Raw genomic sequence first — 254,829 nt, 5'->3', positions numbered from 1 at the left:
ACCCCACCTACAGCCGCGTGGTGGGGCGGTACACTGGGGGCGGAAGGGGAGATGGGCGCACTGGGAGATGGGCGGCACCCCCGAACCCCAGGCCCAGTGGGGAAAGGCCCCGGTCGTCACGCCAGCGTACTTAGTGAAAGCTAACCGAGTCGTGAGGCCGTCAGGAGACCCGAGGAAGGACCACAGTAAAGAAAGAACCAGACACCACCACCCATTGGGCCACCAACCAGAGTCCTTCACCAACCCCAGAAACATCTAAATTCCAACAAATCAGGGAGACCTCAAGAGACCAAAGGAGAGACTGAGGAAAGGAAGGAAGGACAGACGAAGAAGAGTGAGATCCACAGACACCAGCCTCCACCGATTCAACGAGCAGAGGAAGAAGCAGATTGTGTCTGAGTTTCGATAGATGCTGGTGTGGTGGATCTGACATGCATGAAAATCTCCACCCCAACACGGCCCGCGTCCCCAACCCAACGCAGCAGGACGGGGCACTGCAGGCTCGCCAGGCACCCCACCGGTCCACAGCCCCCGCTAAAATATTCTATATACGTAGACCATGTTTCTATAAATTTTGATATTTGGTTTTTATTTGAGGCAGATATTTTTTCCTTTAAAATGTGATTTATGAGGAGGTTAGACCATTGGTCGATATTCAGAGTTTATTTATTTTTCCAATTAACAAGAATTGTATTTTTTGCGATAGTAAGGGCTACAAGTGTAGATTGAAATTGTTTATGTGGTAAGTCAGTTGTTGTTAGGTCACCAGCAAACACAAGTTTGGAGATAAAGGTATCCTACAGTCCAAGATAGCGGAACGTTTTTCTAAGACTTTAGTCCAGAAATACATAACCGGAGTGTATAACCATAAAGCATGAAAATAAGCGTCTGTAGTGTTTTATAAACACTGGAGACAAATGTCGGAGTCTGAGAGTCCCATTTTCTTCATCATATATTGAGTAATGCATGTTCTATGAATAATTTTATATTGAATAAGTTGTAAATGTGTGTGTTTTGTCATTTTAAATACGTTTTCACGAACTTGAATCCAAAAGTCAGATTCCGGAGCTATAGACAAGTCTGTTTCCCATTTCGAGATGGGTAAAGACGTTTTATTAGTATATGAAAGTAACTTATATATTTTTGAGAGTTTTTTTGTTGTTGTCGGAGAAAGCTTGGTAATATCTTTAGCTAAAACAGTCGGTTGGACGTACCCCGAAGTGTTGGAATTTGTTTCTTTATCATACTTGCAGATCATGTAAAAAAAATCCGTTTTTTATTTTGTATTTGTATGATATAAACATATTATCTGAGATGGTGGAGATGAGTAATTCCTTTCTGCTCCCACACACCTAAATAAAACAATTGGTTGTTAAATTGAAAGTAGGGGTTATGCCATAGGGGAGAAAGCCCGCAGGGCTTCCACTTGGGCTTTTGTAATTTCTATTGCCTTCCACCAGGCAGTCAGGGTGGCGGAAATCAGTGGGTTTTTAAAACAATTATGTCGCTTAATCGATGTTGTAATGATGAGTAAATCTAGAAGTCTGAGGTTATTACAATCCTTCTGTTCTAGTTCCAGCCAACAGTTAGTATCTCTGTTGGGTTGTGCCCATAGAATGATATATTGTAGCTGGTTAGCTATATCGTAGTGCATAAAATTTGGTGCCTCTAGACCTCCTTTGGATTTACTTTTAGCTTTAAGAGAATCATATAATACCTGACACCCAGTGACTTCCCAAAAGCCAAATTTATTTAAAACAGCAAAGAGAAAGGACTAGTTGACTTTGTCGAAAGCTTTTTCTGCATCCAATGATATAATAACTGCCTTTTTATCATACCGCTGTGACATGCTAATAAGGTTAAAGAGCCTCCTAATATTATTAATATAGTGACGATCTTTAATAAAGCCTGTTTGGTCGCTTACGAATGATTGTCGAGATTACTGTTTCTAGTCTCGATGCGAAAGCCTTAGTGATAATTTTAATATCAGTATTAATTAGTGAAATCGTACGGTAACTTGATGGAAGGGTGGGGTCTTTTTCTGGCTTTAATAAAAGTTTAATTGCTGCTGTATTCATGTGTGAGCGTATGTAACCATTTGTTTTAATTTCTGTTACTACTCTTAAGAATAGTGGAGCAAGCATTAACCAGAAGTGCTTAAAAAATATAGCCGGATAACCAACCGGGCCAGGTGCTCTGCCATTAGGCATACTATCTAGAGCACTGTACAACTCGTTTATAGTAAGTGGCGCATCTAACATATCTTTATATTCAGTAGTTAACTGAGGTATATTTAAGCTACTGAGGAATGCCTCAATATGCTCAGGGTTAGGCTTGTTAGTTTCTGAGTATAGGTTGCGATAATAGTTGTAAAAATGTTTATTAATTTCTACTGGTGATTGTGTGCATTCACCAGTTGTCCCTTTAATAGCCGTTATAAGAGATTTTTCCCGATTGCGTTGAAGTTGGTTTGCAAGAAATGTACCTGATTTGTTACTATATTCAAAGTTGTTGTATCTCAATTGTTGTATTATAAACTCTGTCTTTTTAGATAGCATATCGTCTAACTGTATTTTTGTATTTTGTAAGTCAGTCCATATTTGGTTATTTGGGTTTATTGCGTACTCATCCGTCAGTTGTTTAATTTTATCTTCCAAGTCTTTTTCTAATTTTTGATCCTGTTTCTTTTTATAAGATGAATATGATATAATTTTACCTGTAATTACTGCTTTCCCAGCTTCCCAGAGAAGAGATGGAGATAAGTCTGGAGAGTCATTTATTTCCAAAAAGTCTGCCCACTCTTTTCTTATAATTTTGTCAAACTCTGCGTCGTTTAGCAGTGAGATGTTAAAACGCCATGTCGGGGGTGGCTTAAAGGTATAATCAACTTGTGGGGAAAGGGAGACTGGTGCATGGTCGCTAATAATAATAGGATGTATTTTTGCAACAGTTTTATCAGCAATAGTTATTTGTAATAAAAAAATTAATTCTTGAAAAAGACCGGTGCACAGCGGAAAAGAAGGTCAATTCCTTCTTATTTGGGGTTTTAAGTCTCCAGCTGTCAAAATCATCCATATATTCCCCTATTACTTTAGTAGATTGTAATCGCCTTATACATGTTGTATTATTAGAACGATCTATTAATGGATTTAAGACTGTGTTAAAGTCTCCTCCAATAATAATAGTAGAGTTCGCTGCTAATTCAAACAGCTGAGAGAAAAATTCATGGAAAAAGGTCGGATCATCATTATTAGGGGCATGTAAATTACCAAATGTATATATTTTATTAAATATAGTCACCTGAATAATAATGTATCGGCCCTCTGGGTCTGTTATTGTATTATTTAGAGTAAAGAATACATTCGTATGTATGAGTATACAGACTCCTCTTTGTCTACTTATAAGGGCAGAGTACGCTTGGCTAACATTCTTATCAATAAGTAATTTTTCTTCAGATTTTTGTAGGTGGGTTTCTTGTAGGAGGCAAATATCTGCTTTTAATTTTAAGAGATGGTCGAAAATTTTTATTCTTTTTGCCTGTGAGCGAGCGCCACAAACATTCCAGGAAACCAGAACTAACTTATGCATACAAACAATATAGACTCAGTCCTGTGTATATATCTGTATATGCTATTTGTTAATATTGGCATGTTATAGGATAGAATCAAAGTGGTTAGGTGGTTTATGTAATTTATGTAAAATATGAGGTAACGTGTAAGTAAATATAACAGTGAAAAAACGGGTAGGGAGGTGAAAGTGAAGGAAATTAGCGGGGAATTAAACATAACAATACACCAGTAACTGGTAACCTAAGCGAGATTTTTTGTTTAAATATACTTTAGATATAGTTATGTATTAATATTATATTTGTAATATAGCCTAAACATAATGAGTATTCATATTTTAGGTTTTATAACCACATATACAGTATATGTATACATCTAATAATCAAACAAAGTTTAGTTCCACCAATGCCAATTAGAACAGCCAGGGAGTGGAGTTGGGTTTCCGGAATAGTTGGCCATCGATGTATAGCTTATCAATGACTATCGTAGTCCGTTTACCCTCCTGCCTATTTTGTCTCATTATAGGGAACAGTACCTTTTGCCGCTCATTAATCTCTCTCGGGAATTGGTCATTCATTCCAAATGAGGTCCCTTTAAGATCCCGTCCTTTACTTTTAACAAATTCTTTCTGTTTAAAATGCTCAAACTTGGCGATAATAGGACGGGGTTTGTTGCCCCTACGGGTTCCAAGCCGATGTACCCGGTGAAAAGAGATATTATTTACCGTCTCCTGAGGAATTTTTAACGACGTCGTCATAATTTTTTTGATCTCGACCTTTGGATTGTCAGAGGTATTCTCGGATATGCCTGAGAATATTAAATTCTCCCGCATGCTACGGGATTGGACATCCAAAACAGTTTCTTTTAGCGTTTTATTCTCCTTTTTAATGGTTTCCAACTCGGCTGAAACAGCCGCGAGTGAAGAGCGTAACTCGGCATTATCTCATTGGAGGTCACTTACCTGTTGGCCGACGAATTCCAAGCTTACCTTTAATTCTTTAACGTCCTCGCGGATGAGGCAGAGGACATCTAGTTTTTTATTTATGGACTCCAGCATACTGACCGAAACGTCCGTAGTGGTTAGGTCGTCCGTGTCCGTCGCTGAGTAATTTTTCCTCTTCTTCGAAGGTTTCTCGACGGAAGGATCCTCCATCGCGCAGCTGTAAAAATATCCGTCGATGAAACGTTCAAGGTCCTCCACGCTGGGTGGTCTTCCAAATCTGCCGGATGAAAGAGAGAAGAGAAAAGCCAAGATATATGGTGATTAAATTCGGATTAGTTTAGCATAATAGAGCTAGTTCTATTTTAGCAGCAGGGCGCCGCCATGTTGGTCTCGATGTAGGTCTTGCGATAGTCACAGCATCCTCCAATTTTTAGATGTTTCTGGGGTTGGTGAAATACTCTGGTTGGTAACCCGGTGGGTAGTAGGTAATGTCTGGTCGGTGCTGGATTTCACTTTCCTTTCTTTTCTTTGATCCTTCCTCGGGTCTCCTGACAACCTCACGACTCTAGCTGGATTCTGAAGTATTCGGTTTAGGTGAACGATATGGGATTTTTAATAGGTTGTAGGTGAACTAATGAATACACATACACACACAAAGTAAAAATTAATACAAATAAAAAATAAATAAATAAAAAGAGCAATGATGATGACATGTCAAATCGGTAAAATTACCGAATGAACAATACTGAGCTCTCCAGAGAGAGAGAAAAAAAAGGTGGGAAATCATGAAGGCCACCCGGGATCGATCTGTGGGAAACGCCTGGGGGGAGTACTTAAAATGAATGTCACAGTCAGTCAGAAATGCCTTGCATTGTCCTGGCTCCCCAGAGAATCGCTCAGGGGAAGCTAGCTTGATCCCCGACCCGGCATACGGCACGGGCGGAGTCGGCATTGGCTGCTTGAGTCTCTGGCACGGCAGGAGGGCTAGTGGTGTGACGCAGGTGATCCTGAAGGTCCCGTACCTGTGCTGTGATCTGGTCCATTTGCGCTGCCATGGCTGTCTGAAATCCCTCTCCGCTGGGTCCATACTGGCCAAAGTGTACTGACAAGGCGTGGCAGATTTAGGACTCAGGCGCAGAGATAGGAGTTTGCCGCCAAGGCAGATATTTATTAAACATAAAACTCCTCGTTTAGAGGAAAAAAGAAAGGCTATAAAATGTTAAACTAAAGGCGCTCCAAAAGGGAGGATGTCTAAACTACAAACAAAACAAAATCACTCCTAAACTAAAACTATACTGTGGCTATACAAAGTTACAAACAAAAGTTCACACAGAAGACAGGACAACAAGGCTGAGGACTACGACTGTGACTGGCTAGAGTGACTCTGACGAAAACACTTTGGCACAAGACGAGAGACGCAGACCATTTAACTTATGAGGGTAATGGGAAACAGGTGGACACAAGCAGGAATCAGGGTTGACACTGAGACCACATGAGGAAAGGCAAGTGACCTGAAACGAAAGGAGTCAGAATTTTCAAAATAAAACAGGAAATGACAAGACAGTAAAAGCCCAGACAAGACAACTTCACCGCGGTGTGACAGGCAGAAGGTCTAGAGAAAGACCAAAAATTTGGTTTATGGATGTAGTTAAAGAGGACATGAAGGTAGTTGATGTGAGAGCAGAAGATTAGAATTAGATGGGGGCAACTGATTCGCTGTGGCGACCCCTGAAGGGAAAAGCCGAAAGGAAAAGAAGAAGAAGATTATTATTATTATTATTATTATTATTGTATGATGTGTCATATTATGGAGTGCGATAAATGAGCGGAAGTGAACTTCAGTCCAATCATCTTTTCTGTTTGCTGAGCTCCGTTTAATCATCATGACTGCCAATGAGGTGAGCAATTATTTTACCTCTACTTATTTTTTATGTTGTACATAGCGCTTTAAATGTAACCGAGTGGTACACCACACCGTCAAAATAACATCCAAACGCTGGTGTGGAAAACTGATATGTTTCACAACGTTATGAAGAAGAAGACGACTTTTAGACAACTGGTGGTTTTAAGCTAATTGGACGGCACTTAAAAACAATTGTTTCATAATATCAACTAATCTTTTCTCAGTTTTCTCAATTTCATGGCGTCTCACTTTCATTACCTACCTGTTGTCCACGAGAGTGTTTCGGAGTCATTTGATTGCATTTTTTGACTCTTTCAAGACGGCCTCTTGATGTTTACTACCTCCAGTTCGTTTGCAACAGTGCATTGATTTTATTTCAATCCTTTTCGGATCAATTTGAGATAGACAATTATATTGTACAGCAGTTGAACTTAATATTGGAGAAGATTCAAGCTGCGTTTGACAAGAACGTGACAGTGGCACATGTAGAGAGCTGTGGGGCTGATGGGACCCAGACACATTATTCAGAGAGAGCAGCTGCATCATTTGTTTGAGTCTCAGTTTACAGTGCCATGTATTGGCCAGGTTGAAGCCTGACTCATTCACAAAAACAAAGCTCTGATGACTCAGGCAACAAAGTGGCGGATGAGATGCACTCCCAGCTACTTTCCAAGGTGAAATTGAATCGCAGAACAAGTGTCTGAAGGCTTTAGTAGCGCTTTTCCACAGCGGGCACTGGGCACGCTGGTGGGGAATGGCTGAGTTGATAAAGTCAGAAAAAAGTCAGCAACAAAAACCTGAGCCGCTGGTAATGTTAATTTTGTCAACGAAAACTATACAAAAATAATTTCATCAAAACACATTTTTCACCGGACAAATACTAGACTAGACTGGACTAAAACCTTCATTAATAAACAATGACTGGGACTACATCAGCATACGTTTCCGTCGACTAATGAAGACAAGACGAAAATGTACTTCTCTTAATAAAAACTGGACTAAAATCTATGGACATTGTAGTTCACGAACAAAAACAAAACAACAGACAAAAATTATATGATTTTGACAAAAAAGACCAAGAGTGGTGACTAACAGGTTCACAAGAGAGCCAGTAACGAGAGACAGGAACAAGATCAGGACAAACAAAAAGAGTCCTGTGGCGTGGCTGAAGACCACTTTTAAAGTGAAAAATATGTTAATTCACACATCCAACCACCATCTTATATTCAAGCAATACCCACTATCCAAGTGATTGCTTTTGGATTTGTGTAAAAGGCTTTATAAATTCACCTGCCCTTCATAATAAATTGTTTCAATACATCATGAACTAAACTCACAAAATAATATACTGTAATGATATATGTTTATTACATGAAGAAATCGAGTTCAGTGAATCTATTATTTATAAAGTTGGCACTCATAAATTTAAACACATAATAAACTGTATTAGCATATCAAGCAGTTTCCAAGACAGATTAAAAACGTGAAATTTCCCATGGCAAAGACACAAAGACAGACATTGACTTTATTGGACATAAGTTATTCTTCAGAGTGACCACTGGTTGGCAGACTTGCTCCACCAACGATTTTTCTGGGTTCACAATGGATCCAACAGGGACTGTTATTGATGTAGTAACGCAGTGATCCTCACTATTTTTTTTTTTTTTTTTAAACAAGAGCCACGTTAGCAGAGAAAAGTCAAGGGGAGAGCCATGGACCCCAACAATAAGCTGGAATACCGATGGGAGCACACTCTGTTGCCATTTTTGACAGTTACCTTCTTTTTGGAAACAACAATTGAGATGAAAACAGACTTTCAATTAGGGTGTTTACATGTTCATCGTGTATTGTTCTTTACATATTTATGTAGCAGAATATAAACAAAAAAAGTTGATAGTGTTTTCATATGGTTCTAAGTTACCACTAGGCACGTGCCGATATTACATTCTGACGGTATGATAACAGTTAACAGTTAAGAAAACCTGGGCTTCCAGGACCCCCATGCAATGTCACTGCGCATTGAGGCAGTGTTTAAGGCAAAGGGATTCCCAACCAACTTCTGAAGAGTGACATATCGTTTTTGAAATTATCATCCATTCATGCATCCATCATCCACAATTTTTTCAATGCAAAATCCTGTTTTCGTTGGTTTTGTGAACTGTAAACCCAAATAATGTCAATATAAACAAATAAATACTTGAAATCACTTAAATTGTAGGCCCTGAATCTATAATCTATGAACGTTTGACTTTTTGAACTTTTTGAGGATATTCAAATTTTTTGACGAACACCAGTATCAACAGTTCAGTGAACTTTCTGATTATTAATACTACATGTAGTACAGGTATCCATGGAGTGGTCCTTCTCCCAGCAGTGGAATGACACTGGCATACGACACTCATTGTGCAAATGCATTGACCTACTTACAACTGTTATCATCAGTATCACTTTCTCTTTGAGAACTGGATTGATCAGTTGGTTCATCCAAGAGCTCATCTTCATAACTATAGTTGGGTTTCCATTCACCCATTTTTATTCGCAGTTTCAAGAAATTTGAAAATAAAACTGAATGGAAACTCTAGAAATTCGGGGGAAAAAAGCCCAAGATTTGCAAAAAAGTTTTTACGCTTAATGGGGGTGGATTCTGAAGTGTATCGAAAAAAGGAAAATGCTAATTTTGGCTATGGAAAATAGGTTTTGCCAATAACCACTGGCAAGACCAGATACACGTCGCACGTTTTGACTGGTACGTATGTAGTCCTAAAGCAATGTGGGATGATTAAGTAAGGTATGTTTGGGGGGGACGACGAAACAGAAATATTTTTGGAATTAATTAAAGAAGCAAATATTAATGCTATTTTAGATAGAAAACAGTAAAGAAGTGCTACGGTTTATCAAGAATTACAAAAGCAAACTCATACAATGTATGTTATCGCACGGCGCAGCTTCCTGGTCTTCTTCTTCTTCTTTTAAATTACTGGTGGATCACATCTCTATAGTGTATGCTGCCACACACAGCGGCGGAGTCCCCTCTAAATATTCGCAAAAAAGAACAGATGGAAACAGGCATAAGTCGCATGTTTATTTTGAGCATTGTCAGTAAATTCGGCTAAAAAATTCTAATCAATTGGATTGAAACCTGACTACTGGGGTCCAATACTTGACTGCTCATTGTCTTCTGAAGCTGGTGGAGCTGAAGTTATAAAAATGCAAGAATTTTAGTGAATCTCTATGCACACAAAAAAATGCCGGTTAAGAATCGCATTCACTGTTGTAACAGAAGTGCAAATACTGTACATCCTATCCCCACAAGACAAGCAATTTTTACCTTTTATATGTACAAATCCATGTCATGTGACTGTGAAGCAAATTTTAACTCACCAGTACCATCTCCATGGCAAAGGAATTTCTTCAGATTCTATGTCAGGGTTGCCGTGTTACCAGTAAGGGGCTCTTGTAAGTTGTACCCCAGAACTATCTTTTGGTGGTTTATATTTGCCTTCAGTGCGGTAGTCTTGCTTCCTTCTACACGAGTCAGCAGACGATCAACATCACCAACAGTCTGCATGGACCTCCATGCTGACGGACATCCCTTGTGATCGAGGTTGAATGTTCATCAAACTTTTTGTCGGACAACTTCATGACACTAGCACGATCACTCATAAATCCAACCATTTTTGTCAGAAATTCTGTATAATGGGCTTCAGCGTCCTCCTCCTCAAAAATGTCAGAGTTCTTGGGATAACCTGCATGCTACATCAAGTAGGGTCCATGTGTCATCAGTTGACACCAGTGAATACCCAGCACTCATGGGCTTGCCAGAGTCCAGGGTTACTTATACTATATACTATATACTATACTATATTGCAATTGTGTCTGATTGTTTTCATCCTTGTATTTTTTCCATTTATCTTATTACACATTATGCAAAATCTTAAAATAAGATAATTCAACTTATGAAACCCCAGTTCAGGTCCTTTGATTGTTGGTTAGTCATCTTAAAATGTGGATCATGCTTGTTTAAGACTAACAGTACTTAAAACCGGCTGTTAACACTTAATGACAAGACTGCTTGATCAAATAAGAAAATTAAGTAATACGTATCTTAAAACAAGCAGAATGATCTTGTCTGAAAATTTTAATTTAGGGAAAAAAACTTGTCAGAGCAAAATAAGCAAATTTAGGTTAAATTGAAGAAATTATATCTTACTTAAGATGTCAGTTTTTGCAGTGCTCTACTTCACTCAGTTCTGCCTCCTTTCTCTGTAATCGTTTATAATAGGCACTTTGTTGAATTGTGCTTATTTCTTTCTGTAATGTCTCTACCTTACATTCACTGTCTTTTAATTATTTAGTCAGTTGGCCAACCTTTGAATTGGACTTGTTCAACTCAACCATCATTAATTTCTACTTGAATACTTATTCAAATTTGGGTTAGCAGTCACAGAAACTTCCTTTAGTGCTTTATTTTGAGTACTTAAATGATTTGTGTGCAGTTTGTCACGTTTTCACTCGCGACTGCCACCTCTGGCCCAAAGCGTAACTGCAGCCTCTGTGTCAGGCTCGTTCATGATGCGCGTGCGAGTATATATACGATCTTAAGTGCACGCCACATGTCCGCCACCACTCCCCTCCCTAAAGAAACTGTGGAGTGTGCAGGGTCCGCATACTTCACTATAAAGGGAAGATAAAAGCGGTTAGATGCAGTCAGAGTAAAACAGTCAGGGCTCTTTGTACTCATCTGGGCAATGGTGGAGCATGCATGATGTAGAAAAAAAACTTTAATATTACCTTTTTAAACGGCATAATGCACCTTAAAGAGTCATTTTCAAGCTTAAGATTGTAAACCCGGGAATTGAGTGTCCGTACCTTGCACACCAGCTGAACTGCACGGACAGGGGTAGTGTCAGTTAACTCATCTACATCAATAACTTCCCGGTGTATCTCATTTGCATCAGTCAAAGAGGAGTCACCTATTTCAACAGCTGAAACAGCTTCACGCCCCCCCAACTCAGCATAAGATTCATGGTTGACCCAATAGCAGCAGTCGGCAGGTGCACGAGCGTCAGCGCAGGCTGCACCGCAGCGACTAAAGCAGAGGTTAACACAGCCTTCCTCGGGCACGAAGGAGGAGACACAACTCATACAGAAAGTAGAGCCCTCCATAACAGAAAAAAACAAGCAGCAAAAGACGCAAGAAAGACAGCGGGAATCCCAGCGTAGCCCACAACGGGAGAACAAAAATTGAGCCTGATGGAATATATCACACAAAGTTATGTTATTTTCAGTATTAATGAATATATGACATATTGATTACATACATTATTTTATTTGCATATTAATCACACTGGGTTTTGATCAAGCATTTTTACAGGGACATTTAATCATTCACTTTCAAGTACAAATCAAGTTTATTTACACATAAGCAATGGTCAGGCTGACCAGTAAAATCGTTTGGCCGTAGTTATGCAGACTTGGGCGCAAAAGGGGAAAACAAACTCCCTTCTTGGTACAAAGTAGATTAGGAGTTAATGTTTAGACTGGCTGTTTTTGAACTAGTGTATAAATAAGGAGGGCCGCTAGAATAGTTTTGCCGTTCTTTGGGATTGTTCACACAATCCTCTTCTCGTGCAAACAGATTAAAAAGACGGCCCTCAATTGGGAACTTGTACTCTGACTGAATTCTGGAGATAAAAGCAGATCAATTTTGACAGACCTTGTGTCCAGTCATTTTTATACTCTTTGGGTCCAAAACAAACATGCACCTCTGGTGAGTGAATGAATACTATTGGAATACTAAAAAGGTAACTTTTGAACATAAGAGCAAATAAATGCTAAAATTCCAACAAGCCCAACCGTACCCTTTTTTTTCTGAGTGACTACGTTTACATGCAGGCAATAACCCTTCTAAAGCCTGAATATTGGCAATGTTCAGGTTTTGTAAGGCCATGTAAACATTTTTAATATATGCACAAAATTTATATTTTACAAGCTGACAAATGTATCTGCTGAAGCGGAAATATCCAGCAAAAAGTGGACACAAAGACAATATAGTTAGCATCAGCTTCCTGGCTCAGTCTCTTCTCTCTCTGCCTCCGCCGTGTGAATATTCACAAGCTTGTCAGTACACACACATACATACTATCGTGCTTCCTGGCACCAGCCGGCCAATCGCCATCTAGCCAAAAATAATAAAGTAAGTACAAACATTTGGCATTTTGCATCACTAGGGTTGGGTATCGAAAGTATAGCACCCGATCTAACTTAAGCGGTAGTAACCAGACCAAATGAAAACAAACATTTCGGTGCCCGACTTTTATTGTTGTAAAGCCCCCTTGCTCTTCCGGTGTCAACTTGCGTGATTTGCTGCACGCTGCAGTAGAAATTATGGTGCGATGCCGAAACCGAAGCAAAACGGTCTAACGTTTGGATTCATTTTTTAGGATGACGTTGGGAGTGCTACATGCAACAGGTGTAGTAAAACTTTTGCATGCAAGGGAGGTAACACCTCCAATTTAATGAAACACTTAGCGACTAATGCAGTCCGTATAAAAGCGGAGCAGTGCAAGGTGTTGACGTGCTGAAAATCAAAGAGCAGCAGCAGTCGGACATGGACAAATAAAACAAACCCCCACTCGCAGCCCTGCAACTGCCAGTATATTTGAAATGGCAGATGACATTGATGACACTGACAGGCAACACCGTTGCCATTCAACATACTGTATACTTCCACTTGGTGCTCACTTTCTGCTTCATGTGAAACTCAAAAGTCGTTTATTTTGTATGTAAAATGTTCACAGGGACACAACAGAAAGGTTAGCTAAAGATTGTTGGCTAAGAGGTCTCAAATATACCTCCTGCCTCGGGCTGTGTTTAAAATAGTCAAAATGTTAGAATGTTTATGTAAATGTAAAAGACTAAATGTTAAATATGTTGTTAAATGTTCTCGTTGTGAGGTGGAAATCAGAATGGGAATGGGCTACTACTAGTTAGAAGAGTTAGGTCTATCTTCTAAACTATTTTGATAGTAATGGTAATATTTTTATTTCTGACTTTGAAGTTACCGGAGTGACTCCTTTCACCTTTATTTATAATATTGTGTTCAATTCGACCCTGAAAATAAAAGGGTATTGTTTTGACAAAAAATTAGCAGTTTTGTATTTTTTAGGTACCAATTTGAGAACCGTTTAAGTACCGGAACCGTTTGAAAAGAAAGAAAGCACCGGTATCGGATAAAACCAAACGATACCCAACCCTAGGCCTGACTAAGTGCAATCCACTTATTTACGTTAGGGCTAGACACATAGCTAACACCCCAATTCAATAAAAAAAATGGATGATGTGCACACATGATGTCCCCTTCACATTTCTGACTGCCCCCTGACCGCCTGCTTACAACCGGCCTTGATATTATTGACTGCATGTAAACATAGTCAGTGTAGTTGAGCTATGTGATATGTTTATGAAACAGGAGCCATTACGAGAGTTATAGGTACTGTAAGAATTTTGTCTTTTAACACGCCCAAAGCAAATACGCGATCTCAACAGAGCTTAATTCACTTGTGGGAATGCTTCATATCTTAATGTAGCCAATGTGCCTCATGAACTTTATTATTTCCAGTAGTCATGACTGTACTGATAACGCCTGATTGTCTTATCCTATATTATGACAACGGCCACTCCTTGGACTTAACCTGCATTATCTAGTCGTTGTCGGGAGATGTTTATAACGTTTTCTCGTAACAATAAACATCATGTTGTATTTATACTTATCAACACTGCGCACTACAGAGGAATGAATTAAAATAGGTCAGTCTGTGGCAACTGTGGTTCAGTAGGCTATGTAACTGTAACTGGACAACAAGTAACAAGGCACAATAGAAACCAGTCATAGCACCAGCATCATCTGGGTCTTCTCTCAGATACTTTAATCAAAACAATCCATGGACGGTTATGTCGGGGTAAACGGGATGAAGCTGTCTAACCTGAAGTTATTCGTTCTCTGTCTGTGAAGCTGCACTGTAGAAAACGTAAATAATAAAGATTTTTTTTCTCTCCAGAAACCTCCCCAAATGAACACCCCCCGCCCCACCCGTTTTTTTTTTTTAAATAATTTATAGGTATAAGAAATGCTTTGGGGAGGTGTGTGTTTACAGTTTCAATTGTATGGTTTTGTGGTTTTTAAAGCGAAAGTATCACGTTTTAGCTTAATAAGTAACTATGGGGGAAGGGCATAATGTGTCCCTTTGTGTTTATCTTGTGACAATGCAGTGAGATCACAGCAGTAAAAATCCACCCCTCCCTCCCTTTCCTGTATTTCTCTGGCACAGACTATAACGTTTCTCGTAAGCTCACCCGCTAAACAGGTATGTTGACCTTGAAGAAGGCCTAACTGCGTGTGTGCATGTGCGTGTAGAGGTTTTGATTGGGAGTGTGCAACACAACAGGTGGATTAACAGGTCTAACAGTGGTAGTGTGTTAAGGCTAGTGTTTCCATCAGCATTGCACAGCAACATTTTTATTACTTAAACAGTTGTATTGACAATTATTGATCTCACTAAATATTGAATCTGGCACTTTTTTAAAATATAAATTTCAATACAGATTGGTGGCAAGATTACAAAAGAATATACATGTGTTACTATACTCTGTAAACCAGTAACATAAGAGGGAGACTTATGCATTCATGTTTAATTGAGTGTTCAAATAAGTTAATATTGTGTACAAAAGTAAAAAGTTTACAAAAATGCTGTGTCGCGTATTAAGGTTGTTATACGGTTATCAATGAGACATGTATAAAAATAATCAAACACAACGGAAACTACATTTAAGTAATTAGTTAAGTCATTTAGTCACATACAAATACTGTAGATATCAGTATTGGTTTTGTGGGGTGTCACACACAGACACGTACAATCGATGTGGAAAATAGTCTCCAAGTGCACACTTCACAGGGCAGATCTGTGAACTCCTTGGCCATTTTTTTTTTTTACATACATAATCATCATTAAGCACAGCTTACATGTTCAAAAGGGAGTAAGAAGAAGTAAAAAACGTATCGAGTCCTACCCCCTTATAAAAGAGAAAAACTAACGGGTGGAACAGTTCACAAAATGCTCGGTTCGGTTTTCGATTTTGTAGTCACGGTTTTCGGTTCAGTTCGGTATACGTTGACTGTCATAAAAGTGCATTGTTTAAAGTACAGCCATGATCATTGGATAAATGCATACAAAATTTATTTTACAACTACATTATCAATAACAAAGTGAAGCATACTGGCTCAATCAACACTGGACTTGGGTCCTGTTGTTTGAAATCAAAACAAAAATAATGTTTTAACTTTACATACATACACAAAGTGAAGCGTAAAGCTCTATCAAAACTAGACTCGGGTTACTTTGTTTGAAAACACACAAAAAAAATTTGACATTTTACTTCCCTGTTTACCAACTTGAAATTAAAGTGCAGTGTTTAATATACAATCAAAGAAATTAGGTTTGATTTTTTACCAAACTTAAGCTTAACTTAAAGTGTCACTGTGCTATGTGAAACAAAATAAATAAACCAAATGATCAGGTCATCTATATAAAACGTAGCATAAAGAAACACATTTTGCACCACTTCCAAACAACACAGCTCTGCTCACGCTATTTTCATGTTCTTCTGTGAGAAGATCAGTTTGTCTACATTCTCCGCCGAAAGACAAGATCGACTTGCAGTTACAATGTCCCCCGCTGTAGAAAAAACTCTCTCACTTGGTACAGATGTACCCGACCCCAAGGTAGCGAGGAGCCAGCTTGGCAACATGAGGAGACTTACCCTCATTGCTTTTCCATCATGCAAGTGGATTTTCATCCACATATATGCAGCCTGTAAACCTGTATGACGCTACCTCCTCCTCAGTGATCTGGGACAAAGACTTGCTGGTTGCCTTCATAGTTGTAAAGAGCTCTCCAAAAAGTTCATGGCAGATTTTTTTGGGAGGAGATAATTCTACTGATTCCTGAGGATGAGCTGGCCACCTGGGTTTCTCTTGGTTAATCTTGCATGATAAACATGATATAGGATTAAAAATATATTTATGAGTCGTGATACCTGAGTTACTGAGACCGCAATCTTGGCTGCAAGATTAACTGTGTGTGCAAAACAGCTAATTTGTGGCCCCAGTCCAGCTGTTGCATTAATTGCATTTATTATGTTTATTGCATTGTCTGTAGTAACAGGGATTGTGCTGCTCCCCCTCTGCAACTTCCACACTGTCACTGCTTCTGTCAGGGCGTCAGAGAGATGCTCACTCATGTGGCTCTCAAAGGGGCAAGTCTCCAACAAACTGCTTTTCATCTCCCAATCTGAAGTAATGTAATCGACGGTAACAGTCAGGAATTTTAGAGTAGCCCTGGAAGTCCATCCATCACTTGGGCACAACATGGGCTGTGTCAAACAACTCATTAACAAGCCTTTGTCTGGTCTCTTCATAAAGTGCAGGAATTACTGTGTTGCTGAAGTGTTTGCGAGATGGTATTTTGTATCGAAGACCAATATATATATATATATTAGGGACGCCCCCCAAAAATTATGCCAATTTTTACTATGATTGCATTTATTTTAATTAATCAAAATTATAATAATATTATAAAATATATATTTAACACTGGCGTTTTTCTTTTCTTTTTTATAAGCAATTCAGATAATGGATGGATGGATGGATGGATGGATGGATGGAGGGATGTTTTAGTTTAGTTTATTTCGTTTCGGTATTAGCTTTCTTTTTTTAATTGTGTATTCTTTGTGCGCATGTTTTAAAAGCATCATTGCAAGTATTATGTAGTAAAAATTCACCAAACATATTTTTAAAACAAGCATTCACAAATCCTATACAGGTACTGTATAAAAGTCCACAGACTTTGAATTAGAATAAGGGCAGTGCATAATATTGCATCTAAAGTTAGATACATCACAACCCGAACGTTTAAATGAAAGATACAGTAGTCTCGCTTTCCATCCCTTGTTTGCCAAGTTGACAACTTTTAAGGTGGATTTTTGGCTTGAATTCTATTTGAGAAGAAATAAGCCAGGTTGTACAGTGTACTTTTCTTTAATATACAATGTTTACATAATTGCAGCACGGTGACTGAATGGTTAGCACGTCCGCCTCCCAGTGCAGAGGACGTGAGATTGAGTCCTTCCTGGGTGGAGTTTGCATGTTCTCCCCGTGCTTGTGGGTTTTCTCCAGGTACTCTGGTTTCCTTCCACATTCCAAAGATGTGCATGGCAGGTTAATTGAACACTCCAAATTGTCCATAAGTGTGATTGTAAGTGTGGATGGTTGTTCGACTCTGTGTGCCCTGCCATTGGCTGGCAACCAGTTCAGAGTGCACCCTGCCTACTGCCCGAAGCCAGCTGGGATAGGCTCCAGTGCCCCCCTTGTGAGGATAAGCGGTATGGATGGATGGATGTATACATATACATATGTATGTATGTGGAAGCCATTCAACCACAAGCACGGTTGTCGCCTCGGAGTGATGTCATATGGTGCTGCTTTTTTATTGGCTGCCGCTTCTACACGACCCACAGTAAAAGAATCATAACGCCCAGATGACTGTTCAACCTTCCTTCTTACACCTAACAGCCGTGCTGTAATACCGAAATGAATATATTTAAAATCGCATTTAAAAATTAACCCCAAAGGTTCAAGTATTAAATTATGAATTATGAAAAATGAAGGACATTTTCGCAATATTTTGTTTTGTAAACATAAAATGTAGTTTCAAATACTTATTTTAACATAAAAAAAAACATTTTAGTTTTTTATTTTATTTTATTTTGCGTTAACTCAAATAACCTTCATCAGCATTTGGAGGTATGCTTGCACATTTCCTGCCTGGAGTATAAAAAGCAATGTACCCAGCCAAAGCTGACAGAATGAAGTTTTTGTGTCAAGTTTTTTTATCGGAATATTGCCCCCAACCTAAAAAAATAAAACTGTTATATGTGGCCCTAATACGTTGTCGTACATTTTAACACCAATATGCTTAACAATTGGTTGTGGTGAAGGACTTCATCCATCATCCCCCTCATTTCAGTGTTCCCAAATACCCAAAACGTTTCTAAATTTTTAACAATCAATCCTTTAATTCAAGCATTCATTGTTTTCATTCTTCTGCACATACACAGCTTCACAAATATATCGAAAAACATAAAGTAATACACATGTAATGTATAAAAATGAAATAAATACAAAATTCCATCCAAGTGTTCCCCCTAAGGTGCACATGCAAAGGTCCTCACCGGATGACAGTTTGATGGCGCTATGACAATCATAAAAAAGATACAGCGGGTTTTTTTCCGTTTTCTGAAAGATTAACATATATAAATTGTGTGATATAATTGCCACATAATCTCTGTAAAACATTGAGTAAAGCACTTCATAACACGTGATACCAAAATATGTAGTGCACATTGCTACAATCATTCCATCCTGTGCTGTCATATATATATATATATATATATATATATGTGTGTGTGTGTGTGTCTTTGCAGTGAGTATAATATCATGACATTTACTAGAAAGCAGATTCTGCAGTTTTGAACAAGAAAAACAGCACATTTCTACTAATGAATTCCCACTTTTCTGAGTCTTAAAAAACAACAAAAACAAAAACATGACTATAAGATATAACACATGACATTAAAATTGGTTCACAAAACCTACTGAAGCCCAAAACACTGGCTTACATTTTCTGCAACACCTTCCTTCAAAAAGGAAAAGGAAGTTAGTGTCTTAACATTTGGGCAGCAAGATTTTTCCCTTGACAGGATAAGCAGGTAATTCAAGTTTTGAACTACTTTAGCTTTTTCATTTCAACTGCCACGGAAAATGAACCTTTACATGCCCATTCCAATCTCTTCAAGTTTCCAGCCACTGGAATTCTTTCCGAACTTGTATACCAGCCGCCGTCCATCAACCCGCTCAAGGATTTCCCGTTTATAGTAGTACCTGTGGATAGAAGACATCAGTTAGTCAATTTTTTAGACAGACAGTATGCAGCCCACGTCATCTAGAATATGTTTTTTCCACTCAGAATTGGGATCGGGATGTAATGTATGTTTGTTATGAAAATGTTGAACCTAAATATTACAGTAAACTGTACTGACAAAGTACTGTAATGCGAAAGCACAGATATCTAATTAAAATGGTTATATGTTGCCGCTATCTTTCACATTTACTGACCTCATGGCACGACTGAGTTTCTCATACGTCATGCTGGTGTTCTTCTTCTTCTGGCCCCACATTTGAGCCACAGCCTCAGACTTGAGGAACTTAAAAACTCCCTCACGGCGATCTTCCCATTTCATCAGACCCTGGTTCTTTTCTGGGTGGATCAGAATATCTCTGATGAACTCCCAAAGATGAGTGCCCCGAGGTGCTGCAAACAAGAGACAAGCCACTATGAGCTCTGTATGTATGCAAGTGGATGTTGTACATATCAAGCATGTAAGATAAACTAAATCTGACATCTGTGTAATTCAAATCTAAAGGTGCTATTTCTTATTTCCAAATCCTATTCTCCTTTCTCGTCACTTCCCATCATTGATGGATGCCCACATTTTCGTCCAATAGAGATTTTACTTTCTGGACCTGGATTTGCCACCTCTGTTCCACATGTAAATGGACAAATAAAATAATGAACTACTAAACACGCAACGGCAGGAAAGTAGCAGCGGCAGCGTTAATGGGCTACAACGGCGAGGAGGGCTAAAACTAGTATTTATCCGTCAACTTTCCACCCAAGAGCATTGACATTCACTTTGATGAAAAGGACATGATATACATGCGCAAGGTGGACATGTTGGATTGGCGATGAAGTGTCAGGAGTGCTTTTTTTTTTCAACTTGGCGACGCTGCTATGCGGAATTACCTCCTCTCTTGCCGGTGAGTGCTTTCAAATCTGATCATACAAAGGCTTTACAAATTTGTACAATCCAGATTTATTTCCCCTTTATGTGTGGTCAAAATGCCATTGAAGTTGGCAGTTTCACGCAAGTCTTGGCAGTGTTATTTAGGTACGTTAGTAGCTGCTAATTGGGCCCCGTCCGCCATCATTTTTATCATAAAAAACTCTTCTTTATGGTGTTGGTCAGTTATTCAATTAAATTGTGTAATATGTATTAAACCGTAGCAGCACAAATGCACATTGGCTATGCATTGGTTCCTCTTTTGGTAACCTGGAGAATGCTCGATCCTTTTTTTTTTGCCTCTTCTCGTTGTGGCAGCTGTTTCACAAATCATTGTTAAAGTGTGGTGTTTGCTGTTTACTCAAACTGGCAGACGCGTTTTCTATACTGGCAAAATGATTGTGTTAATGGCCATTTTGGGACGTGTGACGTCAACGATCTTTATGTGTTATGATGTGAAGCCTCGCAAAATATACACGGACTGAAGCAGGTTTTTTATCGTTGATCCGGGCCAGTACAGAAAGTCCTCAGTTCGTGTATTTTTTCAAAGCTTCGCGCCATAAAGCACTCGCCGAAAATGTTGTTGAAAAATGTGCGCATCTGTCAACGACGAAGAGACGAAAGTGCCTACTTCTGCTGATACCTCCCTGAATAAAATCTGAAGGTGCTATTTCATACTTCCAAAACACATTCTTCTTACCATGTTTATTTTTCTTTGAGGAGTCATAAATATTGCCGTGATCTTTGCTGATTTTAGGAGGTCGCCCCCGAGGTCGTTTAATTTGTGACTCTGCTTTCTCCTTCTTAATCAGCGTCTCTGTCAACAAAACGGTACATGTTCATGTGTTTAATGAAAACTACAGACACTATGACGGAATTCAAACAAATCTCACAATTTTCCACTCACTTGAAATCACAGGGTAGGAGAACTCTGGGTCAGATTCTCCAAAGCCTGACTCTGGTGAGCCAAGGCTCGAGAAGCCAAACAGGCCACCTGAGGAAATATAACAAAGTTAAATTTTCGATTCCTAAGTATCTTTCCACAGCAGAGGTGGCAAATCCAGGTCCAGAAAATAAAAACCCTGTCACAGTTTGGCTTTATCACCAGGTGCTAGCTAGCTAGCTCCCTAGGTAGCTCCCATGGTGCTTGTTTTCTTTTTAGGGAGCTAGCAAGCTAGCATCAGGGGCTAAAGCCAAACTGTGGCAGGGTTTTTAGTTAAGGACCTGGATTTGCCACCTCTGTTCCACATGTAAATGAAAAAAATAATAATGAACTACTGACTATTGGATGATGAGCTGCACTCGCTATCAGACTGATTATCAGACAGATACTCGTCTTGCAGAGGTGTCATGGCCCCCATGGTCAGGCCGAACAGGTCACAATTATCACCATTGTCAAACTCCATTTTGCTGACCGAGTCTTCAGCTGCTTATGGTAAGGAACAACTTAAGGATTTCATTTCCAGGCAGTGTTCAGACGATGTGAAAATGTACAAACACTTGTACCTTGACCAAATTTGACAGTGCTGATCAAAGGGAAGGTTAGGTTGTCTGGGAGGTTTAGGTTGTGTAGGAATCTATCCAGGAGCTGACAGGTTTCATTTAGTTCTGGTCCTGATAAGCTCGTCAATTCTGGGAAGAAAAATATACACTTTTTACTCAAGGTGAGTTTCTAAGTTGCGTCTCAAAAATGTGAATCTGTTCGAGTTACGTATATGATGTGAATGGAATCAAATTGTTGCTTTACCATATTTTGCTTTGTATTCTTGCAGGTTTTGGTGGAGGTGTGGGCCAAGGTGAGGGCCAAATGCCATGATCATCTGGTCCAGGTTCATCTGGCAGAAGCTGTGGCCGTCCATGGCACAGTAGGACAGAGTCAGTGTACTGGCATCAAACTTGGTGCTGTCAGCTTGGGCGCTGATCCACTCCATAACATTTTCAGGTGTCCAGAAGAGTGGATTAATCTGACCATACCATGGACCTGCGTAGAGGCAGCACTTATTTATGTAGTTCAGCAGTGTACAAGTGGTACATTAAAGGGATGATCCCTTTTTGGACCTGCGGCACTAGTTATTCAATATTGATACACGGTTTAAAAAAAATTGAATAATCAATATCGAATCGATTTTCCTTTGCTAACCCATTATCGATTAATGAATCCATGAATCGATTATTTTAATCTCTTTTTTCCCATAAATTCTTAAGAAAATAAAATTCTAAAGGCCATTTTTTAATCTTAGTATTTTCTTGAAATTTCCTATTCACATGAATTTTAAATTATTTTCTTAAATTTATGAAAGACCTGCACTTAAAGACAATTCAGAATATTTTAAGTTATAATTCACAATTATTAAATTGAAAAAAGAAGAATTGATGTTCCACTGTATAATTAATCGATATCGGATTGAACTGAAGTGAATTGAATCAGTTAATATCGAAATTGAATCAAATTGAACTCTTGTGAATCAAAATCGAATCGATTGAGGAAATTAGAATTGATACCCAGCCCTAATTGATACAGTATGTAATACTTTGTTTCAGTGAGACCTCAATTTGAGAATAACTGAAGTTTTATTTCACTTCTCAAACTACACTACACAATCTTGCAATCTTGGATATTGATTAATTCCAGTCAGTATCACTCCCAGGTGGGGCTTTACTTCTCTAAGGTCAGAAAAACAAAGACTTAACTGTTTTAGCGATGAGGTAGCACCGCTTGACGCTTAAGATAAGTTAAACATTGACTCCATAGTAAATGATTAGCAACAGTGTCTAATTGAGGTCAAAGCAAAGTTCCATGAAGTAATGGTCTGGCTACATGAATCTTGAAAATAAGGGACAATCTTTTGGATGAGGAAAAATTATCACCGGCCTCAGAGCCCAGGCACACAAAACTATTGTCTTTTGATGTGTACTAATTTGCAGATTCTTTTCTCTCACCAGTGTTGGAGCCATATCCCAGGTTGCCGTTCTGCTGGGTGTGTTGATGTGGCAGGATATCAGGAAGGCCATTCTGGTACATTGTGAAGTTTGCGTTTGTCAGCACGCTGCTGAGGCACTGTGATGCCATGGGGGGAAAAACCTGTTAAAAATTAAGTGTAGGGCAATTTAAAATCTGATCACAATTTCAACTCTAAAAGTCTAAAAGAAATTAAGTCACTTCTGTTTGGATATAAAAACTAACATTCAAAATGAAAATTACACCACATGAAAGCATCTTTTACCTGATGAGAGCCACAGGATGATGGAAAATAAGTATGATCCAAGAGAAGACAGCAAATGCTTTTTGTTTGGTTTTCTTCCTTAGCCTGGCAAAGATGCACCTGTTGCCTCGTTGAGCCTCCTCCAAGATTTAATACTTGGGTTGTGTGGTGGGGGTGGGATCAGGTGAGTTGAGGGGAATTCCAGATGAAGTTAGCCACACCTCCAATTCTTCTCACCTCATCCTGCGCACTCGGCACGTTGATCAACAACTTCAACCACCCCTTGGTTTCATGTCTTTAAACCAATAATTTGCCTCATTAACATATTTTTTATATAATTATAGAGAGGCTCTGTTCTGTTTGGGTCTAATTGAACTCACAGTATGTGTTTTGGTACACATGCACTCTTTGCTCTGCCGTTAAGTATACACATGTATGTTTAAATATGACTCAGTGACGGTGTGAGAATGTCTGCCTCTATATGTGACCTGCGACTGACTGTCAACCAGACAAATTTTTGCCAGTCAGCTAGAATAGCCTGCAGCTCTCTATGACCTCAAACAGTATAAGTGGTATAGAAAATGGATGTTTAATTGTTTGTTTTTTTGTTTTGGTTGAGAACTCAGTATTATCAGTATTCATTTGGCAGCTTTACAATTGCCACATCCAATATGGCTGATGCACTGACATATCATTTCAAACGGACCACCTGTTTGAACGGTGTCTGGAGCAGAATCAAGAAGAAAAAAATCCAACCTCATTTTAGATGCCCAAACGATATGTGGATCCCGTGGTTTCATCAAATTAGTTAGTTGCAGAAACTACTGTAGTATGTTCCTCCTCACTTGCCGACAGAACTCCTTATTTACATGTTATAGAGACATGTCTTGCCACAGTACACAAAGCAAACAAAAAAACTTGCAGCTTTACTTTGAAAAATTTACATGACTCTCGCATGCAAACATTGACGTATTCGTTGCGTATAAGCCAGCGTAGCTAACATTATTTTCAGTAAAGCCGTGATTGTCTGTTGCAGATAAGATTGTATCAAACAATATCACACCACTGCTTCTTCATATTTTTTTATGTTTTAGTGTTAAACAACTCAACATTAGCATTTTAAAACACAAAATTAGCTACTATGAAAAAAATAACAATAATAATAACAAGTTTATTTTAGATCATCTTGGTGGCCCACCCGTGGCAATGGGTGTGATTGCAAACATATTTTCGATTCTTCTTTCTATTCTGCATAGAGAAAATGACACTGCTTTATTGTACTGTATTTGACAAATGACATTATAGTCTGAATACTTTTATCAACACAATTTTCAACATTTACTTAATATAGTCTTTGCTATTTTCAGCATGCAATTCAAGTACTAGGAAGAATCATAATAGATATCTAGTTGTATTCTGTGTTTATATTGATTGCCACACACACTTTTTTTATTTATTTATCTCCAAGTACAAACAAAACTGACCTCTTCTGATTACTGTATTGGGTCAGACTGTGTATTCAGTGCTGTAATGTTGATCCTGAGATTGTGACTTACAGTTTTGAATTTACTTAACTCTTGTTTTGAGATGAGTGCCAAGTTTAGTTGGAAAGGCCAAAACAAGCCATACCAGTGCAACAGCTCTCGGCTCGATCGTCAGTCCAGTGAGCTGCAAGTCATGCTTCCCAGAAATGTAATTTTACACTCGTTCTGTTCAATATCCATTTTGTAATGTGTCTGATGAAAATGCCACTGATACTATGTACCAACAACCACTTTGTGTTTTTGTGCATGAACAAATATTTGGCACTTAAATGCTTACAGCATATGAAGTTGGGAAAGGATCAGAGGGAGCAAACTCAGGGCAAAAGTAGAAAATGGAACGTCACTTCTTATATTCAGTGAGGCAGAGTGACGTCTGGAGCGCAAACATACAATGACAGAAACCCGCCCCCCACAAATAGGTGTGTTCCGGTGTCATGTTGCGCATAGTTGCAGGTTTCTGATCGGATCCCGTGCACACCTCAGGTTTAATGTTGCTCTTTGGTGATGCCTAGTGGTGAATGTATACCTTCTCTACACCAAAAACATTTTTGACTGGGTCCATTCAGTTAAAAGAACATAATAAATAAATAATATGTGAAGTCCACACGACTGGAACTTCAGACTTGTTTTCATCATGGTGGCAATGCCATGAAGAGCATGATATAAATATATATTGTATAAATGTACTGTATACACGATCTTAACAAAATAGAGGACACTAGTGGAGTTTCCATCCAATTGTTTTGAATTTTTTTAAGCGAATGTACTGAAAATGCGCAAAACGGACATATACACCATAGAGATGTGATCCACTAGTAATTTAAAAGAAGAAGACCAGGAAGCAACTGCGCCGTGCGATGACATCGTATGTAAAATAGCATTATTATTCACTTCTTTAATTATTTCCAAAAATATTTCTGTTTCGTCATCCCCCAAACATACCTTACTTTATCGTCCGACATTGCTTTTGGCCTACAAACTTACGTGTGATGTAATATCCGGTCAAAACGTGCGACGTGTATCCAGTCTTGTCAGCGTTTATTCGCCAAACCTGTTTCCATAGCCAAAATTCACATATATTTTTTTCAATATGCTTCAAAATCCAGCCCCTCCAAGCGTATAAACATTTTTACAAATTTTGGGCCCTCTTTGGAATTTCTAGCGTTTCCATTCAGTTTTATTTTCGCATTTCTTGAAAATTCTAATGAAAATGGGTGGATGGAAACCCAACTACTGTCTAGATCAGGGGTGTCAAAACCTTTTCATTTGAGGGCTGCACACAGAAAAAAGGAAGGATCCAAGGGTTTAATCTATTAAACACAGTGAAGTCAAGCAAGCAAACAATTATATATTGCTTATATTTTCTACATTTAAAAAAATGGCTATATAAAAGTGTTTCATTATATAAACGCGTTAATGCTGATTAGGCAAATAGTTTGGGGGTGGTCAAGGCCCTGCATCCCACTAGACTAAATCCATCCCTGTAAGGTACCACATCCCATCTCCACATTCAGAACTAAAACAAGGGCAAACTGTAGTAAGATGACCATTTATTTGGGGATTCTTATAAAGTCCATAAATTGGAACTTGACAGCACAACGTGGACGAAACATTTTTGGCTTGTAAACCAGAATTATCTTTTTTCTAGAGCTATCAAACGATTACATTTTTAATCAGATTAATCACATATTAAAATTTTAATTAATCATGATTAATCGCTTAATTAAAAAGGCTGCCGGTAGGTCGGGGTGGGGTCGGGGGGCGGCTTTGTTGGGGGGGGGGGGTCTGGTGGCTTGGGGGCCTGGGGGCGGCTGGGGTGGATGGGGGGCGGGGGGGGGTCGTGGGGGGAGCGGGGGCTGTGGACCGGTGGGGTGCCTGGCGGTCCTGCAGTGCCATGTCCTGCTGTGTTGGGTTTGGGGCGTGGGCCGTGTTGGGGTGGGGGGCGCTCCTGCTCCTGGGTTTGCTCTCCGGCCGGTAGCCCTGGCGGGGCCCGTCCTTTGGCGCTGCCGCGGCCTGGGGGGCCCTGAGGTGTTGCGCTTGCTCTGTCCTGGCGGGGGTCGACGGCTCCCCTCTTTGGTGGAGATTTTCATGCATGCCAGATCCACCACACCAGCATCTATCGAAACTCAGACACAATCTGCTTCTTCCTCAAGTCATTGAATCGGTGGAGGCTGGTGTCTGTGGAACGCACTCTGCTTCGTCTGTCCTTCCTTCCTTTCCTCAGTCTCTCCTTTGGTCTCTTGAGGTCTCCCTGATTTGTTGGAATTGAGATGTTTCTGGGGTTGGCGGCCCGGTGGGTGGTGTCTGGTCGGTGCTGGATTTCACTTTCCTTTCTTTTCTTTGGTCCTTCCTCGGGTCTCCTGACGGCGGTGTTCGGTTTAGGTGAACGGTATGGGATTTTTTAAATAGGTTTTTGGTGAACTAACGAATACACACACACTCACACGCACGCACGCGCGCACATACACATACAAAATAATTTAAAAAAAAATATTAAAAAAAGAGAGCAATGATGATGACATTACCGAATGAACAATACTGAGCTCTTAAAAAGAAAAAAAAAGAAGGAAGAATAAAAAAATATTTTGCCCGCCAAATTTGAAGAGCACCTGTTATGCATTAATTCTTTTGTGATTTATTGTTATGAAGACGTCTTCAACATTTATATTTATTTATTTATATATATATATATATATATATATACATATATATATATATGTATATATATGTATGTATGTATATATATATATATATATATATAAATATATATATGTATATATATGTATGTATGTATGTATGTATGTATATATATATATATATATAAGACTAGCCTTCAATTCATTCATAATTTGGAAATAGTAACCATGAGCATATTTAGTTGCTACTACTTGTGCTTATGAATTTTTAAGTATCCAATAGTATATACAGCTTCAAGATAGAAATATAACATAACTGTATGGATGATTATGTAAGCAGTGTTTGCGTCGACATTTGACAGACAAGCCAATGGAAAAAGGTTTTCTCCCAAATTTCACAACACTCCTCACACCCTTTTTCCCCTGCATGTTAAGAAAAGCCGAGTATGGAATGCTGCCCGGCAGGGTTTTGCTCTGTGATGAAGGCGCAAGCTTTCATAGCCTGGGGGCGAACAGGCATGCAATTTCATCACTTGCCGCCTTCATTCTCCGGCACTTATTATGCTTCTCTACCTGGATTATAATGACGGGGCTTTCCACAGATACCGCAAGTCTAGAGATGTAAAGAGTACAACGTCATCAGAGAGGAAGTGCAATAGCTAGCATGAGGATGTGCTAAAACAGAACACAATTGGAGGTAATTTGACAAACACATCTGATTTGCACAATGCAACACCGGATAGTCAAACAAAAATAATCTCAATTGCAAAATATGGCAGACTTTGTGTACTGCGATTTGTATATTTAGCTAAATCATATCTCCGTACGTAACTATATTGTTCACTTAAATACACGTTTAGTTTTCCTTTTCTCTACTCATCTTTTCGTGTCATTTAAATAAAATGTTATTTATTATGTAGTACTTAATAGTATAATATGTTTGTGGTTGCTCTAGTCTGTTTAATATGTTCAAATGGTCTGTCAAGTGTGGCAACTTATATGAAATGTATAAGCACTAAGTAGAGCTGTTGGTGGTTTACTGAGGCGCCGCGACAATGCTATATAATCTAGTTTACATCAACTAGTTATGTGCTTAATGCTGTTAATGAATGGTTTCGAGAAAAACGGACCACCTCAGTTTCAGTCATGGAATTCGTTGAAGCAATATCAGATATCTGATATCTGATCAGATATAGATATCAGTACTTACAGTTAAACAATATACAATCAAAATACTTGAAGATCACTCATGGAGTTCTCCAACGGTCTGTGCTAGGCCCGAAACTATTTATATTGTATATAAATGATATCTGTTATGTCTCAAAAATATTCAAAAGTGTCTTATTTGTTGATGACACAACTCTCTACTGTTCAGGAGAGAACCTGAAGCAGCTTCTGACTACTATGGAGAATTAATTGAACACTTTAAAAGAGTTTGACTTAAATAAATTATCATTAAATTTAAACAAAACCAAGTTCACAGTTTTTTAGCACTAGACAAACCACACATCAAGTCAAAATTATGGTAAACTGTGTATAAAAATGTATTTCTTGGAGTAGTTATTGACGATAAATTATGTTGGAAGTCACACATACAAAATGTCAAAAGGAAAATGTCAAGATTCATCGGGATACTCTCTAAAACAAAGGATGACCTGAATAAGAAATTATTTTACGCATTACACTGTTTATTATTATTACTAAATCTGACTTATTGTGTGGAAATCTGGGGAAACACATATAAAACAAATACCGACCCGGTTTTCAAACTACAAAAAAGAGCCATAAGAATTATTAATCGATCAAAATATGCAGAACCAACACATTTACTATTTATTAAATTAAATACCATGACATTTTATGACTTAGTTGAGTTTATAATAGCACAAATTATGTATAAAGTACACAACAATCTACTCTGCCACAGTACTCAGAAGCTATTTGAAATTAGAGAGAGTCCTTATGACATAAGGGTTACAAGTGTCGACTAAAAAATCAAAACAAGAACAAATATTAAGCAAAGGTGTGTTTCTGTAAGAGGTGACAATTTGTGAAATTATTTTGGTACTGGCATGAAAAGATGCAAGTCACTTGCTGAGTTAAAACATTTTTTTTTTTAAAGCAAAGTTCAAGAAAATTATTTAAAACGGGTTTATACATTTTCTTTCATTGAAATATATTAACCTATTGCATCTATTGAAATAAGTCTAAACATAAGGGGTAGTACTAGATAGGTTTTTAACTTCTTCCTACTCCCTTTGAACATGTAAACTGTTTTCTTTCTTCCTATTCTTTTTTTTTTCTTTTTTACTTCAACTTATATTTTATACTTGTAATGTGTTTTATGTTTTTCTATGTTTATATGTTCATTAAACCAACCAAACAATGGAGCCGGCTCCGCCCACATTCGTCATTTTTGCGTGATCACGTCACACTAAGTCAGATTGAGCTTCTCTCGGAAAAATGCTGTCTGGCTGGTTAAAAAATGCACCAATTTTTAGGTATGACGTAGAGGAGAATCCCCTCATTTGCTTAATTTCCTATTTCATGAAATGCAAGCAGTACTTTGATATATTTTGCCTATTAAGTCATCTTTGAATATATATATATATATATATATATAAAAAAAAAGTCTAATTGTTTTTCAGTTTCAGGTTGCATTGCACATTTTTATTTTTTAAATCAATTTAATACTTTTAAATTATGCATACTAGTGAAGCAACGCAAAGAAACGTTCATGGTATTCATTCATCATGCAAGTATGCATAGAGTCAACAAGTCATAGTTTTTGATTCCATTTTAAAATGCGCTAAACATTTTCAGCTAAAAATGTTCATGCCATGATCTGTGTTTGTTGATTTTAATTGTGTTTTGGGTATGTCATGTTTTTCCTTTTGTCCCTTTCTTCTATGTTTGTCTTTTTTAGATTATTGTGTCCACCTGCTTGTATCTTCCAATCAGCTCCCTCAGCCACTTGTGTCTTGTCCAGGTGATTCTTGCTCATCATTTCGTATTGTTTGTTTTCATTCAGTCGGTGTTGTATCATTGTTACTGTCACATACCCTTGTCCAGTCCTTGTTTCTAGTGTATTGTGCTTCCTCACGTTTTTTTTTTTTACTAGTTTGAGTTACATTTTTATTACGACTTTATTATTTGAATTTGGCTTTGGTTTTCACAGAACCTGAGCTATTTTTTTGTTAATAAATATTTAGTCCACACTGTACTCGTGCTTTGCCTGCTTTTTTACAGCATTAGTATCACCTTCAATTTAAGTTAGGAATGTTGGTACAAGCTGCAAAGTTTAATCAAAGTTGAATGTATTACCATCTGAAGTGTCTTTATTTTTAGTTTGGACATACCTTAAAGAATTCCGGCTGTAAACTAATGATGGTTATGTAAGATTGTGTGTGGCACTCCGAATTGAGCATTGTCATTGCATAGCCGACACGGATTGTGTTAGTTATCAACATTAAGCTATTATTAAGCTAATTATTTGTGTGCCATGCATAAAACTTGCCATGCATGAAACCTTTATTAGATGTGCACATGCACATTTTTGTGCGCGTGGGGGCGTTATAGCCTCCGCCTTCCTAACTGAACGTCCTGCCATAAAACTGTCTAGAGCCGCCAGTGGTATACGAATGACATAAATGCATGTATAATTTTTATATGCATAAAACTTGCAAACGTAATATTTGTAGAGACAACTCCTTTCCAAATGTTGAACAAATGGGTTAACCAGTCTGGCATGTATTATTTTTATTATTTATTCACTGTACTCTTTATTCTACTTTGGCTATGCTGGTGACCATCAGATATCGAAGAGCTGATTGGAGTTTTGAAAACGTTTTCCGATATGAAACCTCAAGATGTATAAAAAGATGTGTATTTGACTTGATGAAATGAAATGGAATGATGGAATGTTGTGTACTTGTACTGTGAGAGGTAATAATGCCACCTGTTGGGGAAGAACTTGTAACTACACTTCAAAAGGGAATTCAAATGAGAAACATGTTTGATAGGCCTTATTTGTTTATCAATTTGGTTGTGTTTAAAATACTTTCAAAATGTATTCCATAACATTTATTAAATCATCAAAATCAGTTGTAATGTGTGTAAAAAGAAAAAAAGAAAAAAGAGGGACATCATCGTTTAATGGTTGAACAATGGTTAAATTCCTACTACAGTTCTGAATTCTGCTTGAGTGGTTTGTAGTGGAATGGATGATGTCTGTAGTAGAGGGGCAGGTGCTGGCTTAGTTTCGATGCTTGATGGCAGGCAGGCAAGTCCATTTCAAGTCCCATTGTCCCCACAGAACTTTAAAAGCATGAGCTAGATTTCATTATTCATAGAAAATAAAATAACCTGAAATCTGTCAAACATAGGTGATAAAATGCTTTGGGGTAGTTCTTCTCACCTCAAGCTGGGGCCTTTTTCCAAATATCAATCAGTGTTAGCACAAAACTCTCAGGTTTCTGCTTGAAAGCATTACTACTACTACTACTACTACTAATAATAATAATATTAATAATAATAATTTGACAAAGTACAATTTCTGGAGAAATCGCGTGGGAATACTGAATAGCTGAATGCTAATATTTGAATCCATGTGGGATGCTTTATTATAAGAAAGCTGGTAATGATAAGTTGTATGTATGGAAGTGGGCGTGAAAAGTGGTACTTAAAAAAAGTTCAATGTCAGTCCCATTGAAAATGAATGGGGAAAAGCATGAATTTTTGTAGCAAGTTGAACGGTGTACATCGGATGTATTATGTGGGATTTTTTTGCACTGTAAAAAAGTGAAGCGAATAAAATGCTATAATAATCATATTGAATAAAGGTTAGAAACAACATAATAAAAGCCTACTATACTAATTCAATCCCTCCATTTTCTATACCGTTTATATTCACTTGGGTTGCAGATGAGCTGGAGCCTATCCTAACTGACCTTAGCTGAACTTTATATGGGGTTAATCACAGGCACTTTAAATGGTGCCAGGTGTGTGTTGAATCCCATTCCAAATGAGTGGTTGCTTAATTCTAAACACACAGCCACATCTCCACTTATAAGAGTGGAGTGGAGTGCGCATTTATGCAACCACATTATCTCAGTTGTTTATTTCCCCCTCAAAGTTTTTTTTTTCTTTCTGTTGAGTTGTACAGGTCGCATTTTGGTGAAAAAGATTTGAATTGATTTGTATTGGTTTCACTTTTTTATATCACAAAGACATGGCGTCTCAACAGTGCCAACTTTCCATATTTACTGTATAATAATTTAATACTGTACATGATCAAATGCATATTCACAATATGGAATTCTTAAATTCACTTATTTGCAGATTTCTTTTTTCTTCTTCACCTATCCTCCATTAGCTAATGATAACTTGTGACCCACAAAAAAATTTGTTTGACACCCCTGTCTCGAGGTTCTCAAGGTCTATGACACTACTGTGAAACATGGAGTCCAGATTAATTTAATTTGCTCATTGAATAAAATACTATAAGTTCACAGAAGTACAATACTGGAATTTTTATTGCAAATTTTCTGTTAAGTTTGAATGATGATTATTTGTCGGTTTCTATCATTCAACCATTGTGGGTCCCTACATTGTATCCACGCCGATAACAGAAACTGAGCCACATAAAATGGCTTACACCTTACACACCAGATCCTTGAGTCTTTCTTCCACTGACATTACAAACAAAAATACAGCTACATCTGGCAGTGTACAGAATAATTGTCTCCTCAAATCATAATACAGAGAAGATAAAAACAACACCCAGCACCATAATCCCACACCAGACAAACGCATGAATCATGAAGTTTTGTGTAGGTATTGTGACCAAGATCGCAATAAGCCTTAACGTTATAACAACTCCAGGGCTCTCTATGTGCTGAGCAAGCAGATAACGATTGTATCCCTTGTGAGGGGTGTTTGTCTAAACCAAACCAAGATATTGGTTTCAGTGTCTATACTGAACTGAGGTGGCCTATTCCTCTGTAATTAATTGGGCTTCAAGAGTCTGAGATCTGACTCTTTGGAATAAGATTGATTTTAGATTACAATCAGTAGGCACAAGGCCTTGTTCGAAACAAATCTTCCTGAAAACTAAACACCATTTTCCACATCAAAACATAATGATCCATCCTCTCGGGTTACCACTACAGGAGACTATTTAACTTTCCTTTGGCCCAATTCATTTACCAAACTACAAAATGTTTGGGGGCTATAATTTAGTTATTTTCCATTTTCAAAGTTCAAACTTTTTGATCTTCTCTTATATGCTCATCAAACTGTCACATTCACCGTCACGTCACATTTTAATTGTTGTTTACTTTTAATATCATCCATCCATCCATTTTCTTAACCGCTTTTCCTCATAAGGGTTGCGGGGGGCGCTGGAGCCTATCCCAGCTGGCTTCGGGCAGTAGGCGGGGTACACCCTGAACTGGTTGCCAGCCAATCGCTAGGCACTTTTAATATCACACAAAATATATTTTTCTCTAAATCAATACAAAAGGTTGGTCTTTACAACAATAAGCTGTTTACAAAGACATTTTCATTTCTCTATGAACATGTTGCTTTCATCTATTCTTTAACATTTCATTGAACAAGCAAACGACACTTGATTGACAATTAATTCTGATTTCATTGCTATTACTATTATTAAACTATTTCTAAGGGTGCAATAATTTCCAAATCACCCAAGTGGGTTTAACCAAGCAGATTTTGTTGTGCTTGTTGATAGGACTGGGTATTAATTCAGATTTCCAAAATGTATTTGATTCAAATCGATTCAGAAGGGCCCCGATTTGGTTCGATTCACGATTCAAATTGATTTTCAATTCAGTTAAGGATTTCAAGCAGTACCAATTTTCCTTTTACAGTTTAGAACAGTACAATTTAGAACAGGCTTCCTCACGCTTGGTCCTCGGGAGCCGGATTCCTGGGTTTTAGATGTTTTTGCCAAAATATCCAAATTTGGCAGGCCGTAGCTCCCAAACCTCTGGTCCGATTAACCCAAAATTTGAGAGTTAGTGTTGTGAAATCACTTTCAATAAGTACAGCAAGTATCATTCAAATCAAAATCTGTTTGGTTATAATTTTCATATTTTTTTGGGTGATTTGGCATGGAATGACCCTTTCACAATTTCAAAATATACAGATGACTTGACATTGTTGAAATAATCATCAATAAAGCCCAAGATCAATAATTTTCCAACTGATTGTTTGTTTTATCTCGTGTAATTGTCATGTGCTCTCATGTGCTTTACCAGTGTCCCTCTGTTATTATAACTTTTCTTGCATATGGAGCAGGCGAAAGGCTTCTCACCTGTATGAAATCTCATGTGTGAAGTTAAAGATCCCCTACGAGTGAAGTTTTTACCACAAAACATGCAATTAAAAGGTTTCTCTCCTGTATGTACTCTTTTGTGTCTGTCCAAACTTGCCTTTTGATTAAATTTTCTGCCACATTCGATACAGCCAAATGGTTTCTCTCCTGTGTGACACGACATGTGCCTCTGCAAATTGTGGTTGTATTTGAATATTTTGCCACAGTCTGTGCACTTGTAAAACTTGACCTGATTATGAGAGCCAAGATGAGTTTCAGGATCACTGGATTGCCATGAGTCCGAAAATGGCTGATCAATAGTCTGATTCCTGCTATTCTTGAACTTGCCCGTATTTTCAAGAGCAGCCTGACTAATGTTAGTTGCTGGTTTGACACTCGCTACATCCAAGTGAAAAAACGAATCAGAGTTTCCGCAGCCTTCTTCATTAGCTTCACATTTAGCTTGCTCACATAAACTGGAAGTAGGAGAAACGGCTTGTCTGTGTGCAACACTTTGTCTTTGCTGCATTGTCGATGAAAGTGGTTTCTCTTTAGCCTCTTCATTTGCCAAAGAGGCTTTCATCTCTTCTGATTTTTGACAGTGATTTAATATTGGACTTTTCCAGACTTCTTCCAGTTCCTCTTTGACATATGGGGGCGGTGGAGTCTCTTGTTCCAGACTTTGGCTCTTCTCTGGATGCACAGGGGGCATCTTTATGCTGATTAGCACAGGTTGGATGTGCTGAGACGCTTCTGAAATACAAACAGGAAACAGACATAAGTCACTGATGTTGGAACAATAGACATTTACCTGACTTCGGATGCTGGCAGGGTGTGAATCTAAGTCTGATTGTTCGTTACAGTATGTGGCCTGCAACTGACGGGCGACTAGTTACGGGTGCAGTTTGCCCAAAGTCGGCTGGTACAGGCTCCAGCACCCTGTGAATCCTGAACAACAGGATAAGTGGTATTGACATGCCATTAATGATACCCTATCAATTAGTATTATTATTTATTAGGGATGCACGATAATGCTATTTTCAACTGATACCGATAACCCAATAATTTACAAAGTGCAGATGTCGATAACCAATAAGTAGGCCAATAATCATTTGCAAAATTAACTTTAATACAAATATACTTTCGAGTCCTACTATACTGTAAGTCTAACATGTACAAATACATTGAAACATAGTGTAAAGCACCATGAATTGATTTTATTGATTTCTCTGCTTCAAAGACTACAAGTAACTAATTTTGAGTTTGCCAAAACAATTATGTTTTAAAAATGCAACAAAAAACTGTGAGGGTAACATATTTTGGGGAGTGTTGTGGAATTTTCAGCAGTAAGGCGAGATGAATGAAACTGTTTGGAAAACAATTTGTCTTTTGGGTTTCTTTTCTTTTTGAAGCTTCAAATATAAACTAGTCTTACAGAGCAGTCTACAAGAAATGATCTGAGAGAGTGTGCGCAGTAAATTATCATGGGAAGATTTTTATGCAGCCTGGTTAGGTTTTGGGAGAAGAAAAAGAGGGTCAGCTAGACAGGAAAGCAAGCAGTCTGTCCCGAGCAGGCTTATCAGTCAAGGTCACTTCGATATTGCTTCATGTACAAGACGTGAAAAGTCCTTTGTCAAAGAAAATACAGGGGTCCACAATACAGTATTAACTTGGTATGTTAATATGTGTTAAATAGTTATCTTCTATAACAGGACAGTAGAGAAAGCCAGCACTGGCGACTGCCATGTCGCCGAAAGAAAATAATATATATATATATATATATATATATATATATATATAAATATATATATATATTATACACATTTACAAGCTTATGTGAATAGCACAAATGTGCACGTTTATGTCCCTGCATGGTCGCGAAGTTGCTACATTGTTTTAGTTCACATATTTCCATTGTCAAGATTCTTGCAAACATTCACTCGGTGATTCATGCTTATTAGTTAAGTTTTTTGTTTTTTTAGTGCTAAATATGCTGCAATTATACTATTTACATATGTCAAAGATATAATAGTTTGGTGTTTTATTAATAGGCTGTGAATATTTTCATTCATCCAGGTCACTTCATTCTCAGGGCAGTGAATCCATCACAATGGAGCTGTTTTTTGTTTTGTTTTTCTCTACAAGTTTTTTGTTTTGTTTTATTTATTGAATGTAGAAAAATATTACAAAAACGAGCGATTCTCACAGTTGGACATCCAGGCAATTATGACGTCACCAACCACAGTAACGCGTCGCCATATTGAAAAGGGGGCATAACACCAGCAGTTGCTCTGTCGTGCATTGGATTACAAACGCGTCAAACTTCGTTCTTATTTGCGATGTGTTGTCCGTCGGAATGACTAAAAGTTGCTGCGTTGCGGTTTGTAAGACAAGGAAGAATTCGGAGCTGCATCTGCAGTTCTTCATTCTACCTCGTGAGAAGAAAATGACACAAATGGCTGAAAGCAATCAATCGAGGAACAGTGAGAGCAGGCGGTACCGTGGAAGATTTTTGCCTGTGGGAATCTAAATCCAGGCACACTTACGTTTGCAGCCAACATTTTATTACTGGTGAGTAAAAGTTGAATAGATTTTTTGCCCTAATCAGCTGCTAGGATTCAATAGACTAGGCAGTGGTTATTATTACCGTAACCGGCAACTCTCTTGTTAGTGTTATTTTGCCGTGAACTGCTCTGATTGGTCAATCGCCAGAGCGATATATTATTGGCCTGGCGGGAATAGGTTATTTTGCCGTGACGCGAGTCATGCACTGCGTGGTTCCTGCCTCGTAACACCCCACTTTGTTCTACCGCGATTCACGGCAACATAACGCTTTGAGGCAAATTGCCGTATATACTACCAGTTTGCTCACTTCCACACTAGGGGTGTGGAAAATAATCGATATTAATGGATGCATTGATGCGCACATGCACGATGCGAGTGCGTCGGCTTATTCACTGGGTATCGATGTAATTGACGTGTGAAATCTAGATCCATCTTGATGCGTTGGCGTGCATCGGTAAATTTCGATACAAGTGCCGTTTTATTCATTGTAAACTTCATCCCATCTGCTGTTCCCCAAAATCCCAGGGCGCAGTGAATGCACCATACGGAAGCCGTTAGGCACCCACAGTACACTAGTAAAACATCATGGACGTCCGAGCGAGCAGCAGCGAGGAGGATTATATATGTAATGCACCCGCAACGTTTAAATCATATGTTTGGAAACACTACGGATTCGCAAAAAAAAGACGGAAAGCTTGACAAAACGTCCGTCATTTGCAAAGAATGCCGCGTGAAGAAGCCGTACAACGGCAGCACGACAAACATGCAGACCCACTTAAAAAGGATACACTACATCGCTAACAAGTGTACCGCCGCCTCCCTGTCTAGTTCTAGTTCCTCGTCGGACACCGGAGAAGGACTGAGCAAATTAGGTCAGGATCAGAAAAATTTCGCTTTTTATTTTGGGGGTCCTCTCTCTGACCGTGCAATGGCTATAACTAAAGCCATTGCTTACTGCATATGTAAAGACATGCAGCCTTATAGTGTGGTGGAAAATGAGGGCTTCAGACAGCTCGTGCACGTTTTGGAACCCAGGTATAAAATACCAGACAGGTCTGTCTTCACTGACAAACATATTTCCGATCTGTACAACAAAGTGAGAAGTGAGATTGTTGTGTCGCTGAACAGTGCACAAAGAGTCGCACTTACAGTGGATGGGTGGACGTCTTGCGCCACTGACTCGTATATAACAGTGACGGCACACCACATTGACATGGAGTGGGAAATGCAAAACTTCGTTCTCCAGACCAGAGCTTTCCGGGAGTCCCACACCGGAACAAATCTTGCAGAGTTACTGCGTGACGTTACCCGCGAGTGGAAGATTGGTGACAAGAAGCCAGCGTTAGTCACGGATAATACAACAAACATGATCCTGGCTGGGTCTGCTGCAGAAATGAAGCCACATGTGCGGTGCCTAGCACACACACTGAATTTGTCCTCGCAAAAAACATTTAAAGTAGACCAGGTGAAACCTATCCTGGTGAAAATAAGGAGAGTCATAAAAATGTTTCATAAAAGTACTAAAGCTTCTGATGCTCTCCGTGATCAGCAGCACAGCTTGGGTCTGGCACACCACAAGCTAATCCATGATGTTTCCACAAGGTGGAATAGTTCCCTTGAGATGTTGGAGCGTTTTTGGGAACAGAAGGATGCTGTGGCGGCAGTATTTAAGGAAAATCAAGCCAAGGGGAGAACCACTGCCTGCCCTCTCAGATGATGAGATGAAACTTATCCCAGAAATTGTGAAACTGATGTCCCCCCTGAAATTGGCAACCAAGCTCCTCAGTGAGGAAAAGACCCAGACTCTCTCCATTGTTTCCCCACTACGGTCAGAATTTGGAGAAAACCACAGCGATCTAGCAGTCATTGGCAAGATGAAAGACAATTTCAGGCAGGACTTTGAGTCCCGTTACAACTACATCCCAGATTTCCTCGACAATGCCTCAGCCCTTGACCTCCGCTTCAAAGACCTCCACTTCATGGATGCTGACAACACTGTAAAGGACGTGATATTCCTGAGGATAGCAGACCAAGTGGAGGATATGGTAAGAAATACAATATTAGCAGCAGTTAGTTTTACTCTTATTATTTTCTGTCTCACTTAAGGGTTTTCTGTTTTAGTTCTAATTAGGTTACAGTATATGTATTTATTTATTTCACATGGAAAATAAATTACTTATGCTAGTTTTCAACACTTGTCCAAGTTGGCTTTTCTAGATGATGATGATGAGCTCTCTGCTCTGCTGATTGTCAGGCAAGGGCTGATGGTATGCTAGATGATGAGAGCCAGGCAGCTCAAGCAAAAGAAGATGGGAGAGGCCACAGGGAGGAAGAGGAGGAAGACAATGAAAATGATGTGGAGACGGAGGAAGATGAGAGAGGTTTGTTGTGGGACTTGGTTTTGTTATCTATAATAGTGCATTGATTTGAAAATAGGTGTGATGATGATATTGTATTGTAGTCATATGGTAGTTTAACTAATAACTAATTTAATATGCTGATATTATTGTAAACAAAAGAACAGGTTCATGCAGCTATATGTGACTTTTTTTTAAGCACTACAAAGTGAGTTATGAGACTGTGCTATTGTTTATCATTTCTGTTAATGTATCTGCACCCAGAGGGGGATGTGCATTATACTGTCTATTTTTTGTTGTTGTTTGTGTTTGTGATATTATTGTAGACATATTGCTGTGACTCGTGTCTCTTTTGTCCTGTCTTGCTTTGCCTTGTCTACCCTAGATGATGAGCCAGAGCCTCCCAAGAAAAAGTCAGTCATGGACCAGTTGCTTGGAGGTTTCCTCGTTCCTACAGTACCAGAGAAGACCATAAGGGAGAAAGCTAAGGAGGAAATAACAAAATACAGGGGGAGGGATGGGATAGATGTCAATGGTGATGTCTTGCAGTGGTGGAAAGAACAAGTGGATCTTCCACTCCTTTCAAAATTGGCAAGGAGCTATTTGTCCATCCCTGCAACAAGTGTCCCCTCTGAACGAGTGTTCAGCACAGCAGGTGACATTATAACAGCAGAGCGCAGTCGGCTTTCTCCTTAACATGTAGACCAACTAATCTTCCTGAAAAAAAAACCTGAAGCAGCACCATATGAAATGCATCACAAAGTGAGGTGTTGACAGTGAGTGGTATTTGCAGAAAGATGTTTTCATGTTCTTTTCTTTTTAATTCTTATGAACATTTCGTAATGAGACACTCAGTGAGAGTAGTCTGTGTTTACACTACAGCAGCAGCTGTGAGTTTCAGATGCCAAATTGTTTACATTTTATTTGCACAAAATCCAATTGTGAAAGGGTATAAGTTGTTTTGCACTTTCTGCTCCTTAATACTGTATTAGCCTACAATCACAGTGAGTTCATATAAGCAGTATGTTTTGCAGACAGGAATATGAACAAACATTGATTGCACTATTGTAAGTGTCACTTTAAGTTACTCATTGAGTGTTTTTAAGATGGCAAAAACAGCTCTTTTGTTAAATCTACTGCCGATGAAGAATAAAGCCAAATCATTTTTGTAGTACGATACTGAATTTCATTTTTTTTTCATTTTCCCCTTTGCTTATTTGCATCATGTTGAATTGCATCGTATCGCAACAAATTGCATCATATCGGATCGGATCGCATTGATTTGAACTAAATGATTATCGCATCGTATCGCGTCGTGAAGACGGTGAATCGTATCGCATCGTATCGCCAGAAAATTCCATGTATCGTTAAAGTATCGTATCGCTGGCAGTGCATCGAAATGCGTATCGAATAGTCCTCAGTGCTGAGATTCACACAATACATATTCCATGTGGTATTGAAAGTCATTCTTGTGGTTCCCAATTTAAAAAATTCACTTCTTTCTAGGTTCTAAGGTCAACATGGAGAACCACCCAGATTATGCACCCTCCATCTTCCCAAAGAAAGAAAATAAATAGTCCTGGCTCTGGGTGTAAGGTGGCACGATATGAGAGAGCATCATGGTGATCACGGAGATCTCAAACAGGTATATGATTACTATATCATGCATGACAGGATACAGGATCTTGAAGTTATTTTATTTTCATTCTTAATGCATTACAGTTCCTGGCAGATGAATTGCCGACAAAGAGCATCTCTCAAAGCCTGCACGTCTTCAACTCTAAATGAAACAGAACCTTGGGTTCATGATTAAATTGCCTGACAGGGAAAATAGTCATCAAATCAACCCTCCTGTTTTCCGTGCCAAATTTCCTAGACTAACCACAATTGTTTGACTGTTTTGAGATCTTCATCGAATTGCCAAAGAACCTGCTAGCCAGAGCTCAGTGCTACAGCAGCTACAAAAAACATTGTACTGTTAAAGTATTTGTTGCTTGCAATCCATTGGGAAATGTCACATTTTTGTCTAGTTGTTGGGGTGGGAGGGCTTCTGATGTGCAGTTTGAGTCTGGTTTTGATTCCAAGTATCACATGCCTGGTGACCAGATACTTGCTGAAAGGGGGTTTATACCCTTCATGGGGACTTTGCTACTCGTTGTAGCTGTGAACTTTTGACTCCAGCTTTTACGAGGGGTAAGAAACAGCTACCTGCCAGAGAAGTAGAGATATCAAGGAAAATTTCCTCCGTGAGGATGCATGTCGAACGCGTTATATAAAATAGATTTAGTGTTCTGAAAGGTACACTGTCAATCCGATGTGTGCAGAGTTTGAAAGATGAAGCGTTGGGATGTACTTTATCGAATTGTGATAAGATTGTGCAAGTGTGTGCCATTTTGAGCAACATCAGGCCCCTGCATTGTGTATGATGAACAGTAAATTGAGATCATCTTACAAATCATTGTGATGCATTCATCGTATTTGATTTTTGGTCATTACAGGTTGACCATTGTAACCGCACAGCATTTTTTTCTTAATATTTGCATTAGTTTAATAGTCAAAATCTCCTTTAATCTGTAGATTTTTAACTGTTCTCTTTTCTACTGATGTACTCAAAAGGCGCTTCCATTTCAAATTTATTTCTATAGTTTGGAATCTGTCTTTTGATTGTTGCAGCAGATGTGCTCTGACTTGTTGTTGTTTTTCGTTTTTTTATTTACATGAATAAAGTCTTATGACAGTAAATGGTACCTCATTTGTTTTATTAGCTATTTATTTTCTCCTATTATTTGCAATGGAACATGAAACATGATATAAAGTAAGTATAAATTTTATTGCACAAAGATGAGGTAGAACACAAGTAAATAAAAAAAACTGTGCAAACACCATAAACAATATTTACATGCTATGTAAGCAAAAAATGCAGACAAGCTCACTTTGTTTTACGGCAGTCTCGACAATACCATTTTCTTGCTTTTGACAACCTTTTAAGTTTCAAACACACCAGGTGAGAGAGTCACATGGTGGAGGTGGTTTTACACACGCAATAAAGTGTCTGGCAGTGACTCGTGATAATTATAAGTCATGCTGAACGATTTTAATGAAAAAAGATGCAAAACACAGCTGAAATATATTAATTTCGGGCAACGTTTGTCTAACAATGTTTACCTGTGCGTGCCCCCTTTTTAAAATGGCCGACACGTTGCTACGTGGGATGACGCCATCGTGACATCACGCCGACTGCGAGAATTCCAACGTCTGGATGTGCTAAAATCTGTCCAATTTAAACTACATTGATGGAACTAGTGGACGTGTGTTTCTGTTTCAGCAAATGAAAACAACAACAACACTGGATCTTTTTCGTGTTACAAATACTCACTAGACCAGACATGGGCAAACCACGGCCCGCGGGCCAAATACGGCCCGTTATGCTTTTCAATCCGGCCCGCCAAACTTATCCAATAAGGCTAGAAAAAATTCAAAATCATTAATTTAATTGTGTCCCTGCAATGCCCGCGTTTCACCAATAGGTGGCGCCAGGATTTTTATTGTGGGTGGGCCTGAGGAAAATATGCAAAAAAAAAAATTCCCTTCACGTCCCTAATAGTGCTTTACCGCGGGTACCAAGGACAGCGATTAAGTTGCCACTCTTAACACACACATATTATGGCGTTATTTCGCTTCTTTAATTACGAGGGCGCAGAAAATAAAATCGCTGGCGCGGTCTCACGTAAAGTGAAGGACTGCTGTGAGTGACCATCTGACCCCGTCTGTAGAAATGAGCGGACCAAAGAAAAGGAAAGTGGACGGTGAGGGCCGAGTGTTTAATAAAAAGTGGACAACACGATATTTTTTCACTGAAGTCCGATCAACGGCTGTAGTCTGATATGCCAAGAAGCCGTTGCGGTTTTTAAAGAGTACAATATCAGCTGTCACTTTGCCACGAAACATGCAAATTATGCTAGCAAGCAGTCAACACAAGAACGGGAGGCTACTGCACAGAGGTTGGCGGCTAATTTACAGGCTCAGCAGAATTTTTTTCACCGACAAACTTCAATTCAGGAGTCAAGTACCAGGGCAGGTTTTTTGCTGGAGTTCAAATTGGCGAAGGCTAGCAAGCCTTTCTCCGAAGGCGAGTTTTTGAAAGAATGCATGGTAGAGACAGCTAGTCTCTTGTGTCCGGAGACCAAAGGCAAGTTTGAAAAAATCTGTTTATCACGCAGGACAGTGACTCGCCGTGTGGAACTGATTGATGAAGATATAGTGAGCACGTTAAATAAAAAGGCGGGGACCTTTACGTTATATTCACTGGCACTTGATGAAAGTAACGACATAAAAGACACTGCTCAGCTCCTAATTTTCATCCGAGGGATAAACGACAGTTTTGAGATAACCGAGGAGCTTTTGAGCATAGAGTCGCTGAAGGGGAAAACGCGAGGAGAGGACTTGTATGCACATGTGTCCGCTGTCATTGAGAGGATGCAGCTTCCTTGGAGTAAACTTTCCAATGTCACCACGGATGGATCGCCAAATTTAACAGGAAAAAACGTCGGACTGCTGAAAAGGATCCAGGATAAAGTGAAGGAGCAAAACCCTGAGCAGGACGTTATTTTCCTTCACTGCATCATTCACCAGGAGTCTCTGTGTAAGTCTGTGTTGCAGCTTAATCACGTTGTCGATCCAGTTGTAAAACTTGTTAACTTCATACGAGCGAGGGGACTTAATCATCGTCAGTTCGTTACACTGTTGGAGGAAACCGATGCGGGTCACCAGGACCTACTTTACCACTCTCGTGTCCGCTGGTTAAGTTTGGGAAGAGTGTTACAACGAGTGTGGGAGCTCAAAGAGGAGATTAGCTCATTTTTGGAGTTAATGGGAAAATCCGAAGAATATTCCGAGTTGAGTGACGTGAACTGGCTTTGTGACTTTGCGTTTGCTGTGGACATATTTTCACACCTGAATGAGCTGAACGTGAAGCTACAGGGGAAAGATCAGTTTGTGCACAACATGTACACAAATGTGAGCGCCTTCAAATCCAAGCTGATTTTATTCTCCAGACAAACGTCAAACAAATATTTCGCTCATTTCCCCACACTAGCGTGCAGAAAGGGACCATCCAAAACACGAATAAATACTGCAAATCACTGGACGACCTGCACAGAGAATTCTGCCGTCGCTTCTCTGATTTTAAACAAATTGCCTCATCACTTCAGCTGGTGTCCTGTCCCCTGTCACAAGAGCCTGAAATAGCACCGCCGGAGCTGCAGTTGGAACTGATCGATCTTCAGTCCGACTCTGCTTCAAAGGAGAAGTTCAAGTCTCTTAAACTGAATGACTTTTATGCCTCACTGAACGAAGCCGTGTTTCCAAACCTCCGGAGGACGGCACAGAAGATGCTGGTGTTGTTTGGCTCGACCTACGTGTGTGAGCAGACGTTCAGCATCATGAACATCAATAAAGGCCGTCACAGATCCAAGTTAACTGACCAACACCTCAGATCTATCCTGAGAATTGCCACAACAAAACTAACTCCAGACTTTGATGTACTGGCAAAAAAGGGAGACCAACAACACTGTTCCCACTAAAATTTGTGAGTTTTTCTACTTATGTTCTGTTATGAAAAAAAAGTTTGAAAGTGCGTCTTTTAATTGAGTGTGCCTTTATGCACAGCAGTGGAGCAGAAATGATTGACATTGAGTATTTCGTTGGGTAATAATATGTTTTGAATGTTGAAAGTGATCATCTTTTTTCAATAAATCTTGATTTTTTTAACTTTACGCCTTGAATTGAAATCTATTAAAAATAGATGCAATCACCAGGTTTGACAGATCACAGTGTATGTGCTATTATAATCTATTTACATTTCTCCTCCCACTTTGCCAAATAGTGTGTAAATGCATATTCATTGAGGCAAACGTACTACCTGGATTAGGGCTATTTTATAATAATCATAATAATAATAATACATTTCATTTAAAAACAGCACCTTTCAGAACACCCAAGGTCACCTTACAAAGCATAAAAACACAGCAAAAGTTGAGCTAAAACAATAAAAATGAAGCTATTGGAAAAGCTGTTTTAAATAAGTGGATTTTGCACATTTGAAAAACGCAGTCCTTAGTGCACACTATAAGTAAATCGGGTTGTACATTTATCTGTGTGTTTACTGTGCTATGAGGTCCAAATGCTCCTGGTCCTCACACCCATTGTGGCCCGCAAGTCAAAAAGTTTGCCCACCCCTGCACTAGACAGACGACGGCAAAACAATATAAAGCACTGAGCAATGAATTTAACAATCAGACCTGATCCGCGGTCATCGATCGTCTTGCTGGATAGCTGACTAGCTCCCAGCAGCCTGCGATGATGCTTGAGCTCGTCCTCGTATTCGGCTATTGTTTTCTCAAATATCATCATAATCTCATCAACAGCAACGGACAGCCTCTCACTGACAAATGCTCTTAATAATTGAACAGAAGGCATTTTAAGGTGATCGCCAGTCGAAGAGTTGATGCCCGTTTTCTGGTGTTTTGTATCCGCTCTGTCTCTTCTTCTAACGCCACTGGTTGTAACAATAATTTATTCGGGTGCTTAACGCCATCTACCGGTCAGGACCAGCATTGAAGCAAAACAGATCCACACACAGAGTCCTTTAAAAAAAAAAAAAGACAAAAATACAGATTTATATACTATAGTAACGTTTAAGTAAATAGATATACAGTAGAAAAAATATTCACAGACTAGGGCCAATATGTAAAAAAAATATATAAAAATTATTTTTACCTTTCTTCTTGTTTATAAATTTAAGAGTTCAGTTAGAGTTAACCAACATTAATTAAAAAAAATACCGTAAGCTTGAACAAAATTTGGCTTTTGTGAATATGACATTTCCCTAACAAAATAAAATAACCAAAATATTACATATTTCTGTATCTTTGTATGCAAAATAAGTGTTAATATTTTTATATAACTATAACTTGACGATCAAAGCCTGGATTCCGACTGATGCGGACGGGTTTGTGAGGGTCACTTTATTGCCAGTAAGTACTTCTGACTATATATTTGTTATTTGGAGAGGATTTAAAGAAATAATAAATCAAGTTTGTGCATTATAAAATCCGCTGAGTCATATTGTTTTGCGGTCTTATTCAGGTGTTCCAAAGCACGATCGACAACCACCCTGACTTGTTCCTCATCTTGAAATGGGCTATCCTGGATCGGTAAATGAGAAGGCTAAAGAAAAATCCGTCCAGCGTTACGAATGGAGAAACAAAAGGCAACGAGTATCAGAATTGTGTTATGGATTCCTATGAATTAGACAAAGTATATTTTTGTGCCTAGTTTTTCACTTGAGTGTCCACATATTGTTTATCTTATCCGAATAAACATTACATTCTGCATCTGTGTTTTGATACCTGCCGACCTCACTTGTGTACGCAGTAGCTATAGTTGTTAAGTGGGTTTAACCAAGCAGATTTTGCTGTGCTTGTTGATAGGACTGGGTATTAATTCAGATTTCCAAAATTGATTTGATTCAAATTGATTCAGAAGGGGCCCGATTTGGTTGGATTCACGATTCAAATTGATTTTCAATTCAGTTAAGGATTTCATGCAGTACCAATTTTCCTTTTACAGTTTAGAACAGTACAATTTAGAACAGGCTTCCTCACGCTTGGTCCTCGGGAGCCGGATTCCTGGGTTTTAGATGTTTTTGCCAAAATATCCAAATTTGGCAGGCCGTAGCTCCCAAACCTCTGGTCCGATTAACCCAAAATTTGAGAGTTAGTGTTGTGAAATCACTTTCAATAAGTACAGCAAGTATCATTCAAATCAAAATCTGTTTGGTTATAATTTTCATATTTTTTTGGGTGATTTGGCATGGAATGACCCTTTCACAATTTCAAAATATACAGATGACTTGACATTGTTGAAATAATTATCAATAAAGCCCAAGATCAATAATTTTCCAACTGATTGTTTGTTTTATCTCGTGTAATTGTCATGTGCTCTCATGTGCTTTACCAGTGTCCCTCTGTTATTATAACTTTTCTTGCATATGGAGCAGGCAAAATGCTTCTCACCTGTATGAAATCTCATGTGTGAAGTTAAAGATCCCCTCCGAGTGAAGTTTTTACCACAAAACATTTTATTAAAAGGTTTCTCTCCTGTATGTACTCTATTGTGTCTGTCTAAACTTTCCTTTTGATTAAATTTTCTGCCACATTCGATACAGCCAAATGGTTTCTCTCCTGTGTGACACGACATGTGCCTCTGCAAATTGTGGTTGTATTTGAATATTTTGCCACAGTCTGTGCACTTGTAAAACTTGACCTGATTATGAGAGCCAAGATGAGTTTCAGGATCACTAGATTGCCATGAGTCCGAAAATGGCTGATCAATAGTCTGATTCCTGCTATTCTTGAAGTTGTCAGTATTTTCAAGTGCAGGCTGACTAATGTTAGTTGCTGGTTTGACACTCGCTACATCCAAGTGAAAAAACGAATCAGAGTTTCCGCAGCCTTCTTCATTAGCTTCACATTTAGCTTGCTCACATAAACTGGAAGTAGGAGAAACGGCTTGTCTGTTGCAACACTTTGTCTTTGCTGCATTGTCGATGAAAGTGGTTTCTCTTTAGCCTCTTCATTTGCCAAAGAGGCTTTCATCTCTTCTGATTTTTGACAGTGATTTAATATTGGACTTTTCCAGACTTCTTCCAGTTCCTCTTTGACATATGGGGGCGGTGGAGTCTCTTGTTCCAGACTTTGGCTCTTCTGTGGATGCACAGGGGGCATCTTTATGCTGATTAGCACAGGTTGGATGTGCTGAGACGCTTCTGAAATACAAACAGGAAACAGACATAAGTCACTGATGTTGGAAAAATAGACATTTGCCTGACTTCGGATGCTGGCAGGGTGTGAATCTAAGTCTGATTGTTCGTTACAGTATGTGGCCTGCAACTGACGGGCGACTAGTTACGGGTGCAGTTTGCCCAAAGTCGGCTGGTACAGGCTGTTGGAAATCATTTCTTTGATTTCTGCGTGTTCAAATAAAACTCAAAGTTGAAGTCTCGTGGAGAAGTTTGCCAGCTTTATTTCAGAGTCTGAAAGACATCTTAGGACCTGGCTCAAACAGCTCTGGTCCAAAAGTGTAACATTCTCAAAATACACTCACTCATTTATACAAAAACAGTTCCCTCCCAAGCACCATATGTCGCATCCCCCCATTCATTCTGAAAAGACAAGAGTCCTCGAGTCTAGACCCCCCATTCTTCCTGTCAGCAGAGTGAAATACAATTAGGTTATCTTACATTCAGTTGGGGGTAAACCCGGCTCCAGGGATATTTATGAACGCCCTTTGATATGCAGTTCCCTACAACTCTGAGATGAATGGACTCAGAAACCTTACTTACTTAGGATAAGAACAAAAGACTACAGATTAACTAACATATGGGGAACAGTTGTAACATCTCTAACTAATATCAAAAACACTTTGAAAAATATAAATTGAAACAGAAAAACAATGTTAATAATCTAACATTCCCTCATTTGAACTCTTCAGAGTTCAACACCTTTAGACATTGTTTTTAAAAGAAAATACCAAATCAGATTAACATGGAAAGAAGTGTCATGATGTGACAGCGTTTGAAGATGTTTTCTCTTCTCTCAGCCATCTTGTGATGAAGTTCTTTGTTGAGTGGAAAGAGTGTCGCAATAGTTTTTTCTTCTTTAAGGTCTCGGGTAGACTGCCGAGACCTTCGATATGTCACCGGGATTATTCTGCCCGAAAATGTGACTCTTCGTGGAATGATTGCCCAAGAAAAGGCACTTGATTTTGACCTCCGTTCAATAAGGTCAAATGATGTCCTGAAACGGCAGCTCCGGAACCGGACATTGGGTCATCAGCTGACGTTGTTTTCCCAGTTGGAGGTGATGAGATTGATGATCATCAGTTGATGAGATAGCTGAGCCTGGGACGTTTCCGGCAGCCTTGTAGATCAGTTGTGGAATGTTGTCTCCTTCTCCTTTCCGTCATCAACCTGAGAGCAAAACATGTTCATTTAGTCTTCTCATAAACTCACATAAATTTTATTTGGAGGAAAAACCCTGATAGTTTTTGTTAGTTGGGATTAGTAAATGTTATTTGATTAAGATCCGTAGGTCCTGCACTGTTGGAACAGGAACAGATCTATTTTTGTGACATTGAAATAGAGCCCAGCCTTTGATTGAGTTGAATGACATTCGCTCATTCATTAATACAACAGACAGAGCTTGTAAATATTTATTTTTCAAATAGATTTCATATAATTGTAGGTAATTTTTTACCTCGACATTTACTGTTCTAAATTTGCATGACTGTTCCTTTCACCATCCTGAAAGGAATCATTTTACTAGCATATCATATAATCTCATCCCAGAACCTCACGACCGGCCGAACCGTGACATCCCGGGAAAAGTTCACATATATTCATATCATATATACTCTTTTGCAAACACTGGGCTCCAAACATTCTATTTTTCTGAGATAAAAGATATAATATAATATAATTAGCTTCATTGGCGATATTTTCCTCTTTCCTGCTGCAAACTTACTTTTCTGTGCTCTTGATTTGCTTCCTGTAGATTTCTTCAAATTCAGATTGTGGATTATCCCATTCAAACTCACCCTGTCAATTGGAGTGTAGGCCGATACCCCACAACCTTTTTAATTTTGTTTTTAATTTTGTTTTTAATTTTGTTTTTAATTTTGTTTTTAATTTTGTTTTTAATTTTGTTTTTAATTTTGTTTTTAATTTTGTTTTTAATTTTGTTTTTAATTTTGTTTTTAATTTTCTAATTCGTCTACATTGGTTAATTTCTTAAACATGAGCTGACCTTTTGTTCATTTCTCCCTCATTTTGGCAAAGATCTACAGATCTTTACAAACACGCGTGGTACATCAAAGGGAAGACACACCAAGACTCCGTTAGCTCATAAATAAGGACTATCAGACTATAGCCTTCCGCAAAAGACGTCGTAAATAACACAACTCTCAAAATCAGATTGTGAGGCAAACGAGATAGCTGCAGGACACTGCAAAAAATTAGCACAAGCAGATATAATCTAAAACACTAGTATGTGAAAACTTTGGGGACATGAAAAAAATAGAGGTAACCACATTAATCCAATCCAGGATAAAAATTACACAATACCTACAAATATCTACCCTCTCGACGAGTAAAACAAAGGTGTATAATCAAAAGCAGAAAAAACAATACTCCTAGATTTAAGCAAACTAAAAATGATTCTCAAACTGCTAATCAACCTCACCTCTTCTACAGATTAGTGGGGCTCGTAAAAACACAGCACAAAAATATCTCTGGGATTCATAAATCACAGTGCTGTGAGAAAAAAAAAGAATAATCGAAAATTAATCATCAAACTCGCAGTTATTTGTTAAATAACAGTAACTCAGTATGATAAGATGTATGATTCAATATTATGTATATAGAACATATACTTAGATAATATATATATTTATAACATATACTTCTGTGAAGACTTCTGGGAAGTCTTCTACTTAATGCTGCACTTCTTCTTTAACTTTAACTGCAGCTGGACGGAGCCCAGGAAAAAGTACCCCACAGGGAAAACAAAAGTATATCGTATCGTATTAGTTAAATTCCCATTGTACCAATTCAGAAACTGATTATCCCAAGAAAATAGGCAAACATTTAGTAGGCCCTTCTCAATAATAAAATAGAGGAACTAAGATTGAAATAAATTTTTCCCAATCCCTCATTTCAAATTCACATATGTCGTGTTTAATTTCCTGAAATACCTTGCTATAGATCACAGTTCCCCATCCAACACATTAAAAATGCCTTGCATACCACTCGTGTAGCATTTCTTTGAGCAAGGATCACACCCCATTCGGACCTCCATCTTTTAGTAGTCTTTGTCCAGTCCTCCAGCAGATGGCAGGAAGGTTGTCGTGTCAGCAATGTTCAAAGCAGGCATTTAGATTTCCTCTGGATGCAAAACAGCCATAGGGGAGAAGTCACTGGAATGAGGCGTGTACACAGTCATTGGGCATTGAGGAATTTGAGCATTATGATTGTCTGTAGGCACAGGAGGAGAATGACTGTGCTGCGGCGTGAAGGTCTTTGATTCCTGTCACGTACATCCAGACGTTGGAGGTTGCTGTCTGCAATTGTGGACCTGATGACACATATCGGCCCTTCTGGGAGCTCACCTGACCAAAAAATGCTCACTTCTGATACAATGCATTTAAAATGCCAGACTGAGGATGGTTGGATCATAGCAAGATAGTTCACTTCCTGTTTTCTCAAAAATATTTCAACTATCACATAACTTGTTTTCAGGGAAAGCCCTTAAAAATAGCCACTAGAAATACTTGCAAATACAACGTATCAGCAGAGCTGGGCGCATCCCGTTTGCAGATAGTCATCAAACCCCCATCCGCTTTGGAACTTAAGCATCAGTTTCTGAAATGACACACTCAGAGAAAAAACAAATATTAAACATCATAATTATTATGTTGACTTCAAAAACATTTACAACTTCTTATTCAACTATCCTAAATCCAGCCACAGCTGTACAGATATAGGGATAATTATTTTAACTCAATATAGCTCAATACAAAATGCTATTATTTCATCATTATTCTTGACTCATTTGCCTTGAAAAGAGAAAGGTAACAAGTTTATCGTCTTTATCAAAAGTAGTATAGTATAAAAGACTGTCAATTTCAGTCACTAAAAAAATAACAAAAACAAAACACTAATTTAATATTTCTACAAGAACTCAGCAACATCCTTAAAAAACTGTTACTTATTTTATGTTTTATCATTCTTCTCTTACCTAGAAAAGAGAAAAACTCACAATACGAGGACACATGACTAATCCCCAACACACACACACAGCCCCCCCCCCCCTTTTTTTCTCTTTTTTTCTTTTTCCCATTCAGAGGGGGAGCGGATTTTTTTTTTTAGCATTCATCACATCGCAAAACCCATTTCACCATTCCTATTTGATATACCAACGCCATCATCACACCAGTCTAAACTTACCCAAAACCAACTTACAGTTAAGAATATTGAAGAAAATCAAACAAAATCTCCCAATATCCAAGTCTCACTTACAATACACAACCCACCAGGGTAGCCCCCACCTAACTCAACAAGTCTCCCACTTTCTCAAACCCCACAAATACCTACGCACATCCTCTGTACTTCCTGACTGGCCTTCTCCTGCCACAGCTTAATTGTTTCTGTGGTTATTACTTATTCTAATTCACCTTCGCTCACCATCATTTGTCAATACTTTTCCTAATTCACCTTCGCTCATTTGTAATATTGGGCCGTAACCCGCCGCCTTGTCTGCGGAACCATTTCCCACTGACACAAAATCATTAATTGTTGAATGTCCTTTAACCTGACTGGAGTCCATCATTGCGGAAACTGTCCGCTAGGTGGCGGCAGGAACCGCTGATTTGGCACCTGCAGATACTGCAGCTGGGATGAAGTCGGGCGTGGAGGAACATTTCGTGAACCACGTCCCCTTGGCTGGTAATAGCCGCGTCTGCCCTGTAGACGCCTGCCACCCCTGCTTCTCCCACGTAGTTGATGTCGGCAAGTATTCGCCCAGTGTCCAAATCGTCCACAATTGAAACACTGGTCCCGGCTGATAGCTGATCTCAATTGATACATAGCACACCCAGAAACAACCACAGGCGATGAGTCAACAGTAGACGCCGGGAGTGCAAAAGTCTCCTTTTTTATTCTCAAAGTTTGTAATTGTATAGCTGCCAATTGTAATTCAGTAGTCTTATGTTTGTCAGTTTTTGATTCAATTTCTTTCGCATACCCCTCATCAACTTTTGGAGCAAACATCAAATCAGATATGATCAAACGGAAACAATCCGCCAAGCGCTCCAAACAGCGTTAAATAATCCTCACGTGACAATGCCTCACCGTCACCCAAAGATGACATTCCTGAATTAGCCATCAGCGCATCTAGTTGAGATAAAACACACGCCTCCGTTAAAAGAGCACGCATATCTCCAGCCGTCAAAATCTGCCCCGTCACACTTCTCTGTAACGAGCGTAACCAACCCCCCCCACACACAGCCGAATTTCCGGCAGCCGGATCCACTTTCGTCAACATGGGTGCTTGCAATCCACTGTAGAACGAGTCACAATTTTTCTAGGAGTAGCCTCCGGGAGTTTGACAGTCGTGTTAAGGTCACGTAGTCCCATAACCTCCCCAACAGCACAAGTCAGATCAGCAAACTTGTCCTGAATGTCTACAATTTTATAGCTATTCGCCAATACATTAGAAATTTCATCAGTCCTGTCACATTCACGTTGTCTTAACAATTCGTCCCGCTCCAATTTTTTCACAGAGACGGTTACGCCAGCTGCCAAACCGTCTGCCGCGGCTTGCAAAGTAGACCGAAGTGGTCGAAAAGTCGTATCACAGTCACCATTATCCCAATCCACATCGAGATTACCACTATTTACCGTTAAAATCGGTGCTTGCAAATCCTGCAGCATCTGAACCGCAGATTTGTACGGCGAGTCTGTAAAAGGGTTAACCTCAGAATCAGACACTGTCTTATCACCAGCATCCGTCAACGCCCCCCGAACTTAATTTGTTGACGTGTCCTCGTACAGCACTACGTCAATATATACCAGGGTTCACCAATTCCGGTCCTCAAGGTCCGGAGATTTTAGATGTTTCCGCCTACCAACACACCTGATACTAAAGATCAGGATCCTTATCAGGCATGCTGATGAGTTGATTATATGAATCAGGTGTGCTAGTGGACGGAAAAATCTAAAACTTGCAGGACTTCGGACCTCAAGGACCGGAATTGGTGAACCCTAATATATACGGTATGCATATCTAACTGACTTCAAAATTCACGGAGGCTAACGCTTTTGTATTTTAATATTTCCATCACAACATAAATCAGATTCCATCCACTTATTTAATTGTTCAGACAAACCAACGTGAAGCGTATAAGACACCATGTACTGCAATTACGCTACATTCGCCATCCGGTGGCGCTGCGCTACAACTAGGGTGTTCAAATGGGGGTCACGTGTTTCCGGTGGTGACGAAAGCGCCAATAGCCGTCTTAGTTATTAAAGCAACAACATATACTCAAAAATACAAATAATACTACTTAACGTTAGTTTGAGTTAATGTTATGGTTATGTTTAGTGTTATAGTTACGTTTAGGCTTAGTAAAAAAAAGTAAGACGGAATTGGAGGACATGTGTTTCTGGTGGAGCTCCACTAACCCATGGTCTGCAGCTAGACTCTTCTCAATTTATTTGAAGGAAAAACACTCCTGAAGTCCATCCTAGCTTCCTGTTAGCATTTGAATGATATCCTCTTCTAGCATTAGCGCTAGGCTAACAATGTTTTAAAAAAGAAGCATGTTTTTTATTTAAGAATACAGTGGAAGTACTGAGTTGCAATTAAACAGCTTAAAAAACGCTTGGGGGACAACAGAATAACCAGAATAACATACGTTACACAATTGCTAGTTGCTAATGCTACACAAGCAAAACGATCCATTAAGGGTATTTCACAGAGTCCGAAACTTGGGTTTTCTCTGATAACGTTTTAAGGGGGAATAATCTGCTATTTGGCCGATTGTTTTGGCCGATGTTTGAAGGCCAATAATCAGCCGATTATACTCGGCGGCCGATTAATTGGTCGGGCCCTATTACTAAATTACTTGAAGCCCTATTGTATTGAATTGAATTATTTGCACTTCACTGTATTCCTTAAAAGGAAGTTGTACAACCATTGGGACTTTTTTTTCTGGCCGCTGGATTATTTGTTTCATTTTAGTTATGGATTTTTTTTAATTCATTTTATTGTGTGCTCTATGCAAAATTACTTTTATGAGCAAATTGAAAAACATTGCCATTAATCTAATTCAATTTTAAGGAAATTTGTTATAGTAGGGATACACATTAAAACATTTTGAAAATGATCCATCATTGGGGGAAATTGTATGTATGTAAATACTAATGGTATTGGCACTTGGTATCGGTGAGTACTGAGGATTTGAGTATCGGTCTAATAAAAAGTGGTATCGAGCATCCCTACTAAAAATAATTAAAATCAGTAAGAGACAATTTCATGGATTCTTAAAAAAAATTTGGGGGTGTCTTTTTCTTATCCAAGGGATTTCTTTTGTCCTTCTGGGCTTCCCTTTTGTCTCCCTGCCTCCATGTTTGCCTCCGTGCTGGCGCCTCCACTCAGGGAGGGGCTGAAATCAGTATGGTCCTCATGTATTATTGGCTCCTGCCTCCTATGTCTCGGTGACTGTAATCAAAAGGAGATTTGAGCAGCACTGTGACATCTCCCCCTCACCCCCGCCTACCATTCACTCTTGTCTTCTCCCTGTCTCCCTCTCATTGCTTTTCTCCTCTGTACTTGTTCTGTGACTGGCGGCGGAGATGGGTGGTCATGTGACGTTTTAATACCCTGGGATTTTCTGCTGGGCATGCTCTGAATCGCCTCAGCCAGACCTGTCTGAGGAGTGCTGCGTATTTATTACCCATGCAGCTGCTTTTTTATGCTTTGCTTCTTGGGGGATACATTATTAGCTCATATGTTTAACATGGCTCTACCTGGTGGTAGGACGTCGTATTAGAGCACTGCCCTTTTTTGCCGTTGCTGGAATATACATGCGGTGAAGAGAAGCAAGACGTTGCATCAGTTGTGCAGGTGGCGGGTAGGTATGCTCCTGATTGATTGTTACTATGTTACTGTCTGGTACTGGAAATATTGTCATGCTTAAGAATCAAGAATTGTGCTATGATTGGATCACTGTCACACAAAAGAAAACACAGAGTGATATTGATCTCGTGTGTAAACAAATGCATCTCTTGAATGATTTATGCTTGTCCCATTTTCATCCCTATGCATTATCCTTACTGCACATTATCACATTATTATTTATGTGATTAGCATTCAGCTTTTATTAGCAGTCAGCATTCACATGCAATTTCTCCAGAAATTGCATTAACTGAATAGTAGGCCAAATGATGTTCAGTAGAATGTGATGTGTCCACATTTTAATTTTTAGCAGGCCCAACCCGGAATTCTGGATTAAGTGGTTTTCACATCTTAATTTAACAGAACATGGATTTAGTCACAGAACACAACAACAACAAACAAAAAGGACTCTTCATTTGTTTTTGTTGTTGTGCTTATAAGGCCATTGTAACACGGTTATTTTCTGCTGCCCTCTAGGGTGATTGACATGTCTTGACTCATCATCCATTACTAAAAACAACCAAACAAAAATGCCACAAGAAATGTAATTATTGAAATAATTACAAGCTTCTAATAATTTATTCACAAATTGACATACAGTACTCACTGTGAAATCTGGGCCTGAAGATGATATTCTTGCAGGAAAAATATTATTTTGTTGTTCAAATGAATACATGGATTTATTGTAACTTCTACCATCTAATGGAAGAGCATTGAATTGTTCTGCCTGTCACTGTATGTCTCTGGCATAGATAGATGAGAAATGACGTACCGGTATTTGAAATCTATAAATAATAATTTTCAGACAAATTAAGTGAATTGGATAATTTCCAGCAGCACCATTGCTAAATCTCTCAAGGTTATATTTGTGTGCCAAGGCACATGGAATATACTGTTGACATTAAATTGTTCTTGTGGAGTTTCCCTTGCTTGCATGGTCTTATCTAGGTCAGAGGTCAACTAACCTTTTTAAACATTTTGAGCTACTTTTTGGGTACTGATTAATGCAAAGTAGTACCAGTTTAATAGGGTATACTTCTAAAACTAAATTACCTTCATACATTAATAATAATATTTAGGATGTTCAATACCACTTTTCTTCAGACTGATACCAATACGACAACTCTTGAGTAGTCACCGATACTGATACCACATATGATATGACAAATTCCCCCTCTAATGACAGATAATTTTAAAGAAAGACTTATATATTCCGATATAGAATTTCTCCTTAAAAAGAAAAAAAGAATGAAATTAATGGCAATTTTATATTCCTTTAATTTCTAGTTTCTGATTGTAAAACGGTCACAAGAGGGCGGCCGATACTGGTATCGGCCACTGTCATGAGTACCGATATCTTAAAATAAGGCTGGTATCGGCCCTGATACCAATACCTGGTATCGGCATTCGCCCATCCCTAATAATTAATAATATTATTCATGAGAAGACACTAATCATGTTAATAATTTCTCACAATAATTAGGGTACAGATAAGCAACACTTTATTTTTATAAATCTCTGCCAGTGTTCACATTTTCTCTTCAGTGTTCTACAGCATTCTCAGAAAATCCCAATGTCCCATCATCACTCTATTTTTCACAGGCCCATGGACTACTTATGTGGCCCTTGAGGGCTACCTGGTGCCCACGACTACTAGCACCACGCTGGTACTCTTGGTACTCTCTGTTACACTTCTTCTGACATTCAAATTATATTGTAAGGATGCATGTTGTTGGGGAGTAGGGCGTAGAGGTAGAGGTGCTCAAAAAACTAATTTAAAATAAAACAAAAAGACAAACAAGGTGAAAGAAAAGTCCAAAACTCGACTCAAAGTAGCAAAAACACAAGACGTACAGTAGACATGACATAGACATGACTGGATAATAAACCAACAAGGACCGAAAGAAAGCAGGTAACTGAATACACACACTAACGAACGAGACAATGAGAGACACCTGGATAACATGTCGACTAAAATCCAACCAAATCAAACAAAATACAAATCATGACAGACATGCCAATCCATTGTACGCCACCTCTCATCTGAAGTCAGATACAATTGTCTCCAGCTCACCTGCAACTCTAAGGAGGACAAGCGGTTGAGAAAATGTATTGAATGTAAGAATGCTGGAAAACATACATTTAAAAGAACTACTGAATAGTGAGCAGACCAGTTTAAAAGTTTAACCAAAGTCTTGCACAATGCATACCCAATGTTACAGAAAAGGTACACATTATGAAGAAACACGGCAGTATAGAAATCTTTTAATATTTGCGAATCATATTTGACAATATTTTTTATCATTGAAAATAAATAGGTGTGGATATACACTCTAAATACAGAATTGTTGGCCAACTTAATTGAATGAAGAAATAAAAATTATGAATTGGATTAACTTTTTATTATAAGTATGTTACTACTTGAAGCAATTCAGTTAAGTTGGTTAACAATTCTCTTCAAAGACTTAAATTGGTGTAACAATTCTTTTTTGTACATATATTCCCAAGTTCTCTCTAACCAAGTATTGTTATTATGCTTCAGACAACTTTTTCCTGAAGTTTATATTTGCATAGATGAAACTTTATGTGATGCAATTACTTTATATTTTGGTTGAGAATATTTTGGCAACATTGCAACAGAGGTAAATGGGGGGAAAGCAATCGTACAATTTAATAGGTTTTAAAATATGAACCTACCATAAACAGAGACAACCATTAGATGGTGGTGTGTTGTTGCTCTTCAAACTTCCACACATTGCTGTGACCTGTGACCTGTATTGCCTACTAGGGCTTTTCACTCAATTATTGATCAAATAAATCCGTAATTGTCTGTGGAAATATTGTTCTCAGTGTTGAGTCAAGTCGTCCCAACCTCACAAGAGAATATTTTTGTTGGAGGATATTATTATTATTACTATATAAACTACTGATACTTACTGTGGCGTAGCAACATTCTCCAGGGGACCCAAGCAAGAAGGGATTAGGTGCCCCGGCGGCCATTCGTAGTATACGTAGTACGTCATTTTAAAATTGCACATCTGTATCTTCAATAGACAATCATCATTAATTGTGCTTCATTCAAGTGACTTGTTTTGTTTTAGTTTGTTTAACTTTAGCAAGAATCCTTCTAAGTGAGTCAGAAAAGAGGAAAAATAAATTTACTAATCGCATGGTCATTTAAAAAAAAAAGCCTTACATGGTCATTTTTAAAGCTTTACTATTAATGGCTGTTTTAACTTACTAAACATCTTCTTCTTCTTTTTAAACATCTTACTATGCAATGTCATTTACAACAACAAAAAAGCAGCCTTACTCCTTGAAAAAGAAAGAAAAAAAAGACGCCTTACTATATAAATGGTAATTTTAAAAAATGCCTTAGTTTGCATGGTCATTGGTTATGGTAATTTTTTTGTTTTTTCATATTTTGTTTATTTCTTAAACACCTTACTAAACATGGTCGTTTAAAAAAAAGCTTTATACATGGTCTTTAAAAAACAAAAGACGCCTTACTATAATGGTCGTAAAAAAAAGAAGAAAAAAAGACCTTACTGTACATGGTTGTTTTTTTTTTTTAATAAAAGCTTTACTACTAATCATGATCATTTACAAAAAAAAAAATCAGCCTTTCTAATCATGGTAGTTGTTTTTAAGGGGCCCCAAGCAATTGCCTGCCTTGCCTAATGGCAAACTAGGCCTCTGGATAGTTATTGCCTTTTTCTATCTGTATTTTATCAACTTTGGACAGTAAATTTAGGTCTCATTTGTCAATTGCATGTGACACATTTTATATCATATTCAATAGGTGGATTTACAGCGATTGTACTGTAAAATGTGTATTAGGAAATGACAAATCACCAAGAAAGCAGCTTTGACAAAAATGCAAGAGGACACGACAATGTCTGTTTAGTTGCACACTGTTCATCAAAGCAATGTCATTCTACAGGTGAAAACAGTCCACTGCTGATCCAAAATGCCTTCAAATCAATTTATGAACCTTAATCCTAAATAATCATGACTGTTGGCATCAGACGTCCACAGCAGCTAAAAATAGCCAGAGAGATTTTGTCTTTGGTGCTGATGGCCACATGGCCGTGTTAAACTAATCCAAGCCAATTCTACTCCAATCCTCCCAGTAGAGCTGATCACGAGCAAAGCAGGATGAAAAGGATTTGATTCAAGCTTTCAGTACCACTGTCATCACTCTGTTTCCCAATTCACATACTCGAGGTAGGATGTGTGTGCGTTTAGGATGGTTTTAGAGTAGGGAGTTACGAACCATATAAAATATAAATAAATATAAAATATAAATGGAAATAAAAACAACTATATATATATATATATATATATATATATATATATATATATATAAATAAGAGCTGTCAAACGATAAAAAAAATGAATCAAATTAATCACATCTTAGAATTTTGATTAATCACGATTAATCGCTTAATTAAAAAAAGCTTTTTTATCGATTTATTGCGATATTTTTTTTGTGATTAATTAAGCATTTAACGCTAATTAACTTTGACGGCACTAATATATATATATATATATATATATATATACATATATAAAAGCTGTCAAACGATTACATATTTTAATCAGATTAATCACATCTTAGAATTTTGATTAGACACGATTAATCGCTTCATTAAAAAAAGCTTTTTTATCTACATTTTTTTCCCGCCAAATTTGAAAAGCACTGGTTATGTGTTAATTATTTTGACATTTAATGTTATGAGGACGTCTTCAACATTTTTTAATCAACTGCACACGCTCATCCTCCTCTTTTTCTAATCAGTTAATCACTTGCATAATTTAAAATGGAAAAAAAATGAGCCCGATATTTTCAAAATGTGATACACAAACATTTATTAAATCCTTTACTTTAATGCATGAAATTATGTTCATTGCTCAAACACAACCTGTGCTACCTTAAATGTAGCCATCCGCTGTCACGCTAAAGGATAATCTATGGTCAAAATTAATAGTGCGATTAAACTGCGTGTACCCCGCCTACTGCCCGAAGCCAGCTGGAATAGGCTCCAGCAACCCCCGCGACCCTTGTGAGGACAAACGGTACAGAAAATGGATGGATGGATGGATAAACTGCGTTAATTCATGATTAATGCGATAATTTTTTTGTGATTAATTAAGCATTTAATGCTAATTAACTTTGACAGCACTTAATTAAAGTAAACAAAGTAAAAAATTTTAATCAACAAAAACCTTACCATCATATCTGTTGTGTATGTATTTTCTTTACTTTTACAGTCATAGAGGCCTTTATATAGTTATTTTGTGTTCATTGTATAACGTTAACATCAGCTAGCAAACATTTGCTAACCACATTTAGGCTAGTTAAACAAACCTATTCGAAAAATGGTTACCTCATAACATGTTAAGATGAACCAGTAGGTTTTTCTTACAGTATAATAAACCCTGATTGATATTAATTGATAAATTCTTGACTGTTAAAGGGATCAAAACCGATTTATAGCTAAAATGGCACAGAATAGCTACTAGTAATGACCCAATTATTGTTATTATTATTATAGTTATTTTGTGTTCATTACATAAAGCTAACTAAGCTAGAAAAAGTTTGCTAACCACAGTTAGGTTAGTTAGTTAGTTAGTTAGTTAACAAATGGCACCGAAGCTAATGGAAATGACCCAATTATTGTTAGTAATCATGATTAAAAAGTGAGATCAATGTACGTGCAAGGTGTGGCCAGGAAGAAGCAGCATCTGCAGAATGTGCTGCAGGTAGTTGAACTTGACTGCAGCCAACAAACCAACCTTCGCAGCTGCAAACGCAAGCTAATCCCTGAATAGCATAGTTACTCTTAGGGAGACATTTCCAGTGGGTGAGTTGATGATGCAATGGTAAAGTGGAGGGAACTGACTGAGCAATTAAGTTTAGGGTTTAGTTCAGGGTTTACCAATTCCGGTCCTCGAGGTCCGGAGTCCTGCAGGTTTTAGATGTTTCCGCTCACTAGCACACCCGATTCATATAATCAGCTCATCAACACGCCTTATAACGATTCTGATCTTTAGTATAAGGTGTGTTGGTAGGCGAAAACATGTCAAACCTGCAAGAGTCCGGACCTCGAGGACTGGAATTGGTGAACCCTGGTTTAGTTAATGTACCCTTTTATTTTTCTATTAGTTAGCCACTAAAGAGAGATTGTTCCTCTATGTGTATCAGTATTGCGCCTTGTGTGTAATGTTAGTAAACCAAATCTTTGTTTTCTTTGCGTGTTCAAATAAAACTCAAAGTTGAGATCTCGTGAAGAAGTTTCTGGCAAGCTTTATTATTTAGAAATTTCTAAAGCCACTTTGGAACCTTGCTCAATCAGAAGTGATCTCAAAGTGTGTCTCTCTCTCTCCGCTCCTTCTCACTTATACAAAACGCAGTGTTTACAAAAAATACTCTCCCCCTTTCATCCTGTCCTGTCAGCAGAGTGAAATACACAAACAGATAATCCTACTTCAGTTCCTATCTTAGTTCACTCCAGATGTGGGTAAACAATTGGTCCCGTCACCTCCTGGACCAGGAAATTTATGGACAGACCTCTGCGTGCACTTCCAAACATCCCTCATTTAGATAACTCAGAAACCTTACTAGACATTTATTTCCCAGAGAAGAGAACAAAGGACTATAGATTGAATAACATATGAATTAACTGTTGTCTTATTATTACACAGCTCTAACTAAAATCAAAAACGGTTAAAATATAAATTGAAACAGTAAAACAATGTTATAATGTTAACATTCCCTCAATTGGGCTCGAAAGAGCCCAAAATAAACATTTAAACATTTTTTCTTTTTTTTCAAAGGAAAATACCAGCCGGATCTTTATCCCCCATATTGGATGCAATAGTAGACATGAATGGGTTAGCAGAAGCAACCATCATATAAGACGACTTATTTTGTGCATCCTGTTTTTCAATAGCAGTGGTAATAATTATTTGGCAAAGAGAACGAATACATGGAATACAAAAACATCCGCACGCCGTTAACAGAGCAGTGAAAACAGCAACAGATATCAAAATTGAGGAAACTAAAGCTTTATAGCGCCCAAATACAGCCATATAATTATCCCATACAGAAGTATCTACACCGGAATGCTCTTTCATTTTCTTATTGAGTGTCCGCAGTCCTTCAATTGCAATGGTTAAACTTCCATCTGGTGCAGTGTTAGAAATAAAAGTGCAACACTGATCTCCAAACATTGAGCAAACTCCGACCTTTTCTGCCAGCAACATATCTAGTGCAATTCGATTTTGGAATGTCATCAAAGATGTGGCGGCTAACTGGCCGCGTACAGCCTCAAAACCAGATTGAGTCCAATTTCCTAGCCTTTGGACATTATAATGTATATAATTAATTCTATCTACGTTTTTGTTAATGGTGCACCACCAGCAAATTAGAGATTCGAATCCTGAGAGTACTTGATCAGCTAATTTGTACTCATCTGGCACACCTCTTGGTACTCCAATTGCATCAATGGTGGTGGGGACATTCTGCTCTTGCCAAGAATACCGTTTGGTTCTCTGAAAAGAAGGAGGAGATTTTGGTTCCCAATTATCAATCATTTGTAAAAGGTTATCAACAGAGGTGGGGTAGATTTGTACTGGCAGGAGGAGGGTTATGAGGGCACAATATCCTCTTGTATTCAAAGGCAACTTATCAAATATTCTGTTATCACCACACCATCACCATATATCCACCCTGGATCGCGGTTGGAACTTCTGTCCCACATCTATTGCCGACACGCACTGAGTGATGTGATTTAGTTTCCCCAATTGTTCTCCAGTACCTGTCATTTTAATACATGAAAAATTACCATTTGCAACTGTGTTTGAAAATATTGGTTTAGTTGTCTGCCAATCGACGAGGGGATACACCTTATCCCATTGAGAGCATTTGACATCGGGGACAGTCTTATTCATAAGTTCCATTAAACAGTGATCATCTATTTTAGCCGGAATTACTTGCAGTAGAGGACGACCTACACATACCACACAGTTTTTTTCAGAGGCACGAGCCGCTTTGTTCGCCAGCAGTAGCCAATTGTTACTGCTGCCGGACAATCCTGTCGTATCACGGAACCTCTCAACTACCCCATCAGTCGATACGCTGACAGCCTCCACCCCGGTCTCCATTGTGTATTTAGTCAATTTTGGCTGTTCTAACTTACTCATAGTCTTATTTACACATACTAAAATGGGAAAATATGGATCATGTCCGGAAAACCAGGCCCATAACAATAGCCCAAAACAGGAGGCGTTATATAGTGTTGCATTAGGCGGCCGTATATTTCTTTCAGGAAGAGCAAAGGTCAAATCAAGTCAACCTCCCATTTTACGCAATGTTATCCTTTTACTAAAGAAGATTGCCTCCTCGCTAGTTCCCGGAGGCCAGTATCGTCCGTCCTGTGTGGTTATCAGAGCATTCCAATCTCGTCGTAAATGTCCTGTCAAATACCACCACTATTTCACCCAGCCCCCCCCCACCCCCTTTGTCTGCTTCCCTCCCTTAAATCCCTTCAAAGATTTAATTGGAATTTTAACAGAGGTGTTTGTGTTTGGAGCCACTATCACAGCAATTGAGTTATCATAAGTCCAGGATATGATCCAGGGAATGCGTGGAGAATCAATACCTCGCTCAATACGATGTGTTGTAGTTGCGCTCAAAGTTGGAGCAAGGGGGTTACAGAAATACCAAATCAGCATCAACATCAACATGGGAAAAAGTGTCATGATGTGACAGCGTTTGGAGATGTTTTCCCGCCTCAAAGCCATCTCGTGATAAAGTTCTTTGTTGAATGAAAAGAGTGTCGTGTTAGTTTTTTTCTTCTTTAAGGACCTCAGGGTCGACTGCCCAAGGTCCTTTGGTTTGTCACCGGGATTATTCTGACCGCAAATGTGACTCTTCGTGGAATGATGCTCAGGAAAAAGGCACTTGACTCAATCTCCGTTGAATGATGTCCTCATAAACGGCAGCTCGATAACCGGGCACTAGATCAGTAGACATGGCCCTCAGGTCGGGTCATCCGGTGATCGCATGTGGTGGGATCGCTGGGCCAGAGGTTGATCCGGCCAGCCTGGTCGATGAGAGGTGGTACCAGGTGTCCCCCTTCTTATGCAAGCGCACTGCACAAGACGTCCTCTCCGTGACCTTGTGGGGTCCGGTCCATCTAGGAGCAGACCATTTTCTTTTAGTCACTTTCAACCACACATATTCACAATCATTTATTTCTAACGGAGCATCTGGCCACTTTTTTGTTAGCTTTGAGAACGTGGATGCTAATTGTTTGAGTACTGGAGGTCCTACAATGTGCGACTCACCCAGCGGTGCAACAGGAGCCGGAAATGGTCTGTTTTTGTGACCTTCAAACGGAGTCCAGCCTTTGGCTGAGTTTAGGGACATTCGCACATTCATTAATGCAATAGGAAGAGCTTGTAGCCAATTCAAATTTGATGAGGCCAGTGCTTTAGCTAATTTTTCTTTAATGTTTCTATTCAATTCGCTCGACCTGTCCTTGAGATTGGGGATGATAGACTGACCCGAATGTATGTCTTAGCCCCAATGCTTTTTCTACTTCCTGTAGATGTTTGTTTTTGAAATGGGTTCCATTGTCTGATCTAATTTTCCTGGGAAACCCATGCGATGGTATGTAATGATTAATCAAATGTTTTACCACGACCTCTGCTGTTTCAGATTTACATTGATATGCCTCCGGCCATCCGGAAAAGGAGTCCACAATTACCAACAAATATCGGTATCCTTCCACGGGCCTGATCATATCAGTAAAATCCATTGAGATTATTTGTCCCGGGGCAGTCACTTCTGGATCGTGAGTGCCCTGGGGAGGTTTAGATGTAGGCATACTGTTGAATTTATTGCAAACACTGCAGTCCTGCAGTTCACTTTTAACAATTTGTCTCATGTAAAGATGCCACCAATTACGCAGCCGTCTCAATATTTCCTCTGTACCAACATGGCACAGTCCGTGGGATTCAGAAATCAGGTTGTTTAATTGTTTCTGCGATGGGATATATTTACCTTGTTTCTGCCATATACCTGCTCTATCCTTTTGTCCTCCTTTTGCCAGCCACACACTCAGTTCTTCCGGACTGGCCTTCTCCTGACACAATTTAATTGTTTATGTGGTTATTTCTTGTCCTAATTCACCTTCGCTCACCATCAATTGTAATGTTGGCAAAACCTGACTGGAGTCCATCATTGCCCTTAAAACAACAGCCGTCCGTAAATAACGTCAAGTCTGGGTCGTCCAGTGGGATGTCGTAAAGGTCATTTCTCAGTGAGTTCTCTTCCAAAATTCGCTGAGTGCAGCAGTGGGATTGTCCCTCAATCATGCCTTCTGCCATGTTAATTCCCTCATGTACACACAAAATGTGAGGTTGTGTCAGAACTGATTCAATCTTTCTCTGTCGTCCCCCTGTCATAGTAAATGCTTGGCTGGTTATGTACTGCACTGTACTATGTGCTGTACGTACTGTCAGCGGGTGATGTAACACAATATGAGATGTTTTCTGAATCAGGCGAGCTAATGCTGAAGCAAAAGCTGCACACAGAGGATGACGTTGTTCATATTTTTCAAGAGGTGTTGATGCATAAGGGCAAACATGTCTATTACCATTTTCCCCCTTCTGAAAAAGAACAGCCGACACACTGCTGGATTTTTCAGAAACATCAAGGAAGAACATTTTTGTGTAATCAGGATGACAAAAACTGTTTCAGCAGAACAAAAGAGTTCTCGGCAGCTGGAGTCCAATTAAGAGCATGCGACAGGTTTCTCATTCCTTTTTCATTCACTAATTGTCTGAGAGAATGAGTCAGTTCCGCGAAATCCGGAACATGATGTCTGGAATAGTTGCACAGACCCAAAAAAGCCAACATTTGTTTAACATTCGTCGGTTTAGGATGGTGCAAAATGTCATCTTTGTGCGACGGAGAAATACCTGTTCCATGCCTCGATATAAGTCGACCCAAGAATGAAACCTGAGGCCGGGCAATTTGGAGTTTGCCTTTGGAGCACTTCAAGCCCACCGAAGCCAGGTGGCTCAAAAGGAGCTGTGTAGCTTGAAGGCAGGACTCCTCGGATGGTGCAGCTAGGAGCAGATCATCCACATACTGCACTAAAAGAACATCAGGAGGAAGTTCGAGAGGTGACAGCAACTGTCTAAGAGAAGCATTGAAAACTCCAGGAGACAACACAAAACCCTGAGGAAGCCGGTGTAGGAATAACATTCATTATTCCACGTAAATGCAAAATACTTCTGCATAGACAAGTCAAGAGGAATGCAAAAAAATGCATTTGCAAGATCAATGCAGGTAAAATGCGTGTGATGGAGCGATCTGTGACAGAGCCGAATGAGGATTTGGCACCGGAAGTGTGGGTGTCAGAAATTTAGCATTTATAGCTCTGAGATCATGCACCATACGAAATTCACCAGTATTTTTCTTTACTACTGGGAGAATGGGAGTATTGTAATCAGACCTATCAATTTTACAAATAACCCCTGCTTTTAGCAAACCATCAATTGTTACTGAGATGCCAAGTCGCCCCTCCTCCTTCATCGGGTACTGTGGTACCCAAACGGAGCCAGGTTTTAATTCAAAAGTTACTGGAGCAACTTTACACAGGCCCACATCAGTCGGGTCAGTAGACCACAGTGCAGCAGGCAAGGATTGTAACATGTCACCAGCAAGCTCGCTGTCAGATGTCTCTCGTCCATGATGTCGGTCCAAAAGTTGATGTTCTAAGACAGACATGGAAATAAACAAATCAGATTTAATCCAATAGGCATCAAGAGATTTGGAATATAGTAAATCTGTATGAATAGAATGTTGCCAATCCGTTGCTCGTGTGCAGGCCAGGACAAATGGACCCAAATCTTTCGCCGTGTGCTGGGATGACACCATCAGTGAAATATGAGGATGACATGCCAGCACAGATTCACCAGGCGGTTCTGCCATCTCATACCACCGAGATTGTTCTTCAGTCAGATTAACAGAAAAAGCCACGCCTGGTCGTCCTGCAAACAGAACACCCACACGCAACTCCCAGGCGTTGTCAACAACTGCACGGAATGCTTCACTGTTTATCTCATCACCACATCTGTCATAAAATAATGTGCAATGTATACAGTCCGATATCACATCATATGATCTTAGATTTCTCACCCACGATGACCAATTTTTCCAAAAAGTCTCAGCGTCCCTCCAGCCGGGGGAATCAGTGTCTTCTTCAGTGTAATCTTTGCCCAGTAGATGTCAGCAGTGGTGCATGTCATGGCGTTTTAAGTCACTACTGGGAACTGGGTGGAGACGTTGGAGGCGGATTCACCCGCGCAGTAATAAGTATGTCCATCTGGGAACTGAAGCGTCAGCCCGTCCGGCCCACATTGGATCAATGGAGCAGTCCTTATAAGAAGATCCCTTCCCAAAAGATTTACAGGACAGTTCGGTGCATATACGAATGAATGCATGAACGTCTGCGTGCAGCACTTTGTCTGTAACGGATTTGTCATGTGCAGAATAGTGTTTTCTCCCTTGAATCCGACCAATGAGATGCCGTCATTGGAGAGCGTACTTCCAGGTGGTAATGTCATAATGGTAGAGTGGCGTGCTCCAGTGTCTACCATAAATTATAAAGTAGTTCCGCTCACCTTTAATGCAATTATAGGCTCCTGCAATGCAAATAAGGTGGATTCTGGGTCCCGACATTGCGGAAACTGTCCGCTAGGTGGCGGCAGGAACCGCTGATTTGGCACCGGTGGATAAGGCTGCTGGGATGAAGTCGGGCGTGGAGGAACATTTTGTGACTCACGTCCCCTTGGCTGGTAATAGCTGCGTCTGCCCTGTTGACGTCTGCCACCCCTGCTTCTCCCACGAAGGTGTTGTCGGCAGGCATCCGCCCAGTGTCCAAAACGTCCACAACTGAAACAATGGTCATGGTTGATGGCTGATCTCGACTGATACATAGCACACTCAGAAACAACAACAGATGATGAGTCAACAGTAGGCGCCGGGAGAGCAAAATTCTCCTCTTTTTTCTTTAAAGTTTGTAATTGCATAGCTGCCAATTGTAATTCAGTAGTCCTATGTTTGTCAGTTTTTGATTCAATATCTTTCGTATACCTTCTCAGATGATGTTTAAGATGAGACAAGCACCTGGCGTGATCGGAGCCGGGCAAATCGGGATTCACCTCCATGGCCTGCCTCACAGACTTATGGACACCTTTCAGCACTGCCGCTCGAAAAACTTGAGAATACAGTGCAGAATCAGTCGGCAAATGTCCGGTCTTTAACGAATATTCTACCAGAGCTCGGTCAATAAATGTCGCAGCCTCCTCATCAGCTTTTGGAGCAAACATCAAATCAGATATGACAACTTCCGGGAGTGGGAACAATCTGCCAAGCGCTTCAAACAGCATTAAAAAATTGTCACGTGATAGTGCCTCACCATCCATTAAAGATAATATTCCTGAATTCGTCATCAGCACTTCCAGTTGAGAGAGAGGGCATGCCTGCGTTAAGAGTGCACGCACGTCTCCCGCAGTTAAAATCTGACCCGTCACCTCTCTCTGTAAAGATCGCAAACCCCCCCCCCGCAGCTGGGGAAGTTTATGCACAAGTACGCACAAGTCAGAAGGCAAATAAGGCTTATACACAGTAGCCGAATTCCCGGTGGCTGGATCAACCTTTGTCAACATGGGTGCTTGCAACCCTACTTTAGAACGAGTGGCAGTTTTTTTCGGAGTATTATCTGGGAGTTTGTCGGTTGCGCTAAGGTCACGTAGTCCCATAACGTCCCCAAAAGCACATGTCAGATCAGCTAACTTCTTCTGAATTTCTACAATTTGATAGCTATTCGCCAATGCATTAGAAGCTTCATTAGTCATGTCACGTTCACGTTGTCGAAACAATTCGTCACGTTCCGCCTCTAATAAACGTTTTTTTTCTGTCAATTGGTCGTTTGCAGCTTTTTCAAAGTGAGAAAAAATCGTACGCCATTTGCTACGAACTACCTGGGGCACTTCAGCGTGTCTAGTCAGTTCCAATTTAAAAGCTACCGCCTGGTTCAATTTTTCCTGCGGGTCATCCTTCATAGCCAATATTTCGTTTAATTTTCCCTCCAATTGTTTCACAAAGGCGCTTATGCCAGCTGCCAAGCCGTCCGCCGTGGCCTGCAAAGTAGAACGATGTGGTCGAGAATTCGCATCACAGTTTCCACCTTTCCAATCCACATCGAGATTACCGCCATTTACAGTTAAAATAGGCGCCTGCAAATTCTGCAGCATCTGAACCGCAGTCTTGTACGGTGATTCAGTAAACGGGTTAATAGCTTCAAACAAATCTCCCGTGAGCGGCTCAGCATACGCCGGTGGAGCTGTTATCCCAGCATCAAAATCAGCCACTGTATCATCACCAGCTTCTATCAAAGCCACCCGAGCGAACGGAACTGCCCAAAGCCAACATTCTAGCATTTCTCATCATTCGATCCACTTTATTACAATTTCGTCTGACTCGTCTACCATTCAAAGAAAATACAAAAGTCTCTCGTACCATTTTGTCTAGCGATAGCCGTTTATTCACGCATGCCAATTCCACCGCTTTCATCAAAGATACCAAGCAAACCGCGGATGTCAACGGTGGAAACCAACCTTTGTCACAGCTAGCCGTCATCCAATCAATTAATAGTTTTTTCATTTTTCGTCGATGTTTTTCGGGCATGGCTCCGACTGCAACCTTGGAAGCATTCTTAACTTGTGCATCCAAGAATAAGTTCCGACTATGAACCGGAAGCACTTTTAGGTCAAACCATTCGGTGTCGCGGTCAAAACCACCCTCCATTATTTATTTTAATTATTCACCACTTTAGTTATAATACTATTCAAGTCGTATTAATATTTATCAATTCAGTGACGTCTCACTCGTAGTATGATAGTTCAATAGGTTAAATTTATTCAACAACGTTACTCGTTCCTCACCTAAAAAAAAAAACAATTTCACAAGAACAAACACAGACGACCACAAAAACGTACACACATAACAGACATTTAACATACATAAATAACGAATCACGTAATCTCTCGATCGAACAAACAATGGTACAAACCCAATCCTGCTGCGTCAACCTGTCCGTACCCTCAATACTGCTTAATTTTTAGCAGGGCGCGCATTTTAAAATAACTTATTACGTGCTATTGAATGCTCCCCAGAGGTAAAAATAAACACACTGCGTCATCCTGAACCAAATAACTGCCAAATTAGCAGGCGCGCTCACCATAACCTCTAGATTTCTTAGTGGAAGAAAAAACCCCGTGTCTATCCGTATCCCTCTCAAAATTCATAAAATAACCGTCATGGTCTAGCGATTCCTTCGTAGCGGAACAAAATAAAACAAAATAAAACCGCTACTTCAACCTGTAAGTCAAAAAATGCTTCTTCAGCCGCGCATAAAATATGACAACACTTCCGTCAACAGTGCTCGTCACCACGTACGTGTACAGTTCAATGTCGTAGTAAAAATCCCAAATCAAGGACTCCGCGTCCCTCTGTTAATTGAACGACATCAAACTACAACTTATTCACCCAGACCACAAGCAAAAATGTAGACAATTTAGAAGACGAAAACCGGTTGCAGCGGTCCCAAACAGACAGAACTTCCCTACGTGGATAAAAGTCTCCACTTACCGTAATTAATTATTTAGGCGCCTAGAAGTTCCGCCCGTCCATGAACGCCGCAGCCCGCAATCGTCAAGAACGTCGGGAGTCACCATTTGTTAGAAAACCAAATCTTTGTTTTCTTTGCGTGTTCAAATAAAACTCAAAGTTGAGATCTCGTGAAGAAGTTTCTTTCAAGCTTTATTATTTAGAAATTTCTAAAGCCACTTTGGATCCTTGCTCAATCAGAAGTGATCTCAAAGTGTGTCTCTCTCTCTCCGCTCCTTCTCACTTATACAAAACGCAGTGTTTACAAAAAATACTCTCCCCCTTTCATCCTGTCCTGTCAGCAGAGTGAAATACACAAACAGTTAATCCTACTTCAGTTCCTATCTTAGTTCACTCCAGATGTGGGTAAACAATTGGTCCCGTCACCTCCTGGACCAGGAAATTTATGGACAGACCTCTGCGTGCACTTCCAAACATCCCTCATTTAGATAACTCAGAAACCTTACTAGACATTTCTTTCCCAGAGAAGAGAACAAAGGACTATAGATTGAATAACATATGAATTAACTGTTGTCTTATTATTACACAGCTCTAACTAGAATCAAAAACAGTTAAAATATAAATTGAAACAGTAAAACAATGTTATAATGTTAACAGTAACAATAAAATCAATCCAACTTTATATGTGTCTAATTTACATAGCTACTAATTACTAATTACTTTAAAAAAAAAAATGGCTCAGTCCACACAGGCCCATTTACCTCTATTCATTTTGTCTACAGGACGAATTAATGTATAGTTTTTAAGGTTGAGTTCTGAGAAATGTCCAAGTTCCCTCTAAGGGTAAACAAACTAAATTAACTTTGATGACCCAAGAGAAATTACTACTGTTAAAAACTGTACTGTATTCAACATTTCCCAGTGAACTTTGGACAATTACACTAAAATGATCACATTTTTAAAAACTTTGCAAAGGTTTGTGTGCTTGGTGGCACCCCTAAATTTCAATAGATTTCCTCAAAATGTTTGATGTCATTTTTTTGATAATTGGAACAAAATGCAATGCCAGCCAAATGTATATATATATATATATATATATATATATATATATATATATATATATATATATATATATATATATATATATATATATATATATATATATATATATTCCTAAATAAATAAAAGTAAAAATACAAAAATAAAAATAGATATAAAAATAAATGTTGAAATAAATACCAAAATAAATATTTAAATAGAATAAAATATCAATCAATCAATAAAAACGTTCTGCTCTCATATTTACTTATTTCATGCTGCAGAAGCTCTGTCAGGTTGAAATGTTTTTCAAATGAGGGGGCGGTCCTAAGCGTGTCTTGAGTTGGGCTCCGCCTTTGAAAACTGCCTATCAATGGACAAGTGAGCGGGTCGGCGAACAAGGAAGTATTTGTATTTATTTCAACATTTATTTTTATTTTTTTAATCTTGTTTTTTATTTATTTTTGTATTTTTACTTATATAATAATAAATATATATATATTGTTGTTTTTATTCCCATTTATGCTTATTTTTTGTATTTAATTTTTAAATTATATTTTTATATCCATTTTTATTTTCACTTTTATTCATTTATTTAGTCATTCATTTATCTTTAATTTTGGCAGTTTTTGTCCTCCATAGATGTATACTTTAGTTGCTGAACATTTCATTGATTTAAATTCCAAGTGAAAGATACAAACTTACGTGTTACTATCTGTCCTAGGCTAAAAAATCTTAAATAACCAGCGACAATTAAAAACACGCACACACGCGCACACACACTTGCCGTTTGCAACCATGGTAACATAATTATGGGATAAGCCCACGATATAGCAATGAAAGTGAAGGTAGCATAAAGAATGTTTGAAAATAAAGGTGATGGGCTGTTGATCAATTTGAAGTAATGGTTGTAAGAGGTACGCAGCAGTCATTTGTTAGGAAAATAATATCTTATTGAACTGGCCATCGCCAACTGTTTACATCCATCAAGTATTTTACAATAATAGCTTCCTATATTGGATTGCAAATGTAACTAATGTCAGGATAGGGAGAATTCAGCTGTGACAGAAGGCCCTTAATGACTCTGAGAAGAGTCACACAGAGAGACAAAGACCATTAGCAATTCTCCAAAGAGACCAGAGAGAGAGGAGGGAGATGCATAACAACAAAAAAGATAACAGAGGAATAGTAAGCAAATGCTACTTATTGTTTTATTGTATGTATCTTTTTTGGCAGAACAGAATAATGACTAAATAGCTGTTTCCACAGTTTGAGCCTGTCTTGCTAAATTGAATGAATTAATGTCGTGCAACTTGAAGTGATTTAGGCTAAGGTCACACCCTGGAAATGGGTAATGAGATTTTAGTGAGATGACAGCAAGGCCGCTCAGTAAACTCTTTGCATGTTTTACAGATGATGCCCAATCCGATTTACTTTTGCCTCTTTACAGTTGGTCAACTAATCTGCAATGTCACTCTCCAAGCCCACACCATCCATTTATCTAACTCTTATTCCCATCTCTTCACTGTAGAGCATCTGTGTACTATGGCAGTGGTTCTCAAATGGGGGCACTCCAGGGGTATGTGAGATTTTAAAATATACTTAAAAACTTAAAATGTATATGTAAATATTTCAAAAAAATAATAGTTCATAAAATGTTCCGTAGGCTATTCAATTTCGATTATCCTACACTTATGCCCCCCCCCCCCCCCCCCCCAAATGGACATAACTGTTTTTCACACACATCGTGTGTTTTCCTCAGGTGTCATTAACGAGATGATCTAGCCAAAAACATGTTTGCTATGAGGAAGACTGTGATTGTTAATTTGGAATTGTGCAAATTCTGAAATCAGTCAAATCAGGTTACTTAGGGCAATATCCAAAGTTGTCAATGTGATGCGGCTACACACATGGACAAAAATGTTGGAACACTCAGTTAATGAAAGAAAAATAATTAATCATAATTCTAATAATTAACACTTATTTATAACATATATAATATAACACATTTTTGTCTTCTTCTTCTTCTTTTTTTTTTTTTACATTTGTATGTTTTGGGGATAAAACTGAATGCAGACATTCCAAAAAAATGTAAAACAAAAAAATGGTGGGGTTGGACATGTCACATAGCAGCAACGAAATATTACAAATTATTTATCTCTGTCTGCTGACAAAATAACAAAAAAATCACATCTATTTTTTTTTAATGCATTTTCAGCCATCCATGTACAAACATACATTTTCTACTGCATGAGAAGAGAGGGTGGATCAGCTGACTTTTCCCTTCAATGCAAACTGACTTGACTTGTATTCCTCTCCCACGAGTTGTTCATATTCATTCTGCATCACAGTCACACGGTCCTCTCATCTGGTGAACTCTGGCAAATGAGAATGTAATTATTGTGCCCAGTGCATCGTCTATCCAGCCAGGCCACATGATTTGTTTCTGCTACTTTCATGACATTGAGTTAAGCAAAGCAAAGCCCCAGTCTATGTTGCATTTGTGTGTTCACATAATCACCACATGTGCAGTATGTTTAAGAAAAATAGCAGTGCACGTTTGAAAACTACAAACTGTGTTTACTGTGGCTGGCTATATAAAAAAAAAAAGTCTAGTCTAGTCAGTATCACGCTTCATGTGGCCAATCATTGTTTTCATTCTAGCTTCAGATTTTTATTATTTCCCCCTGTGCATGGATGCTTGTCCATTGTTTTAACAGCACAATTCAAAGGTTCACTTTACTTTGGTCCAATGACAAATGATTAACTCTTTGTCATGATCTTAATTAAGTTGTTGTGTTTGTCTGCTTGTTTGTGTATTTCCTATGAATGAAAAGCTGCACTCTCTTGATGTGATTCAGTATAGTTGCAGTTATTTGGTGTTTAGGTCAAGACTTTGTGAAGTTCATTTGAAAATCTTAATGTCAAGCTAGTGCAGTGGTCTGCAACCTGCGGCTCTGGAGCCACATGTGGCTCTTTAGTCCCTCTTCTGTGGTCTCTGTGGATTTCTATATATTTTTTAAAGTAGAAATTAATATATTGTTTACATATTTAATTGTATTTTTTAATAATTTTTCTTTAAATGATTAAATAAATAAATAAAAATATATATATAAAAAAAAATGTCAGTCCAAATTTTTAGGTTGTCAGAAAAAAAACGAAAGGTTGAGAAAAAGTTTGAGAAAATTACCATAAAAAGTCCATGAAATTGCCAAAAAATTTAAAGAATTGAGTTTAAAAAAAAAAGGCAGAAAAGAAAACGTTAAAAAAAGGTAACCATATAATGTTCAAAATCAAAGAATTCCTGAAAATGCCACAAACCTGCGGCTCTGGAGCCACATTTGGCTCTTTAGTGCCTCTTCTGTGGCTCCCTGTGGATTTCTTTAAAAAAAAGAAGAAGTAGAAATTAATATATTGTTTACATATTTATTTGTATTTTTTTTAGATAAATATTCTTTAAATGAATTAATGATTACAAAATGAATAATAAAATATTCAAAAAATGTCAGTCCAAATTTTTAGGTTGTCAAAAAAAGAGATGAAAGGTTGAAGAAAAAAATTAAAAACAAAACAAAACTTAATATCCAAAAAGTGACTATAAAATTTCCAAAAAGGAAGAGGAAAAGCAGAAAATTAACCATAAAAAGTCCACGAAATTGCCAAAAATGTCAGAGAATTTAGTTTAAAATAAAGAGACAGAAATTTTTCAAAAAGTAACCATAAAATGTCAAAAAACAAAAGAATTCCCAAAATGCCACAAAATTGCCAAAAATGTCAGAAAATTGCGAACTAAAAAGACAAAAAAAGAAGAAAAAAAACACAAATAGCCATAAAATGTCTATTTGGGGGGGGGGGGTGGGGGTGGGGGTTGGGGGTTGGAGGATTGGGGACGCAGAAAAAAGCATTTAAAAATTATATATGAAAAATTACCCTCCAAAAACAGAAGACAAGAGGTAGAAGAATATTAATGTCTACTTATTGGATGCTGCTGTGATATTTTGTGTTACAACTGTAATTAGCTCTTAGGAAGTTGATACATTAACACTAACGCATTGTTTCCTTCATCACAATCTTCAAATGATTTGTGGCTCCACACAGATTTTTGCTTATTTATTTGGCCTAAAATGGCTCTTTTGACAAGGAAAGGTTGCTGACCTCTGGCCTAGTGTATGCATTCCAGAACCACCTTGGATGTGTGTTGAGCTCTGTGTCATGCTGGAAGACCCATTTGTAAACTTCAACCATCTGGTTTGAGGTTTGCTGAAGAATTTTGAGGTTTGCATCCCTTTTCATTACTCTGTGCACCATGTCCAAATTACAACGCTGCTTGGTAGGGACGTAGCAATCATATGAAAAGTAGGAGGGACAAATTGTTCAGGATTAGGCTAACTTTTATGAGCAAATCATCCTCTTTTCTTCAACTGCTCCTCTTCATGATGTGGTTTGAGGTGGATGCAATGCACTAGTCCTGTCAGCAGTGCTAAAGAACAGTGGTCTTAGAACACCTCCTTTTGGTGACCCAGTGGAGAGAGTGATGGAACTGAAGATGTTTTTTTCTACTCTCTCTGAACATGGCCTGTTGGTGAGGAAATCTAGTAGCCGATGCTGAGGAGGTTGACTGTGGTAAATGCTGGATTTGAGTCAACTGGCATTCAAATATGTGTGTATTTTTTTTTTTTTTATTCAAGTGTGCCAGTCTCAGGTCGAGTGCACTGTGGAGCAGCTTGGTCGGGAAGCTTTGAAATTGGTCATTATACAGGCAGCAGTGTAGATACTGTGTTGTGGTCCTTTAGATAGTGTTCACTGATGTCACGGGATCGCGAGCCCGGCCCTCATGTTGGGGCAACTTTCCAGCGGACTCAGCTGTGTTTGTATTGTGTTTACACCGAATGTTCTTTTGTTATTGAGGAATGTCACCTCCAGCTTCCTCTGACGTTACTTGTGTAAGCAAGACTTATGCGGAAGATTTAGTGCAACACTCCTTGCAGCGGTACACGTTGAAACGTTTGACTAGTGGAATCGATAAGATTACAAAAATTTGCGACCGACCGTGCTAGCTACGCTAGCTGTGCTAGCATGTTACAACAAAAACAACATCATTCTTGTGTCTTCTGTGCTTTCGGCTTTCATTGGTTGCTATGTGTATTTATCAATTGTGAATTGGAGGTGAAGAATCTTGGCAAGTAAGCTACCCTGATATCAAAATATGTTAAATCAACATTGAATTAGAGGTAAGAAGGTTGATTTTTGGTCACGGTTGAAGATTGATTGGTCAATCAACATTGATTCAACAACATAATGTCAACATTGACGTTTGTGTTTAAAAGATGACATTGCATCTACATTGTATTTTGGTTGAATTAAAAAGGTCAATGTTTAATTAACGTTGAATTTATGTTTGCCTATCTCCTTTTTCTCCTTCAGCGGAGAAAGGCATTAGGAGTGGTGGAGGTATTCTGTGGACAGGCCTGCTGTAATTATTGCACAATCATACATATAAATATTGCATAATTGCAATTTTACATGATTGCAATTCCTTTTGTTTCAAGCAGGACAATTTCTTGTTATTTGAGGGACGCCGAATCCAATGAACTTGAGAGTCCCTAAAAATCGATAAAATACTTTTTTTTTTCCAGAGCAAGAGTATTTCTGAATGTTTGAAGGACACTGAATCCATTAAACTTGGTCCCCTGTCTCTACGATACTTCTAAGTTGTGATATTTCCGAAAGAGACATAATTTTTAAGCGCTGTCTGTCTATGTCTGTTTCTGTCTGTCTCTCTCTCTCTCTCTCTCTCTCTTTATATATATATAATATTTTATTTTATAGTTTTTTTTAAAAGACACTTTTTCTGAACTATTTTTTTGCCCTGAACATGCATCCTGTTGCATGAAACTTAACTTCTTAGCCATTTCCAGGGCTCTAACAAAAAAATGATCCACCTAAAAGACCATCCTTTTAGTATGTTGTTAAGGTCTCCAAGAGAAAAGTGGAAATTTATATAATTTCTATGTGACGCAAAGTTCTCACACTTTAGACTAACCCTAATTCATACTTCAATGCTTAATAACTCAAAACCTGTGGAGAGTTAAGGACACATATTTTAGAAAGTTATACAGCTTGCTGAGACGAACATGTGAATATATGGATCATCTCTATGCGACACTCCTAGGCAAAGTCCTCCACTTTAAACTTTAGAATTCAATATAAAATCAACCAAAATATGCATGGAGATTCAGATTTAGATGGTGGTTGAACCAACATTGATATTGTGTGATTTATGGTTGAAAAGCAAATGTTGATTTAACATTTTATCAATCTTGCGCTTTCTGTATAATTTAAACTTTAGATCTCAACGTAGATTCAATATTTAAGCTGAACTATGTTTCAACAATGATTCAACCACATTTTGGTATCGGAGTAGTTTCCCGACCGCAAACATTGTTGATTTATCACTTATTTTCGTACATTTTAACAACAATTTAAACTTTTGGGCTACTAGGAAAGAAAAATAAGAAACCTTAAGGAGGATATTTGGAGAGATCTCAAAATCTAACATGTTGACCACCAGATCTATTTTTAGGCAGAGCTAGCCACGGCTAGCAGCTCACATATAACACGATCGCATGATGGTAAAAATGCTTTTACCATAATGCATAATACAATGACACTCAAAATGGCCAGAACACACTTTGGTAGACTTTGTCGGTTGGAAATCCTTTCAATGTATCTTTGCAATTCCGGACACCTCTTTGTCTGTTCCCATTTGACATTCCATGGACCCGTGAACGGCATACAGTACAATGTGGGGTAAATGACATCGTGTACTGTGAATACTATCTAGAAGCTTCGTTTCACATCTTTGTTCACCCTGTTTTTGCACCATTGTGAAGCGGTTTGTGAAAATCCAGAATGAATTAACAAATTACTTGTAGTAAGCAACACACGCGCTCTTCAGCATTTGCTTGCGTTGTCTCGCTGGCCGTTTGCCACACCAAAGACCTGCTGGGTGGGGGTCAGTGACGTCATGTGAATACTATGTATACCAGCCTCTCAAAGCACTTCATCAGTTTGGGAGTTGAAGCAACAAAGCAATGTTTTTTTCTTGAATGGTATTGTGATGGAAGACTTGAAACAGGTTGGAATAAGAGCCTGCTTCAAAATGTTGGTGTAGATGTCTTCATAAGCACTTGTGCCAGCTGGTAGGCATACTGCCATTTGTATTTATATATTTTATGTCGTATTCCTCTAAGCTTAAGCTTAAGTAACCATAAAATGTCCAAAATGGAATAGGAACAGCAGAAAATTACCATTAAAAAGTCCATGAAATTGCCAAGTATGTCAGAGAATTCAATGTAAAAATAAAAATAAAAAGGCAGAGAAGAAAACGTTCAAAAAGTAACCATAAAATGTCTAAAATCAAAAGAAGAAATCCCGATAAGTCCACAAAATTGCCAAAAATTTCAGAAAATTGATAGCAAGAACGGCATAAAAAAAAAGGCAGGCATTAAATGATTTTACCATTAGAAAATCCAAACTATCTCCAGGACTTGTAACCTTGTCAATTCACGCAACTGATGTTAGTATCAACTTAATCAGGAAACCGCTTATGTCCATGAGCTGTTTTCTGACAGTCCCTTGCACCTCCTCGGTTTAAGCTTGCTTTCTGATAATTTCATCTTTCTCTCAACTGCTATAATTCTGCCATAATATTCTTGGCGCAAACTGTGCCGGTATATGATTAGAGCAATATCCTTGGTGAATAGGATGTTAAGAGGGAGCAAACTGCACGTGCAAATGAAGAGCAATTAATGGCGCTATCAGCAGAGACAGTGCATTCTTAATTAGTGGTTTTCACCCTTAGATTACTTAACCACATTTTTTATCTCATATGTACCTTCATATGCACAACACACCAACCAACAGGAGGCAGCAGTCTGTTAATGCAGTCACGCAATTTATCTTAGTCAATCCTTTTTTCCCCTTCCCAAATATTTTTCCAAATTTAAAATGATGCAAGTATGATTTTAAAAGATTACTAATAAGTGGCAGTTTTTATTTTTTATTTAATTTTTTACATTAGCAGCACAAAAATTAAAACCTCTCACTGGCGTACTATTTTTACAACATGCCACTGTGCTCCTTAGGGCTACCTGACACATATTGACTCCTGTTCTAAACAAATACATACAAACTGTTAACCGAATTCCAAACCATCTCCAGGACTTGTAATCTTGTCAATTCATGCAACTGACCTTGGTATCAATATATTTCCAATGCTTAAATCACAATTATTTGCTTCAATATTAGTAGTCAACATTCCCTGCTGATTTTAAAAATATTAATCTACGGGGGAATCTGGAATTACAGAGCAGTGATTCAAAATGGAGCAAATAAAACTAACAGTTTGTACAAGCTTGGCCTGCTTAATATTTTCCAGCCTAAGGTTTCAAATATTGATGGTGATGTTACTGCAGGCTACTGATATTTATACACAGTAGAGCCTCTGAAACTTGCAATGCATACTGAGTAAAACACAAAATTGGTTGGTAAAAATTAGGGGTGTCAGGCGATTCAAATTTTAAATCGTAATTTATCGCCTGACTTCAATAGTTAACTCATGATTAATCACACATTTTATATTTGCTCTAAATGTACAATGAAAAAATTGTATTCTAAGTTTTCATACTTTTGTTAAGTGGTAAAAAAATGTTAAACTAATACAAATATGGCTGCATCTTTTTGGCATTGATACAGTAATTTCATAATAATTCATAAACTTCAATTAAAATTAAAAAGTGTACTGTACTGTAAAAAAAACTAGTGTGATATTGATTTGTGTGGAGGTAATTTTTCTGCTACTAGATGGCATAATTGCATTTGTAAGACGTTGGTGAAAGCTCAGTGCATTTTAATTTTTATATTAAGAGCTATCTACTCTTTAGCATGAAGTAACTAGTGAAATTCTGCACATTTAAAAAAAACAAAAAATTTAGAATACAACTTGACCCCAGTCTCCAAATATATGCATTATTATTACATTTATTACTGCTAAATTTTGACGTGCACGTGTCTGCTGCGTTGTGACTGGAATTCCCCCAATACAGGCTTTTCCAATCATTAATCGCTCGGTAACTAATTTAACTCAAAATTAACGCACAGATTTTGACACCCCTAGTAATGCAGAAACTTACTTATTTTTCTATGTCCAAACTAAACTGCCTTGAACATTAAGGAATGCAATGGGCAAATAATTAAAATAAGCAATCAAAATAATATAACCTGGAAACAAATGACAATTGACTTGTAATAGTATTATAAAAGGGTGTTGAGATTGATGGGAAGAAAGTAAGGGAGGCAGAGCGAGCGATGGAGGTTGCAGAGAAGAGAAAGGGTGGGGGTTGATTGTTGCTGTAGAGTAGGTGGTTTCAAATTTCTCTTCTTTCATTTCTGCACTCACATGCATTGAACCTCTCTTACTTTCTCTTTCTCCCATATTCTCTCCTGACCACTGGGGTTTTTCTGCAAGCAAGCCCATTCCGGCCAAGCCTCAGCGTGTTGTAGGCGGTTGCTACAGAAAGGAAGACAGGAGTGTAGAAAACAACAAAGAAGAGACGTGACGTGAAGTGGGAAACTAAGGAAGGTAAGCAGAGCAGCACATGTACTTGCATATTTGAGAGTTTAAAGAAGGGAACATGCATTTTCTTTTTTGACTTTTGGTTTTGTGCATTGGGGTTGGCTGACGTGCATGTTACAGTAAGTGCATGTGTGCGTGAGATCAGGCCAGACATGGCTGCTGATGTGACTAATGTGATTACTGAGTAGTTCTAAGAAGTTGCAGAAAATCCTAATAAATGAAAGATTCATCCCCGACAGTGATGGGCTGTGCGGTTAGAGAATTGATGGTTTACTTTAAGCTTTCATAATCACTAAGAGTACAGTGCATCTGTTTTACACCAACTTGTTGGAATAGCTTTGGCAGCCTGCTCTGTCCGCTGGCAGGCTGCAGGTGGACATCAAGCATGGATCACTTTGTCGGTTAGTCATGTTATGAAGCTTTTAGAAACATGCACGAATCTGTGATGATGACATTTTTAATTGCATGGTCTGGATGGGGTTGAGCATTGCTAGACTCCAATATTTCTATTCTCTGTTAAAATCTGGTTGTATATCGATCACAAAGCTAGAAAAAAATTAATAGATCATCTAAATTAACAGGTGTGTTTTTCTCTCTTTTTTAATCAATAGTTGTATCTTTTCTTTTTCTGGAGTTGTCAGGTCTTAGATCATAGACTGATCTTTGCTTGTGGCTGGTATGACTGTCCACACATTGTGTGACCAAGACCCTCTTTTCATTTGCCAACATGTCAATTTCACTAGGACGTGTAGAAAATATGCCTAACCGGCTTTCCGTCTTAAAGAAAAATATTGCAAAGCTACTAAAAAAACAAACAAATATCTATTCTTGTGTATCTATTTTCTGATGTCACATGTATTTGCGAATTTAAGAAAGCAGCATGACAGGGTGTATTAGGGTTGGATCATGTGTGCACATGCATGTAAAAGCATGTGTGTATATTCAGGCAAGGCATAGCTGCTGATATGACTAATGGGATAACACAGGAGTTCTCAGAGGTTTCAGAAAATCCTGGTGATTTAGGGTTTCAAGATCACTATATGAGAACTCGAAATAGCTACGCCACGGCAACCTTCTGTGCCCGCTGGCAGATTGCAAGTGGACATCAAGCATTGGTCAATTTCTTGGTTAGCCATGCAATGAGGCTCGGGATGTAACGATTTCCAAAAATAGTTATCACGATATTGTGGGAAGGTTAGCGATCCCAAAAAAAAAGCTCACAATAATGTGTAAAAACTCACAATATTGTAAATAAATATCCATCCATCCATTTTCTTAAACGTTTGTCCTCACAAGGGTCGCGGGGGGCGCTGGAGCCTATCCCAGCTGGCTTCGGGCAGTAGGCGGGGTACACCCTGAACTGGTTGCCAGCCAATCGCAGGGCACACAGAGACAAACAACCATCCACACTCACAATTACACCTATGGACAATTTGGAGTGTTCAATTAACCTGCCATGCATGTCTTTGAAATGTGGGAGGAAACCGGAGTACCGGAGAAAACCCACGCAAGCACGGGGAGAACATGCAAACTCGGCTTGGCCATGTCATTGTCATTTGCTCCTATTGGCTCATGTTGTGTTTGGCTGAAGCAGGCCAAAAGTAATGTTTTTTTTGTTTTTTATGGCATTGTTGAAAAATATTTTTATAATTGATAATTATGCTGTTAAAACAATGGACAATATTTAGAGAATTGATAAAGTGGCCTAAACATTACTAATTAAAATGTAATTGCACTAATAAACTAACCAACAGAGGGTGCTAGAACTGCACAAATGGAATATAACCTCACATTTTTAATGGTGGTGCTGCTTTTAATATTGTGACCTGACGACGACGAAATTGTGGCACTTTTAATATCGCGATATCACGATATTGCCGCTATTGCTACATCCCTACATGAGGCTATTGAAAATCTGCATGAGTCAAGGTTTATGATAATAAAATATTTAATAGTACGGTCTGGATGTGGTTGAGCATTCTCATTCTACAATTTTTCCTTCAGATTCAGGTTTGACAAACACCAGTCTCGGTCTAAGAAAACAATGAACAGCTCATTTCGGTGAATAGATTTGTACTCACATCATTTCTTTAACTGGATTTGTCAGTTCTTAGTGTTTAGACAGATTTTTTTTGCCTGTAGCAGGTATAGCCGGCCACAAATTGTGTCGGGAGGACCCAGAGCATGTCGTTTTTAATAGGACGATGTAGATTGTATGTCCAACCAGCATCTCAACTGTAATAATTCTGAAGCTCAAAATAAGCTTGCTTTCATTGCCAGGACTGTGGGCTCAGCGAGTAAATCCCTGTCTACATCAAAAATTCATTACAGTATTTATCTATTTTCTGCTGTCATGTAAAACATTGGTAGTAGGAGTAGACATAGAGTAGTCCAAAACTTTCCACTTTTTGCCACTTGATGATCTCATTAAATTGTTTTGAAAGTGTGTTTTGTGGCATTATGACTGGGAATGGGTCAGATGCGACCCGCAAGCCCCAGAGTATGCTCTATAAGGGTTTAAGACTGGAGACTGACTGAGCTAAAACCTCCTACTTTTTTTCCCTGAAGAGCACCTTTGTTGTTTTGGCAGTGGGTCATTATCTTGTTACATGATTTCTTTAAATTGTCAGATAACATTTTGTAGATGTTCAAGTGCATTTTGCTACTGATGCTTATGAGTTTCATAAATACAAATAAATGAAGAAGCAGCCATGCAAGCCACCGACTTTCACAGATGTTCTTGTATGCTTGGGAACACTAGCATACCATTAGCAGAACTTACAGCAAGAGTTGAATAACACGGGGAACGTTGACTGTTGACGTTGAAGGTTACACCCCCTCAGTGCAGGACTTCTTTTGGTCTGTGAATTTTTCACATCAGAGCAGTAAACTCTGTAACTCTGCGCCCACTGATATAAAGACTATCTGTGAGTTTAAATAACTTTGTCTCCAAACTTAAAAGCTGGTTGAAAATAAACCAATATTGTACCCATATGTAGTGAATGAACGGGGCGGGGGGTTGGGGGTTGGGGGTGGGGGGTGAGGAGTGATTAGCATATGTGATTGCTTTCATTTATTACAATTGATATTGTGTTACGCAATAAATCTTTTAAAAAATATTACAATTTATTTTATTATTTTTAATGGTGTGGCTTTGTTTTTATGTGTTTTAGATTGTGTATCTAGTGTAAAAGCTCAAGCAGGGATGGGGGTTGTAAATTAGCATATGCTCTGTATGCTCAACATCAGCTGCTAGCTTTGCATAGTGTCTATGTCTGACTGCATTGTCCCTGTTAAATAAACTAATAAAATGAAATGGAAAAAATATAATTATTTCTGAAAGTTTTAGCTTTGGGCGAGAGGTGGGTACACCCTGAATTGGTCCTGAGCCAATCACAGTCAATGAATAGCTATTGCCAGGCAATATGCAATTTGCTGTTGCCTGACAGAGACAAGTTCAGGAACGTAGCTTCACCTTGGCAAGTTCCACCTGATATCATTGTTGCATCAAAGAATTCCCTTTCTTCATTTTTGTATCAACCATACACAAAAAGGATCGCTTTCAAAGTCGCTAATGTTGCAAAATTGTGTAACAAACGGTATGCAGGCATGATGGTCAAGCAGAACATGACGTCATGAATCATGCGAGTGGGATGAACAGTACAGACACGCACACTCAGTGTGTGTGTGTGTGGGGGGGGGGGGGGTGCGTGTGCGTGTGCGTGGGGGTGTGTGGGGGGGGCGTGTGTGTGTGGGGGGGGGGGGGCGTGTGTGTGTGTGTGTGTGTCTTGGCCTCCACTGAATCCCTCAGATTGGCTCACCGGACCCCTGGGGTTTGATTGAAGCCAGGTTGCAAACCACTGCCGTAGACTAATGACTTCTCCAAGAGATAATCAAACAGGAGTCAGTCAACCTAAAGTCCAGTCAATGTGATGAGATTAGAGATGATTAAGGTGGTTAAAGGGACATTCAGTGATCTCTAGCACCATCTAGTGGTGAACTAATAATTCATTCATTTTAAAAACTGACTGTTTATGTCAATAGTATGCAAAAAAAAATGTTGTATTGCGTATTTTTTTTTAATTTAAAGAAAATATATGATTGTAGGTCTAGTAATTACTAGTTATATTACATGGCTGTAGCTGCCATGTTTTGCCACCATCTTCCTGCTACGGATGCCCAAAGGCCAACTTCGCGAATGTAGTTAGCCCGGGTTATGGGTCGACCGCATCTTACCTTTTACAGCTGGGACCGGCAGGTGGTCGTCAACTAAGTCCCGTGATTCGGGCCTATCTCTTTGTCACTTTCTGCTTTGCTCTCGCAAGCGTTTACTATCTTTTTTTTTTACTTGCTCCTCTCGCTACCTGCTCTTGTTATCCACTCCAGCCTATGGCTTCGACTAACTCCCGCTAGTCGCTCTTGTTAGCTCCTCCAGCTAAATCCAGCTCGCTCTGTCTTTCGTCGTCGCTCTCTAGGCTTCACAACGGCTGTCAAGTCGCCATTGCTCGCCGCGATGCTCATTTGCTCAGGCAAAATAAGAATTGGTGGTAGGCTGGTCAAATGTGGTCTCTCTGAGTCACCCTAGAGTGTGTGCTCCTGCATGCTTCTAATGCTATTCTTTGACCACAAGCTGGCACTAGGAACTACACATTGGGTCTTTAAGCAGCCCTTCTCAATAGAACCTACAAAAATGTTAAATTAACCATTCTTAACTTGGTTGGGGGGGGGGGGGTGTCTGGGGGCGGCTGGGACTGGGTTGGGGTGGATGGCGGGGGTGTATGGGTGGGGGGGGAGTGTTGGGGTGGGGGGCGCTCCTGCTCCTGGGTTTGCTCTCCGGCCGGTGGCCCCTGCTGGGTCCGGGGGTTGTCCCTTGGCGCTGCCGTGGCCTGGGGGGCCCTGAGGTGTTGCGCTTGCTCTGTCCTGGCAGGGGTCGACGGCTCCCCTCTTTGGTGGAGATTTTCATGCATGCCAGATCCCCCACACCAGCATCTATCGAAACTCAGACACAATCTGCTTCTTCCTCTGGTCGTTGAATCGGTGGAGGCTGGTGTCTGTGGATCTCACTCTGCTTGAGTCTGTCCTTCCTTTCCTCAGTCTCTCCTTTGGTCTCTTGAGGTCTCCCTGATTCGTTGGAATTTAGATGTTTGTGGGGTTGGTGAAGGACTCTGGTTGGTGGCCCGGTGGGTGATGGGTGGTGTCTGGTCCGTGCTGGATTTCACTTTCCTTTCTTTTCTTTGGTCCTTCTTCGGGTCTGCTGACGGCCTCACGACTCTGGCTGGAAGTGTTCGGTTTAGGTGAACGGTATGGGATTTTTTTAATAGGTTTTAGGTGAACTAATGAATACACACTCACACGCACGCACACACACGCACATGCACATACACATTCACATACACATACTCACCCACATACAAAATAAAAATTTATATAAAATAAAAAAAATAAAAAAAGAGAGCAATGATGATGACATGTCAAATCGGTAAAATTACTGAATGAACAATACTGAGCTCTCCAGAAAAAAAAGAAGAGAAGAAAGCTTGTGCAGGACAAAGTATTAAAAAACGTATTTATACGTTTTTGGGTATGAATGAATTTGTCACGTGAAACAACTCTGAGAAGACATATGATTACAAATTGTTGACTTGCACAAAGCGACAAAATGTTATCACAGTAGCTCTAAAATCCTCAATCCTTGGTAAAATATTACATTTTTTTAAAGACACATTTTTAGTCCAGTTGGTAATCTCCCTGGGAGTGGCCGGCCAGTGAAAATGACTGCAAAAGCCCACACAGAATGTTCAATGTGAAGAAAAATCATGTCTTTGGTATCAGCAGGTTATATCTCTGTGGACGAATCTACAATAAGTAAATCATTTAGAATTTAGTTCATGGGTGGACACCATAGAGAAAATCACTGCTGTCTGAAATGAATGTTTGATGTTTTCAAAAGACCACCTGGATGTTCCACAGTACTACTGGCAAACTCTTCTGTGGACAGATGAAACCAAAGTAAAGTTAAGAAAAGTAAAGAAAGAAAGAAAGAAAAAAGAAAGAAAGAAAGAAAGCTGCTTGATGTGTTGTCAATGAAATGTAAATGAGAAAAAAACATAATTCCTGCAAAAACAGATTGTTTCTCTCTCTCTCTCTCTCTCTCTCTCTCTCTCTCTCTCTCTCTCTCTCTTGATTAAATTCCTCTCATTCTAGCCTCACTGACATTAGCATCCACTCAACGGACTGCTCCATTTAGTTGGAGTGCGTATGCAGCAGGAAAATGTGAACTTCATTTAAAAGTGATGGAGGGCAGGGTTGTTTCATATAGAGAGGGAGGAGTGGGGGAGGCCGAGAGAGCGAGAACTTTGGAGGGAAAGAGAGTGAACAAATGTGGGTGTGTTTGTGTCAGCTTGGGTTTGTGCTGGCTCGCCTGGAAGAATTGTAAACACACAAAGAAACACATTCCTTTTCTTCAGACACACAAGTACATGCAAGGGACAAATGAACAAATGTGGGTTTATAAAGTGCAGAATTGTGAATTATAGTAGAGCAGAAATTGTGTTTCTTATATACGTTATGTTACTACCTGGAGCTTTTATACAGAAGCCAGTCACAGTTCAATGATTTAATAACAAAAACAACACTTTAGAGATCAGACTGTAAACTCAGCCTTAATCTCTAATCTCTTGTACTGTGGAAATTTGTCACACCCATTTCAAAGCTGCATAGGTGTGAGTAAAGGTATGCACACTACTCTGTCTCTTGCCCATTTCCTCGCATGTGGTTGTCTAATTAATGTCTGCTGAATGAATACACAAGCAAACAACTCTGACTTTGTTGGAAATCATTCCTTTGATTTCTGCGTGTTCAAATAAATTCAAAGTTGAAATCTGTGAACAAGTTTGCCAGCTTTATTTCAGATTCTGAAAGCCACTTGGAGCTACTGCTCAATCATCGCAGCTCACCCACAAATGTGTTCTTCTCAAAGTTCATGCATGCATATATACCGAAATCGTTCCCTCCCCCTGTCATTGACAAAGAGAGTACCATTTGGTCTCTTCTCAACATGTGATATTTCCTGTCACAACAATTCAGCACACCCCCTCTTCTTATCTTAAACACTTCCTAAAAGGATGTGGGCCACTTGGCCCCCCCTTCTCCCTCCACCAGGCCCCCCATAAAACTCCACACAGAGCACAGCCCCCGAGGAAGAGACTGTGCCCCCCCCCCCCTTTGATCTTGTCCTGTCAGCAGAGTGAAATACAATCAGGCCATCTCCTATTGAGTTCTTTCAGTCCTTAACAGATGTGAGGTAAACAATTGGCTTCCTAGATAAACTATTGAACTCTGTAGAGCTTCGCACCAGAGATTCCCGCATACCTGCCTTGTGGATTCCGACACCTCACTTCCTGAGGGGGAAAACAGACCACATTCTACCACAGTTGTATTTATCTAACTAAAATCAAAAACACTTTGAAGAATATATATTCTGAAACAGAAAAACAATGTTAATAATTCTAACATTCCCTCATTTGAACTATTCTATAGTTCAACACCTTAAGACATTGTTTTTAAAGGAAAATACCAAATCAGATTAACATTGAAAGAAGTGTCGTGATGTCACAGCTTTTGTAGATGTTTTCTCTTCTCTCAGCCATCTTGTGATGAAGCTCGTTGAAGGTCTTTTTTGAATGAAAAGAGTGTCGCAATAGTTCGTCTCTTCTTTTAAGAATTTGGGGTAGACTACCCAAATTCTTCGATTTGCCACCTGGGATTATTCTGCCCAAAATGTGACTGTTCAAGGAATGATTGCCTAAGAAAAGGCACTTGCTCTTGATCCTCGTACAATAAGATTGAATGATGTCCTCAAACGCCAGCTCCGGAATTGGACATCGGGACATCAGCTGACGTTGTTTTCCCAGTTGGAGGTGATGAGATTGATGATCATCAGTTGATAAGATAGCTGAGCCTGGCACGTCTCCGGCAGCCTTGTAGACCAGATGTGGAATGTCGTCTCCATCCTCCTTTCTGTGCAGCGAACTGCACAAGATTTCCTCTCCGTCACCCCCTGGGGCCGTTCTCCTGAGTGCAGAACATTTTCATTTAGTCTCTCATAAACTCACATAAATTTTATTTGGAGGAAAAAACCCTGATAGTTTTTGTTAGTTGGGATTAGTAAATGTTATTTGATTAAGATCTGTAGGTCCTGCACTGTTGGAACAGGAAAAGATCTATTTTTGTGACATTGAAATAGAGCCCAGCCTTTGATTGAGTTGAATGACATTCGCTCATTCATTAATATAAGACAGAGCTTGTAAATATTTAGTTTTCAAATAGGTTTTGTTCAATAATAGGTAATTTTTTTTACCACGACTAAATTTATTCTAAATTTGCATAACTTTGCCTTTCATATCATATATTCTCTTCCCAGAATCCCATGACCGGCCGAATCCTGGCATGCTGGGAAAAACTCACATATATTCATATTATCTATACTCTTTTGCAAACACTGGGCTCTAAACATTACATTTTTCACATGTGATTCTGAGATAAAAGATATAATATAATATAATTACCTTCATTCGATGAATATGCATTATTGTCCTTGCTTGCTTCAGACTTACTTTGCGATCGATTTCCTCTGGTAGATTTCTTCATATTCAAACTGTGGATTATCACTTTCAAACTCACCCTGTCAAATGGAGTGTAGGCGATACCCCACAACCTTTGTAATTTTGTTTTTAAGTTTGTTTTTCATTCTCTAACCCACAACCTTTTAATTTTGTATTGAATTTTCTAATTCATCTACATTGGTTAATATCTTAAACATGAACTGTCCTTCTGTTCATTCCTCCCTCATTTTGGCAAAGATCTACAGATCTTTACAAACACGCATTGCACTTCAAAGGAAGACACATCAAAAAACCCCGTTAGCTCATAAAGAAGGACTGCCAGACCACAGCCCCCGCAAAAGACGTCGTAAAATTCACAACTCTCAAAATCAGATTGTGAGGCAACCGAGATAGCCGCAGGACACTGCAAAAAATTAGCACAATCAGATAAAAACTAAAACACTAACTGTGAAAACTTTGGAGACATGAAAAACAATACTACTAGATTTAAGCAAACTAAAAATGATTCAGAAACTACTAATCAACCCCACCTCTTCTACAGATTAGTGGGGCTCGTAAAAACACAGCACAAAAAATATCTCTGGGATTTATAAATCACAGTGCTGTGAGAAAAAATAATAATCGAAAATGAATCATCAAATTATCAGTTATTTGTTGAATAACAATATCTCAGTATGATAAGAAGTAAGTTTCAATATCATGTCTATAGAACATATACGTAGATAATACATATTTATAACATATACTATCGTGAAGACTTCTGGGAAGACTTCTACTTAATGCTGCACTTCGTATTTAACTTTAACTGCAGCTGGACGGAGCCCAGAAAAAATTTCCCCACAGGGAAAACAAAAGTATATCGTATCGTATTAGTTAAATTCCCATTGTACCAATTCAGAAACTGATTATCCCAAGAAAATAGGCAGACATTTAGTAGGCCCTTCTCAACAATAAAACAGAGGAACTAAGATTGAAATTAAGTTTTTTTTCCCTCATTTCAAATTCACATATGTCGTGTTCAATTTCCTGAAATACCTTGCTATAGATCCCAGTTCCCCATCCAACACATGAAAAATGCCTTGCATACCACTCGTGTAGCATTTCTTTGAGCAAGATCACACCCCATTCGGACCTCCATCTTTTTTTTTTAGTCTCTGTCCAGTCCTCCAGCAGATGTCGCTGTGGGGAGGTTGCCATTTGCAACCTTCCAAAGGATGGATTCTTTTTGCCAATCGATTGTTCCAAACTATTCCAATGTTCCAGTTCTGCAGTCGCTACCGGCGCTTCCTTGTTCCACTTGGTGACAATTTCAGCTGCCACTTCAGCCTTCGTCGGAGCTGCCAAACCTCCTTGTGTGACGAGTCTAACATGCAGTCCTGCCGTAGCGTGTCTTTGAAGGCTCCTTTCTGTCCTTTTTCCCAGCCAGGTGAGGAGGCAGGCCCAACACGATGAGGACAACAGTAGTCTGCTTTTCTTGATGTGATTTCTCCCAACGGCAGCCAATCACTGCTTTGCTTTCTGACTCCTTGTGACATTTTACAATTGGCCAGCAGATGTCAGGACGGCGGTTGTTGTGTCAGCAATGTTCAAAGCAGGCATTTAGATTTCCTCTGGATGCAAAACAGCCATAGGGGAGAAGTCACTGGAATGAGACGTGTACACAGTCACTGGGCATTGAGGAATTTGAGCATTATGATTGTCTGTCGGCACAGGAGGAGAATGACTGTGCTGCGGCGCGAAGCTCTTTGACTCTTTGTCACGTACATCCAAACGTTGGAAATTGCTGTCTGCAATGGCGGACTCGATGACACATAGTCTTTCTGAGAGCTCACCTGACCAAAAAATGCACACTCGTTGATGCAATGCATTAAAAATGCCAGATGGAGGATGTGGGACTATAGCAAGACAGTTCACTTCCTGCTTTCTCAAAAATATTTCGTAAAAAAAAAAAACACAGCCTCTTTATTCATTTTTTTTTTCAATACCCCTTCAAATAGCTACTAGCCATACAACGTATCAGCAGCTGGGGCGCATCCCGTTCGCAGTTTGTAATCAGTGAAGGCCATCAAACCCTCATCTGCCTTGGAACTCAAACATCAGTTTCTGAAATGACACACTCCAAAAAAAAAAAATATTAAACATCATAATCATTATGTTGACTACAAAAACATTTATAACTTCTCATTCAACTATCCTAAATCCAGCCACAGCTGTACAGATATCGGGATAATTATTTTAACTCAACATAGCACAATACAAAATGCTATTATTTCATCATTATTCCTTTTGTTGCAATTGCCCAAAAAGAAAAAGATAACCTGGCTCGTCTTTATCAAAAACAGTATAGTATAAAAGACTGTCAAAGGCAGTCACTAAAAAATAAAAACACTAAATTAATATTTTTCTACAAGAACTTAGCAACAGCCTTAAAAAACTGTTACTTATTTTGTTTTATCATCCTTCTCTTACCTATGAAAGAGAAAAACTCACAATACGAGGACACATGACTAATCCCCCACTCACTCACACTCAAACCCCCTCTTTTTCCATACAGAGGAGGAGAGAAAATTTCTTCATTTAGCATCCCTCAACATCGCAAAACCCATTCTACCACATTCCTTTTCATTACTTTATTCCATCTGCCATCATCTCACCAGTCTAAACTCACCCAAAACCAACTTACAGTTAAGAATATTGAAGAAAATCAAACAAAACCTCTCAATATCCAAACACTTCCAATACACCCCCAACAGAGCAGCCCCCACCTTTTTTTTTAGAAGCTAGGTCCAATTTAAAAGCACATGCTTTGTCCAATTTCACTTTCGGACTCGCCCGCCCTCATGTCCAAAATTTCGTACAAGAGAGTCTCCAAACGTGTCACAGAGGCGGTTACGCCAGCTGCCAAGCCGTCAGCCGCGGCCTGTAACGTAGACCGAAGCGGTCCAGAATTTTTATCATTACCACTATGCCATTCCACATCAAGATTACCGCTATTTACCGTCAACATCGGTGCCTGCAAATTCTGCAGCATCTGAGCCGCAGGCTTGTACGGTGAGCCTGTAAACGGGTTAACAACATCAGACAAAACAGCCACGAGCGGCCCGCTGCTTGCCAGAGGTGCAACAATGTTAGCATCACAATTAGCCACATCCTTAGCACCCGCTTTTACCAACGCTCCTCTAGCAATTTTAACCGAACTGCCCATCGCCAACATTCTAGCATTCCTCATCATTTGATCCACATGTCTACAATTTCGTCGTACTTCTCTACCCCTCACTCAAATGCATACGCACACACTCTTTAGTCATTATAATAATAAACGGTGTTATTCTATCAATTCGTTGTCCACAAATCTTATAGCATTTAAACCGCAGTTCCATACGGTGATTTCAGTAAACGGGTTAACTTCGAACAAACCACCCGTAAACTGCTCCAGAAATGCTGGAGTCATTTTAGCATCAAATTCAGCCTTTTTCAATACCAACAAAGAAAATACAAAAGTCTGACATACCATTTTGTCCAACGAAAGCTTTTTATACAAACGATCCACAGTTCGTTTTTTCATTGTTCATCGACGCTTTCATTTTTCCGCTGAACCGGAAGCGCATGCAGGACAAACCATTCTGTATCCGGGTCGAAATCGCCTCCATTTTGTTTATAGGCTATTTTTACTTTCGGTTTCTACTTCACGCATTTAGTATTAATATTTATCAATGCAGTGACGTCTCACTTTACAATATGATAGTTCAAATAGGGTAATCAACACAGAAGCTCACAAAACACACAGAACGCACAGCACAACATATAACGTACACAGACAACGAATACACAATGAATCACGTGATCCAATTCCGCAGTGTCAAAACTGTCTCTCTTTTACTGCATATGTCATGCAAGGCGCTCGTTCAGCGCAAAACGAAAACAAAATCACACGTAATCTAGCGATCGCAAATACAACGTTTAAAAACCCAATGTCCGTTGCAATCGACCTGACTCCCCCAACTGTTCAATTTCAACAGCGCGCGCACTTTTAAAACAACTTATTACGTGAAAATGGACGTTTTTTACAGGCGACATGTACTACCTGAAAGAACAATCCTGAACCAACCAAACTGCCAAGGGCAGGCGCGTCTACTATGATCTTCAGATTTACCAATGGATCTTCAAATATCCACGAAACCCCATAACCTCTTTATCCTTATATTCAAAAAATAACTACCATAGTCCATCGAATCCTTCACAGCGCAAAAACAAAACAAACAAATTAATAAAACGCTGCTTCTTCCTGTCAAAACCTGCGCAATCCAGGCCTGCACCTTGCTGTACAAAATGCACCACCTCACGTACGTGTTTATAGTTCAATGTCGCAGAAATTTTTAGAACGACATCAAACTACAACTTGTTCAAACAGATCTCATGTACAAATTTACACAATTTAGCAGACGAAAACAAGTTGCAACGATTTCAAACAGACAGAACTTCTCTACGTGGATCAACGTCTCCACTTACTGTAATTAATTATTTAGGCGCCTAGAAGTTCCATTCGTTCATCAATCACTGCAGCTCGAAATCCTCTTACCTCCTTTCAGCGTCGGGGTCACCAATTGTTGGAAATCATTCCTTTGATTTCTGCGTGTTCAAATAAATTCAAAGTTGAAATCTGTGAACAAGTTTGCCAGCTTTATTTCAGATTCTGAAAGCCACTTGGAGCTACTGCTCAATCATCGCAGCTCACCCACAAATGTGTTCTTCTCAAAGTTCATGCATGCATATATACCGAAATCGTTCCCTCCCCCTGTCATTGACAAAGAGAGTACCATTTGGTCTCTTCTCAACATGTGATATTTCCTGTCACAACAATTCAGCACACCCCCTCTTCTTATCTTAAACACTTCCTAAAAGGATGTGGGCCACTTGGCCCCCCCTTCTCCCTGCACCAGGCCCCCCATAAAACTCCACACAGAGCACAGCCCCCGAGGAAGAGACTGTGCCCCCCCTTTGATCTTGTCCTGTCAGCAGAGTGAAATACAATCAGGCCATCTCCTATTGAGTTCTTTCAGTCCTTAACAGATGTGAGGTAAACAATTGGCTTCCTAGATAAACTATTGAACTCTGTAGAGCTTCGCACCAGAGATTCCCGCATACCTGCCTTGTGGATTCCGACACCTCACTTCCTTAGGGGGAAAACAGACCACATTCTACCACAGTTGTATTTATCTAACTAAAATCAAAAACACTTTGAAGAATATATATTCTGAAACAGAAAAACAATGTTAATAATTCTAACAACTTCAAGAATTAATGTTTTATGTACAGTACCGTAGGCTAGCTCAAAGGTGCAAGGTTGAACAAAAAGGCTCTTTTCAACTCTGAATGACATTGTTTAGTGCTCTGACTTATTCAGAACTTTGCATGGCATTATGTTTAAAAGTAAATGTAATGATATGGGGTAGTAATATAGTTCTATAAACACAACACTCAAAACATTATTTTCTATTCATTACATAAATGTGTGCAGAGGAGGCAAATCCTGGTCCAGAACGTAAATAGTAAATACCCTGCCACAGTTTGGCTTTAGCCCCTGGTGCTAGCTAGGTAGCTCCTTAGCAGGTAAATGAGCACGATGTGAGCTAGCTAGGGAGCTGAGGCTAAAGCCAAACTGTGGCAGTGTTCTGAATGTGAGCGTGAGATATATGTTTTTTTTAAATTAAATCATTGTTTGAAGAAAAGAAGAATAACATCTTATTTTATTTAGTTTTGTATAGTAATCCAACATATTTGTCATGGGTGAACAGTGTGATGGAAAACTAAAAATTAGGAAAGAAAACAAACGATTACCACACACCACATCTCATGGTAGTTTCTAAATGGGGTTTGTGTTTTCTCTACTCAGACTTGAAATACCATTTGGACAACAATTTCCATTGAAGGTAGAAATCAAGATCTTGCGAGTGCTGGCTGAACCCGCAGTTCTGTCGTGACAGGCAGACGTGCTAGTAAAGAGGCTACTACACTTTGGCTCTAGAATTAGTTGACATCACAGCTCTTCTGTCAAGCAGTAAGGTTTACTTAGAGCACAGATTGTTAGTCACACCTTGTATAGCGGGTAGTAAATGTAAACGAAGACTCATGGATCTGTAGATCTGCATTTTGTATTTTTCTGTCATAACATAAAGGAGACATGCTCAGGGCAGAGCATATCCGCTTCCTTGAAAAAGGAAGAGAAGGGAAGTCTGAAAACATTTGGGTTTGACAATTATATACAATATACCAGGGGTCACCAATGTGGTACGCGCGGGCACCGAGTAGACCCCCAAGGACCACATGAGTAGGATAGTCCGTGGGCCTGTTCCAAAAATATAGCTCCTCAGTGATTCGGGATTGTGATTTTGTAGGAAATTAGAACATTTAACTCTTTGACTGCCATAAACGTTATAAAACGTTTAGCATAAACCTAGGGAAGGGCGCCGAGGACGTTAAAAGACGTCCCCTATGTTTTTTTGTTTTTTTTCAAAAACGGGTGCAGGAAAGCCTTCGGCAGCTGTGCTGAAAGTATCAGGCATATCTGAATAGTAAAAGACTCGTTTTGGCCCCTAGAGGGCAGCGATGACTCTTTGCACAAGGTTGGATGGGCCGCCCACCGTGGGCGTCAGTAGAAGACGTGAGGCGGAGCTAGAGTGTTGAGGAGACAATGGCTGATGAAGCCACAACAATGGCTGACCAAGCAACCGGTTGCAAGCAGCTCACGCTTGAGCATTTTTTTCAAAGACGGAAAGCATCAATCAATACTAAAAAGCGCATTGATGTCGACGATGATGATGACTCCGAGCTCTACGCCAAAGTTGGAAGCTTTGGCGTGACTGTTATGAACACGTAGTAAGCCTCACCGGCTAAGCGCGGCTAGCGCTGCTAAGGCCGGAAAACGCGCACAATAGCCGGCCGGGTACTTCTACACAATCGGACATTCGATCGGGCGATGGAGAGTTGGCATCGACCAATGCAGATTGATGATGATGATGATGATGACTCCGAGCTCTACGCCAAAGTTGGAAGCTTTGGCGTGACTGTTATGAACACGTAGTAAGCCTCACCGGCTAAGCGCGGCTAGCGCGGCTAGCGCTGCTAAGGCCGGAAAACGCGCACAATAGCCGGCCGGGTACTTCTGCACAAGCGGACATTCGATCGGACGATGGAGAGTAGTCGAAAAGCATCGACCAATGCACATTGATGATGATGATGATGGTCACTCCCGAGGTTGACGCCGGAGTTGGAAGCATTGACGCGGCCGTTATTCTCTCGTCATAAAGCCTCACCACGCTAGCGCTGCTAACGCCGGAAAACGCGGAGCTGCACAAGCGGACATTCGATCGGACAATGAAGAGTACCCCGAGTCCAATGCATATTCATCGGAGGAGCGGGTACAGTCTGATCACGGAGAAGACACTGTTTCTGGACTACGATGCCACCATGAATGGAGTGGATAAAATGGATCAGAACATCTCCTACCACCCGGTATAGCAACTGAAGGACGCGAGGAAGCGAGACGTAACACCACCGTAACGTAACCGTAGCATGATCCTGATATTAGACTTGATGACACACTGCAGTATATACTTGCTATTCCCCGGAAAAAAACGGCCTGCAAGAAAGTGGCGCACGCGAAGAGGCAATCTGTTGTGCAAATGCTGTTGCGTCTCTTTGCACGCAGGAGAGTGTTACAAAAAGAAAAACTGTCGTTGAAACATCCACATATTTGTAAATAGCACCACAGTTGCACACATTTGTAAATAGTTTGCCAAATTGTTGTCAAATTGTTACACTGTTGAATGTAAATAAACGTATTTTGCTATCAAAAAACACTTTTTCATTCTTGGTGGTAGTGTTTTATAGAAGTAAAGCACTATTTAGGTGTTTGTGGCATCATTCATGGACAAAAAGAAGTGTAAAATTCACTAGAATGCATGAAATAATATCGTTTCACTAAAAGCTTGATATTGAAGCTCCATATTTTGGTCCAAAACAGGCGAAATTGGGTCAAACTAACCATTTTCTATTGTTGATTACTAAAGAACGGAATAAGGTAGAAACAAACTTTTTTTTTCTGATGAAAGATGAAAGTCCAATCTTTCATTTGGTAGTACGTGTGTTTCCATAGTCCAAACAGAACATTTTCTGTGGACCTTGAAAGATCAGTCAAAATGCTTAAATCGGCTGGCAGTGGCGGCATCCCTTTTCTGAAAACGTCTGGCAGTCAAAGAGTTAAACAATGGAAAATATTAATCTGTATAAAATATAGCATATTAGTGTTTAACTGTTTCCCAATTATTGTGAGAAATCATTCACATTATCAGTGTCTTTACAAAAATGAACAATTATTAATAATAACTAGGGCTGTCACTAAAAAATCTTTTAGATGTGATTATCCTATCAATTAGTCCAATGATTAATGTGGTGGTTGCTGTGGCTCAGGAGGTACTACCGGTCGTCCAGTAACAAGAAAGTCCTCTGCTTGATTCCCGCTCTCTCCAAGTCACGTGCAGAGGTGGGTCGTAATGAGTTACATTTACTGAGTAACTTTAAAAAAAAAAAAAAACTTCTGAGAATAGTTTTACCACAAAATACTTTTTACTTTTACTTGAGTAGATGTGTGAAGAAAAATCTATGGTGCGCCTTATGATGTGCGCCTTTTGTGTGCACTGAGTTCCAAAATGTGTAAATGTTGTTGTGCAACTTTGGTAAGCGCTCCGCTTTGCTGACTGTGTGGGAGCATTTCCGCAGACACATTGCTAAGTTATATACAGGAAAGGCGGCCCTGGTTGAAGACTGGCAGACATGATGAGAATCCGAAAGAGTCAACTGAAAGATGACGTCTTGGTGCATTTGCCTATGGTGATTAGAATGGGAGGCAGCGCCGAGCGAGTTACGTCACAATTTGTGAATGGATTGTGCATGTTTGGACGAACATGTCTGTTTGCACTGTTGTTCAAGCTCACAAAGTTATTTATTTTTCTTATTTTATGATTTGCTGATGCCAGAATTTGTACATAATCTTTTGCATTTGTCTGCCTGATGATATTTTTAAAAATAAATCAGACTTTATGTTCAAATAGTTACTCGGTACTTTTTTACTTGTACTTGAGTGATTTTTTTGATGACTACTTTGTCACGTTGGGGTGGAGGACCCAAATGCAGGGAGGCAGGAGAACCACGGCAGGGATGCATGTAATACTGAAAACAATGTATTTAACAAAAACACTAACAGGGGAACTGGGTAAAACTCAAAATAAACAAAAACCAGCAAAGTTATGAAACGACCAAAAATCAAAGTAACAACAAAACACAAGAGTGGTGACAGCAACAATGATCCAACCCAGACTGAACGAAACCTGGAAACGAAATAAAAGCCAACTGACGAGACAACGAGAGACACCTGGACAAGACACAAGTGGCTGGGGGAAATGATTGGACGACAAGGGAACAGGATGACGAGTACAGGTGCAAACAACCCAACCAGCAAGACAGGACACAAAGCCAAAACAACAAACCCAAGCATGACAGACACAAATCACAACATACTTTTTACCCACCTCTGGTCACATGTCGTGCCACTCACACTGATGTATGGATGGTGCAAATGTTTGATGGTGTTTGGAGGCGCCATAGGCGCACATTGGCAGCTAGACTTCCGTCAGCTTGCCCCAGGGCAGCTGTGGCTACTGACGTAGTTTACCGCCGCCGAGTGTGAATGTGTAATCGCATGAATAATGTAGTTATTGTAAAGTGTCTTTGAGTGTCCAGAAAAATCACTGTATAATCTGATGTATTATTATTAATATTATTATTGTTATTATTATTATTATTATTATTGGATAGTCATCCAGGCTCCTGTTTCAATACAGAATTTTTTTTGTCGACCAAATTTAGTGGTCGACTTAGCTGATTTCCCCCCGAGGCCTAATAATAACATATTATTAAACATAATACAACAACATAATTTGAGCAAATTAGTTATTTCAGAAGTGTGTATCTAACTGGTAGCCCTTTGTACTAATCAGTAGCTCTCAACTTCAAAAAGCTTGGCGACCCCGACAACATACGTTGAATATTTTTAGATTAATTTAGATTTTTAGATTAATTTAGATTTAGATTAGTATTGGAAGTGACAGATACATTCAAACAAATAAGAATGAATACATTTACAAATCATTTTCTTACAATAACTGCATCATGTGACCCATTGCCATCACCAAACATTTTCATTCTCTTTTGCGATGCTCTACCAGGATTTCATCACAGTCGTTTTCTGTTCACCCCCACAACATTTAGGCATTAATTCATCACACAAGTCCACTCTTTACATGCTAAATAGTTGAACAAGTTGTATGTGTCAAGCGTATTTCGATACATTTCCGTTTTTACTTTTACTTTCCATTACACTGTTTCCCCCAAGTTAATCTTGACCTTTCTTACGAAAAGAAATGTGTGAAGCCTTAGATCAAGCAATGATCAGCCAGTTTTGGGAAATAGCTTATTGCAAGACTTTTTTTTTTTTGTAATGTAGGTGAGAATTTGTGGCCCCAAAATCAGGGACATCGGTTTAGGAAGGCTGGGATTTTTTTCCTTGCCCATCCGTGTTATGTAGTATCTTTGTCTTTCTGTATTAAAATGATGGTCTGTCAACAAATTACAGTACAAACAGTAAATGTGAATCTTGTCCACTCTCTAGCAATCAGTCATACTCATACACTAAGGTAGAACCCACAATTAAGACTAATTGCTATCAAAACATTGGCTGCAGTGTACATCAGAACATCAAATGAACACATAAGTAATACATAATTATACAGATGAACATATTTTACCTCACAATGAATGAACAAGTTTTCTGTGCATTGTTGGCATGGACACAAGTCCGTACACATGTGCTGACATGTTTTAATTAGGGGGCGATGCAACACGTACAAAAGTTTCTTGTGAAAAGAAAAAAAAATCATTGTTGTTTGTGCTGTTCGGTGTTGTAGTGGCGACTTTTTGACTGGGGGCCCCAAAAAATCAGTTTTGGGTCATTATCTTGCTGCAGTCGATCATTTGATCTCCTAATTAGTTACAAACTTGTATTGAGCTGTTAGTAATGTGCACCGCAGACACCACGCAGGCGATGTATTAATTTTATGTTACATGTATTAATTTTAGCTTTTGTTGAACGAGGCATTGTATGTATTCTAGGGCATTTAAGAACAGGGACAGCAGTCAGAAAATTCAGTCTATTTGTGCAAACTCCTGCCATAGCTAAGATAAATAACAATAATAATAATAATAATAAATACGAGAGTAGTACAGGTACAGTATGTATAGATATCAAGTAAAAGAGTACGTGTGAGTGCCGATTTTTACCACCAGAGGACAGCATGCGTCCTCTGGTGGCTCAATGCCACCTCCCATCAATTGAATGTGAAAGTCAGTTGAATTTGCCAACTGGGACAGATGTCTGTTGTTTGTGTCGTTTGCCCTACTGCTGAGTATGTCTGAAAACAGAACAGCAGGTGATTTATAGCCAGAACCTGCTACAATTGCAATTGCATGATAATATTTACACTCTGTATCAAGGCCAGACATGGGCCTGTATACGGTCAGAGTTCATCCAAGGTATAAGAACTAAACATGTGCTTAGGGTCCCATGGCCACTAAGGACCCGGGAGAGTAATTAACACACATCAGGGCCTGGAGTATTAAAAAACAAAAGAGTAACATCAAAGTTATGTTTGGATAAAGCTAGTTTTTATTCTTATTTTTATTAAAACTTTGGTTTCCATATTCATCAACTTTTTTCAGGTAACCCTTGCATAATAATTTAAGTAGTTGCTTGACATCATCATCATTTTTTTTTCTTCTTCTTGCTTATCCTATTTAATTAGGTCAAACACTGTGGGACCACTTCCAGAAAAGTGCAGGCTCAATGATTGATGAAACATTGCAATGACCACAACAATCAAATATCAATATTTATCCATCCATCCATCCATTTTCTTAACCGCTTGTCCTCACAAGTTTCGCGGGGGGCGCTGGAGCCTATCCCAGGTGGCTTCGGGCAGTAGGCGGGGTACACCCAGCCAATCGCAGATCAATATGTATTTATATGTGTATACGGTCATACTAAACTAGCTGTCACACATTTGTTGACAAATAATGATAGTTATTACAAAAAACGGCCAGCAGGTGGTAGCAGAGTATAAGAGATTAACGAGGGCCATTTTGCAAAAAAGCTCATTTACCCACAGTTCTAAACAGATTTGTGAATAATGATGAAACTTAGCTATATTCTAATGCTAATTGCTGCAAAATGGAAACAGATAGAACAATTTCCTGATGAAAAAAAGAGAATCTAATCTTTCTTTTGGTAGGTTCCATGTTTTTATAGCAGTAAAACACAATATTCTGTGGGCCTTGCAAAATCAGTCAAAATCCAGTAAAACAGCCAGGAGCGAAGGGAGTTGCTTCAGTGAAAATGGACGGGAGTGAATGAGTTAAAGATGTGTTGCTGTGTTCATTTTCCCTGTTAAGTGTCTTTTGCACCAATGTGCTCACGTTTGTTGACTCGCTAAAGTGGTGTACAGTGGATAGTTGTTCACCAAGCGACACGCCTCCTCTCCGGTTCGCGCGAATGCACAAATGAGCAGCATGTGTTCCAAAGAACTAATGTGGTGAAACGCGAGCGCTTTTGGTGTGAACTGTACGCAGCATAAAGCATACTGTAAATGTTTTTTCTTCACTTAGAATACAAATTGAGTTTCATCTGGTTTTGAAATCATCAAAAACAAGAAATTATATAATAATAACTCTTTGACTGCCAGACGTTTTCAGAAAAGGGATGCTGTCAGTGCCAGCCGATTTAAGCATTTTGACTGATCTTTCAAGGTCCACAGAAAATGTTCTGTTTGGACTATGGAAACACACATACTACCAAATGAAAGATTGAACTTTCATCTTTCATCAGAAAAAATAAGTTTGTTTCTACCTTATTCCGTTCTTTAGTAATCAACAATAGAAAATGGTTAGTTTGACACAAATGCGGTTGTTTTGGACCAAAATACGGAGAAATCAAGCTTTTAGTGAAACAATATTATTTCATGCACTCTAGTGAATTTTACACTTATTTTTGTCCATGAATGATGCCACAAACACCTAAATAGTGCTTTACTTCTATAAAACACTACCACCAAGAATGAAAAAGTGTTTTTTGATAGCAAAATACGTTTATTTACATTCAACAGTGTAACAATTTGACAACAATTTGGCAAACTATTTACAAATGTGTGCAACTGTGGTGCTATTTACAAATATGTGGATGTTTCAACGACAGTTTTTCTTTTTGTGAAACACTCCCCTGCGTGCAAGGAGACGCAACAGCATTTGCACAACAGATTAGTTTCACTGCGATTGCCTCTTCACGTGCAGAAGCTACACTTTCTTGCAGGCCGTTTTTTCCGGGGAATAGCAAGTATATACTGCAGTGTGTGTTGCCATAAAGTCTAATATCAGGATAATGTTACGGTTACGTTACGGTGGTGTTACGTCTGGCTTCCTCATGTCCTTCAGTTGCTATACCGGGTGGTAAGAGATGTTCTGATCCATCTTATCCACTCCATTCATGGTGGCATCGTAGTCCAGAACCAGTGTCTTCTCCGTGATCAGACTGTACCCGCTCCTCCGATGAATATGCATTGGACTCGGGGACTTCATTGTCCGATCGAATGTCCGCTTGTACAGCTCCGGCGTTAGCAGCGCTAGCCGGTGAGGCTTTATGACGTGAGAATAAAGGCTGCGTCCAACTGTGGCGTCCAACTGTGGCGTCAACCTCGGGATTCACCATCATCATCATCATCAATGTGCATTGGTCGATGCTTTTCGACAACTCTCCATCGCCCGATCGAATGTCCGCATGTGTAGAAGTACCCGGTCGGTTGTTGTGCGCGTTTTCCGGCGTTAGCAGCGCTAGCCGGAGAGGCTTACTACGTGATCATAACGGTCGCGTCAAGGCTTCCAACTTTGGCGTCAAGCTCGGAGTCATCATCATCGTCGACATCAATGCGCTTTTTAGTATTGATCGATGCTTTCCGTCTTTGAAAAAAATGCTCAAGCGTGAGCTGCTTGCAACCGGTCGCCATTGTTGTATCATCACACTATCACACATCAACACTCTTGCTCCGCCTCACGTCTTCTACTGACGCCCACGGTGGGCGGCCCACCCAACCTTGTGCAAAGAGTCATCGCTGCCATCTCGGGGCCAAAACGAGTCATTATACTAACTAGATCTGCTTGATACTTTCAGCACAGCTGCCCAAGGCTTTCCTCCACCCGTTTCCAAAAAAACCCAAAAACAACATAGTGAACGTCTTTTAACGTCCTCGGCGCCCCTCCGTAGGTTTTTACTAAACGTTTTATAACGTTTATGGCGGTCAAAGAGATAATAATAATAATAATAATAATAAAAAAGAAATAAATGTGCACAATTTCCTAATAAGCAATTATCCCAGAGTTTATCAAGGGATGTGAGATGATTTACAGAAAAAAAGTACTGCAGTTCAATATCCTGTCTGTTTACTGGCCACACTATCAGCAACTAATTAAGAGGTCTTGTTTTTTGAAGCCATTTTTGTTTAGGTTTTTTCCTCTATGGAGATCGTGACCTCGCACTAGCAGAGAAGCAATGATCTGTTTGCAATATTACAGTCTTTGCTGGGCACTTGCCCTCGGCCATATCAGTCTTCTAATAGAAGACTTCCAGAGACGTCACATGGTGCTTAGGCTGAGTTTGGATCAGGTGGTTTGGAAGGTCTGGAGTTTGTGACTACTGCCTCTGTTCTATCTTATAAAGATGTATAAATATGTCCTCGTTTATTTGTTTCATTCCTCAGGGGGACGAACTGAAATTTCTCCTGATGATGAACAATTTACTATACCCACATGTATTTTACATAAATGTCATTACTAATCATTTGGGAGTTGGCAACATTTTCTAAATGTTCGTGCACACTAGTTTCCATCCAATTGTTTCGATTTTTTTAAGTGACTTATGCCCGTTTCCATCCGTTCTTCTTTGGCGAATATTGAGAGTGGACTCCGCCTCTGTAGGTTGCGGTATACACCATAGAGATGGGATCCAATAGTAATTTAAAAGAAGAAGAAGAACAGGAAGCGACTGCACCGTGCAATGTCATCTTATGAGTTTGCTTTTGTAATTATTGATGAAAGTAGCTTCCTAGACCTATAAACAGAACAGCTCAACAAAAGAGCGATTGACCTAAGAGATCAGAATCACTACTGAATAATGTCAAAGCAGCACTGCTAAGTTTCCTTACCAAGAACATCACAGCTAGCAAACCATTATGTCAAGGCTAAATAACTTTATTTCATTGAGGAGCAATTTTACGAACCATTAACTTAATTTGTGGAACAATTTTAGGGAGCAATTTTTTTTTGCACGTTTAACCCAGGGAGAACGGTTTTATTAAACACTAATATGACAATATGATGGGAGGTTGGTTGAATGTAGGGATGCAGCTGTTTAATATTTCAGCATTCAAGTATCCAGAAAATTCTACAGAGGAATCATGCATTCGGATAAACTATATTTTTATTTAATACATAGCATTTATTAGTGAACAATCAATTTATATACAAAGTGTATTTATTTATTTATTGTTTCAGAGCTCAGTATTATTCATTAGGCAGCCTTCCTGAGTCAAAATGTCATCATCATCGCTCTCTTTTTGTGTGTGCGTGTGTGCATGCCAGTGTGTGTGTGCGTGCATGCGTGTGTGCGATCTTTAATTCACCTGAAACCTGAAATCCTTCACCTTAACCGGATACTTCCACCAGAGTAGTGAAGTTGTCAGGAGAGCGGAAGAAGGATCAAAGGAATGAAAGATGAAGCAAAGTGAAATCCAACACCAACCAGGCATCACCCTCCACCCACAGAATCCAGAATCTTTTACCAACCCCAGATACATCTGAATTCCAACAGGATTAGGGAGACATCAGGAGACCAGAGGAAGGACTAAAGGAAGGAAGGATAGATGAAGCAGAGTGAGATCAAAGTGTATTTATATGCAAAGTGTATATGCATACAGATACAGCTATGTGTTTTATAACCGCCCATTGGAAACTGCAATGCGATACTGCTTATTTCGAGCCTTTCTGTATAGTAGATTTTGACCCCTGTGGATTCACCTATTTGTGGATTTAAAAATACAATTTTTATTAAGTTATTTAGAGAGGGGGTGGGTAAAACCATGGAAACTGCTTATTGGCAGTTTATCCCCGCTTATTCAAGAAATGTTGACCCTAAAAGACGAAAGGTTGTTTTTATTTCAATGTATTTGTAATGGTGTAAATTCTTCATGGATTTTTTATATTCGTGGACCCGCCCGGTCCCTGTTCACCAAAGTTTCACAGTATGCATGTGTGTGTACGTATGTGGGCATATTATAGGCATATTGACACAGATAGAGAGCCATCAATGAAAGCAAAGGACATAAAGAGAAAGAGGCTGTAATAGAGCATGTACTGTACTGTCTCAGCTATGGGAGGAATAAATAAGCTGAGTGCTGCATTTCTTTGCCAGAAGGCAGGGAGTGTGTATGTGTGCGTGTTTATGTGACGGAACAAGAGGTGGGGGCTAAAGAGAGAGAGAGAGAGAAAGAAGAGGGTGAGACAGGTGAGGAAACGAGCAGCAAGAGGGAGAAGCATGCGGTCTGAAGGAGAAAGCGGGTGGCAGCAATGTGACTCCCTCCCTCCCCTTCTACATCTTTCCAGCAGTTCTCCCCCTTTCTGTTCCTTTCTACATCTGTCATCATTCTGTCCATCTGTTTGCACTGTCTGCCATACTGTCCGTACATGAGTGATCCAAGGGACGATGCTCAAGTTCCGCGTGGACAGGAGAGTCAGGTAGGTGGAGGCAGAATGGAGGAGTTAACACTGGGGGCTGGGGTTGGGACAAGATGTGGGAGAGGAGAAAGGGGAAGTGGCGAGGTTGATAGAGGAGGTGATGGCCAGACGCTTGTGGGTCAGAGATGACTGCAATGCAGTACCTATCAGAAACATTGCACTGCTGTGTTTATCTATGAGTGGTGTGCTTGGTGTAGCTCATCTATAGAAAACATCTTGCTAAATAAATTTGTAAATTATGTGGCTGTGTGGTGACCTACTGTAGCTTAGTCTCCTCCATTAGTGGTTTGCTATGAAGGTCTGACACTGGCTTTGTCAAAGGTTCTGTCAGTGTGTTTGCCCGTACATATATATATATATATATATATATATATATATATATATATATATATATATATATATATATATATATATATATATATATATATATATATATCTGTGCAACGGATCATTAATGATCCGTGGTCGGTTCGGATCACCTTTGATCCGCAGATTGGTTGGTGGGGGAAAAACAAAACATTCGCAGAGGACACCATTCAGACATGTCAAGGAAGCTGAAACATACTCAACGTAACACGCCGTCCAAAGCTAACTTCAAAATAAACTTATAAACCAAATAATACCTTGAGGGCAATGCAAATAGCCTTAGTAGACTTTTACTTTGAAGTTGGCCCACGTCATGGCGTGATGGCTAGCTTGACTTCCCTTTTAGATGTTTAGGATTTCTTTATCGTAGTTTTGATCGACATTGTAGTTGTGAACAACATAAACACAACATTATACCGAACTCATATTCAATCGCTAATTTAGGACGCTAAGAAACAGCTAATTAATTAGCCGTCATTGTATGATACGGCAGCTGCAGTAAGCACTACCAATGAGTGCCTAGCTGGTACTGTAGCTGTAAAGGAGTTTGACAGTTGGTACCTGGCTTACATTAATTATTTTTCAATATTCTGGACCATGGCTACTTTGTAATTCACTCCCAAGTTTAAAGGAAGGGAATGTGCATTAGATTGCAATTTGAGGTATTTTTATTATTATTATATTGTTAAAAAAAGAAAGAAAGATAAATAGAACGTCTTCAGCTATTTTATAAAACACTTTTGCCCATTAAAACAACATCATTCAACTCAAAATGTCAAACATAGCTATTTAGATTTTAGGAACACAACTTTAAGCCATTAATAGTTTGTGAGTTTCACTGGATGGGGTGTTATTTGAGAGTTGTGGTTGGTGAAATTTTGAAACTTAGCAGATGTGGGCTGAAATCCAGGCTACCATGAAAACTAGAATGATAACAGTAGTGTGATAGATAGCTGTGAGGCAGGGAGATGGTGTGTGTGCTTTCATTATGAATGTACGTTTAATTTCTTTAACATGTCAGAGAATATTTCATTAAAAAAAAAAGTGTTGGGGAAAGAAAAAATGTTAGTGGATCACAGCTGGGAGGTGCTGTGTTCCAATGTTGGCTTGGGTTTTCCCAGTTTTTAATTTCTTGGTTTTCCCCAAGTTTTTTGACTTCTTCCCACATACTTAAAAAAAACATGCATGCTATAGTTTAATTGAATAATTTAAATTCCCCATAGATGTGAATGTAAATGTGACTGGTTGTTTTTCTATGTGTGCCCTGCCATTACAGGGCAAGTCAGAGTCAACTGACCGATGTATACCCATTTTTGCTCCATTAGCTAATATCTTTCAAATTGATGTAGTGGAAAACATCCTGTAAAAATACTTTTTACTTCTACTTGTCAAGTACATTCCAGAGCCTGTACTTTTTTACTTGTATAATTATTTGAATGAGTAATTTTACTCAAGTAGAGAATGTCAGTACTTTTCCCATCTCTGGTCATTGTGTCCTTGGGCAAGACACTTGACACACATTGCCTCCATTGTCACTCACACTGGTGGTGCGAATGTTCGGTGATGGTTGGAGGGGCCGTAGGTGCACACTGGCAGCCACGCTTCCGTCAGTCTGCCCCAGAGCAGCTGTGGCTACGTACATAGTTTACTGCCAGTGTGTATGTGTGAGTACATGAAGAATGTATCAAAAAAGCGCTATATAAATCTGATGCATTATTATTATTGTTGTTTTATGATGGGGTAGCAAATACCAAAGGTTTCCAGGATCTTGTTCCTCAAAACAGTCAGAAATATGAATAATTTTCCAAAATAAAAACAATAAAAATAGCTACGGTAATATTTTAAATTTATATATCTCTAATAGAATGTCCTACAGTCGTCGACCATTCAGTTTATGAATAGAACAACAACACATTATTTGCCCAGGGTATGAATTATTATAACTGTATATAAGTAACAAAGATTACATGTAAGTTTTTCTTTTTCTTTTTTCAAACCTTTACCTAGCTAGGAAAAAAAAGCCTTCTTTATCGAGGGATTCCTGGCAAAGAGGCAGCAATAAACATAAACAGTTAGAAATCTATTAGCTTCCAGCTTTTTTGTAGCATATTTCATGCATAAGGAGCCGAGTAAACAATAGCTATTTTACCCAACAACGAGCACAAGAGACCAAAACTCTCTTACTCTTGTGAACGAATAGAAACGAATTCAGCATTTTTATATACTATAATTAGTACACGGTTTTGATAATAAAATATGTTTCCATGCTTTTTTACATATACTGTACAACTATTGTTTAAATATGCGGCATGGCGTATACGACTGGTTAGCAGTAGCACACCCGCACAAAGCGTAGAGGTTGTGGGCAATCCCAGGCCATTGTGACCATGTTGAAGTATTTTTGAGCAAGATACTGAACCCTCGGTTGCTCCTGATGCTGCGTCATCAGTGGGTGAATGAGGAGTCAAAATGTAAAGCGCTTTGAGGACCTTGTAAGGTGGAAAAGGGCTCTATAAAATTAAGTACCATTTACCTTTGTGGAGTTTGCACGTTCTCCCCGTCCCTGTATGGGTTTCCTCCCATATTCGCAAACATGCATGTTATATCGATTCAAGTCTCTAAATTTTCCATACTGTGACTAGTTGGTTGTCCATTTGTACCCTGCGATTAGCTGGGGACCTGTTCAGGGTGTACCCTCTCACTCACCCAAAACACAGCTGGGCTCCAGCATGCCCGTGATCCTAATGAGGATAAGTGTTTTGAATTCAATTAATGAATGAATGGATGAATGAATGAATGAATGATGGAAACTCAGATCCCATGGGCAATGGTGGATGTCTTCCTTAGCTTTCTGAGCTGTTGTCAACCAGTTTCTTACGTGCATCACAGTATTTTCAGATGATGCACCACCAACTGCATCTCAATATAATTGCATGCCAAAAGGTTTATTCAATGTTGTAAGTCAAGTCGTCTTTATTTATATAGTGCTTTCAAACAGCCACAGCTGTCACAAAGCGCTGAATAAAATACGCCTCACATCTAAAGATCAAGTGGCCTGGGGTCCCTCCAACTGACAAGACAGCGTCCATTCGGCTCTTGGCTCTCACAGGGTTTGAGAGTGCCACGGACACGTCTTGGAGAGCTGGAGCAACTTAGCTCGTTGATAACAGCTAACCGAGTGCGTTCTTCCAAAGGAGAGAATCGGCGGTAGAGCTACACAGTCCAAATGGCTCCTCCACGCTAACTTTCAAACATTGTGTTTATCTCTAGTGTAGTACAGTGCATTTCTATTGGGTAATTTTGACGTGGACCTTTCTGCTGCGTTGTGACTGGAATACCCTTAGTAGAGGCTTTCCAAATAAGGAGGCGATCGTATAGTAAAACTACTAAAAATAGTGCCGTTAAAGGCACTTTATGTTAACACAATAATTTTGACACCCTTAAAAAAAAAAAATATATATATATATATATATATATATATATATATATATATATATATATATATATATATATATATATACACACACACCGCATAATAAATAAAAAATTTCACAGACAACTACGAATAAAAATAAATAGCATAAGTACAATGCAATGCAACAGTTTAGTGCAATTTGTGCTAACTAACATTTTTAACAACTACAAAATGTTTTCAAACTATGTACACAGTGGCGTGCACAGAGATTTTGGGGGGCAAGTGCTCCGGGGGGAGAAAAAGGGCACTTTTGTGCACAAGGAATATGACAATTCCGAGATGACGTCTCAAGTCAAGATGGCTGTCAATTTGGTTAACGAAATCTATCTGCTCATTGAAAAGCGTTGGACTTTGGATTGTTGTAATTTGATTTGTGAGGATTATTTTGATTTCAAAATGTGATGAGATGTCGTTTGTATGATAGTCACAGGAAAAAGCATTACAATCTGCCGTTTGTTTTCACCGTATAAAGGAAGCATTTGCATTGTGTTGCATTGGACACATATCAGAAATGGATGTTCGGAAATGTCAATAGAAGTTTTTGAATAAACATTACACACACATAATAATAATAATAATAATACCCCACAGCTAGTTTTAATAACAGCCTATTAGGGCAACATGACTGCAAGACTTGTAGCATAGAAGTAACTTACAGTTATGGTTTGTACTAAATAAGAGCTAATAATTTAGCTAATAATAGCTTCATGCCTGCTGATTTAGTACAAGCTACTTAAAAAAAAAGAATTTTCAATACAATTAACCTTAAGGAGCAAATCAATATTAAAATGGGAGCTTTAAAATGTGCTAAACACGAGTTAACATGACTGTCTCTGGCCTAGACCTTTCATCTTTATGTGTCTTTGGTTTTATCCAAGAGAGCAGAGAGATGCTTCCATTGACTGCTTGCTGTCGCTCCTTTTCTTTTCCCCTTTTCAGCCTCTCCTTTTTAGGCATTATGCTACAATTACTAAATAAATAGACCAATTGTAACCAAACAGACTAATGGCATGAGAATGAATAAGACTGACTGTTGTCATTACAAGAAGGCAAAAGGGTATTTTTCACAGGCAATTGACAATTCCAATCACCCGGGCATTTCATATATTTCCACAATGCAACTCAATGCAAATACTTCGATCGTATTGGATTGTTTTTGCCTGTGACTACTAGCAAAATACAAACCAGACACAAAATTCATCAGATTTTGAAGTCACAATAATCCCCACAAATCAAATTACAATGATCCAAAGTCCAATGCTTTTCAATGCACGGATCACAGAGAGCTTCCTTTCACTGTCATTAGTCTTATTATGTGGTGGTTATCACGTTATCTATTATTGAATTAACATATAGCAATTGCGTAGACGAACGATTTGATGAACAAATCTTTTGAATGGTTAGTTTTAATGAACTGATTCTAAAGATTCAGTTCACTTAAAAAAACTGTCATGCCCATCACTAGTCTGTCCCACACTGCGACCGTGGGTATTTAGCGTTCACGTGACAAAGGAAGCGAGCAAGAGAGAGAGCTAGGTCGGGAGACACATATTGGTTTTTTTTCACAAGCGATTGATGCAGCTTTTCTAAAAGATTGTGTCAACATTGATCTGTCCTCAGTAAAGTCCATCCATTTTCTGTACCGCTTGTCCTCACAAGGGTCGCGGGGGTTGCTGGAGCCTATCCCAGCTGGCTTCGGGCAGTAGGCGGGGTACACCCTGTACTGACTGCCAGCCAATCGCAGGGCACACAGAGACGAACAACCATACTCACAATCACACCTATGGACAATTTGGAGTGTCCAATTCACCTGCCATGCATGTTTTTGGAATGTGGGAGGAAACCGGAGTACCCGGAGAAAACCCACGCAAGCACGGGGAGAACATGCAAACACCACCCAGGAAGGCCGAAGCCCGGACTTGATCTCACAACCTTTGCACTGGGAGGCGGTCGTGCTAACCAGTCAGCCACCGTGCCGCCCCTCAGTAAAGTGTTTATTAAAAATTTTTTATTAAAATAAAACTTTCCAAGAGGCACATTTTTTGCGATTGACGAATGACAGACAGATGGTTCATCTTTAAATATTGACGGATTGACATTTATGAAAGGGTGTCCCGACCTCTGTATAAATATACAAATTTAGATAAAGTAAAACTTTGGTGTTAACAAGATGATTCACAGATAACACAAATAGTGTGCAAAAAAAACTCAGTATTCCTTTACTATATATTTATTTACATTAAACCAGCACACAATTTTTATCTTGCATAAATTAACATGGTTATGTGAAACAACAATTAATGCAAATCTATTTGCAGGTATCTGGACTGGACTGATTGCTTTATTTTAAAGCCAGCAAGCTTTGCCCCGCTTTGGTGCGCAGAGTAGCATGGACGTAATGGTGGAGTGAACAAAGTTACAAACAAGCTAAGAAGCTAACACTATTTTCATGTTTATTCTTATAGACAATGATGATTGACTGACATACATACCTCTACCCTTAGCCTGTTTTTACTCCTCCTCCTTTTGCCGCTTTCTTAATGCAGCACCTGAGGGTTTGGACCTATTCATTGTAAAAGTATTTAATGTATAGACAACAACACAAGCGTGCCATCCATCCATCAATAGCGCTAACACTCTAAGATGATGCGCAACCCCTCCCCCTACCTTTCCCTGTAAACAGCAGCAGAGGGTCAGGTTCAGGGCGCCAGGTCATGATCTCAGTCATTTATATGGACTAGAAGTCATAAAACACAAATTATCATATAAGATACATTTGCTGTATAACATTTTAATTTACAAAACATGAGGGGGGAAAATATGTATATATTTTTATTCTTTTTTTTCTCCTGCAATTTGGCACCCCCTCCACTAGATGGCACCCTAGGCGACCGCCTAGTTCACCTATGCCAAAGGCCGGTCTGGTTAAAGTTTATTATTTTGTCTTCAGTCAGTGACCATCCATCCATCCATTTTCTATGTAATTTGTCCTCATTAGGGTCCTACAGACTCAGCACTGTAGCTGGAGCCAAGATTTGAACCCCTAGGCCAGTGGTTCTCAACCTTTTTTCATTGATGTACCCCCTGTGAAATATTTTTTTCAGACAAATACCAGCGCAAAGGACTTTTTTGTTGAAAAAAAAGACTGCCATCATTGTCTGCTTTATCAAACTTTGGATCTTTGTTTGTATAATGGTCTCTTGAATTTTTGGGAAATAAAGACAAATAACAAAAAAAAAAAGAAAAATAAATACGTTTTTATTTATTTATTTTTATTTCTGTACAGTACATTAAAATGATTACCACTAACTGACCTCCATTGCAGTCAAAGCAAAGATATATTCTCAAAATATGAAATTAAATGATTGAAATGATTGACAGGTGATATTAGGTGGCATATAACAGGTTGGGTCAAACCATTCAGCAATCAGGAGAATCGGGTGTTTTAGGACAATAAAATTGAATAGCCTATGAAAATAACATTCATTTTATGAACTTGTATTTTTTCTGAAATGTTTACATAATTTAATAATCATTTTTAAAAATAATTTTTGCATGGATGCTACTTTTGAAATTTATTTCAAAATGTCACGTGCCTTCACGTACCCCCATTTGAGAACCACTGACCTAGGCGACCATGCTGCCCGACACAATTTGATTCTGAAACATGCTGCAGCATTATATTATTTTTCTCAAGTGTGGAGCTGGCTTGTTTGTCTTAACATCTGGTGATTGTTTGTACTCACTGAAAAGACAGAGACTTATGCGTGTTTATCCACCCATCTACTTAATTAGCAGCTGCCTCTATATAGGTTTGTAGGTTAACCAGCACACACACACACACACACACACGCACACCCACACACACACACACACACACACACACACACACACACACCCACACATTACTGGCACGAGAGTGAAGCATAAGCTAAAATCAATTTGGACCATACTGTTAGTGCAGACAGGTGTAGTATTGTTTTCAGCAAATAAATCATCCGTGGAGTGAGCAATGTCGTAACAATTTCGGATCTATAATCAGCTGTCAGCCAGTGTATCTTAATACTACCTCAACCACAATATTTTACCTGCCACTAACTGAAGAAGAGGTTTGGTATTGCTGCCACAGTGGTTGTTGCTCGCTTGTAGTTGCACTTTGGACAGCCACAATAAATGTTTCAGACAGACATGTGCTTGGTGCGGTTGATTCAGAGTAACTTCAGATCCATCTTCAATCTAATTTTGGCTTTAATACTGTGAATCTCTGTGTTTGTAGTCAACATGACACCAGTAGACCAGCTGGACCAGTAATGAACACAATCCAGCTGCAAGGATCTGCACCAATATACAACAATCTGCAGTGAGTTAACACACTCTACATAGTTGCACTTCTCAGCATGCAAATTCCATCACAGTGCTGGAAGCTCTTCACGTTCTAAACTTTCTTCAAGCTAATTACATAAGAGTTGAGCAATAATAATAATGCATTTCAGGACTGTTCCATCTCTCTATTCAGCTAGCTGATTTGCATTGGATGAAAGAATAAACAACTGTTACAGGCTGTTTATCAGCTAGCTTGTAAAGATACTGTATAGCAGCTCAACATTGCATTGAACTCTATATTATCAATGAAGTAATGTTATGCTGTGCATGCAGTACATAGTTACTGTAGTTCAGTGGTCTCCAACCACTGGGCGGCGGACCGGTCCCGGGCCGTGGGCCACTTTGGACAGGGCCGTGGTGGGCTGCACAGTTGAAAGAATAAAAAAACTTACTATACTTCTGGTTAATTGATTAGCCGAGGCTTGAAAAGTGACGGGATTCTCTCTGTTTACGACGGACTCTTGACTCATGTCAAGGCTCATTTGCTCCCAAAAATGTATAAATATGTTCTCGTTTAAATGTTTTAAGTGTCCCAAAGACGTATTTATATGTTTGTATGTTGTCTTTTTATGCTAGAGCATACAGAAGGCTTGGTGAAGCAATGGTAGTAATGACAAAAACGGCCAGCAGGTGGCACCAGAGTATACGAGATCAACCAGGGCCATGTTGCAAACAAGATCATTTACCCACAGTTCTCAACGGATTTGTGTATAATGATGAAACTTAGCTATATTCTAATGCTAATTGCTGCAAAACGGAAACAGATAGAAATATACTTGTACTTATAAATATACTTTTCCTGATGAAAGAACAGACTCTAATCTTTCTTTTTGTAGGTTCCATGTTTTGATAGCAATGGAACACAATATTCTGTGTGAATTGCAAAATCAGTCAAAATCCAGTAAAACAGCCAGGAGCAAAGGGAATTGCTTCAGTGAAAATGGCTTTGAGTGAATGAGTTAAGGAGGGCGCTACTAATATAATTACATAAAAATGTGGCTTTACATTAATTGTTATATCTACAAAATACCCCAGTTTTTGTGTTGCTCGTATTATTCATAAGCATATACCATGGTGACCTCACCATATTAAAGCGTTGTTGTTATGGTGTTTGTGCTGCTAGTACAGGTACAAAAAAATACATAGTGGATTTGCGTTTGTTGTTGTAGCCTTTTATTAATCAGCCGTCGAACAGCCAAGCTTCCCTCCCCCCCAACCAAATTGGTTGCCGGTCCTCTAAAGTTGTGGACTTGTATGAACCGGTCCGTGATGGAAAAAAGGTTGGGGACCACTGCTGTAGTTCACTTTCTGCTGAGTTTGCTACTGGTTCAACTATATAACAGACCTAAAGGGGATGTATCTCGTTATTTTAAGCCCTTCTACAGTTAACTATAGGCATTTAATGATTAAATCTTACCATGGACGGTGGTGATGTAATTTTTTAGGAAATATTAGGTATTTTGCTGGCTATTTTTCTAACACGGAAGTAAAAGGCTTGGTTCAGTAAAACCCTGCCTCTCCTCTCCCTGTGTGGTTGCCGCGGCCCTCTCGTCCTAAGCCCTGTCAACACACCCATGTGAAGCCCATGTAGGTTGGATATGGGCTGGTGAATGGGTCCCATCTGGGTAGCCCAGCTGAGACCCAGTTAATTTTGGCCAGGGATTTCATGGTGGCCCCCATGTGGGCAAGCCCAGATGGGCTTAAGGTGAGCTCTAGCTAAAACCCACATGGGTATGGAATGGGCTGGTGAATGGGCGCCATCTGGGTCCATGTCTGTTTTGGTCATTGATATTATGTTTGGAAACAGATATTAAAAATAGAAAAATTACTCGTTATTTGATTTTCGTTTTAAAATAGATTGAAATACAGCTTGATTTTCTCATTTGGATGTCTGGAACGGGTAGGAAAAGTCTAATAACAGTTTGATTTCAATTTTTATTTCAGAAACGAAAATAGGATATGGCAGGAGACACAAAATCGAAAAACTGTCTGTATTTTTTTTGGATCGCTGGAAGTTGTCACTGCGAACAATACTCATACTGGTCAGCAGATGGCGACAGCGTGGCGTCCAAAAACGATGTGGTGTTCTGCAATCAATGATCCATCAATATCCTAAATTCCACACTTGTAAAAAAAAATAGAAAATTTAAAACATTTAAAAATAACGTAGTAATAAATGAAACATTACAGAAAATTAACAAATGAAAATGATACATTGCTTTCTGAGTTGTGGTTCAACAGCTTTATTAAAAAACAATAATAATGAAAAAATAATTAAAGATCATGAAAGAGGCCTGGACAAAAAAATGATGGTGCCCATGATGATGATGATGATTATTATTATACTCCCATTACAAGACGAGTACCAGAAATGATCACCACGTGTCGCATGATCAAGACGATATCGTTTTTAGATGGTCTAGATATCCGGAAATTTTAACTTACAGGGTCAAGCCCAAAAAAAAACATGAAAAAAAAAAACTTGTGTCCAAGTTTTCTATTGTTTTTCATTTTTGAAATATCGTGTAATGATTTTGGTGTATTCTTTGTGAATCACCCTGAACTTTTAACCAATTTTTGCTGTGCAGATAGGCTCAAGTTGGGCCTCATATAGGCCCTAGCTAAAACCCACATGGGCAACCCAACTTTCTCACATCTGAGGCCCACTGGGCTGATTTTGGTGGTCCTGATTGTACCCATAAGGGTTCCTTTCCCACTCATGCCTCACAGTTATTTTGTTACAAGCTTTAATTAATAACAAAGAGACCAATAATACGATTAATTTCCTTTTTATTATTATTGAATGCCAAAGTACAACAAGTGGTCAGTGCTGCACCGTTGTCAAACAGAATTTCCCATTCTCCAACTCAATTAATAGTCCAGATAATACATATCGTCACCCTCTTAAAATAATTGCCTCAGTTATTTTTTGGGCATTTTTTTTTCTTTCTAAATCATCTCCTTATGATGCAAATGGTTAAAAAAAATTATGTTTCCTTAAAAGTATGGAAAAAATGGCTTAAAGGTGCATTGTGCAGTTTAAAAATGTAATAACAAAGCTTTTTCTACATCATGCATGCTCCACCAATGCCCAGATGAGTACAAAGACCCCTGACTCTTTTTACTCATTTTACTCTAATCAGCTTCTATTTGCCCTTTAGTAGAGTGTGCGGACCCTCACACACCACAGTTTCTTTTGGGGCGGTGAGGGGCGGAGTTTTTCTTACCTCATTTGAAGTCAAGTTTGTCAACTGTGGCTGTCGCTTTAAGATCATGCACATACTCGCCCATGCGCGAACTAGCTTGACACAGATGCTGCAGTTACGCTTTGAGCCAGAGGTGGCAGTCGCGAGTAAAAAAGTGACACATTGCACAAAGATCCTTTAAGTGATTATTTTAAGGTGTCAATAATAAGTTGAAATATAAAAAAAATTTGTGCATTCATTTCCCAAAAGAAAATCTTACTTAATTGTAAAGAAATATAGGCCAGTAGTAAGCTCTATCGCGCATGCTGTTACTGTACAAAATTTGAATATTTTGGAATGAAGCCAAGCCAGATCCCACTTATTGCCCATACTTAGTTTCGCCCATCTACTGCCCACCTACTGCCCAAGTGGGGCCCAACAACGAAGCCCACTCGAAGCCTATGCCCAGCCAAAGCCCAACTAGACCAAATGGTGCCCATATGGGCCCCAACTGTACGTGTTTACTGGGAAGCCGGCTGCTGCGCACAGCGCCCACAAAACTCTGGAGAGCTGCATGCATGCATGCATGACTGGCCAGCCCTTGCAGTACCACCGCATCTTCTTTAAATGTGGAAAATGGATGGATGTTCAATTCTTCAATAAACATTTGAAACAAAATGGCTCCTTTGGAGCAATAAATCATAGTGGAGCAGGAGGGGGAGAGAAGGAAGGGGGAAAAATACCTGAGTGAGAGGTGAACCTGTGACTTTCTGTTTAGAGGGTGAATGCACTTACCACTATACCTTTAATTCAGTTAGGGTAAGCAGTGCAAAAATGTTACTTGTAGTTTACACGTGTCAGCCAGAACCTTTTAAGACGGCCAATTATCATTGCACTTTAGCATTGCAAATGTAAAGGATAATGAATTGCTTTGAATTCATTTGGACAGAATGTTTACTGATAAAGGCTACTTTTGTCATTATCCTGCGAGCATGGAGGTCTCAGAGAAAGTAGGCGTGTGTTTAGTCTGCATAGGAAGAGCGGGAGTGGGTCCGCACCTAATGACGTCATTAAGTGAGCACCTGTTTGTTTTCTCAGGTTGGGAGGGGCTGGTGCTTGGAGAGCAGAATGACTTAGAATTTCTAATAGCGAGGCGAATGGAGGAAAACACCACTTCGGTGATGTTTTTGGTGAAGAATTAGCATTTTAACATGGATAAAAGCTCCAAAAAGTAGATGTTTCACGACATTTCTGTGTGGTAGCCCAGCACTACCACAAGCATTGCTAGGAATTCCAGAAAGCGCAGGACAGTGACATTTATTATGAACATGCCTCATAAGAAAAAACAACAACAACAAACGTCTGTAAGGCTTAACCATGAGTCACAGGTTTGAGATCCCATCAAACAAAAGAGAGCTGCGGCGGTGCCCTTAGGCAAGGCACTCACCATTTGCAAATGCCAAAACCTGGACTGACATCTCTCCTCAGTTGTGAAAACATTCTCATCAAAGTTGAATCTTGCAACTTCAGATGTTACTGTAAACAATATTTTTTTGTAAAAAATATGATACCTCAGCATCAATGCTTTTTTTTGTCTGTCAGGACCTGTGATTTGATGATGAAAGGGAAAATAAACACTACTGCTGAGAAGATCAATCACAGTAAAAGTACAAACATGGTGTCAGAAGCGTCTCAAGAAGTCCAGCCTTGTGTACGGGTAAGAACTACACTTCATATAAAATCCGCTCAAACTATACACCTCAAAGGCAAATATTGTTTTTTTCTTTATCAGACCTTTAAAGGTGAGTTTACCGTTAATTCTTGAGAATAACACATTTGTATATTACATGCTGGTGAACAATTATTAGAACATACCCAGGGGCTACTCATGTTGTCCTTGGGGCTAACTAGTACATGCTGGTACCTATACATGTGCATGTTTTTTTTCTTAAGGTCAATGCGAAGGCATCTGTGTAACTGCGTCTCTTTTGTATGACCTTCCACTGTACCCCTCTTCTATGCGTAACTGCTGCAGAAAAGGAGAAAACAAAGTTAAATGGAGGCAATAAACTTCAAAGAGTCGGCTTGTTTACTCAACTCTGCAAGCAGCCAATCATATTCTTCCCTCCTTAGAAGTCTTCACAGAAAAAAAAACAAGAGAAGAGGTCATTACCGGTGACAGCCAGTGTTAGCGGTTATTGTAACTATCGTAAACAGTCAAACTGGTAATCGGCCCATGCCTACTTGGAAAGTATTATTTGCAGCCTGGGGAACTCACTAGTAGTTTTTTTCCTGGCACGACCAGTTTTTGGATAAATCCACTCATTAAGTTGCATTATTCTTGGTGAGCAACGAAAACTATGCTATTGTATATACATTTGTAACATTGGCTATTATACATCAAACTGGAATGAAACACCTTTTTCACAACCTCTAAGTACCATTTATACAGTGTCTATACAATTGGACAAGTTTTCACTGGCTGTGTTAGCAAAAATAAAAAAAACTACATTCTCAAGATGTTACGGTAAATATTACAATTCAATAATATTTATACGATCATCTTATTTGACTTGATGATAATTGATGTCAAATAATGTTGGGTGCTGCGTGTGTAGCAGTGTCAACCATGGAATTCTATTTCACCCAGCTTTTACAATTTCATTCATAGACTGAAATAATCAACATTTATGCTAAAATAACTAGGGCTGGGTATCAATTCCAATTTACTTAATTGATTCGATTTCGATTAACAAGAGTTCAGTTCGATTCGATTTAGATTTTTCGCGATTCGATTTGATTTACTTGATTTACTACTATAAAAGCGCCACAAATATTAAATTAAAAGTAAATTTTAACACGTGTTATTATCACTTAAGTGTTACACAAGCATTGACATCAGCAAGGACGAGATGAAAACATTTTCATAATTCTAATACAATACTTTTATACATAAATTTTAAATATTCTGAATTGTATAAAAGTGCAATAAATCAAGTCGTTCATAAATGTAAGAAAATACTTTTCAAATCATGTGAACAGTAATTTCTAGAAAACTATAAGAGATTGGCTTTTAAAACTCTTATTTTCTTAAGATTTTATGGGAAAAAGAGACATTAAAATGATCGATTCATGGTTTTATGAAAAAAAATGCATGGATGCAATTAGTTTGCATACTCACCCATCATCCTCCAGGAGATGCTGTGGCACCCTCAGACTTTGCTTTGCTGTATAACACTCATGGCATTTCGTCTTCTTGTCTCAGACATCCCGAATGCCAAGAAAGGCAGCGACATTTGGGAAGCGCTCCAACTCCATGCGTAGGAATCCTAAAGCAAAAGTCAGCAAAGCAGGATGGCTATACAAGCAGGTATATTATTCAATCACCAATCCATTACTGCCTGTTCTTACAGAGAATGTGTCATAGGGTTGAAAATTGTTGTTCTTTTGGTTCATTATTATATTATGTGTCTCAAACAGATTAGACAGCATATTAGTAATACAATGTCAATGTTTAACGAATACTTTGATCTGATATAATCATGTGTGTCCCCACCAGGCCAGTAGTGGAGTGAAGCAGTGGAACAAGAGGTGGTTTGTCCTCTCTGACAGATGTCTGTTCTACTATAAAGGTGTGTGCCCCTGGTTTTCAAGTTTAAAATTCATCCTTCATCATTCACACCCCAAAACGTATAAATACGTTATTTAAAAAAAAAAATACTTTGTCCTTCACTCCCAAAATGTTTTTTTTAATGCCAGATCATACAGAAGGCTTTGATGCAGCTTCTGCAATGGTAGTTTAAAAAACGACCAGCAGGTGGCAGCAGAGTATAAGAGATCAGCTAGGGCCATGTTGCAACAAGTTCTTTTTGCCAGTGTTTTCAACAGGTTTGTAAATAATGATGAAACTTAACTATATTCTAATGCTAATTTCTGCAAAACCGAAACAGATAGAAATATACAGTTTTTCCTGATGAAAGAAGAGACTCTAATCTTTCTTTTGTAGGTTCCATGTTTTTATAGCAATAGAACACAAGATTATGTGGGCCTTGCAATATCAGTCAAAATCCAGAAAAACAGCCAGGAGCGAAGGGGGTTGCTTCAGTGAAAATGGCTGTATGGAAAGTACAATAATTTGCTAATAAGTTAATTTTGTATTTATCTTGGATGCATGTTGCAAAAGTGATGAAAATGAATTCCGTGTTAATAATGTTCTACCAGCGTACATACAAAGAGTTTAGCATTTGTGAATTTAAATACGTCTAATAGTGCTAACTTGGCTCTGCTCCGCACAATAGTAGCTTCTTCTCAATAATGGCTGCAATACAAACCTTCTATTAATATATACTGTTTCAACTCAATTGCCATTTTAATACAAAAACAAGGAAACTGAAGCGGCTGTTTCGATGAATACAGAGACAACTCTGTCACTAGACCAATTGCAATTTCTGCAGAAATTCCATGGGAATGCTGAAAAGTTGAATGCTATTAGCTGAAAGCTAAGATTTTAATGCATGTGCTTATGAAGTAAATCGAAAGATAAATGACTAAAGTACTAAAATGTGGTCCAAGCAGGGTTTGAGCCCAGGTACTCTGTGATGGAAGGTCTAACCACTAACCACTGAGCTAACTTGACTTGTTAGAAATGGCATATTTATTTTTGAAAAGTGTCATCTGATGTTGAAAGTTAACATGCATTTTATAATTTCCGTGAAATTACAAAAAAAATTCTGATATTATAGTCAGTTGGTATCGAACCATCGAATGTACTAAGTGGCCCAAGTGGGGTTTGAACACAGGTACTCCATGGAGGTAGGTACTTGCTTTAACCACTGAGCTAGCTTGACTTGTTTGAAATAATGGCTAATTATTTTTAAAAGTGTCATCTGATGCTGAAAGCTAACATGTATTTAATCATTTCAGTGAAATTATAATCCATTTCCTGATATGACAGTCAGTTGGTTTACATGTATATCACTTAGCATAATGGCCATGGATATATTTGCAATGTACAGTCAGAGACGGGATTTAAACTTGCAACCTCCTGGTAACTGGACAATGCACTTTACCAACTGCGCCACTAGCAGTACCAGGTAGCTGGTCATGATGATCAGTTGTATGTATGTAAGTGGGTGTGGAAAGTGACTTAGGTTTGACCATTTAAAAAGGAATTGGGAAAAGTTAATATGTTATACGTTAAATTGTGGGAATACTGTAAGTAATATGGAATCAGACGATATATACTCCAATAGGCGTGTACGGTGTAAATCGGAAGTATTAACTGGGAGTGCCTGAAATAATAAAGGTTAGAAACAACATAAGTTGCTGTTCAGCATTCCCACAATTATTTGATTGAAGAGTGAGACATGTATACTGTGTGTATGTGAGGGGTGTTCCGCTCATGAGTGACATCTGCAGATTCTGATTCCGATATTGATCACATGGTTTAGTTGCACATATATATATATTTATTTTAGAGTTACTCATTAAAGATTAGGGATGGGACACCACACGAGATTAGAACGACACGAGATTTGTCGTCCCAAGTTAAGTGACAAAAAGTAAGAGGCATTTTTTATGCCTTGGGTATCCCGTTTATTTAGAGTACACTGTCAGGAAGACAGTCGCAGCGACACTTGTTCATAACAGTAACATGCGGTGTGAAGGCCAACTTCAAAATAAGACTTACTATACCAATAATATATGGACAACATTGCCTTTGTACGCATTACGCACTTATTTTGTAGTTGTTCCCGGCAGCGTGTCGCAGCGTAACAACGACTTGACTGGTTGCTGACGTCAGCAACACGCCGTTGTCATGAAATCAAGTTCAATCAAGTAATTACGGATACTAAAATAATCGACTTAATTGCGCTTACATTGTATTATATGCCACATATTGCCAGCATTTACTAATGCTAGTATGGCTAGCAATGCTAATGCTAATGCAACTAGCATCAATAATGCTAATGAGGCTAGTGCCACTCAGAAAGTGTGAGGGGTGTTGGATTCTATTTGAAAGGCGTAAATGATTCTACGCACTTTGATGCTGACAGCCTGACACACTTGACGTGTTGATCACGTTTAACAAACCAGGCTTAAAGACGCCCTGAGGATCAAGCATTTAAGTTAATTTGTTAAAATGTACACAGTATTTACTTGTCCATTTATGCATCAATCCATTTTCTTAACCGCTTGTCCTCACAAGGGTTGCGGGGGGCGCTGGAGCCTATCCCAGCTGGCTTTGGGCAGTAGGCGGGTACACCCTGAACTGGTTGCCAGCCAATCGCAGGGCACATAGAGACAAACAACCATCCACACTCACAATCACACCTATGGACAATAAGGAGTGTTCAATTATTGTCCATTTATGTTTCCAGAATTATTATTTACACATTCATACATTTTGGTATTTTTTGTTTGTTCAAGTAGCTAAGTTGATGTGTCAAATCTGCCACTCTCCGTCTTTCACTTGCATTTACCTAAAGTATGCTAGCTTCTGATTAGTTAGTGCTAGTCAGCTGTTAGGTGATCAGGAAGTGTTGTCGCTCTCGCTGCCGTGTATGACGAGTAAAGTTTAATTTAAGAATAAATCCGTCTCCATCCTGCCTTTTCATTTTATGGACTGTACCATTAACCACCAACGAATCCTCACATTAGACTAGCGCTACGCTACGTGTATTCCTCGTGAGTTTCTGATTTTTTTTTCTCGAAAATTTGCCACTCTATAAAGTTTTTTCTCTGAATATCCCCCTCCCCCCACCCCCCTCTGGACAAAAATATTTAGATGTGGCCCTAATACGCAGTCGTAATAATTTATAATATAATTTAGTTTTTTCAACAAAATGGATGGATGGATGGATGGAAAGATCACAGCTGCAGCTGTTTTTGTATAGCAGCAGGCCAGCAGCATTTGAAAAATGAGCCTGGAACAAAAGTGACTCTCCTTCTTATGTTTACATTTGCACTTCAGAGCGAGAGATTTTCTTGCAGTCTGCTCAATTAAAAAAAATATTCTGAAAAGGCATTGTTCATATTAAAAATTTTGCAAAAATCTTGTCTCGTGAGATTTGCGTCTTGTCCCGTGCCTCTTTAAGATTATTTTTTAATAAATGATGAATCGGACATTCTTTCAAATTGGCAGTTCAGAAAATGCACAAACATATGATTCAGTTGCTGGTTTGGTCCGCATGCTTAAAGAGTTGTTGTTGTTGTTGTTGTTGTTGTTGTTAAAATAATGGGCACGATCATGAACTCAGTTTATCCACAGTACTAATTTGAGTCATTTAGGATTATTTTTTGTCTCAACGGTTTATGTAAGACCCCCCCCCCCCCCCCTACACACACACACAATATTTTTTGTGATGAATTCACCAAGTTGTAATTGCAAATCTGGTCAAGCTTATTAGTTCTATTTGCTCTACACTATCTATCTATAAGTCCTGTGCTTTTTGATTCTCTCTTCATTCTGACCACGTCTTTTTGTTCCCTGCCTCTCCTCTGCGTGGCCCAGCTGTATTTTGCAAAAGAGGGCCTGGTGAGAGGGAGCAATGGAGGCCATTGCAATGTAGCAATTTGATAGGTAGCTATGCCAGCAAAGACCAAACCTCAAAGAATGGGAAAAAGAAAAGCACGTTTGTGGTCTCTGTTGTGATTTATAAAGCTGCCTCTTCCCCTCGTCTAAAGCACAGTGGTTTAGTTGGTGCCTCTGTGTGTGTTTACACATCAACTTAGGCAGTGATGATTCATTTTATTTGAGTCCTGCCTGCATTGGGTGCCGTCGACAAATTAGTCGCTTGTTGAGTACCCAATTGGAGACAAATCATTCCATTGCATCTGCACTCACACTGTATTATAACCATTCATTTTATCTATGTCTTATGGTAGCTAAAAAAAGAAAATGATTAACTCATTTGCTCCCAAAAATGTATAAAAATGTTCTCTTTTAAATATTGCAATGGTCTGTTTTTTATGTGTGTTTTTTTATGCTAGAGCATACAGAAAGCTTTGCTTCAGCCTCTGACCTGAAGAGGTCACTTAAAGCAATGGTAGTTATTACAAAAAACAGCCAGCAGGTGTCAGCAGAGTATAATAAATCAACCAGGGCCATGTTGCAACAAGCTCATTTACCCTCAGTTTTAAACAGATTTGTGAATAATGATGAAACTTAGCTCTATTCTAATGCTAATTGCTGCAAAACTGATGAAAGAGAAGACTCTAATCTTTCTTTTGGTAAGTTTCATGTTTTTATAGCAATAGAACACAATATTCTGTTGGCCTTGCAAGATCAGTCAAAATCCAGTAAACAGCTGGGAGCGAAGGGGGTTGCTTCAGTGAAAATTATTGCGAGTGAATGAGTTAAGCACTGACAAACACCAAGATTCTTAGTGAATGATTTACCAAGAAAACAAAGGAGCGAGCTGAATTGTGTTCAATGGAACAAATAGCGTATATTATTGGTGGATGTGTTGTGTATGATTTTCTCGGATTGCAATTTTTTACATATCGTGCGCAGAATTACATGTTCAGTCACTCTAACGGGTCTTAGATCATTCATAAAATTGCTCGAAAATTGGATTGATGAATAGATGACACATCACAATAAAGTCGACAATATTTTTAAATGTTTACACGAGTGGAAAAGTTTTCAGCGTGCTGGTTTGTAGCTGCTTTTCAAGACGAGATAAAACAAAATCCAGTGACATTTATCTTAGATTTGATGAATCTCATTACACGTGTTAAAGGTTTGTAAATACATAAAATCATCCTAAAATTTAACTGCATGGATAATTTGGCTGAAGCTATCCTGGTTGCACCCGAATAGTAGATCAGCTTCTACAATTGTTTGCTTGAGAAAACAATGTTGTGCCCATTTTTGAATGTGCAAACCGTATGTCGCGTGTGTTTTTAAGGTCCGGAACAGCCCCCTTAATTATAATGTTTTGTGTTGACCAACCTGAAGGGTAGTCCTTGCTGTTGACTCACCTGTGAAATGTGCCAGTCAGAGAAGACATACTCCAAATGTTTACAACACTGCTTGTCTTGTGAGAGCTTTTGGTGAAGAAACAGTGGCTGACAGTTAGCATGTATTTGCTAATTCACACAATATGATCATTACCTTCAAAGTTTTTTACTCATTATACAGTAGTTAATGTCTGACTTATAACAAACTTGTTAATTCAACTATAGAACATGAATGCCAAAGACAGAAATCATACAAACAAAGTTGACAGACTAAACATCACCATATGCCATTTGCCCCAACATATCATTCCCAAGCTAGCATGCAGGTATGCCCTCGAGGTCTATAGATACAGATGACATAAGAGCAAACGAATTGGATGCTCAGGAAGTGCTTGGAGGCACACAATGTGCCTTTGAGCTCATCTGACCTTCTTTTACAAGTATTTGGGAACTGATAACTGTTGGGGGACTGAGTAAGATAATTGCTCACCTGTGTCCAACAAGAGATTTCTTTTGTGATTACGATGGCACTGCTTTGCACTGCACAACATTAAAAAATAGGCCAGATTTTGAGTAAGTGTATACTGTGAGTACAGTATTTATATAGGGAAGTAATACAAAAAAAAAAAACCTCAGGTCATAACTCCTATATTGTAATAATACTTTTTTACCTTCAGTACTATTTTATTTTGTAGGTGCCTTTTATACAAATTACAAAATTCACCACAAGTTATTAATTAACTAAAACTAATTAAATAACTAAACTAGAATTGAAAAAACATTTTCTTTAACCAAATAAAATAAAAACACCTTTAAAAAAAGAAAAGAAAAGAAAAGAAAACTAATGGAAATCTTACAACAACATCAACAACAACAACAACAATAATAATAATAATAATACATTTTATTTAAAAGTGCCTTTCTTTCCGCGGCCGGGGGCCTGGGGGTTTGACTTGCCCTGTCTGGCCGGGGTCGACGGCTCCCCTCTTTGGTGGAGGTTTTCATGCATGCCAGATCCACCACACCAGCATCTACCGAAATTCTAACAGAATTTGCTTCTCCCTCTGGTCATTGAATCGGTGGAGGCTGGTGTTTGTGGATCTCACTCTGCTTTCTCTATCCTTCCTTCCTCTCTTCAGTCCTCCTTTCCTTTCCTTTCCTTTCAGTTTCCTTTGGTCTCTTGAGGTCTCCCTAAGCTGTTGGAATTTAGATGGTTCTTCGGTTGGTGAAAGATTCTGGCTTGTAACTCTGTGGGTAGTGGGTGGTGTCTGATTGGTGCTGTATTTCAATTAGTTTCATCTTGCTATTCTTTGATTGTTCCTCTGGTGTCCTGGCAACTTCACGACTCTAGCGGGATTTTGAAGTATTCGTTAAATTGAAGGGTATGGAAAAAAAGGAAAAAATTAATTATTAAATAAAAATTGAAGGGTATGGGATTTCTAACATGTTTCAGGTGAATTAATGAGCCCAAACTCACGCGCGCACACCCCCACACACACGCACACACGCACACACACACCCCCACACACACAATGCATATAATAAAAAAAAAGAGAGAGAGAGAGCAAAAGTCTAAATAAAATAAAAAACTACTCTAATGGAAAATCCAAAAATATTACAACCTTCATTCGCAGTTATGGATGGGCCTTCTCGAAAAGTTCCTGCTAAGGGTGCTCCTACTTACTTCGTTCACGCTGCATTTGTTTAAAGCTAATTTGCATATAAGTCATATAAGTCAGTAATCATAGGTTTTACGACCCACGCCTTTCCTGACTCCAACCGTCCATATATATCAGGGCTTGGGACCAGCTGAATTGAGCTGGCTTGCCCCCAGGGCCGAGGTTAAAATAATGATCACGTCTGCTGCTGCCATGGAAAGGAAATAAGTGGCTCATTCACACACTGGTGACAGCATCAGGAGTGATCAATATTTTGCTGGAGGATTGTTAAAAAGTGGACTTTCAGGAAAAACGGATCACAGCATCTATCAAAACTGATGGGTATTGGCACATGGCAATATAACCTCTGATGCTTGAACAGGATTCATACAATATATTTATGGATTTTTGTTTGCCTTTTCTGCTCATGAATGTTTATCAAACAATACAATTACAAGGCTTTAATTTTAATATAGAGGCCAGTAATTGATGTTATTGTGGCAGACAAAAGGAAGAAAGAGGCAGAGGTGTGTCTGCTGTCCCAATATCATGCATGCATTGACGTGTACATGACGCTGAATTGGTGCCGACCACTGGCGGAGTCAGAGGGGAGGCCGAGGTGGGACAAATGTATTATTTTTTTCATAGGGTGTGAGGAAAATGAAATAAGTATTAAATATGACTTGTTCCTTAAGCTAATTAAACTAAAAACTTGTTTGTGTGCAAATTGCATTAATGTTAAACACTGATGTTAATTGTTCATAGACTAGACCTGAAGAAATTAAAGCAATGGTAGTTATTACAAAAAAATGGCCAGTGGGTGGCAGCAGAGTAACCAAACCAACCAGGGCCATGTTGCAATAAGTTCCTTTCCCCAGTGTTCTTACCCACAGTTTTAAACAGATTTGTGTATAATGATGAAACTTAGCTATATTCCAATGCTAATTGCTGCAAAACGGAAACAGATACAAATATACTTTTTTTTTCTGATGAAAGAAGAGACTCTAATATTTCTTTTGGTAAGTTCCATGTTGTTATATCAATAGAACACAATATTCTGTGGGCCTTGCAAAATCAGTCAAAATACAGTAAAACAGCTGGGAGCAAAGAGGGTTGCTTCAGTGAAAATGGCTGGGAGGGAATGAGTTAATAAACAGAACATTATGTGCAAAAATCTCCTGCATGCTTAATATGCACTTAAATATATTTTAACATTTAGAGACTCAAATTGATAGATTTTTTTAAATGAAACTAATTATTTGGTATAATCTGTGGATACCCTAAAGTATCCTTGGAACGCCCCCCCCCCCCCGCCCCCACCCCACCCCACCCGCCATTTAAAAATAGCAGCAGGTAGGGCTGGCTGTTGCCCGAAATTCCTGCTGCACTGACTCACATGGGCTGATCGTTGTCTTGCGTGCGCACAATTACCCCCCCCCCCCTTACACACGCGCGCGCGCGCACACACACGCACACACGTACACACCACACACACGCACTAACAACACGTACAGAGGAGGGATCAGTGTATTGTATGATTGCACAAACCCAACCCCCTCTTTCAGATCTCTCACTCCCTCTCCTCTCTCTCTCTCTCTCTTCCTCATTACACACACAAACACACACCAGTCAGCAGCAGGACGATTGGCCATGCAGAGATTCAGGGAATAAAAGGTAGGACAAAATGAAAAAAATATATATCTATTTGTGGACTTCTTAAGAAATCATGCTGCCATTCATTATTCATTCAACATGAGTGGTTTTCTTCTACAGTGGTCCTATTTATGACCACTGGATTCTGGTGTGTGGGAGCCATTAAGTGCTTATCACAGAGACCATTTTCGAAAGGACCACAATGGATATCTATTGTAGGAAACCGTCGCCATGGTTAAAAGTGTATTTTAGAAATAGAGTCCGTCAAATAGCACTTTTTGAAAAGCTCAACGGTTTTTGCTGCAGACTTCCAGTGCAGGTCTGACCCTGTTCCTTTGACGCTCATTGAGCTGTTTTCTTCTTCACAGATGAGAAGGAGGACACTGTGCTAGGAAGTTTGCCTCTGCTCAGTTTCCGGATTGGAGGAGTGCAGCCTTCAGATAACATCACCCGCAAGTTTGCTTTTAAGGTCAGTGACATCCATGCAAACTGACACACGGTGCTAACTTCAGTTTAATGTCACAAATGTTATCAGACAACATAATTTCGGTAAAACTATATTATTTCCATAGCTATGCAGTATGTGGGAATATGCACTGGCTGTTTTTTCCACAGCATGTAATAATAAAAAATAAAAATAAAAAATAAATAAAAATAAATGAAAGTGCATATTGTGCAAGCAGCATTAACTGATGTCTGTGTTCTTTGGTTGTGTAGCGGTGGAATGAAGGATGATGATACGGTAGATGCTGACTTCATGGCTAAGTCTCATGGTGTTATTTATGGCTGAAAAATATCCCTTTGGGAACCAGCTTTCCTACCTTTCCTAGTGAAGTTTACCTTTATTTTTTGGGAACAGTACTAGCAGGGTGAGAATTACAGTATTTACTGTTTGTTGTGTATGTGATTGTGCAAATACTAGGGGTGTCAAAAGTAATGAGTTAGTTTAAAGTTCCTTTAATGTCACAATTTTTTTAAACCCGCGATTAACTCATTTGCTCCCAAAAACGAATAGAATCATTCTGGGGGGTTTTTTAAATTCCAAAACGTATGTATATGTTTTTTTATGCTGTAGAATATAGGAGGCTTTGATGCTGCCTCTGAACTAAACAGGACGCTAAAAGCAATTGTAGTTATTACAAAAAACAGCCAGCAGGCGGGGGCAGAATATAAGAGATCAACCAGGGCCATGTTGTAACAAGCTCTTTTTGCCAGTGTTTTAAACAGGTTTGTGAATAATGATGAATAATGCTAATTGCTGCAAAACGGAAACAGATACAAATGTACTTTTTTTTTTCCTGATGAAGAGACTCTTATCTTTCTTTTCGTGTATTCCATGTTTTGATAGCAATAGAACACAATATTCTGTGGGCCTTGCAAAATCATTCAAAATCCAGTAAAACAGCCGGGAGCGAAGGGGGTCGCTTCAGTGAAAATGGCTGGGAGTGAATGAGTTTATGACTGCCCCTTACTTGGAAAGCCTGTACTGGGGGAATTCCAGTCGCAGCACAGCAGACACATCCACATCAAAATTTAGCAGTAATAAATGTAATAATAATGCATATATTTCTGGAGACTGGGGTCAAGTTGCATTTTACAATTTGAAAAATGTGCAGAATTTCACAAGTTACTTGCAATTATGCCATCGAGAGGCAGAAAAGTGACCTCACCACAAATCAATATCACACTTGTTTTTTTTTTACAGTACAACTTTTTAATTTTAACTAAATGTTATGAATTATTATGAAATTAGTGTATCAATGACTATAATTTAGTCATTGATAGCAGCCATATCGCTATTAGTTTAAATTTTTTTACATTTTTATGTTAGCAAGAGTATGAAAACTTATTTTGGGGGGGGGGGCATTATTGTAACATTTACAACAGATATAAAATTTGTGATTATATTGTGAGTTAACTAATGAAGTCAATTTAATAATAATGCATATATTTGTGGAGACTGGGGTCAAGTTGTTAATTTTAGCTCAATTTAAGTAATTATTATGAAATTACTGTATCATTGACGAAAGATGCAACCATAGTTATTTTAGTTGAAAAAAAAATCCACTTTCATTTTAACAAGAGTATGAAAATGTTTTAATAGTACATATTATTGTACATCTAGAACATATATAAAATGTGTGATTAATCAAGAGTTAACTATTGAAGTCATGCGATTGATTACGATTAAAGGTTTTAATCGCATGACACCCCTAGCATTTGGTCTGAGTCCACCATACCTGATGTGTATGCAGCTTTATACCTGTGTTTTCAACTGGTTATTTTCCCAGCATTCTGTTCTTCTTGAAGTAATTAAGCAAGAACTCTAATGATGAAGTCTCAATTTTTTTTATTATATCTGTTAAAATGTTAAGCTGAAACATGTTCCTTGTTACCTATCGTAACTTCTTTCTGGACTTGGAAAGTTAATTTATTTCACAAATAAGTCATCTCAACATACTACCTTTTTTCTCAATGACTCATGAAATGTATTGCAGTTTAGATATAGGTTACTAAAGGTTACTTAAAAAAAAAACTTGTGTCTTTTACAAATCCCCTGTATGCACTGCTTTTAACCATGGACCTTTACTGTGTTGAAAAAAGAGTAAATGATTACATAATTGAACGTGTTTGTTACCATGTCAGCATCTGCGTGAAACATACAAAGTGACAGATCTTGGCAGCCCTTTACATTTGTTGAAATCACTGTTTGTCATTATGAGTTTCCTTTACTTTCAGGACATTTTGTTCTTTTTGTTGACTCTTCGTTCATTGCATATCCAGCATGGGAGCAAAGTCCAGCACATGTAGCACACACTTCCTTGTACACCTGCAGCTGGGTTTGCTATGGCAAATAGACTTAGCATGGACTGCCAGCCATGGGGTTCACTTCATCGATATTTCTGATTGGACACTTTGTACTGTTTACTGTGTCGTCTCACTGTGTAATGAAGTTAATATTAACAGGGATCAACTGTATTTGATGCACACTTTCAAAATCTTTCAAATAAAAAGGCATAAGCCACAAAGTAGAATATAAATACATCAAAGAGTAAAATGTAGTGATGAGTTTTAAATGTCAGAAAATAGTACATCTAGAAAAAATTTGATACAGTATTTGAAGTCGTCCATATAAAGCTGAACAATGCTGAGTGTGACAGCTACATCTTGATCATAGAAAAGGTTGTCTAATTTTAAACAAACACGCGCAGTACTGAGACTCATCAATATTCTCAGGGCTTCAGGACAATGACTCATCATTAATGGTGCAACGGATCACAAAAGTCATGGTTTTGATCGGATCACGGATTGGAGTCATGAATTGGATCGTTTTTTGGCTCAGAAAAAAAAGAAAAAGAAAAAATATATATTTATTGTGTAAAACGCTTTTTCCGCTTAAATGAAAACAAAACATAACAATCAATTCAAAGTGTCAAAAATAGCCATTTAGGATTCAGGAACTGGTGGGAGGGGCCAAAGGGGTCAGCTGCATAGTGGGCTGGGCGGCAGCTAAGGCGGGGGGAAGGAGCCCGAGCTGGTGTGTGAGGCTTGGCACCTGTACGTTGGGGTTTACAATGGTAGACGAAAGGGTAGCCTCCCTCTGTCTTCGGGTGGGGGGATCCTGACTGTTGTTTGTGCATATGCACCAAACGGCAGTTTACCCACCCTTTTTGGAGTCCTTGGAGGGTGTGCTGAACAGCGCTCCCCCTGGGGACGCCCTCATTCTGCTGGGGGACTTCAACGCTCACGTGGGCAATGACAGTGAGATCTGGAGGGGCGTGATTGGGATCAGAACCGGAGTGGTGTTCTGTTATTGGCCTTCTGTGTTCGTCACGGATTGTCCATAACAAACACCATGTTCAAACATAGGGGTGTCCATATGTGCACTTGGCACCAGGACACCCTAGGCCGCAGTTCGATGATCGACTTTGTAGTCGTGTCATCGGATTTGCAGCCGCATGTTTTAGACACTCGGGTGAAGAGTGGGGCGGAGCTGTCAACTGATCACCACCCAAACGTATTGTGAGGGTTTGCTGGGAACGTCTGGCGTAATCCCCTGTCAGAAAGAGTTTCAACGCCAACCTCCGGCAGTACTTCTCCCTTGTACTGGGGGAGGCGGGGGACATTGAGTCCGAATGGGCCATGCGCCGCGCCTCCATTGTCGAGGCGGCCGTTCGGAGCTGTGTCCGTAAGGTGATTGGTGCCAAGGTGGTCGTGGCGGCAATCCTAGAAACCCGCTGGTGAAAGGGAGGCCAAATTTGCTGCCGAACTAATGCCTCCTTCTTTAAATACATACAGTGTATATCGCAAACGACTCTTTATCTTCGGCATTTACTGTTCCTCATAATTTGTGGGCAGCCTTTAAAAGTTACAGGCTGTTGGGGTTTACCACACCGGTGATTCAGCGAGTGTACTGTACATCAACAGAAACCTTTAGGCTGTGAATGATTATTAACTGCTAATGAATTGTAAGTGGAGACTAGATTATAAGTGATAATTTACCATTCCTTCAAGCCCTTACACACTAAAAACAGTTGGGTCAAATTTAGCCCAATTTAGGTTAAATTTGACCCAATTACTGAATTCGAAATGGACAGACTACTAAAAAATTGGGTTATTCCATTTTGACCAAAGTTTTATGGTTAAAGTAATATAATTAATTTAGTCAAAACATGCAAAACATTTTTGTTTTTTACACAACTTTTACTTAAAATAATAACTCAAATAGTTCAAATTAACCCATGGCAGTTAATCCCATTGGGTTTTTTTTAATATTAAAATGTACCACACAATAGGCAAGGCAAGGCAAGGCAAGTTTATTTGTATAGCACATTTCATACACAAGGCAACTCAATGTGCTTTACACAAGGAAATAAGCATCGACAAACACAGTAGTTAACAGAGCAAGAAAACAAAAGTAGATTACAAAATTTACTTAAAGAACATACATTGACAATGTTAAAACATTAGACAGCAAACTTTAAAAACATTTAGCGTAAGGAAGTTTAAAAAATAATAATAAAAGAGAAAATACATTATTTAAAACGGTTTATAAATCCTTAACTCATTGAATGCCAGCCATTTTCAGCGCTGCCATCCCCTCAGTGTCATTTTACAGGATTTTAACCAATAATGATGAAACTTAGCTATATTCTAATGCTAATTGCTGCAAAACCGAAACAGATAGAAATATACAGTTTTTCCCGATGAAAGAAGAGACTCTAATCTTTCTTTTGGTAGGTTCCATGTTTTTATAGCAATAGAACACAATATTCTGTGGGTCTTGCAAAATCAGTCAAAATCCAATAAAACAGCAGAGAGTGAATGAGTTAATTTGAACCAAAAATTTCGTTATTTCATACAAAATAACCCAGAAATTTGACCCAACACAAACAACCCAGAAATTGGGTTAATGAAATAACCCAACTGTTTTTAGAGTGTAATAATTCTGCAATTATGTTACAATTAATCAGTGCACAGAAATCCAAAGTTGTACTTCCTCAACCCTGTAGCATAGGAAACATCATTGATTGTTGCATCAACAATGACACAAATTGATTTGAAATGTGCAGCACAGTGGCAAAATCTCCATTGTTGCCTCCCAGCAATATAATTCTGGTTTTGACTGTGTCACCTGTCTTCCTACACTATGTGGAGTTACATTTTCTCTCCGTGCTTGCATTGGCCCTATCCATGTGTTCCTGCTTATCCCCACAATCCAAAATGTATGTTAGCTTCATTGAAAACTGCATTTGTGTGAATGTGAAAAAAATAGTTGGCTGTCTGTATGCATCAGCACTGTGTTTGACTGTTGAAGGGGGTTTTCCGCCTGTCACCCTCAGTCAGCTTGAATAGGCTCGCTGTACGGCCCTGAACAGAATAAGCAGTGTAGGATGGATGGATGGATGATTAATAGATGGAGTGGATGGATGGATGATTAATAGATGGAGTGGATGGATGATTAGTAATTGAACATTACTTTAACCCACATAGATCACTGCTTTGCTTGACCTTATTCCACTTTCTGGGTGACATATGCAAACGTCTATCTTTGAGCACTACAGTAATGTTTCATACATCTGCTACATTACTACCATTTGCCAAATCATTTTTATTTTATCATGAGCTCCATTAACTCATTCACTCTTAGCCATTTTCACTAAAGCAACCTCCTTCGCTCCCGACTGTTTTACTGGATTTTTACTGTATTTGCAAGGCCCATGGAATATTGTGTTCTCCATGCATCCATCCATCCATCATCTACCGCTTATCCGGGGTCGGGTCGCGGGGGCAGCAGCTTTAGCAGGGAAGCCCAGACTTCACTCTCCCCAGCCACTTCAGCCAGCTCCTCCGACGGGATCCCAAGGCGTTCCCAGGCCAGCCGAGAGACATAGTCTCTCCAGCGTGTCCTGGGTCGTCCCCAGGGCCTCCCGCCGGTGGGACATGCCCGGAACACCTCTCCAGGGAGGCGTCCAGGAGGCATCCGAGCCACCTCAACTGGTTCCTCTCAACGCGGAGGAGTAGCGGCTCGACACTGAGTCCCTCCCGGATGACCGAGCTTCTCACCCTATCTCTAAGGGAGAGCCCGGATACCCTGCGGAGGAAACTCATTTCGACCGCTTGTATCCGGGATCTTGTTCTTTCGGTCACGACCCACAGCTCGTGACCATAGGTGAGGGTAGGAACGTAGATCGACCGGTAAATCGAGAGCTTTGCCTTTTGGCTCAGCTCCGTCTTTACCACAACGGACCGATACAGAGTCTGCATCCGCCTGTTGATCTCCCGCTCCAACCTACCCTCAATCGTGAACAAGCAATTAGCATTTGAATATAGCTAAGTTTCATCATTATTCAGAAATCTGTTGAAAACATTGGGGAAAAGAACTTGTTGCAACATGGCCCTGGTTGATCTACTATACTCTGCTGCCACCTGCTGGCCGTTTTTGTAATACCTACCATTGCTTTAAGCGTCCTCTTCAGGCCAGAGGCTGCATCAAAGCCATCTGTATGCTCTAGCATAAAAAAAACAATAAAAAAGCGTATTAATAAGTTTTTGGAACCATGGCAATATTTAAAATACAACGCTTGTATACGTTTTTGGGAGCAAATTAGTTAATTTGTGCGTAAGTGTCAAACTGCCAATGTAGAGTTTTGACACGGCTATTTCATTCATACGTACTGCAACCGTACTGAATGTACTGATAAAGCCGTTCAAATTGCTTGATTCAAATCGTTAAAACGTATTAATAAAGTTGTTCGAACGTATTGGTTGTTATTCCAATGTCTTGATAGAATGTAGGCCAAATGCACAATTGCACATGCACAATTAAGTCAATACCCCATGACATTATGGCAGTGGTGGGCAAACTTGGTCCTCAAGGGCCGACGTCCTGCAGGTTTTGGAGGTTTCCCTGCTGCAACGCAGCTGATTCCAATCAATAGGATCGTTACCAAGCTTATGCAGAGCTTGCTGATGAGCTGATCATATATCAGCTGTGTTGGAGAAGTGAAACATCCAAAACCTGCAGGACTCCGGCCTTCGAGGACCGAGTGTGCCCACCCCTGCATTATGGGAACAAATTTAATGTTTTTTGCATTTAGCCCATGTTTTAGCAATACGTTCAAAGTACTTACTTCAAATGGCTTTACTAAAGGTTTGAACTTCACCAAAACATAGCCTATTCAAAACTGTCCAGATTGACAGTTCCATGCTCCCGTAAATTTGTCACTTGTACATTAAGGACCTCGTGTTTGTTGGTGCTGCCACCATACAGATCCCAATCAGGCGCAATGGTGTGTTACTCTCTATGATCCAAGATCAAGGTCCCCATGGCTTTTTGGGGCGTTTAGTCCATGTTGTTAAAGTTGATTTGTTGTTGACAGACTTGTAGTGTAACCTCTATTAATTGATATAATTAGAGCTGTCAAATGAATAAATTTTTTAATCAGATTGAACACATCTTAGAATTTAGAAAAAGGCTTTTTGTTCAAAAAATTTTGAACCACCAAATTTGAAGAACACCTGTTATGTGTTAATTCTTTCGACATTTAATGTTATGAGGACGTCTTCAACATTTTTTGATCCACTACACACGTTCATCCTCTTTTTCTAATCAGTTAATTACTTGCATAGTTAAAAATGGAAAAAAATGACCCCAATATTTTGACATGAACAAATATTCTGAATGTCATACGCAAACATTTACTATATTAACTATTTACTTTAAAGCATGTGCTACCTTTTACGTAACCATCCGCTGTCAAGGAAAATGATTCATCTGCGGTCAAAATTAATAGTGTAATTGATCGCGTTAATACATGATTAATGCACTATTTTTTGTGATTAATTAATTAGTTAACACTTTAACTTTGACAGCACTTTATATAATAAAATACCCTGGCTACAATTCAAGTAGTGCCACATGTCCATACATCACCGTGTAATGATTTTTTGCTGCTTGTTGAGGTCAAGCATTGGTCTTTTACCTTGTTGGAGGTACTGAACCCCACCAGGTTCCTATGCCCATTCACCGAACCCTTTTATATTGAAAAATAAAATGACTTTTATCAATTTCAAGACATTAGTATAGGGTTTGCTGGTGAACAAAATGAACAGGGGCTCTCTTTACCTTGAAATCAGAAAGTGTTGTGTTCTTCTATTTCCTATGCAGCTTAAGGAAGTGTTCCTTTCATTTTGTTAGGTAGTTGTGCTGGACTAGAGTTGCTCAATTGCAAATCATGTGGTTAGGACGCTGACTCCCATCACTCAGATGGAACCCAGGGGGAGAAGGTACATTGAAAACAGCAGGCCCCAGAATTGACCCCTGTGGAACATCATAGGTTTTTTATAAATGTGAATCTATATTGCACATATTCATCCGACCATACTATGCTTGACATAGTATGAAGGAAGTACAATAATAAAGAAATCACACGATGTACCATCATAAAAGCTACCAAGTTGACTACTGAGCACACCGAATTCCCTGCAGAACAGATAGGCCAAGAAAAGTAGCGTGACTGATCAACCTGCAGTCAATGATGGCCAAGCGGGTCATACCATCATGAATCATTTGTCATGGTGTGTGTCTTGACCTTTGCCGAGTTCCTGAGACTCACCAAACCCACGTTTAGAACCACTGATTTAGAGTTTACTATTTACAGTGTAGTGAAAGTTTGTTAACTGAACATTTATTTTATGAGATTATTATTCTATTAAATTTTGGTGCTTTTGGTGATTTATGGGGCCATTATTGTAGCAAAACTATTTACAAATGCGCACTTGGATCCTCAAAAATGTAAAAAGAATTTGTATCGTAACCAAAGTTGCAAATGTGTGATGAGAATCTACAAATGTGTGACTGAAGTCACAAACGCGTCACCCATCATACATTTGTGACTCGAGCTATTTATTTGTAGATTTGGGTAACACATTTGTGACTTCAATCACACATTTGTAGATTCTCATCACACATTTGTGATTTCAGTTACACGTGTAGATTTGGGTTACACATTCGTGACTTCAGTCACACATTTGTAGATTCTTGTCACACATTTGTGACGACAGTTACACATTTGTAGATACTTGTCACACATTTGTGACTTCAGTTACACGTGTAGATTTGGGTTACGCATTTGTGACTACAGTCACACATTTGTAGATTCTTGTTAAATATTTGTTTCTTTGGTTTTGGTTACAAATTGTTTTTACATATTTGTGTATTGAAATACGCATTTGTAAATGGTTTTGCTACAATAATGGCCCCATAGTCATTTCTCAACAATGCGGTACAGGTTACAGTTTACATGATGTAACAAAGGTCCTGTCTAAATTTTACAATGTCCCTCAGGCTGTCATTGACGTGGGATCATGTTCCCACCTGTCTCTTCCAAAGCTGACTGATCCAACGACTTCTGCCTATGACATGTAATCTATGGAAAATGACCCACATACGACACATGAGAAAATGAGCAAACTGAGGGAGATTTACTGGTACATCTCCAATGTCAATCAAAAATTAGTAAGTTGTGATTTGAACTTTTGCACGTTTATACAGCTTCATTTAATTTATTTTTATTTATTTAACAGGTACATTGCACAACAAATGTGTTGCACAGACCAGAAATAGCTCGAAGCTAATTTTCATCTGTAGTCAGTAGTTAGAAGCAGTGACAACAGGTCTGTACAACAGCTCTGTACAATAAACCGATCAAATCCATATACAAAAACATAGATAAAACATCTCAGAAGAAGCACCAGCAAAAATATACCAATCAGCAACACTCCAAATACATCATATAAACACACAGAATTATTTAAGCTTTCAAGGTTTTTCTCTGTTTCGAGCCTGACATCAATCCATCCAATTATCACCAGTTAATCATTTTCCTTTCTTTTGATACTTCAATAGCTTGTTTGAATAATACATTTTCTGATACTCAGGATCGCCTACTTTATTCTTTGTTGATGGTTAAATACAGATGTGTGATGGTATTTTAAGTCTAGCAGCATTGTTATGGATTATTTGCGGCTCAGGCTGGGTTTAAAGTAGCACTCAGAACCTTTTCAACCTTACTAAAATATTTTCATAACTCTTCTGATGAAACATTGACTCAAAATTCGTTGAATAGTACCTTTGCCATGACTTGAGGGGGTCTATATCATTTTTACTGACACTAAGCAACTTTGAGGAGGATGGTAGGAACACTGCCACACAAAAAAACTAGAAATGTGCTGACTGCTTTATGGCATACGTCACTTCCCCTTTTAGCCATTCGTTACAAAGACGGAAGTCAATTTGAATGTCGACGCACAATTACTGCTTTTCTGGCAGAAGCTGCAAATCAACTGAAAAGTTTTTTTCTGAGGAAACAAAAAAGAAAAAGGACAGCTGCCTGGATAAAAGGACAGTCAATGATCAACATTGGCCCGGCTTTCACTCGCTGGCGTGAGCTAAAAAATCGACACAATGCGCTTGTCCTCATGGGAAATGTGGTCTTCTTTTAGACATAACAATACCGCTTTTGTCCATATGGCGTCGTCATTATCAACGTAAACTGAAAGTTCCTTAGAATCGAATAATTGATATTGAATCGATTTTCCTTTTCAAGCCCATGAATCATTTATATGAATCTGAAATTACTGTTCACATGAGTTGAAGTATTTTCTTATTTATGAAAGACCTGGTTTATTGCACACAATTCAGAATCGTTTTAATTTATATTATTCTGAAAATGTTTTCATCTTTTTCTTGCTCATGTCAATGCTTGTGTAACACTTAAGTGATAATAACACGTGTTGAAATTTACTTTGGAACTTAATATTTGTTTTTGAGTTTTTATCATGTCCTTGACATTTAACTCAGTTGCTTCCAAAAACATTATATTTTAAATATTGCAATGGTCCAAAAAACGTATTTATATGTTTTTGTTATTATTATTATTATTATTTTTAATGCTAGAGCATACAGAAGGCTTTAATGCAGCCTCTGACCTGAGGAAGTCGCTTAAAGGGATTTTCAGGAGTAAAAAGTTAATCTATCCAGAATTAATTTGATGATTTCATCTACAATTAATACCTTTAAATACAAATGTTTCCACTTGCTGTCGACTGAAGATGACATCACCTGTGCTGGGGAAGTAGGGAATGACCCTAGTCTACTTCCTCAGCACAAGTGATGTCATCTTCAGTCGTCAGCCAGTGGAAAATTTGATTTTTAAAGGTATTAATGGTACAGGAAAAATAATGAAGTTATGAAATTCATTCTGAACAAAATATTTACTTTTTACTGCTGAAAATGGCTCAATGAGTCAAGTATCCCTTTAAAGCAATGGCAGTTATTACAAAAAACTGACAGCAGGTGGCAGCAGAGTATAAGAGATCAACCAGGGCCATGTTGCAACAAGCTCTATTCCCCAGTGTTTGTGAATAATGATGAAACTTTGCAAAACGGAAACAGATAGAAATATACTTTTTTTTTCTGGTAAAAAAAGAGACTCTAATCTTCTTTTTGGTAGGTTCCATGTTTTGATAGCAATAGAACACGATATTATGTGGGCCTTTAGTCAAAAACATCTGTAAAAATCCAGTAAAACAGCCGGGAGTGAATGGGGATTGCTTCAGTGAAAATGGCTGGGAGTCAATGAGTTAAGAATAATTGATATCCCATAATTAATTGATTGAAGTGAAGTGAATCAAATTCAATCGGGAAAAATTGAAATCGAATAGAACTGAACTCTTGTGAAGCGAAATCAAATTAAGTAAATTGGAATTGATACCCAGCCCTATGTGCGGCCTATGTGTGCACTTCCTAAATACTAAAGTAGTCATAAAAAATATTTCATAGAATGGTGTTACCATACTGACAGACTTTTTCATTTTTTATTTTTAGCTTGCTCATTAAATTAGTTAAGATAATTATTTGCATTTGTCAACTATTGGCAGAACCCTGAAAGAAAAATAAAATTGTTTAGTATCACTTTTAATACTAATTGTATACCAGTCATTAGTCCTCCCTAGAAGTTTACAAATGGACTGATGGCAGATGTTGTTGCCAGCGTACTTTCCCCTTGTTTCACTCATTTCTGTCTTTTTTTCTTTTCTCTCAAATTAATGGCAGGGCAATATGTGCCACTACATGGCAGGGTTGCGATGACCTCAGATGACCAGCTATTTTGTAAATAGTCGGTCAAAGCTTTTCTGACTCATGCCCGCGGAGCAATTGTTAATGAGTCAACAATATTATATAATACTTGAGAGATAAATCTTTCCCAAATTTCATCTCAATCTGTCAAGCAAATATCCCACACAAAATATTTCATGGGTAGCGGCACATTTATAGGATCTACATTTTGGACCTATTTTAAGTGGATCTTGAAAGGTGAACACCCTTGATTTGTATTTATTTATTTCTAACTCGCTGACATGTTTTGTTTTTTCATCATACAGTGTGATATCAATCTACATCACAAATCCTATTTGAATGATATCTGTTATATAGTGAAACATGTCCAACTCAATCCCTACAGATAATTGACTTTGTTACTAAGAGTTGTTTTATTTTTGCCATTCTATTGTGGAGTTCTGAAAACCTGTTGTACCTGCAACTTTACAACCTTGGCTCTACAGACAGGGGTGTGTCCATAGCCAGAGGACATCTTGTGAGAAGAAAACATGTCAACAACTGTCTGTTTAAAAGCATTTCAGTGCTTTAGGTGAACATATTTAGAAAATATTTGATTTGTAATTATATACAAATAGTTGGGTTGTTGGAGTGCAGCTGATACAAATTATACAACCTAGTAAATCTTATATATTATCTGCACATTTTCTAAAATGCGTCTGAAAGTGAGTCGCCTGAAGGCATTGTAAGTTAACCACTCAAAATTGTGCAGATTTGTGACATCACCCGCAGCACAATGTGTGTGTGAGTGTGGGTACAAATTTTCTGTGTATACAAGGCCTGTCACATTACTCCATAGTGTTAAATCCATGGGTGTGTTTGTGTAACTTGTGTGGGCAGTACAGGTATGCCTCACCCTTGCAGCCTAAAGTTCAAAAGAAAATCTGCTGTGATTGGTTTATGATAAAACATCAGCTGGGATCTACTCCAGCTCAGCTATGGAACCTAATGACATAGACAAAGTACTATAGAAGAAAAAGGATGAACTATTAAATAAAATAAAAACATACATACTAATGTGCTGCATTATTATAATCTTGGGTTTCCATTTGGAAACAGCTACTGTATAATATATGTTATGTGTTCTATTATACTGACTTTATAGAGATGGACAACTGTGAGGTCGTGACATAATGTACACCGTAAAAAAGAAAAAAGTAATATAACAGAATTTTATTTTTTATTTTAGTTATTTTTTTTATTTAAACATAATTTGATTTACAAAAACAAACTGACAAATGTAAAATAACATGAAATCACTGTAACTTTAAAAACAATATTTATCTTCTTTTATAAAAAAAAAACTCCATTAGAAATACAAAAAAAAAGGTGTTTGAAACAGGAAAGGACAGCATTGGTTCAAATGATTTTGACTCCACTTTTCCTAACTGATATTAGTATTGGTGACATAAGTCTTTAGCTTGCGGACTTTACCTGCAAAATATTAGCTTACTAATAAAATGTAAAATATACAGATACTACTCTTTTTTTGTGAAGGATCACTGATGATGTTTTTCATTTATTTTGGAATTGCCCATTGTCTAAGAAATAATGGAAACGTGTTTACAGGTATACGTAATTCTGTTTGTGTGGAAGTGTGCCTTTCCTTTTGCTTGGAATGTATATTTCTTGGCCTCATAGACCATCCATTTTTTTATGAGTGTTTTTATTTATTTATTTATTTTTACATTATGTTTAAAGTCTTGAGTGTGAAATTTGAGCGTCTTTGCATTGTGATTTGTGATGTTTTTCATTCACTGAGCACAAGAAATAACATTTAATGTGCCATGTTCAAGTGTAAACACTGGGCAACGAAGATACAGAAGTAAAAATAGTAAATAAATATTTTACATTTTACATTCATTTAATTGACCTTAGCTGACCTATTTCATCCATTTATTTAAATTAAGTTACCTGTCAAATACTTCAGTGGTCGCTCTTTCCTGACATTTTCCACATATATTTGGGTTTTATCCCCTTGATAAATAAAATTAGTATTTAGAAACGGCAAAAAAAATAATTTTTGATTGGGTTGTTTTTGTGACGTATTCAAATTGGCTTGATAAGCCAAAACATTTAACTGTGATAAAAATGGAAAAGGACAAATAAAAGAATAAAACAAAGGGTAAGGGGCAAATATTTTTATTAAGGCACTTAATCCGAATGATGGATATGGGATTTGTCATGCTCTTGTGCCACAAAAAAAAAAAAAAAAAGTCAACTGAACCTTGCAAGATATATATATATATGTATATATATACTGTATATACACGCACACACATTACGTACTACAATACTACAATATATGTTGTCATTATAATCTATATCACTTATTTTTGGTAAAAACAATAATTCTAACATTTCTAATCCAAAAGTGTGGCAGTGTCAATAACTAATTCTTACTCTTTGCATCTTTGCTTCCTTCTGTGTTCACTGAAGGTTAACACAAGGAACAGTGACGAACAAAGGACAAACGCATGCACACACATGCACACACACAGCCCCTCCTCTGTTGCTAGGCTACTGCTGGGTGGTTCTGTGTAGTCAGTCAGCCCATTGCATCACAGCACTGTCACTGCAGTAGGCGGAACATATTTGTGTTTCAAGCCGGAACGTGTTTATTAAAACTGTTTATTCGTGACATAATTTCCTACTGATGCTATTGCTGTATACTGTATATGTATATTCTCTCTCTCTCTCTCGCTCTCTTTCTCTCTCTCTCTCTCTCTATATATATATATAGTACTGTATACATATTCTCTGAAAGGTTATTCTTTTATTTTGGCTCTGCTGCTATCTGGTGGTCATTGTAACAATTACTAGTGAGTGGTTTGAACTGGAAGTGATTGTTGACTTCGGAATAGAATTTGCTGTATTTAGACAGGTTTTATAGTGTAGTGTGGAGATTGTGCTATTCTTTCAGTTTCTTTTCGCACGCACGCACACACGCCCCCCCCCCCCCCCCCCCACACACACACACAATCTTTTACATTTCAGACTCAACATGACCTTTGTAATCCCAACCCGTAAACTTGACCCTTCCTTGTCTCTTCTTCCTTCCATATTGTATTTAAACAACACCTCATGAGCTCTACCGGCCTTCACTCCTTGTTTCCTGTTTGGGTATAAAAGTAAAGTAGGTACAAGTGGTGATTGTTTATTAACTCTTCTGTATGCATATATGCATGCAGCATGTCTATTTACATTATAATGCATGTTCTATTGTTACTGTTTGCAATAATAACATGAAAAACACAAAAAAAACATGCATAACAGTTTTTTTTATACTGATTTGTTAATGTTGAAGTTTATCAAACTGCTTGTGTTGTATTATTCATCACTCCAGAGCAAATTTCAGCATCATCATGTACATAAAATATTATTAAACAAAGGCAGAAGAACCTTTGCATCCCGGCAAACATCTCCCGTGCATGAGGAGATACATTTTTTGCACATGACATGAATGGAAATGATGCAGATTGTTATTCTTATCTGTTCTTGTTCTGTCTACATCTCTAGGTGTGGTTGGGAGAGGAACAGGAAGAGGAACAGGACGAAAATGGGGAGTTGAAAGCTCCTGTTGTGTTTTGCGTACAGGCGGAACATGCTGGAACCAGGACATATTACTTCAGTACAGATAGCTATGAAGAGCAGAATGAGTGGATCACAGCCATGAGTGAGGCTGCAGAGGTCAACGTTAATCCGTCACACAGGTGGTGCACCTACACGTACACACAACCAACAAATTAAATTTTAAATCATGCGTTTCATACAGGCAGCATGGTCCACTACTGGTTAGCAAGGTTATTTTAGTTAATGAAAACGATCGAAAAACAATTCAAACTAAAATTTAAAAAACTATTTTGTGAACGAGATAAAATAAAAACGAAAATGCTTTTTAAAAAAACAAAAACTAACTGAAAGTACATTTAATGTTAACAAAACTAACAAAAACTAACTATAGTTATAGCAAAAATATCATTTATTTTAGTCTTTGGTAATTAATTGAATGCATGAGCCTTTGGGTATGATTTTAAATGTGATTGAAGTATATTTATTTAAATAATAACCGTAATAAAGACGTTTGAAAGTGTGTCACACAGAAGTGATGTCATTTAGCAGCAGCCAATTGAAAAGCACCTTCAGATGACGTCGCTCCTCGGCGACAATTTTGCACGCTTGACTTTTGGCTCCAATGGCTTGGCTCGTCTGATTTTTCATTTAACTCAGCCGAAATGCAACGTTAGGTAAGCAATGTATTACTTTTTTCATTTCACCATAATGTTTATTAAATATTGCGCACAGGTAAAATAAGATAAAAAATAGAAAACTAATACTCAAACTAAGCATTTAAAAAAAACAGAACCACCCTGAAAACGAATTAAAATTAACTAAATTTAAAAAACAAAACTCAAAATGAAACAAAAACAAACTAAAATAAAAAATTGCAAAACTATAATAACCCTGGTTAGCACATCTGCTTCGCAGTTTGGTTCAGGGTTTGAATCCCTGTCCCAACCTTTCTATGTGAAGTATGCATGTTTTTTGTGGGAATGCTACTCCAGCTTCCTTTCAGATTCCCATAAAATGCATGTTAAAATTAATTGAGGTCAGTGAACCGGGGGCATTTGCGGCCTGCTGTCAATGGTCAATTTGTCAATGTTTTTGTATGCGGCCTTTGGCAGTAAAAGTTTCTTCTAAATCCAAAGGTGTGAGTGGGAATGGTCGTTTCTCCTCATGTTCTCTGTGAGTTTAGTGTTTAGAGCAGGGGTCTATTTCACAAAGCAGGTTTAGTGAGAACCCTGAGTCAAGAAACCCTGAAATGTGGGAAACTGCATTTTCCGCTTCAGAAAACTTAAACCTGTTTCATAAAAAGAGGTAATATAAGCTCTCGGTCAGTTACCGTAGTAACAGGGTCCATGAACCTAATCTGGTCGGTAGCAGGTTTTTCACAATGAACCTTGAGTTTTTCCCTGTCCTTTCAGCCACACACATCTCATTTCCTCATTTAATTTAAATTTAATCCATCCTTACATTTGCAACATTACCAGCCATAGTCATATGCGCTCACATCGCAACATATATTGTGTTGCGCTCCGTTTTTTTCTTATACCTTATATTGAATAATGTTTGTAATATTTCAATTAAGTTTTTATATTTCAACTTGTCAAGTGCGCTTTCCTCCCGCAGAATAGCACCTAAATGAAATGAATTTATGAGCTATCATTCAACAGGTTTTCCCTGTAATATTATTGTAATTGCAAAGGACTACATTTCAATTTACGCATAGACCCAAGCAGCAACGTTCTCCCCGGGCCACGCCGCTTCCCTCTATGGGTGTTGCGCTTTTTTTCTAAAGACATGTTCAAATTTGCCATATGTTAGCATCAAGATTTCCAGTTGAGAGGGGTAAAAAATTCGGAAGCAGAGCGCGGCGCTGCGCTCTGCTTCCCCGTTGCCAAGGTAACTCGTCGAATCGGGGCTCCATTGATGTGGTCTTTTTAGTGTAATGGTAACACGAGGCGAAACTACCTCCAGGTGAAACTTGATAAAACTACCTCAAATCAGCTGTCCTGGAACCGATAAACACAGAGTTTCCTCTCTCAGTTTATGTCAACTCAGGATTAGTCTCAGTGTTTATTGAACATGCTTTGTGAAATAGACCCCAGGGATTTCAAATTCACGGCCTGCAGAAAGATATTTTGCAGCCTGAGGTTAAAGTTCAATGTTAGTGTGGCCCCCATCTGTTTTGCCATGTCATTACCCTGGGTGTTTTATGTGTATGTTGTTGTTGTTGTTTTTTTTATCACTTACAGGCTACCATAATTCACATAACTTGACAACTTTTGGCAATGTAATTGTAATGAAGTGGCACTATAGAAGAAGAAAAATACTATATATCCTGTCACCCAGTCTCAGTCCTGTCTTTTTTCAAACTCTGCTGTGAAGAGAGCGGTTGGCAACTAAAACAGCATATTTATTAAAGAAAATCAGGGGTCTATTTCACAAAGCAGGTTTAGTGAGAACTCTGGGTCAAGAAACCCTGAAATCTGGGAAACTCTGCGTTTTCCGTTTCAGAAAGGGAGGTTTTCACAATGAACCTCGAGGTTTTCTCTGTTCCCGCCTGCTTTTAGCCACATTTCCTCATTCATAAAATCCACTGCGGCGCGTTTTTGTGTAAATTCGCCTATAGTGTATAGTGTAAAGTCTACTTTTGTCACAAACATGGCATGTCAATGACAATGACCCTATTGATGAAGGTGCCGCATTATTGCGCATGGAATTAAATATTCGTCGTGAGATTGTTATCAGACCATAGATAGCTGGCATTTTCGGACAATTATCTTTTTGAGTTGTACCGTTTTACATCACAGTCCATCACCTACATACACAACTTGATCCGTCCTTACATTTGCAACATTACCAGCCGTAGTCATGCGCTCACATCACAGCATATATTGTGTGTTGCGCTCAGTTTTTTTCTTATAACCGTTTGAGTAATGTTCTTATATTTCATCTTAAGTCAAGTGTGCTTCTCCCACGCAGGATTGCACCCTAATGAAATGAATTAATGAGCTACCATTCAACAGGTTTCCCCTGTAATATTATTGTGATTGCAAAGGACTACATTTAAATTTACGCATTGACCCGACACCCGAGCAGCAACGTTCTCCCACACCGCCTTCCTCTATGGGGAGCTGCTGCGGTGTTGCACTTTTTTTTCTAAAGACATGTTCAACTTCGCCATATGATCGCAATAAGATTTTCAGTTGAGAGGGGTAAAAAAAACTAATCGGGGCTCCATTGATATGGACTGTTTAGTGTAGTGGCAACGCCAGGTGAAACTACTCTGCGTTGATATAACTACCTCAAATCAGCTGTCCTGGAACCGAAAACGCAGTTTCCTATCTCAGGGCATGTCAACTCGCTGTTCAGGGTTAGTCTCAGTGTTTGTTGAACATGCTTTGTGAAATGGACCCCTTGGGGGTTTTTCCATCAACACAGCTAAAGAAAGCAAGGCTCATGCAAAAAAGCGAGGCTGTAGTGAAGACCATCTCCGAATAAAGCGCCAAGTCGTTCCACTAACCCATTCCAGCCGCGTCTAGTCAAGGCTAACTAACGTAAGACAGGCTTGCATAGCCTGGCTGTGTACACGCTCCCGGGGTAGACAAGAAACCCTGATGAGTCGATCGGCGAAATTGCAATCAATTATGTCAAAAGACAGCAAAACGAGAGCAGTATACTTCTCACAAACAGAACAAAAGTTATTGATTGAGCTGTATGAGGAATTCAAGGCAGAAATCATCTAAAAAGGCAATACTGCTGCTATCAATAAGACGAGGGAAATATCATTGGCAATTAAAAAAAAAAATAGCCGACAGACTAAGTACAATTGTTTCATGTTAGATGTGTATTTCACATTAATAGTGTTATTAATTATCAATTTAATGTAAAGCACTTTGAATTGACCTACATATTCATTCTTCACTGTTACATCTCAACAGTAGCCAAAAGCGATCATGTCAACAAGTTGGCAGGTAGCCTATAACAATATATATATATATAAAATAAAACAAAATAGGTGTCGAGCTGTAAATATGTTGCCCACCATTATAGCCACCAGAAAAAAGACTGAGGCCACTGCCACAGGTGGGGGACCTCCACCTGCTACATTCACATCAGCAGAAGATCTGGTGCTGAGCAGCAGTCTGGGGTGGGCACTGATTGAGGGAATAAAGGGGGGAACCCTGACCCATCTGGGTGGGAAGGCATTTTTTATGTGACTATATTGTTTTTACCTCTTTTTATGTAGAACACTTATAATGATGATAATAATTATAAGGCATCTTGAAGTTACATTTGATGTGTGACTTGAAGACTTCTATATGAATGAGTTTAATTAAAGCAATTTAAGCGATTTCGTAAACAGTGAAAGTGGTGAGAAATGATTTTCATGGACTTTTTATTTTTATTACATGAAATAAATGATGCAAGTCGGCCCTCTAGGGTAGTGTGCTAAATTATATCTTATTTAAATAAAAAAAAAACTAAATGTGCAGAAATGTCATTAATCAAATACAATGTCATACAAAAGCAAATATACCATTTCAGGTGCTACACAAGCGCAGAAATCCACGTTTTTTGACACAAAGCTTAACTAAGTTTGACTAAGTTAGGTCTGCAGCATAAATTTCCATGGTTACCGAGTTAGCATTCACACAAACCACTTTGATGGAATGGAACACTGACTTAAAATGAGCCAGGTTTATTGAAATGAGCCAGGCTTTTCCACAGCATACATTTCCATGGATACTGAGTGGGAATTTATATAACCCACATTGATGGAACGGAACTCTGATAAATAAATAAAAAAGAGCCGGCGAAATAAGACAGGCTTTTCCTTAATCCGGCTTGATGGAATACCCCCCTGGAGATGGAGGGTTTTTGTTGTTGTTGAGCACAGGGCCACCCTGACATGTCTTGAATGCAAAATTGATGTGCACCTGTGACCCCAAGGAACATGTTTGTTTGTTTTTGCCCCCCCCCGTACCAAAATAAATTGCACATCCACTACAGTCGCTGCCAGTGGCGCACATTTGTCAGAATGTGCGCAGGTAGTATAAACAATATTAATAAATTTATTCTGCATATATGTATTTGTTTTTAGTTTTCTTTAATGTTAATAAGTACACAATGATATACAGAGGTGTACTTATAACAATTTTAAAAGCAAATGATACTATTTATACTCCCGGCGGAGAGTTGGAGGATTGCGTAATATATTCTTCTTTCAGAAAAAAATAATTGAGAAGCTCTGCTCTATGGACAAAAGTGTGGGCCCCGCCCAAAAAAAAATTCTAAATGCTTTAATGATTACAAATATATATTAAAATGTTACATTGAAGGCTAACTGTTTCAACTGAATATCTGCTCATTATAATTATGACACACACTGCAAATACATTCAAGAGCCATGTGTACTGCTTAGCACTAACGTGTTTCACGGAGCGGAAAATATTATGATTACTAGTCGTGACCTAAAGTATTGTAGTGGTTCAAAAAGGTCAACTTCATTGGCGTGTCATTACTAAACTTTATTAGTATGCAATTGCACATCCAAATTTGCTGCAGGAATGTGTGAGGGCCAATAATTTGTATTACAAATATTGCAATAGCAATATTACATGTTCATATAACAAAAACATATCAATAAGTTCTGATTTGGCTTAATTTGAATTTCAAATGGAACAAAGAGTCCTTGCAATGTTGAATCACAACCTATTACTTTCCAGCAAACCATGACTTGCCTTGCTTAGGTACCCAGCCATAGCAAATACTGTATAGGACATTTACTATTAGCTTGTAATTGAACGTTTCATATAACAATACATTTTTTAGTCAGGACAATCGCGGGCAGAGTTTGATAAATCAGAAACTTTCTTTCTGGAGTTTCGATGTTGTCCCCATGACATTTTGACCAGGAAGTGGAGTGAGGGGACAACAAAACACAGCCTAAACGTACTACTAGTGGTGCAACAGATCACAATAGTCATGGTTCGGATCACAAATTTATCGGATCGCTTTTCGGATGAGCAAAAAAAATAATAAAATAAAAATAGTACTTTGTCTTCATTTATTTTGTAAAACGCTTTTGCCCATTAAAAAAAAATCAACTCAAAATGTATTTTTAGGATTTAGGAACACAACTTTAAGTGCAATATGAGGCAGACACATTCTTATTTTATACTTTCGGGGTGGCATTGTGATAATGTTGGTAGAAACTATGTATTTTCAATAAAAACCTCGATATGTAAGCCAACACGTCGAAAAAGGAAGTCAAGCTAGCAGTTAGGCCGCCACGCAGACCGACTTCAAAGTAAAAGCCCACTAAGGGTATTTGCAATGTTGCAGTATTATTTGGAACGCTTTATTTTGAAATTATCCTCAGCGTAGGAAATGTCTTGTGTGGCCTTGATAGTCCGTGTTTGTGTGACGTATGGTGGAAGTGACGTCAAAGTCGAGCAGTATTTTGTCTAATTACTGCAACCTAGAAGCTTGGCATGCAACTAAATAAGCTTAGAAATTACCTTCTCCGTTTTTGTGTGTGTTTATGTGGAGATGTTTTTTTAAACAGACGAGGCAGTGTTGATGGACTTTTTTTCCTACACGGGGAGGGGGGAAATATTCGGTTTTAAAAATACCCTGCTACATGTGTAAAAAGCCTCAATTGAAAGCTGCCTGCGGCTCACAGTTACAAAACTGAAATGGCTTTGCAGCCCACTAGATGGCGGTCGCGAACCAAGCCAATGGTTAAGAATCACTTCTCTTGAGTGTACTAAGTGTAGCCTACCTCTCGACTCAAAGTCCACTGTTCTCCAGCTCACCTATGACCCTAATGAGGGCAAATGGCATAGAAATAGAATATAATGCACGTGTATATGTAGTATAATGAAATGTATTTATATTAATCTCTTTTTTTTTTCTTGTTAGATCAAACACGGCTGTCACAGCAGACCAGGCCATGATTACTGGAGACACTGACCCGCAAATAGAACCTAAACAACAGACCGCACTAAACAAAAATGACAATGGTGTAGACAATTTGGAAACGCCCCCGCTGTCAGCTCCTTGTTCTGGTCATGACACAGTGAAAAACAACAGCAGACAAGGAGACCGTGGAGGAAAAAGTGAAGATGAAGGTGGAGGGCCTGACTGTGGCCATGCTCAAACAAAACACAATCCAAATGGTTGGAGTAATCATTTCCCCCCCAACGCCATTACCCAAAACTACAACAGTAAACCCCCTCAATCTCAAAGTCACAGCACTTGTACACCTCAAAGACAACAAGAAGGCAACAATGACGCAAGGGAACAGCACCAGAATGTGGTGCTGAGGAGGGGATTTGTTCCCAGAACTGCCCCTGAGAGAGTGGCCCAAAGGAAAAGCTCAATGGCACAGCTGCAGCATTGGGTCAATCAGCGGCGGGTCATGGTGTCCCAGGAGGACATCAACAGGTAGTTAGAATCATAAATATGGCGATATGTGACTTTTAAAACTTCTAAATCATTTACCGGCCATATATAACACTGGTTAAAAGCAAATTTTGATCAGAGATAGTTTTATGTGTCCCTAAACTGAGAGATACTTGGCTACTGGTGTGAAGGGCTACCAGTTTGATACAACTTTATCATATTTTATTATTTGGATACAATCAGCAATCAGGATAGAAAGTCGACCACAAAAACTGTCCGACACAAAAATTGTTGCCTTGTAACAGGCAATTACTGAGAAATTGCTAGAATCAATCGATAGGATAAGCAATTCTAAAAATATTTTTCCCTAATTGTTAAGAACTAATGGCATTTATCTATGTGAAAACACCAATCGTGTTCATGATTTCTCACAATACTTATGAAACAGATAAATATATGTGACACTTTATTTCTATAACTCTCTTACATGGTTTACATTTTAAATAATCATTTAAAACACACTTAGTATTTATATTGCAAGAAATATCCGAGAATAATCATCATTTAGCCATTTAGAGATCCAACAAATTATTTCTTCAAAATAAAAATTGTTAAAAATTCCTCAATTATTAGATTATAGTATTCTTCAAATTATGCTGAAAGCTCACAATAAAACTTTACCAATCAATATTTTTGAAATATTTGAAATAAGAGAAAGCCATGCAGTATAAGTTAAAAGGAACAGATAGATATATTTAAAAAAAAAAAAAAGATGAAGAAGAAGGAAAAAAACCAAGATTCAGGACTAGACTCAAGGAACATTGTGTTTCTGCAAAATAAATCAGTTTATGGAACAATTTGAATAAAGAAAGCCAAAAAAAATCCAACTCAAACATCACATTTTAAAGTATAATTAAATCCAGCTTGTTAAAGAAATATGAAATAGGTTAATTATATTTGATCATTATGTCAATATCATTAACAGTTTTCCTTTTTAAAGACAATAAGTTTTTTGTGTTAACCTCTTTTACTCGTATTAACCAATGTCAATTTTGTTGTTATGAACGTCAGTAGCTGAATTGTAAACTGAGAACTATAAAGTCATGTGACTGTGTGTGTGAGACCAGCTGTTATTTATTTATTTATTTATGTTGTTTTTAACTTACATTATTTTTTAACAGAATTCTGGGGAGAAATGGGGACTTGTCTTTATGGTCCATTTCATTCTTTATCTGTGACTTTTAGAATTATATTATATATATGCTTTGGTTTTATAAATGAATGAAATAGATGAAGAAAATGAAGAAAAAAAATCAAATCACAATTCAACACTCCTAGAAAATCACAATGCCCCTTCACCTGGGAATATTTTTATTTATGTGGTCCTTTTTTGGGGGCGGGCTACCTAAAATTGGTGTTGACTAATTTTTCAGTTAGCGATGTTGTGCTGAGTAATCTGTACTGAGTTTCTGTCGCTAATGCACAATTAATACACTTCATAATGTCAAATATGCTTGAATTGACATTTGCAGACAATAATAGTCTTGGGAGACAGAGCCTTTGCCGCTGCTGCCCCCACCCTCATTTGAAAACTTCAAAACACACCTGTTCAAATGGGCTTTTATTTGATCCTGCTGTCCATTATTGGTGTATTGTCTATGTCATCATCTTAAAGTGTCTGAATAAGCGCTATATAAATTTGATGTATTATTATTATCATCATATTGCATTGTCTTCTGCTACTGCGTGAAATCCTCTTTATCAATCTACCGGATTAAAATAAGGGTTATATCGCAACGGGTTTTAATGTTTGACAAATAAAAAACTAAACTTCCAGATCTAAAACTTCTTCCACATACACAATATCACAATTTCTCTTAAATATTGTTCACAAACCAGTCTAAATCTGTGATAGTGAGCACTTCTCCTTTGCCGATATAAGCCATCCCACCAGTTCTGACTGGGGACCCAGAAAACTAGTAGTTTTTCACAAAACTGCACCTTTCAGAGTGGCCTTTTACTGTGGGAAGTCTAATAGGCTCGACACACGAGAGGCGACAAGTGACAGCGAAATACGTATCTCGTCGCCTCCCAGATCTCAACACATATAAGCAGCCGCGACGTTACATCAGATTTGATTGCCTATTAAATTGGAGGGACTCTAAACATTTTAATTTTAAACACAAACGTTTTACTACAGTACGTAATTCCAGTATGAAGATCGATCCATTTCCTATATAATTGTATTATTATTATTATTATTATTATTATTATTATTATTATTATTATTATTATTATTATTATTATTATTATTATTATTATTATTATTAAATGAACCCTGTACTAACAAGCTCTCATGCACCGGCCTTTTTGTTGACGTCACGGAAATCATTGCATGAAGTATCGTACAAAATGATAGTTTTTTTTTTATGTATTTGTTTTTTTTAACAAAATGATAGTCGGATATTCACATACACAAATGTCGTGTGTCGCAGAAGGGGAGGCGGGAAGGCGATTTTCGCCTTGTCGCCCCGCTTCCATAGGAAATGAATTGAGAGCGAGCAACGTCGTCTCCCGTGTGCAGAGCCCATAAGGCACACCAGTGCCATGCCACACTGTCTAATCAGCATCTTGATACGGCACACCTGTGAGGTGGGATGGATTATCTCGACAAAAAGGAAGTGCTCACTATCACAGATTTAGAACAATATTTGAAAGAAATGGTGATATTGTATATGTGGAAGAAGTTTTAGATATTTTAGTTTATTGAGCAAAAATAGTGTTGCGTTTATATTTTTGTTGAGTATGTGACAAGTTGTTATGCTGTAGTCATATTTCATTAATTGTATGTGGGATTCAATTTCTATACCCTGCCAATAGATTAGGTGACCAAAGATATTTCTCAATGTGCAGTACTGATGCCTAATAGCTGGTTGAAAAACAATACCACATTCACCTAAAGATATGGCGAAGTGGTTTGCATATCGTCACTCAAAGACTAAAATTCAATCTGATTTTTATTTCCTTCTTTTTCCTGTTCTTCTAGTCCATCCCATTATTATCCAGCCAGCCAAGGGTTCAACTACTATGGCTACTCTGGTGACCCCCAGTATTTGGAGGAGTATGCGCTGTACCCACCAGGAATCCGGCCTGATAGCATTTGCTCTGTCTCTGCTGTGGGGGGATATGACCACCGCTGGACTATTGAGGAAAAGCGGCGCTCACTAAGGGATGGGCCTCACCAATTGAATGGTCCGCTGTCCCCCAGGGACTCTTGGGGACCACAGTACTACAGTGGAGTTGAGAAGTCTATGAGACGTCTTTCCATTCAGCCACGTTCCAGGTCTGTGCCCAGGTCACCATCCTTGTCCTCTGGGGGGGCCTACTCACCAGTATCACACAACTTTGCCTCACCGGCTCGATCACCATCTGCACGTTTTGACCGCTTTAAGGGGAGAATGAGGGATGACGTGATCTATGCTGATCCGTCTGTCTATAACCTAAGGAGGTCGCTCAGCTCGCCAAAGGTGAGATATGCATCACTATAATTTAGAAAAAATATATACTTAACTTTACAGCACAATTAACTCATTCACTCCCAGACATTTTTCACTTCGCTCCTGGCTGCTTTATTGGATTTTGACTGATTTTGCAAGGTCCACAGAATTTTGTGTTCTATTGCTATAAAAACATGGAACATACCATAAGAAAGATTACAGTCTTTTCTTTCATCAGGGAAAAAAGTATATTTGTATCTGTTTCCGTATTACAGCAATTAGCAATAGAATATAGCTAAGTTTAATCATTATTCACAAACCTGTTTAAAACAATGGGGAAAAGTGCTTGTTGCAACATGGCCCTGGTTGATCTCTTCTACTCTGCTGCCACCTACTGGCTGTTTTTTTTTGTAATAACTACCATTGCTTTAAGCGACCTCAGGTCAGTGGCTGCATCAAAGCATTCTGTATAGTAGAGCAACCCCCCCACCCCCCACTTCCATTTTGAGCTGAATGTAGTTGTTTTTTTTAAATGGGTAAAAGTGTTTTATAAAATAAATGAGGTTCTATTTAAAAAATAATAATAATTATGAAAATACCTCAAAGTGCAATTTAAAGCACATTCCTTTCCTTTAAACATGGAAAGTGAATTACAACGTAGCCTTGGTCCAGAATATGGAAAAATAATTCAAGTAAGCCAGTTACCAGCTGTCAAACTCATTTACAGCTATCAGCCAGACACTCGTTGGTAATGCTAACAGCTAGCCGCTAGCCACTTACGTCATAGACTTTTGCCGTATCATACAATGACGCCGTACTTAATTAGCGGTTTCTTAGTGCCCTAAATTAGCGATTAAATATGAGTTCAGGATAGCGTTGTGTTGATCGCAACTACAATGTCGATCAAAACTACAATAAAGAAAGCCTAAACGTCTAAAAGGGAAGTTGAGCTAGCCATTACGCCACAACATGGGTCAACTTCAAAGTAAAAGTGTACTAAGTCTATTTGCATTGCCCTCAATGTATTACTGTATTTGGTCAACTTTATTTTGAAGTTAGGCTTAGCATGTTACGTTGAATATGTTTCAGCTTCCTTGACATGTCTGAATGGTGTCCATTGTGAATACGAACTGTTGTCCCCCCACACCCACCAACCAATCCGCGGATCGTGGGCGATCCGAACCATGGGGCCTGATCCGAACCAACCACGGATGATTATCCGTTGCGCCACTAGTTTTTGGGAGTGCAAGACAAAGTATTAAAAAACATATTTATACATTTTGGGGTTTGAATGAGTTAACTAACGTTAGTTTGTAATTTTAGGTTGTAGTTTTAGAAGGGGAATGAACAATCAAAACGCACCATCAAAACAAATTAAATGTCAAATGTCTCTACTAAGTTTCCAGAAAAATGTTAAGTAACCATAGACGAAGATGAAAGAAAGGATGAAAGATTGATGTTGTGACCATTTCCACCTTTCCCTAGTCTAACATCCTTGCTGTCGTTCATGCCTCCATCTTACTCTTTCCTCATTATCGTATTCCCTTCCTTCAGTATGACTACTATGGCGATAGGAGGTCCATAAATCAAGGATTATACCACCACAACTACCCTGCATCCCCTTCCATCCACAATAAAATGGTATGTGCTGCAAATGTGCTGCAATGCATTTCAATCTACATAGCATAACAGAACATACAGAAATACTCATGTGGTGGTTAGGCCCATTATTTTGAATATAGGTAAGCTTTGTTTCGCAGCTATTAATAGTAAGTTGCTCTGTCATAGCTACCTGGGCATCAATTTCTTCCAGACATTCTCCTATTTCGTTCTATGCACTCAGTTTGAAATATGTTTGAGTGTGTGTGTGCGTGTGTGTGTACGTGTGTAAAAGTGCAATAATTTTGAGAGTGTTTAGCCCTTTTTACAATGCAATCTACAGTAACTGCTTACCAAGTTATGTGACACAGTGCACTATTTGTAGTAACTGGTGAGTCAGATGAGTTTCCAAGCATGCCAAACCATACTGGTGATGTGGTTTTTATTATTATTATTTATATTTTTTTTTTTTTGTGGGGTAAATTCTTCACAGTTATTTTTATATATATCATTTTATATCCATTTGATGTCATTGTAATACAACATGCCACCATAATTTGTTACAGTCTATGAAGCTTAACCAGTACAAAAGAGCTACGTGGATTCCGCAGACCACATGAATACACGCATAATAGAAATGTCAATCTAAGGCCCCTATCCCACTGAGTTGTGAGCGTTGCCAAACGTTGCCTTTCGCCAGAATTCGATAGGGTTCGCAATTGGTCGGAATATGTCGCATTTGTGTTCGGAGTTATGGGGTAAATCGGCAAAATTCTTTCCCATTAATAAATTCACTCTGACACCCATATACTACGGTGAGAGAGAGCTTGTGTTGAGGCAGAGCGCGCTGTTTGGAGAAGTGGGTCTCTGCCAGGAACAGCACACACATTGCAATCATATTTCAAAAACGAAAAACAAAAAGCTAGCTTGGAGAAATGTGTTGAACATGTTTTCTAATTTGTATGTAACTTGTTTTACAAGTGCTCAATGTGCCCCAGCCTGGGCTGCGCGGATATGAGTCAAACCGGTGATAAAACGCAACACACACACAGGTGACAGGTGCCCGGCCGCTACAGACACAAAACATTACGTCACTTTATGTCCAAAAAACAAAAAAACGGCTGATTGTCACCAAAATTTACGAGTATCCTACATGTGACATGTGATAATCATAGTCTGGAAATATTAGAATGAAACTCGCAATATTTTTGATAATATTCAAGCATTATTATGATGATTATGATGATTATGATGATTATTATGATTATTATTATTAGGCCTTCAATGGGCGGCAGCGCTTCCGTCTTAAATATAATCCAAAATATGGCTGCCTTCATTCGTTCTAATATTTTTAGACTATGATTAACACATGTACTCATATTTTGGGTACAACCAGTCACGGTTTTCTTTCATAATGCCACTGAGGACCGGTTGCGCACATGAAGGAATTGGCTGTGTTCCCCCCTTTCTTTCTCCAAGAAAGAAACCTACTTGACGACACCATACCCATTTTATAGCACAATTAGACCAGGAAATAAGTCCAAAATTAACACGCAAACGCCTCACGGATGACGATGACGTAACTGGACAAAAATGTCCAATAATTACAACTTCTAATAAAAAGGAAACAAAAAATAAGACTTTTTATCTGTTGTGTGGGTCAATTTCACTCAAATTTTAGGTTAATTCGCGCGTTGTCTCAAATGTCGGTTTTTCATCTCAAACACGTCGCAGATATGTCTCAAAATGACAGAGACGACAACCTCATATTTTGCTAATTCAACATTCCAATGCCAATGTTCGCAGTTCAGTGGGATAGGGGCTTTAGAGAAAGTAGATTGCATAATACCATAGTGCATTTTTTCGTAGTGATGGGAAAATGAAGCTTCAAGAAGCATGTGTGATATATATTTTTGTTTTTTTTGTTTTTTACTCCTCTAGATGGTGATCTAGGTGCAATGAAAACCAGTGTGCCATCTAGAGGAGTCAAAAAATATCACAATTGCTTTCTGAAGCATCATTTGTCCATCAGCCTAATGTAACAAGCACTTTTAATTTCTATGAATAGCAAAATATTATATATAATATAGAACAGATTTCTGTAGCTCAAAGCAACCTTTTTGTATGCATGTCCTAATTTCTACTAACAAAAATTACAATACCAATCAGACTGATGCTTTGTTTAAAGAGATAGTGTGTATTATTTAGGGCCGTCTAGTGGTGAACTAATAGGATGCAAAAAAATTTAAACACACACACTATGGTGCCTCAGAGACCACACTGCGCAAGGCTACCACCAATTACTACCAATTATTAATTGGAGTGAGCGAGTCAGCAGCTTTGCAAGCAGGAGCAGTGGGAGTGGCGAACAAGAGTGGTTTGCAAGAACTAGCTGGTGCAGTTAACAAGAGCGTCTAGTGGAAGAAGCTAGCAAAAGTTAGCGAGAGCAAAGCAGATGGAGAAAAGCGGCGGGAGCCCGAATCACAGGAATCAGCAACGACCACCTGCAGGCTCCAGCTGTGGAAGATATTAGCCAGTGGTCCTCAATTAGAAATGTAAAAGGTCTAGATTTATTTGTTTTTTTTAAGAAGTCATAGGTCCACAGCTCATGCGTGGTGGCAATTTGTTTGTGCCTTTTTAAAGGTCTTATTATTTTTATATAGGGATGGGCAAGTACCGATGCCAAGTATCGTCATTGGGCCTGGACACATTTCACGGTATCGGTACTCACGACGGATATCGATACTGGTATCGGTCCCTACTTTTGTGGCCGTCGTTTGGTCAGGAACTAAAGACTGAAATGGTTATTTTGCATTTATTGACCGCCATTAAGGGCTCTGGTACGATTCCGTTTTCAGTCTTCAGTTGTACTCAACAATATAATTAGCTTGGAAGTGCAGACACATCTTTGTATATTATATAGTATATCATCATTGACTACTGCACTGCTATGAGATGAATGACGAACAGAGAACGTGAAGAAAAAATATAATTGCCATTCATTTAAGCAATTTTAAGGACATTTGCTATAATTGAGATGGTCTTTAAAAAAATATCTCTGTCTGTTTTTAGTTTTTATTTTATGTATTATTATTATGTAATATTGAGGCACTTACTTGCTAATGTACGCACACATTGAGTTCCTCCTCATATTGACTCGGTTCACAAGCACATTACGTTTCCCTTTATCTGACCATTAGTGTGGATTTTAAACATAGAAGAGCCATAACATCCCTTATGAAAATTAAACTGCACTATAAAAAAAAAAAAAATTGCCACCACTGGGTGCTAGAACTGCACAAATGGAAATCAACCTGACTTTTTTAACAGCTGCTTATAATATCGTGACATGACAACGACGATATTGTGGCAGTTTTAATATCCCGATATCACGATATTGCCGTTCGTAATCGTAATCGTAAGCGTGCGCACGCACACGCACTCTCTCTCTTCTCTCTCGGCCAGTCTAACCTCACGTCAGTCACTCATTGTGGCATGCTTTTTTCTCTCTCCCTGGGTCAACAAAGAGGTGGTACACAGTCCGGATAGTGGGGTTTTTAAAATTAATGAATTATTAGTTCACCACAAGCAAAATTGTCTTCCTCAAATTAAGAAAAAAAAAAAGCTTCAGATGTTTACATGTACAGTAAATAAGTAAAATCTCTTTGGATTGTGGTTTTGCTTTGAGAATAGTTAATTCATAATCCTCTTTACAAAGCACAGTGTTGAGTTGTGTTCCTGCATGCCCCTATCCCATACATCAATCCATCTGTCAATTTCATTATGTCAATTTTGCTTGAGCTGTGGGACATAATTAACATTTCTCTCTCAGTCCAAACATATGGGCTCATTTTTATTGTCATTGTGGACTCCTTTACAAGTTATTATTGGCATGCATAAAATGGTGGTTACAAAACAGCCAAGTACTATACAACTGTCAACTATTTAGTCAGGTAAATAATCAATGTAAAAGTCAATATTGTTTTTGAACTACAGTAGAATAACACATTTGGAAGAAAACAAACAAACAAACAAAAAACATCTGTCCAATGAAGATGATTGGATGCTTTGTTTGCTCTGCTTGTGTCTGATCTAAAAATTGTCTGTCAATGCTGCATGTGTCTGTGTGTTCACCATATTTATCATTGTTGCTGCTGCTTGGTTCAGGACGACATATTAGATCTCCAGCTCCAACGCAACTTGGATTATTTAGACCAGCAGGTAGGCGCACACATCTGCATTGTTTGTGAAATCATGTCATACATGGTGTCTTTCACTGTAAATGCAGACATTGTCTATACTTCATGAAGCCATCACTTATTTCCGCTAATCTATTCTCAGGAGTTTTTGAACAAATTTAAAAGTTAGAGGTGTTACGGTTGCCTTGATACGACGGTGTATTAGGGCCACGTATAAATATATATTTTTAGAGAGTGGGGGCAATATTCCGAGAATAAAACTCGCAAATGTGCCACTTCATAAAGTCGCAAATTTGCCACTTTATAAAATGGGAAATTTGCAAGAAAAAAACTCGTTAATTTGCGATGTTATAAAGTGGCAAATATGCAACTTCATAAAGTGGCAAATTTGCGACTTTATAAAGTAGCAGATTTGCAAGAAAAAAACTCAGAAACTTACGCTACAGTATAATGTGTGGATTTGTTGGTGGTTAATGGGACACTATTTATCAAATGAAAAGGCAGGATGGAGATGGATTCATTCTTAAATTTAAACTTTACTCGTCATTCACCGCAGCTAGAGCGACAACACTTCCTGATACCCTATCAGCTGACTAACACTAACCAATCAGAAGCTAGCATACTTAAGGTAAATGCAAGTGTATGTCGGAGAGCAGCAGATTCGACACATTAAATTAGACACTTGTACAAAAAAAATACCAAAATGTATTAACGTGTAAATAATTCTGGAAACATAAATGTACAAGTAAATATACATTTTAACAAATTAACTTAAGTTCTTGATCCTCAGGGTGTGGACCTTCACAAAGCAAGGTGTCTTTGTCTCTGGCCGTACCCAACGCTTCAAAGAGTGAATGCTTAACATCGTATGGTTCATCTCTGCTAAAGCAATTACTATCTCTTTATTTGAAAACCCGACCAAAAAGTATTAGCACAAATACGCTATGTGTATTTCTCGTAAGTTCCTGAGATTCTTTCACACAAATCTGCCACTTTAAAACTTGCAAATTTATTATTTTTTTCTCGCAAATTTGTCACTTTATAAAGTGGCAGATGTGAGGTGTTTTTTTCTCTGAATATTGTCCCCGCCCTCTAAAAAATATATATTTAAACGTAGCCCTAATACGCCGTCGTACCTTCAAAACAAGGTTGTTGTGACTGTGAGGTGTTTTTAATTTGAGCTGAATCTTCAGGTGCTGGAGGGAAGCCAGTTAATTGGTATGGTTACCCGAAGGGTGGAGAAGTCCTCCTCTGCAGCAAAGCTCTGCATACAAGTAAGAGAGGAAAGAGAGCACAGCAGGGAGGCAGGCTTCAGATAGAAAATCAGCTTTGTTGAGCTTAACAAACCATCAACCAGACTGAATAACAACGTTGACACTATTTTGAAACTTGTACAAGCAACAGAATCAACTGTTTTCCTCATTCAAGGCAAAACTACAGCAATTCAGCAAATAATCCACTCTTCCCTAAGCCTGCCTCTCTTTTCGTCGTATTTTTGTCTGCATGCGGTGTTCTTCTCATAACGTCATGCTCATTTTTAATTTTTGTTATCCATCATTGTTAAACTTTTCTTGTCACCCGGTCAGTTCCTTGTTAGGTTGATATATGGATAGCTTTGTGAATCCAAAAAGTATGAACATTTTCAAGACTGTACAAGACTTTCAATATTATGACAATATCGTACCATCAGTAATCTTTTAGGGCATTTGCCTCATTTGTCTTTGTGAGGAGTCATTATGTATGGCCTATTTATGCTTTTTCAGGAGGATCGTGCAAAGAATTATGAGAGAAGACCTAATCTTAATTTAATCTCATACAGTTTGTAAAGAATTATCAGACCTTATGATACAATGCGTATCGTGATACATCCATCCATTCATTATCTACTTTTCCTTTATCCGGAGTCGGGTCGCGGGGGCAGCAGCTTTAGGAGGGACCAGGGTCCAGACTTCCCTTTCCCCAGCCACTTCAACCAGCTCCTCCGGCAGGATCCCAAGGCGTTCCCAGGCCAGCCGAGAGACATAGTCTCTTCACCGTGTCCTGGGTCGTCCACTGGGCCTCCCACCAGTAGGACATGCCTGAAACACCTCTCCAGGGAGGCATCTAGGAGGCATCCGAACCAGATGCCCTAGCCACCTCAACTGGTTCCTCTCCACACGTAGGAGCAGCGGCCTCGACCCTGAGTCGCTCCCGGATGACCGAACCCTTCACCCTATCTCTAAGAGCGAGCCCGGACACTGCGGAGGAAACTAATTTCGGCCGCTTGCATCCGGGATCTTGTTCTTTCGGTTACAACTTACAGCTCGTGACCATCGGTAAGGGTAGGAACGTAAATCGACCTTTTGGCTCAGTTCCTTCTTCACCACAACGGACTGATACAGAGTCTGCATCACTACAGAAGCTGCACCGATCCGCCTGTCGGTCTCCCGCTCCATCCTGCCCTCACTTGTGAACACGACCCCAAGATACTTGAACTCCTCCACTTGGGGTAAGATTTCATCCCCGACCCGGAGAGGGCACACCACCCTTTTCCGACTGAGGACCATGGTCTCGGATTTGGAGGTGCTGATCCTCATCCCAACCGCTTCACACTCTGCTGCGAACCGCTCCAGTGAGAGTTGGAGATCACAGCTTGATGAAGCCAACAGCACCACATCATCCGCAAAAAGCAGAGATGCAATGTTGCCTAGAAATTCTGTCCATAAAAGTTATGAACAGAATCGGTGACAAAGGGCAACCTTGGTGGAGTCTAACGCTCACTGGAAACGAATCCGAGTTACTGCCGGCAATGTGGACCAAACTCTGACACCGGTCATACAGCGACCGAACAGCTTATATCAGGGGGCTCAGTACCACGTACTCCTGAAGCACCCCGACAGGACTCCCCGAGGGACGCGGTCAAACGCCTTCTCGATGTATTGGGATACATATGTATCCCAATACATGGTCTTCGAGGTGATACGTATCGCGATATTTTACATTACTTTACATGCATTTTTTATTATAACAGCCACATGTATATCTAAATGATATGTTTATTATCCTGGATGGCAAAAACTTTTTTGTTAGCAGCTCATCTGGTTTACCACAAAGTGGCATGCCTGGTCTAAATGTGCACGCACTGCAAAGCAAGGAGCCCCTTTCACAGACACACAGGGAAACTTTACAAATAGGCATGGGCCAAAATGAGCAAAAATATTCAAGAATTAAAATTACAGCTCTAAAATGTTCTTATATGAAATATTTTGGGAAATAAAAACAGCATTTTTTTTCATAATTCTATTTTGTTTTTAAACAAAATATAGGAAAATTGGTACATTAAGAAACGTGTACCATGTTAAGTTTAAATAAAAAAGTAAATAAATGTTGAGTCTTCCTCTGTTTTAATTGTTTTTAGTAAGACACAGTGTCCAATCACTGGCGAGCTATATTTAGAACATACTTGAATTACTTGTGGGACACGTTGGCACCTACACAATGTACACATGTACACTTTTTTTTTAATTAAGTAAACTGAGAACATGTCTCTTTCCTCCGCTCCCCACCCTCCTCCTCCTCCTTGCACGTGCAGTTAATTGACTCGATTATTTTCAAAGAAGCTGTTCGTACAGCCCTGCGCAAGGAACACTTGACTGCCTATTTACAAATGAATGTGCAATATCGATTCTGACACGTGTATATCGTTACGTGTATTGTAAAGAGGTCCGCAACGATATACAGTGTTCCCTCATTTTCCGCTGGGGTTAGGTTCCAAAAAATACCCGCATTAAATGAAATCTGCAAACGAGTTTTATATTTATTATAAATGTTTTAGGGCTCTAAAACTGCTCACCACACAGTTTATACACTCTTCTCATCGAGGCATTTACATTTTCTCACATCTCTCTCTTGTTTAAGCATTCTCAATATTCAAACCTTGAATTTTGTTAAATAGGTACATTACTGTAAAAAAAAAAATGCATACAAAATTGCACTGAAAAAAATCTGTGATACAGCGAAACTGCGAAAAGTGAACCGCGTTATAGTGAGGGAACACTATTTTGCCGTATAAATTTTTTGAGCACACCCCTTCAAATGACATTATTCTGAGATGAGTCTCACTCTCTAAAGATTAGTTCTGCCCACAGGCTGTCTATGATGTGGGTATCAGGATCAATTATGACTGAATAGTTACAGAAAAAAAATATCGGCACCTTGTTGTAGTTGATTTCTCACCAACCCACAGCTCTAGAACGATGCAATTATACTCCATGCAATGTATCAGATTGCTAAAAACCCAAGCTAAACATTAAAACTATTTTCTTTGAGATTATGGCTCTGTCTTGTATGTTTGTGTGCGTATGTGTGCTTTAGACCTCTAATTCTAATTCCACCATGAAAAGATTACACATTTTATAAAAGCCCTTGTTTTGAGTTGTTGACCCGTATGCCTTTGCATGCATACACTCACACAAGTGCATACTGATGCTTTTTTTTCTCCCATGACATGATATACTGTATGTATTATAGATTACATCACAGCCACTTGTAACCAACTCCATGCTCATCTTGACTAATTTAATTATCCATCCATCTTACTTTACATATGGTCCACTCAAAGTGTTTTTGTATTGTTTTGTTGTGGTGATTGTTTCAGATAAAGTTGCTTTCCGTACTAGCATCAAGTACCCCGCAAAGTTTTGTAAATCATTTTTAACCACCAAACATGTTATATAACTCATTACATTTATTTTGTGTCAATAAATGTATTCTTAATTTGATGTTTGCAACAAAAACTTTTGCCATATTGACCACAATGCTATTTGAACAATGTGTATATTTTACAGTAATTTCTTAAACTGTCTGCTTTAATCAAGTTTATTGGTGGAATGTTAAAAATGTATTTACTAGTGTGGTTGTTTTTGTTGTTGTTGAAATGTAATGGGGAAACATTCCATATATATATATAGAGAGAGAGAGAGAGAGAGAGAGAGAGAGAGAGAGAGAGAGAGAGAGAGAGAGAGAGAGAGAGAGAGAGAGAGAGAGAGAGAGAGAGAGAGAGAGAGAGAGAAATTAAAATAATGGGTTTTGAAAAAAATTAAAGTATTTTAAATTTAAATATAATGTGAACATTAAATTGGAGACTATATGAAATTATTTAATGATTTACATACAGCAATGCCTTGTGATACAAGTTGAATTTGTTCTGTGACTACACTTTGTTTAGCCCCCCTTAATCCCCTAAAAACAAATTTTTGTGTTTATGTTTTTTTTTTTTAAGAAAAATACCACTCTATAATATTGTACTTTATAAAAACAGAGTTATAACAATATTAAATAGAATGTAAATGACAAAACCGTTTGTGCATCATGATTTAATGCTACAATTCAATTAAATGTGCTCCTCTTTTGGGTAGCCACCGGGGGAGCAGTAATGCAGACACAAACATAGAAAAATTGTTTTACAGTTTCAATAAGTGACTGTAAGATTTAGTATTATTCACTTCATACAGATCATAGAGAATAAAGAATATTTGCCTGTGAGTATAGCTATATAATCAGTTTATTTGTGTTGCTCTACCATTTGGGTTTAAAGGTCCTGTGCTTAAAGCAACACTAAGAAACTTTCAGTTTACGTTGATTACAGCGGTGCCATATGGGCAAAAGCGGTAATGTTATGCCTGAAGGAAGATCACATTTCCCGTGCATTGTGCATTGTGTGCATTGTGCATTGTGTCGTTTTTTAGCTCACGGCAACAATGTTGATCCTTGACTGTCCTTTTATCTGGGTAGCTTCCCTTTTTCGTTTTGATCTCCTCGGACAAAACTTTTCCGTTGTTTTGCAGCTTCTGCCAGGAAAGCAGTAATCGTGCAGCAACATTGAAATTGACTTCCATCTTTGTAACGAATGGCCATAAAGTAGTCAGCACATTTGTAGTTTTTTGTGTGGCAGTCTTCCTGCCATCTTCCTCAAAGTTGTTTAGTGCCAGTAAAAAATATACAGACCCCCTCAGGCCATGGCAAAGGTACTATTCAACTAGTTTTAAGTCGATGTTTCATCAGAAGAGATATGAAAATATTTTATTAAGGTTGAAAAGTTCTTTAGTGCTACTTTAAAGGCAATTGATGCTAATTGATAGCACGTCAAAGGTGTTTTCCATGTATGTTGTATGTTAATATTACCGTAAGCTAACAGAGCCTTTATATAGGCACTTATCTGATTGTTTTAAAACACAAAACTTGTAATTCTCTTTCTTTTATATGTAGTGTGACAGTAAACCTCAACTGGGATAGGCATTATGCTAGCGTCATACCGAATGCAAAGTATTGCTTCTCCTTGTGTGAGGTGGGGCTCCTCCTTTTTCTCTGACAGACAAAAAAGAAAAGAAAAGAAAAGTTTGAACATTGCTAGTCAATGAAATGGCTGGTGGTTGTGCTAAAAATTTGGCTAACTAAATGCTATCTTGGTTCCCAGTTCAACATCTGTATACAAGTCAATGCACTCACCAGATACCACCAACTTGCTCATCCAAGCCTGCTCCCTTTTGGCTCAATTCTGTGCTGCATAGCTTTCGTATCTCGAACAATCTTAAATTAAGTAACTTGTATCTCAAGGCACCGCTGAGCTTTGGTTTAAAAAGTAGAAAATAGTTCCCACATTGCAATTTTTCTATTTGTTTAACGCAGCATCCCAGCGTTATGGAACCACGGTTATTATGAAAGCCTTCCTTTGTGTTGAGTATTTTAATATCTTTGTTTTCACAGGTGCCTCCATTCCATGATGTCTACAGAGAGTTACACCCAACACTGAAACTAAATGAAATGGAAACAAGTGTAAGTGACATCACTTTCGCTCTATAAATGAGCTTGCACATTTTCAAATACAGTTTTATGGGCAAAACTGCACTCAATGGGCAGTTTTGGGGTACCAGGCCTTAAAATGAAAATGGAATAATACACAGTTGGTCCCGCTGTATTAACCAGGTTTCCAAGAAAAATATGTCAGTATGTGTCTGTAGTAATGTTCTCAATTCATTCAGAGGAGAAATTCTACTATCAGAGGTTAGTGATGTATAACTTAATTATATAATAATTTTAGTTCGCGTGAAAGGTTTTCATAAAGATGAGTAAAGATACTAGGCTTGGCTGCTTATGTTTTTTTATTAATTAATTAATAGATATGTCTCAGTATTATCCATCTCTACACAACAGTACATACTGTGTTGTGTTGTGTGCGTGCGTGCGTGCGTGTGTGTGTGTGGGGGGGGGGGTGTGTGTGTGTATTTGACAATATTCTACAATTGTATTCATGACAGTTTTTGTTTTGTTTTGTTTTGTTGGCATGATGTCTTACGCAGAAACTCTTGGGTCGGCTGTGTGAACAGAACCACATTGTGAAAGATCACGAAGCAGTTGTCCACAGATTGCGAATTGACAAGGTAAACAACGAGCACAATTATTTTCTTATATAATGCTGTAAGTTGTAACACATAACAATGTTCAATAATTAACTGTTTTCTCAATTTTTTAAGTGTGTGGAAAACATAAAACATAAAACAAGTACAGTACATAAATATTCTCACTGAATGTTCACTTTCGCCCATTGTTAGACATGGCCGAGATGTCTTTGTCCCACATGCAAGTGGTTTCAAATAAATAGGTGTTCGGGATTTGGGTTAGATGAGTAAAACAAAGGAGGAAAACAAAAATACAAAACAAAAATTTACTTAAATTTCCCCTAACACTTTACACTGCATATTTCTTACCATTTTTAAATAAAACCTTTTTAGCTATCCATATGTTATTATTATTATTTTATTATTTCTGACTGGGTTGTTCAACAGGATCTTTGATAGTGAGAAGATGGCTGAGGAATGGAGGAGAAGTGTGCTGGTGCCCATTTTTAAGAACCAGGGAGACGTGCAGAGTTGTGGCAACTACAAAGGAATAAAGCTGTTGAGCCACACAATTAAGCTATGGGAAAGAGTAGTTGAAGCTAGACTGAGGGCTGAGGTGAACATTTGTGAGCAGCAGTATGGTTTCATGTCCAAAAAAAAGAGTACCACAGATGCAGTATTTGCTTTGAGGATGTTGATAGAGAAGTACAGAGAAGGTCAGAAGGAGCTGCAAAGTTTATGACAGGGTGCCCAGAGAGGAACTGTGGTTTTGTATGAGGAAGTCTGGAGTGGCAGAGAAGTATGTTCAAGTGGTGCATGACATGTATGAGGGTGTGCTGTAGGTGTGACGGAGGAGTTCAAAGTGGAGGTGGGACTACATCAGGGATCAGCTCTGAGCCCCTTCTTATTCGCTATGGCAATGGACAGGATGACATACGAGGTTAGACAAGAATCTCCATGGACTATGATGTTTGCAGATGACATTGTGATCTGTAGTGAGAGCAGGGAACAGGTGGAGGAGAAGCTACAGGCGTGGAGGTTTGCCCTGGAAAGGAGAGGAATGAAGGTTAGCCGTAGCAAGACGGAGTACCTGTGTGTGAATGGGAGGGACCCAATTAAAAGAGTGAGGTTACAGGGAGAAGAGACCAGGAAGGTGGAGGAGTTTAAGTATTTATGGTCAACAGTCCAGAGCAATGGAGAGTGTGGAAAAGAAGTGAAGAAGCGTGTGCAGGCAGGCTGAAACGGTGTAGAAAAGTGTCAGGTGTGATGTGTGATCTAGAGGAAGACCAAAGAGGAGATTTATGGATGTAGTTAAAGAGGATATGAAGGTAGTTGGTGTGAGAGCAGAGGGTGCAGAGGACAGAGTTAGATGGAGGCAACTTATTCACTGTGGCGACCCCTGAGGGGAAAAGCCAGGAGGAAAAGAAGAAGAAGAATCCATATGTTAACATCATGTTGCGTTGTGGTTGCTGTTTACAGGACAGCCTCGAGGAGGCGTTGGTGGCTACTCATCAGGAAATGGAGAAGTACCATAACCAGCCTGTGGTCATGGAAAAGCTACATATCAAAAAGGAAACCTTACAAAACCAGCTAATCAACATTAGAGGGGAGCTTTCCCAGGCCTCAAATGTAAGACGAACCCAACATGCCAGACAGTTTATTTCACACAATAGTTTGTTTTGAAACATTCCAAAGTTCAGGAATTGTTTTCATCATTGTCATATGAATGCTGCAATGAAGAATCAATGCCCCAGCTTCATAAACAATGCAACCAGAGAGTGACCATAAACTGTACTTACAGGCTTTAACTACCACTCGTATGGAATTTGAAGCATTAGAGGATGAGGCCCACGCCATTCATGGAGATCTATGGGAACAACTTAATGCAGGTGTCCAGGTAATTGGTAAACCCTTCTGGTTTAATTTTTCAGATGTCCTTTTTGTGGGGCTGTTCATTTGCTTTTATTCAGTATCGTTTATTCAATATTGTACACAATTAACTCATTCACTCCCAGCCATTTTCACTGAAGTAACCCCCTTCGCTCCCGGCTCTTTTACTTGATTTTGACTGATTTTGCAAGGCCCACAGAATACTGTGTTCTATTGCTATAAAAACATGGAACCTACCATAAGAAAGATTACAGTCTCTTCTTTCATCAGGAAAAAAAGTATATTTGTATCTGTTTCCATTTTGCAGCAATTAGCTTTAGAATATAGTTAAGTTTTATCATTATTCACAAACCTGTTGAAAACACTGGCAAAAAGAAGTTGTTACAACATGGCCCTGGCTGATCTCTTATACTCTGCTGTCACCTGCTGGCCGTTTTTTGTAATAACTACCATTGTTTTAAGCTACCCCTTCATGTTGGAAGCTGTATCAAAGCCTTCTGCGTGCTCTAGCATTAAAAATAAAAATAAATAAATAAATGAAAACATTTATAAATACGTTTTTGGGCGCGAGGGACAAAGTATTAAAAATGTGTCAAGTTCAGTCATCCTAGAACATTTAATAAACAGCAGACAAGGTAGGAAGACAAGAGACAAGAGATGTGCTCAGCTTCAATCTCCTACCGCTCTTAAACTCATTCTCCCGAGCCCTCTCTTTTTATTTTTTTACAGGGCGTTCCCTAGTTACAAAGCCGTTGGTTCTCTAAATGGGAGGGTGGCACACAGCAACAACATTGAAACCATCACGAATATGAGTCTTTTTGCAGATAAAAAATAATGTAGACCTGTTTTTCTTCAGCACTGAAAGTTTCAACAGTCAAAGTTCAACAGTTCAATCGCAAAATGTTCCAGCCGCTATCTTGTGATAAGGGTACAGTTCTTGTTTTTGAAGCTGCAAGAGCATGACTTATGCTTTGCAATACTATAAGAGTAAATATTGGATAACTTATGTACATTTATTCTAACAAAATGTATTTATACGTGTTTGGGTTTGAATGAGTTATGTAATCCTTACAAATTGACACATGTAGTTTCACCACATTTTAAACCTCTTGTATGATAGTGTGATTATTTATTTTTGATTTGTTGTTGTTGTTGTTTTATGGGGCAGAGTGAATTGGTTCGAAAGCACATCCAGAAAGAGTTTTGGAGAGTCCAGGATGTATTAGAGGGCCTACACAAGAATCACTCATCCAGAGGCACTGATACAGCAAAGCACAAAGGTATCAATCAAAAATAACATGATGTGGTTAACTACAACTGCTAATGTCTCAGTCTGACCTTTCTCACTCTATTCGTCTGCAGTGGCCAGTGGTGCTTCAGGCTCCTTTAGCACCAATAGTCCAGCCAGTCCCCTCAGCTCAATAAGCATCACCAGCCCTCTCAGCCCTTACTCCCCAGTGCCTGGCTCCCAGGTCTCCCCCTCTAAACAGCTGGGCCCGGAGGTAAGCACCGGAAACACCCAGCAAGGGGTCAACCCTTTTTCAACACCTGCCTCACACTCTAGAACTAGAAATATACCTAAACCTCGTCCCAAATCTTGTATGCCTCAATTCAACACTGAAACCAGGCCCAAATCAAGACCAAAAAGTTATACAGAACCCAACAAAAGCATGAATGCAGAAAATATTAATAAAAATACCTGTGAAACCCATGAATTCACATTTCCTCGTTCTGCCCTAGTTTTGCAGAGTCTTAACGAGTCCATGGGTAGATTGGATACTGTGATTGAGGAAACGGATCAAAGTATCGCATGCAGAACCAACTCACACATTAGCAAATTTATAAACCCTTCCAAGAACACAGTTATTGACTTTCTCCAAGTACAATGCCAGGACACTACTTCCAATCAACATTCCGTTTTGGAACAAGCCCACATGCAACACCAAAATTTTGGTTGGTTGACCTCAAATATTTGCAGCCAAGAGGTCAAGGTTGGCCAAAGAAAAGATGTATTTCCTGATTCCATCTGTGCATCTCCCTTGTTAGTGGGATATCCAAATGGTCAAAGAAACCTCCTATCCAACAGGCATTTTTCTATGCCTGAATCACAGATCCTGCTTTTCCAAGACATCTTTCAAACTAATGTGTTAGCATCATGCCATGGAACGGATATCCCAATTTCATATTTTACAAGTGATCAACCTGAAACTCAGCACCACCAACAACTATTCCATTCAACATGTAATGCTAGTATGGATGCTAATATGCTCACTCTCCCCTATAATCAAACTGAACATCACACTGATCCAATGATTTGTATGGTAACACAATCTGATTCACCCAGTCAACTTTCAGACAAAGTTTTTATGCAAACTCATCTTTAGAAAAGTATTTAGCCTAATTATTCTTAGAGTAGATTCTGATCAGTTATTCCGATCACATTCCATCTTTGACAAAAAGAAAAAGAAAAAAAAGCATACCATTCAACTACCGTTCTCTTGTATTGGGTATATGTAATATCAACCCATGAAATGGGAACCATTAACAAATTCACACATTGCATCTTCAAAGAGAGTAAGTCATTTTCAATATTTTAGATTGGTTACTAATTCATAAAAAGGACACAAGTATAGATTTTTTGAAAAATATAAAATTTACCAAAATGTGACTTATGAGTTTTCAGCCTGATGCATTGCAATATGATAATGCACAACGCAAATTCACTTCATACGAGCTGCTGTAAAAATGCAGAATAAGTAATTTTCCGGGCTGAAACAGACCAGTCAGCAAATGGTGTTGGCCGACCTATCCTGACAATGATTTCTTGAAAAATCTACATTGAAAAGGAATGTTTAATCATGAATTGACATTGGCCCTCCAAAAACAAGTACATTTATTTAATTCAACCAATAATGGGATGGAAAAATGCAGACGTTACTCTAAGATAGCTAACAATTCTTGGTTGGTGAATCTGAAAATTGAAGTTTAAAAAACAAAACTGTGTTATGTGCCATGGGCAAGTACTTATGTCAGTGACGACCCTTGGCAGGAAGGTGAGCAGCCAAGAGAATAGCTATTATGAGGATAATAGAATGTTGAAAATAAATAAACATAATTGAATTGAAGTTGTAAATATGCTAGGTCAGTGTGTCTGACTGCATACCATTATTATAAATGAATAGGAATTCGTTCAGGCAGGTTCAAATTATTTTGTAAGGTATTCAATGAAAAGGGAGCAGCACATTTGAAAGCTGCCTTTCCCAACTCTGTCCTGACCCTAGGAACTGTCATTTGTAGAATTTTTGAGAGCGCAAACCATTAAGCTATTGTTGTTGATGTAAATATGCATAAAGGTAAGAAGGGAGGAGCCCAATCATACATTTATAGATAAAACAAACCAGTGTGAGAATCTACGGATATACAGAGATGGATACTTCCCGACAGTATAAAGCGTACAATGGTGAACACGATTTCCACAACCAGTAATAAAACACAGAGCACAATGGTACACACTGTCCTATTTCTTCAGTTGTTGTGCTGATGCATTCATAAAAAGCAAATCACAATAGTCCAATAAATGTAAAAAAGTTGCCGAAAAATAAGATGAGTCCTTGCTGTAAAAGATAAAACTAAATATGTTCCTATAAAAGAACCCCAGTTTTAGCTTCAATTTTCAAACAAGGCCCTCAATATGTGACTTGAAAGACAGAGTTTGGTCAATATCAATACCTAAATATCTATAAGTAGGTACTATTTGAATTTCTGCTCCTTCACCAGTTTCAATCTTAGACAGACTTGAGGGTATCTGTTAACCATTTGAAAAAAATAATTCATTTAGATTAGTCTGGATTTAAAACTAGCTTTAATTGTGTTAAGTGAGGCTGCCCAACATCAAAAGCAGACTGTAAAGATGTAAAAGCTTGTTCAATTACCCTGGAAGAACAATAAATAACCGTGTCATCTGCATACAAATGGAAACAGGCATTTGCCACATTTTGACAAATATCATTAATATAAATAGAGAACAACAGTGGACCTGGAACCGATCCATGGGGGGGGGGACGCCTTTAGAAATATGTAAGTTGGGGGAGGACAATCCCGCAAAGTGTACTTGTTGCATTCTCTCAGACAAATAATTTGGGAACCAACCAACAGCAGTATCAGAAAGACCAATATAGGATATATATAAAGACCAATATAAAGACAAATTGCCTAATATTCCTATTAGGCAATATTCACAATGATTCCTTGCAACATACTTGTTTCCTTACTCCTTTCTACTCTGCATTTAGTTGCTTTTTGTGAGCACTCCCTCTGATGCGCAGAATTCTCTTGCTTCAACCCTTTCTGTCAGAAAGACCAATATAGGATATATATAAAGACCAATATAAAGACAAATTGCCTAATATTCCTATTAGGCAATATTCACAATGATTCCTTGCAACATACTTGTTTCCTTGCTCCTTTCTACTCTGCATTTAGTTGCCTTGTGAGCACTCCCTCTGATGCGCAGAATTCTCTTGCTTCAACCCTTTCTGTTTTTTGCTTCCTTTCTTCCTTGCTATCTCCTGACCTTCTGGTGATCTAGGAAAATGCACCTCCAAGGCCTCCCCTCCCCAAGTCCTATTTCCCTTTGGAATCTTCCTCTACCTTCCCCCCATCTATTCCCCCCTTGCCCTTTGACAGCACCATCTGGCTACGCAACTTGGGCATCGATGATGGTTACTTTGATGTTGAAGATTCTCACATCAGAAAGGTATTTTGTAGATTCGGCCTCTGCTTTGCCCCACTCTTAAATGTTGTCCATTATCTTTTTTTTTTTTTATCCATCAATCTTAACCTGACACTACTGTATGTTGGTGTAACCCATGACCCTAATATTTTACCCTCTTTGATCGCAATAGTCTACCTTAAACACGTGATGCTGATCATCAATGAGATCATGTTGGAACACTGTCAAACCATGTTAACTCATTCACTCCCAGCCATTTTCACTGAAGCAACCCCCTTCGCTCCCGCCTGTTTTACTGAATGTTTACTGATTTTGCAAGGCCCACAGGATATTGTGTTCTATTGCTATAAAAACATGGAACCTATCAAAAGAAAGATTCATCAGGAAGAAAAAGAGTATATTTGTATCTGTTTCCATTTTGCAGCAATTAGCATTAAAATATAGCTAAGCTTCGTCAATATTCACATTCCTGGTGAAAACACTGACAAAAAGAGGCCGGTTTTTTAATTTTTTTTTATTAAATAACTACCATTGCTTTATTCATGTCAGAAGCTGCATCAAAGCCTTCTGTATGCATAACAAATAAATAAAACATGTAAACATGTTTTTGGAAGGGAAGGACAAAGTATTCAACCCTTCTTTTTTTTTGCTCAAAAATGACATACCCAAAATTAAAAGAGGATATCTTTGTAACCACAAGGTCTATTTGAATAGTTCTTGTGTCATAATAAAGGGAACACTTGTGAAATTTGCATATATGTTACTGGCTAAAAGTAAATGAAGATAGCACACAGCACAAATGATAAATTAGTTGGCGTTTGAGCTGTGTTTGGGGCATGTAAAAATGGATTATATATTCTTGTACCCCCGGCTCTGCAATTTAATTTGATGCGCGACATCATTATATTATTTCATGATTAGTGCATTGTTTCACACAATTTCTTCTTCAAAGTCCGAGAGGCCCCCAATTGAGGTGTGCTCGGGTTTAAAGGACTACAAACGTTTTTACACATTTTTGGGATTAAATTAGTTAATCATATATAATATGCACGCATTTGTAGATAAAAAAAATTATGATTTTTAGTCATACCAAGTGGCACTGTAAAACAAATGCTTACATCCTCATTTAATATAAAATATAAAGTTTCATTTGCATTAACAAAGTACATAAGACATATCAACGAAAAGAAATACATGAGGGAGGGATCAAAATCTTAACAATTTGCAAGCAGATATTTGCAATCTAAAAGGCATGTTTAAGTCAGTGTAGGTGCATTATTATCAATCTTCTCTTTTACAGATTAAGTTTGGAGATCATAACAATATGAGTGAGCCTCAAGACCAATCCAGCATGAATAAAGGTACAACGACATTTCAATTGAAGTTTTCATGTGACAACCTAAAGGAATAAGTAGAACTCATCTGATGATTATTATCCAGCGGTTGGTACAGAGTGGGACATGGGATTACGCTGCTAAACATGCCCTCTGGTATGCTTGAATGCCAGATGAAAGAAAAATTCAAAATGCATAATAATGATGCTTTGTCATGTATGAGACTATCATGCTTTGAGAAACACATAATCTTCTTTCCCACGGTTGTGAACTAATCACATATATCTTTCAGTTGGTATTGTCCCTCCAAGAACCAAGTCACCTGCTGACGACTCACCTAGTTGGTCTGCTGGAGTTTCCCTTCATAATGGGCGAATGCCTAATGGAATTTCTAGGGTAGGTCAACAAACACAAGTCAACAGCAAGTCAAGCTATGTGGGGGTGCAAATTGTGCTTGCTTGGAGCTGCGACAGAAGCGATAAGGGTGGCAACGTTGCCTGTTTGACGAAACCACAACGATGCATACAGAAGCAAAAGTACAATATCTATTTCATTGCGCTAATAATGTCCAATCCAATAATCAATTGATGCCAACAGTATCAATAATGCAAACCACTAATCAAGAAGAATAGGAACGCTTTGTTGGCTTTGCTATGTTGACAGACCAAAAAAATGTTGGACTTTTTCTGACTTTTTGTGGATGTTTAGGGTAAATGGCCACATTTTAAATGTGTGAGTGCATGCATAATATATCCATTCCATTGTAAAGCGTCTTTGGGTGTATAGAAAAGCGCTATATAAATCTGATGCATTATTATTATTATTATTATAATTATTATTATAAATTTCAAGATTTCTTCTTTTGTTTTTTGGGCATTTTATAGATACTTTTGGAACTTTTTTTCAGCTTTTTTTCCCAATTCTCTGACATTTTTGGCAATTTCATAGACATTCCTGAATATGGCAATTGTCTGCTTTTCCTCTTCCTTTTTGAACATTTTATGATAACTTTTTTGACATTTTTTGGTAATTAAAAAAATAATAATCTACCTTTTGTCTCTTTTTGTGGCAACTTACAAACTTGGACTCTGATATTTGTCAATATTTAATTAATTATAGAATATTTTATATATATATTGTTTAATATTTAAATTTATATTTAAATAAAAATTTTAAAAAAATATTAATTCCTACAAAAAAAGGAGCCACGGAAGAGGGACTATAGAGCCACATGAGCTGCCGGTTACAGACCCCTGTTTTCGAACAATAGTTCTCAATTGTTGTCACTCTGGGACCCACATCTTCCTATTGTTGCAAAGTTGCGACGTAGTTTTAGAAGTTTAAAACAATAAAGCATTTTTTCTGGTTAATAACAGCCTCTGAAAATAATTGTAGAGTGTGTTACTGTCATGTTTGGTTTCTGTTTTTGGTTGTGTCTCCCTTGGTCTTGTTGAGTATAATCCTGCCCTTCCTCGTGTCAACCAATCCGTGCCCTCAGCCACTTGTGTCTTGCCCCAGGTGTGACTTGTTGTGTTGTTACTGTGTGTGTATATAGTCTCCTGTCTCCCCTCTGTCTGGGTTGGATCATTGTTGCTGTCACCACTCTGGTGTTTTGTTCTTACTTTGATTTTTGGTCTTTTCACAACTTTGTTGGTTTTGTTTATTTAGAGTTACCCAGTACCCCTGTTTGTGTTTTTGTAAAATAAATTATGTTTAGTAGTACATGCTTCCCTGCCGTGGTTCTCCTGCCTCCCTGCATTTGGGTCCTCCACTCCGTACCGTGACAGTTACATTTTTAAACCCAGTTTCAAATGAATTGGACATAACTGCCAAAAGCATATTGTTAGCTATGACATGAGCTTCACTATAGACTGAGCTGTAGCTAGTGTAGAGCAGTGGTCCTCAACCCTGGTCCTCGGGGACCGGTATCCAGCCTGTTTTCCATGTCTCCGACAGCCAACACAGGTGGGAATCGTTATCAGGCTTCTCCAGAGCTTGCTAATTAGCTGATGATATGAATCACCTGTGTTGGCTGCGGGAGACATGGAAAACAGGTTGGATACCGGTCCCCGAGGACCAGGGTTGAGGACCACTGGTGTAGAGTAGCTAGAAAAGCTAATAACTAGGGTACGAGTAACATTTCTTGATGCGAATACCCAATAATAAAAAGAATGATAATACATTTTATTTGTAAGCACCTTTTAACACCCTTAAGAACACTGTACACCTAATCAAACAGACTAGATAGCGTCCAAAAATTACAGGGCAATGAAGTTAAGATGAATGAGTACACAATACTGAACAGATATGATTTGAATTTGGATATTAATGTAATGAGAGTCTGAGTTGTAAGGGTCAAGTGGCAGAGCGTTCCAGAGCTGGAGAGCAGGGCTTTCTGAGAATTACGGGTTTGTCGCTGTTTCATGAAATTAGATGTGGACCAGGAGTTAATGTCTGATAAGCAGAAGATACTGCCAGGAGGTAGTGTCAATGCAACTCACACTGGTGTATGGCAGGTGCAATTGTTTGGTGGTGGTCGTCGGAGGGGCCTTAGCTGCACACTGGCAGCCACACCTCTGTCAGCATGCCCACTGTAAACGCTTTGAGTGTGCGTGAGCAAAAGGAAAAGCGCCATATGAATCTGATGTATTATCATTATTATTAGATAAGGGAAGAGGGTGAAAGTGAGAAATAAAGAAAGACGCTGAAGTGAAAATAAAAAATGCTGATCTGGTTATAGATATCAAATGATCACATGCTTGATGCAGTTATTGCCTGCAAAGACTTTGTGACTGTGGAAATGATCAAGCCTTATTCATTCATTCATTCATTCATAGCTAGATATCTGTGTTCCAACATTTTTGTCACCTAAAAAACACATACAAATTCCCTCCTTAAATAATGCTATGTTCTAAGTTTTGTATCCTATTTCAGTTCAATTTAATTCAATCATACAGAATATTGCCAATTGACAAAACCAATCTCAAATAACTTTACATATGGAAAAGGGATACAAGTAAGGTTTTCTCTTTTTCTATCTTTGAGACAGGAACGTCCAAAGAGTGCTGTTTTTCCTGCTGAGTTAAGGTCCAAAATGAGTGTGGAGGAACAAAATGAAAGGATCCGACGCAACCAGAGTAGTTCCGTACGAGACAAAAGGAGGAGTCTTAATCTTTCAGGCGGGCAGTCTCCAGCAAGCTACAAAGTGGTAATTTACATCAATTTTGCCTGTGCCATATGTACAATGAAAAGCGCACTACCTACTGTGAGGAAGCACAGTTATGTTCTTGGACTGCTTTGCTCTATCCAGTACAGGGTGTCTGTAATATGTCGCTGGCGTCACGCCAAAACCTCCTTTGTCAAAATTTAGTAAATGTAACTATTTTCCACAAAAACTTTTTTTTTAAAGTGATAAGTAAGTAAATTGTTGAAAGTTGCATGCTCTCTGATGATGCAATGCTAATGGTTGGTCTCCTGAAAAGTGCTGATTTCATAGGATTTTTCCCAACGCCAGCAAAGCTTGCTCTCATTTACAGGTGTTAAGTCCTCAAATAAAAAAATAAAACACTATTCTGAACAGCCCTTATAAGATGAGAATACTATTGGACCTCGGTAAAACGTGTTGAAATATGGCAAAGGCACCCTTCAAAACTGATACAGCTGAAGCAGTTTGCTCCATGAACAGTCCAAAAGTAACTGTCAACAGTGTGTATGTCAGTCTGTCAGAAGCTGTAGACAGTGACTATGCCTTCCAAACTATAGTATCATTCTACCGAGAAAGGGGGAATACTGGTTGAATCTTTTAGTGTGATTCAACTGGTCAGCTGGTCGTTAACTCAAATTAAAAGCAATAAAATGAGCAATAATATAAAGTAAACGATAATGTGTGCAGATTCGACGGCGGGTAACAGCTCATGAGATTGACATCCATGACTTAGAGGCAGCCGTCAGAGGACAGGGACTGGAGTCGCCTCGTGAGGAAATTGCCCGTTTAAGACGGTCACAGCTGGAAGCTGAACACTATGACATGGACATTAACAAAGAGGTAATGCCATCTACAGTACTTATTTTGTAATGATAAAAAAAGCATTTCTTTGCTGTTTTCCATCTCAAATTGCATTAATATTCGCTTCTTTACATAATTCCCAAAAATATTTCTCTTTAGTCGTCGTCCCCAAACAAACCTTACTTTATCGTCCGCCATTGCTTTGTGAATATAAACGTATATGTCAAGTAATATCCGGTCAAAACGTGCGAGTGTATCCGTTCGTGCCAGCGTTTACTTTATACGCAAAACCTGTTTTAATAGCCAAAATTTGCATTTTCCTTTTTTCGATACGCTTCAAAATCCACCCCCTCTAAGCATTTTTCCTTTTTCGAATTTCTAGCGTTTCTAACCCTAACCCTAACCAGTTTTAGTTTCGCATTTCTTGAAAATTCGAATAAAAATGGGTGGATGGAAACCCTACTTGTGATTCATAAAACGGCTTATTAGGGCCACATATAACTATATATATTTTTAGAAGGCGGGGGCAATATTTCGAGAACATTTTTGACTTAATAAAGTGGCAAATTTGTGAGTTTTTTTCTCTGAATATTGCCCCCGCCCTCTAAAAATATATATATTTATACGTGGCCCTAATACGCTGTCGTAGATTCATGCATGACATCCAACTTTTTTGTTGTTGTTAAATACAGACAAAATAATGACAGAGAGTGCAAATACATGAGTGTACTTTTATAATGACACAATACATTGTAACTCCTAGCTAATGGCTCCAGACAAGGTTATAATCCCAGAGCGCTACGTAGATATGGAGGATAACACCCCTCTCAGCCCTGAGGAGCAGAAGAAAAAGCAGAAGAAACTTGAGCGGATCAAGACCCTGATTGCCAAATCCAAGTATGTTTATTATAAGTATGTTTACAGAATTTAATAAGTTTATTTTAAATTCCTACAACTGAATAACTACATGTCCAATTGCTCACGCCCAATTCACACTGACTGTGGAACAGACGGATGCCACAAGGAATAGAACGCATTTGAACGCATGCGGCTTTTCATAAAGCTGAAGAAATTACACGAGCCGGACAGGAAGTCAGGCGTCGGCATCAAGGTAGATCTGGTATATTTAAAAATAAAACCGTTTGCGAACTCATTTTGGGACGGAAGCTACATACATAGCTTGACATGCGTCGGACATTTAAAAGACAAAAAATTATCTTAGAATAAATAAAAAACACTATTTAAACACAAAACGTACTTACCCACGGTAGAAGAGCCATGGTAGAAGTCTCAGAAATAATGTCCAAAAAGCATATGGATGTGACGACAGGCAAGCGTGGCTATTGTTTACCAGTAGCGCTCTATATACACAGTTGTTATTGCGTGAACTCAACTTTCCAGCGTGAACCCCGTGATCTTATGGTCTGGCGGGTGCAGATTTCCGGACACGGACAACTCCTGCAACACACTCGGTGTGAATTGCAGTCCATCCGGATGCCGTCAGTGTGAATTGGGCGTTAGGCTCTACTTGCCATGACAAAAAAAAATTATATTGTGCAATTATTGACCAAGAACGTGTTCATCATCATTGAATGAAAATAACTACGCAGTGCTAATATTGTTTAATTACTAACAGTAAACAGAGGAGAGGAAATCTTTCCATTTTGCTTGTAACTGTACAGTTAAATTATAAAGGGGAAAAAAAGAACTTACACACACTATTTCAGTTCCTTCTAACCTTTGTGTATTTGTTCTCACTTTGACCTAATGTCAGTCTGCAAAATGTGGTTCCTGTCCTGGACGGTCCTGTAGAGGGTGGAGCACCAGTCACTTCCGAGCAGCAATTGCAAGAACAGGAGAAACGCATTGAGATCTCCTGTGCTCTGGCTGCTGAAGCCTCTCGTCGCAGCCGCCTTCTCTCTGGTGAGGACACTCTCCCCTTCTAAACAGTCTTAGTGACTGCTCTCCGTAAATTAATTAATAATAATTAATTGTTAATTGTTAAGGCAAAGCTGCAAAAAAAAAAAAATACACTGAACAAAAATATTAATGCAACACTTTGGTTTTTGCTACAATTTTTTAATGAGCTGCATGGATTCAAAGATCTAAAAAAAATTATACATACATAAACGGACATTTCCCTCAAATATTGATAAGCCTCACACGTGTGGCTTATCAAGATGCTGATTAGACAGCATGATTATTGCACAGGTGCCCCGCCACTCCTGCTGTGTTGGTGGTGTCAGGTGGAATCCTCGTATCTTTAAACCCTTTTTTGCTCCGTTTAGTCACACCAGAAATACAAAACTGCCTATAATGGCAAACAACAAGACTAATTTGGTTCACATGATAGAGTGTCTGCCTACCAAGCAGAAGGTCATGAGTATCTTCTCCAAAGCTGGAGAGGACATAGGAACCGACTGTAACCGAATGCTGCAGAAATTATGTTTTTCGTGAAACACCAAAATCCCCGCCCCAGTGTCAAAAGCATTTTATTCAAATACCATCATCAGTTTTCTGTTGCACAAGCATTTAATTTTTTCATTTAAAACTGACACAAGAGTGTCTTATTTCTTAATGACATTTTGCCCTTTTGCTGAATGTAAATGAAATATATTTTTGCCCAGCAGATGTCATCACATTGAATTGTGTCAAATGCCTCGGAGCACTGAACCATTTCAACACAATTGCGTCAGCGGTACAGAAAGCAATGGTGAAGCAGTGTCATGACTCACCACACTGTCTCGTGGCAAATGCTTCATAACACTGAACCATTCGAAGGATTTATTTTACAGAAATTTCTGGACACAGACAAGTTTACAGACAAAACGCTGCAGTTCCCCTTGCCAGTGTGTCGATTCCTCCCAATTGCAGTTGTCTTATACTTTCAGCATAGCGGTACCCCCAAACCCCTCCCCTCTCCCCTTTCTCACCAGTCCTGCCCTTAAGCCCCACCCCTACCCCCTCTCCCAAGACAGACAGCACTCAATACACATTGACAGATGGCCGATTGATGTGGAAATATAGTAGGTCTCAGACAAAATGCAAATAAAACTTTACAAAGGAATCCTTTTTAACACATTTTGTTCCCCCAACCAGATGGCTAATTGCGTGTGAAAAGGAAGGAAGAATCTTCAAACATTCCGTCACATTATTACACTCATCAAGCTTTACTGAGGAAATTAAAGCAGTTATGACTAAATCTAAACAGTTATAACTAAAATCAAAACAGTTATAATTAAATCTGGGCAGAAGACTGTCAACAATATTGATTCACTCCTTCAAAAAGCTTCGGTTTCTCCATCACTACATTTCAGTAATATATTACATTTAGTCAGCAATGACATAATATAACTCAAGTTACTCAATAATTTTTTGTAATATTATTACAGTTACTCACTCCCGTAATGAGTTACAATTTCATGACCACAAGAAAAAAAAAAACAATCACAAATTAAGTGAATAAAGCCATCCAATATAACATGAGCAGCTATATCATGAGCAAGCAGTGATGTGACACGTTGAAACACATCGCTTTCATTGTACACAATAGTCAGCTCCTTACAGGCTGAGAAGTAATTGATTGTGTGATTACTCAGTCATGGTGTCACAAAATAAAACGCCAAACATTCAAAATACATGCAGAAACAAAGTAAAAGAAAAGAAAGAAAGAACAAAACTGCATTTAGAACTACGAAAACGTAAGCGTCATTGTGTTTTTAGATATAATTTGAATGAATGTCCCATCACTTTCAGTATGAAAAATGATGATCACCGATTGGCTGTTGGCAAGCATAATACAAATCTATCTCTGAGCAGAAGAGCTACCGTGGCTGATGACGTCACACTTCCATACACGTACACCCAAAAGAGGGCTCCAGGTGGCGGAGTGGTACCGTAACTTCCCTACGATGCAGGTTGGCGTGGGTTCGCTTCCACGCCTGGGAGACCATGTTTGTTTGTATGTGTGCGTTTTAAATAAAAAAATAAAACGTATACCCAAAAAACGACGCAACATGACACCATGTTTATGGAAGTACATATGGTCCCGTGTGGTGTCGGATCGCCTTATCACATGGATTTACATGTAAGTCCGTGTCTTATCATCTTATGTCGCCTGAGACAGGAGGAGGTGGAAATGTTTTGGGGAAATGAGGCGACGTAAGGAGAGTTGGACGTCTACTATAGCTGACGTCACGCCATTGCCTCGCGGAATAAATGAACCGCCAGGTTGCCACAAATGTCACCTTAATGCTTCATGTTTTTTTTTAAATAGAATTAAATTAAAGACAACTATAAATTTGACAATGTTACTCAAAACAACTTTTCGTTCATAGTGCAGACATCGCGTACATATCCGACTTATAGAGCAGGGGAAGAGAAAAAATTGCCATTGTAGCTTATTGTAATGTTCAAACTGCAAGGGGGAGGACCATCAGACACGTCACTGCAGTGTGAACATAGCATAGACATCCATCCATCCATCTATTTTCTTAACCGCATAGTCCTCACAAGGGTTGCAGGGGGCGCTGGAGCCTATCCCAGCTGGCTTCGGGCAATGGGCGGGGTACACCCTTGGTTGCCAGCCAATCGCAGTAGCATAGACATTTTTGTTTTTATTACACACTTTCATCCATTCTTTTTTTACACCAGTTATTAATTATACTTCATCTATCACTATTATTTGTTACATCAATGATCAAGTTTACTTTACATAGAACATTTCATTGTGTTATTGAAAAGATAAACACACATTGGCAATATAAACTCATCTTTCCCTTGTGTTGTGTGTACATCCATTTGAGTATGTTGATGGTGTACAGTCTGGGATCATTTATTTACCGGACCAAATATCAATTCCAATATTTACATTTGAAAAAAAATACACATTGATACAAATATGATATCTTATACCACATGCTATATAGTTAAAGGTCCTCATTACAAGTCAGCTTTACCAGCTATGGTTGCAAATTTAGCATTTTCTTTTTTAAATCTCAAAATCATGATTATATAAATCTCTAATTAAAAAAAAAAAGAGTAAAACAATAAAAAAAAGTAACTTAAACTTGAGTAACTCATTACTCTACCCAGACGGTAATATTGTAGTTTTTTTGGGGGGGGGGGAGAAAAAAAAAGATTGAAAATAAACATAGGACATACATTTAATTTTTAGAGGTGGGGACAGAGAAAACCTCGAGGTTCATTGTGGAAAACCTGCAACCGACCAGGTTTGCTTCATGGAACATGTTACTACAGTAACTGACCGAGAGCTTAAATTACCTCTTTTTATGAAACAGGCTAGAGTTACCGCTTTTTCTCTGGTTTCAATTACCTCCCTTTCTGAAACGGAAAACGCAGACTTTCCCACATTTCAGGGTTTCTTGACCCAGAGTTCTCACTAAACTTGCTTTGATGAAATGGATCCCAGGACACCGAGGATTTTCAAAAAGTTACCCTGGTTCCCATCCCGGGGAAAAATCCGTCGTTTGCCGGCCCTTTATCTCCGGGATGCAGGACACTGAGGATTTTCAATCGGCCACGACTGTTTCGGGGCGGACTATCTAATTTTAATGATGAAGATACGAGGCAGGATGCATAAACCCATTTTGACCGGGACCGCATCGCCGCTGTTCCCCGAAACTCCACTCGAGCGCTGTGGGCCTGCGTGAACCATGCGAGACTGTACCACTTTCCATGCCCACTTCCATACATACAACTGATAATCATTGCCAACTCTCTGATACTGCTCAGTGGCGCAGTTCAGCATTCCCATGCAATTTCTCCAGAAATTGCACTTTTTCTAGTTAGATAGGTTAACTATTCCACTGTAACACACATAAAAATTTCCAGGAAGGACTGTATAGAGGACACCTCAACCTTCCTCTGAGACAATGCAACCAAATTAATCAAAGTTTTGCACTTTGAGTTAGCAGAGAATTTACCTAAAATACAAAGCTTTGCTACACAAGGTACTTGGGTTTTGATAATTTTGCTTAGAGTAAGAAACTTTTTCCAAAAGGATATCAAATGAAGGCATTCCCATACGCAAAGAGTACCTTTTGCATTCAAACATTTTACAGCATATATCTGGAATGTCAGTAAACCATTTATTGAGTTTCTCAGATGTAAATCCTCATCAGTCATTAATAATTTCAGTAGTAATGTCATACGAGTATTAATAGTCTATGATTGCACGCTCAAGGAAGTTTTAGCCCACTCATCTTCTCCGACAGCCCCCTTAAAATGTAAACTCCATGTTTTCCTTCTGGCAAGACTAGATTCCTTGTCATATTAAACATTTTAGATAGAACTTTAATTTGCTGTTTTAGCACATCATCCTCAAGGCAGGAGAGTGGAGGCACATGTGAAACATGGTCGTGATTTAACGAGATTAAAAGTGTTTTATTTGTTAAAATTATTATCATTATTTTAATTCTAGGGATGTCTCATGTCAAATAAAGGTCATTAAATGTTCGTAAAATACCCATGAACATACAAATCACTAATTATTTGCTGCGCTGTCAGCCAACAACTTAAAACCATGATCTGCCCAGCCAGGAATGAAACTGAGTTTCCCCAAATTGGTGAAAACTGAGAAACAATGGTGTAATCACTAATATGGCTGCGAGTTTTAAAATATATATCAATAGTGTATTTATGACTGGATTATTTCTTTCATCTTTGTTCAAAAAATATTTTGCAATAATGATGCTATAACTAGAGAACTCACCAAATTTCTCAATTGCGGTAGATGGAACAATGTTGCAACATTGTTAGCTAGATTTAAAACATAATAATAATAATAATAATAATGAAGGCCTTTCAATCTCGCTACATTTGAAAGATAACAGTGTCGCACAACATTTTGTGTGATATCTGCAGAAAGTGGCTAGTGATAGAGGTCAGTAATTTGTGTCAAAGCAGAAATCACTAGACACATTCAGTTGACCATCAAAAGCACTTGAGAATTGTTTAAAACATATTTATAGCCTAACCCCTGCATATTAACAGGCACAACCCAAAGGATGTTTTGTGTTTGCATGTCACAATAACGGAGAGGATGACATTTTTAGCTATACTCAAGATTACTCCTCTTTTTGATTTGCTGATATGATGTTTTACGTTGCATTTATGCCTACCTTCATTTCACTTCAGCCCAGTGCGCCCCAGATCCCCCCACTTCCCCAACCAGCCTGCACCCTCCCCCTTCCTCTGCTGACTTACCCACCTCCTCATTATGAATGCCTGAATCGGACCAGGTAAGTGAGTGTTCTTCACCACACCCAACCTGTGTTCAGCCCTGTTTCTTCTCACAGCTTGGCTCACTTTTTTACTGGCTGAGTTGAACAGTTTAGCACATAGCAACTAGTGGATTTTATGTACAAACCCCAATTTCAATTAAGTTAGGATGTTGTGTAAAACATCAATTAAAAATAGAACACAATGATTTGTGAATCCTTTTGATTCTGCTGTTTATTCATTTGAATACATGTTGTATGGTTATGTACACAGCAAATTGATTAGTGCTACATTTCCAGTGTCCGATCAAAAAGTTACACTGTCAGAGTAAATTTCCCTGCGTGTTGGGGTGGATGTTGGGTGTATTCTGAATAGCACTATTTTGCGTGTTAAATTGACCACACCCTAATTTCCATTGAAGGAGAAAATTTACAAATTTCCAGTGCGCTGTTGACATTTCAGTAGCGATACATCCAGTTGTTGTTATTGGGGCGGCATGAATCAGTGGAAGAGTGGCCGTCTGCCAACTCTGAGAGTGTGGGTTCGATCCCAGGTCAGTGTGACTATGTCGAAGTAACCTTAAGCAAGATACGGAACCCCCAAGATGCTCCTGGTACCGTGCCATCAGTTGTCAAAATGTAAAGTGCCTGAGAGGCCTGTAAGGAGGAAAAATGCTTTATAAATGAAGTACCATTTACCAGTATATATATATATATATATCAGCTAAAGTGTAGCTTGAATTAAATGTTTAACAGTGACACAAGTGTAGAGTGCTTTCAACACTACTCAGTGTTTACCAATGTCGATTTTAACACTATACAGTGTTGGCCTAACACTGGTTACGTGTGAAAAAAGGAACAGTTTGAAAAGTGTCAGATTTACACTCATTGTAAACACTTTTCTAGTGTTAGCGGCTGTAATTTATATGCCAAGTCTGGAGTGGTGCTGTAGCGCAGCCACAGGGAGTTAACGGAAAGCGTAGAAGAAGAATCAGCGAAGAAGACTAACCACTGATCTGAATAGCCGCCAGGCCGCCATATTACCCCCCAAGAAACGTTTCTCGGCATACGATTCTATAAATGTACAGCATTGAAATATAGGTCATTATTTTTTACATGAAAAATGAAGACGTTATCAAATTCATTCTGGACAAAATATTAATTTTTTTGCTTCTGAAAATGGCTCATTAAGTCAAGTATCCCTTAAAAAAACAACAACAACCTAAGGCCCCGTCCACACGTAAGCCCGTTTCAATGTAACTGCACAAGTTACTTACCATTTGCACAGTAGTCTGCTCGCGAGATGGAGGATTAAGATGGCCGCTCTGTCGCTTCAACGGCTTGCATGGGCGTGTATGGGCCATCGGCTATCCAGTAGTATATACAGATCAGTGAGTGAAACACAGAATTTGAATTTGTTAACGACTTCATTTTTCATGTAAAAATAATGACGTTATCAAATTAATTCTGGACAAAATATTAACTTAAATGGCACAATGAGTCAAGTATCCCTTTAAGCACGCCTCAACTCTCCCCAGTCCTTTTGTCAAATTTAAAATGAGTGATAATTTGCATGAAGGTTGAAAAGGATTTACAAATACATACAAAAGCAATGTATTCTACGTTTAATTTGGCCATTTTGTGCAAGCTCGCACCGATGGCCCAGAACAGCACAGAATTGTGTTGCGCTGCCAGGAAAATTAAGATACGCCCATTTTTTCACTGAGCGCATGTGCGCCAGATTATGAAAACAGAGCCCCTAATGTCCAATTCGTTCATTTTACTCCAACTGCATTCAAAAACGGGACACTACCTGGCCCAGTGAGAATCACCTCTATAGTATGGTGGTCATTCTGGAAATAAATATCGACGTAACCAAACCCTCTATGGAACTAATGACAGTAGTCAGTAACAGTGGACACGGAGGTCATCTAAAAATGTATCCCATTTTTATGTTTTTTCTTTTTTACTTCTTGCTCCAACAGCCCAAGCCCTGTCTGCTGTCAAGTTTGATGGGTCATATTTTTGAGGACTTGCTGTGTAAAATTGACAAAGAAGATTACCTCATACAAACAAAGTGACGTTAACTGTTTTAAGCAGTTGATCCAACAAAAGCATGGCAAGCTGTCAACATCCCGACGAGGAAACATCTCTACGTCAAAGGAATCTACACAGACTTAAAGATCAACACCTCAACATTCAAGTCATAATATTCTTTACCTTACCTACAAACCAATGGCCAGTATACTGTATGTTCCTTGGGGCAGTACAAGAGCTCTAAAGTGTAATATACCTCATGCTTCAAAACGTGTAATATGTCAACATAATGTAGCTCAGGACAAAGTAGAGATTACTAATGGACTTTAGATGAAAGAAAGTTAGCACACTAAGGTTAAATTCTTGAACAATTTACATTAAAACAAGATAATGCATTTTCAAGATTTTAAAGTGCTCAATGACACTTCACACCCTCAATGAGAACACATGCCAGTTATTTCAGTTGCAATGAGTTTTCATTGAGGTTGGCTATTAAACTACAATGACAGTCATCGGAAGGTTGAGTACCGACCGGACAAAAAGCCTTTTAGTCATTGTGAAAAATGAAATTATCTCCTGAATTGCGGTGATACCTGATCCATTCCAATCCTATCATTTTTAAATTAATATAATAATTTATCATTTATATGTAGCCTTTCATGCGACCCAAAGATGTTTAAGAAACTTGTCAGGGTAAATGTTTCTGTATCATAGACATGGATAGTGGAATGAAGCTGCACATATACAGGTATTCACATTGACACGTTTTTGTTTTTTGTTTTTCTCCTTGAAAAAAAGGTTTGTTATTCTGTTTGGGCCTTTGTTTGAAAAAAAAGAAGAAGAAAAAAGTGCAAGGCTATGTTTATCAGATACATGGACTTCAGACCACAAATCCGTCCAAAAGTAAGCATTTGTCCATGAACATCATCTTCGTTTCTGGTGGAGATACACTAAGCCAAATCTTAAAGGAACACACTGTTTATTAAAAACTAACCAGCTATTGTGTGAAATGGTTAATTTCAACTCTTCCCTAAAAAAAATTGTTGAGCGATCATGATATTATAGTACTTTTCATCAGAGGTGGCAAATCCAGAAAGTAAAAACCCTGCCACAGTTTGGCTTGAGCCCCAGGTGCTAGCTAGCTAGTTCCCTAGCTAGCTCTGAGGGAGCTTGTTTAACTGCTAGGGAGCTAGCTAGCTAGCACGAGGGGCTAAAGCCAAACTGAGGCAGGGCTTTTTATTTTCTGGACCTGGATTTGCCATCTCTGCTTTTTAAGAATAATTTTGCATTAAGTACAGTATCCATGTACAGCATCGTGACGTACATCACGTGCTGTAAACATGCAAATAATAACATGGCTGGCAATTACTACTAAGAGACTCACAAGGAATTATTGCATCCTACGGTGGACATCACGGGGAATTACGCCCTATAGCAAATAATCACTTCTTTAAAAGCAGTACAGCTACGGGGGACTCACCAAAGATTTGTGTCCAACCAAAAGTGAAGATGAAACTGTGCCTTGATAAGGACGACACATTTAGCCAGCCGATAGTGAGTAGAAGTTAGGGACCGTCTACAAGTTGCGTGTTACAGAGGCTCAAGTTACCAGTCAAGACCCATTGACATTGGTGACTCTGGAAATGTGAATTGTGGATGGTCCCTAACCTGGACGGTAAAAATCCGTCTCACTTTTACTCTAGTAGGCCATGCTACATGTTGTGTGCTAAGCACACTTTAGCGCACATTAGGAGAGGCCACCCCCAACCGCCCCACCTCCCACACGGAATGACATGAAACCTGACTGGCTGAGGATTACTCCGATCAGAATTGGCACAGTATTTGGCAATAGAAGATGGCATTTTTCTTGCCCATTACGTCAGCAAACTCCCATTCAAATGAACGAACGGTTGTTGTTTACGCACCGGATACGTCATCACGGTCATGTGACAGGAATAATGGCGTTATGTTCTTATTTAGATACTTAATCGGTTTAGAAAAGGTTCAGGGAATTAGATGCCAGAGATATTTGCACTTTTATTCTTTATACACAATTTCTAAACGAATACTGGGAAAATAGTTAGAAGTGGTGTGTTCTTTTAGAGAGGCAAAAAGACCAGATCAAGGCAACTCTTAAAAGCCTTAAACCCAAAAATTATTACTCAACTGTCCGTGATATGTAGCTCCTCCATACATTTATTAAAGCTATATTGTACATACATAAAATATTGTTCAAGAAATTAACCCATTGATTGTCTACACATATACTGTGCGTTTAGAACGTTGGATATTTGTTTAAATGTAGTAAGATACACACATTCAATGAAAATAGAAGTGACCTTAGAAGTGGAACTCAAAAAGTTGTCTGTGGGAGTTAGCTAGGAGGAAATACAGTATCTACAAAATACTGCCTCATAAGAAAATGGTAACATTTCATGGAAACATGCAGTGCCATATGTCTAAAATGTTTGCGCATTTGATACATTTTTTATTGATATGGTGTGACGTTCATGATCATTTACATGCCATTAGTTACTACACAGGGTGGAAACAAGTTTTGAAAGATAAATTTAATGCCAATAATTCTAAAAACTCCAAAATAGCCATCATCATTTGATTGATTCCTTGATTTTAACGGAATCAATGCAGATAAGAAAACAAATGGGTCAAATATAAATATAAATACTTATAAATAATGTATAGTTGCACATTTTTGGAGTTTATTTCCAATTACCGGTATTATGGCACTTATTTCTTGTCAGTTTATAGCTTTATAGGGCTCAACAAGTCAATCAATTCCAGTAATTTTTTGGTTAGAATTATTTTGTTGTGCTCACATTTCAAATGTAATGTTCAATTAAACATGTTATGTTTTTGTGTCAAGCTGCTGCTTAAATGCAGATGCGTGTGAGCATGACTTTACAGCCATCTGAATTATTCAGTCAAGTTAATCTGTGTTAATATTGATGCAAAATATAAAATGTAATTGATCGAACTTCACACTACCTTTTTAAGATGGATAAATCAAAGGTACAATTAAACAAATTTAATATGTTTAATATGCTCCACTTTTGTCTTGTGTATCGCTAGCCATAACATTTTCCTTTGTGCACCTCGATGTCCAAGTGGCCTGTCTTTGTAAAAAAACAGATTTCAAGGAAATGTTACAAAAATTGGTTGGAAATTAATTTTCTGCTGTTAAGCAGTGATGCTCCAAGTCCTCACTAAGCAAAAAGACTAGATTAGATTATCTATATTTTTCCTCTTCATATTTTTTTTTAAGAAAGGGAATGAGCTCAAAAATGGCAGTACAATACTTATATTTTTACGTGTATTGAAAGACAATATGAAGATGTCATTTTTACACTTTTCATCAACAAAAGATTTGTTTTAAGTTTGTTGCTCTTTTGGATTGAACATAGATGGATATTTTTCAATAATTGGAATCTGACATGTGGCAAATGGTTTTGAACATTGGTATGTCACATTCACAACTGAAAATAAACACTTTGTATTTGGGCCCAATTGTTAAATAATAATTGGCCGGTTTATATGGTATTTTCCAAATCTATTAGGTTGTCCTTCTATTACGGTATAACAAATGCTACTTTGAGGGGGGAAATCTACAAACTGCTTAAACTATGCAAATGATTAAAAAAAAAAAGAGAGAGAGACAATATGCTTGCTGACAGAAAACTTTGCAATAAAGTGAATGTATTCAAATGTCTTTTTCCAGATGCTTTAGAACTCATCACAGTATTTTGTATGATAAAATATGTCTTGTTTGGAATGAATATACAGTACAATTGTATGCTCATAATTTAACTCCACTTGCTAATGAGGTATTTCACTGCCAAAAACACAGACTACTGAGGTGAAACCTGCTTATCATCAATAAGCGCATTCATTATGACAATAATGATGATAATGCTCTTAAGTCTTGCTGTATGTCTAAATAAAACGCTAAACAAAATGACTTTTGTCTTTTCATGTTTAAGATTAGTCAATGCAAACCCTTAGATACACACAAACTATCAGACAAGTGGCTAGAACATCTGCCTTCAGAGGTTTCATCACACATTCAAAAGTATTCTCAGTGGTGAGCGGTCATAATGTGCTATAAATGCAGTGCCCTTCAAAAAATAATTGAAAGTATTCATCTGTCAGTGTCTCTATTATACAATACAGGGAGTCCTCGAATTCCGTCGTATGCGACCTACGTCGTTTCGACTTTACTGCGGTCATGTCTCGTCCGTAGCACCTTCTTTTTCGTTAATTTCCAACAGTAATCACATCTTTTTAAAGTTATTTAAAGGTGCATTGTGCCGTTTGAAAAAGTAATAATAACGTTTTTTCTACATCACGCATGCTCCACCAATGCCCAGATGAGTACAAAGAGCGCTGTTTTACTCTGACTGCACCTATCAGCTTTTATCTTCCCTTTGTAGCAGAGTGAGCGGACCCACACTCCACAGTTCGTTTGTCAACTGTGGCTGTCGCTTTAAGATTGTGCACGTACGCGCATGCGCACCGTGAACAAGCCTGACACATATGCTGCAGTTACGCTTTGGGTCAGAGGTGGCATTCGTGAGTAAAAAAGTTACAAATGCACAAATATCCTTTAAAGTTGTGTTTTTGTTACCTCCAGCAATGGACATCCATCAAGCAGGTCAGCTCGCCATCAGGCACGTCACGTTTCCGTATTTAGGTTTCCGTCAGCTATTAATGCGGAAACACAAAATATTGTTTCCGGCTTCTCTGGGTTGCGCAAATATGTTTGTTAAAATTACTGTACAATGTATTTTGATGTAAATATCGACTTTAATGGAAGTTGAAATTCGGGTTACATCGCTAGCGCACAAACGGAACTCCGCCATAACCTGAAGACTCCTTTTACCTTAGTTCTACTGTTTTGGTGTTAAATTCCTGTTTAATTTGTCTGTTTCTGTTTATGGTTTTATTGAACATATAAACATAAAGAAAACACATTACAAGTATAAAATATAAGTTCAAGTAAAAAAGAAAAACAAGAATAGGAAGAAAAAAAAGAGTTTATATGGGCACGAGCCAGTTCCAAATACTGTAATGCTGCATCCACACCAACAGTGGGGGAGGCATTTCCGGCGACGCGATTGCATTGTAGTCAATGTACTTCGCGTGGAATGGTGCGAAAGGGCTTTGGTCGGAGCGGAGGACATGTTTGGAGTGGTGTACAGCTGTGCCTTTTTCGCCCAAGTTGAGAAATTTCTACTTTCTTTGCGCTTTGCCTCGCCAATCAGCTTCGGAGGCGGACTACATCGCACACAGCGTCATATAGAGGCGGGATTTCTGGCTACTCGGCTAGTGTTGCTACAACAATGGAGGAGAAGATCATCGTGGCTATATTTGGACATCAAGAATTGTACAACACAGCAACGTACTATCGGGACAAAAACAAACGCGGGCAGGCTTGGAGGACGATGAGCGAGGAAGTTGGCTTACCTGGTATGTAGTTAAGTTTTTTTTTCAGCTGTTGAACGTCGTGTTGTTAGCATTAGCACAGTTTTGGCCACTGGATTGCGATGTTGGAACTGTTTTTTTCAGTGTCTGCGATCCTCTCTTTCCTCGACCCCTTCGTAAACCCCCGAGGGAGACGGCTAGCAATATGGGCCGAGGGGTCGAAGAAACCTCGACCACAGAGTGCAGCGGTTCCCAAGTCGCTATTGAAGAGGGTCCAGAGATGGCAATTCAAATCTAAACTTTATAACCAAGTCTTGACCCTCAAAAAGAGGTCTAAATTTGTGGAGCCCAGCAAAATGGCCCCACATGGACGGGTGGGCCCCACAACTCTGGGAAATCCCGAAATGTTGGCACCATTATGTAAAAAAAACAACAGTGCTTTGGGACCACAAACGTACGTGTGGCGTAATATCCGGTCAAAACGTGTGACGTGTATACGGCCTTGCTAGCAGTTATTTGCAAAACCTGTTTCCATAGCCAAAATTCACTTTAAAATACACCACCTATAAGTGTAAAAACTTTTTGGGGTGCAAATGTTGGGCCCTTTTTCGAATTTCTAGCGTTTGCATTCAGTTTTATTTCCGCATTTCTTGAAAATTTGAATAAAAATGGGTGGATGGAAACCCAACTAGTGTGCATTATGATATTGCATAGGACATTTACAGACATATAGGGCACGTAACACACTTTGGGGGGGTGGGGTAGGGTGGAAACACTGTCTTCACCCTACAACTCCCCTCCAATTTTAATGCACCACACAACTGTGTGTGTGTGGGGGGGGGGGGGGGTGGGGGGGTCATGGGGGGTGCCATCGGTTGGGGACCGCGGTATAGAGCAGTGCTGTGGTCCCCTGTCCGTGTATGTGTGGGTGGCTCTTAAAAGAGCCTTTTTAGGTATGTAGTACTGTGCACTACACATATTCTTGCCATGGGACTGACCCCTCTGTTGAGAAGAAAGAGGTGAAGGGCTCCCGGACCCTCATAGCCTCTCTGGTTGGGTTGTTGTTAGCAACTCTTCCCAGAGCTGGCAGTGGTTCCACCTCTTCAAGCTGGGGCCGCCACCGCGGTCCACTCCCGGCCCACATCCACTCAACATGGTCCAGGCCGGGCTGCAGCTCGGCCCGAAACTGTGAGACAACCAGCAGTGGCGCTTGCGGCAAGCAGGTGTTGGCGGCTTTGCCGACCATCCGACCTGCGGTGCTGCCGCCGCCGCGGTCCACTGCCGCCGCCGCGGTCCACTCCAGCCCCACGTCCACTCAACCTGGTCCAGGCTGGGCCGCGGCTGGCGTGGGGTAAGTTGCCGCATTTGCGCCCAAGGCGCCATGAATGGAGCGAACTATACGATACATGAATATGAGTATATGTTAATTAATGGAGAAGTGTCTATGCACAGCCTCCAATGGTCAGGTGCTGGTGGGCAGCAGGAGCTCGGAGCTCCTGTATGACAACCAGAAAAAAGAATCCACCGCACACTGACAGAACTTCACTCAATTAGTTTGAGGGAAACAACAAAAATTTGAGGTGAACCTGATGACGCTCAACGCGAAAGATGTTGTTTCCCTCAAATAAAATCCTTGAGTGAAGTTCTGTCAGTGCGCAGGGGATTCTTTTTTTGGTTGTATGTGTATATGTTATTTTAGTGTGATGTGAAAGCTGCCACGTTACGTTTCAACTGGCTCCCGGTTTAAGATGTGGCCTGTAGGGCAGTACTCCAGTAGCTAATGTGTTTCATGTCTGCAGATTCATCACAAGTTACATTCATCACAAGCTTCTTCTTTTTTCTTTTTAAACCTGTAACGCAAAAGAAAAATGCCTAAAATACCCTATTTAATTTGCCTTATTAGGCCTACTGGTCAACTGATCCAAATTCATAAATGCACAATCACTACCCTGGTGTATAATGTAAGTGTACAAGTTAAAAAAAATAAACGGTTGATTATTTTTGTTTTATTTTAAGTATTTTAATTACTCTTATTGAAGCAAAAATATATTTAATCCGTACTTCAGTACACGATAAAATTTTCAGTCGAGTATTCAAATACTAAAATGCTTTATAGTTGCAGCCCTACTGTATTCTTTAAAAGGAAGTTCTACAACATATTTTGATTGGGACTTTTTTTCCTGGCCATTGGATTATTTGTTTCATTTTATTTATCTTTTTTTTTTTCATTTTTATTGTGTGCTCTATGCAAAATGACTTTTATGAGCAAATTGAAAGAATATAATTGCCATTGTCAAGCAATTTTAAGGAAATTTGCTATAATTTGGATATATATATAAGTCACCTTCGTCTTGTGTTAGGGTCGGCAGCGACCCGTTTTTAGGTTTAACATGCATAAAAGAACCATATAAATTAGTTTATTGCATCAAGGCTTTTTGACTTTGTCAGGAACCTCTATTTCAACAAAATAAAACAAAAAAAAAGTTTTTCACTAAATTCTAAAATGCTCTGGTTGAAATGATTACATTTGTGTTGTTAGGGTCGGTTTCGACCCAGTTATAAAAATAAGATTATAAAGCAATAATTAGAACCAAAACTGGATTCATAATTGCACTGTCAGCCAACACACTGACAGCCAGCTCCTCTACCAATCCTGTGAGCTGTAGGGGATTCTCATTTTGCCGTGTTCTCCAGTACACCTGCACAAAAACAAAACAAACAGAGATGGGCATGTCCTGACATGTAAGGTCAATTCATTCATTTGAAGGGTCATTTGACTTGCAGAGTGCACATCTCCAATTTGCAGCATACAAACATGAGAAGAAGATTTACAGAGACCCAAGTTCTGGATAATCTTTTTGATGAAAATGAGGAAGAGGACACAGAGCAGCATAGCGATGTGGATGAGCAGGTTTGATGAGGAGGAAGACAATGTGGAGTATCATCCAGAAGACACAGACATATCTGATGAGTCTGATGAGGAGGTCACTGGTGGTGAAGCTCGTCCCACTGAAAGATTCAAGTCCAAAATTGGTAAGATCTTTTGGAGCTCAGTACCTCATGATGTACATGGCAGGGCAGCTGCTGCAAATGTCATAAAAATGACCCCTGGAATCACAAGGTTTGCTGTGACAAGAGTCAGTGACATCAAGACATGTTTCGAGCTATTCATGCCATTGTCACTAAAAAGAGTCATCATGGCTATGACAAACCTTGAAGGAAAAAAAGTCCATGATGACATGTGGAAAGACATTGATGAGGAATATCTGGATGCTTACATTGGTGTTCTTCTTCTTGCTGGAGTGTACAGATCCTGCAATGAGGCCACTGATAGTCTCTGGGACGCATCGACATGCAGAAATATTTTCCGGGCAACAATGTTACTTCAGACCTTTCGAATGATATCAAGAGTCCTCAGATTTGACAACCGAAATAGCAGAGCAAGATCTGACAAGCTTGCCCCCATCAGGTATGTCTGGGAGAGATGGACGCAACTCATCAGGAAGTGACAAAAAGCCCACAATTATCCTCGACTATAACAAAAACAAAGGAGGAGTGGACAACCTGGACAAGCTGACTGCTACCTACACTTGCCAGCGAATGACTAGGAGGTGGCCAATGGTTGTGTTTTACAACATCCTTGATGTGTCTGCATGTAATGCATTTGTGTTGTGGACCCAAATCCACCAAGGGTGGAACTCAACCAAAAAAAGCAAGCGAACAATGTTTCTTGAGGAGCTGGGAAATGCACTTGTCAAGCCACACATTGAGCGAAGGGAACGGGTGCCCCGAACCCCAGATGCTGCCATCTTGGTCAGACAGCTGCAGAGCTCACCTAGCACTTCGTCCACACCTTCAACACGACAAAGAGCATCCGCAACAGCATCCTCCTCAGCCAGCCCTGCCTCAACATCAACCAGAACAGCCACAGCCACAACCCCACTCAGTCCACCTGATTCTAAAAGAAAGAGGTGTCAGCCCAAGCAGTAAGGACAGAAAGACCAAAGTATTGTGCTTCAACTGCAAGAAATATCTCTGCAAAGAACACACTAAAATTGTCACTTTTTGCCACACATGCATCTAAACACACACACATACATATTCTTGCACACAGAGACTTTTACTGTGATTTTGTTTTTTATTAGTTTTGGAAATAGTACCTAAGTGATTTATATTGGTTTCATTTGCTTGATTGGTTGTTGTTTGTTTTACCTGTTCTGCTTTTCCTTTTGTGTTTATATTAAAGTTCTACTGCTGAAAATATATATTTTTTGCATTTTTCTTGAAGTAAATATATATGGGTCGAAATCGACCCGTAACACCATAGATGTTACTATAGTCAATAATATTTAAATTAATAAATAAATAAAACAAATTAATTTAAGAGATGTGTTCTAATAGCCCCCAGTAATAGTCAGGTAACACAACAACCTTTTATTTATTTATAAGATTCTCTTGGTGTTTATTTTACCATTTTTTTAAATTGAAATCGAAGGAAGCCTAACAAGTCAACCAAGACATGAGAAATAAATTGGATGATATCTACTTGTTTTTAGTGTATTTTACAGCTGATGTAAGACACGGGTCGAAACCGACCCGTTAACATAAGAGATGGTAACAGAAAGTTAACACAAGACGAAGGTTAAAAAAAACATTCTGTGTGGAAATGTTATGTATCAAAAGTACTAATGGTATTGGCAATTGGTATGTAAAGTGGTATCAAACATCCCTACTATGTAGTCAGTCAAAATAATGTATACACATCAGAAAATAATGTATTACATAAATATTCAATATTTCTTTCAAAATTAAAATAAGAGGTATCTAGAAGTATGTATCTTAATGTGTGTATATATTTTTTTAGCTGGCAATACATGTTGAAAACGAATCATGAAGAATTGCACTGCTTACTAGGTGTACTTACTGTTGATAGAGCAGATAAGCTCATCAATCTGAACTCTATTTATTACATCCTTTTCATCAGTTATTTTTGTTTTACAATTTCGAAACATGGTGTATGTACTTCAACATTTTTTTTTAAATACAGACTACATTTAGCTAGCGCTGGCTGTCGTAGCGTGAATCAGTTCATTTAGTGAACATTTATTGTGCGATACTGCGACTCACCGGAGACAAATGGTCATTCGTATGGAGGTAAATATGGTGCAAAATTAAATTTGTACCTGTAGAAAAAAGTAAAAATTTGTATCTGTAAACGTCGTGATTTGTACCTGTAAAAAAAATTGTGCCTGTAAAAAAATAATTTGTATCTGTAAAAAAAAACTGTACCTGTAAAAAAAAATGTGTATGTGTAAAAAAAATTGTGCCTGTAAAAAAATAATTTGTATCTGTAAAAAAAAATTGTGTATGTGTAAAAAAAAATTGTATCTGTAAAAACTAATTTGTACCTGTAAAAGTCATGATTTGTACCTGTAAAAAAAAAATTTGTACCTGTAAAAAAAGTGTAAATTTGTATCTGTAAAAGTTGTGATTTGTACCTGTAGAAATGACAACTTGTAGTCAAAGAAGTCGCCACTAGGAGTCACAAGTGGTTTTTCTGCTGCTGTCCAGTCACGTGAGTTTTGCACCATATATCTCGCTACAAATGGTGCAAAACTGATTCGTACTCGTAGAGCGCCGTGATTTGTACTCGTAGAAGAAGAGGGCGGGCTCTGGAGGATTTGGGCGGGCTAAAGCTCAACCTCATTGGTTGAGCGAACGACAGTGGGTTGAACTCAAATGATGCCCATGCACAAGTCCGCAATTCCAAACAAACAGAGTAGCCACACCAGTTTACGCGTCATTTTGGAAGAAAAGGACGTCCCAGGCGTGAAAATTTCCACATGGTTCAATATACAAACACCGTGTGGAACAGCTTAAACGTTGGTTGACATGCAGAGCACTCAAAGTGGGCAGAAAGAAAGAAGTTTTAGTATGAAGGTAAGATTTATTGTACGAACATAGCTCGTAATCCGGTGCTAGCTAGCTAGCTCATCTCATGTTGTTGTCACGAAAACTGAACACATTGAAGTCACGATTTTTATTTCAAGATTTGAAGCCTACCAGTGTAAACATACGATCAATAGCTTGTACCTGTAAAAAAAAAAAAAAAATCTAAAAAAAATACCTCATAAACTGCTGCTTAGTGCTGAAATGTGAAAATTACTATAGAGCTACAGAACCCTATTGAATGTTTTACAAGATAACCTAAACCTATAACCAAAAGTGGACAGTACTTATCTACTTGTATTTGACTAACATTATATTTAAGCATCTGTACTCTTACTATCATAATAAAATGAAAACAAAACATTTTTACTGCGAGTGGATCTTATAGATAGATAGATAGATAGATAGATAGATAGATAGATAGATAGATAGATAGATAGATAGATAGATAGATAGATAGATAGATAGATAGATAGATAGATAGATAGATAGATAGATAGATAGATAGATAGATAGATAGATAGATAGAAGCTTTTTCAAACTGCCCGCGTGTGGAGGACACGACTAGTCAGTTTGTTTGTTCCCACCTCCCCGACATGTAGCAACGGTCCCACTCGCGCGGGCGTGCACGCGCTCTCTCTCGCTCTCTCTCGCTCTGTCCCTCTCTCTCTCGCACTGTCCTCTCTCTTTCTCTCGCTCTGTCTCTCTCTCTCTCTGTCTCGCCCTCTTTCGCACTCTCTCTCATCGTAGAAATTGTAATCCCTCGAAGTAATCCCCATTTTTAATAAATATACCTGTAATCTGATTACATGTTTTTTCCTGTAACTGTAATGGAATACAGTTAAAAAAATTTACATTGCATAACGGTGGTAAATGAGTTCCGTTACTCCCCAAGCCTATATATATATATATATATATATATATATATGATAAAGTAATGTCTCGTTATTACTCCCTCTACATGATGTGTGAAAGAGCTCAGCACATGCCCAAAGAACACAACCATCGTTATTTCTTCATTCTAAACGACATATATATTACATATTTTTATTATTATTAATACTATATTATTGTTCTCAGGTTTGCTACTAGCATTAACATCCTAAGCCATCGCTATTGAGTCTTTATTGATCCAATGCAAGATTTCTGGTACATAAAACAAACGTCGAAATTACAACTGGCTGGAAATCGCTATGTTCATGACTGACTTGTGTGTTTTATTACAAACGGGAGCTTGGTTTAACTTGAGGATATTTAATGTTAGCTTAGCACGATGCTAGCCGACGTCAGTCGTGAAAAATAACTGGTAGAAAAATCCCCTCAAAATAAAAAGGAAAGCGCGTTCATTTCATTTGAAATCCAGTTTGGTGGTGTTTAGAACGTGAATGAAGAGATGAGGTTGCATACTTTGAGCATCAACTAAGCTCATTCACACGTCATGTAGACTGAGTAATAATATACACGACACATTACTCCAGCCATATTAGATATGACTTATGACACATTTATGTCTTATGTTCATCAAATAAGACTTATTTAATAATTTCATCTTATAATTATAATAGTACAATTGTAATTTGATCTGAGAGTAATTCTAAGATCAGTGATATAGCCAGTGTTATAATAATAATAATAATAATAATATATTTTATTTATAATGCACTTTTCATTTATAAAATAATGCACTTTACATTTATAAAATAAAGTACAGGCAACAATAAAAGCAATGGAAGTACACAGTAAAAAAAAAAAAAAAGTCAATTAAAAATCTGAGTAAAAATAAAAATCAAGAATAAAAAAATAAATAAAACAGGAAAAGCTGTTTTAAACCTGTTGAGCTAAGGCGCTTATAAGTGAAGAAAACCCTCACGGTAAACCAGCAAACAAAAATAAAAAGTTTTCATACTGAAATAATGAGCACAAACATCTTTACCAGCTAAAAATGCACGAAGCGCCTCTCGCTTGAACATTCAACAAGGAAATTGTGAGTAATTCTGCAAGAACAGAATTAATTGCAGCGTCCATTCGTCCATGTTTGGTTTGTTTGTTTGTCCCGACGTCGGCGCTTCCTGGTTTCATCACAGCTGCATATCACGCCCCAAACGCAATGTTGCTCTGTGATTGGTGGTTCGGATCGGTGAAAATCAGGTCTGGACACGTAGCTCTACCACTGATGTTTATTGGTTCAATTTGCTCTCTATATTGTAAATGGATTCATGGCTGCTCCCTTTAAAGTGTGGGCCAGTCTCTTGGGGTAAAATAATAATTGAATAGCACCACAACAGCCCCAAAATACACCAGCCCACCGGGCATCTGGCCTGTATGCCAGATGGCCAGTCCAGCCCTGGTGGAAATCAACGGGCTCGGTACAAGATGTATTTTGTGAACTCACAAATACTGCGAGAATTCATCTTGCAAAGCAAGGTTAACTGCATACCAAACTGAACTGAGAACCGTCAGCACAAAACCGAAAACCGAACTAAACTGTGGATTTTGTGAACTGTTCCACCCCTAGTATCTACGTATGGCCACAGTAGTCTCTGAAAATATGAAAGTGATCGACGCAATATTTTGGATTTTATAGGCATATAATATAAATATGTCTTGCTCTCCATAGATGCGCATATTTGTCACATCGCTTAAAGAGGAAAACGCTTGATGTCCAAAAACTCCTAACTATTGAGCCGATCATATTGCTATTTTAAGAGAGTGATGTGGGCCTAAGTTATGCATGTCAATTTTGGTGGCGATTGGTTGTAGTTAACTTGTTAAGCTTTTTATAGTGAGCGTCTATGGGGAGGAAGGCTGAATGCCAATATAATCCAAAAATACTGTGGCGATTGTTTTTATATTTTCAGAGGTTGAACTGGGCATAAGATGTAGAGATGTGTGGGTGAATATTGGTGACCATTCATAAAAGTTTTCTGACCTTAAGCGATATACACGCACATGAAGTATTTTAGATGGCCCTCTTTTCGATGAATTTCTCGTGGAAACGTGTACCCTTTCTTCATTCTTCATTTTTTCCTGATGGAGTTTTCTTGTACAATGCTAGTTTCCACATCGGCAAAGGTAATTTTAGGCATATGCTTGAGATAGTGTACAATATACATATATTCATATATTCCGTTTTTTGTGAAAAAAGGTCCATTGAGGACACTGGCAACGCGCGTGTTTCCACTTTTCTTTTTTATTGGTCTCAGCAAGTAGTTCTTGTGGTCGGCGGACAAGGCTCTCAAGCACCATAAAAAAATTTAACTAAAATGCGAACGATCCAGGATAATCAGAATGTTAGTTTCGATTCCAATCGATTCTTAATAACATCACCAAAAACATATAAAATTGAGTTGCCAGATTGGGGGCCCCCTAGTGGCCAGGGTGCCCTAAGCACCTGCATTGCTGTAAAGGCTGGACCGGCCCTGTTCCCAACTCCAGTAAGGCCAGCAACAGCAAATATCTCAGTTCATAAAGAGCAGTTTATTGTCTTCAGGGGGAGAAAATGCCAACATAATAAACAAAACACCCTAAGTAAACCCTACCTTCCCTAACAGTCAACAAAAACAAAAGAAAAACAAATGACAAATGAACTATGCTAACTCCTAAAAGGGGAAAAAAATGAGAAAAAACGTTTGCAAAAGAAAATGGGTTCTCCCCCCTACCACTGCCACAATGTCATTCTTATTTATAAGTATGTACAATGAACTAATGTTACTTGTACAAGCTACAAACAAGACACACATTCTGGCTATCTGAGGCCCCGTCCAGACGGAAGCAAAGCCGGCTTCGTTCCTCAAACAAATCTCGTACACACAGAAGCATTTCAAGACTTTCATGTGCCCAAGAAGACGCTGAAGACGTTTAACGCCTGTAATGTATATGCCAAGTCTGGAGTGGCGCTGTAGCACAGCCACAGGGAGTTAACGGAAAGCGTAGAAGAAGAATCAGCGATGAAGACGGAGTTTTTTTTTAAAAACTTTATTGCAATCTACAGAACAAACATAGCTTTAAAGGCATGTATCAAAGCAGCATGAAAAGACGAACACTGGAGAAGTGACAATGGTGGGTGATTCAAGTAGAACACCACTTGTTGAACGTGGGAATAAAGAAGCAAAATATTTTGCAGCAAAAGCATAAGCTAAGGAGGCTGCGCAAAACAGCCACAACACGGCTATCCGCCATTGTTGTTGACAGACTGATGGTTCGCGCGCAGAGAATTGGCACATACGTCATCAACCTATATGCGTCGTCATCGAGCTGCGGCCATTACGTCATCGCTGAAGGAGTATCCTGCATAAGGTGTCCAGACGGACGCGTATGGGGCACGTATTGAAATCTTTCCACTCTGGAGCCCGGTTTAAAAAGTGATCGGTTTCAAGCTCTGAAACCGCGCCGTCATGTGGACCAACGGCTTAAATGGTTAGAAACTTGTGAGGATACATTGAAACTGGCTTTCGTGTTGTTAGAAAACGATCTATGTTTTCTGCGTGTTCGTAAAATTGTTTTCAGAATCAGAGTTGAGATCATGTGAACACTTTTTCCTTCGAAGGTTTTATTATCAGAAATTTCTGAGACACAGCCGAGCTCACTCAATCAGTGATTTCCCTCAGTGTGTGTGTTTACAGCGGACTCACAGCATTCTTATACAATATTGAAAAAGTAGTACAAGCCTCCTACAGGATACGGCTCCCCCCTCCCTTAATCCCCCAGTCCTGTGAATCATGGAAGGGAGACGGAGAAAGCAGATAAGACTTTGACAGCATCATATTTTAGTTCAACCCCAGATCTGTCCTTTAGACCTTAGACCTGATGAGCAGAAACTCTGACAGCACTTTAAACATACACATCCTCAGATATACACAGGAAACCTCCCAACACATTACTTTTCCCAGATAAGTGGAAGGAAGAATCTTCACTCATCAAACTTTACTGAGTTAACACAGTTATGACTAAATCTAAACAGTTATAATTAAATTGAAACAGAAGATTGTCTTCAGTGTGGACGGGGCCTGAGTATTGCTTAATACAGTTTAACAATGCTGGCATTTCCCGGTGGTGGGCTGGCTGGAGAGAGGGCAGAGTGCAGGTCACAGCAACAAGGAGGCTAAATGGGCAACACCTGCTCTCACTCTATCCAAACACACACACACACACACACACACACACACACACACACACACCCCACACACACACACACACGCACCCCCACTACATACGCACACACACACACACACACACACACCCCCCCCCCACACACACACACACAGAAGAGAAAGAGGATTGCAGCACAGATACAAAACAATAAATGACCCACAGGGTCATAACAGAGTTTGCTGTGTTCACTGTGATGGATGAAATGCAGAGCTCAAATTGTGTGTATGCATGTTGCATCAAAGTTTTTAAAAAGCTGTTGACTTTCTATCCATAGATCTTTCTTTCCAATGGCCCTGGGATTTGTGCTGTCAGTGGTAAACATCTGTGGCTTCATCTCACTTTTCCCAAATTTTGACTCTCATTCAGATTGGTAATAAATTTATTTATTTATTTTTCCTTCTTCACAGTTTTTGCAGAGTGGTTCCAGTATGGTTTGAGAGTACATTTCAGCACTCACACACTGGAAATTTCCCAAGCCTGATGGACAGTTGCTTAGCTACGAGAGAAGATACTTTCAACCACTTGCTGAGAAGGAACCACGACTGTAATGACAAGTCTTCTATGTTATTTATTTGGTTGTTACTAACTTTATTTGGATGTACACCGCCATTGTTATTTATGTCGCAATGCGTTCAGTGCGACAGCTGGCTCTCTGCCGAGCAATGTGAAACGCCTATAAAGAAAGCAAGGTAAGTCTCCGTAGCGTTCCTAAAGGGACGATCAAAACTCTTAAATGCGTGTGATGAATGCCGTTGGGAAGGGTGACTCTCCCGATCGCATGTTGTTTCTTGCGACTTGTGTTGCTCAACAAGAAGTCGAGGTAACAGTGGACCAGATAGTCGTCCATTGCTTTAGCTCTCCAATGCAAGCCGGCGAGAATTCTTTGTTGGCCGACCCGCTCACTCGACCAATGAAAGGTAGTTTGCAACGTCCAACTAAGGACACGCTTAGGACCGCCCCCTCATTTGAATAACATTTCGATCTAGCAGTATGGACTAAAACTGCCAAAATTAAAAATAAATACATGAATAAATACATGAATAAATACATGAATAAATACATGAATAAATACATGAATAAATACATGAATAAATACATGAATAAATTAATTGTAGCGATAATTGATGTTGTCTTTTGGACGAATTTTGACTTGCCAAATCTGTGAGATGTTTGAAATGGAAGTTGCACCAGCGATATTTTCAAATTGGTCATGAGACGTGCAACTTACTGGAGTGAGGTGGGTCGAGCGGGCGGAGGGAAGATCGGTTGAAGAAAGAAGAAAGGAAAAACTGCTCCAAAAAAACAAGGCAAAAATTAAAATTATGAAAAATTGTTCCGCAGTCGTACGCGGGCGACACAGCTCGGCTCAGGTGCGGTAGGGACTTCAGCCGGAGTTGTCCTCTTGGCGCACGGGGAGATCCGCGTATCAGCTGGCCAACCACCTGAAGCCGAGATACGCTGCGTGTCTGCGTCCCGAGGGAGATCAGCCGTTGAACCTGCTCTCGCCGCGATGGGACTCGGAGAGCAGGTGCGGCGTGACGCACTGGACTTGCGCGTGTCCGTTCAACTGTGATGGCTGGCCCCAACGGGGTCACGGAAAAGTTTGTGTTGCCAAGGTGGGACGAGCCACCAAAAAAAAGAAAATATGAAAAATGAAAACAACAAAACAAAAAGGATGTGTCCGTCTGACCGTGCGGACGCGTGCCGGCTTCTTTGCACCGCGCCTCCGGTACGATCGCCAAGTCCGAGACACTTGGTCGTTTTTTGGACAAAGGTGCCACGTGGGAAGTCCTTTTGTCTGTTCTGGGCCAGACGGACGGGAAAAAAAAGGTGGAAGATAACAGGAACAGCGGCAGAAGACGAGAGAGAGGGCAATAGTCCGCGCCCGTGGTTTTAAAGTTGTCGGGCGTGGTCAAGGAAGGGAGGAAGGACCGCCCCTCCCTCTTTGACTCGACTCAACTCCAAGATTTTTTTAAACTCCAAATTATTTAAAGAATTAATAACTAATAATTAAAAATTGGTCAGGCTGGCGAGCCAAGTTCTTCCAAGCAAAACATGTTATAGTTACACATATCGACTAATCCTGCGGCACAAGGTAATTTCGTTCTTTGCGGAGTAACCCTCAAGAACTCTCTTGAGGTTAAAATGTATTGACATTCTTTTCCAAACACAAACAAAACATACATGGTGTGAAACATTCAGTTGTACGTACATTCACTTGTATGTGATGAATTATTTTAGATGAAATGTGTAAGATTGCTTTGTGGGTCATAGGTGTTCCAAGTTCCGATCGTCCCTATTTGAAGGCGCTGTGGTCACATGTAACTTTCATGAACGCTGGAATGTGATCACCTGGGTTCAACTGAACATCTGGTGTAGGGTTTATCTGTGGTGTTAATCCCCCAACTCAACAGGGGAGAGGATGGAGCCCATGGAGTACCATAAACCATTGTGGTTCTGGCGGGTGAAAAGTAAACATTAACATCGTGGTGACATGGGTGATGGTTGACTTCAAAAGGGTGGAAGGCCTTTTGGCCGTCTCTGGCGAGAGTGAAAAAGGAGGGGGAGAGTTGTTATCTCTCACCCCAACCCCAGTTGACCTCGCACATATTTCCAAGAGTGAAATGTTTGAGGAAAGGAGAACAAAAAGTAAAAAAAAAAATTGAGGGTGACTGGCAGTATTCGTTACAGAATAAATGAATAAATGAAAGTGGAAAATAAAAACGAATATAAAAAATCTATTCAGCGGGTCGTCTCGTCTGATCTGAGGTCAGAGCCGAGACGGGAAAAAAAAGGTGGAAGATAACAGGAACAGCGGCAGAAGACGAGAGAGAGAGCAATAGTCCGCGCCCGTGGTTTTAAAGTTGTCGGGCGTGGTCAAGGAAGGGAGGAAGGACCGGCCCTCCCGAGCGCCGCCATAGGAATGAATGGCGGGGGGTGCACTTCGCTGAGGAGCTCTGGGAAAGGGGCCGCCCTGGGGGCCACGACGCGGAACGGGGTTCTCCACCGGCAGCCGCGAAGTGCCCCTCGGGGACAGGGCGGCACTAGGTCTGCACTTGGGGGGACGAGGGCCGCCTCAGACCGGCGGCCCTCACGGCCCAACTGAGGCTCCAAAACCCTCAGAATAAAAGAGCATCTGTCTCAAAAACTGTCTGGATTCCACAAGGTACAGATTGAATTGCAATAATTTGGATTCTCGAAGTAATCACAACCACCTTGTATTATCTTTGCATATTGATATTTTATTGGTTGTTTGAATACACTTATGTTAATCCCCTGTCAATTAAAAGCATATGTCAATTGCCTATATTGTAATTGCAACCTTCAATAGTGATGTTGCATTTATGATTTATTGCCTAATCAAAGGCCAAAAAACCCAAGAAGTCCATGTACTTTAAGAATGACTTGTAGGACAAGCACTTTATTTGTAGGCAGAACTACTTTACTTAAAGATGTATTCAAAGATCTTCTCGAAAAGTAGAAGTGTCCGTTTGACTTCCGTCACTTTTTTTTTTTTAATGCGCGCACGGAAGACCAACCTTCCAGCTCTCCTGCTCGCCCGGGACAAACGCCTGTCAAATGGCAGAAACGTGCGAGCTCATCATCATCATCATCATCATCTTCATCAGTCTCTGCAGCCAGCCTCACTTTATAGATGTATGTCCTCTTGTATGGAGCAAGATCACTGTCAAAAAGACATACACGTGATTAAAGGTTCATATCTGTAATAGTACTAATCCGTGTGTTTTTTTTTTTGTTTTGTTTTTTAAAGAGCTCAGTATTGTTCATTCGGAAATGTCATCATCATTGCTCTTTATTTTTATTTTTATTTTTTATTTTTATTTTTTGTGTGTGGGTGAGTATGTGTATGTGCGTGTGTGCGTGCGTGCGTGCGTGTGTGCGTGCGTTCGTGTATTTGTTAACTCACAAAAACCTATTAGAAAAAATCTCATACCGTTCACCTAAATCGAACACCGCCGTCAGGAGACCCGAGGGGACCAAAGAAAACCAAGGAAGGTGAAATCCAGCACCGACCAGACACCACCCACCGGGCCACCCACCAGAACTCCTCCCCAACCCAAGAAACATCCAGACCCCAGCAAATCCAAAAAACATAAAATCAGGGAGGCCTCAAGAGACCGAAGGAGAGACCGAGAAAAGGAAGGAAGGACAGACGAAGCCGAGTGAGATCCACAGACACCAGCCTCTACCGATTCAATGACCTGAGGAGGAAACAGATTGTGTCTGAGTTTCAGTAGATGCTGGTGTGGTGGATCTGGCATGCATGAAAATCTCCACCAAAGAGGGGAGCCGTCGACCCCCGCCGGAACAGAGCAAGCGCAACACCCCCCAGGCCGCGGCAGCGCCAAAAGACGACCCCCTGGCCCCGCCAGGGCCACCGGCCGGAGAGCAAACCCAGGAGCAGGAGCGCCCTTCACCCCAACACGGCCCGCGCCCCCGACCCAACGCAGCAGGACGGGGCACTGCAGGCCCGCCAGGCACCCCACCAAAAAATAGATAGGGTGGGGGGGGGGGGGGGCACGGACAGGGGACCGCCGCACTGCTCTATACTGCGGCCCCCAACCGATGGCACCCCCACAAGCCCCCCCCCCCCCCAAGTTGTGTGGTGCATTAAAATTGGAGGGGAGTTGTAGGGTGAAGACGGTGTTTCCACCCTACCCCACCCCCCAAAGTGTGTTATGTGCCCTATATGTCTATAAAAGTGTATTGTGCAAACCTAGTGTAGTGAGTTAAGAGGAGCGACCAGCGGGGCCTCTCCAACCGGGCGGGGGCAGGAGTCTGAGAGTCCCATTTTCTTCATCATATATTGAGTAATGTATGTTCTGTGAATAATTTTATATTGGATAAGTTGTAAATTTGTGTGTTTTGTCATTTTAAAAATGTTTTCACAAACTTGAATCCAAAAGTCAGATTCCGGAGCTATAGACAAGTCTGTTCCCCATTTCGAGATGGGTAAAGACGTTTTATTAGTATATGAAAGTAACTTATATATTTTTGAGAGTTTTTTTGTTGTTGTCGGAGAAAGCTTGGTAATATCTTTAGCTAAAACAGGCGGTTGGAGCGTACCCTGAAGTGTTGGAATTTGTTTCTTTATCATACTTTTAACTTGCAAATAATGTAAAAAGTTTCCGTTTTTTATTTTGTATTTTTGGAGCAAGGATGTATATGATATAAACATATTATCTGAGAAGAGATGGTGGAGATGTGTAATTCCTTTCTGCTCCCACACATTCAAATAAAACGATTGGTTGTTAATTTGAAAGTCAGGGTTATGCCATAGGGGAGAAAGCCCGCAGGGCTCCACTTGGGCTTTTGTCATTTCTAGTGCCTTCCACCAGACAGTCAGGGTGGCGGAAATCATTGGATTTTTAAAGCAGTTATGTCGCTTAATCGATGTTGTAATAAAGGGTAAATCTAGGAGTCTGAGGTTATTACAATCCTTCTGTTCTAGTTCCAGCCAACAGTTAGTATCTCTATTGGGTTGTGCCCATAAAATAATATATTGTAGCTGGTTGGCTATATAATAGTGCATAAAATTTGGTGCTTCTAGACCTCCTTTGGATTTATTTTTCTGAAGAGTAGATAGACTAATCTTTGCTTTTTTTTTTATTCCAGTAAAATTTTGTAACGGCTGAGTCCAACAACTGCAACCAGTTAGCCGTAGGTTTAAATGGAATCATTGAGAAAAAATAGTTTATTTTGGGTAAAACTTTCATTTTAATAGTGGTTATTCGTCCTATTAGAGAAATAGGAAGATTATTCCAGCGCTCCAAGTCACTATAAATGCTATCCAGAAGTGGAGTAAAGTTTAAATGAATTAAATCAGTTAATTTAGGTGAGATTTTTATGCCTAAGTATTTTAAATTACCTATAGGAAATGAGTAGTGTGGGTCCTGGCTTGCAGGGTGTCATGTTTGGGTTCTGTTTTCCTTGTGTGTTCTCCCTTGGTCTTGTTAAGTGTGTTTTGTTTTACTGACATTTGGAGTTCGCTTTTGTTTTGAATATTTAAATTTATTTTTGCACTTCACCTTCGCCTCCTTGCCCTGCTTCCCTGCGACTGGGTCCTCCACCAAAATTTACCCTCTTGACAGAATGAACCAACCAGAGAAGGACCCAGCGGGAGCGCTGTCACCCCAGGAACAATTCCTTGCCGCAGCCACAAAGAAATTGTTGGAGAATTCGGGCGTCGCCTGGCTCCGGCTGGTGGCGCTCTGAGTAGCAAGCCTCAAGTCCCCGAACCACGTCTGCCGCAGTTTCAAGTCCCCGAACCACGTCTGCCGCAGTTTCAAGTCCCCGAACCATGTCTGCCGCAGTTTCAAGTCCCCGAACCACGCCTGCCGCAGTTTCAAGTCCCCGAACCACGTCTGCCGCAGTTTCAAGTCCCCGAACCACGTCTGCCGCAGTTTCAAGTCCCCGAACCACGTCTGCCGCAGCTTCAAGTCCCCGAACCACGTCTGCCGCAGCTTCAAGTCCCCGAACCACGTCTGCCGCAGCTTCAAGTCCCCGAACCACGTCTGCCGCAGCAGCCTCAAGTCCCCGAACCACGTCTGCCGCAGCTTCAAGTCCCCGAACCACGTCTGCCGCAGCTTCAAGTCCCCGAACCACGTCTGCCGCAGCAGCCTCAAGTCCCCGAACCACGTCTGCCGCAGTAGCCTCAAGACACCGAACCAGGTCTGCCGCCGCAGCCTCAAGCCCCCGAACCAGGTCTGCCGCCGCAGCCTCAAGTCCCCGGGCCTCCTTTCCTCGGCCGCTTTCGTGCAAAGTCTCTTCGCCGCTTTCGTGCAAAGTCTCTTCGCCTCCTTGCCCTGCTTCCCTGCGACTGGGTCCTCCATCAAACTTTACCCACCCGTGACACAGGGTTCCATGAATTTTCTGTAATTGGTAGAAGTGTTGATTTTGTCCAGTTAATAGAAAAATCTGATAACTGTGAGAATTTAGTTATTAATTTAAATACTTCCCCTAACGAAATAGCAGGCTTTTCTAAATAAAGTAAAATATCATCAGCATATAGATTAATTTTATGTTCTGTTACCCCAGAGTGAATTCCTTGAATCCTTCTTTCCTGGCGTATGGCTAATGCAAGCGGTTCAATAAATATTGCAAATAATAAAGGCGACAGTGGGCATCCCTGTCTTGTGCCTTTCTGTAGAGTAAAACACTGAGATATAGTCCCATTAGTAGTAACTGTATCTTTAGGAGAATCATATAATACTGACACCCAGTGAATAAATGACTTCCCAAAGCCAAATTTATTTAAAACAGCAAAGAGGAAGGACCAGTTAACTTTGTCAAAAGCTTTTTCTGCATCCAATGATATAATAACTGCCTTTTTATCATGCCGCTGTGACATGCTAATAAGGTTAAAGAGCCTCCTAATATTATTAGTAGAGTGACGCTCTTTAATAAAGCCTGTTTGGTCGCTATGAATGATTGTCGGGATTACTGTTTCTAATCTAGATGTGAAAGCCTTAGTGATAATTTTAATATCAGTGTTAATTAGTGAAATCGGACGGTAACTTGATGGAAGGGTGGGGTCTTTTTCTGGCTTTAATAAAAGTTTAATTGCTGCTGTATTCATGTGTGGGCGTATGTGACCATTAGTTTTAATTTCTGTTACTACTCTTAAGAATAGTGGAGCAAGCATTAGCCAGAAGTGCTTAAAAAATATAGCCGGATAACCATCCGGGCCAGGTGCTTTGCCATTTGGCATACTATACTATCTAGAGCACTGTACAACTCGTTTATAGTAAGTGGTGCATCTAACATATCTTTATATTCAGTGGTTTAAGCTACTGAGGAATGCCTCAATATGCTTTAGGTTAGGCTTATTAGTTTCTGAGTATAGATTGTGATAATAGTTATAAAAAATTTGATTAATTTCTTCTGGTGATTGTGTACATTCACCAGTTGTCCCTTTTATAGCCGTTATAAGCGATTTTTCCCGAAGTTGGTTTGCAAGAAATTTACCTGATTTGTTATATTCAAAGTTGTATTATAAACTCTGTCTTTTTAGTTAGCATATCGTCTAACTGTATTTTTGTATTTTGTAAGTCAGTCCATATTTGGTTATTTGGGTTTATTGCGTACTCATCCGTCAGTTGTTTAATTTTATCTTCCAAGTCTTTTTCAAATTTTTGATCCTGTTTCTTTTTATAAGATGAATATGATATAATTTTACCTCTAATTACTGCTTTCCCAGCTTCCCAGAGAAGAGATGGAGATAGGTCTGGAGAGTCATTTATTTCCAAAAAGTCTGCCCATTCTTTTATTATAATTTTGTCAAATTCTGCGTCATTTAGCAGTGAGATATTAAAACGCCATGTCGGTGGTGGTTTAAAGGTAAAATCAACTTGTAGGGAAAGGGAGACTGGTGCATGGTCGCTAATAATAATAGGATGTATTTTTGTAACAGTTTTATCGGCAATAGAGTTATTTGTAAGAAAAAAATCAATTCTTGAAAAAGACCGGTGCGCAGCGGAAAATAAGGTAAATTCCTTCTTATTTGGGTTTTTAAGTCTCCAGCTGTCGACGAGGCCAAAGTCATCCATATATTCCCCTATTACTTTTGTAGATTGTAATCGCCTTATACATGTTGTTTTATTAGAACGATCTATTAATGGATTTAAGACTGCACAAACTTGAATCTTTAACCACACAACACAGTAAGGTAAATAACATTTTGCGGCTGAAAAGGATAGACTAGAATAATGCACTAATGCATTCGTACGTGTGAGACAACACTGAAATAATTATTGTATTTTCTGTAAATTAGAAATGGTTGCAGAGATTGAAAGAAGACTGTTTGTTGGAGGGACATATAAAAAAGGGAAGATTCCTGCTTATTGTATGAATAGTTTGGACTGCAACTATTTCGGGTGTTTAGTGATTTGTTTTTGCTTATTAGTTGAAATATTGCTTTGCAATGTATGTGCTGGTTTCTTGTTTTGGTTAGGAGTGCAAGAGAAATCATGGAAGCTAGTCTATCACAAGGTGGACCTTGCCCTAACTTTTTCCGCGAGTAGTAAGGTACATTTTTTATTAGTTACTTGCGTTATCCACATGGCTTGCACAGTTTGATACAATGCAACTTCATTTCACTTGACACCTACTGTTTTCAGATAAGCAGAGCCAGTGATGACAACATCATTGACCTTGATGATGTTGTGACCTGCAGGTACAGTGGGACTGTGTGTACTGGGAAAAGAGAAACTATGATTAGGTATAATGATGACATTTGTTCATTAAGGAAAGGGCATGTTAAATATTTTTTATTGCAATTGGCTAATTGTTTGGTAATGTTTTTAAAATACTGCTTACAAGTAACTGAATTGGTTTCATGCAAAATTGTGGTACACTGCTTTAAAGGTATATTCAAGGATCTTTTGTCGCTGCGTCTTCCGGTTGGATCATCATAACGATTGATTCTCGATCACGTCAATCAATCTAACGTAACGATGTAGTGCGTGATCGTTCCTAGCTGCGCATGCGCACTTGAAGTGTTTGTAGCATGTAGCCGCTGGGCTTCGGATTCAGGCATTCATTGTTGTAGCTCCAACGATCTCACCGCATACTTTGAAAATGGCTGAGAGCCGCAAGAGGACATCCGTCAATGAAGGGAGGCCGGCTGCAGAAACTGATGAAGATGATTAGCTTGCACGTTCCCGACATTTGATATATCAAATATTGGGATTTACTCGATAAAATCTAGTAAAGTTTTCCTCCTTGTAAAATGTACTTTTATTTTTGAGTGCAACAACCTTTACTACAGTAATTTCTGGACTACAAGGTGCACCTGACTATAGGCCGCAGGTGTTTTAATGTTACTGCACCAGTATATAAGGGTTCCCGCTACATTATTTTCCATAATGAGGGTGCAAATTGTCTTGCTCTCTTTCTTTGTCTCCTACTGTATTTGGGCTCACTTGCTTTGTTTTGCTCTGCCTGACGCTCTTGAGCTTCCTTTATAGTGCGCCCCCTGTGATCTGATGGATAAGCTTTGTATTAGCCACAGTGTCAAATGCAAGTGAAAAAAGTAGCAGTTTATAATCCACAAATTACTGTAGTTTTTTTAAAGTAAATATAACACCCCATTTTTTGTTTGCCCCGGACAAGCAGGAGAGTTGGTACGATGGTCTTCCGCATACCATTTTTCAAAAACTGACAAACGGACATTTGGCTTCTACCTTTTGAGAAAATCCTTGAATACACCTTTAAGTCGTCCAATTTACAAAACTACTATATAGCCTCTACCTATAACAGGTTTATTGCTAAAGTATATTCTCCTGTTCAAACATTTTGTCCATTAGGACTGTTGTACTGCACTCGACGATGAGAGTAATGCCAATGCTTGACCAGATAAGAAAAGGTCTACATCTTTATGACTTGGCAGAAGTAACGAGGAATCACCCAGACCTGTGCCTGCCACTTTTTGTTCCAGGGATAGAAGATGCGGTATATCTTATTCTAGACTGCCTTTAATTGCACATTGTCTTTTCCAAGATTTACAATTTTGGAAGATTTGCTATGTCAATGCAGACTTAAATTCATTTCTTTATTAAAGGTGGATGCTGCTTTTCTTATGGAAAGAAGTTGCCCTGTCTTCAGTGACAGTGGTTGTCAAGCAGCATAAAGAAGTAAAAATCATGAACTTCCTACAGGACTACTTGCAGGAAATTGAAGATTCTTGTATGTTTTAGATTTAGAGACAAAAGAGCATAATAGAGGCAAGCATTTTCTGTTGTCCTGCAGCACGGATTATATTCATGGTCAATCCACAAGTTATGAGCCACTGCACATCCAAGTCACAGAAAAAAAATGGGTTGGTTGTTGCAGCAAAAAGGAGACATTTGATGTAAGCAAAGCACATGTTGTGACTCCTGTGGCGACTGGACAGGGAAAAGCTGAAAGTCACTTTCAATGTAAATGGTAGTAAATAAGGACTCTTCTCTCACTAGGAGCACAGTTGGCCCTAATGTCACATTTTAGGGGCACAAGTATACATTTTAGTTACGTAACATAAATATTGACATTTCTACTCAATTGCACTATATTACAGATAAATGTACGTAAGTGTGGATCAGAAATGTATAAAACGCACTGGCACAAGTAGATAAATGTTTATGTTGTACAGCACCAAACGTCTCCCAGTCGGTTTCAAATAGCTCCATGTTCTGAGAAGAAGGTGGGGTGTCATCATCGTGAGGAGAAGAATAAATATTGGTTATGAAACAGCATGTGTTTGCCGAAAATACAAAAGAAGTTAAATTGGCTACATGAGTCATATTTTGAGGATTTTAGCACAATGTGTGCCAATCTGAAGTTTTAGAACTAGGTAGGTCAATATGTATGGAGCATTGGACCATATGCACAGCATTTCCTATGTTTGCTTTATTCAAGCTACTGGGACACCCTCTGAAGGAAAAATAACCACATTTTTGAAATATTTATGATGGTGTATGTTAGTCTAACACAAGGGTGGACAAACTTTTTGACTTGCGGGTCACATGACAATTTGGATAGTGTGTTTTAGCCAGATATACGTGTAGTGTGCAAACCTCATAGCAAAAAATACATGTACAACCCGATTTATTATCAGTATGCACTAAGGACTGCGCCTTTCAAATGTGCAAAATAGCTTTCACCCAGGTAGAACAGCACGTTTTATGGGTGTCCCGATCCGATATTGATATCGGTCCGTTGTCACTCCCCAATAAAAAGTATCTGATTATATTGGTCTACATCCAAAAACTCCGATATTATCACTCATATACAAGCAGTCAATTCCAAATTTATTCTGAATATACTATACTGTAAGTAACCTTGAATTGTTGTTTTGCACTTCAAATGGTATAATTTGCTTTTATTGCCATTACTTATTGTTATTGTGCGGTGTCTATCCATTTATTTTGTATTTATTTTATTCAAGTACATTTCCATGTTTGAGTTGAATTTATGTAACCAAAATGTTAATAAATGGGTCATATTTTCCTCATACCGACAGTTTCTGACGATTGTTCTCGTTGTTCAAATAGTATCACTTGATCAAGTCTCTCTGAACATTTCATACTTAAAACTAAATAAAGTCCTGTATCATTCCTGCTGATATCTGATCAATATTGGTAATGGTTGCAATATCGGTATAGTATTACAAGTGAAAAACTTACATCGGGACACTCCTAGTACGTTTGACAGACATTAAGTGAAGAAATTGTAGTTTAAAATAAAAATAAAAAAATAATAAAAAAGTGGTACCCCGGACACAAGAACCTGCGCTGAATTGATACTTGGAGTTGTTGTATGAATCAGCAAAATGGCGCTAAGCGGCGAGGTGCTGGTCCTGACAAAATACCCACTTTGTAAAGTAAAATAAAAAACGTCGGACAATATTATTGCAGTCTTTGGGACCTAGAAGTATGTACGTAACTCAGCCAGCGCTGCTCTTTAGCGGCCGAGACTTCAATCAAAAAGATTGAAAAAGAAACATGATGATAATGGTGAATGAGGACGTTGGCGTACATATTTGGTGTGGAGTCACCCCAGTGATCACACACACACGAAACGCACAGCGCAATATTTTCACGTTTTCACACCGGTCTGAACGTAGCAGGCTCAAAGCGGACACGATAGAAATAGCAGAGCTTGCCGCCGAAGAGTGACATCAATCACGAAGAATACATCACAGCAAATAAATGTATTTGATTGCACGGTTTGTTTTGAAATGGGTTGAGCCACTGTCAAGGGCAGGACAAGTGCGCCATCTTTTGGGGAAATGTGGGCATTGCAGGTAAAGATGAAATTACTGAATAATTTAGAAGATTATTATTTATTTTTTAAAGATGGATAATTACGGTGGGCTGTTATGTTAAGTCTACTCGTGTTTTTTATGCGAACGCCTCCCTCCCAACCACAATGGGTGAATTTATGCACAGTATAGGCTGACTATTTTTATTTTTTGTTACACCTCTACTAAGCCATTACAAACCATTCCCACATGGCAAAACAAATCAAAATTAGACAAAAACTCAAAAACAAATCAAGTTGAGTCAGTCAAAAGAAGCCATCCAAGTGTATGTGTAGACCAGGGGTCCCAAACTAAACCGGCAAGAGGTCCAGTAACTCCATCAGCCTAGTAGACCAGGGTCCGAACATGCAACAACATTCAGACGATAATTCATTTTTCTTTTCTTTTATTAAATTGCAAACGTGCTGTTACATTGACAATAATACAACTTGTTAAACTTACTCTCTTTCATTCATTTTAGTGCAAATATATTTGAATGTAAATCACAGTGTAACAAAAATGTATTGCGCATTAACTAACTCCTATTCTTATATCTGTATACTGCCTAGAAGTGCAATACGTGTGCTCTTGCACAAACCTTAACATTGTGATTAAGTATTTCACTTAAAGTGCAACAGGTGACATTAATGTGCCTCAAAAAGCATTTCACTTATCTAGTGCAAATCTGAACTTTTTGTTAACAGACCACAACAGTGGGTTGCAAATTATTCATGTTTAACATTCAATTTAAAAAAAAAAAAGTATTATTACCATTCAAAAAATAACTCAGTCAGTTGATTCATCAGCAGCTAATGCGATGCATGGGGCACTTTGAATGGCGCTGTCGAGCTGGGACTGCACATCTTCGGATAGCAGCTCGGCTCTTCTTGTTGTAGTTGTGGATGATAGTGGAATCTGTCGGACCTTTTGTTTAAGCTGCTGTCCCTCTTTTCCCTCCAATAGCGTTTCTGCCATCGCCTCCATACACTCTTTGATCATCCCGGAGTCACTAAAAGGCTTTTTGTGCTTGACCAAAATCCACTGCACACGTAGTGAACACTCGTATGCTCGTTGTTGTGCCGTTAGCGTCTGTGCAATTACCCGTGTTGCACGCTCATACTGTCCTTTCAGTTCATGTAATTTCTGTGCCCTCGTCGCTGATCCTGGCGGGTAATTTGCGACGAAGGTTTTGTGTCTTGTCTCGTAATGCCGCTTGATATTGGCGCTTTTAACAAGAGCAACAGACTCCGTGCATATAAGACACACTGGCCTTGTAGCACTCGCTGCTGGCAAAATGAAAGTGTAAGCTTCAGTCCACTCATCTCTAAAGACTCGGTTTTCAGAGTCAACTTTTCTAACTTTAGACAGCGCCATAGTTCACCCACTTTCCCATGTAAATAAGAGCATGCTGCCGGTCAAAGGACCCCGGTTCAATCATAGCTGCCCTCGCATGCGCCTATTCAAAAATGGCTTTTGTTAAGAATGAACATATTATCGTACTTTAAAACAAAAAATGCTTGGAGGTCCGGATAAAATGGTCTCAGGGTCCGGGTCCGGACCGCGGTCCGCCAGTTGGGGATCCCTGGTGTAGACAATCGCTATGCATTGGACTAGGGACTAGAAGTTAACATGCCATCATACCCCAATTAGAAGGGCGTGCATGGAGTCCATTAAGCTATGAGGTTAATGATTTAGAAAAACTTCAAAAACATTCCAAAGCACACACTGACCTACAAAAGTGCAGTGACAATAGAAAATGTTTTAATAAATAAACACAAAGTTAAATGTGTATTCCTCAGAACATAGAGGAAATAATCATAAAAAATATTTTGCTGACTTTGGTGTGCGTTCCTCATGTGACCTCATGGTTGTCCCATCCTTCTGTGAATATGTGAAGGGCCTCTACCAGACGCGGAAGGAACACGTATTGGGCACAAAACAGATGTAGAACATCTGGCAAATCCAAAAGGCCATCTTCTTCAAGACTATGAAGAACGTCATAGTATAGGTATGTCACGCTGGTCCAAACATCTCGCCACAGGCACTCTATTCTACATCAGGAAAATGACTTAATCAGGTGAAAAGTAATGAGCTGTGTTTGCGCGGTTATTTGTTGCTGCTTCCCGATAGAAAATCTGTACAGAAAGACAGAAATAATGTTTGAATGCGTAGTGGCTAATATTAAGGCCTAATAGTAATACTCAATCTTCACTGATCCCAAGTGAAAATTCAAGTCATATCAGCAGTGGTCATAGGAACAGGGAGTCAGGTACTATGGGCATAAAATATAATTTAATAGTCATAAAAACAAGCTTTCTGACAATATACTGAAGAGAATCTTCTGTTTCAATTTAATAATAACTGTTTGGATTTAGTCATAACTGTTTTAATTTCCTTAGTAAAGCTTGGTGAGGGTAATAATGTGACCAAACGTTTGAAAATTCTTCCTTCCACATTTTATCACTTAATTAGCCATCTGTTTCGGGGGAGAAAATGTGTTATAATCAATTCCTTTGTAAAGTTTTATTATGTCTACAAAAGTGCCAGGATTTCTGGCAAACTGTGTTTCCGCCTGATTGATCAGCTGCGGGGGGCTGGATCGTGGCCGGGCAATGTTTACATAGCAATTGACCATTTGTTATTGTCTTGAGACTCAGAGGGAAGAGGAAGGGGAGGGGCTTTTTGGAATGCTGTGAGTATAATGGCGATTGCAAGTGGGAGGAGCGGGACAGACGCATGGGGAGATAATGGCGTTTGGTCACACATGTGCTTCTGTCCAGAAATTTCTGAATAAATAAAACCTTCGAAGGAACTGTTCACCGATCTCAACTCTGATTCTGAAAACAACATTACGAACACGCGGACAACTTAAAGGATCGTTTTCCAACAAAATGGTGACTCCCGACACAAAGTCATGTGATAAGTCCTCAGGTGATGATCAAGCTGTGAAAGAAACTAAAGTAAGTCCAAGAAGAGACAAAAAGATGAAGCATATGGCGTAAAGAAGGTAAATAATCCAATCTAGAAACAATTGAAAAATCTAATTTCTGGAGCCCATGGAATATGCCATTTAGGTGTGGAAGAAACATTGAGACATTTACACACCTGGTGGCATCCTTTCATGAGACAAATTGTTAAAAATGAACTGCAGGACTGCAGTGTTTGCAAAAGGTATAATCGTATGCATATATATAAACCTCCCCAGTGTGCTCACGGTCCGGCCGGACGTGACAGCTCTGGGGTCAGATTTTTTTTTTTTTTATGGATTTCACTGACATGATAAAACCAGTGCCAGGATACAGATATTTGCTGGTAATAGTGGATTCCTTTTCAGGATGGCTAGAGGCATATTCATGCAAAACTAAAACAGTAAATATCGTGGTAAAACATTTGATTAATCATTACATACCATCACATGGGTTTCCTAGAAAAAAAATTGTGATCTGACAATGGAACCCATTTCAAAAATAAATATTTACAAGCTGTAGAAAAGGCATTGGGATTAAAGCACATTTGGTTCAGTGTATTATCCCCAATCCCAAAGACAGATTAAAGAAAAATAGGAAATATTAAAGAAAATTGGCTAAAGCATTGGCCTCATCAAATTTGAATTGGCTACAAGCTCTTCCTGTTGTATTAATGAATGTGCGAATGTCATTAAACTCAGCCAAAGGCTGGGTTCTGTTTCAATGTCACACAAACAGACCTTTTCCTGATCCAACAGAGACGCACGTTCCAGGACCTATAGAACTTAAACAACTAACATTTACTAACTCCCAACTAACAAAAAAACAACTAGATGCTCCTTAAAAAATAAATGATTGTGAATATGTATGTTTAAAAGTGACTAAACAAAAATGGTCTGCACCCAGGTGGACTGGACCCCACAAGGTGACGGAGAGGACATCTTGTGCAGTTTGCCTGCACAGAGGAAGGGACAAATCTTCCACATCTCGTCTACACGGCCCGCCGGATCCGCCTCAGGCTCAGCGATCCCACCACCGGAAAACCCAGTCTCAGCAATCCCACCATCTGATGACCACCTGACGACCCCACCGGAAAACCACGTCTGCTGATCCAGTGTCCAGTTTTCCCTATTGAGGACATCATTCAACAAAGATTGAGTCACATTTACGGGCAAAATAATGCCAGTGACCAATCGTAGGACCTCGGGCAGTCTACCCTGGGGTCCTCAAAGAAGCTGACAACGCCATTTTCTCATTCAACAAAGAACATCATATCGAGATGGCTTCAAAGTGGGAACGCATCTCCATTTGCTGCTACATCACGGCACTCTTTCTCATATTGATTTGTATGCAAATCTGGTATCTCTGGAAGCCCCTCAGTACAACTTTGAACACAACCACAACACATCGTATTAAACGAAGTATTGATTCTCCACAAACTCCCTGGCACCCCATGGAAGGGGGACATCTCTTAACTATCAACATGTGATACACTTATGCTTATTTCACTGAAAAATCTTTTAATGAATCAAATTGTTCTTTAATGCCACATCACTGCTAAGCAAACCTCCTCTCACTGCTCAAGGGATGTTTCATTGATGCGTGCTTCTGCTTCTTATTCTAATGATAATGTCCAATCTTCTCACACAACCCTTGCTTAATGTTGCGCCAGCCGTCTGCGACGATGAAGATCCTGCTGGAATTTTTCTCTGACTCTTTCGAATCCAAAAGAAGGTTTGAAGAGAATCTTCTGTTTCAATTTAATAATAACTGTTTGGATTTAGTCATAACTGTTTTAATTTCCTTAGTAAAGCTTGGTGAGGGTAATAATGTGACCAAACGTTTGAAGATTCTTCCTTCCACATTTTATCACTTAATTAGCCATCTGTTTCGGGGGAGAAAATGTGTTATAATCAATTCCTTTGTAAAGTTTTATTATGTCTACAAAAGTGCCAGGATTTCTGGCAAACTGTGTTTCCGCCTGATTGATCAGCTGCGGGGGGCTGGATCGTGGCCGGGCAATGTTTACATAGCAATTGACCATTTGTTATTGTCTTGAGACTCAGAGGGAAGAGGAAGGGGAGGGGCTTTTTGGAATGCTGTGAGTATAATGGCGATTGCAAGTGGGAGGAGCGGGACAGACGCATGGGGAGATAATGGCGTTTGGTCACACATGTGCTTCTGTCCAGAAATTTCTGAATAAATAAAACCTTGGAAGAAACTGTTCACCGATCTCAACTCTGATTCTGAAAACAACATTACGAACATGCGGAAAACTTAAAGGATCGTTTTCCAACAATACATATATATGCAATACATCCCTGCATTTCTGGGTAAGTATCATGTATTCCATATACATGCATTTCCATGACAGACATGGACATTTATTTGAATTAATAAAGTACTTAGTGAAGTACTGAATATAAAAATCTTAATTCCCCCCCGCTCCTCACCTCCTGTATCTACAGCATCTAGATTTGTATCCATCTACCTGACCTCCTGCTAGTCTTGTCTTCTAAAATCTTTCCTTTCTTGTAAACTTTTCCTACCAACTTCTCCCTATTCATGTTTCTCAATATGATTGCTCAACAGCTTCAATGAAATCGTAATACTGTAGTTATGTGTCTCAAAATATGATTTTTTTTCCTTTGTTGTTGTTGTTGACTATATTATAGAATATATTCAAGAACCTGCACCAGAAGACCTATGAGCAGTATTGACAATTAAAAGTGAATCAAAAGTTCTACCAATGATTGCTTGCTGTCTGGGTCTATCATCTTAAAGTAAAGGAGCAAAAAGATAAATACTGGGAAGTTTTGAATATTCACTGTTAAGAATGTGTGTAAACGAGGGGCTTGGGGTGTTAAAATTATGAAAAATGTACAGTATACATGAACACAAGCACATACTGAGATAATTTGAAGCTGTGTCAGAAAATGTGACGAACCTTTCTCAAGTACCCATCTATTGCACCAAATATATAAATAAATATCTTACCATTTAAGCTTGTAGTTTGTGTCCACATGGACTAATGACAAAGGTCCTCGCACAAAATATGTCCTCCTTACTGTACGAGACATCCTTTCCAAAAAACCCTGGAGCATCCACTCTGTGCATGGACTCCTTGATGTGATCCCACTGAACTCTATGTACATCTGCTTGCAGACAGCCTTTTACCATTCTGTAACCTGCATTTGGGATCCTGCTCTTGTGGTCAACCCCCGTTCATGCATACGCCGGGAGATTGTGCTTTGGCTGACACTCAACAGACTTGCGATGCAAGACACTGGTAAAGGGAATTCAATGAGCCATGACAGAAGCTCTTCAGAAATAACGAACTTGGGACGTCCTCGTTCTCCAACTCGAATAATAGCAGAGGAAAACTCATAGGACAGCTGCATTGATCTTACTTTGCAGGGATAAAATACACTCTACAACTTCAGCTGGAATGTTTAAAGTACTTGAGGCAGCTGTCTCTGCTTCCTGATTTACCACATACTGGAAATAGTCCAAAATCAAGTGTGGCTGACTGAGCACATCAGAAATCCTTGATTTGATTCGTTCCATTAATTGCATAGACACAGGTCCCTGTTAACAAAAACACACAATTTTGATACATTAAATACCATCTTATCTTAGTCGTAAAAACAAGCACAAAACTATATTACCTCCACAGATAACGTACAAAACATTAGGTTGGACAAACATTCAAAACACATATTTTCTAAACTTAGTATTTCCGGCAAATTGCCAACCAGTAGCTTTCAAGTTAAAACAATAACTATGTCTCGATTGAGTGCTGTCATCTACTGCATTCTACAGTGTAATTTTTGTAGAATACATTGTTGCTCAGAAATAAACTTAATGGGTTGTGGCAAATTTTTAGCTTATTCCTAATAAAAGAGCCCGAGGGTAGGACTGGCCGATATGCCTGGAAAAATGTATCGTACCGTAAGTGCTAATTTAATTTAATTTAATTTATTTATTTTTGGGGGGAATATGTTAATTCTAAGCAGTATAGTTGATACAGTTACATAAACCCTCATTCAATGTTCATACAATATAAGTGTAGCAAACTAATTAATAGTACTTTCTTTAAGTGTATGCATTACAGTACACCACTGAGGTCTACTATTATTTCGGTGTAACCATGCTTTGATGTAAATGTGCTGTATACAAATGGAAGTTCACGATGAAGGGAGAATGTTTGCAAAGACGAAAAAGAGACTAGACAATGGCGCAAATGACGCTATATACTAATCGATAAAGGCGCATTTTGATCAATTTGTATGTCAGATTATTTATATTTTGTCAGTGCTAACTATCATTCGCGCCGTGCTTAATGCTAGCAGTAAAAGACATTCATTACCTTGCAAGATATAGCCGTAAGCCTCTAAGTCCAAAGCCATACATTGTTTGGGGAAAGAAAAATTCTAACAATAAATTACTAATAAATTGGATATTTACATTGTTAACTTCACCCGCTCTGATGACACTTCCTCGGTTATGTTCGAAGCTCCGTCCATCCCTCTATCGTCCGACATCTTCGTTCTTTACTTGATGCATGCGCGGGTGGAGGAATCGCGGCTCGACTAGTTTCTCCTGTGACTTCCCTGTATCCTGATGTGACGTCATTGTAATTTGCATATTGAGAGTCGTACTCGTAAAAGGCAATCCACAGAAGAGATTCGTGCACAACCGTGATTTCGTGTGTAGTGAATCTTCGTAGTCGTAGAAGTGAGAGTTGTATTGGAATTACTTTGCACTCACATGTTTTAGATTCATAGTCACAAGAAAAAAATTCTAACCCACATTATTTAGATTCGTAGTCACAATAAATGAATTCACACCCACACAATTTTGATTTGGATTCACGTGAAAACATTGAAAACACAAGGATTAGTACTATTATGGATACGAACCGTTAACCACGCATACGTCTTTTTGACAGTGATCTTACTCCATACTTTTGCAGCTCTCAGCCATTTAAAAATTATGCGGTGAGATCGGTGGAGCTACAATAATGAATGGCTGAATCCGAAGCTCAGCGGCTGCATGCACGATATCGTTGGGGCAGATTAATTGACGAGATCAAGACTCAATTGTTAAGATGATCCACCCGGAAGACACAGCCACAAAAGATCCTTGACTACACTTTTAAAAGGTATGGTCAAGGAAGCATGCAACAGGAATGAGCGTGAAAGCAGCCAACCAATCAGGAGCGTGTGGTCGCACAGCATAATTTGCATATGCCACTGATTGTCGCTTGCCTTCGTGGCTTGTCTGGAAAGAAAACGTTGAGTCTCCACCCAGAAACATCCCAGACAGGCCAAAACAAAACCTTTGGACCATACCATTACTTTAAAAAAAAGAGATGATACTTGATATGTACAACCAAATCAAACTATAACATCTCCAAACGCACAGACAGAATGCCACATATTTTTTGTAATAAGGCAAAGACTTGTTGTAATTGGAAAATGTTTAAAACTTTCAGTTTCAGTAATTCCACATCAATAAATCCATGGTTCGGAAGAGGAAGAAGCAAGAAAACGAAGTTGGGGCTTGCCATCATTCCGGAAGGATTAACGAAGGAACTCAAACTGGTCATTGAAACTGGACTTTGAAAGTAAAGTTGCAAGAAGCATGGGAGCGCTCAATGAGGGAAGGCGAACACACTCTACCAAAACAAACAGGGAGGCAGCGCCGGATGAAGGTACGCCACGTTATGTGAATGGATTGTGGACGTCTGGGTTAAAGTGTCTGAAGAGCTGCGCGGCAACAAATAACGCAAGTACATTGTTATATAGTTGAATTATAAAGTATAACCGAAATCACCGTTTTGCTCCAGTTGCCTTTTTAAAATACATGGTAGAATGTTTGCTACCGTATGTTTTAGCATACATGCTACCGTTTGATTTTAGCACGCATGCGCCCAATATTATGGTGCGCTTGTTTCGGAGTTACCTACAGTTAGCTAGTCACCAGTAGCTGTGTGTGTGTGAGTACTAGTCTGCAATAGTCCAGGTGAGCTGACATAACTAGCCATATTTGAACAACGGAATTATTTTATGTACCATATGACATATTGCATGTTACGTGAATTGGAAAAAACAAGGCAAACTGTGTTGATGCTTTTCAGGTCAAAATTGACCTGCGGAATCGCCTGGAGGGGGAGCACCTGGCTGCGTGTTTCAGAATACCGATAAATGGACCAGCACCACAGGACTTCCCCTACTAGAAGGCTTTGGAGCTTTTCTTTAAAAAGCCTCGAAAGATTCATTGTGCAAATATTGTCTCTGCAAATAAGACCAGTCACTAGGCATCACTGTTGCTCTTTCTAGTATTCTCTTTAAAGCATCAGTCTCTCCTGTTCTGAATAACATTCCGTGCAGCCAGCCGTGTTTTTCATTGTTTTGCTTTCTTCTCTGTAAGGTAAGCATTATTAATTTCGGCCAGAATTATCCCATAATATTTTCTCTTTAATCACCACAAAACACTTTGTGCACTTTATGCTTGCAGTTTGTGCTTTGGAATCGTGTATTCACGTCCGATCTGTCCCGTTCCAGATTTTTTCGCTTATAATCCGATATGACAGCCTTATTTTATTTGCATTATTATTTTAATATAAAATAAGTGCAAAAAATATGGAGTCACTGAGTAATGTTACAACAATTTTTTTCCGGACTAATGTAAAATACACAAACTCAGCACTGAACTAAAGCAAGCATTAACATAGCATTTATCATCCACTGATGCCATCACACCACAACAAAAAAGGTAAGGTATTTTTTATTGTTTAAATACTGTTACATGGTGTAAATTAAAAAAAAAAACATAAATAGAAATTATAATAGGAATTTTCTGTTTTTGGAGCTTGGGAACTGATTAATTGCATTTACATTGTTTCCTATGGGAAAAAATGTTTCGGAGGTTGACCAATTCGGACTTTGAACACTTCACAGGAACGAATTATGTTCAAACTCCGAGGTAACACTGTATATTCTTAATTACTTTAAATTAGAAGACAGAAAAGCGATTATATGTAAATATTGGAAATTTCCAGTCCCAGCGAAAAACAAAGAACTTTTAATTTTTAATAATATTTACCTGACGAAAGAACTTTTGAAGGAGAAATTTAAGATGGATGTGGGAAATTGTGTTTTTTGTGAAAATGTAAACAATTTTTATGTGAGTATGTTAAAAACAAAATTGGCTTGATTTTCAATATTGGACTTGTTCTAAAGGGACACAGATTGGTAATCTTACCATCACGAACATTAAATATGTTTTTGTTTTTTATCATTTTGACTTTTGCATAAAGAATATTATTTTACTAGGTAAGCAATATATACACAAAAGTTTCTTTAGAACAAAACCAAATGTTGCTCAGTGAAAAAAGGAATTGAAATCTTATAATAATTTGCTGTTACTTATTAATACCAAGAATGCAACAAGACTGGCATCATTTATTGAACGACTGTACTTGTGATTTATTTAAAAAAAAATCCCAATGCCCTTTTTGCCTTTTATTTGAAATGGAAATGCTCTATGTTCTATTGTTGTTTGTTTGATTGATTGATTGAAATTGACATTGTACCGATTTGGTTTATATTTGAAATAAAGAAAGACAAAGTATTAAAAAAAAAAAAGCAAAAAAAAAAGTCTCTATTATGCCTTTTGTCCTTTAAGACTACCCGTACCCTGGTGGGAGCGGAGTGTTACTAGGGTGTGCCATCAATGGGGCGAAACGGATGTGGTGTTATGTTGTACGACCTGCAATCAGATACAGTTGACCACCGCCTTAGCTACCGGATCTTTAGCAAAGTAAGGGACAGAGTTATTCGTATTTTTCACAAAGAATGGTACAAAAGGAAAGATTGGCTTTGTGGATGTTTCACTTAACAGGTAAATTTGAAGCTGTTCTTGAATTATTTGGAGTAGCAGCATAGTCTTGGTCTCTTTTTAAAGATAACACTTTGAATTTTTCTCCCCAACAGTCAGAATCTGTTTAAAAAGTGCTACTGGCACAGAGTAACGCAAGTTTGGCTTTTCAATGGCTTTTCAATATGTCGATCACCATGAAGCTTCGCTGTGACTGGCTCATGCATCTTACGAGGGAGGACCTTTTACGCACATCATGTCATTGGCCATGACAGACAAAAGAAGATGCGGATTGGCCCATGTTTCGCTATGACTGGCTCAAGCATCGTAGGAGGGAGGACCTTTTACGCACATCATGTTATTGGCCATGACAGACAAAAGAAGATGCGGATTGGCAATTATCGATATCACGTAACCGGTCTAGTCTCCTTTTGTCATGATACATGATCTTGAGAGGCCTACCCGTGCGTGCTAACTCAAACAACCATAAGAATGTGTGAACATTGTGAGTACCGTATTTTTACGACCATATGGTGCACCGTTTTATAAGGCGCAGTCACAGTTACTAGTGCTATTTCTGTGTTTAACACATACATAAGGCGCACCGCACTATTGGGCGCACGCACGGTTAAACATATGCTAGCTCAACACATATGGTAGCATGCTATTATGCGAAAACATGCTAGAGCTGGCACATGTTTTTAAAAAGGCAGCGAACGGAACAAAACTGAGTTCGGTTGAAGTAACAGTAACAGTTCAGTTGTACTTGAAGTATATAACAATGTACTTGCGTTGCTTTTAATCCTTTTTATTCCTGAGAGAGCTCAGTATTGTTCATTCGGTAATTTTACCAATTCGACATGTCATCATCATTGCTCTCTCTTTTTTTTCTTCTTTTAATTTTTTTGTATGTGCATGAGTGTGTGCATGTGCGGGTGTGTGTGTGCGTGCGTGTGAGTGTGTACTCATTAATACACCTAAAACCGATTAAAAATCCCATACCGTTCACCTAAACCGAATACTTCAGAATCCAGCTAGAGGAGTGAGGTTGTCAGGAGACTCGAGCAAGGGTCAAAGAAAAGAAAGGAAAGTGAAATCCAGCACCGACCAGACATTACCTACTACCCACCGGGTTACCAACCGGAATTTTTCACCAACCCCAGAAACATCTAAATTCCAACAAATTAGGGAGACCTCAAGAGACCAGAGGGAAGACTGAGGAAAGGAAGGAAGGAAGGATAGATGAAGCAGAGTGAGATCAACAGACATCAGCTTCCACCTATTCAACGACCAGAGGAAGAAGCAGATTGTGTTTGCGTTTCGATAGATGCTGGTGTGGTGGATCTGGCATGCATGAAAACCTCCACCAAAGAGGGGAGCCGTCGACCCCGGCCAGGACAGAGCAAGCACAACCCCCCAGGGCCCCCCAGGCCACGGTAGCGCTAAGGCAACAGAGCAACCCCCTAGCCCTCCAGGGTCCACCGGCCGGAGAGTAAGCCCAGGAGCGCCCCCCACCCCAACACGGCCCGCGGCAGCAGTTCTGCCAGGCACCCCACCGGCCCACAGCCCCCGCTCCCCCCACGACCCCTCCGCCCACATCCGCCACCCACCACAACCCAGCCCCAGCTTTTTTGTTGTTGTCGGAGAAAGCTTGGTAATATCTTTAGCTAAAACAGGCGGTTTTGATCAATCCTAACCATAGTCCTCATGATCTTCTGTATCAGAAACAAACAACTTGTCAAGTTATCCATCAAACACGGCGTCTCATTGTCAGTCAGTCTCGTTGTCGTGTCCTCGGAAATGATGCCGGAGAGGGAGAGGAGGGGCTGGAGAAATCGCCACCAAGTTGACTCTTCCATAAGCAATGTGTGCGGGAAGTCCTCTCACATAGTCAGATTTTGGACCTTGGTCCACAGACAAGGCGCACCTCACTATTAGGCGCACCATAGATTTTTGAGAACATTGAAGACTTTATAATGTGCCTTATAGTCGTGAAAATACAGTATTTGGCAGGTTGCAGCAACCAATAACGTGGCTTTATGATGTTGGAGAATTCTTACGCACAGCTTGTATATTTTCAAAAGAGTTACTCTGGCAACCAGGACAACTAGGTTTTGAGAATCTCACTGCCTTTTCAATACGTCAATCACTAAGAAGCTTCGCTATGACTGGCTCAAGTGACGAGCGCTTGTGAGACAGGGAACTTTTTTTTTCTCCACTCACTCACACAAACGCGCACACACACAAACATGGTCTCATGGAATATATGATAGACCATACACGCCCATGCAAATGCCACAGCGCGGCCATCTTGCTCCTATATACTGTATGTGTGTGTATATATATATATATATATATATATATATATATATATACATATACATATACAGACATACATATTAGACTAGGCTCTTAGTATAGGGGCGGGGGTTTGTGGCGGGGTGGTCACTATCAAGTATAAAAAAAAGTTGCACGGGATACCGGAACCAGTACCGTACCTTGATGTTTTGGCATAAAAAATGGCTCAGTATCCCAAAAATTTGTTAGCGCCGCTACTTAAAAAAATTTATACGAGACAGCCCGCCAACCCTGTTTTAAAGCCTGTCTACCGATATGCGGAAAATGCCTTAAGCGGTACGCCTCTTTCAGCTTGTGTTTGAGAGGGCTCAGGGAAGATGGCTTCACGCACTGAACACTGAAGCTCTCGCTGGCCGTCCACTCCTCGTTGAGAAGCACGTCGCGCTAATCAAGTAGCGCTTGCTGGCCGTCCACTCCACGTTGAGAAGTATGACACGCAAAGTGTCATATGGAACTTTTTTCTTGCATGGCCGACAGCCACGGCAAGCCAACCGACATGACGTTTTGTAACAAGAGCAAATGTTTTTCGCGGAGAAGCAGAAGAAAAAGCAACAATCACTCCTGGCCCTGCAGTGGACTCAAGATGCGTTCAATGAACAGGCACACAGTAGGAAATCACAGGTATGCATAGAAAAAGCCCAGATGACTGAAAGCGACAGGTTGTGACGCATTTTTTGACACTTCCCTTAAAAAAAGTCAAGTGTGAATTATTTTGTTCCCAGTTTGTAGTATTTGATTTCGCATTTGACTAATTGGGAGTGTAATGGAGAAGAGGAGAGACATGCACGCACACTCCAGCAACGTTACATTGAGTCATGGGAGTGCCACTGTACTACCAATATTTAAAACGGATGACATCAAATGCAGTCAAATACAGTACTTCAAGAATATGTCATGCAATGTGAAAGCACATGCAGTATATACATAAATATATACAGTATTTACATAAATTAACATGTATACATCCTAATATTTTGAATTACCGGTAGTGAAAAATCATTTTGCTGCTTTTGCTGATGTTTTAGATTTTTGTCAGGGTACCGTTTCAGTACGGGTATCGAGGTATTTTATACAGGTATAAGTCAGTAAGTTAAAATTTTGGTATCGTGACAACACTAGATGGAAGTTTCGGCGCTTGGAAGAGAAGCCGTTTAGATGGGACTGGAAAATTGGACCATTCTTTTTTGTGTGTATGGTGCTCATCACGGAGCTGCTTGTTTACGACCTAGCTTCTAGCAAACTTAGTTTGTAGCAAACGTGTGTGACGTCAAGCATGTTATCACGTCTCTGATCAACTGCTGAAAGGAGACTGATTCTCTCCTCATTCATCTTTAACTGCTTCAAACATCAAAGCGTATGTAATAGGAATGAAGACATGCTGGTTTGTTGTGATTGTATTGTATTGCTGTTAATGCGTTATGCTTTATGTTGTGTTTTTTGTAAATTGCTTTGTGACAGTTAAGGCTGTTTGAAAGCGCTATATAAAGAAAGATGACTTGACTTGACTTTGTGTGTTAGTGTGTGTAGAAGCAGCCCCTCCTCCTGTCAGGGCAGATCGCCCTCCAACTGTTTACAAGAACAGAGCAGGCGAGGAGAACACGTGCGTGTCCACAGGAGGCGGGGCCTATGAAGCCTTCGCCAGGATGGAGATAAGGAAGAAGATGATGCCATGATAATAGTTTGCACGGATTAAAGACCCAACCTCAACCTTTTTTTGCGCCACAGACTGGTTCAAACAAGTTTTCGCAGTTGGGGTGATCAAAAGATGACACGATTGGATTGTTGATTTGCTCTGGTGGCTGTATGGCTACTGTTGAAAAATCGTTCTTTGTTTTCCCGTGTTCATAATGTTGATTATCAAAATCAGACAATGAGATCGGTGAAATTAGGATTTATTTTAATAAGCTTATGGACACATGAGGTCGCAGCTAAACGCCGCCATGTTCTCCCTCATCTGTAACGCCCCTCCCACGAGCAAGTCACTAGTATCCTTCTGTGACTCTTCAAACCCCTCCCCGTCTTCTTCCACCAATCCTCAGCCGTTCCTCTCCGTCTCAGACAGTCACATGATACATCAATACACATCGCCAAAATGCTCCCCCTCAATCACAAGATAAAGATTTACGTTGTTTTCAGAGCAAGAAGAGATGTCACTAAACCCCCCTCTCCTCTCAACCGGTTGTAAAATACAAAGGGATCTAATTAACACATTCCCCACACGGACGATGGTGCCCTACGCAATATGCATACTCTGCGTATAGGGCGCAGCGGCCCTGGTGGCAGCCATTTTCTCTCATCACAAGTGGCAGCCTTTTTAGAGAATTTTTTATTTTTCATCACACAAAGTTTGCGCCAGTTCATCCCATACGTCCTTACCGATGATGTTGTCCACCTGGACTCTGCAGAGACAACAAACGAGCCCACTCCTCGCACACACACAGGTATACACATTAACACACAATCACACGCAAATACTTGTGTGCGTTACCGGCAATCCTTCCCCTCATCAGTAGCTTTGAGCTGGGCGCCTCCTAACGCCTCCTCCCCTGCGGACATCTTCGTTCCGCCTGGCAGACGGCGACAACAGGAGATCCTCGGGGGACTACGACAGGTCTCTCACACGCACAACTACACAAATTGAGTCAAGACTACTGCTATGTTTATCACTAACATAACTCAGGCCGATGGCAAGAAGCCAAAGTTGCCGCAAGGCAATGTCCACGATACTTGTGTGAGATACTTGTGTGAATTTTCCTCCATCTGCAAGTAGGCTTGGGCCAAGTCAATCTGTGCGAAATGCTCACCATTTGCTAACGACGCAAAAATTTCATAAATTTAAGGGAGCGGATATTGATCCGCTTGCAGTACTGGGTTCACTGTTAATTTAAAGTCACCACAAATACGCACTTTGTTGTATTTTTAGAAACAGGCACAATTGGTGTTGCCCATTCCGACCACTCCACTTTGGTTAATATCCCTTGATCCATGAGATGTTGTAACTCAGCTTCCACCTTAGGACGTAAGGTGTATGGAAATGTCGGTTTTGCATCCTTTTGCAGCTCTATGCGGGCAGCTCAATTCCTCATTTGAACTTGAATCAGTTTGTTGCACAACTCTTTTCCCTCTTTTTGCACGTGTTGTCTTTTCATCAGCATCACTACGCTTTGACTTACACATTTTCTGTATGTGTCCTCTTTTATTGCATTGACGGCAATCTTTTTCCTTAAACCAACACTCGGCGGGGTCATGTGACTTTTTACCACATCGAAAACAGGGCTTCAACTTGACATCACGCTGTTTGGTTTGCATTTTAAACACTGAGCTTGTTGTAGTGATGGGTCGTTCACGAACGAGCCGGTACAAAGAGCCGGCTCCCTCGCCCATTTATTTTCCCTTGCTCTCTGTCTCTTCCGATTTTTCTCTCTCTTTTTTTACGTGTCAGAAACGAGGTTTGGCTGCGCTGCTCAGAAAGGGAGAGATGAGAAGGGAAAGGGTAGGGGGCAGGGCATGCAGTGAGTGTACTACACGCGGAGACAGCAAACAGAAGAGTTGAACATTTTGAAATAAAACAAGGTCTATTATCCTGGACCTGGTGAGTAGCTTATAATGTTTGTTTTGTTCGCTGCTGCTGTTGTACTTGAATTACTACTCACTATTTGTGTTATTTGATTGGTGTTTGGTTGTAGTTTCAACTTTGTTGCTTATTTATTGTTTGTAGCCTTTTTAACTTTCAATAAAATAAATAAAAATCATTTTCTTTGCTTGATAATTGTTGCTATTTGCAGTCAGTAGAGTGCAATACTTAGTTCACCAAGTCGTTCATCAAAATGTATGCTAAATCTGTCGTAAATACTTAAAGTTAAAAGAGCCGTTTGAGAGCCAAAAAGAGCAGGCTCTTTTCACTGAGCCGATCCAAATGAACCGGACCACCCAAAAGAGCCGAAAATCCCATCACTAGCTTGTTGCAGAGTTTTTACCTTGTAATTTGTTGCATCATTTGCTGCAATCTCAGCTGATATGGCTATTTCCAGCGCTTGGTTCAAAGTAAGCTTGTCCTGTGTTAGAAGACGTTTCTGTATGTGCTCGTTGTGGAGCCGGCATACGAAACGGTCCCGTAGCGCATCTGACAGCCAATCTCCAAACTGACAGTGCTCCGCCAGTCTCCATAGCTCAGCAATATACTCCGACACGGACACGGTTGTTGATTGGTTTCTCTTAAGAAACCTGAATCGCTCACCGATCACTAACGGGGCCGGGTTCAAGTAGTTTTTAAGTATCACCATTATCACCGTAGCCACTCTTCTCTCATTGTTGATCGCATTAGCGAGACAATGCTGTTCAACTCTTTCCACATAAATTGTCCAGTCCTCTATGCTTCTATCAAAGTTATCCATTTGTCCCAATCTTCCAGACATGTTGGCGTTTGGCAGTTCGTCCCCACCTCCAATTAGCTTGTTCGGGTTGAGCAAATGTCGTCTAAAAATAAAAAAATAAAAAACTTGACTTTCGGTCCGGTTGAGAGCACCTCTTGGGTCCATTTGTCACTCTTGTCGCCAGTTTTGTTATATTTATCACTTACATAACCTTTATAAGTAAGACAAATACCAGTTAGCAGTTTCTGCACTTTCTTTACTAACAGGTGCTGCAGTACAATACGATATCACGGCGCTAGGGTGACACACAGTGTGGTATCCAACACCAACAAAAAGTAGTGCCCATTAGACTATAATGGCACAATAAAATGTTTGGTCATGTTTGATAAAGCAAATACATAAAAATTCTACAAGCGACTGTGTGTGTTATGTTGTGTGTAGGCTTTGCTTGAGAAGAGGAGGGAGGTGAAAGATGACATGCGATGCCATGGCAACGAAAAACGCTGATGACTGCGTTCTTCTCCTACATGTTAAACTTCCAATTGTGGTCGCTTTTTAACTCCCACATAGGCGGCAAAGTCGCCATTTTGTCACCATAAAACACTGACATGTTCACCGATGCGATTTGGAATCACATACCACTGATAACGCAGCCGATAAATGACTTTTTCCGAGATATGTGCAAAAGAGGCTACACTGTTTACCCAATCAGGTTTTAAATCGTCATTTTCTGATTAATTTATTGCAGTTGTAAATAAAAGTTTAAAAGGGATGTATCTTGGTATTTTAAGCCCTCCCAAAGTTAGCTATAGGCATATAATGATTAAATCTTACCTTTGACACTATGGTGATGTAATTTTTTAAATGTAATATTAGGTATTTTTCTGGGTAATTTTGTCGAAGTAAAACGTCTGGTTCAGTAAAACCTCGCCTTTCCCCATGTGCAGAGCAATAGAGAGAGTTTGGCCAACTCTGTTTCAGAGCTATTGATGGAGTTTAAATTTGACAATGTATGCAATTTTAAATGTATCTTGTGTTTATCTACTGCTCTATATTAAACACGAAAAAAGTGCTGTCTGTTTAACATTGTACAGCAAGTTGAGGAGTCAGCTGATTATATCAGCTGCTTGAGGTGCGTGCACTACAGTACACTACAGTACATCAGCTGACCGTCATAAAAATTCTTTCTTGACTACTGTAAGTTTATTTAACAGCCATTAACGACCGAAAAATCAGGCTGACCGGAGTATGCCCCGCGTCGAAGCTGCTTCCAGAAGTTTTTGCGACTGGCTCCTGCGATTCAACAAAGCTGCTATTGTTCCAAGGGTTATCTCACGTTCAAGATCAGCTCTTACTGTAACGTTTTAAGCACACTCTAGTGACATCAATATGTTAATAACAAGGTGTTCACTTTTTTTATTTGGTGTGTGTGTGCGCGCGCGTGCGTGCGAGTGAGAGGAGCCATAAAAGCTTGATTGGAAATGTGCAGCCTTTACATAGTGAAATTTTACTTTGTGCTTAAGTACATATTTAGAAATTATTAATGATGAATTTTGTGGGAACAGCTTTAAAGGACAATAAGTGTTGAACAAACTAATTGAGAGGATAGACAAATTAAAATAGTAGGAAAAATTTAACAAAAAACTTAGATAAATGCAATAGACTTGGGGAAATGATGAGGGCTGTCAAACGATTAAATCTCTGATCGAATCGATTACATTTTAGAATTTTGATTAATCACAATTGCTTAATTAAAAAGGGTTTGTTTTTTTAATCAGATTTTTTGACCGCCAAATTTGAAGAGTACCTGTTATGTGTTAATTCTTTCAACGTCTAATGTTATGAGGATGTTTTCATTTTTGATCCACGGCACACGCTCACGTCAGTTGATTATTTGCATAATTTGAAATGGAAAAAGGATGACTCAAATGTTTTGACATGAGCAAATATTCAGAATGTCATACACAAACATATAGTAAATGCTATACGTTAATGCATGTATTGAACAAATATTCAGAATGACATACACAAACAAACATACAGTAAATACTATACGTTGTTAACATTGTTAACATTTTTACTGTTTCAATTTATATTTTAACTGTTTTGAATTTAGTTATAGCTGTGTAGTAATAAGAAAACAGTTAATTAAATTGTACTTGATGCATAGTGTATTTTGTTCTCTTCCCTGTGAAAGGAATGTGTAATAAGGTTCCTGTGATTTATCTAAGGAGTATATGTTTAAAAAAGTGCAGGCAGAGTTTCTGTGCACTAGTTATCCGGTCTAAAGTTCAAGGAAGAGCTGGGTCCAATTATTTTCCAAAAGCTGGGATGAACTAAGATATGAGCTGTCGGTCTACTTCACTTTTCCCCCAAGGACTCAGGGAGGGGAGAAACGATATCCTGTAAACACTGTTTTTGTATAAAGCTGATGTGGGTCCACTTTAAAGACACACATTTGGACAGATCACTACTTGAGTGAATTAATTTGTGTCTTCAGAAACTTTCTGTAATAAAAACCTTGCAAGGAAACCTCTTCACAGATCTCAACTTTGATTTTTATTTGAACACGCAAGAAAACAAAATAACATTTTCTAACAACGTTAATGCATGTAGTTATGTTTATCGCTTAAACATCGGGGTGCTTCGTCTCTGCGGCGTCTAATGCTCTTTCAGAATATTAAAACCGTGTATATAGATGTTGCCGCATTATAATCTGTTTTCCTTTGCAGGAAATCTTATAGGTATTCTACTATTGGAGATGAAGAATTTGATGTTATAGTGCAAGATATTCAGTCTACAGAATGATGTTGGGACATCTACGGTCGAGAAGACTACACATTCAAAGTAAGATGATACTGTGTGTGTAGCCGAGCACTGTATTTTAAGATTTTTTTTAACCTAGTTGATCCACCTAGACTGTACATTTTCATTTCCTCTATATCATCTATAAAGTCATGACAGCATGTTAGTGAAAGTAACTGTTAAAATGGTCTCTACAGGATCTCGACTGGTAGATTCCATGAGACGTGTCAATCCAGAGGGTGCACCCTGAAAATAGATTTGTCAAATTGACCAAAAAATGGTTAAATTTGACCAATCTTGTTGGTAGTTCTATTTCGTCCCTCCCGACCGCCAGGTGGCGGTGCTGAAACAGCACGGAAATCCCCCCACGCGCATGCGTCACTCGAGAAAGAAATCATAAAAGGACATTTCCAGGGTTCCGGCTGACGTGATCCTCATGTATAAAAGCGGATCGTAGCTGGAACCCAGTCTCTTTGACCTCCTCGTGCAGTCACTCACGGCGCTTACCGCTGTTCTGCGTCGCCGTCGCTGGTGGCCTGTGATCTTGCTGATTGGGGCAGCGGGGTTCCCCGCCCCACTTGGCTGCGACGGCTTGGTGTATTTTTGACTTTTGAAATATTTGTGCGGACGTTGTAGCTCCCCTTCCATCTTTCCATGATCTCCGCGCCTCATTGCTGAGTGCGGATTCAAGTTCGTGAGTACGTATAGTGTATGTCATTCCAAAACTGTTGAGTGGACGCTTGCGCGACTGGCTGCCGCTGCTCTCCGGTTAAATGGTACTATTATTATTGTTTTTAGCTCCCAGTTTTAAAATTGTTACTTAATTTTATTTGCTTTTGCTTTTAACCGAGTGTTAGAGTGATCTCTCTTCTACGCTCAACTATCGATACATCGCTGCTGGTGTGGCTCGTGTTTTGGGTGCCTAAAGGTTAGTGTTGAGTTATTAACATTGTTTTTCAGTTTCAATTGATATTTTAGCCGTTTTGGATTTAGTTAACTCAGTGTAGCTCAATGAATAGAATTGTCTATTGTATTCTTATCTGTCTCTTTCGCCTGAGAAGAAAAGGGCAACGGGTTTCTCTTCCACTGTTGTCTAGAAGGGAGTGTAGTCTAGTACCGGTCTCAGTCGGTTGAAGAATCCAAGGACAGGCTGATGTATTATTGTTTTTCTCTAATCTGATTTATACCTATGGGAACTTGCTGAACTTGCTGATGGGAGGAGACTTTTCGTATTCACCCACTTTTCAATAAATAATGATGTGCAGGAGGAGGAGGGGCACACTTTTGAACAGACCACTGTTTGAGTGACTTCAATTGTGTGATCAGAAGCTTCTGACTAATTACCTTTGCAAAGGGACTTCTTCACCAGAATCTCACCATTCAGTTAATTGAACACGCAAAGAGTAGAATACAAATATTGTCTACTCTAACAAATGGTGACCTCCGACGCTGAATTCTAACGGATGGTGGTATTTTGACGGCTTGCGAGCTGCGGCGTTTCCGGACGGGCGGAACTTCTAGGCCTAAATAAATAAAGTACGGTAAGTGGAGACTTTTATCCACGTAGGGAGGTTCTGTCTGTTTGGGACCGCTGCAACTGGTTTTTCGTCTTCCAAATTGTCTAAATTTTTACATGAGGTCTGTGTGAACAAGTTGTAGTTTGATGTCGTTATAGAGTTGGGATAATTCCTACGATATTGAACTGGACACGTCGTGGGGTGGTGCATTTTTTAGTGACGTAAATGCAGACCTAGAGAAAAAGCTTTTTTTGTGCAGGATGAAGTAGTGATTTTTGTTGTTGTTTTGTTTTGTTTTCGTCTCGCTACGAAGAATCCTTAGACCATAATATATATTGAATAAAAGGATTGCCGGATGACGTAAGAAGTCTTTCTTCTACTAAGGATCGCGAAGATTATGGTATGCGCTCTGCTTTTTTAGCAGTTTGGCCGATTGGGGACTAATATCGATATTTGCTCATGACTCTTATTGAGAACCTCCATTTACACGTAATATGTTTTTTGAAAAAGCGCCTGTTTGAAATTGAACAGTATTGAGGGGTCCAGGTTGATTACAGCGATAATTGGATTTTGTGTCACTGTATTTGCAATCGAGAGATTACGTGATTTGTTTTTATTTTTTGGCGCTCCTACGATTGTAGTTTTGAGGTCAGGATTACCGTATGAATTCCTTTTGTTCTACGGTTTAATCCGATAGCGCGTGACGAGTTATTTTGAAAATGAGCGCCTTGCAAAAATTTTGCAATATATGGAGGACAGTCTAGCTCAGCGGGATTGGATAACCGCTGTGTATAAACGAGAGGTCACGTGATTCTTATGTGTGTCTATTGTGTGGCCATTTGTGTTAACCTATTGAACTATTATACTAAAAGTGAGACGTCACTGTATTGATAAATATTAATACTACTTGCGTAGAATATAAACCGAAAGTAAAAAATAGCCTACAAAAATGGAGGGCGATTTCGACCCGGATACAGAATGGTTTGTCCTGAATGTGCTTCCGGTTCATAGTCGGGACTTGTGAGTCGCAGCCATGCGGAAAATAAAAAAACGTCGATGAAAAATGAAAAAACAAACTATGGATCGATTGCATGAAAAGCCGTCGCTGGACAAAATGGTACGAGGGACTTTTGTATTTTCTTTGATAGATGCTGGTGCTAAAGTAACTTCCCCTTCGAAATAAGTTAACCCGTTTACTGAAATCACCGTACAAAACTGCGGTTTAAATGCCATAAGATTTGTAGACAACGAATTGATAGAATGAAACCGTTTATTATTTTATAATGACTAAAGAGTGTGCGTATGTATTTGAGTGTGTGACCTAGCTTCTAAAAGGTGGGGGCTATTATTGTGATTGTGAGTGAGAAATGTGCATATGGGGATTTTGTTTGTTTTTCTTCAATATCTTTAACTAAGTTTGGTGTTGTTTTTGTGTGAGATGAGACTGGTGTGATAGTGGCGTTTGTTTTTCAAATGGGAATGTGGTAAAATAGGTTTTGCGATGTATAATGTTAAGATCCCCCCCCCCCCCCCGTTTCTAGGTTAGAAGAAAAGGAGGGGGCTGTGGGTTAGAGCATAATGTGTCCTCGTAATGGGACTTTTTCTCTTTTCTAGGTAAGAGAGGAATGATATACAATAAAAAATAAGTAATAGTATTTGAAAGATATTGTCGAGTTTTTGTAGAAGAATATTAAATTAGTGTTTTATTTTTTTTTATATTTTTTTTTAGTGACTGAATTGATAGTCTTTTACACTTTAATAATTGACAAAGATGGTCAATTTGTTAACTTTCCCTTTTCGGGACAAATGAATCAAGAATAATGATAAAATAATAGTATTTTGTTTGAGTTGTATTGAGTTGAAGTTATAAATGTTTTTGAAATTGACATAATGATAATGATTTTAATATTTGTTTTTTCTCTGAGTGTGTCATTTCAGAAACTGATGTTTAAGTTCCAAGGCAGATGAGGGTTTGATGGCCTTCACTGATTACAAACTGCGAACGGGATGCGCCCCAGCTGCTGATACGTTGTATTTGCAAGTATTGCTAGTAGCTATATAAGGGTATTTAAAAAAAAAAAAGTAAAAAGGCTGTTTTTTACGAAACATTTTTGAGAAAGCAGGAAGTGTACTGTCTTGCTATGATCCCATTTCCTCAGTCTGGCATTGTAGTGCATTGGATCAGCCGGGTGCATTCGTTGGTCGAGGTGAGCGCCTGGAAGGACCGAAAATGTGTCATCGGGTCCACATTGCAGACAGCGTCTGAATGGATGTGGCAGAGATCAAAGGTCAAAAGCCGCAGAGCACAGTCTTCTCCTCCTGTGCCTACAAAAAACATGATGCTCAACTTCCACAATGCCCAGTGACTGTGTACAAGCCTCATTACAGAGATGTCTCCTCTCATCGCTGATGCCTGAACTTTGTCTGACACAGCCGTCGCCCTGAACATTGACTTTTGAAAGCTGGTGGTCTGACTAGGATGCGACCCTTCAATCAGTGAAATGCTGCACGGTATATGCAAGGCATTTTTAATGTGTTGAATGGGGAACTGTGATCTATAGCAAGGTATTTCAGGAAATTGAAAACGACATATGTAAATTTGAAATGAGGGATTGAGAAAATTTATTTCAATCTATAGCCTACTAAATTTTTGCCTATATTTTTGGGAGAATCAGTTTCTGAATTGGTACAATGGGAATTTTATTAATATGATATGATACGATATACTTTTATTTTTCCCGTGAGGAACTTTTTTTTTTTTTTTCTGGACTTTGTCCAGCTGCAGCTACAATATAGAAAAAATAATAGAATAAAATGAGTAGTAATAAGTAAAAGACTAACTAAGAAATTTTCACAGTGGTATATATTTTTAATATATATATTATCTAAGTATATGTTTTATATACATAATATTGAACCATGCATCTTATCGTACTGAGTTGATGCTATTTAATAAATAATAGCGAGCTTGATGGTTAATTTTAGATTTATTTATTTTTTTCGCAGCACTGTGACTTATGATTTATGAATACCAGAAATATTTTGTGTGCTGTGTTTTGTATGAGCCCCACTAATATGTAAAAGAGGTGAAGTTGATTAGCAGTTTGAAGATAATTTTTAGTTTGATTAAATCTAGGAAATGGTAGATATTTGTAAGTTTTGTGTAATTCGTATCCTGAATTAGATTAATATGGTTACCTCTATTTTTTATGGCCCCAAAGTCATCATATATTAGTGTCTTACATTGTATCTGCTTGTGCTCATTTTTATTGTAGTGTTTTGTAGTTTTTTCGTTTACCGCATAGCCTGATTTAGAGGGTTGTGTTATTTACGACGTCTTTTGAGTTATGAGGTCTCTATTTTATCCTCCCTTTATCTTGACGTGTTTGAAAAAATCAGTGGATCTTTGTCAAAATGAGGGAGTTTATGTTTAAGAAATTAACCAATGTAGACGAATTAGTAGATTAAAAAATGAAAAGGTTTTGAAGTGATAATCCACAGTTTGAATATGAAAAAATCTACCAGAGGAAATCGAGCGGAGCAAAGTAAGTCTGAAGCAAGCAAGGACAATAATGCATATTCGCCGGATGAAGGTAATTATATTATATTATATCTTTTATCTCAGAATCACATTTGAAAAATGTAATGTTTGGAGCCCAGTGTTTGCAAAAGAGTATAGATAATATGAATATATGTGAGCTTTTTCCAGCATGTCACGATTCGATCGGTCGTGGGATTCTGGGAAGAGAATATATGATATGCTAGTAAAATGATTCCTTTCAGGATGGTGAAAGGCACAGTTATGCAAATTTAGAACAAATTTAGTCGTGGTAAAAAATTACCTATTATTGAACAAAACCTATTTGAAAAATAAATATTTACAAGCTCTGTCTTATATTAATGAATGAGCGAATGTCATTCAACTCAATCAAAGGCTGGGCTCTATTTCAATGTCACAAAAATAGATATTTTCCTGTTCCAACAGCACAGGACCTACGGATCTTAACCAAATAACATTTACTAATCCCAACTAACAAAAACTATCAGGGTTTTTCCTCCAAATAAAATTTATGTGGGTTTATGAGAAGACTAAAAACATATTCCGCTCTCAGGTTGATAACGGAAAGGAGAGACGAAATTCCACAACTGGTCTACAAGGCTGCCGGCTATCTCATCAACTGATGATCATCAATCTTATCACCTCCGACCTGGGAGCCACGTCAGCTGACCCAGTGTTCGGTTCTGGAGCGGCCGTTTGGACATCGTTTTGACATCATTCAACGGATCAAGTCAAGTGCCTTTTCCTGGGCAATCATCACGAGAATCACATTTGCAGGCAATCTATTCTGGGGTTCTGCAAAAAGATGACAACGTCATCTTCTCATTCAACAAAGAACTTCATCACGAGATGGCTTCAAAGAACACATATCCGTCTGCCGATACATTGCGACACTTTTTAATGAACAACATTTTATGTTAAGCCTCACATATGCTATGCTTATTCCACTAAAAATCTTTTAAATGTATCAAATTGTTTTTTAATGTCATATGATTGCTAAACTACCTCCTCTTCTGCTAAAGGGATGTTTTAATGATAATTATTTCCACCACACAACCATTGAAAAAAATGTTTTAATGTGTTGAGCTCTCATGAGCTCAAATGAGGGAATGTTAAGTTATTAACATTGTTTTTCAGTTTAAATTTATATTTTAGCCGTTTTGGATTTAGTTATAGCTGTGTAGCTCAATGAATAGTATTGTATTCTTATCTGTCTCACTCTCATGAGAAGGGCAACGGGTTTCTTCCACTGCTATCTTGAAGGGAGTTTAGTCTAGTACCAGTCTCAGCCGGTCGGAAGAGGGGAGGCACAGGCTTTGTATTATTGTTTTTCTCTAATCTGATTTATACCTATGGGAACTTGCTGAACTTGCTGAGGGAGGAGAGAGGGATTTTCTTGTATTCACTGAGTTGCAAACAAATGTACTGTGGGCTGATGAGAGGAGACTTTTCGTATTCACCCACTTTTCAATAAATAATGATGTGCCGGAGTAGAAGACACACAATCTGAACAGACCACTGTTTGAGTGAGTTCAATTGTTGTCATCAGAAGCTTCTGATACCTTTGCAAAGGGACTTCTTCACCAGAATCTCACCATTCAGTTAATTGAACACGCAAAAAGTAGAATACAAATATTCAATACTCTAACAAGGTCTAGCAAGCGGCTGCCTGCTTCCTTTCCTTTTACCGGGTGGTTGAAGACGTTTCGACAGGAAAGCAGGCAATAAAGCTCGGAGCTCCGGATAGGCTTTACTGACTGCCATCGCCCATAATGCCGCCTGGCCGGAAAGTAGGCTCATTACGAAGTCGACCTTGGCGCCATCGTTAGGAAAAGTTTGCGGCTTTTGATCAAAAACCAGACTACACTGGTGAATGAATTGGTCACACCCACCAATGTCGCCAGAGTAGCGGGAAGGATGGGGAATATTGGGTTCCCGAAGTACGGAGTTACCAGCTGTTAGGGCCGCGGAGGAGACAGGGGACGCCCTAGCTGGTCGTGATCCTTCAGCAGCCCTGGAGTCCGATCTCTGCTCCACCTTCAAGGTAAGAGACCCGATCTGGGTCGTTAGCATCAATATGGCTTCCTTCAGTTCACGGAAATATTGCTCGTGCTGTCCAAGTAAGCGCCCATGGCTAGCCAATGCCTGGCAAAGGCTGCCGGGGTCTGCGGAGTCCATTCTGGTCGGGTTATTCAGTCAGTTTTTTTTTTGTTGGACTCCAAAAGAAAAGGGCAGATCCAGCCAGCGCGAAAGTCACTCAATTTTAATGGAACAAAAAAAAGCGCACAACACCTGGACAAAAGGTTGCTTAACAAAAGTCGACGACGACAAAAACATGTACGTCGTGGGCAAAAACAAGAAAACACAAAACCACACTAGAGGGTGGATAAAACAGAGAGGAGTGTAGCACACAAAATTGATTAAAGAAAAACGCTACTAGTCTAATTACTAGTGGTGTCCACAACACCAAGAAAGATTGCCGCTAGAAAGGTAGCAGTATCGAAAACGTCAGGTTTAGTGAGTAGCGTCGCGGAGCAATAATCCGACACTTCTCTCTGTTGCTGCCTGGCTTTTATTTCGGCCTGATTTTAAAATGGGCAGCAAGTGTGTCGGCAGGATCCGCCCTCCAGCTGTTTCCCCAGCAACTGCAAGGGAGAAATCGGAAACAGGAAACAGCAGAAAACCAAAACATAACAATTACTGGTGTATTTTTAATGCCTAAAGTGGGAGCTACATTTGTCATGTGGAGGTTTGGTTACAAGAGGTCAGGTCAGATATGATAAAGCAGACGGTGGTTGGATAATATGAATTGGTTGCGTATTGTTTTGTCAAGATACAATCCGCGGTGGTTAATTTGCCGTGACTAGCAACTCGCCACATAGTTGACATGACTTTGTGATGCTAACCGGCCACTAAGTGGTCTCGACGAGACGGCTTGCATGTTGCGACCGCGCAGTGACCTAAATGTGCACATTTGTGTTATTCATAACCGCTTTTAAATGTCTGCAAGCATTCACGGCAAATCGGAGACATTCACGGCAAAATAATGTTTGCGGGAGATTTATGGGTTACGGCAAAATAACCATTGCCTAAACAATCACAAACTAACGCTACAAATTTGTCTCTGAAGTAAAGTTATGCTACTTTTTCTTATGGTAAAACGTGCCACTTTTCCACATGTTCATATAGTTCTCAAATGTGTAAAAGACATGTCTGTATTTTCCTTTTCTTCTGCTCCCATGGCCAGTCGTTTCCATTCAGAACATTAGCACATGGCTACCATGACCAAAATCACTGCCCCTTCGAGAGCCTTGGCGTGGCCTGGTGCAGCTATTTACATAAAACAGGCTGTTTAGAACAGAGCGTTTTTTGGCTGATTTAGGGACAGCAAAAATATTAGATCCAAAGTCAATTTTGACGAATGCATGTCACAGACATGTCTTTTACATATTTGAGAACTATTTTAGTATGTTGAAAAGTTTAATAATATGAGACCTTTATAAATTAAAGGGTGACATCCTAACCGACGTTTGCTGGTGGCGTTCTTTCAAGATGTTACACTATTATTGCATGGCAAAAGGACGAATCAACAGTACTCAATGGACACATTTCCTTTGAAACATATCGCCCGACCGTAGAACTGCTGGCTGTCTCTTTACCTGTCGGCTTTGCTTCGAGTTGTATCGCGCTGTGCTGTGATAGCAAGTGTTTCCTCAAATTGGATGTGGAGTTTTTAGCGGTTGAAGTGAATTAATTTAATTATAACTGTTTGATTTATAATATTACTAGTTAGAAGTGGACATAACTGCTTTAATTTACTCAGTATGTCTCTGTGTGACAATTCAAGGTGATGTGGGGGGTTGAAGCGAATGTGTTAAATAGATTCCTTTGTCTTTACAAAACCAGTTGGGCAAGAGGGGAGAAGGGACATCTCTTGTGGCTCTGAAAACAACATAAATCTTTATCTTGTGAGAAGAGGGGGAAGTTTGGTGACGTGTATTGATGTATCATGTGACTGTCTGAGAAGGAGAGGATTGGCCGAAGAAGACAGAGGAGGGGTTTGAAGAGTCACGAAAGGATACTAGTGCTTGAAATAAGAGGAGCGACACACATGAGGGAGAACAATGGCTGAGTTCAGCCGATCTCATGTGTCCATAAGCTTATGTAAAAATAAATCCTGATTTCACCGATCTCATTGTCTGAGTTTGATAATCAACATTATGAACACGGGAAAACAAAGAACGATTTTCCAACACGGTCGACAAGGTTTTCGAGCCGCCGCAAAGTTTGCAACGCACTGAGAGGTATTTGTCATCTTTACTGGACAAAAAGTAATGGCTGTATTTCCAATGAGCAAATGCACCCGCTTGTGGAGCTCCTCCTGCTTCTTCCATTGTTCACTTTGTTAGTGTCTGTTGCTTTGGGCAGACTGAGCGGTTGGTACACGTAACCCGGCGTTGCGTCTTCCGCTGAGAAAACGGGACATGCGATGTGCGATGTGACGTCACTCCCAAATGCAAGAGAAACATTTTCGCCTTGAAATTCCCTTCAAAATGGACAACAAAATTCTGCATTCTACATACATTATGAGGTCATAAAAAAATAGTAACGTACAGCCACTTAGTAAAGTAACTTTAATCAGATTACTGGTTTGAAAAAAATTAACTTGTTAGATTGCTCATTATTGAAAGAAAGTAATCAGATTACAATAACGTGTTACTTAACGCGTTAGTGACAACACTGATAATAATAAACATAAACAACTTAGTTCATTCAATAAGCATACAAAGCAAAATAAACATGCAACATAGCACCAAATGATAAATGAATGCTAAAGCACATTGAAACTAGATTAACTGAAAGAAAAACCCAAAACCACCATGAAATGATTACATTCATTCAATTTGTGTTCAGTGGAGTAAAAAAGAAAAAAGATGAACCTTTTGTCTTCCATCCAGTCCGAATGATGTAAAACAGTGGTCCCCGACCACTGAGAACAGGGCCGAGACAGGCTGCACAGTTCAAAGAATAAAAGATTTACTGTACTTCCGGTGTATTTATTATTCAAAGCTAAAAAATATTTTATTTTGAAAAGTGCCCGGATTCTGTTTTATTTAACAGTATTAAGAAAAACGACTTCTTTGTTGTGACTTTTATGGTTGATTTTGATATGTTAAGAAATAAAAATGTTCAGTCTTCAGCATCACTGTTGTGCAGTGCTTGCTTGGTAAGTTTATAATATTTGTGTACTTTGTCTGTATACCTCAAAGTAATCATGAAGAACATTTTGGGTTTGTCAATACCTTTTGGTCATCTAAATTATCCCTTAAAATAGAACTGTCTGGCAAAAAAAAGTCTAGCACATATTATGGTTAGTATTAAAAGTCTGTAGATAGTACAAAATGCTCCAGTTAGACTTCTGACAAGGATGAGAAATATCAATCCTTTTACCCCGATGCTATCCATTGTGCATTGGCTTCTGGTCCACATGAGATGCGACTTCAAGGTTTTGCTACTTACGTGTCGCTGGCGTTGGTCCAAAACTTCGTCACTTACAATTTGGCAAATTTATTATTGTTTTTCTAAAATCCATACTTTTGGTCAGTCCATATGTGTGGGTATCATTTTTATAAATTGACCATGTTGATCTAAAGTGTTGAAAATGGCTTGCTTTCTTGTGTGCGTAGGGTTCAATAAAGATGCTCAATTAATTGTCTTCCAGAATGTATTTGCTCCTGCAGAAGACAAAATGTGACAGTTTGTCTTCTTAATTTGCATCACATCAGCTTCCCTCGGCAAACAGTGTCGTAATTTGTATTTATACATTTATTTTCCAAGATGAATAACATTTATCACTAAAAGAAGAAAAAATATATTAAAAGTTTTTATACACCGTTAATCACGAAAACACAGTATTTCTATATTTTGATTCAAACCCCTATCAGGAATCCATATATGAGAATACGGTCCCATCTATTAGCTAAAGTGAGAGTGCAGTGGGTGGAGTATACA

The 254,829-nt window shown here is 39.0% G+C and overlaps 3 protein-coding genes, 1 long non-coding RNA gene and 3 pseudogenes across 21 annotated transcripts; 4 read left to right on the top strand and 3 right to left on the bottom strand.

Annotated features, from left to right (window-relative positions):
• Positions 1-18,265: 18,265 nt before the first annotated feature.
• elf3 (E74-like factor 3 (ets domain transcription factor, epithelial-specific)) lies at positions 18,266-23,712 on the bottom strand. Its single transcript, XM_086087180.1, has 9 exons — positions 23,593-23,712; positions 23,309-23,450; positions 22,116-22,349; positions 21,875-22,000; positions 21,651-21,794; positions 21,276-21,362; positions 21,069-21,185; positions 19,644-19,839; positions 18,266-19,409 (listed from the first exon to the last, which is right to left on the bottom strand). Exons 2-9 carry the CDS (start codon positions 23,436-23,438, stop codon positions 19,298-19,300), a joined length of 1,146 nt encoding a protein of 381 aa, XP_085943306.1. The 5' UTR covers positions 23,439-23,450; positions 23,593-23,712; the 3' UTR covers positions 18,266-19,297.
• A 9,555-nt stretch (positions 23,713-33,267) lies between these two features.
• Positions 33,268-46,548, bottom strand: LOC147166737 (uncharacterized). The gene is made up of 2 exons (XM_086088116.1): positions 46,309-46,548; positions 33,268-35,840 (listed from the first exon to the last, which is right to left on the bottom strand). Exons 1-2 carry the CDS (start codon positions 46,484-46,486, stop codon positions 34,990-34,992), a joined length of 1,029 nt encoding a protein of 342 aa, XP_085944242.1. The 5' UTR covers positions 46,487-46,548; the 3' UTR covers positions 33,268-34,989.
• On the top strand, positions 44,159-45,591 carry LOC147166738 (general transcription factor II-I repeat domain-containing protein 2A pseudogene; annotated as a pseudogene).
• A 1,410-nt stretch (positions 46,549-47,958) lies between the features above and the next one.
• On the bottom strand, positions 47,959-70,311 carry LOC147166736 (uncharacterized; annotated as a pseudogene).
• plekha6 (pleckstrin homology domain containing A6) lies at positions 56,441-197,990 on the top strand. Of its 18 annotated transcripts, none has more exons than XM_086087823.1 (28): positions 56,441-56,761; positions 83,089-83,198; positions 116,881-116,964; positions 121,775-121,889; positions 123,438-123,542; positions 123,732-123,804; positions 132,816-132,916; positions 148,649-148,842; positions 155,621-156,145; positions 159,150-159,630; positions 161,155-161,241; positions 165,367-165,420; positions 166,592-166,672; positions 172,143-172,211; positions 172,736-172,816; positions 174,254-174,403; positions 174,576-174,671; positions 175,833-175,944; positions 176,027-176,166; positions 179,253-179,420; positions 180,697-180,757; positions 181,023-181,126; positions 183,780-183,938; positions 184,623-184,775; positions 185,500-185,633; positions 186,511-186,659; positions 191,895-191,998; positions 193,963-197,990. In XM_086087823.1, the coding sequence occupies exons 3-27, from the start codon at positions 116,915-116,917 to the stop codon at positions 191,978-191,980; spliced, it is 3,528 nt and encodes a 1,175-aa protein (XP_085943949.1). In that variant the 5' UTR covers positions 56,441-56,761; positions 83,089-83,198; positions 116,881-116,914; the 3' UTR covers positions 191,981-191,998; positions 193,963-197,990. The 18 variants fall into 18 exon arrangements, 17 of the variants coding, with proteins under 17 accessions (XP_085943949.1, XP_085943950.1, XP_085943955.1 ...); XM_086087824.1 differs by having other exon boundaries at positions 83,085-83,198; XM_086087829.1 differs by lacking the exon at positions 116,881-116,964 and having other exon boundaries at positions 56,443-56,761.
• On the top strand, positions 166,681-168,762 carry LOC147166735 (uncharacterized). Its single transcript, XR_015096360.1, has 2 exons — positions 166,681-167,713; positions 167,797-168,762. It is a non-coding gene; the product is annotated as an uncharacterized LOC147166735 (long non-coding RNA).
• A 21,359-nt stretch (positions 197,991-219,349) lies between the features above and the next one.
• On the top strand, positions 219,350-238,236 carry LOC147166733 (uncharacterized; annotated as a pseudogene).
• Positions 238,237-254,829: the final 16,593 nt, after the last annotated feature.

Source organism: Leptonotus elevatus, chromosome 10, assembly GCF_054856555.1.
Source record: "Leptonotus elevatus isolate MCC_2025b chromosome 10, RoL_Lele_1.0, whole genome shotgun sequence".
In the NCBI taxonomy this organism is placed as follows: domain Eukaryota; kingdom Metazoa; phylum Chordata; class Actinopteri; order Syngnathiformes; family Syngnathidae; genus Leptonotus; species Leptonotus elevatus.
Note: the sequence above shows the minus strand (reverse complement) of the source record. Positions and strands in the feature narration are given on the sequence as shown.

Coding starts and splice junctions, on each gene's coding strand:
- LOC147166737 (XM_086088116.1), bottom strand. CDS start 46,486: ATGCCTTCTGTTCAATTATTAAGAGCATTTGTCAGTGAGAGGCTGTCC. Junction 35,841..46,308: donor GATCGATGACCGCGGATCAG/GTCTGATTGTTA, acceptor TTTGTATTTCAG/AAGCGTCTCAGCACATCCAA.
- plekha6 (XM_086087820.1), top strand. CDS start 108,732: ATGCTCAAGTTCCGCGTGGACAGGAGAGTCAG. Junction 108,764..116,880: donor CGCGTGGACAGGAGAGTCAG/GTAGGTGGAGGC, acceptor CTGTGTTTGTAG/TCAACATGACACCAGTAGAC. Junction 156,146..159,149: donor TCCCAGGAGGACATCAACAG/GTAGTTAGAATC, acceptor CTGTTCTTCTAG/TCCATCCCATTATTATCCAG.
- elf3 (XM_086087180.1), bottom strand. CDS start 23,438: ATGGCATCACAGTGCCTCAGCAGCGTGCTGACAAACGCAAACTTCACA. Junction 22,350..23,308: donor GGGATATGGCTCCAACACTG/GTGAGAGAAAAG, acceptor GCCTCTACGCAG/GTCCATGGTATGGTCAGATT. Junction 22,001..22,115: donor AGAATACAAAGCAAAATATG/GTAAAGCAACAA, acceptor TTTTCTTCCCAG/AATTGACGAGCTTATCAGGA.